Consider the following 246,073-nt stretch of genomic DNA (forward strand, 5'->3'; position numbering starts at 1 on the left):
TTTCTCCTTGTAATTATTATTATTATTTTTTTTTTTTAGTTTTTGGTTGTGGGGATCAAACCCAGGACTTCATGCATGCTAAGCAAGTGCTCTACCACTAAGCAACATTCCCAGGCCTCTCCTTTCAGTTCTTCAGTGTCTGTCTTATGTATTTTGTGATATATATATATATATATATATATATATATCATGTAAGGATTCTTCTTAGATAGTCCCTTTATCATTATTTAATGCCCCTCTTTATTCTTGGTAATCTTCCATGCTCCACAGTCTATTCCATCTGAATTAGTGTTGCCACTCCCACTTTTTAAAATTAGTGTTAGCATGGTATAACATTACTTAATAAATCTATATAATTTTAATCTTTATATTTGAAGTGGGTTTCTTTAACTAATAATCAATTTATTAAAACAGTTGATCTAGACATCTGCAATGTAACATTAATCTCAACTCCTGGCTCAATACATATGAAAATAATCCACTTAACAATCTCAGAAGGACTGTGCAAATCAAAGAGTCACTTGTGGATTCTCACCTGGAATTGAACCCATGTCTTAAAACCATCAAAAGCATTTCTCCTACAGTGATTCTTGGTTGGCATCTGAATTGGTCCTTTGACTTTTGAGATTTCTTTTCCTTGGCTCCTCTGACCAATTCAACACACACGTTGCAGCTGGTTAGGGTAATTCTAATTCAGTAAATTGCAATCTGTGTTTCTACCAGTATGTTTCTGGTATCTTCAATGGCCAGGATGCAGCTTATTGACCAACTTGTTCCTTGGCAAGAGTGAATAGCAGTGAGTCAGGAGCAGAAGAGCTAAGCTCCAGCACTGGCAACTATGCTTTCCTCAGAAATAGCTGAAGTGGGTTTCTTGTAGAAACATGAAGTTGGGGTTTGTCTGACAATTTGTGGAGGGGAGAAGGATACTGGGGACTCAAACCCAGAGCCTTGAACTATCCCTGAGCTACAGTTCTTTTTTATTTTTTGAGACAGGGATTTGCTAAAAATGCCCAGACTGACCTCAAACTTATAATCCTCCTGACTTATCCTCCCAGGTTGCTGGGATCACTGGTGTGCACACCATGCCCAACTTAATGATCCACTTTGACAATCTGTCTTTCAATTAATGCATTTATACTGTTTTAAAAACTCATCATTGGGGCTGGGGTTGTAGTTCAGCGGCAGAGTGCTCTCCTAGCACGTGCAAGGTGCTGGGTTCAATCCTCAGCACCACATAAAAATAAATAAATAAAGGTACTGTGTCCAACTACAACTAAAAAAAAAATTAAAAAAACTCATCATTGACACAGTTGGTTTAATATATTACTGTATGTAACATGTACACATAGAATAGATATATTTACTACTGTAAATTTACATATATAATATATATACAGAAGTATCCATAATCAAATACATTGCTATTAAAATTTGGAACAAACTATTATCACTAAAAGAAATCTAGAATAAAAAAAATAGATTTTTATTTTATCCTTAATGTTTCTTTGATGATTTTCCTTTCTTTATATAGATCCAAGTTTCTATGCTATATTCTTTTCCTTATCTCCAAAGAATTTTTAACTTTTCTTGCAAATCAGGTCTATTGGCAACAAAATTTCCCACTTTTTGTTTGATAAAGTCTTATTCCACTTTGGATTTTTTCTGATTGAACTCAGGGTGCTTTATCACTGAGCTACATCTACCAGCTCTTTTTTATTATCTGTTACCCAGGTTGGCCTTAAACTTGTGATCCTCCTGCTTCAGCATCCCAAGTAACATGTATTGGCATGTGCCAACTCCCTCATCTAGTTCTCCAGTTTTTTGAAATCTAATTTTACAGCATACAGAATTCAAGGTTTTTGAGTTTTTTCCTCTCAAATTTTTATATTTTACTCCAGCCACTTATTGCTTGCAGGGTTTCTGATAAATTGGTTGTAATTCTTGATTTTATTACCCAGTGTAAGGTGGTGCTTTTTTCTCTCTGGCTTCTTTCATAATTTTTTCCTCTCTGATTTTCTACACTTTAAAATGATATACCTGTGTAAGTTTGTTGTTGTTTGTTTGTTGGCATTTGTCCTGTTTGGATTTCCTGAGCTTCCTGGATCTGATTTGGTGTTTGACAATACAGAGAAAAATTTCAAAATTTCTCCTTTCATTTTCTCATTTCTTCTGTTTCTAATACTCCAATGACACATTATCGCTTCTTTAATTGTTCCCTGGTCCTTGGATTTTTTTCTCACGTTTTTTTTCAGTCTTCATTCTCTTTGCAGTTTTGGAGGTTTATTTTGACATATTTTTAAGTTCTGACTTTTTTTTAGTTGTAGATTGACACAATATTTTTAATTAGTTATCTATTTTTATGTGGTGCTAAGGATCGAGCCCAGTGCCTCACATGTGCTAGGCAAGTGCCTTACCAGTGAGCTACACGCCCAGTCCTATGCTCCTTACTTGTGTCCAGTGTGTTAGTCAGCTTTCACCACTGTGACCAAAAGACCTGACAAGAACATCAAAGAAGAGGAAAAGTTTAGTTTGGTTGGTGGTTTCAGAGGTTCAGTCATGGTGGGCTGGCTCCAGAGCTCTGAATATGAAGTGAGGCAGAATATTATGGCACAAGGGCATGGCGGAAGAATATTGCTCTGTTCATGGCAGCCAGGAAGCAAAGAGAGTTTGAGTGCAAGGAGGCAGGGATAATATAATCCCCAAAAGGCATACCCCCAATGACCTACTTCCTCCAGCCATGCCCTATCTGCCAACCATTAATCCACTCAAAATATTAACACATCAAGTGGATCAATCCACTAATTAGATTATAGCTCTTATAATCTAATCATTTTACTTCTGAACATTCCTTCATTTGTCTCACACCTGGGCTTTGGGGGACACATCATATACAAACCATAACATCCAATCTACTAATAAACCTGTCAAAGGCATTCTCTATGTCTGTTACTCTGTTTTTATCTCTAGCATTTCTTTCTTTTTTTTTTTTTCATTTAGGATCTCTCTGCTTACTTTGTTCACCTGTTCTTTCATATTGCCTTTATTAATTTGGGCCCTTAGTGTATTCATTGTAGTTATTTTAAATTCTTGGTCTGATCATTCCAACATCCCTGACACATCTAGTTCCCATACTTATGTGCACATGCGCTCGCGCGCGCGCGCGCGCGCTCTCTCTCTCTCTCTCTCTCTCTCTCTCTCTCTCTCTCTCTCGTCAAATTGTGTTTTATGGCCAAGTGTGGTGGCATATCACTATAATCTCAACAACTCGGGAGGTTGAGGCAGAAAGATTACAAATTCAAAGCTAGCCTAAGCATTTTACCAAAATCCCATTTCAAAATGAAGAATAAAAAGAGCTGGGGACAGAGCTCAGGGAGAGCCCACCCACCCAAGGTTTAATCCCCAATACCCCCCCAAAAATGTGTTTTATGTCTTTTAGTGTGCCTTGCAATTTTCTCATGACAGCTGATCATGATGTAACAGACAAAAAGAACTGCCATAAATAGGCCTTCAGTAATGTGATGGTAAGAATTGGAGAGAGGGGAAGCTTTCTATGGCCTCATGACTAGGTTATTTTAGTAAACTTATGCCTCTGGACTGTAAGATTCACAACTATTTCCCACGTTTCTCCTTCTTTAGGTAGGACAGGATGGCTACAATGGGCTAGAATTGCGTAAGGAAGGTCACTGCTGATTGGACTCGGGTATTTCCCTTCTCCAAGTCAGTTAGGCTCTGATAAACTCCATGCTATAGTTTGAATGTTACCTCCAAGTTCATGTTATAATTTGATTGCCATCATGACCATACTAAGAAATGGGAAGGCCTTTCAGAGGTGATAATAGATTAATGCCATATTGCAGAAGTGGGTTAGATTATCTCAAAGGTGGATTCATGGTAAAAAAGGATGAGTTCAAGGGCTGGGTCCCATGGGTGTGACCCTATCCAAACACCTCTGAACAGAGATTCAATACATACTTTGCCTTTCAAAAGTTTTGGTAAAATCTGGACTCTGTACAAGAAATAAGGAGACAGTTCTAGGAGCTTTCAGTCTTTGTTTCAGATTCCCTTCTTTATAGTATTTGGTAAGGTATGCTGCTTTATAGCTTGCATCTTAAGGTAACAACTTTCCTAATTCCTTAAAAATGAAAAAATCTTTTCCCTCTACATTTTCATTTTTATCATTGCCAATGGATTTCAAAAAAGAGAGTTAAATGCTTATTCCTCCAACATCTTTTGCAGAAGATCTATTCCTTTATTTTCAATTTTTTGTGGTTGTATCTTTGGAAAGCATCACATAGTTGGATTAAAATAACAATCTGAATATTCTAATAGACAAACTTAACTCATTTAAAATTTGATAAAGGTGGGCACAGTGGTACATGCTTGTAATCCTAGCCACTCAGGAGGTTGAGGCAAGAAAATTACAAGTTCAAAACTAGCCTGGGCAATTTAGGGAGACCCTCTCTCAAAAAAAGCTCAGTGGTAGAGCACTTGCATAGTACATGCAAGGTCTTGGGTTTGATCCACAGCACAGAAAAAAAAATTTGTTTTTTATTTTTATTTTGGTGGTGGCTAAAGGATAAGTCTCAATGTTTCATAAACACTTAAGTAGAAGTCAATTAATGAAAAACTGAAATAAAGGAAAATGTAGACAACGGAAAGGCTAACGTAATTCATTCTTTGACTGCAAAATGAACAAAACTGGAAGAACAGTCCTAAAGTGTTTCCAAGATGGATGGTCAGTAGAAGTATTTTGAGAAAGGATCAGATAACACCACAGAAGAAGGAAGTTTTGGACTTTGCTTAACTATATAAATCAAAGCCTGTGACACAGGGGTACTGAATTCCTGTTGCTTCTCACATCGACTCTGATCAGATAATTGTAATATATCATAAAGTTATGTTCATATTGCCTTCTCTATTCTTTTTTTTTAGTTGTAGTTGGGCACAATACTTTTATTTTATTTATTTATTTTCATGTGGTGCTGAGGATCGAACCCAGGGCCTCGCACATGCTAGGTGAGCACTCTACCACTGAGTCACAACCTCAGCCTCTTGACTTCTGCATTCTAATTATTCCCAAAGAAAGAAGAAATCATGAACTAGAGAAAGACACACAGTAACATAAGAGCTGACCAGGGCAGACTGAGCAGCCTATTGCTTAGATTGGTCTATCTGCTCTTACGACAGCCCAGTAAGTCTGAGTTTGCCTAGACAATGTTCTAACACAGGAAGTTCACAAACAAGGTATAATTGCTATTTTTGAATTTATTCTTACTCTCTTATGTTATTTTTCCAATGTACCATTCTTTATTGTGGCTATTTCCTCTTTCCTTTTTTTGTCGGGGGGTGTCATTTTCTTTTCATTATTTCCTCTAATGGCTTGGAAAACATACAGTTTACTTCTCTTCCTCTTAAAATTATTCTTAAATTTTGAAGGAATACTCTGTCATTTGAACACTGTCACTTTGGCCAAAAGCACCTATAACAGTATCATTGGCTACAGTCTCCCCTGCTGGCCTTCATCTACCTTACCCCAACACATATCCTAATTTCTGAGGATATATCTGAGGATCCAGTCCCAGATTAACACATTGACTTACTCAATAATTACTTATATCTAACTATTTTGTTTGATATCCTTCACCACCATTTATCCCTTTCCCATCCTTGGATTAGTTTCACAGGAAAATTATTTAATAAGAGAAATATGCTAATATTTCTCTTATAAAATTATTTAATTAGAAATAATTTAATAAGAGAAATGTATTTGCAGTAGTTTTCAAATAAAAATCAGCATGACAGTCTCACAAATATGAGCAAGGAATTAAGTTCTATGGGGGAAAAAGCCAATTTCTGTGCTATCAAAGACTCAGGAACACCAAGGGCACCAACCAGTTTCTTTTCTGAGGATGAGACCTTGGTAATATCATTTGGTTAAGAACCAAGACAGGCTGGACACAGTGGCACACGCCTGTAATCCCAGAGACTTGGGAGGCTGAGACAGGAGGAGCACGGGTTCAAAGCCAGCCTCAGCAAGGGCAAGGTGCTAAGCAACTCAGTGAGACCCTGTCTCTAAAAAAACAGGGCTGGGGATATGGCTCAGTGGTCGAATGCCCCTGAGTTCAAACCCCAGTACCCACTCTCCCCCACAAAAAAAGAGGGAAAAAAAAAAAGAACCGAGACAGCCTAGAATTTGTTCCCACTAATGGGAACCTGTTATTTCTGAATGCTAACCACAGTCATAATGATAAAAGGGGAAAGCTTAGCAAGACTTGAGTTTCCCACTTCCAACACAACCTTGCTCTGTCTGAACTGCATCTCCAGCAATTGAACATTCTGCTAGAACCTGAGGACCATGAGAAGATGCATTAAGATATGCTGTCTTGAGAGCCACAGCCAAAGGGGCCCCAGCAACCTTCCAGCTGCCAGCACCAGCTGCCAGCTGATGATTGGCTCACAGTGGCCCCAGCAGAAGGGGCCCCAGCAAACTTCCAGCTGCCAGCTGATGATTGGCTCACAGCGGCCCCAGCAAACTTCTAGCTGCCAACTGATTGGCTCCTCTGCAGTGATGCTCATTGGGTTGTTTCCCCGCCCTTTCAGACCATGGAGCTGCTCATTGGGGGACTTTTTTTGGCTCCACCCACGCGACCCAGCCAATGGGCCTCAAGAGCAGGAGGAATGGGGGAGGTGGAGAGGCTTGTGGGAAGCAGGTGGTGGCAGTTGGGCTCTGAAGGTTTTCCTGAGGAGCTGTGTGGTTTGGTGTGTGTGTTCTAAAAATAAAGTTCATTTCTTTTGACAAGTGGCTCCTGAATTGTGCCCAGCCAAACTGCTGCAATGCTGCACTGGCTCTGATCTGTATAATCACCTCATTTTAATAACATTTATATCCTTAGTTAATTAAATCAGAAATAGTTGGGGAAGTGTTACCTTTGTGCATGGGCAGGAAAGGGAAGAATAATTTTCCATAACACACAAGCCACCCAAAATACCTAAAAGTGGTAAACTTTAAGACTTTGTACATCTAAAAACAATAACTTTATTTTGTCCTCCCATTTAAATGTTTCTTAGGCTAGATATACTATCTAACCAGTTAAAAAATCATTTTATCTCCTATCTTTGAAAGAGTTATTTCCTTTTCTTTAAAGACTGTTACAATAAAAGAACTGATTGTTTCTTTGTAGACAACCTGTTTTTTTTTCCTATCTGAAAGATTTTTAGTATTTTCTCCATATCCTTTTCTTCTTAAATTTCATAATATACTTAGGTGTAGGCCTTTTATAATTTATTGTACTTACACTTGATGGATTGTTCTAATCTGAAGCCTTTTCTCTTTTCCAGTTCTAGGAAATTTTTTTCTCTCCTCCCTTCTTTTTACTTGATTATATCTGGAATTCCTATTAAATACTGAATTTCTAAATCTGGATTCTATGTGCCCTTTTTCTTTGCCATTTCAAATTCCTTAATCTTTCCTCTAGGTTCTCAAAAAATTTCACAGCTTGATCTTGAAGCTAATTTGCTCTGTGATTGTTACTTCGTTCCGATACTGAGTTCTTCATTTTAACAATCATATTTTTAACATCTATTTCATAGTCAAGGTTGCAGTATTCTCAAATCTGAGAATATTTGTTTTAAATCTTTCTCTGCTTGCCACACTAACTGATTTCTTGGTATTTGTTCTTTTATTTCTTAAATTTGGTACTTCTTTTTTCATGATATTGATTTTCTTCAAGTACTTGGTTTAACTGCCTGTTTCCTTTGTACTTGAGAATTTCTATATTTGTTTATTTTACTGTGACCTGACTAATACATGTAAAGGAGAGGCTGGATACTTAGCACCAAAACCCTCTATTCCTTCTAGAAATCAGTACAGACAACTGGAGAAAAACCAGTCTCTTTAGCCCCAGTGCTCACATGGCAGTGAACTGTATGTCAATTATATCTTGATAAAGCTGTTTTTAAACTGATGTCACAGATTGATGGTGGAAACAGTTGACATGCTAAAGAACTAAGCATAATTCCCTTAAAAAAACAAAATCTCCCTGATTATCCTAGGCCTTTCCCCTTCCTCCTATATGTTGAAACTGAGCCTGGTGTTCTTCACATTCCAAACACCCATTTATTTTAACTACCAAACTATGTTTTTCTCCAGATTTGTTTGAAAGTAGAACATATGTGCCCAGTCTACCTTCTTGATCTAATTTCCCTGCCTACATCTATTAAGAGAAAATCTACATAGCTGGGTGCAGTGGCTCAGGAGACTGAGGCAAGAGGATCACGAACGAGTTCAAAGCAACTTACCAGCCTCAGCAACTTAGGGAAGCACTAAGCAACTCAGTGAGACACTGTTTATATAAAATTAAAAAAAAAAAGAAGGTTGGGTTGTACCTCAGTGATTAAGCACATCCTTGGGTTCAATCCCTAGTGCAAAAAAAAAAAAAAAAAAAGATGAAACCTTCAATATGAATAAATTTCATCTATAACACAAAGCTAGAGATGTCAGAGTTAACAGTGCATTCAGTATTATTCCATTTATATTAAAATTCAAACAGGCAAAGTCAGAATAGGGATTATTATTAGGAAGTTGACTGAATAGGGCAAAAGGTCTTATTGGATCTTAGAACTGTTCTGTTTCTTGCTCTGGGAGCTGGGTACATAGGTGCCCTAACTTCAGTGGGAACACTGAAGACTTACCAGACCAGAAGCTGGTTAAATACAGAGATCAAGAGAAGTAAGCCCTACCTTTGTTAATTCTGGAAGTGGCTGAAAAGTACTTTCGAGAATTGCTCAGGTATGCGGGTAGAGAATGGAGTCCAGAGTCAACTAGGTGAACAAATAAACCTTATTTGATTTGGGTTGGAATCTTCAGGGCTTGCAACTTAGAAGAGAAAAGCAGAATCAATTTAGTTCTTAAAAAGAAAAGATTGGAGTGTTGGTTTTTTTTTTGGTGGGGGGGGGATTGAACCCAGGGACAGTTATCCACTGAGCCACATTCTCAGCACCACCCCCCTCTTTTACCCTTTTTTTCCAAATTAGTTGAAAACTAAATGGGAAGAAAGTTGAGAAGTCTACCAAAATCATGGAATGCTTAAGTTAAAAAGGGATTGAAGAGCTTTTTTCTTTTTAAAGGAAAGTAAAATGAATGTTTAAATTACTATAAGATGAATCCAATACAGAAGAAATCAAAGATAGACAGCCTTTTTGTCCTACAGAGAGAAAAGAGGTAGGTCCCAAAGCACAGGCAAAGGGATTAGGCTCAGACTGGTAATTCTGCTTCTACTGCAAAAGGAAGAAAGTTGGGTGGGACTTAATGTTTGTAGATAGAAGAACAATAATAACTAAAGGATAGTTTCAACTTTTTCTATAAATAAGCAGTAGAGTAGGAGGACTGCTAAAGTTGAGGTTAATAGAAGTCAAGAAGGACATTGGGTATAATCCCCAGTGTCACAATGAGAGAGATGGCAGGATGTTTAAGAGGTAGGGCCTAGTTGGTGGAGTCACTGGGGACAGTCTTAGAAGTGATTAAGATAATTCTTGTGGGACCCTGAGTTAGTCATCTAAAGGCCAAGAGCATATTGATAAAAGAGCCTCTCCCTAATCTCTGGCTGTCTATCTCACCAGGTGGCCTACCATGCCATCCATGATGTAATGTAGTCAGACCCTCACCAGAGTCACCCCATGCTATTTGGATTTTAGCATCCAAAACTGAGAGCTAAACAAACCCTTTTCATTTATAAGTTACTCCGCCTCATATTTCATCATAGTAATGGAAAAAAGGCAAATAAAATATGAGATTGTAAGTAGTCATCATCATGAAAAGGCAAAGAATTTCAAGTATTACAGGATTAGAAGTTTGGAGATACTGAATTTCTAACAGCACTAACAGTATCATTCTGTGACTTCCTTCTATAGCATTTCCCTACACCAAAATCAAGGGACTAGTAGACCAATCTAGAGTTTTATTTTGGGAGGCATGTAAACAAAAAGATGAAGGGGAAAAGGAGTTAAAGGTATTGGCAATAAAACACTTAAAAGTGTGGATGGCAAGGATGGATGTTAAAAAGGAAAAAAGGCAAGGCCTAATAGAGAAGAATGGAATGTAAGTCTCAATGATATCTAGTAAATATAATGAGGATAAAGGAATAAGCTAAGCAGCTTGAAGGCTGACATCATACATGACATTAGAGAAGTGATTTTCCTCACTGATGAACTTATTTGTATCATTAGTATGTTTGTACACATATGCATAAATTATAAACTGGTTCAACTTAGTACTTGATTATATTATAAAGTTTAATTACCACTAGCCTCAGCTTATCATGAAAAGAGAGAATGCCCTACTTACATGACAAGGAACAAAATTTTTCAATGAGGATATTCTGTTTTGAATAAAGCAAAAACTAAAAATCTAAGTCCCTCAACCTGCTGATTTTATAGAAAAGGAAATAAACTTCCAGAATCTCACAATTTACCCATATTCAGCAATGTGCCATAGCAACAATCTTTTTAAAAATAGAACTTTATAAATAAAATTTCTCCTGTACTAAAAATAGCTCACACCTCATCCTACTGAAATATTTCATAATTATCAATATTTTCCATAAAATATTTGCCCAAAATACTGTTTATTGTGTTTAAAATATTGTATTCATCACACTTAACCTGATAGATTACATAATTTCCAAGTCTGCCTTAAGGTATGAGTTTATAATTCTAGCATTATCTCTTTTTTTGCCAGAGGTATCAAGGAAAAAATGATATACGAGATCATTATTTATTTCTATAGTTTATTTCTGTGTGTCCTGGAAATGTCTTTAGTAGTGCTCAGATTTGAATTATTTTAAATATTAAAACCATGAATTAGGGCTGGGGCTGTAGCTCAGTGGTATAGTGCTTGCCTAGCACATGTGAGGCATTGGGTTTGATCCTCAGCACTATATAAAAATAAAAACAAATAAAATAAAGGCATGCTGTCCATATACAACTACAAAAATATTTTTTAAACCATAAATCTGCAAAGTTTCTGAAGTAGTAATATACACTGTATCCTCATTTGTAGACTCTATTTGCAAATTCACCTACTAGCTAAAATTTATTTATAACTCCAAAATCAAAACTTGAAGCACTTACATGGTAATTTAAAGACATGCACAAAGTGGCAAAAAAATTAAAATCATCTGATGCATACATTCTCAGCTGAAGTCAAACAAAGCAATGCTCTGCCTTCTTGTTTCAAGTCTCACCCTATAAACAAATGTTCCTTTCATGGTCTATTTAGTGCCACATTTTTTACCTTTTTGAACTTTCTAATGATGATTTCACAATGAAGATGGTCCCAACCACAGGACTAAAGCGTTAATGTCCTAAAGTTCAAGAAGGCTATGCTGTACCTTCTGGGGAAAATACAGGTATTACATAAACTTTATTTACAGCAGAGTTATAGTGTAGTTGGCCATGTATTCAATGTTAATGAATCAATTATTTATATATACACACACACACACACACACACATACACATACATACATACATACACACAATAAACTGGGTATATTGGCACAGGCCTATAATCCTAGTTACTCAGCAGGCTGAGGCAGAAGGATTTCCAAGTCTGAGGTCAGCCTCAGTAACTCAGTGAGACTCTGTCTCAAAATAAAAAAATAAAAAAGTGTGGGGATATAACTCAATGATAAAGCACCCCTAGGTTCAATCTTCAGTACCATAAATATACACACAAAAAAAATGAGACACACACAGATAAAACAAGTTATGTACTGACAAAAACACTGACCAGAGTTTCACAGAACTTTATTCTGTATTTTCACTAAGAGTAATGGTTCAGTATTCAGTAATTCAGTGTTCACAGCAACATACAGAATACACTGGGCTGGGATGTAGCAAAGTGGTACAGTGCTTGTCTAACATGTATAAAGCCCTGGGTTCAGTCTATAGCAACACAGACACAGTCATACATACAAACATAACTACCCCAAATAATAAAAATCAATTGTGCCTTGAATATGACATCTTTATGCATGTAAAGTAACAAGATAGAATTCATCCAACATAGTATTATCACATGAGAGTACTCAATAAATCAATGTGTCAATCAAATAGTTCAGAAAATTAAGAGATAAAGATCTATGGAAAAAGACACCCACCATTCAACATTCTTCCCCAGCCAGGACAAAGGTAAACCAATCTTCTGCCATTATTTGGAGAATGTGGTGGCAGGCATTACAAGCTGAAAAACAAGGCCATCAAAGAAGGAAAAAAGTAAATTCAAAATGGTCAAGGAGCAAGGTTCTATTGAATATAAGAAACCAGAAAACTACTCAGGAGGCTGAGCAGGACAATAGAAAGCTCAAAAACAACCTGGGAACTTAGCAAGACCCGATCTCAAATTCCCTTTTTATATTTTAATGAGCCAGGTATGTAGTTCAGAGGTAGAATGCTGTTGGATTTAATCCCAAATATTGGAAAAAAGAAACAAGAAACCAGAAGACTGAATGATCTTCGATGGGCTAGATTTCATTTAAAGAACCTAAGAGTAGGTTTGCGCTCGTGAACAAAAAGGTAAATCCTAACAGATTTGTAAGATTTTAATAAGTTCACAATTTTTTTTTTACCTGATTGCAAAGGTTAGTTTTATCAACACCACGGTAAGTAGGTGTTAGGTCAAGCATTATTCTAGACGTTTCTTCGAAGACTGAAAGAGATTAATATTTGAATCAGTAGACTTTGAGTAAAGCAGGCTGCCTTCATAATGTGGGTAGGCCTCATCCAATCAACTGAAGGCCTTAAGAAAAAGAATAACCTCCCCTAACAGAGTGCCTTCAGACTTGAACTGTAATTCTTTCCTGTGTCTCCAATCTGTCAGCCTACCCTACAGATTTTGGACTTGCCACCTTCCAAAACAACACAAGCCAAATCCTTAAATCAATCTCTCTCAACAAAGACACACACACACACACACACACACACACATTTGTTTCTGTGGAGAACCCCGATTAAAACACAAATATAAATTTTGAAGTAGAAATATAAGGAATGCAGTTAGTATTTGTTGAAAGAATGAATATTAGCAAACTTATATATCTTCATGATAATAACTTCTATTGATTCACTTTGTTTTAGAAACTATGCTGAGAGGTGCTTTACCTTTGTTTAATGTCTAATTTCCACAATATCCTTTCAAAACAGCAAACTTAAGTCATTAACAGAGATAAAGAAACTGAGGATTAAAATGTGCTGTCCACTCATACCCTAAGTGCAGAGTGAGCTAAAATTCAAAGGTATACATATGATGCTTCAAACCTGAAAGACCACTCAGGATACCAATAAAAATTATTAAATTAGGAGAGATACAAATAAAGTATACATGTAGTTATTCACTAAATCCTGAAATGTAGGAATTTTTAAAAGAAAATTTGTACTGGGGATGTAGCTCAGTAGTAGAGTTCTTACCTAGCACATGCGAGGCCTTGAGTTTGAACCCCAGCCCAACAGAAAAAATAAGGATGAATTAAGAAAAAGTTTTATTTTTCCCAGAAAATAAAGTGCCGAGCAGCAGTACTAATAGAATATAAAAACAATTTAGCTAATTTATAATCACCTTACAGCTGCATATCTAATCTTTTAAGGTTGATGTCACTAGATATAAGCATTTACTCACACAAAACAGTACTAGATGTCACTCCAAGTCACTAATCCTGACCTCTCACAGCAGTTTTCATTCATTTTTTAAAAATATTTATTTTGTAGTTGTCGTTAGACACAACACCTTTATTTTATTTATTTATTTTTATGTGGTGCTAAGGACCAAACCCAGTACCTCGAACCTACTAGGCAAGCACTCCACCGCTGAGCCACAATCCCAGCCCCTCATTCTTAATCAGAAATTTCCATCAACTTTCATGATGTTTAGGAAATAATTTGTGAGGGCTGGAGGTGTATCTCAGTGATAGAGCACTTGTCTAGCTGCACAATGTCCTGGGTTTGATCTCTGGTACCACAACAAAAAAAAAGAAAAGAAAAAGAAAATATATCAAACATACCAAGAATGTTTCAATTTTATTTTACACTTAATCAGAACAATACTTTTGACTATACACCTATATAGTGCACATATTTAAAAATTGCAAAATATTGACCATAAGCATATGGTTATGAAACTGAATGCCCACAATGGACCTAACTAAACAATTTTGCTCATTTAAAGAAGCCACAGCTCTTTTCGAAAGCTTTCTGGACCTTAACTGCTGGTCAACATCTTCCATCTACCTTTTTCTGAACTGGTTCAGATTGCTTAGCACATGTGCAGCTGGTGCTAAAAAGGCGGTAAAAATCACCACACATCCAACAGCCATTTCCTGGAAAAGATGAAAAACAGTGTTAATGAGTAGGGCTTCCTGGACCAGTGATTCATAGACTAAAAAAACTGCTTAAAGTCTGAGGTATATGCAGCTCAGTGGCAGAGTACATGCTTAGCATTTCCTAGGCCCTGAGTTTAATTCCCCGCACCACCACTCAGTATCCCACCACCCCCACTCCGCAAAACTGCTTAAAATGTTCTGTGGAATTTGGAACTTATCTTAGAAACTGGGATCTGGTGCCACCAAAACTGCAGGAATTTATTCATAGATAACATAACTGACTTGTTAAAGAAAACTTATCTAATAATTGCCCAGTTCACCTTTGCACTCTAGAATCTCCATGCCGTCCAGGATTTTCACCGTTTTAGGAAAAACGTTAGGTCTTGGCGATGAAGAGGACGTTCAAAGGTGGCAAACTAGTCTTTCGTAATCTATGGCTCTGCCCCTCCATCTTGGAATTCACAAGGGGAATGAGGTCCCAAATTTCTCCAAAGCCTGTGCAGTCACTCCCTGGACCTCTGGACAGAGACTTCACTGCTACCCTGACCCAAGCACCAACAGCTAACCTGCCACAGAAGCCCCCACCCAAATCCAGTGAGGGGTCTTTGTGCTTCCCGCCCACCTCGCTGCCGCCCAGTCAGTGGGCCCCAACTCACCGCGAAGGACGCCGGCTGGGGACGCTGGGGCTCTGACTGAACAAGGCGGCTGCGGGGATTCAGACCAAGCAGGACCATGCGGCGGCGGAGGAGGGAAGGGCCGAGCACAGGCAGGCGAAGCATGGCGGGTCAGGTGAGAACAGGTAACACGAACCAGATCCCACGAGAGAGGGAGGCGAAGCCTAGCTGTAGAAGCAGCCGCAAGAATGGCGGGCAGCTTTTGGAGCATGCGCATCAATCACGTGGGTGGTGCTCGCCCCGCCTCTTCGGCCCAATGCTCCCTGCTCCCCCCACTTCCGCTCAGTGTACTCCCAGGCATTTCACTTCCTACTCTTCTACCTCCAGCCTAGGTTCCTATGCCCAAATGACCCGAGAGTGTTTTGCAGATGTATCACCTCAAATTTCTCTCAGAATATTGATTTTAAATTGTTTTTCTATGTTCCTTTAACTGTTTCTCATAAAGTGAATTCTTTTTACTGATTTTGGCTCTTCTGGTTTTGTTCAGCTATCTCCATGGCCCTCGGATATCCTTTGATATTTAGGAATATGAGGAATAAGATGAATTACTCAGGTTTTTTTCTATTACTGTCTTAATTCCATTCTGGCTATTAGAATACCACAGACTGAGGGGCTTATAAATAACCTACATTTATTTCTCACAATTCTGAAGGTTGAGAAATACAAGATCAAGATGCTGGCACATTCAGTGTCTGGGGAGGGCCTGCTTCGTGGTTCAGAAACGGCTCTTCTCACTGTGTCTTCACATGGTGGAAGGGATGAGGTGGTGCTCAGGCTTCCCCCGCCCCCCAACACTAGGAATCAAACGTAGATCCCGCCCCTGCACCTGCTATGATCCAGCTCTATCCCTGAGTTACACCCCCAGTCCCCAGGATGTTTTATAAGGACACTAATCTCCTTCATGAAAACTGTCCTTACATTCTAATCAAATCTCAAAGGCCCTGCTTCCAAGTATCATCATGCTGGAGGGTTAGGATTTCAATATATGAACCCAGGGACACAAACATTCAGTTTATAGCAATTATTATTCTCTCCTCACAATATAAATACTAATTACATGTTCTGTCTTTGGGATGACTATATCAGCTGGCAGGCAGGAAGGCTTCCTCCTTCAACCTCCATGGCAAAGTGAATAATGATTTACTCTATCCTTCCCCAAGCACTGCTGTGCCATCCCAGAAAATAAATCAGTTTCTTTAGAATGTGTATAACTTCAATCTAGGACAAACTGCCATATTCTGCACAAGATTGGGGGAGGAGAGGAAGAGCAGCTGACCCAAACAGCCTTTCCATTGACTGGTTTGCTGTTGGAAACTTTTACCTCCTTTGGGACCACGGCCATTATTGGGTGGTGGCTGAGGTGACCTCATGGGTTCTTCCAGAGCATTTCCATATACGTGACCTGGATGGATTGGCAAGTGAGGGCTTTTGACCTTAGCCCCGCCTAATGGTTTAACCTGAAATCTGCCTAGGCCCTTAGTAAAAGTGACGTAACTGTCCCCTATTGGTTCTCGCTACTGTGTCTTCTTACCCCCTCCTTCTATCACTATATAAACTTGTCCCTGACACAATAAAGTTGAGATTTGCTGCACCTTCACGGCTGACACAACTCCCAGCTCAGTGTGGTTTCTTCCCAATCTTGGGATGGGGACTGGGCTGCGACACTTACCCTCTCGCTCAGCCCCTCAGAGACGACAGGCTGGTCCTGCCTGTCTCCCACGTACCCTTGTTGCAGGGAGCAACAGTTTTCCATCAATTACCTTGAACTTTTGCCTTCAAGAAATTCCAGATCATCTTAGTAGTTCTTGGTTTAAGTGGCCAGCAAGAAGAGGCTCAGCTGTGGCTCAGCCGTCTCTCTTGTCCATAGCAGACTTTGTGTACTCAGAGTTGTAGCTCCTCCTTCTTTGCTTTACCCATCAATGAGAACTCATCTACCTTCATTGTTAGAGAAATTCACTAAAATCTTTGAATTGTTGATGTAGCCCCACTCCTCCAATTCTCATTTCACCCATGGATTCATTTCCTCTTGTGCTTCTTTATTGACATTGCAATAGGTTTTCAGGAAGAGGCAGCTCCTCCCCTGAAAGAACGATCAAGGCTGGAGGTATCAGAGATGATTTTACCCTGCCCTACCACAATTTCTGAGGGACCCCTGCCCTCTTCGGACCTCGTCTGGTTCTCAGATGGTAGCTCCTTTATACACAAAGGGGTTAAAGTAGCGGGGTATGCTGTCATTTCCCTCTCATCCATCATAGAGGCGAAACCTCTCCCACGCAATACCACCAACCAACAAGCTGAACTCATAGCTGCCACAAGGGCATGTGAGCTAGCGGAGGGAAAAACCCTCTCCCTATATAATACATCTTCCATATCCTGATCTCCCATGCAGCCATTTGGAAAAAAAGGGGTATTGACCACCAGAGGGACGGTAATACTACAAGCCTCCAGGCTGCCTTCCTAACTGGGAATAATCCATTGCAAGGCCCACCAAACTGACTCCTCACTTACTACTATGGGGAATTCCAAGGCCTACCATCAAGTGGCTCAATCAGCTGCTGCATATTTATAGAGCCAGGGGTGGTTTGACAGTTGGCATGGGGCGCTTTTTGATTGGTGGGTAAGGATCATGTGAGTCACCAATCAGAGCCCTGCTAGCTCACCTGATCCTACCCACCAATCAGACTAGCCCTGCTGGCTCACCTGATCCTTACCCTCCAATCAAAAAATGCCCTATGCCAACTGTCAAACCACCCCTGGCTCTATAAATATGCAGAGCTGTTCCTCAATAAATGGGCATTTGCTCCAACGACAAGCCTTGTTCATTCTTTCATCCCCTATTATGGTTTGGATGTGAGGTAACCCTGAAAAGCTCATGTGTGAGACAATGCAAGAAAATTCAGAGAGAAATGATTGGGTTGTAAGAGTCTTAATCCAATCAGTTAATTAATCCCATGATAGGGATTAATTGAGTGGTGACAAGTGTTAAGGTGTGGCTGGAGGTGGGGGGGAATTGGGGTGTGGCTTTTTGGTATTTGTACCTGGCAAGTAGTCTCTCTCTCTCTCTCTCTGCTTTCTGATCATGATGTGAGCTACTTCCCTCAGCCATACACTCCACCATGATGTTCAATTGCCAAGAGCCATCCATTGAAAAGGTTAAGAATGTAAGAATTAAGTTCTGTTTTCCTGGAAACTGAAACTCATGTAGAAGTTGAAAACAACTCCCGGAAATGCCCACTGATCATCTGGTTGCTCTATGAAAACAACCCCTCCCAGAAACCGTGCAATGATTGGCTATGCTGTATGTGAAGTCCCTGCCCTCTCCAAGGAAAGTATATAAGCTCTGCTTAAGCTGTTCCCGGGGCTCTCTCTCTGCTGTATTCAAGTGAGCTCTGAGCCCCAGCATGCTGGACCCCCAATAAACCCTTTGCTGTTGCATGAGACAGTCTCTTGGTGGTCTCTTCCTCCGACGCTCACCCGACTTTTACACCATGAATTGTGTGTTAACTAAAATCAATGTGGAAGCCATTGAGCAGGAAACCCTGAGATCCGGAACTCCCAGCACCAACCCTGCTGGTTTGAGAATGCTTGGTTCATGTGGCTTCCTCCCCAGCTTTGTCTAATGTCAGCACATCAGAGGTAGGGTGGCCTGTCGAGCCACACAGCCTCTCAGAGATGGGTGTGGTTGCCAAGATGCCAATCAACCTGTTTGCAGCAAGACCCCTGTCACATTGATAAGCAAGACTCTTCCCATTATGAAACCTTATTCTTGCCTTTGATGTACTCCCCTTAAATAAAGAACTAGAGCCATTTTTTTAGTTGTTCAGTTCCAGCTCCTAACAGGACTGGGAAAACTATCATGTGCTCTGCTTCCTCTAAACCTAATTTCTGGATTTGTCTCCTATTTCTTTCTAATTATTTCAAACTTTCTATTTCTCAAGCAGCTCACCCCTTCTGAGCAGAAATATGCCCTGGTGGGATGCTGGCTATCCCACAATATTCAGCTGCACCTTGAGCCCCAAGGAATGGAGTCTGCTATCTATGGATGGATACCTCTGAAGCTGTGAGCCCTATATACCTTTCCTCCTTTACAGTTGTTCTGGTCAGGTCCTTTAGTCACAGCAGCGAGAAAGCTGACTAGAAAAACATCCTCCTACCTCAAAGGGTTTGTCCCACCGTTTGAATCATCATGGTTTATTAGATACCATGGGAAAGCACTAAAGGGACCATATGGTCTGATTTCCATTTTGTAAGGATCACCTTGAATGCTCTACGGAGAACAGAAATATGAGATAAAAGGTTGGATTAGTTAGGATTCTCTAGAGAAACAGAACCACATAACCATATAAAAGGAGGTTTATTCTAAGCAATTGACAAACATGATCACGGAGACTGAGGTGTCCCACAATCTGCCATCTGCAAAGTGGAGACAGAAATTTAAGGGTATGGTTGAGTCCAAGTCCAGAGACCTGAGAACCAGGGAGCCGATGGTATAAATTCCACTTTGAGGTCAAAAGAAATTAAATCCCTCTGGGTGCAACAGCCCAAACCTGTTCTCCCTGCAATAGGAGGATTGCAAGTTTGAGGCCAGTGTCAGCAACTTAGCCAGAACCTGTCACAAAAGAAAAATCTAAAAAAGGTCTGGGGATGTAGCTTGGTGGTAGAGCAACCCTGGGTTCAATCCCCAGTACCATAATTGGAGAGAAAGTCCCAGTTCGAAGTGCCAGTTCAGACACCAAGACAGGAATACAAATGGGTAAACTCCTCCTTTCTGCATCTCTTATTTTCCTCAGATGCTCAATGAATTGGATAATGTCCAACCACAGTGGGGAGGACAATCTGCTTAATGGAGTCTGTGGACTCAAATGCTAATCTCAGCCAGAAACACCCTTCCAGACCCACCAAGAAAAAATGTTTAATCTGGGCATCCTATTGCCCACTCAAATTGGCACCAAGCAACCCAGTACATTGGAATTATTAACACCATTAGCCACATATGATGTCCAGTACAATCCCTACAAGCACTATGTGGCTGCCAAGTCCTTGAAAGTACCACTAAGGAACTGATGTTTTATATTATTTAATTTTGGTTTTAAAACTGATAACTTTATTTGGTTGATGGAAAACTTTTTAAGATGAGAATAACTCTCCCTCACACTTTGCACAGTGTTAGGGATCAAACCCAGGTCCTCATACATGCTGGGTCTCATACATGTAGCTCTACCACTGAGCTACATCCCTAGTCCCTTTTTAAATTTTATTTTTGAGACAGAGATTCTCTAAGTTGCCCATGCTGTCCTCAAATTTGCTATCCTCCTGCCTCAGCCTCCCAAGTAGCTAGGATTACAGGCACGCAATACTATGCCAGGCTTGGGAACAGCTTTTTCAACTACAGAGTTTCCTAAATATGAATTTATGTCAATGAAAACAGCATTCAAATTGTGACTGTCATTGCAAAATAATATCTCTTTAATAAAATTCCCATGACTATTATTGAAATGATATAATTTTAGATATATTTGGTTAAAAATAATATTCTATAAAAATCAATTGCAACCATTCTTTTTTAGCCCTTTGTTGTTGTTGAAGTGATTGTTGTTGTTACTGAGGAATGAGTGCAGGGTCCTCTACCACTGAGTTACAACCCCAGTCCTTTTTACCTTCTACAGTTTGGTGACAGGGTCTCACTAAATTGCTGAGGCAGGCCTCAAACTTGTGATCCTCCCTAATTTCACCCTCTTGATTACAGGTGCACACCACCATGCCTGGCTTTTTAGTCCTGTTAACAAGAAGGATTACAATTGCTTGTTTGTTTCAAATTATATTTCTACTTGAACACCTCTGTCTGGAATCTAAACCTGACTAGTCAAGGCCCCACATGAACTTTGCCTGACCACCTCTCTAATCGAATCTTGTTTTTGCTCTCTCCAGCCTTTATACTATCCAAGTCATACCAGGGAAACTAATTTTGCCTAGGATCCCCAGATAATAATTTGAGCACCTCTGAGTTGCATAACAAGTCCTGTAAGAATTGATTTAGTGTAACATTGCCCCATTTTCTGACCAGGGTTGATTGATGTAAAATTGGGCTCTTGGCCTGGGCTGTTGTGCTAGGGTTGGGGTCCTGTTTTTGTTGTTGTTTTCCTATCCATTGAGAAAGTTCTTCCCATGAATTAATAATAAATTCAAGATGCTGCAAGAAGCAGAGATAAGAGCCAAAGAAAAAGACCGACTATATTTAAGTCCTCAGTTCTCTCTGTTCTGAAATTAGAATGAGTTTCCGCCCTTGAGCTGTGGGCCACTCTTTATATTCTTGATGTTAAATCCGCTTTCACTTAAAGGAGTTGGAGCTGGATTTCTATTGCTTGTGACAGAAGAGTCTCAACCAAGAGTCTGTTGGTCAGTCTTGCCCCACTCAAAATATTAACCTGGTTAATTTTAAAATGGTAATTTTAAAAATTCTGATGTGATCGTGGTGGCATGCATCTAGTACCTCCCAGCTACTAGGGAAGCTGAAGCAGGAAGATCATTTGAGCCCAGGAGTTCAGGGCCAGCCTGGGCAACCCAGTGACTGTCATTAAAAAAAAAATACTGAAGTAAACTTAAGAAAGAACATAATAACAGACAAACCTAACTGAATTCATCCTAATCTTGGGTGCAGCTAGTATGAGATTTAAGCATTTTAGGACTTTCTCTGTGACAAAGGTTTTAAATTACTTTTGACAGTGTCAGTAAATCTGACTCCAGATTCAGCCACAACACAATTAAGCACCCAGCCGCCCACTTCCACCCCTGGAGACAGCTCTTTTAGCTGCTTGAATTGCCAGTACAAATAGCCTTCCTTGGTTTAATTTCTCCAAGTCACAAAAGACCAGCACTGTTAACTTAGACAGCTACGATTTTCAATAAAGGGCATTAGTGGGCCCAGAGTCAATGTATTCCCAGTGACCTGCAAAGCAAGGCCTCCTCCTGCAGTTATATAAAAGGGCATGATTAGAGCTATAGCTCTATATAATGAATAAGAAAGACACTGTCACCCACTTACCTCTTTTTAATGTGATTTTTTTTAATATAAACGTTCATTCTCTAAATAAGCTAGTGTTAGGGTTCTAGAAAATTATATAATGAATTAAGACTGTTCTACCTCAGGCCCAAATATCTTGAAATCCTCTCCTCTCAAGAAAAGTACGTTTAATTGCTGTTCAAGGACCAAAGGTCTTTCAGGAATGAAGTGCTTCTCTTTGTCTCTATTTGTGTCTGACTTTATAATTGCATGACCTCAATGACAGAGAAAGTCAGATAAGCAAGCAGTAAGAGCAGAACAGTGGCAAAGGTGGGGAAAACATTTAGGTTACGTAACTGGAAACATCAGCAACACCCTTTTTGATTGCAGGCACAATGGTAATATAAGAAGATCCAATAAAAGCAGTGGTCCTTTATTACAAAGAAGCTTGAGAAAGAATTACCCTGAGGCAGTTCAGAAGATAATTTTTAATGTTTTAAGTTCCCTCTTTTTTAGATGGGCAACATGATTTTTTAAAAATCAGTTCTTTCTTCAAAAGATTACATATTATAAAAACAGTTTTTATTTTCTTATATCACCTTTTGTTTTTAAACTTGATGTTCTTCTTTTCTCCTGAACTATATCCAGAAATTCTTCAATTCGGATTTCCCTTTTGTGGAACTGAAAAGAGATTGGCAGGGCTGGGGTTGTAGCTCAGTGGTAGAGCACTTGCCTAGCATGTGTGAGATACTGGGTTTGATTCTCAGTACCACATATAAATAAGTGAAATAAAGATACATTGACAAGTAAAAAAGAAAATACTTAAAAAAAAGGAAAGAAAAGAGATTGGCAGTCGGAGTCAAAAGATTAAAGGTCAGATCTCAACACTACCATTTACTACTTGCACAACCTCAGGCAAAGCCAACATAATAACATATATTTTAGAATGTAGATAATGGAAAATCAATAGGATAGTGTATGTATCAGTTAAGATTCCTTCGGGTGAATGATACAAAATAATAATCAGCAAAATTGATTGGTTTTCACAACTGAAAAGACCAGAGGTAATATCACTGGAGGAAGTTAGAGGAGGTCCTGGAGTGTGGGACCTTAACTCAGGATGAAGGGGTCCTTGACATATGTGATGGAAAAGAACTTCAGCACCCATCAATATTGAGACAGAGAAATTTACTGAAGAAAATGAGAAGTATGCATTCAATGGAGAGAGATGCTTTTGGGTTCCCAGGCTCTTCTTTTTGAAGGAAACTTTGTAAGGGGTGAGTATGAGAAGGTACTCAGGGATGACATCAATCTGGAGATCACTAGATGGTTTATGTGATGTGGCAGTTCTTAGGCTCCTTGAGTTGACCTCTTCTCTGTCACAAGCCATCTGACTACGTTGTGCATAGTAGCCTAATTAGGGGATAAGTCTGGCATTGGGAACCTCCCTTGGCACCCCCATAGGGATTGATCACCTGATGCAGGTGAACATCCCCCTCAAGCTCTGCCAGAGATCCCACACAGCACCTGAGATGGGATGGGTGTGACCTGCCAAGATGTCAGTCAACCTGCTGACTGCAAGACACCAAGAAGCAAGACTCAGGCCTTGAAACCCTATCCCTGCCTTTGATGTCCCCCATAAAAATAAAGCAAGTGCAGGCTCCATTTTGCCAGAGTATAGAAGCTCAGTCTGTCTGATTGGCTTGCCCTCCTGCCCCTGCCTTTGAAACTACTTTCTGTTTCCTGTGGTTTTTTTTTTTTTTTTCATTTTTTCTATTTTTCTTAGCTTTTATTTCTCAGCCTGCCCAATCCACGGAGGGAAACTCCATTTCCATCACCTGTGCAAAACACGGGTGAGATTTCTCTATTGAATAAACAAATAATATTGGGAAAGTATCCTATATTATAGGTTTCATAACTCCCTTTGCTCAATCTATTCTAAAAATACATGTGTTAGTGGGCTACTTAACAGTGCACAGGGCAATCTTCATAAGTGGTGAATTCCCAGTAACATTGACATTGCAAGAAAGATTTGTGGATTTCCCAGAATTTGGGGAATGATAGGCGTGGGAGGGAGAACTGACCTGGGAGGAAAGTTTTGAGGAACTTTAGTCCAAGACTTTCAAATTAAAGTCCCTTCCTTTTTGTCTCCTTTCTACCTATTTTTTTCTCTTTTTTAAATTTTTTAAAAATTTATTCTGATTTGTTATACATGATGGCAGAATGCAATTCATTTCATATTACATATATAGAGCACAGTTTTCAAGACACTGTACACAAAGTATTTTCACACCATTCATGTCTTCATACATGAACTTAAGGTAATGATGTCTAACTCATTCCACAATCTACCCCCTTCCCCCTTCTCCTCCCCTCCCTCCCTTTGCCCTATATAAAGTTCCTCCAGGGCTGGGGATGTGGCTCAAGCGGTAGCGCGCTCGCCTGGCATGCGTGCGGCCCTGTTCGATCCTCAGCACCACATACAAAAACAAAAGATGTTGTGTCCGCTGAAAACTAAAAAAAAATAAATAAATATTTTAAAAAATTCTCTCTCTCTTTCTCTCTCTCTCTCTCTCTCTCCCCCTCTCTCTTCCTCTCCCTCTCCCTCTCTCCCTCTCTCTTTAAAAAAATAAATAAATAAAAAATAAAGTTCCTCCATTCCATGCTCCTCCCCCGCCCCACCGCCATTATGCATCAGCATCCTCATATCAAAGAAGACATTTGGCTTTTGGTTTTTTGGGATTGGCTTACTTCACTTAGCATTATATTCTTCAATTTCATCCATTTACCTGCAAATGCCAAGATTTTATTCTGTCTTAATGCTAAGTAATGTTCCATTGTATATATATACGAAAGTTTCCCTATCTATTAATCTACTGAAGGGCATCTAGGTTAGTTCCATAATTTAGCTATTATGAGTTGTGCTGCTATAACATTGATATAGCTGTGTCCCTGTAGTATGCTGTTTTTAAGTCCTTTGGGTATAAAACGAGGAGTGGGATAGTTGGGTCAAATGGTGGTTCCATTCCCAGTTTTCCAAGGAATCTCCATACTGCTTTCCAGATTGGCAGCACCAATTTGCAGTCCCACCAGCAGTGTATGAGTGTGCCTTTTCCCCCACATTCTTGCCAACACTAATTGTTGTTTGTCTTCATAATAGCTGCCATTCTGACTGGAGTGAGATGAAATCTTAGATTAGTTTTGATTTGCATTTCTCTAATTGCTAGAGATGTTGAACATTTTTTCATGTTTGTTGATTGATTGTATGTCCTCTGCGAAGAAGTGTCTAGAGGATTGACAAGTTAGTCAGACAGAGGAAAAGATTCAAGTAAAAGAGAAGGTCTCTCGAGCTAGTCAGAGAAAGGAAAAGATTCAAGTAAAAGAGAAGGTCTCTCGAACTACTCAGACAGAGGAAGAAAGTTTAGAGCAGAAAAAGCCATCAGGGGAAAAGGTACAACAGGAGACTGCTACTAACAACTTTCTATCACCAGAGGGTGTAAGTGTCCAACCAACAGTGCCACCTCCATATGCTGGGAGGCTCCCAACCCACGCAGTTGATAGTTGGGATCCTAAGACAGGATCTCAAATATTAACATGCCCTGTATTTGAGGCAGGAGGGCAGCGAATTCACCATGCTTTAAATTTCAAAAAAGTGAAGCAGCTAAAAGACGCTGTAACAACCTATGGTCCTCAAGCACCCTTCACTGTAAGCATGGTCGAATCCATTAACAACTTGAACATGACGCCAGCAGATTGGGCTAATATGTGTAAAGCTGTGCTAAATGGAGGACAATACCTGTTATGGAAGGTTGCCAATGAGGAATTTTAAAAGGAGACGGCTAGGCGAAATGCAGCAGCTGGTTATCCTCAGAGAAATCTACATATGTTGTTAGGAAAGGGACCTTATGAGGATCAGCAGCAACAAATTGCATATGATCCTGGTGTATACGCACAAATTGCTGCAGATGCGGTTAGGGCATGGAACACTTTACAAGGACATGGAAGTTTACAAGGTCAATTATCTAAGGTAATACAAGGAGCTAATGAACCTTATGCTGAATTTGTAGATAGGCTTATTCAAACAGCTACCAGAGTTTTTGGGAATACAGAACAAGCAATGCCATTAATAAAACAACTGGCTTATGAGCAAGTGAATTGTTGGTGCAGAGAAGTCATTAGACTATGGAAACATGAAGATTTAAACACATATATTAAATTATGTAGAGACATTAATGAACAAGGGCAAGTCTTGGCAGCTGCAGTACAACAGGCTTTAGATGCCAGGCCAAGAACATGCTACAATTGTGAACAAACAGGACATTTTAAAAGGAATTGCCCCATAGGAGGAGGGTTTAACAAAACTAGGTATCAAAGGAGTAGAATACCGGGTATTTGCCCATGATGCCGTAGAGGGAGACATTGGGCTAATGAATGCCGTTCTCAAACCACCATAGAGGGTACTCCATTATCAAAAAATGAACAAAGACCAGGTGTTTACCCACGATATCGTGGAGAAAGGCATCGGGCTCCATTGCCAAAAAATGGACAGGGGAGCCCAGTGCTCTGGGGCCCAAAACCACAAATATACGGAGCACTGGAGGAACCCAGCAACCCCATCAGGGTAGTGCCCAGGACACATTGTCCATTAGATCCCTCATCAGACAAACCAGAGGGAGCGCAGGGTTGGACATCTGCACCTCCGCCAGATCAGTACTAACTCAAGAGATGGGAGTTCAAATCATTCCCACAGGGGTAAAAGGACCTCTTCCCCAAGGAACCGTAGGTTTATTATTGGGACGCAGCTCTTCTACTCTAAAAGGACTTATGATAAGTCCTGGGGTAATTGATCCCGATTATGAAGGTGAAATAAAAATTATAGCCAGTTCTCCAAAGGGCATATCAGTAATTTCACCAGGAGATAGAATAGCACAGTTACTAATAATACCCAGCCTACATGATAAATTTTCCAGTCGTACTGTAGAAAGAGGTTCCAAGGGATTAGGCTCCACAGGTGTAGATTGGGCTATGCTGTCTTTAAATTTAGATTCTCGCCCCATGCTAAAACTAAATATTCAAGGACATGAATTTAATGGGCTACTGGATACAGATGCAGACCTTAGCATCATCTCTCATCAAGAATGGCCAAAACATTGGCCATTACAACAATCCACTCAAACACCTCGAGGCCTAGGAGTGGCGACTAATCCCCATAGAAGTGCAATGGTATTAGATTGGAAGGATCCTGAAGGATGTGAAGGAACTATACAGCCATAAGTATTGGATCATCTTCCGGTAAATTTATGGGGACGAGATGTCCTAGATCAATTAGGTTTGACATTAACAAATAACATCAACCAAAATGCACCTACTATTATGACTAGACAAGGTTTTAGGAAAGGAAAAAGATTAGAAAAACAAGAACAAGATATAGCAGCACCAATACAAATAGATCAAGGAATGGAAAGACATGGGTTGGATTTTCAGAAAGGGCCACTGACAATAAAAATTACTTGGAAATCAGAAAGACCAGTATGGGTTCCTCAGTGGCCCCTGACTAAAGAAAAGATACAAACAGCCCATGACCTGGTCAAACAACAATTAGCGGAGGGACATATACAACCTTCTGTATCTCACCATAATACTCCCATTTTTGTCATCAAAAAGAAATCTGGTAAATGGAGATTATTGCAAGATTTAAGAGCCATTAATAATGAGATGGTTATTATGGGACCTGCTCAATCGGGGATTCCTCAATTGTCTGCTTTGCCAAAAACCTGGCATGTTTTAGCTATAGATATTAAAGATTGTTTTTTTTCAATTCCAATTCATCCTGAGGATAGTCCACATTTTGCATTTACTATCCCTGCACTGAATCATGAAGGTCCTGATCAGAGATATGAATGGAAAGTACTCCCTCAAGGGATGGCTAACAGCCCAACTATGTGTCAAATTTATGTTAACAAAGTAATCCAGCCACTTAGAAATCAAAATCCTGAACTACAAATATTTCACTATATGGATGATGTATTATTAGCACACAAAGATAAAAACACATTGCTAGAATGTTATGCCACACTTACAAACTTATTAAAAAATTATAATCTAGAGATAGCAATAGATAAAGTACAATTAAATTTTCTAATTAATTATTTAGGAGTTCTATTATCCTCAACCATGGTCTGTCCACCAAAAATTCAAATACGAGTAGATCAACTCAAATCACTTAATGACTTTCAAAAGTTATTAGGAGACATAAATTGGATAAGGTCTTATCTAGGTACACCAACAGGAGAGTTGGGACCTTTATTTGATATCGTAAAAGGTCCATCAGATCCAAATTCACCCCGAATGTTAACGTCTGAAGCAAGAAAGGCATTAAAAATCATTGAAACATATATGGAAAATATGCATTTGGGTAGAATTGATATAAGTTTGCCTTTATTATTTATTGTACTACCAACAAAAAATATTCCTACAGGAGTATTTTGGCAAGAAGGTCCATTATTATGGATACATTTATCTTATTCTCCTAACACTATTCTTACTAGGTATCCTGAGCCTGTAGGACAATTAATACTCAAAGGAATAAAAGCAGCAAAGGGAGTGTTTGGAATTTCTCCCAATAAAATTATTACTCCATATACTGTGAATCAAATTGATGAGTTAGCTAATGAGTTAAATACTTGGGCAATAATCAGGTGCAAATCTAATGTTTCATTTGATAACCACTTACCATCTAATCCTTTATTGTCTTTTTGGTCATTGCATCCTATAATTTTTCCAAAAATGACAAGAAAAACACCTATCATGAATGCTCCAAATATATTCACTGATGGGTCAAATAATGGTACAGCAGCAATAGTTACACCTTATCAAACTTTTACATTTTTAGTACCCAAACAATCAGCTCAAAAGGTAGAGCTTAATGCTGTACTACAAGCTTTTTTGATGTTTAAAGATTCTGTATTTAATTTATTTTCTGATAGTCAGTATATAGTTAATGCTATAGTATCCCTTGAAGATGCTGGTAGGATTTCCCCTTCCTCTACTGTTTTCTCTTTCCTTTCCACTATACAAAGTATAATCTGGGACAGAAAAGATCCATTCTTTATAGGACATATCAGGGCACATACAGGATTGCCTGGAGCCCTTAGTTTGGGCAATGATTTAGCAGATAAAACTACACATGACATACATCTTTTCTCTACACTAGAAGAAGCTACAAATTTTCATAAAAAGTTCCATGTTAATGCTAATACTTTACAAAAGCTTTTTAAAATAACTAAGGAACAAGCTAGACAAATAATAAAACAATGTCAAAATTGTGTGACCTTTTTACCACAAGTTAATCTTGGAATCAATCCTAGAGGATTGATACCTAACCATATTTGGCAGATGGACATCATACACTTGCCAGAATTTGGAAAATTAAAATATTTGCATGTTACAGTTGATACTTCTGGATTTTTGATGGGCTCCCTTCATGCCGGAGAAAAAACTAAAGATATTATAGCTCATTGCTTACAAAATGTTGCCACTGTGGGCGTTCCAAAACAGTTAAAAACAGATAATGCCCCTGGTTATACTTCTACCTCTTTTAAACAATTTTGCTCATCATTTGGCATTACTCATATAACAGGAATCCCATACAATCCAGAGGGATAAGGCATAGTTGAAAGAGCTCATCAAACTATTAAAATGTACTTATTAAAGCAAAAAGAGGGAATTGGGAAGGGGTATATATTCCCCAAAGATAAACTTAAAATAACACTTTTTACTCTAAACTTTTTAAATTTGGATTCATCAGGGCTTAGTGCTGCAGAAAGGCATATGTGTCCAAAAAATGTACATAAGCCCAAGGTACTTTGGAAGGATATTCTAACAGAACAATGGAAAGGTCCTGACCCAGTAATTGTCTGGAGTCGGAGGTCTGTTTGTATGTTTCCACAGGGAGAACAGCAGCCAATTTGGATTCCAGAGAGATTAACTAAAGCGATTTCTACAGACCAAAAAGAAGATGATTTGGCTCAAATCCATAACAGCTGATATCCAAAACTCCAGATTGGCTATCCTTACGACAGAACCAGGATGCTTTTTCAATATCTATTTTATTATTACCCTTTCCCACATCATGAAGTTCTATTTTGTTTTTTGAGCTCATACAGACCTCGGTTAATGTTTTGCTGATCAGTTCTATTTTTTGACTATAGAGTTTTTAAACATTGCAATGGAGATTTCACCTGTAAAAAGTTATAAGGCCTTTACTATTATGTTATGTGTTGTATGTATTATATTATGTGTGCACACTTGTGTTTTATGTTGTATGTTTGTATGTATGTATGTCCATATATCATATATGATGAGCGCACATGAAAAAATGGATCCAAATACTTTTTTTTATTCATGTGATTTAAATGGTTTAATTTAAATTGGGTAAACAGCTGTTGAGGATTGTTTTAAAGTGTGAAAAAAAGGAGGTTAACAGATGTGTTTGTTTACTTTCACCTTTCCTTTTCATTATATTTAATAATTCTGTTCAAGATAATGTAAATTGTTAAGAAAATTGTTCTCTTTTAGTGCCTTCTGGAATGTTACATAATTTTTTCTTTAGCCATTATTGCCAGAATTCCTATCTTCATCCCAGTGCTGGTGAAGACAAAGATAAAACCAATCTACAGCTTCTGCAATAGCCATCACTGAACTGCTTGCAGAACTTCCCTGGACTATGTATCACTTGTATGTATTGTGAACTCACTTGTATGCATTGTGAACTATCTTTTGGTGCCGCAACTTGTGGTAGTGTTGGGGTATTTTTGCTGATGGTGTCATCGGTGGTACAATTTTTCCAAAAGGAGCCATCAAGTGGTTTGGTGTATCTTCCTCCCTTCTGCTTGTCATGGTCGTTCAACTAAAATTTGGGGGCCAACAGAGGTGAGGCAAAGAACCTCACCCCCCCGCTGGTACAAAGACCTATCCACAGGTGTGGCTGTATGCTGAACCGGTAGTCAATAACGGGTAAGATCCAATTGCAATGGTACCAACCTAAGACAGGAGGCTGACGCCTTGAGGTCAGCTCACCCGATTAGGGGTAAGGACCATATGTACTATTGGACAACCTAAGGCAGGCACGGTCCCTAAGCCACATGCTTGTTGTTTAAGCAGAGAGGGGGAGATGTTGAGAGCCACAGCCGAAGGGGCCCCAGCAAACTTCCAGCTGCCAGCTGATGATTGGCTCACAGCGGCCCCAGCAACTTCTAGCTGATTGGCTCCTCTGCGGTGATGCTCATTGGGCTGTTTCCCTGCCCTTTCAGACTACGGAGCTGCTCATTGGGGGACTTTTTTTGGCTCCGCCCATGTGACCCAGCCAATGGGCCTCAAGGGCAGGAGGAGTGGGGGAGGTTGAGAGGCTTGTGAGAAGCCGGTGGTGGCAGTTGGGCTCTGAGGGTTTTTCCTGAGGGGCTGTGTGGTGAGATGTGTGGTTCTAAAAATAAAGTTCGTTTCTTTTGACAAGTGGCTCATGAATTGTGCCCAGCCAGACTGCGGCAATGTTGAACATTTTTTCATATGTTTGTTGATTGATTGTATGTCCTCTTCGAAGAAGTGTCTGTTCAGTTCCTTGGCCCATTTATTGATTGGGTTATTTGGGTTTCTTTGATGTTAAGGTTTTTGAGTGCTTTATATATCCTAGAGATTAGTGCTCTATCTGATGTACTTGTGGTAAATATTTGCTCCCATTCTGTAAGCTCTCTATTCACTTCACTGATTTACCTATCTTTTTCATTTCTTTTATCCTACTTCAGTGGAACTGATTAAAAGTTAAAATGTGAGTAAACATCTCTAATGATTTGTCACCAGGAACTCCTTTATCATTTGGTTTCTGCCAAGTCAGCCAGCAGGTGCCCTATGGGTAGCAAGATGGTTGCCAAGAACTCCTAGAGCTACGTAATTTTTGATTTATATTCTGTGGAAAAGAGGATGTCTTTCAGCATCTTTTGTGAAAGAAGAGATTTCCTTTTTAAGAAGTTCCCAATTTTGACAATATTGATTTTGCCTATCTAAGAGCATGAGAGATCTTTCCATCTTCTAAGTTCTTCTTCAATTTCTTTCTTTAGTATTCTGTAGTTTTCATTATAGAGGTCTTTCACCTCCTTCATTAAGTTGTTCCCAGGGTTTTTCTGTTTGTTTGTTTGTTTGTTTTTGTTTTTTGTGGCCAACACTTATTGTGAATGGGGTAGTTTTCCTAATTTCTCTTTCAGAGGATTCATCACTGATGAAATGCATTTGATTTATGGGTATTGATTTTATATCCTGCTACTTTGCTTAATTCATGTATTAATTCTAAATGTTTTCTGATGGAGTTTTTTGGATCCTCTAAGTATAGAATCATGTCATCCACAAATGATGATAGTTTGAGTTCTTGCAGGTAAATGGATGGAGCTGGAGAATATCATGCTAAGTGAAGTAAGCTAATCCAAAAGGACAACAGGCCAAATGTTCTCTCTGATAAGTGGATGCTGATCCATGGTGGGGTTGGGGGGGATGGGAAAAATGGAGGAACTTTGATTTGGCAAAGGGGAGGAAGGAGAAGGAAGAGGGTATGGGGACAGGAAAGATGGTGGAATGAGATGGACATTATTACATATTGGTACATATATGATTGCACATATGGTGCAACACTATATTGCTACATTTTATACAGTCATAGAAATGAAAAGTTGTGCTGCAATTGTGTACAATGAATCAAAATGCATTCTGCTATCATGTATACCTAATTTAAATAAATTAATTCGTTTAAAAAAAAAGAAATCTCCCCATCCTAGCTCTTGATCTGATTATGTGTGCTTCCCTGAACAAAACCTTAATAGACAGGAGTATTGCACTTGTCAATGTTTTAATAAAATCAGATAATCAGGTATAAAACATGGGATCAGTCCCATCCAAACCACTTAATAGGGAAAAGTAAGGAATTACAAGCAAGAGGTAAAGTATTAGTCATCTTGGGCTGTTGTAACAAAATACCACATACTAGATTTTAGCCCATGACCAGCACCGGCTTCATGAATGAAGGTTCGAAACATGAGAAATCTCTAGGGAGTTTTGAATTAAAGAGATAAGACTCTAATTACCTTTAAACCAGCTCCAGGTCGGCTTCTCCTAGCTCCAGCCTCCTATTATGGTAGCGAAGTTTATTGAAGAGGCGAGAGAGAGAGAGAGATAGATAGAGAAACAAAAAGAGAAAGAGAGAAGAGAGAGAGAAAAAGAGAGAGAAGAGAGAGAGAAAGAGAGAGGGAGAGAGAGAGAGAGAGAGAGAGAGAGAGAGAGAGAGAACATGTCAGGGAATGGACTTTTATTGGGGAACAAAAATTCTGGGGAAATCCTACTCAATGAAGATTAAGGGGGGCAGCATCCCAAGGTCAGGGTGACGATTTTGTCTTCGGGGTAGTGGCCAGACACACCTCCACATGAACAAGCCCTCAGACCTGAGAAAGCTCTGGACACAAGATATGTCTAAGCGCCTCTCGCCCAGCCAGGGAGGTAATTCAAATCATGTGCAAGGATGGCCTCCCACACTAGATGGATTAAAAAACAAAAATATGTGCTCTTATAGTTCTACAGAGTGGAAATCCAAGATCAAGGTTCTGATTGATTCCGTTTCTGGTGAGGGCTCCTCTCCTACCTTTCAGACATCTGCTTTCTTGTTAGGTCCTCACATGGCCTTTTTTTGGTAAAGAGAGAGTGAGAGAGAAAATGAGAGGAGAGAGAGAAAGAGAGAGGCAGGGAGATGCATCATATCTCAAGGGACATCATATCTTGAACGAACTCTCTGATTTCTCTTGTAAAGACTCGAATTCTATCAGATCAGGGCTCCACCCTTATGACCTCATTTAACCTTAATAATTTTCTTACAGGCTCCATCTCCAATTGTAGCTAGGGTTAGGCCTTCAACATGAATTTTGGAGACACATAAACATTCAGTCCTTAATAGTAAGAAATGGGAGAAGGACCATGCCAGTGTGTGTCAGTGCCCTGAAGTGGGATGCTGAGTACATTGAGGCAAATTTCATCCCTAATTTTGATGGGAAAACTTCCAAATTATTAAGGATTCATTAGTACAATTAGAACCCCAAACTGTCCCCTAGCATACTAAATACTTGAGATTGTATCACCAATATTCATCTTTGCTTTTCTACATAGTGTAGTGTTCATAAATCAATAAAATAGATGGTTTAGCTTTGCCTGTTTTTGTACTTTACATAATTTAAGATACCAGAGTCTGGCATGGTGGCACATTCCTGTAACCCCAGAAATTAGGAACGCTGAGGGAGGAGAAGCACAAGTTGAGGGAGGACAGCATCAGCAACTTAGCGAGACCCTGTCTCGATGTTTAAGAAGGACTGGGGATGTAGCTCAGTGGTAAAGTGCCCCTGGGTTCAATCTCCAGTATGAAAAAAAAAAGATAATATTATTTGATGACTCATTAAGAAAAAAATGTTGGTTAAATCATGACCCAGTGCTAGGAAGTCACCAATTATAAGGCATAAGAAGTTTCAGCATTGAAATTTCTTAAAAATATGCAACTTAGAATAAATGAAATACAATGCATGGGTCTTCTATAATTACATTTGTGTTTTGCTTCTTTGATTTAAGATTCTTCCAAGTTGTTTATAGTTCAAGTTCACTTAATGCATGACTACACCGCATTTTCTTTAGTTTTGTTTTGTGGTACTGGGGATTAAAACCAGGAGCACTCTACCATTGAGCTAAATCCTCAGACCTTTTTTATTTTTTTATTTAAAAAATTATTTTTAGTTGTAGATGAACATAATACCTTTATTTAATTAATTAATTTATTTATGTGGTGCTGAGGCTCAAACCCAGAGCTTTACACATGCTAGGCAAGTGCTCTACCATTGAGCCATAACCCCAGCCTTTTTTTGAGACAGGATCTCACTTATCTTTCCCTCTATTATATATTTCAAAGAACCAAATTTCATATTTTAAATGTAGTTGAATCCATGAATGTTAACTTTATGGTCAATGTTTTCATGCCTTGCATAGTAAGTTTTATCTTCCTGGTGGCAATTAAGATGTTGTTTATTGACTTTATTATTTATTAATTTGACAATTCATAAACATTTACTTAACTTATTATGTACCTATAATGTACTAATCACAGTCCTATGCATTTTAACACATGTGTTTTCAGCCCTCATCACCTTTTAGACTCCAGGAAAATTTTTTAAATTCCTAGAAATGGTATTGTTATATGCAAAGGAGAAAATACAATTTGCCTTTTCTTCATGTTTCAAAAACCTAATTTCCATACTCTATTTCCAGGAAGACGAACTTGGGAATGAGCATCAGTGGGTGGTTATGCATGGTAGAAAAGTGGGTACAAAGAGAAGAAAAGCCTGGAGTGACAGAAAGAATACACAGGTATATACAGATGACTTTGTTTTCAGCATAGGTGACCAGGTGAACTGGGCTGCTGATGGAGAGGGTAGGGAGAAGAACAGAACATGAATTCAGGACTCTTGACTCCAGGAAACAGAAACCCATGTTTTTACCCACTTCCCACCAGCTGAAGATAAAGAGGAGATGGGGTAGTGAAAAGGCTCTTAAAAGTGAAAGGAGCAGGGGCTAGGGTTGTGGCTCAGTGGTAGAGCACTTGCCTAGCATGTGTGAGGCACTGGGTTCAATCCTCAGCACCACATAAAATAAATAAGTAAAGGTATTGTGTCCAACTACAACTAAAATATTTTTAGGAAGGAAAGAAAGAAAGAAAAAAAAAAAAAGAAAAGACGAGGGTTGGGTTAGATTCAGGCACATGTAGGTACAGGTGTTCAAATAGTATCATGGCTTCCTGTCTGTCAATTTTCTGTTTATCGTCCTCCTTCTTTCCTCCTGCACATGGCTTTCCCCTCTTAGTTAAGAAAGAAATTTTACATTGTCTTTTTTTTTTTTTTTTTTTTTTTTGCACCAGTGCCTTTCACTCAGGGATGTTTAACCACTGAGCCACACTCCCACCCCCCGACCTTTTTTTTGAGACAGGTCTCAAAAGTTGTTGAGGCTGGCCTTGAACTTGTGATCCTCCTGCCTCAGCCTCCCAAGTCACTGAGATTACAGGCAGGCACCATCATGCCCAGACCTACATGGTCTTTTAAGGTCATAATCCCAGAGAAATAGATAAAAACAAACAAATAAACAAACATCTCTTTTGAGAGCCTGGAAGAGATTTCCAGAAAAAGTTGATTGGCCTGTTCATTCACATGCCCATCCAGACCTGTGGGATGCTAGAACACTTATTTTTTTTTATTTTTATTTTTTTTAGAACCCTTATTCCTCACCATTGCAAAGAGCAGGCTCTTCTTTGCTGAGTTACTCCATGTCATACAGAACAGCAGTTTTCTGGTTGTGCCTGTCCCTGAGTTATTCCATTCTGTAAAGTAGCAGTGTAATAAGCTACTCCATTTTGAGTGCAATTGCTACAGAAGAAGGACTTGGTAACTTCTCTGGGCAACTGAATCACCATCAGAGCTTAAAAAAACAAACAAAAAAAATGCACACATGATCACAATGCACAAACTAATAAATAAATTAATTGGTACTGATAAAAAAATTACCAACTGAAATCTTATTGAATTAAGTCAGAGGCACATGAATACATGGGAATATCTAATCTTTACCAGAATTTGCAGCCCACTTTGAAACTGCCTGCTGTCCAGACCTTGGCTTGAACAAGTTCTGGGCCTTGAACAAGTTCTGCAGCTAGGTTTGTTAACCTTGTCTGATCACTTTCAGTGACTCCTTTCCATCACTCTGTCTTTGCTTTCATTTCTGCCCCTTTAAGCCTTGTGGCTGCCAATAACCCTTTATTGGTCACTCTATAACCTATATGTCATTGTGTAAATTATGATGGGTGTCTTGACTGTTATGGATACTAGTAATTAAGATTGGAGTGGGATAAAAGAACTCATGGTTGTACTGATCCTAGGTACCAAGTGAAATCAAGAGTACTCAGTAAATTAAAGCTGAAGAAATTGATGTAGCTTGTGATTTCATTGTTATTCAATAAATTCTGACATTGTAGAAAGACACGTCTAGTCTTTGTTAATGGCATAACTCACTCATGAAAACCATCTTAGCCCTAGCCTTAAAAAACAGACAAACAACAACAAAAAACTGTTTTTCATTCTGTCTTCCTATTTAGTATCAAAGCTCCTAAGGGGAAAGATCCATTTTTTTTCTTCCCCTACCATCTAGCACTGGACTTGATACTTTAAAGAAATATGTGTTATACTGAAATAGACTAATCTAAACTTTGATAGACATGTCTGACAATACAGATGAAAAACATACTCAGTTTCTCCCTCTTCTCCTTATTCCATAATCAACACAGAAGTTCTCTATGACCAAATGTGTGAAGGTTCCCCCACCCACCAACAAGCAATTTTTCTGCAGCAGTAGACACCAGCTTAGTGTCAATTCAGTTCTGACACTTGAGATTCTACCTAGAGATAGCAACAGATCCTCCGGGTAAGGGCTCAGTTGCATGGGCTGTGGCTCACTTCGGAGGCCTGTTGAGAGCCACAGCCGAAGGGGCCCCAGCAAACTTTCAGACTGCCAGCTGATGATTGGCTGACAGCTGCCCCAGCAACTTCTAGCTGATTGGCTCCTCTGCGGTGATGCTCATTGGGCTGTTTCCCCCGCCCTTTCAGACCATGGAGCTGCTCATTGGGGGACTTTTTTGGCTCCGCCCACGTGACCCAGCCAATTGGCCTCAAGAGCAGGAGGAGTGGGGGAGGTGGAGAGGCTTGTGGGAAGCTGGTTGTGGCAGTTGGGCTCTGAAGGCTTTCCTGAGGAGCTGTTTTGTTTGGGTGTGTGGTTCTAAAAATAAAGTTCGTTTCTTTTGACAAGTGGCTCCTGAATTGTGCCCAGCCAGACTGCGGCAGAGGCCAATTGTTAGTCCCACGTTGTTTTAACTATGCTTCTGACCCACTACTCACCTCTTTGGGTTCAATTACTGTTAGAACAGCTCACAGAATTCAGAAAACACTTGTGATTTATTATAAAGGATATTGTAAAGATACAGATGAAGACATACATATGCTGTTCAGCTATCCAGAAGCTCTCCAAACTGGTCAGCATAGGTGGGTAGCTAGAGATAAGCAGGAATGGGAGAAGGGGAAAATGAGAAATGGGCGGCTGTAAAAGGACCCTTGACCAGCAATTGACCCAGAGGACTCGATACCTATCATGAAGGTCATAAGGATATAAATCTGCCCCCCTTGTGTGGGGTGAGGCTGTGGAAGAAATCCATCTTAGGAAGGTAGGCAGACTGGTCAGAACCACCAAAGGTCCCGCCACTCCCCGTTCCACATAGTCCACAAAATAGGGGCCTCAACTCCCTTGTCCATAGGTATCGCCAGCTGGCGAGGCTGACAAGATGAGCTGGGTTCAAAGGAGCTGGCTGTACCAATAACTGAGAAAACTGTGAAGAAACCATGCAGCACACAAACATGAGTTTCTAAGATGGAGGGCGGGTGCTGTGTGGGATCCCAGGTAGAGTAAGAGAAAAGGCACATTTGCATCTCACAGCCCAGTCAGTGTGCAACGCCAGACCAGTCCCCTCATACACTAAGATGCACATAGCTCACACACATAGCCCATGGATGTCTCATGACATACAGGTTTATGGGCACACATCACAGTCCCATGTGTCCAGAAGCTGTTCTGAGGATCAGTTGACTGTTACATGATCTTCCACCAGTGGTAGTAGGCCCCAAAGTGCAAAACTACCCAGGTACACAGATGCATACCCTCAATATTCACACAACACAGGCAAGCCTACAACATTCTCCAAATGGGCCAAAACTGTGCAAGTTCCTGGGCCCGAAAAGGCCTGGCTACCTGCCACTCCAAAGTTTCCCACTGCAAATTCCCACCCCATCCTAACAAAACCCCAAGATCTAATCATTCTGGTGCACTTTTGGTGCCTAGTCAATCTGCCCCCCCACCCCACCCCCGCCTTTCCCTCACCTTGCAATAATCCTGCTCCAATTACTCTCTGGGAATGTGTTGTACTTCAGTTTCTACACTGGGGTAATCGTCCTAATCTTAGGTATTACAACCAAGGCCCAATTCTCAACCTTCAGTAACAAACGCTGCCCTTTGTGGGTTTTATGAAGGTGTTATTACATAGGCATGTTGACTAAATCATTGGCCTTTAGGGATCAACCTAACCTCCAATCCCAGTCCTTTCCCCAGGGGTTAGGAAGTGGGGCTGGAAGTCCCAATTTTCTAATTCTGCCTTGATCTTTCTGGTAACCAGCCCCCATCCTAGAGCTACTTACAGGCTGCCTGACATTAGTAATTCTTTAGAATACAAAAAGACACCTATCACTTTGATGATTCCAAGAAAATTATGATTCTTATGCTAGGAAATGGCCATGAAGGCCAAATGTATATTTCATAACACCATAATTTGTAAACTGAGTAAATTCAGTATTTCAAAAGTGCAGCAAGTGGTACAATAAGAAAATAAAAAGTGGATGAATTAAGAGCAGAGAGAATCATGGAACACTTATGCATACATAGCCTCTGTACCAAAACAGTTTTCCAGCGTTCTCCAAATGTACAAATAGATAAAAAGGTGGAACCAGCAGCCAGCAAAACTTTTTGGCTTTTCTAGAAATCTTGGATAGATTTCCACATCAAAGGCAACATAACCAAAGTAATGAAGATTGTGAACAAATGACAAAGTGCTAATAATGGGGGAATAATCTTGTTTAACATTTTAATAAATCATCAAGAAACAGTGTAGACAAGGAAATTTGTGGGGTGGGGTTGCTGGAGATTGAACCCAGGGGCACTTAAGAGCCACATCCTTAGCCCTTTTTATTTTTTATTTTGAGACAGGTTCTCACTAAGTTGCTGAGGCTAGCCTTGAACTTGTGATCCTCCTGCCTCAGCCTCCCAAGTCACTGAGAATACAGGTGTGCACCTCCGTACATTTCCCTCTACAAATATTAATGCCCCAAACCATTTGCTATCTCTTGTTTTGGAAATGGCCTGCATTCTTATTTGAATGTGCATCTGCTTTCCCAAAGAAATCTGTCTTTGTCTCTAACTGTAGGTGCGGAATTTTTTTTTTTCCTTTTTCTTCTTTTTGCCACAAAAGTCAAGGATTCCAAATGTTCTGAAACCAGAACCCCTCTCTGGGAACTCCTCCAGTGATATTATCACTGAGTTACATTGCCAGTCCTTTTTAGTTTGTTTTGGATTATAAATTTGTTTTGTTCCATTCTGAATTTTTAGATAGGGTCTTGCTATGTTGCCCAGGCTGGCCCTAAACTGTGATACTCCTACATCAGCCTACTATGTAGCAGGGATTACAGGTGTGCACCACAACAAAGGAGTTTTTCATTTTAGATCATGGCTAAGTACCACTTCAAGGTTTTATGCTACTGCAAATTCCACCCTATATCCTAACAAAAGCCCTAAACCTAATCATTTTGTCACATTTCAATCCCTAGTCAATTTGCCTGCCTTTCTTTTCAGGGTGTATCTAACTTTCTCTTGCCTTTTCAGTTAATTCAATGAAAACAGAAGGAGATTACAACAATCTGAAAGCCTTGTGTTAAAGTTCCTCATATGTTTCCTCCCAGGCCAGTTTTTCTCCCAGGCTTGTCACTCCCAAATTTCTAAGAAATCTACAAATTTAAAAGTTATTGTAAATTAACTCATCTATGAAAATTGCCTCATTTTAATTAAAATGCAAGAGCACTGTTAGACACACAATGTATTTTCAGATTAGATCAAACACAGGGAGGTGCATTTTAAGAAACCTACACCATAGACACATTTCAAATGTCATCTAGATAAAAGAGGCAATGTCAACCTGAAGATCCTGGAAGACAAGACCATCATAAACCTCCTGGGATCGCCATACTTGTGCTGTTCCCAGATACCTTCCCCTGCCCACGCCTAGATAACCTTCATTCTGCTCTGAGAATGTGTACCTCCACCTCTCCCTTTCTAATAAAAATCTTCCTCTTTGCTAAAATCTGACTCGTCCTTAAATTCTTTTCTTCAATGTGTCAAGAGCAGGGAAGGTCTAGGTGGAGATCTCCTCTGCCTCTGGAGAGACCACCTGGAACCCCTTTACAGTGACATAACGTTTAGTTGATGAGGACAAAGGCCAAATAATGGGAAATAATGGTAGGTGGCTTCAATTTATAATTTAAATTATAAATTTAGGAGAAGTATAACAGTAGGGGAATAGGAGGTAGACACTCAGAACTAATCATTGGCTCCAACTAGATGGGCCTATTTCCCTTGATTTTCTCAATTTTTCATCTACTTCTTGCCCATTATCTACAGCTGGGTGCACGGTTGGTAAGATTTGTCAGCTAGAGGGGAATCCTTTTTTGAATCCTTACTACAATATACTATAATCTCCAAATCTTCAAGGATTAAAGTAGGGGAGACACATAGGATAGAAGAGGAAAGAGTAAACTAATACAAATTGGAAAGAACTGTCTTTTCAAAAAAAGGGATGTGGTGGATGAACACAAGGAAGAAATAACAAATCTGAAGAAAGAACCAAAAAAAAAGCAATGACATTGGAAGATATCTAAAAAAATATAAGTCCTGCAACTGATTACAAAATGGATAAAATAATAAGGGATCAAGAGATGGTTTAAAACACATAACAAAACTCCACATTGCTTTTATCCCGTGGAGCTTGGAGTTGCATGAAACAGAGTACACCCAACACTGAAATAATGAATTTTGCAAAACAGAAAGAATCTATTCATGAGGCAGCCAAGCATGTGGAGACTAGAGAGTAAGACTTAAATCCACCTCCCCCAAATAGGATTTGGGAATATTTATTAGATCAAACTTCATCAACTGTCACATTATAATGTGTCACCATTATAATCTACACCTCAGAGGTGTTAACTTTTAGTTAACTAAATGACTAATACTTAGAAAAAAAAATACATAGCTCAGAGTATATGAAGTGGGTTAAGTCTAGAAAATCAAGTAACTAAGAGCAACTTAAATCTAAAGGGTTTGTTCAGGTTTTCCCCTGGTTTCAGAGGAGGTTTAAAAACAACTCAAAAGGGCTGGGGTCTTAGCTCAGTGGCAGAGCGCTTGCCTAGTGCTTGCCTAGCACCTATGAGGCATTGGATTTGATCCTCAGCACCACAAAAAAATAAATAAAGGTATTGCGTCCATCTACAACTAAAAATAATTTTTAAAAAACTTAAAAGAGGCCTGCCAGCTACCCATCTTAAAGAGTGGATAGAGATGGAAAATGCAAATACTTTAAAATAAATTCCTGGAAGAATTTACAGCAATATTGTTTAAACCTGTCAGAGGCTAGTGAGATGCAATAGTGCTCATTGGCCAGAGTCAGAAGCCTGTATGCTAGTCTTGGCTTGCTCATGTAGCTGAAAATTGGCAATAGTAACACCTGTTCCAACTACCTCAAAGGGTGGTTTTTGGCGTTCAAATGAGACCATGTATTTAACTGTTTTGAAAATTGTAAGAGTGCTTCATAAATATAAGGTGTTTTGTTGTTGCAACGTTGAAATTATTGCAGACTCCCAAACAAGGGTTATCTAAGGAAGCAATTTGGCTCTCCCAAGTGCGGATTGTAAGCTTCCATGAGTGCTGTCCTGTGTTTGGTGGGATCTTGAGAGGGAAACCTCAGTGCCTTTATGATCTGGGACTGGGACCCGGGGCCCTGTACATGCTAAGTACGCGTTCTACCACGGAGTTACACCCCTAAGACTTTTTTATAGCCACTATACAAATTAGCAAGGTGGTGCCTGTAAAGGGACCACGCAGACAAATGCTTTAAGAAACACTGCCAAGAAGCAGCCACCGAAGCGCCAAGTCTGTCAGAGTACTTTTCCACGGAATTGCAGTTCCCTGAGACAATGATGCATCATGCCCGATCACTCCAAGGATGTCGGCCGCCGAGCAGAACGTGAATTGATAGAACTGATCGTCCAGTGACGCAGTTATTACGATTTCATTCTGATACATTTAATAATGTGCCACAGTTCCCTGAAATAAGCGAGATGCTACAACGAGCTGCAAATACAGAACGATCTGTCACCCCACACCTAGAAAACGAGCAGGAATAAAGAGCTTGCACTCTGCTCCCACGGGTCCAGGCCCCACGAACGCGCCTCCCCGGTGCTCCTCACCCCCGACTCCGGCGCAGGCGCCGACACCGCATCACGTGACCCGGCGAGCCGTCGGCGAGGGCGGGCGGGGCCGGGTGGGCTCCGCAGCGCCGCGCAGGCGCCCCAGGGCCGCGCCGAGCCGAGCCCCTCCTGCTCCCTGGAGGAGTCAAAATGGCGGCGTGGGGAACCTGGAGCAGTCCCGGAGCCTGAGCCACTGACAGAAGAGGAGAGGAGAGGGCGGCGGCGGCAGGAGGAGGATGGCCGCGGGTGCTGGCGCTGGTGCGGACGGCGGTGCTGGGGGTGGCGGCGGCGGAGGCGACGGCAGCGGTCCCAGCAGCAGCAGCAGCGGGAGGAGCCTCCGTGGTGAGTGTCCCTGGGTCTCTGAGGCTGTGGAGCCGACGCGCTCTCCAGCGGAGCGCTGGGCGTCCAGGCGAGGAAGGGGATGTCCCTGGGCGTAGGGTCCCGGGGCTGGGCCGGGCCTCCGCGGGAGGCAGTGGAGCGCGGGGCGGGGAAGAGGGAGTCGTCCGTCTGGGGCCGCGGCGCGCCGGCGCCGGACTGGCCGGTCCCGGTGCGCTCCGAGGGGCGGGCCGGGCAGCGCGCCGCCGTCCCGGGGGCTGAGGTTCGAGGTGTGGCGCTCGGGACAGGAGGGTGGCCCGAGGTCGCCGCCACGGCGGCGGCGACGGCCCTGTCGGCTTTGGGCTCCGGCTCTGGGCTCGGAGGGGCGGGACCCTCCGCTCCCAGGACGCGGGGAAACCGCTCCCGAGCCCCCGGCGCCGGTTTACGCGGAGCGGGGCTGCGACCTCCGGGGGTGGGAGTGAGGGCGGCGGGCCTGGGCGTGGGGAGCCCGCAGGCCTTGGGCCGGCGAGTCTCAGGGGGAGAAGTTAGGTGGTCCGGTCAGCTGTTAATGGGGGGAAAAAACTGGGACTGAGCTTTGACAGGTAGGGAAACAATACAGTGTGTCTGGTAATGAAGAGGAGGAAGGGGAATACAGAAATGGCTGGAGGGTGCCTTTTTCATTGCCAGGTCCTTTCCTGGGCTGTTTACTACCTTACCGCCACCCCCCACCCCACCCCGAGAACTTTCTCACCGATTTTGGAGAAACTCTGAGGAATGTTGTTTGTGCTTTGAACTACAATAGCACCCCTCCACATACCAGCACAGATAATAAGTACTGTGAAGTAGGCCTTCGGTAATTTACAGCAGTCTGTGTTATCTTTACCACCGCACTGTTTCCTCTACTAAAACATCTAACTGTGATGAGGAAGAGGCTTTTATTTTCTTTAAGAATCACTTAGCTTTTTCAACAGAATCTTTTGTCTCTGAATAGCATCCACATTTTTTATATTGCTGAAATAAATTGTTTTCTTCCTGAAATGTGGAAGAGAGATTTGATATCGCTTTATAAGAATCATACATTTAACAGCAGCTACGATTAGACGTTTTTTGGAGTCAGAAAAACCTTTAGAGATCTGGTGTGACTCGTTTTAAAACTGGGACTCTAGACCCAGGGAGGTGAGTGAGTTGCTTTGGGTCTTACTGCTGTGAGGAGCAAGCTCAAAACTAGGACCGAGCCCTTTAGAGAACTCTACACTGCTGAGCTCAGTCTTCATTGAATTCTTCACCACCACTACCAATTCCAGTCCTAGGTTTTTATGCAATAAAGTTGAAAGCAGAAAGGAGAGCTCCTGTCTCTGATTATGACCTTAAATAACTGATGAAGACCCCCTCCCCGACCTGAATCTATTAAAAATGGAGTGACATTTGGGCTTGGGTTGTGGCTCAGTGATAGAGGGCTTGCCTAGCACACAAGAGGCATAAAAATAAATAAATAGAGATATTATGTCCATCTACACTTTTAAAAAAATGGAGAGACATTTAATTTGGAGTTTTCATAGGCCCGTGACTACATTCTATTTCATCTTTCATCCTACATTCTATTTCATCTTTCATCCAAATGTAGCACGGCTCCTCTTGCATGAATTCAGTAAAGCCTGCAGGTCACTATTATGTCCACAAAACCTAACTAGTATATTGTTCTGTGTCCCAACACCAGCATTTGAACAAGTTCTTTGTCTCTGACTTTTAATTTTAGGATTTAAAATACCTGTGGTTGTTTTCCAAATTATACTGCCTACTTTCTGTCTTTTTGGACCACAGCAATTTTATTTATAGTGTGGGTACAGGCAAACCTTCAGAATTACAATAAAACCAAGTGATTCTGATTTCATATTCTAGTTGCTGAAACACATCCAAAATTACACAGGTGATTCTTGAAAGTCTCCTTTGTGTTTTGCATTACATTAGCACTATGGGATGAAGGAAAGGAGTACAATAGAAAGATTTTTGCCCCCAGATTCTTGTTGAAAAGATAAGATGTACCTACGGAAATCTAGAAGACAGCCTAGTGAGTTCTGCTTATACAAAAAATGTGGGTATTCAGAGGAGAGGGAGATTGAGTGAGCCTTCAGGAGTATAAAGAACTTCCTGGAAGGATTACAAGTTTAAAGCCAGCCTCAGCAACTTACTGAGACCATATCTCAAAATAAAAAATTAAAAAGAGCTGGGGATGTGTTTCAGAAGTCAGTGAAGTGTCTTTGGGTTCAATCCTTGGTACCATTATTTAAAAAAAAAAAAAAGATGGGGCTGGGTTGTGGTTCAGTGATAGAGTGCTTGCTTCACATTTGTGAGGCACTGGGTTCAATTCTCAGCACTACATATAAATAAGTGAATAAAATAAAGGTCCATCAACACTAAAAAAAAAAAAAAAAAAGAAGAAAGAAAAAAAACTTCCTGGAACACTTGAGACTTGAATTGACCAATGAAAATTTATAGGGAAAAACAGGACTATAAATTGAAGATTAGTTTGGGGAGGGGAATAGAGGGAAACTAAGATGAATTTCCTTTGGAGAATGTTTTCCATAAGGACATTAGACAGTTGGAATGTTATCTGCTTGTAGAAAGGTTTGAATGCTAAATTGAGATTTGGATTTTTATTCTCTTGCGCAAGGCATAGAGAACTTTTGAAAGTTTGGAGGACAGAAATTAATGTGATAAACAGCAAAGTGAACTTATCAATGATCTATAGGTTGAGTTAGAATGAAGAGAGAATGGAATGAACTGGGGAAGGCAATAGCTGGCTGTTGAGTTACCTACCTATGAGTAGATAAGATCCTAAACTAGAGTAAAGTAAGTAGGAAGGATTGTATAGCAAGTATGTGTATACATGTGTGAATACTTACTGTGTAAAATACATATAACATAAAATTTAATCATTTAGTCACTGAAAGTTGTATAGTTCTATGCATTTATACATTCACATCACTATGCACCCATTACTCCCATCCATCTGCAAAATCCTTTTTATGTGGGGGTATGCTGGGAATGGAACCCAGGGCCCCACACATGCTTAGCATGCACTGTACTACTGAATTATACTCCCAACCCCCGTCTGCAGGATTCTTTCCGTCTTCTTAAACTGAAATCTGAACTCGGTAAACACTTTGTTACTCCTACCCCCTGACAGCCACCATTCTATCCTCTGTCTCTGTGAATTTAGCTACTCCAGGTATCACATGTAAGTAGAATCATGAAATCATGAGTATTTATGACTGGCTTATTTAACTTAACATCACATCTTCAAGTTCCATCCATGTTGTGGCATGTATCCAAATTTCCTTTCTTGTTTCTTTTTGGTACTGGGAATTGAACCCAGGGGCACTTAACCACTGAGCTACATCCTTAGCCCTTTTATATATTTTATTTACAGACATGGTTTTGCTAAGTTGCTGAGGCTGGCTTTGAACTCACAATCCTTCTACCTCAGCCTCCTGAGCGCTGGGATTATAGGTATGCGCCACCACACCCAGCTCCTCCCATTTTAAGGATGAATGATATCTATTTTGTGTATATACTGCATTTTGTTTATTTATTTGCCCGATGAGAACACTTGAATTGCTTCTAGTTTTGACTGTGTATTATGACTGTGTATTATGAACATGGATATAAAAAATCTGTTCAAGACCCTGTTTTGACCGGGCTCAGTGGCACATGCCTGGAATCCCAGTGGTTTGGGAGTCTGTGGCAAGAGGATTGTGAGTTCAAAGCCAGCCTCAGCATTTTAGTGAGGCCCTAAGTAACTCAGCAAGACCCTATCTCTAAATAAAATAGAAAAATGGCTGGGGATGTGGCTCAGTTTAAATGCCCCTGATTTCAGTCCCCTAGTACAAAAAACAAACAAATGACCCTGTTTTCATTTCTTTTGGCTATAATACCAGGAAAAATTTATCATTCCCACCAGCAGTGCACAAGGATTCCATTCTAGCCATATCCTGGCCAACTCTTGGGGGTTTTTTTTGTTTGTTTGTTTGTTTGTTTTTTGTTTTTTTTCCTTTTTGATACGCCTTCCTAATGAGTGTGAAGTAGTATCTCACTATGGTTTTGATCTGCATTTCACTAATGATTAGTGTGTTGAGCATCTTTTCCTGTATTTATTACCTTTTTGTGTATCTCCTTTGGAAAAATAATTTTTTACCCATTTTTAAATCAGATTGTTTTGTTATAGGAATTTTTCGTCTTTTTTTGAATATCAGTCCATTATCAGATATGGTTTGCAGACGTTTTCTTCCAATCTATGGGTTGCCTTTTCACCATCCTTTGATGTGCAAAAGTTTTTAATCTTGGTGAAGTTCTACTTCCTAGTTTTTCTTTTGTTGCTTATGCTTTTGGTATCATATCCAAGAAATCATTGCCAAATCCAATGTCATGTCATGAAGTTTTTCCTTTTGTTGTCTTTTAAGAATTTCATAGTATACGTTTTTATTTTTTAAGTCTTTTCCAATTGAATGGTCTTGGCATCTTTATTGAAAAATCTTTTGAGAGGCTGGAGGTGTTGCTCAGTAGTAGAGCGTTTGCCTAGCATGTGCTAGGCCCTGGCTCAATCTCCAGCATTAAACAAAACAAAACAAAACAAATGAAGAAAAAAGAAAGAATAACAACAAAAATCTTTTTTTTTTTTTTTTTTTTTTTTTTATGGTGCTTGGGATCAAACCCAGGGTCTTGTGAAGGCAAGCATTCTACCAACTGAGCTATATCCTCAGCCCAACAACAAAAGTCATTTGACCATAAATGCAAAGGCTTATTTCTGGGATCTCTGTTCTGTTGCATTGATCTATAAGTCTGTCTTTATGCCAAAACCACACTTTTAATTATTGTGGTGTTATATATATATAATTTTTTTTTTCAATAAAAGTGTGATACCTCCACTTAGCTCTTCTTTTTCAAGATTGTTGTGCTATTTGGGAATCCCTTGATATGCCGTATGAATAATTGGATAGTTTTTTTAATTATAAAAAAAAGCTATTGGGATTTTGTTAGGAATTGCATTGAATATGTAGATTTCACTGGGTAGTATTAACATTTAAATGATATTAAATCTTCCAGTGAAGGAACACTGGATGTCGTTCCATTTATTTGTGTGTGTGGTTGTTTGGGGGGTATCTGAGATTGAACTCAGGGGCACTTGACCATTGAGCCACATCCCCAGCCCTTTTTTGTTTTTTATTTAGAGACAGGGTCTTGTCTTAGTGCCTTGCTGTTGCTGATGCTGGCTTTGAACTCTCCATCCTCCGGCCTCAGCCTCCTGAGCCACTGGAATTATAGGTGTTCAGTACTGTGCCTGGCTTTATATGTGTTTTTTTAACTTTGCCAGCTTGCTTTTCTTCCTTTTCTTTCTGCCATACTGACCCTCTACGTCATTTTCATTTTAGGACATGTACTGCTAGAACAAGTACCTTCAGCGACATTTTATGGTTTTCAGTAGAAGAGTTTTTAATCTCCTTGATTAAGTTTATTTCTTATTTTGTTATTTTTTAAATGCCTTTGTAAATAGGACTGTTTTCTTATTGTTCTTGTCAGGGTATAAGAATGCAACTTTTTTTTTTTCCTGTTGATTTTTGTATTCTTCAGCTTTGCTGAATTTGTTTATTATTTCTAACATTTTTTTGTGAAATCTTACATATAAAATCATGTGTTCTATAAACAGAATTAATTTACTACTTTCTTTCTAATTCAGATGCCTTTTATTTTTTTCTTCCCCAGTTGCTCAGCCTGGATTTGCAATACTGTGTTGATTAGAAGTGTTGAAAATAGGCACTTTGGCTTGTTCCAGATAGAGGGAAATTTTTCCATTTTTTGCCATTGAGGATGATATTAGCATGAGTTTTTCCATGTATGGCATTTATTATGTTGATACTTTTCTTACATTCTGGATTTCATTGAGTGTTTTTTTTTTTGTTTTGTTTTGTTTTGTTTTTTTAATTTATTTTTTAGTTTTCGGCGGACACAACATCTTTGTATGTGGTGCTGAGGATCGAACCCGGGTCGCATGCATGCCAGGCAAGCGTGCTACCGCTTGAGCCACATCCCCAGCCCCTCATTAAGTGTTTTAAAAAATCAATTGTGAGTGCTGAAAGAGAGCTTCTGGCTTGGTGAATAAGAAAATTCTGGTGTCACTGGCAGAGTGATATCTTCTTACCTGACATTAATCAAAAAGTCACACAGATGTATGCATGAATAACTCTAGTTCACTTTTACTTATAATAGTATTCATCTAGTATACTATGGCACATTGGTACTCACAAAGGTATTATTAATTGAATCGAAAAGCAGAAGACCAGAAAGCTAAAAAGTGTATAGTTTATGTTTCGTTAGTGGAAAAAATGCTTATTTTCATTTTAAACCATCTTCCCTATTAACCCACTCTTGGTACAGTGGTAATAAAACAAAGTCAAACTTGTCCATTCTACATAAAAACAGTCACTTTACAAAGTGGCTTTTTCTAAAACAGGTATCTTTTTTAAAAAAAAAAATTAAGTTGTAGATTGATTGACACAATAATAATTGTATTTATTATTTATTTTTATGTGGTGCTAAGGATTGAACCCAGTGCCTCAGACATGCCAGGCAAGTACTCTATCACTGAGCTATAAGTGGTAGCCCCCTAAAACAGATACCTTCTTAAAAGTGAGTTTTTCCTTAAGTTGATGCAAGTAGCAGTCAGTTATCAGAATGCAAAATTTCAAAGGGAGATGATTTAGAAGAAACTTTTCTAATGCTTTCTGACTCCAGATTTTTAATGAAACACATTCAGTACTTAATTTATTTTCAAAGCATTAAACAAACATTCAATGCAAGTTTTAGTTTTCTTTTTTATTTTTAAAACATTTCAGTCTATAAATTTGACATTTCAAGCTGAGTCAGATATTCTTACTATCTCAATTTATATAGAAGCTTTAGAAACATAATGCTCCAACTTCTATAGATTATCTTTAAATCCATGTCATAAAATGACACATGATTATGGTTTGTTTGGTTTTGTTTTTTTAGGGTTTTTTGGTACTAGGGATTGAACTCAGGGTCTCTCAGCCACTGAGCCACATCCCCAGCCCTATTTTGTATTTTATTTAGAGACAGGGTCTCACTAGTAGCTTTAGCACCTCACTTTTGCTGAGACTGGCTTTGAACCTGCAATCCTCCTGCTTCAGCCTCCCGAGCTGCTGAGATTGCAGGCAGGTGTCACTGTGCCCAGAAAATATTATTTTAAGGGTGGAATAAATAGGAATCACTTTAACATAGAGTAATCCTTTAAGCTGCAGGATTCAAAACATTTTCTTTCTTGATCATTCTTGGGATTTTTTTTTAGCTATAATTGTGATGTAATAGAATACTGACCTGGGAATTGGAATTGGACCTCCATGCAGATTCTACTACTTTCTATGGTTTTAGGAGCTTAAGCAAATCACTTTAAGCTATCTGAAGCCTAATTTCACCTGTTAAAAAACAAATAGGTATAGAAAGGTCTGTCTTAGATTTTCTACCTTGTTTTTTTTTTTTGGTTTGTTTGTTTTTGTTTTGTTCCATCCTTTTCTTCTCCACTACCCTAACCTTATTAGTCTGGACTATTTATTGAACTGAGTCTTTGCCACTTGTTCTCCTACTCTCCCTCTCTCAATGTTCTTTGTATTGCTACTAGAGCCCAGTTAGAGCATGTTACTTCTCTCCTTTAAAAACCTGTTATCTTTGGGGCTGGGGATGTGGCTCAAGCAGTAACGAGCTTGCCTGGCATGCAACGGGGCGCTGGGTTCGATCCTCAGCACCACATAAAAATAAAATAAAGATGTTGTGTCCACCGAAAACTGAAAAATAAATATTTTTTTAAAAATTCTCTCTCTCTCTCCCCCTATTTAAAAACAAAACAAAACAAAAAACCTGTTAACTTCCTGTTGTGTGTGGGATAAAGTCCAAACTCAAAAGTTTGTAAACGGTGTCCAACCCTAGCTTTCCCATCACTTGAGCCATACCAAACTTTTCCCTGTGTTGTGGTTTTCATGTTTATCCCAGTGCTTGGAGTTTGCTTTGTTCTTTGTCATCAACTCTATTATGCCTGTCTAGTATCTGTTTTCCTAATAGAAATCTGCTTTTGGTCACACACATAGGAGGTTTGGAGAAGATGATTCATTACCAACTCCAGGCATTGATTTTGACTAGTCCAAGCCAATTAAATCAGCTCATGGCATTTCCCTATAAACTATTATTTGTCATAATAATTTGAAGGGAAAAAAATCACCATTTCTGGGGGAAAGACTTGTTTCCCTTCTTGTTTAAGAACAAGGCAGCTTGGGGCCCCTTTTGCTCCAGACAGCTGTGAAAACAGGGAATCAGACATTCCTTGAAGATGGCAGAGAGGTAGAAGGAATCTGGTTCTATGATAACGTTATTCAGTCACATACTATTGAGTCTGGAGTCTTCCCTACCTCGAGACTTCTCATGACAGATAAATTTCTTATTGTTTATGCCAGTTCTTTTTTTAATATATATATATATATATATATATTCTTTTTTAGTTGTAGTTGGACACAATATACAATAAGTGTATTGTGTTTACTTATTTTTATGTGGTGCTGAGAATCGAACCCAGAGCCTTGCACATACTAGGCGAGCACACTACCGCTGAGCCACAACCCCAGCCCCCTCACCGCCCCCATTCATGCCAGCACTTTGGAATTGTTTGCCATTAAATCTTCTGGAAGTTATAGTGTCTTTTATTCTTCAAAATTTAATTGTGATTCCTTTACCAATTGTGTTTCAGTCTGTTGGTACTTTGGACCTGTCTTATAGGCCATATTGTAATCTTTTATAGTCACTTGCTTGTATGTCTGATCCTTCCACTTGACTCTGTATTCTTTGAACTATAGCACGTACTACAGTGTCTGGCATAATAGGTATTCAGTAAGTTCATTGTTAGGTTGAAATAATAACATGAAAGAGTACTGTGTAAGGAATTTTAAAATGAGCATGAGGTATGTTATTGTCTTTAAAGTGGAAATGGAGAAATCAATTAAAACATGCATTGTTCTTTGCTTGCCCTTTATTTTTGTCCAGACAGTTCCTCTTAGATAAAAAAATTTGAGCTGCCTCTGGCCACTGTCCCTTATGGAAGGAGTGGTAATGAATTGTGCTATTATTGTGCTATTTTCTTCTCTTCTTCTAAGGATTTTTTTTTTTTGGGGGGGGGGGCGGATACCAGTATTGAACCCAGGGGCACTTAATCACGGAGCCACATTCCCAGCCCTTATTTTGTACTTAAATTTATTTAGACTTAGGGCCTCACTGAAGTGCTGAGGCTGTTTTTGAACTTATGATCTCAGGCCTCAGCTTCCTGAGCTACTGAATTACAGGTGTGAGCCTCTGCGCCCAGCTAGGCAAATTCTTGTATTCTAAGTATAATGTGTCATCTTAAAAGTTGCAAATAATTTTTCTTTAGCTGTAGATGGACACAATACTTTTATTTATTTTGTTTTTATGTGGTGCTGAAGATTGAACCCAGTGCCTCACACATGCTAGGCACACACTGTACCACTGAACTATAACCCCAGCCCTAGATAAAATTTTTGATTGACATAATATACATATTTATGAGGTGCAATGTGATGTTTTGATTCATGTATACATTGGATAGTATGTCTTTTTCTCCCATGTTTTGAACCATATTTAGGTCTGTTTTAACTAGCATTCCTTGTGAATTATTCTTTAGAGAAGAATTCTATAATATGCTTCATAAGACCTAATTATTCTTGTCTTAAACCTTCCCAAAATACTTTTTGCTTGCTTGAGACTAGACATGAGAACTTTCTTGTAGGCAAAGAGCTTTGTGGCAAAACTAGATAAGTTTGTAGCAAATGTTAGTAATAGCTAATGATAGAGAAGTCTCATTATAGCCTAATTATAGTCATAGTTCTGTCACATGCTTCAGCAATAATGTCTGACAAGAGTGGAAGGATGGGAAAGGAGTTAACATTTACAGGCTTAGTGTACTTCATCATGTTTAATCAAATAAATTTCATAGTAATTTTTAAAACAATAAACTTATTTTTAAAACAAGGAAAAAGGGAATTAGAATATACATTTAGAAATTTGTTATATATTTTGGATGATTATGAAAAGATTTGTTACATATGGTTATAAACATCTACTTATTTGTTGGCTTTTTACTTTACTAAGGCACAGTTAATGCTACTCTATGTGCCTTAGTTTCCACATTTGTAAAGGGACTAGTATTACTCTCTATTAGGTCTCTCATTTGACTAAGTAAGGTAATCTGCGTAAAAACATTTGATATGGCAAATGGAACACAGGTACCCAAACATTTCCTTTTTGTCCATCAACTTTACAAAATTATGCAAATGTCTTAATGCTGTTCAGATTTTAGATTTTGAGGGACTGAACCAAGATCTCGGCTACATTTTGCATGTGTTCTTTATGTCTATGGGCTTATTAATTCTTTTTTTCTTGTGGCCATGTTGAAGATAAATTCCAGTGCCTCATGCATGCTGGTCAGTCAGGCTACCACTAACTTATGCCCCCAGCATTATTAATTTTTAAATAACAAAAAGATTGCCACTTAATTCAAGCAATAGTATTAATTTTTAAAAAACAAAACAAACTCTCTCTAGAATCCTTCTCATGAAACACATAACTCATATCTTAGTACTGCTCTATTCCCTGCATACTGCTCTCTATATGGAATTCTTTTATTTCCTTAGTGAACCAGGTTTTGTTCTGTCCTCGGGTCCTCACATAGATTCCTCTTCTGTTTGGAACATTGTTTTGGCATTCCTTCACCAAGAAAGGGGAAAAGTTCAAATTATTATCGATCTTAGGTATGTCACTTTCTCAAAATCCCTATAAAGTGGGCATTTTTATTATCAGCCACAAAGAAACTAAAATATTTTCCCAAGATCATACAATTTAGAAATGGCTGAGCCAGATCCAAACCAGGCAGTTTGGCTCTTGAGTTCTTCATCTGTACCGATCTACACTTTCTCTACCTTATAATCACCTATTTATTGATTTGCCCCACTAGATTTTAAACACTTTTTAAAACAAAAATTAGGCCTATCCTGTTTATGCCCCCTTTTGCATAGCATATAATAGGCATTCAGAAAATATTTAGATGAATAAAAAAAAAACAAAAAATCTCTCGGGCTGGGGATGTGGCTCAAGTGGTAGCGCGCTCACCTGGCATGCGTGGGGCACTGGGTTCGATCCTCAGCACCACATAAAAATAAAATGAAGATATTATGTCCACCTAAAAAACTAAAAAAATAAATATTTAAAACAAAACAAAACCCTTATTTGAGAGCAGAAAGAGTGGTGGTTTTTGTTTGTTTGTTTTTTAGGTACTGGGGATTGAACCCAGGAGCACTTAACCACTGAGCCCTATCCCCCAGCCCTTTTTTATTTTTATTTTTGTAACAGGGTTTCACTGAGTTGCTTAGGGCCTTGCTAAGTTGCTGAGGCTGGCTTTGAATTTCTCCTGCCTCAGCCTCCTAAGCCATGGGATTACAACATGTGCCACCATGCCCGCCTTGTTTGTTTTGTTTGTAGGATCTTTTGAGAGGGTGGTTGCCCACATTGGTTCAGAACTCCTTGGCAAGCAATCCTCCTTTCTAAGCCTCTGATGTAACTAGGACTGCACCCACCTAAGAGACATAGTTTTGATTAAATTTTTGAAGAGCCTTTCACAGAATAATTCTTATGACACAAAGTCAAATTTTTATGATCAGTTATTTTAGGAGAACTAATTTGATGGTGGTGTACTAGATGAATTAGTGTGGGAGCAGAGACCAAGTTTGTTTTGTTTTATTTATTTATTTATTGTAATATTGAAATGATTAATGAATACTTGATCTAAGTTGTTTGCATAGGGATTTGCTGCAGCCCGGCTGGCTGGGCAAAATAGCCGGGGGGGTGGGGGTGATGAAGAACTTGTGTAGATTGATACAGCAGGAGTAGGAGCCGTTTATTGCAGGACAGGAGCAGTATTTATACATTCCACACAGCTTATCTAATTAGCATAAACTAGATACATCAGTCAACCAATAAGGAATCTCCACACTTAATGGCTCCCTGGTGTTACTTCACAAACCACTCCCTCTGGCATTTTGCCAGGCACCATCCAGACTTGTTTACAGACTCTAACATTTCTCTGGCAAAATGCCAGGAGCCATCCTGACTTGTTTACAGACTCTAACAGGGATTGGTGAACCAGGTTGTTGTAGAGAGTTTTGACTCTGATTGCCTAGGGTGTCTTCAGCAAACACGAGATGTTTATATAGGGAGAACTGATTGAGTTTCCTTTTCTACCTTTATCTTTCACACATTCATAGAAAGCCTAGTGTGTATCAGGTGCTTTAAAAAATTATCCTTTAAACTTTTGGTATGCTGAATTTGAACTTTTGGTAATACATCAGAGATTAATATCCAGCTGGAAATTTAAGATTGGAGATTGGGAGAAGAGATGAGGCGGAAATTGTATATTTTCAACTAATTTTTTTTTTTAATTTTTATTTTTTTCAATGCAGGGGATCAAACACAAGGTTGTGGCAAGCATTCTATCACTGAACTTACCCCTGGCTTCAGTATTTATTCTTGTGTTAGTAATATCAATGATGTTGATTCTCAGGAAAGAGTAGAGAGAAATAGAAAAGACCACACCAAAAACAGAGCATTGGGGCAGCCTGTGTTTTGGTATAAAAGGAAAAGGAGTCATAAATGGAAAAACCATAACATATGATGTCCTGAGGGAAGTAACTGTTTCAAGAAAAGTGATAATTCTTAATGTCATGAAGACTTCAAAGAAGGAAAAACTGGGGAGAAACATTCAGTTTGGAAAGTTTCATTAGGGAAAGATTTGCAAATTAACATCTCCAGCTTCATTTAAAAGGGATTAAGATGTAGGATATTGAGAAGTGAATACCAGAATATATATATTACTTTTAAGAAATAGTTGGTAAAAGGAAGGAGAAGACTGTAACAATATTCGAAGATATTGAGGTAGAAAGAATACTTGTTTGAATTCAGTCTGAGTTGCTTAGGGCCTCTGTCTCCCAAGCCACTGGGATTACAGGCATGCGCCTCTGCGCTGGGCTTGACTTCAGTCTTATCAGTGAAGTAGGAAATGAAGTTATCTGCTGAGGGAGGTAAATGAGCAGGAGACTGGAAAAAATTGGAACAGCTATAAAAGGAAATTCAAAAATAGTTAAATCAGATTTTAAGATCTAATGCAATACAAAAATTAAAGCTTACTTATGAATTTGATCACATCTGAATTATCTATATAGACAATTTCTAAATTTTCCACAGCAAAATTATGATCCTTTTACCATCCTGAATATGAAATATCCCTTTATCTCTGCTAATTAGTGTGTTCAGAGAAAGGAAAAAAATTTTACTAATCTAGTCATGCATCCAGCAAAGTATATTGTGCACTTACTATATGCACCATACAAAGTTCTGGCTCTGGAGATAAAACAGTGAAAAAAAAAAAAAAAAAAAAAACCCAAATCCACCCTTGTGTAGTTTATGGTGGAGAAAGGAAAAGAAAGAACAGAAAATAAACAAAAAGGCAGTGATTCCCAAGAAGCTGGCTCCTGGCTCAGCTTCCCACATATGATATAGTCTCACTGAGTTTTCCATGTGGACCTCAATATTGTGACCTTCTAGTCTCAGACTCCCAAGTACCTGGAACTACAGATTTCCTAAGGGTGCCGTCGTATTTGTCTTTGGATCTTCAGTATGCCAGGCATGATGGTTAGATTAAAATTGTTTACCAAGCCTGTTGATGTCAATTTTGGACCATTGTAAACAGGAATCTTCTAGGAAATAGCTTCAGATACTTCCACATTCTCATTCCATTTTGTGGGGACAGGTAGGAGGTAGAAAGGATTTCTGCTTAATTATCAACATATTCACCAGTACACCTCTGTACATAAATTATATTGCTGAATTCCTACCAAGCTTTGTCTGATTTCTTAAGGGTAGATTTGGCTTTGAAACTGCAGTATCTGAAATAGTGCTACTTACATAGAAATTGTTCATCAAAGACTGTCGATATGAAAGTTGGACAGTGAAAATAGAAATCTTTCAGCAAAATAACCCCAACATACCCATTTTCACAGTTTTTTTTTTAATGGACGTGCAGATTTGTGAGGGATTTCATAGTATGTATCCTGCACCCACATGGCCTTTGTTCAACTCATGTCCCACCACTTTCTAGCTGGGTGAACATGTCATTCTTATGTAATTACTTCTTCCTCAGTTTAAATCATGAGTAAAAGGAGATTGGATGGTACTTTGCTGCTACTGTTATTGGAGCGTGCATGCAGGTATGTGCGCGACCCATATGAAGCACTATAGGAGTGTTAGTTATTGGTTTATTATTTGTCACTATCTAATCTTGGCTTGAGAGATTTAATTAGTATACTGAAGATTTCCTAGCTTAGATTAAAAAAAAAAATCCTTATATAAGATTGGCCTCATTTGTCAAACTTTAATTATTGGATATTAGTAATATTATAGTTTTGGATGTTATTTTTTTTTTCCACCTTCTATTTTCTCCAGCAATTCCTTTTTTGATGTTTTTACATTCATAATCTCTTCCAGGAAAGTACATAGACAGCTTGTAGGGCCTCCTTCTCAATTATTTGTATTAAGAAATGCCACATGTTTTCATTTTGTTCCCAGATATGTGTGTTAGAGAAAATAGTCCCACCATTTCAATAGTGCTGGGGCATCTTTTACATAAAATACAGGTTATTCAGTCAAGTCCTGAGAGATATTCAGCTGCTGGGCAGTAGGAACCACATCAAATGTCCTTCAGTTAATCTTTCATATGTATCCAGAGTTCTGTGGGTACATGGTGACATCACACTGAATAACAGGGCTATGGGTTGACTCAGGAATTTTACTCAGTCATTTTATCCCACACCTAAAATTTTGGATCTGTATAACACTGTGAAAGTGGCTAAAATTTCTTCTTCAGTCTCCATATGAATAGTAAGAATGATGGAATAAATGATTGAATGGTCAGAATGGTCAAAAAAAGAAAATAATCAAAGATACATGTTAGTTTCACTCCTAGTTATATACTCAAAAGACATGAAACATGTCCAGTTTGTACAAAAATGTTTATAACAGCATTATTCATAATGACAAAAGTGGAAACAATTCAAATATAATCTATCAATGCATGGATGAATGAATAAAAATAAATGTAGTATATCCATACACTGGAATATTATACAACAGATAAAATAGAAATGAAATGCTTGTACATGTTCCATTTTGGATGAACCTTAAACATTATATTTAAATGAAAGAAGGTAGTCACAAAAGACCATGTGTAATATAATTCCATTTATGCCAGTGTTCAAAATATATAGAGGTAGAAATTTGATTAGTAGTTTTTCTACAGTTAGGGAATTAAGGGGAAGTTGGGAGTAACTGCTAATGGTTATGGACCTTTTTGGAGGTGATAAGTGTTCTAAAATTGGTTATGAGCCTCCATGAACATAATAAAAAGTACTGAATTGTGAAAACAGTCTTTTTCTGTGATTTTAAAGATGATTAAGTAAACTTAGAAGTTGAGAATAACTGAGGTCATGTTCGCTAGAAAAAAAAAATTAAAAACAGCTTGTTTGTCTTAGGTTTTCAGAGGTTTGTTACCAACTGATTAAATCCATATTTCTCTTAAGAGAAAAATGTAATCAGGAATACATGGAGAACTATACTCTGAGAGTCACATCTTACATTAGCACAAGAGAATGACATTTGGTTCCTTAAGAATCAACAAAGAGGGGGCTGGGGTTGTAGCTTAGCGGTAGAGTGCTCGCCTAGCGCGCCCAAGGCCCTGGGTTCGATCCTCAGCACCACATAAAATAAATAAAGGTAAAAAAAATAAATCGACAAAGAGGGGCCAGGGTTGTGGCTCAGTGGTACAGTACTTTCCTCACATGTGGAAGACACTGGGGTTTGATCCTTAGCACCATATAAAAATAAATAAAATAAAGGTATTGTGTTCATCTACAACTAAAATAAATTTTTTTTTAAAAAAAATCAACAAAGATGCCACTCCTTGGAAGTTGAGTGGTTAATTTATCAAATCAAACACACAGAAGGGATTGTGCAAGTTTTAAGTATATACATTGCAAAAATAAACAGATGTGTCAGATATTCCTGGTGCAGGACAGTGTAAAGTGCATCTTTGCCAGCTGGTGATGGAACTCAGGGCCTCACACTTGTTAGGTGCTCTACCACTGAGCTAAGGGCTTGTGGTTTTTTTTTTTTTTTTAATGGTTCTGTCATGGAATACTGCTGATAACGGTGACTGGGCATGAAGGAGGAGAGGAATGAGCTGTTTGGCTATTTGGTCGAAGGCTTTTCCAGTTGGAAGGGTAGCAATTACTAAAGCTCTGAGGTGAGAAAATGCATGGCATGTTTTAAAAAAGAACAGCAGGGAGAAGATTGTTTCAAGTGGAGCAAGATAACAGGAAAGTGATAAGGTGAGTTTAGAAGGTAATGGATAAACATAACAGAATTTTTGAAGCATATCTATTAGAAAAAAAAATGTGTATTCCAAATTTTATGTGTATTTGCAGTTCAGGGAATTGTTCATGTTGCTTCAGTTTTTTTTTCCCGGGAGAGTTAATAGTTGACTATATTAAGAATGACATTTTGGGACTGGGGGTGTAGCTCAGTGGTAGAGCTCCTGTTTTGCACATGTGAGGCATTGGGTTCCATCCTCAGCATACCACATAAAAATAAAAATAAAGATATTGTGTCCATCTACAACTAAAAATATTTTTTAAAAATGTCATTTTTCCATGGAAATTTAATAGTCTTTTAATTTTACCTTGAAATTGCTTAACTGTTAAACTATTTGTGTTTACATTAAGAATGGAGTCAAATAAAACATTTTTGGCTAATACTTGAGTTAAAATTTGACATATTTTTAAAAATGTGAAAAATACAAGGCTGTTATTTGAGAGATTATTTCAGTGTACTTTTTCTGTTTGTCATTTGTGTTTAAAATTTATTATTATTTGAAAACCTCATTAGCATTTAAGAGTTTGTGGCATAGGCAAGCTCTCATCTGCAGTGTTGTCCATCTTTTAGTAGTTGAGGCTCTACAACCTTTAATACCATTCACTTATCTGCTAAGCTTCTGGCAACCTCAGCTTACATGAACATCTGCAAAGTTATGAGTAAGTAAACTTTTAAAACTATCAGGTTAAAATAACATGAATCCTGCCATGCGCAGTGGCACACGCCTATAATCCCAGCAACTAGGGAGGCTGAGACAGGAAGATTGCAAATTTGAGGCCAGCTTCAGCAATTGAGCAAAGCCCTGTCTTACAATAATAAGGGCAGGGGATGTGCCTCAGTGGTTTAAATGCCCCTGGTTCAATCTCTGGTACCAAAAAAAATAATAGTAATAAAATAAAGAAATAAGTATACTTGAATTTCTGAGGTATAGTTATGACAAAGCTTTTACTTTACCACTACTTGAGGATAGAGATTTCCTTATTTTGGCATAATGTTTTTTCATCTGACCCTTGTCAGTCCTTATGTGTTTTCTAGTTTGTAGTCGAAAACAGAAAGGCATTAACAAAAGCTTAGGAAAGGCAGTTTAGAAATGGTTTAGGTAGTACTCTAGAGGTCAGGCCTATTGATGACTGAAGAGAAATACCTGTTGTACAAATAACAGGACAAAGGGCTCAGAGGACTCAGGAAGTTGAAGTGGAGGACAGGCTGAACACTGTGCATTTCTGTGGCTACTCAAAGCATCCTTCAGGTATTTAGGAAATCTATGCATCTCATTTCCCAGAAACAGGTAATTGAGTTATAGTCATATTTAGGATTTAATAAAAATATTTGAAATGGTACACTGAATTACCTAAGCAATAATAATTGTACTATAAACTCTAATTTGAGCTTTCTGTCCTGATTAAAGTGTTTACCCTCGTAGTCTAATTTAGAGATTATAACACAAATTGAAAGAATTTTATCAAATATTATCGTAATTCCTTACATATAAATTTGTTTTCTGACAAAAACATTTACAGCAAGAAATGTGAAAGCCAGAAGTTGAAAAGGAGAAGACTGACAATATTGACTATGCTAAAAAAAAAAAAAAATCTGGGCTGGGAATATAGCTCAGTTGGTAGAGTACTTGCCTTGCATACACAAGGCCCTGGGTTCAAACCCTAGCACCACCAAAAAAAAAAAAAAAAAAAGAAAGAAACCTAAACATTTATGACAAAAGCCATGAAGTTTTAACAAGTTAATTTGAGTAGTCTCTTTATATTTTCACATTAATGTAGAAAGTGTTGCAAATCAATTAAAAGAACAGCCGAATAGGAAAAAAATGGGCAAAAATTATAAAGCAATAAAGGGACTGGGGCTGGGATTGTGGCTCAGTGGTAGAGCACTCGCCTAGAATGGGTGGGACCCGGGTTCGATCCTCAGCACCACATTAAAAATAAATAAATAAAGGCATTGTGTTGTGTTCATCTACACCTAAAAAATAAATATTAGAAAAGGGACTAATAAATATATTGAAATTCAGTTTCCCTAATAATTAATAATTAAAATAACAATGGCATCATTTCTCATCTATCAGATTGCAGAAGTTAGTAACGCCCAGCGTTTTGTACATAATCATGAAAGGTGCCATAAGTATAAATTGCACCTTTTCTGACAGCACATCTCAGAACTAGAAATATATATCTTTTAATCTAATAATCATACTTTTTGAAATTTATTCTAATGAGATTGAATGGGTAAAAATGTAACAGCATTGTAACACTGTTTATAATATTGAAAACTTGGATGTGAACCTCTATAGATTTGGTTGTGTAAATTATGGCGTATATACATAATGCAGTTCTATGTTGACATCTATTTTTTTAAATATTGTTTTAATTGTCAGTGGGCTTTGTTTATTTATATGTGGTGCTGAGACTCAAAATCAGTGCCTCACTCGTGCTAGGCAAGCAATGTACCACTGAGCCACAATTCCAGCCCATAGTTTTGAAAGAGGGGCTCACCATATTGCCCAGGCTGGTCTTGAATTACTGAGCTCAGGTGATTCTTCTACCTCAGCCTCCTGAGTGTTGGGATTACAGGTTCATGCCTTAGGATTTTTAAAGACAAAGTAAAATTTTTTATGTGGCAGTGTTCCTACAATGCTGATATGCTATGAAAGTAACTTTTCACAAAACTCTTGTTATATTCTGTTTAAAGTTATGTTAAAACCCTAGAAAAATTGAAATTAGATTGTTCAAGTTATCTTTGTGGGGAGAGTAGATTTTAGGGAATTACCTTTCTCTATATTCTTATGAGTAATTTTTAAAACTTTAAACAACAAATGTATTATTCTTCTAAATGAGGTTAGGAAAAAATTAAGATTTTGGGGTAGATGGAGAAGAGAACATTTAGCAGATATGCTCTTTGTATATTGTGATATGTTCCTGTAACCTTTAAATTTTCTTAAGACTCAGAACAAATCCCAACTTTTCAAACTCTGTTAATAGAAGGCAAAACATTTCCTTAAGGGTAACCATAAATATTGACCTACTAATTAAAGTAAATCTTAATATACATCTGATTACACAGTAGTTTTCAAGTTTAGTATTTAATATAGATTTAATTTTCATGAATGAGAAAATACATATACCACTCCTGGTTATTTACCTGAAGGAATCAAAGTGGGCATATAAAAGAGATAACCTGCGTATCCATGTTTATCGCAACACTGTAAGTTATGGAATCAACCTAGGTGCTCATTGGGGGATGAATGGATATAGAAAATGTGATACACAATGGAATAATAGTATTCACCCAAAAAGAAAGATTATGTCATTTGCAGAAAATTATGTCATCTCCAGGATGGAACTAGAGACCATCATATTCAAGGAAGTCAGTCAGACTCAGAAAGACAAGTGTTGATGTTTTCTCATGTGGAATCTGGGAAGAGGGGATGACAATGTGAAAGTAATAGGGGAACTATCAGGAAAGAGGAAGAAGACCAGGGTTAGGGTGAAGGGGTTACAGGAGATAATAGGGAAGATGTGATCAAAGCATGTTATATGCATATATGGAAATCTCACAGTGAAACTCATTATTTGGTACAATTAATATACACTACTGCTGATAATTACTTTAAAAACATCATTTTAGAACTCTAATAATTGAATATCTCTTTTAATGATTCTTTTATTGATTTGGGTTTTCTTACCCTCTTTAAGAAATATTATCTATAAGACTTCCTTAGTGACTATTCCTAGGTTATAACTCTTTGAAGATTTTCTTTTTCAAATAATTTTAAAAGGCCGAGAGAATGAACTTTAGACCATGCTTATTATGTTTATAGCAGATATTTTTTTCCATAATTGGGTTAGAATGCTTGTTTAGCATGTGGTGAGGCTTTACTTTCCATCAACAACACCACAAAACATTTTTTTAAAAAATTATAACTAGAAATACTAAGAGAACACTAACAATATATAATTTTATTTTAGAAAAGTCAATCAAACATACCTCCTACTCCCAAAATTAAATTAACTCCTCACTAGAGCCAAAATTCTAAACCATGTTCATCTCATGTCTCAGTGTTCTTTCCCTCATTTTTTTTTTTAGCTTGAAAATTCTTAGTTACACCTAAAAGACTGTTGCATAGATTAGTATTAGTGTGATGTACTTTAATCTTCTTTTAAAAGTGCATTTTAATAGGGGAAAAAGATATCATTGGGACAGCTGTTTCAAATAATAGGTTATATTAGAAAAACTCCCACAAAGTTCTGGTAGAACTCAGCTGAGAATCTATCCTGTCTTGGGCTTTTCTTTGTTGGAATGCTTTCAATAGCTACTTTAATTTGATAAAGAAAAAAAAAGTGAATCTTAGAACATGTCTGGCTCCAAAGGTTTCTACTTCTTAATATTCTTTTTTTATAAGGAGAATATTATACATTTATTTAAGTATGTATTCAGTTTGGGATATCATTTCTGAAAAGAAAATTGAATTCTAGTAACAAGGACAAAAACATTTAAATTAAAAAATATTTATCATATAAAGAAAGATTAAAGGGTTTTATCTAAACAGGAAAAGCCGAAGCCTTGTTTAATTTCTGCAATCACTCAAAAGGATTTTCTCCTTCACTGCTATAGGGGAAACATGTCCCTTATTTAGGGAAGAATTTCTCAGCATTGAGTGATGAGGAATGGGAATGGGCAACCGAGGGATCTTAGAGAACTTCATTTTCCAGAGAAGCATGGATTAGGCATCAAGTTGATTTATGACAGAGGCATGAATAAGATCATCTTTCCTTGTGCTTTTCAGCGTTATAGGTAAGTGAGAGACCAATTAAAATAGACGGTTTCTAGCTGTTTCGATAAAATGAATTTGTTTTGATCCTTTTTACACTTCTTTTGCAAAGACCACATCAGCTCGTATATAAATTCCTTCAACATTATTTGGCCCTTTTCATGTGTCAGTGACAAGCACTGTATCGAGTGATGGAAATCTGTAAAGGTTCTTCTACTTTTAATAAGCCTATAGTTTGTTTGTTTTTTATTGTTGGTTGTTTAAAACATTACAAAGCTCTTGACATATCATATTTCATACATTTGATTCAAGTGGGTTATGAACTCCCATTTTTACCCCATATACAGATTGCAGAATCACATCGGTTACACATCCACGTTTTTACATACTACCATACTTGTGTCTGTTGTATTCTGCTGTCCTTCCTATCCTCTACTATCCCCCCTCCCCTCCCATCCCCTCTTCTCTCTCTACCCCATCTACTGTAATTCATTTCTCTCCCTTGTTTTTTTTCCCTTTCCCCTCACTTCCTCTTATATGTAATTTTGTATAACAATGAGGGTCTCCTTCCATTTCCATGCAATTTCCCTTCTCTCTCCCTTTCCCTCCCACCTCTCGTCCCTGTTTAATGTTAATCTTTTTCTCATGCTCTTCCTCCCAACTCTGTTCTTAGTTGCTCTCCTTATGTCAAAGAAGACATTTGGCATTTGTTTTTTAGGGATTGGCTAGCTTCACTTAGCATAATCTGCTCTAATGCCATCCTTTTCCCTGCAAATGCCATGATTTTGTCGTTTTTTTAGTACTGAGTAATACTCCATTGTGTATAAATACCACATTTTTAAAATCCATTCATATATTGAAGGGCATCTAGGTTGGTTCCACAGTCTAGCTATTGAGAATTGTGCTGCTATGAACATCAATGTAGCAGTATCCCTATAGTACACTCTTTTAAGGTCTTTAGGGAATAGTCCGAGAAGGGGAATAGCTGGGTCAAATGGTGGTTCCATTCCCAGCTTTCCCAGGAATCTCCATACTGCTTTCCAAATTGGCCGCACCAATTTGCAGTCCCACCAGCAATGTACAAGTGTACCCTTTTCCCCACATCCTCACCAACACTTGTTGTTGTTTGACTTCATAATGGCTGCCAATCTTACTGGAGTGAGATGGTATCTTAGGGTGGTTTTGATTTGCATTTCTCTGACTGCTAGAGATGGTGAGCATTTTTTCATGTACTTGTTGATTGATTGTATGTCCTCCTCTGAGAAGTGTCTGTTCAGATCCTTGGCCCATTTGTTGATTGGATTGTTATCTTATTGTTTAATTTTTTGAGTTCTTTGTATACTCTGGATATTAGGGCTCTATCTGAAGTGTGAGGAGTAAAAATTTGTTCCCAGGATGTAGGCTCCCTATTTACCTCTCTTATTGTTTCTCTTGCTGAGAAAAAAACTTTTTAGTTTGAGTAAGTCCCATTTGTTGATCTTGTTTTTAACTCTTGTGCTATGGGTGCCCTATTGAGGAATTTGGAGCCCGACCCCACAATATGTAGATTGGAGCCAACTTTTTCTTCTATCAGACGCCGTGTCTCTGATTTGATATCAAGCTCCTTGATCCATTTTGAGTTAACTTTGGTGCATGGCGAGAGAAAGGGATTCAGATTCATTTTGTTGCATATGGATTTCCAGTTTTCCCAGCACCATTTGTTGAAGATGCTATCCTATCTCCATTACATGCTTTTAGCCCCTTTGTCAAATATAAGATAATTGTAATTTTGTGGATTGGTCGCTGTGTCCCTTATTCTGTACCATTGGTCCACCTGCCTGTTTTGGTACCAGTACCATGCTGTTTTTGTTACTATTGCTCTGTAGTATAGTTTGGAGTCTGGTATCGCTATACCGCCTGATTCACTCTTCCTGCTTAGAATTGCTTTTGCTATTCTGGGTCTTTTATTTTTCCATATGAATTTCATGATTGCTTTATCTATTTCTACAAGAAATACCATTGGGATTTTGATTGGCGTTTCATTAAACCTATAAAGAACTTTTGGTAATGTTGCCATTTTGATGATGTTAGTTCTGCCTATCCATGAACAGGGAATATTTTTCCATCTTCTAAGATCTTCCTTCTGTTTCTGTCTTTAGGGTTCTGTAGTTTTCATTGTATAAATCTTTCACCTCTTTTGTTAGGTTAATTCCCAAGTATTTTATTTTTTTTGAGGATATTGTGAATGGGGTGGTTTTCCACATTTCCATTTCAGAAGATTTGTCGCTGATATACAGGAATGCCTTTGATTTATGCATGTTGATTTTATATCCTGCCACTTTGCTGAATTCATTTATTAGCTCTAGTAGTTTCTTTGTAGACCCTTTTGGGTCTGCTAGGTATAAGATCATGTCATCTGCAAATAGTGATAATTTAAGTTCTTCTTTTCCTATCTTTGTGCCTTTAATTTCTTTCATCTGTCTAATTGCTCTGGCCAGTATTTCGAGAACTATATTGAATAAAAGTAGTGAGAGAGGGCATCCCTGTCTTGTTCCAGATTTTAGAGGGAATGCCTTCAATTTTTCTCCATTTAGAATTATGCTAGCCTGAGGCTTAGCATAGATAGCTTTTACAATGTTGAGGAAGTTCCTGTTATCCCTAGTTTTTCTAGTGTTTTGAACATAAAGGGATGCTGTACTTTGTTGAATGCTTTTTCTGTGTCTATTGAAATGATCATATGGTTCTTATCTTTAAGTCTATTAATGTGGTGAATAACATTTATTGATTTCCGTATATTAAACCAGCCTTGCATCCCAGGGATGAATCCTACTTGATCATGGTGCACAATTTTTTTGATATGTTTTTGTATCCGATTCGCCAGAATTTTTTTGAGGATTTTTGCATCTAGGTTCATTAGAGATATTGGTCTGTAGTTTTCTTTCTTTGAAGTGTCTTTGTCTGGTTTCGGGATCAGGGTGATGTTGGCCTCATAGAATGAATTTGGAAGAGCTCCCTCTTTTTCTGTTTCCAGAAATAACTTGAAAAGTATTGGTATTAATTCTTTAAAGGTTTTGTAAAACTCCGCTGGGCTTTTCTTGGTTGATAGTCTTTTGATGGCTTCTTCTATTTCCTCCATTGTTATTGGTCTGTTTAAATTGTGTGTATCCTCCTGACTCAATCTGGGCAAATCATATGACTTAAGAAATTTATCGATGTCTTCACTATCTTCTATTTTATTGGAATATAGGGTTTCAGAATAATATCTAATTATCTTCTGTATTTCTGTAGTGTCTGTTGTGATATTGCCTTTTTCATCCCGTATGTTAGTAATTTGAGTTCTCTCTCTTCTTCTCTTCGTTAGCATGGCTAAGGGTCTGTCGATCTTATTTATTTTTTCAAAGAACCAACTTTTAGTTTTGTCAATTTTTTCAATAGTTTCTTTTGTTTCAATTTCGTTGATTTCCACTCTGATTTTAATTATTTCTTGCCTTCTGCTACATTTGCTGTTGTTTTGCTCTTCCTTTTCTAGGGTTTTGAGATGAAGTGTGAGCTCATTTTTTTGTTGTTTTTTTCTTTTTTTGAGGAGTGAACTCCAGGCAATGAATTTCCCTCTTAAAACTGCTTTCATTGTGTCCCATAGATTCCGATATGTTGTGTCTGTATTTTCATTTATCTCTAAGAATTTTTTGATTTACTCCTTTATGTCTTCTGTAACCCATTGATCATTCAGTAACATATTGTTCATTTTCCAGGTGATGCAGGATTTTTCCTTCCTTTTATCATTGATTTCCAGTTTCATTCCATTATGATCAGATAAGATGCATGGTATTATCTCCACACCTTTATATTTACTAAGGGTTGCCCTATGGCATAATATATGGTCTATCTTTGAGAAGGATCCATGTGCTGCTGAGAAAAATGTATATCCACTTGATGATGGTTGATATATTCTATATATGTCCGTTAAGTCTAGGTTATTGATTATGTTATTGATTTCCATAGTTTTTTTATTCAACTTTTGTTTGGAGGATCTGTCCAATGGTGAGAGAGGTGTGTTGAAGTCACCCATAATTATTGTGTTGTGGTCTATTTGATTCTTGAACTTGAGGAGAGTTTATTTTATGAACGTTGCAGCACCATTATTTGGTGCATACATATTGATAATTGTTATGTCTTGTTGGTGAATGGTTTCTTTTAACAGTATATAGTGTCCTTCTTTATCCCTTTTGATTAACTTAGGTTTGAAGTTGATTTTATTTGATATGAGTATGCCCACTCCTGCTTGCTTCCGAGGACCATGTGAGTGGTATGATTTTTCCCAACCTTTCACCTTCAGCCTGTGTATGTCTTTTCCTATCATATGAGTCTCCTGAAGGCAGCATATTGTTGGATCTGTTTTTCTAATCCAGGTTACTAGCCTATGTCGCTCAATTGGTGAGTTTAAGCCATTAACGTTTGGGGTTACTATTGATATTTTTTGTTTGTACTTCCAGTCATGTTTGTTTGTTTGTTTGTTTTAATTTGGCTTGTTTTTCCTCTTTGATTATTTCCCCCCCTTTACTGAGTTACCTCCCACTGTTGGTTTTGGATGCTGTTTTTCATTTCCTCCTCTTGTAGTGTTTTGCTCAAAATGCTTTGCAGTGCTGGTTTTCTGGCTGCGAATTCTTTTAACTATAGTTTCTCGTGAAATATTTTAATTTCATTGTCAAACCTGAAGCTTAATTTTGCTGGATACAATATTCTTGGTTGGAATCCATCATCTTTCAGTGTTTGAAATATGTTGTTCCAGGATCGTCTCGCTTTCAACGTCTGTGATGAAAAATCAGCCGTTAACCTAATTGGTTTACCCTTGAATGTAATCTGCCTCCTTTCTCTTGTAGCTTTTAATATTCTCTCCTTGTTCTGTATGTTGGGTATCTTCATAATAATGTGTCTTGGAGTTGGTCTGTTACGGTTTTGTATGTTTGGGGTCCTGTAGGCTTCCAGGGTTTGGCAATCCGTTCCATCTTTCATGTCTGGAAAGTTTTCTAAAATTATTTCTTTCAACAGATTGTTCATTCCATTGGTTTGGACCTCTATACCTTCCTCTATCCCAATAACTCTTAAGTTTGTTTTTTTATAACATCCCATATCTCTTGGATGTTTTGCTCATGATTTCTTACCAGCCTTTCTGTGTTGACTATACTTTTTTCGAGTTGATATACTTTGTCTTCATTATCTGATGTTCTGACTTCTACTTGATCTAGTCTACTTGTAATATTCTCATTTGAGTTTTTGATTTGGTTTATGGTTTCCTGCATTTCTAGGATTACTGTTTGATTTTTTTTTTTAAATCTCTATCTCCTGGTAGAGTTGATTTTTTGCTTCTTGTATCTGTTTATGTAATTCATTTTCAAAGTATTCTTTCATTGTTTGGACTTGCTGTCTAATGACTTCTTTAATATTCCATTCCATCTGAGTCAGGTATGCCTTGAGTTCTTTATCTGTCCATTTTTCTGATATCTCTAGGTTCTCCTGTAAATTTGAGTTATCCTGCATTGTTTGTAATCCTTTTTTCCCTTGTTTTTTCATGGTGGTCACGTTACTTTCCAACTCTGTTTGACTTCTGTGTTTCTGTTTTCTCCTGTAAATTTGTTTTCGATTTGTATAGCTCCAAGATCTCTCCTTTGTGTTGGGAGAGAATGTTTACAGATGTTGGATTTAATTGTGATTTAAGGTAAATTCATTAGTTTCATTAAAGGCCTACAGATTTTGATGGCATATAGAGAATTGAGGTTTGAACTTAGGATTTTATGTTAAGGTCGGGAGATATGATGGTATGGAGGTTAGTATATCTTAGCTTCTTTGGGGGTTGCTCAAATGCAGGCGGATATTAACAAGAAAATAGACAGGAGTACTTGGGGGTAGTTAAGGGCTTAGGCGGACTATAGACCGACTCGTAATATTCATCTATTTGCATTTAGTAAATTACACGTAATCGGAGTGATCATGCTTGGGAGGAAAGATAGGGAAAAGGTAAGGAAGCAAACCAAGAAAGAGAGAGGGAGAGAAGAAAGAAAGAGGAAAAAAATAGAAAAGAAAAAGAAGAAATGATAAAAAATAATAATAAAATGAAGTAAAATAAAAATTACAATTAAAAAAATGCACTGTTAGGCTTCTATTTTCTTCGCTTCCAGTAGGTGGAGCTGTGCTTTCCTGACCAAGATTTTGCCCTCAGGCTGTAGGAAACAATCCCTATGAGGCCACTCCCTCCTCCCCCACCTGGTGTCTCTCCAATCCAGTTCACTTAGGGTTGTTCCTGGCCTCTAGTTTCCTCTCTTCTCCCGCCAGCTAGGCCTTCCCCAGTGTGGTACCTCTCCACAGTTCAAGCTACACTCTGGGCCTGCAGTTTCCTGGATGTGGAGTGCTGGTATTGGGAACCGGCCCCCTATTCTTTTGATTCCTTCCAATAGCCACTCCTCCGAGTGCTGGCGAGACAGGTTTCGTTTTTGCTGCTGGTGGGAGGGGGGAGTTGAAGGTCAGGTGCCTTTACCTTTCCCCTCGCTTCTATTCATGCTCACTCTGATAATCACACCCCCTGAAAGCCGGGGAGAGATTTTATGCGATTTCCCCGCTGTATGGGAGAAGGGCTAAATGTCACACACCTGTTCTATGGCTGAACTTGCTGCGATGGTGACGTCAGCTCCCCAATATGGTGGCCGCTGGCTTCCTCCATGGGGTGTCCAGTGTGAAGGGCAGATCTGGACTGTTTCTGTCCCCCGTCACAAACACAGAACTCAGCCTGGAGCACTGTGAGGACACAGTTGGCAGGACCTCACAGAATCCGTAGCACCATTTCTCTGAGTTGCTGGCACATCGGCGTGCAGGCTCGGAGCGCAGGCTCCAGCTGCTGGGTGGGCCGCTGATCAATCGGCCTGAATCTCCAGGCGCACGGTTCACTCGTGATTGAGCCACAGGAACTGATCCTCGGGTGTTGAAATTCTTCCTCTAGGTTTCAGTGCACCCCAATTTTGCTGGACATTCCTAACAAGATATCTTCTGACTGTTCTAAACTCGCTAATCACCTGCGCAGTGACGCGGTACACGGGGGTGTCCAGCTTATAGTTTGTTGAGGGGAAAATATTAGCAGCTAGTCACTGTCTAATAATCCTTTACTATATGTCAAACATTCTGATATTTTATTATTTGTTTATTTATTTAGAGTACCCGGGATTGAACTCAGAGGCACTTGACCACTGAGTGACATCCCCAGCCCTATTTTTTTTTTTTTTTGTATTTTATTTAGAGACAAGGTCTCATTGAGTTGCTTAATACCTCATTTTTGCTGGCTTTGAACTCATGATCCTCCTGCCTAGCCTCCCGAGCCGCTGGGATTACAGGCGTGCACTACTGCACTCGGCTGATATTTTAAATGCCTGATTTTATTTAATTTTTACAATAATCCTAGGATGTATGTATTAACCTTATCTTCATAATACAGATACAGCAACAACAATCCAGAGGTTTTGAGAGGCAGAAGAACTCACTCAAGGGCCCATAACTTGTGGAGCCACAATTCATGTAAAATGTACCTGCATGCGTTTGACCTTTACTCCACATCTCATACCATACTCCAGATAGGTGATACTCATAATAACAATAATAGATTGCTTTCAGGAGTGAGGATGAAGCAACCGATTTCAATTTGGAATCATTGGAAATTTTTGATAAAAAGTCATTGTTTTGGAAGATAGCTGGCTGTCAGCCATAATGTGTGTTCCCTCTTTCACAGTGGAGCTATCACTTGGGAGTAGTTGCTCAATTAGGGATGACATTTCCTGACCTTGTCCTGGATGGCTGGTTCTCATAGTCAAATCTGAGTGGAAGTGATGTTAAGTCCTTTTTTTATAGAGGTAGTAAAGATGCAGATGTACCTCCACCTTTTCCTTCTTCCTGCTGCCCAGAATAACTATAAAACTTCTGGTTTCAGAGGTTCTCAGTCCATAGGGGACTGGTTCCATTCCTCTGGGCCCAAGGTAAAGCAGAACATCATGTCGGAAAGATGTGGAGGAGGAAAGTAGCTCTCAGGATATGACAATCAGGAAGCAGAGAGCTATATTCTTTATAATGGTCTTTAGTACTTTAAACTGGTAATAAGCGTGAAATACATATTTTGCTGATAGAACTAAGATTGAGACTGAAGTGTATAATCACTGTATAGTTTTATAAATTAGTTTATCAAAACAGGAGAGAACATGAAAAATGTACGGTAAGCTCACTAATTACCTATAAGCATTAATTAAATAAAAACATATTACTTTAGCCAGGTGCCTGTAATCCCCATAGCTCAGGAGGCTGAGGCAGGAGGATCATGGGTTCAAAGCCATCCTCAGCAAAAGTGAGGTGCTAAGCAACTCAGTGAAACCCTATCTCTAAAAAAATACAAACTAAGGCTTGGGATGTGACTCAGTGGTCAAGTGCCCCTGAGTTTAATCCCTGTACCACCCCGCCTCCCAAAAAAACTGTTACTTTAGATACTGGGGAGAGACAGGAGGAAGAAGTTACTAATTTCAGTATTGCTCACAGTAGGAAACCAATGGATAGTAACCCCAAAAGAGAATTTGGAGTATGTGATGAAAATATAGAAAAATTATCTATGGGGCCAGGAGAGACTAGTGTAGACAGGGATAGCAAGTAGTCCTTTTTAAAATTTTTTATTTTAACTTGAAACCCACTTAAATATTTATATAACTAATGTAATAAAGTTAAATTGAAAATACAATAACTAAAGTCAAAGGTAGTAAATCATAAAGTGATCTATTTAGTTATATATATATAATCAGAGTTAACTAGTCCAGGTGACTTACATTCGCAGTAATTTGTAAAATATTCCAAGTTGGTCATATCCCAAGGGTAATTACTCAACAAGAATTTTAATTTATCACATTGTTGATGGTAGTGTTGATGCTTTTATACTTAGGCTGTTGTTTGAATATTGTGGAATAAAGTAAATGAGCAATTTATGGGCAGCATTGAGAATAGTGGGTTTTACCATATGAGAAGGGAGAAACAGATATAAGATCAACGAGTAAATAAAAATCCTATAAACCAGAATTTGAATTGGAAGCATTAGTATAAATTTATGACATGTATGTCTATGTACATGTGTAAATACATATGTGTGAATATAGTTTTCTTAATTGTGTATGCTGAGAATGTCATGAGCATCCCTCGCATCAAGACTGGGGCTTCTGGAATTAGATCTTCTTTAAAGAAATGACTGGTCCAAGTCTAAGGCAAAAAAAAAAACAGAAAAAACAAGATATGCCTAGAATAAGATATAACCTCAAAAAGTAATGATTCTTCATCAAAGGTGAGTAAGGTTGTATTATAAGGTCCCAGGAGCCAATTTGAATAGACTTATACTGTTCAAAGATGAGATAATTTGGGCTGGGTTTGTGGCTCAGTGGTAGAGCGCTTGCCTTGCATGTGTGAGGCACTAGGTTCAATTCTCAGCACTGCATATAAATAAATGAACAAAATAAAGGTCTATCAACAAGTAAAAAAAATTTAAAAAGATGAGATAATTGGAGATAAGGATAACTATATAGGGTTAAAATATGTCAAATATGTAAATTTAAACCCATGAATTCATAAATTATTTTTTTAAACTCACTATTTAAAGGATACTAAGAAACTAATTGCTAATGATTGTTTGGAATGATTCTTTATTTACCAATTTTCATTTATTCTCCATCTATACAAACTGCACACAGAAAAAATGAAGCTCTTGAGTTTCTATAGAACTATTCCAGCAAATGACTAAAGAAGGACTAGTAGTTCACCATTTTGCAACCTCTAATGAATTAGTGACTCTGGTGTTGATCATTGATTTCTGTTAATATCACAGAATGAGAATTAAGTAGATACTTTTTTCCTGCTATTGGAAGCACACACTACAACCTCTGAGGCAGTCTTGACAAAACAAATAAGTATAAAAATTATCCTGAGTCTTTAGGTCTAATAACTACCAGCTGATAATATTTGGCAAAATCCAGACTATGAGAAACTACCCGATAATCTGATTTCTTTAATGACAACTTTTTTCACACGGAAGAAGAAGAAAGGAGGGAAAAATTAAAGAAGATTCAAGAGACATGGTGCCGGGAATGGTGACGCCCGCCTCTAATCTCAGCAGCTCAGGAGGCTGAGGCTGGAGGATCACAAGTTCAAAGCCAGCCTCAACACCTTAACAAGACCCCAAGTCTGCCGCGCGACCAGCACGCGAGCTTCATAAAAGAGGTTTGAAGCATAGAAATTAACTAGTGAGTTTTAAAATTAAAGAGACATACTCTTGTTACCTTTAATGCCCAGCTCCGGAGACGGCTTCTCCTAGCTCCCGCCTCCAGCCACCTAATGCGGTGGTGAGGTTTACACAAGAGGAGAGAGAGAGAGAAGGCATGCCAGGGAGAGAGCTTTTATTGGGGAACAAAAAATTCAAGGGAAAAATCCCATCCAGTGAAGGTCGAGGTGGGGCAGCATTCCAAGGTCAGGGTCAGTGATTGGTCTTCGGGTTAGTGGCCAGGCACACCTCTACAGGGACAAGCCCTCACACCTGGGACAGGGTGGGGAAGGTTCTGACACAGTTGTCTAAGTGCCTGTCACCCAGCCAGGGAGGTAACTCAAATCACATGCGAGAATGGCTTCCCACACCTAAGCAACTCAGTGGAGGACAATCAGATGCATCAGGGAGACCAGTCAAAGCTCCCAGCCAGTGACAAAAAGCTGGACTGTTAGCTATGCACTGGGGTAACACCACCCACTCATATCTTTGGTTTGTCCCCTGGAAGTTAACAGAGGGAACAGAGAAGGCAAACTTCTCGCAGTCCTGGGGATCAAGGGGAATAGAAAAGAAGCAATCCTTGATATCAATCACAATGAGAGTAAAATCCCGAGGGATGGAAGGGATCCAGGGTAGCCCTCTCGAGGGAGTACCCACGGGAATCATCCGCTTATTAATCTTTCTTAGGTCCTGTAACATTCTCCATTTCCCTGTGGCCTTTTATATAACAAATACAGAACTATTCCAAGGGCTCAGGGGCCCCTAATATGCCCTAGGGTCAGTTGTTCTGGTATTATCTCTTAACTTTTGTAGTTTATCTAAGGGAAGTGGCCACTGTTCCACCCACACTGGAGGGCCCCGGAAGCTATTGAATGGTGGGTTTGGTAGGAACAGTGGCCTTTAGGATTGGGGGTGAGGCCTCAGACGGGGTGCAGGAGTGTTCCGCCTCAGTGTCTCAAAAAATAGATCCCCCTGGTAATTGCTAAGGGGACCTGATAGGCCAAACTGTTGCTGGTACTCCTCTTCCTCTGGTATATCGTCATATATCCCTTTGTTATCTGTGGTGATACACACCTCAGCTTCCCCCAAAATATCCTGTCCCAGCAGATTAGCTGTTAGGCCAGATGCCACCAGAGGGCGAACCTCTCCCTGACTACATCCTTCCAAGTAAGCTAATCCTTGGTTTCTTCAGACCTTGTATCACCTCCCACCCCCAATAACTGAGGTCCGGGAATCAGCTTCCATTTGGGGGAACCTCCTCTTTCCTTAATACTGTCCGATCTGTTCCAGTGTCAATCAAGCAGCGGAACTTTTCCCCTGCTATGAAGATATCCATTTTGGGCCTAATTCCCGGGATTATTGGGACTGTCCAGTGGGCACTAGGCAGGGCGCCTCCTTTGGGTGACAGGGCTGGAGGGCGCCCCATTATTAATTTAAAGGCTTCCCCTCAATATCAAATTTGGACTTACAATCCGTTTGCCAATGAAATTCCTTTCTACACCGGGGCCAGAGCGTCTTAGGCGGATTTTGACCTTTAGTCTGGCCTGTGGGACGTCCCTGCGGGGCACCTGGTCTTATTCGGCCTGTAGGACACTCTGTCTTGAAGTGGCCCTACTAACCACACCCATAACAAACCCCTTTCCCAGGGCCACTGGAAGAGGCGAGGGCGGTAGTAAGATCCTCAGCAAGCGAAGCCTTTGGAGGCTCTTTTCCACCCTCAGTGAAGGTGGCAAGATCCTCCGTAGCCCTCTGAGTTTTTTTTTTTTTAATAAGAGGGCGGAGAATTTCCACGGGGGGGAGGGGTGACAATATGGCAGAGGCCCATCCCGACTGTCTGACATGTGTTCCGGGACAGGGGCACTTGGTGTGGAATTCAGGGGGCCAGGCCAAGGATTAGTGGTAGGAGGAATAGGTGTCTTAAAAGGTCTTTGTGTTCCTTTTGAGGGGCCAGGAGAGTAACAGGCCTTAAGGGGGGTTCTCTTCCAGGTTAATCTCCCTCTTCCTCACCAATTGTTCTGCATGGTTCCTGGTGACCCAATGCCCGAGGGGGAAGTGGGATGGGCTGGGACGCTGGGGCCGGCAGAGATAACTACCGGGACTTAGCTCCCTCTCGCAAACCTCTCCCTCCTCCTCCCCCTCAGCCATCAACCAGGGCACAGCGTGTGTCAAGGTTTCCCAGACCTTTTCAGCCTGGACATCCAAGATCTCTAAACCTCGGCTTTTGAGCATGGATCTCAGCACTTTAAGAGCTGGGTCGTTATGCTTAGTGTGAGATTGCCCCATCATTTCAGGGAGACCCTTACCTTGGAACTCGCTTGGCTTGGCTCGCCGATACTTTGACTTTTGGTGAACCAATTTCTTCATGTCCCTGTTCGGGCGCCAGATGTCCGGGTTTTTAGCCCCCCCTGTTCCCTCCTGACCTGCGGGAGAGATGGGGAGAGCATGCCCCGACCAGGACGAGCCAAGAAAGGAAAAGGCCAACTGACCCCCGCACCCAACCCTCCCTCTCCAGAGGACAATCAGACTCGGCAGGGAGACCAGTCAAAGCAGGATCTCAGTTTATTGAGAAAACACACACAGCTAATATAATGTACAGGAGACAATCAGGATGAAGATCAGCAGGGTGGGGACAGTTCATGTGTACACCCATCCTACAGGCACGAGCTGTTCACAAGGGCGGAAGGGTTCTGAGCCTATCCTAGAGGTGGTCCAATCTTTCGTCACACCCACAGCAACACATTGTGGCTGATCGCCAGGTGCTATCTTAGCCACATGTGGCCCCCAGACCTGGAAGCGGGTAGCAAGTTAGGTTTCCTCTTTTCTGATGCAACATGCCCCACATGTTCTATCATGCGCTACAGTGTAGGGTATACTCCCTAAATTAGTGATTGGTAGATCTGGTATCCAGTCTTGGCTTGGACATTCTTCTGTTTTTGATTTGAGTTAAGTCATTTTATCCTCCACCTTAAAATGATCCAGGAATAGAGAGTGATGTCTGTACTGTCTACATGGAGGACCTGGTGTGAGAAGAAAATGACTTAATGCATGAAAAAGCCCTTTGTACACTAAATACTTCTGTTTTGATATAAGATAATCCCATTATAGTCGATGAAAGAACTGTTGATTGGGAAGAATATTCTTTAAAAGAAAAAAAAAGATAGGTCAGTGCTTTTCTGTTTTAATGTTTTTTTCTTTTTCTTTTTTTTTTTAAAAGGTAGACTCAAAATATATGACATGTCTATCTGTTTTTCTTTTTTGTGGTGCTATGTAGGGATCACATCTGGGGTTTTGAACATGCTAGGCAACTGCTGTACCACTGAGCTATACCTTAAGCCCCCAAATACATAACATGATATTTGCCATTTTTACCAGTTTTAGGTTCATAGTTCTGTGACATTCACACTGTTGTGCAACCATCTGTCTTCAGAACTTTTTCATCTTCCCCAAATGAAACTCCACAACTCCCTAAACCCTGGCAATCACCATTTTACTTTCTTTTTCTATGAATTTGACTATTTGCCTTATATACATCATATCAAGTGGGATCATACAATATTTGTTCTTTTGTGACTACCTTATTTCATTTAACATAATGTCCTCAAGATTTATGAGGACATGTTTTAGTATGTGTCAGAATGTCTATCCTTCCCTCCCCCATTCCCTCCCTTTCTTTTTTTTTCTAATACTTGGGGAGCAAACCCAGGGCCTCAAGAATACTATGCAAGTGCTCTACCACTAATCTAGATACCCCTAGATCTCCTTTCTTTTTAAGGCTGAATAATATTCCATTATATATATAAAATACATTTTGTTTATCCACTCATCCATTTATGCATACTTGATTGAGTTGCTTCCACTTTTTGCTATTATGAATAATGTTACTATGAATGTGGGTGTATAAATATTTGTTTGAGTCTCTGTTTTCACTTTCTGGGGTATTTATCCACAAGTAGACTTACTGATCATATATATAACTGTTTAATTTTTTGAGGAAGCAGTGTATTTTCAAATAATTTTTGCTTATATATTTGAAACATCTCAGCAGCCATATTTGAGGCTCTTTTTACACTGTGATACAGGAGTCTTTTCCAGGAAATTATTTCCACCCCCCCTCCAAATACTAGTTGGATTTTTAAATCACACTCTTCCAAGAGGCTTAGATTATAAATAAAGAATATGAATCCCAAGAAACAGTTTTGGGACTAAAAAGATTAAGGAATTATTACAAATAAATCTTATATTGCTTGATGTGTATTTTTTAAACTGATTTCATTCATCTATTTTTAACTTAATGCCTCCTAAGTCACTGTTCTGTGTGGTCAAGATTCAGTGTTGAATAAATGAAGTTCTAGCCCTTGTAGAGTCTACTTTGAAATGTGTTAGACAGTTGACAAGCAAACAATATATAATATAATCTCAAATGATGAAAAATAAATGGAAGAAAGGATAGAGAGTGATGGATGGGATGGATTGTTACTTTATGTGGGACAGTAAATAAGAAAGGTCTCAGAGGGGTTGGCATTTTAGCAAAGACTTGAATGAAATGAGAGCAAGAACCACATGAAGAGTGCATAGAAAAGTTTTCTAGGCAAAGGAAATGTCATAGAAACAGGGAGTGCTCTATAAGGAGGTAGTTCGGTAACCAAATAGCCTATTTCAACCAGTCCCCATGTGAGGAAACATGTTGGTTTAATATCACCCATTAGGAAGAAAAGCAGAGGAAAATTAAACCTAAGAAAAGGCCAGGGGTAATTTTTTTGTATATTATGTTAAAAATTTTAGAAAACAGCATGTTGATTTGTGAGGTGGGAGATGCTGGCAAGATATTACTACTGACAAGATATTCCAATAATAATTACCACATAAAAGACATGTCCTCTTCCTGTGAGATGTTATTTTCTTGGCATGTGAACATGTGCAATAAACCCAAAAGTATATTATCTCTGTTCAGATAAGGCAGAAATGAGACAACTGGTAAAGAGAATCTTGATTTCAGGAAGTGATATCTAAAAATCCCATTTAGGGTAAGATATGTAACTCAGTGGTAGAGCACTTGCCTAGTTTGTAAGAGGTTCTAGGTTTAAAATCTCCAGAATTATAATAAATAAGTTATTTTACTAGTCAAGATATTTTACTGATACTATATATGACAATAACACAGGTATTATTGGAAGACCACAGAGATCTCCAGTAGAGCTTGGAGATCACCTTTATTTTGCTGGATGCTGTGCAGTAATGCGAAGTTAGGCCAGAAATAACCTTGACCCTCAAGGAAATTATTACCATCACTTTCCAGACTCTACATTCATCTTTTTGCAAATGTTGATAGGATTATTTTTGGGGGGAGGGTATTAGGGATTAAACCCAAGAGGTGCTTTACCATTGAGTCACATCCTCAACCCTTTTTTTTTTTTTTTTTTTTTGAGACAGGTCTTGCTAAGTTACTTAGGACCTTACTAAATTACTAAGGTTGGCCTCAAACATCATCCTCATCCTCATCCTCCCAAGTCACAGGTGTGTGCCACTGTGCCTAGTTATAGGATATTTTAAATCATACCCGCAGCCAGAAGTAAATAATTATCATCTGTAGAAAATGCTGCATTTTAATATAAGACCCTTATCTCTAGAAATGAAATATTAGTTTTAGGAAACTCTTGTTTAAATTTCTATGTATGTTCTGTTTGCTTTCTGGATTCTCACACCCATTACCCCAGTTCACCCACAGATTGCTTCACCTCACCTGTATTTCTTCTTGGTTCACAGCATTGATAACCACCCAGTCACTCATGCAAGATAAAGAGAACTCAGTCATCTTTTCATCCTTTCTTTCTACCACTTGCAAATTTAGTGAGCATTCATTGTGAGCTCTATGACAAAGATTTGATATGTATTATCTTAAATTTTTATTACAGATACAAAAATAGGGTTTTAAGATACAGACTGCGGCTGGGGATATAGCTCAGTTGGTAGAGTGCTTGCCTCACATTCACAAGGCCCTGGGTTCAATCCCTAACCCCCCCCCCCCCCCCCAAAAAAAAAAGATGTAGACTTTCATTGCATGAACAAGCCCTAGAATATCTGTTCTAGTCTGGTATCTGAATGGTAATAGCCTCTGCCAGTTCTTCTAAAAGGGCATAGCATAGGATGAATGGTGGGGGTGAAGAAAAAAATTATTCTAGTTCTAATATTGATTATGAGGGTTAGAGTTTTGTCTTTTTTTTTTTTTTTTAATTGTTTTTCCTAAGAGGCCTTGTTTTCTCTGCAAGAGCATCGTTTAGAGCTAGTTCCACTGGGATCACTGTATACAAGATTCCTTTTTTTTTTTTTCTTTTCCTTTCCCTTCTTTTTCCTTCCCCTTTCTTTTGTACTTGGGATTGAATCCAGAACTTTGTGCATACTAGGTAAGCACTCTACCACTGGAACTACCCCCAAACCGAAGTAAAATAAAGAAAAAAATAAATTTTTATTTTATTCTGAAACAGAATCTCATTAAGTTGCCCAAGTTGGCCTGGAATCTGAGATCTGCCTGGCTCAGCTTCCCAAGTCCCTATGATTACAAGCATGTATCACTGTAGCTGACTATAAAATTCTTTCTAACTGTAGACTTCAGGAGAAATTTAGGAAGAGTCAGGCAACTTAGCAAGACCCTGCTCAAAATAAAAAGGTTTGGGGATATAGCTCAGTGGGCAAATTCTGTAGGTTCAATTTCTAGCATTATGTGTAAAAACAAAAGTCTTCATTTGACATGCCAACAAAGATTCTACAATAGCAGGAACTCTGATGGGCAGAAGATCATGAGAGTAGAGTGCCATTAATAAGCCATTATATAGAGCTTTTATTTCCTTTTCACTGAAAATTTAAAGCAGTGGGTTTTCTTTCTATACATATTTGGTCTCTTTTGGTCTAAATGTGAGAAAAAATTGAATTATCTCCAGTTCCTAATTACTATATTCCTAATTATTAGAACTTGAATAATTCATAGGACCATGCACATGACTATTCCCTTGAATAGTTTGGAATTTCAACTGTCCTAATGAAGACTGCCATGAATGAGAGCACTTTAGGTGTCTGAATTCATGTTTCTGTTTTCTTTATTTGCTTCTTCTCCATGTGCGGGCTTACTATCAGGTTCACCCAGCATGTTTTCTTATTTTATCTCTCCAGCTCTACCAGTGGAACTCATAATAACCTGTCATGAAGAAATACACCCTTGTTTGTTTGTTTGTTTTTTATAGTTGTAGATGGACAGCATGCCTTTGTTTGTTTAATTTTTATGTGGTGCTAAGGATCGAACCCAGTGCCTCACACATGCGAGGCAAGCGCTCTGCCACTGAGCTACAGCCCCAGCCCACACCCTTGTATTTTTAACATTTGCGAGGTCAATGTCAGAAACTTTTTTGAGTATTTTGGTTTTTAGTGGAGTTTATGAGAGTTTTTTTTCCTTCTTTTAAATTCAGTAGCTTAAAATGTATTCATTTTTAATTATTTTTTATTATAATTTGTTATATATTTTACAATTCATATTATACATATAGAACACATTTTTTCATATCTCTGGTTGTATACAAAGTATATTTACACCATTAGTGTCTTCATACATGTACTTCTGGTAATGATGTCCATCTCATTCCACCATCTTTATTACCCCCATGCCCCCTCCCATCCCTTCCCACACCTTTGCCCTATCTAGAATTCATCTGATCTTCCCATGCTCCCACTCCCAATCCCACTATGAATCAGCCTCCTCATATAAGAGAAAACATTCGGCATTTTGGTTTTGGGGATTGGCTATCCCAATGCTAGGCTTCACTTAGCATTATATTCTCCAACTCCATCCATTTACCTGCAAATGCCATGAGTTTATTTTCTTTTATTGCTGAGTAACATTCCATTGTGTATGTGTACCACAGTTTCTCTATCAGCTTTGTTTTGCTCTTCAAATCCTCTGTAAGCACAAAGCCAAACTCAGATTTCTTATCACCTTCTCTTAATCATCCAGAGCTGCCTTTCTGTATTGCTAATAGTAAAAACCATTGCCCCTGATTTATTTGGTTAAATATTATATGCCTGCTTCAGAGCTAGTCTAACAAACACCATTACTCTGCTTATAGCTTTTTTTTTTTTTTTTTTTTTGTAGCTTTTGAGAAAAATAATTCCTACTCCTTTCAGAGCTGCCTCAGTTTGCAGGGAGATAGCTGCTAGGAGAAGACAACACAAGCTTTGATGCTGTGCATGACTGGGCCAAGGCCATTCCTGTGCTAGCTGCTATGGACATCACTGCTCTGGCCCTGACTGCCCCACTAGGTCTCAGTTACCTCTCTGGAAGACCCACCTCCTTCTTAGAGGTGGCCTTTTCTGCCCTTTTCCCATTTCGTCCCTTATTTCAGAAGGATTTTCTTAGATTGTAGGTAAGGATGAAGCATTTTGAGTATAAGATCTGTAAAACTCGCCCCGTCTTCACAATACAGCCACATAGATACTTTACTCACAGCTATTTAGGAAATACTCTTCAGCTTTAAATGCCTAGAAACCAAACTTTTCAGAACACCACAACATCTTTAAGATGTATTTTATCCACGCCAGGCCTGGCAGAAGCCCAGGCCCCTTAAAAGATGGCATTTCTCTTATAGTAAGCTGCTGCTGTGGCTTTCTAGTGGCAATCAGTATCATTTTATTTAACTCTTCAAACAGCCTGGTGAAGTAGGTAATATTAGCTCTGTTTTGGATATGAAAAAAGCCAGGTCCTTTTAACACTTTTCTGAACTGTAAGCAATATAAGTCTTCCGCATAAGGGTTTTCGCTTTAAGGATCTTGCCTTCAAGTCATACATAATCTTTTTTTTTTTTTTTTTTAGAGAGAGAGAGAATTTTTTAATGTTTATTTATTTTTTTTAGTTTTTGGCAGACACAACATCTTTGTTTGTATGTGGTGCTGAGGATCGAACCCGGGCCGCACGCATGCCAGGCGAGCGCGCTACCGCTTGAGCCACATCCCCAGCCCCATACATAATCTTTGTAAAACACAAATATGCTTCTCTCTGACTAATCTTTGCTTTGCTCCATTAATTTCCCTGTTGTGTTCTGAACAAAGCCATCCTTATTAAAGTGTATTCTTTCCCATTATTCAGTCAAATATTGTATGTCTGACCCAAAGCTAGTCTTTTGGTAGTATGGCATTGGTATGGCATTTGAGATTTTTTTGATTTTTCTTCTATGTATGTTCACAACGTACTTGAACCTCTTGGGACTTAGACGTGTTATTTATCAATATTCATGGCGATAGCTAACATGTTTTCATTCACATACTATGTGCCCACTTGGTGTTCTTAGGTGGATGGTAAGGATTCTAAGATTACTAAGCAGAATACCTATCCTTAGGAAACCTACAATTTAGTGGAAATATAAATAATTATGCTACAATATTAGTTGATGATAGAGGGAAAGAGTTTCAAAAACTGGGAGTGGAACCAACTGGAACATGAGTTACGCTACTTATGTATCCTCTGTATTCTACCTTGAATGACCTTTCCTTTTTACTTGAGACACTCCTGCCAGATGGCAATGGATGGATGGGTAGCTGGATGGATGATCCAGCATAAGAAAACTGTCATCCTATCATCAAGGAACATGTATTCTAGATGTGAAAATTCAGAAAGGCACTTATTGTTTTGCTTTAATTTCAGAAGCTCTCCTTTCTGTTAAATCATTTTTGCTTTATTTGAGAGAGCTTCTTTTTAGTACCAAAAGTAAAAATTAGGTGTGTACTCATTTCCCATTTCTGGAGTGCAGCTGTATTTGTCTGCTCTGTACATTTTCCCTTTAAATATTTGGGAGGAAAAAAATGCAAAGATATGATTATAAATTTAATAACCTGAAAGCCAAGCCTGCTTCTGTAACTTAACTGTCCTCAAACTCAGATACCTGCCTAAGCCTTTCATGCCTCATTTTCCTAAACTTCCAATCTTCCCTTGTGTAAAGTAATGATGATAATAGTAGACCTGTACCTTACATTGTTGGGAAAAAAAAAGAAGTCCTTAATTCACTTACATTGCTTAAGAATGGTTGGCTTATAGTCAGTATTCAGTAACTGAAGAACATTATGATTATTCTTTTAATTATATATGTAGGTAGATAGATAGCTTTTCTCTCTCTCTCTCTCTCTCTCTCTCTTAGTTGAATTCAATAACTTTATTTTATTTATTTTTATGTGGTGCTGAGGATCAAACCCAGGGCCTCACATGTTCTAGATGAGCGCTTTACCGCTGAGCCACAACTTCAGCCCAGCTTCCCTTTCTTTCTTTCTTTCTTTTTTTTTTTTAAAGAAAGGGAGAGAGAGGGAGAGAGAGAGAGAATTTTAATATTTATTTTTTAGTATTTGGAGGACACAACATCTTTGTTTGTATGTGGTGCTGAGGATCGAACCCCGGCCGCACGCATGCCAGGCGAGCGCGCTACTGCTTGAGCCACATCCCCAGCTCTTCCCTTTATTTCTATAACAAGACAATAACATTATTTCTAGTATCCAGTTGCACCCTGTACTCATTAACCATCTCCATCCCCTCTCCATCCTCCCCTCTTCTGCACTCCTCCCAGTCTCTGGTAATCATTATTCTACTTCTTTGAAATCAACTTTTTAAGCGTCTTCCTATAAGAAAGAATATGTGATATTTGTCTTTCTATGCCTTACCTATTTCATTTAACATAACACAGTTCCATCCATGTGGCTGCAAATGACAGAATTTCATTCTTTTTTGTGGGGGGAGGATTGAACTCAGAGACACTTGCCATTGAGCCACATCTCCAGCCCTAATTTGTATTTTATTTAGAGACAGGGTCTCACTGAGTTGTTTAGCACCTTGCTTTTTGCTGAGACTGACTTTGAACTCTTAATTCTCCTGCCTCAGCCTCCCAAGCCACAGAGATTACAGGCATGCGCCACGGTTCCCGGCCAGAATTTCATTTCTTTTTACGACCCAGTCATTTTCCATTGTGCTTATACACCATATTTTCTTTATTCATCTGGTAGTAGCTACCTAGGTTAATTCCATATCTTAGCTATTATGAACAGTGCTGTAGTAACATGTAAATGCAAATGACTCTGACATACTATTTTCAGTTCCTTTGAATATATACCCAGTAATGGGCTTGCTGGATCATATGGTTAATTCTATTTATAGTTTTCTGAGGAACCTCCATTCTGTTTTCCACAGTGGCTTTACTAATCTACATACATACCACAATTTTTTTTTCTTTCTTGGTACCAGTTCTAACTGGGGAATGGCAGCCACCATTCTACTATCTATGAATGACTACTTTAGGGTTAGGGCATGTAAGTGGTACAAACTCTTAACAGTATTTGTCATTTTGTGACTGATTTTTTTCACTTAACATAATATCCTCAGGGTTTATCCAAGCAGAATCACCTTCCTTTTTTAAGACTGAATAACATGCCATTATATGTATATACCACATTTGCTCATCATTCTCTGTTGAGAGGTTCTTGGGTTGTTTCTACTTTTTAGCTTCTATGAATAATGCTACAATGAACATGGATGTACTGATGCCACTTCAACTTCCTGCTATATCAGTCAACCAACTGTTCACAGAGATTCCAATTTTTCCACATTCTCACCAACACCTTTCGTGTGTTTATAGTAGCCATCCTAATGGGTATGAACTGGTATCTTGTTTGACCCAGGGCACTTAACCCCTGAGCCGCATTCCCAGCCCTATTGTTATATTTTATTTAGAGACAGGATCTCTCTGAGTTGCTTTAGGGCCTTACTAAGTGCCACAGTCTGGCTGGGCACAAATCACGAGCCACTCAAGCAGGAACAAACTTTATTTCCGAACTCCCGCGAAAGCCACCCACGCAGCCCTCCTAGGCACACCACACACCAACCGGAACTCCCTCCACCGGAACTTCACCAGCCAATGCGAACTCCCCTGGAATCCCCGTGAGAAATCCAAATTAGCGGGTGCCCAAGGCGGACAGGCAGGGGTCTATATACAATTGAATACACAGCATGATTTAATCCAGCATCATCTTAATGGCTCGCCTCTCAACCATTACTTCTGGCAAAATGCCAGGGACCATTCCAGCTCGTCTGTGGCTCTCAACATCTCCCCGCTTCTGTTTAATTAAACAACAAGCATGTGGCTTGGGGACCGTGCCTGTCTTAGGTTGTCCAGTACTACATATGGTCCTCACCTGTCATCGGATGAGCTGACCTCAAGGCGTCAGCCTCCTGTCTTAGGTTGGTACCACTGCAATTGGATCTTACCAGTTATTGACTACCGGTCCAGCATACAGCCATACTTGTGGATAGGCCTTTGCACCAGTGGGGCGGTGAGGTTCTTTGCCTCACCTCTGTTGGCCCCCAAGTTTGGCCTTTGCACCAGTGTGTGTGGGGGGGTGAGGTTCTTTGCCTCACCTCTGTTGGCCCCCAGATTTGGCCGTTGCACCAGTCGGGGGGTGAGGTTCTTTGCCTCACCTCTGTTGGCCCCCAAATTTGGCCTTTGCACCAGTGGGGGGGGGGGTGAATTTGGATCTGAGGACCTTTTAGGATATCAAATAAAGGTCCCAACTCTCCTGTTGGTATGCCTAGATAAGGCCTTATCCAATTTATGTCTCCTTTTGAAAGTCGTTAAGTGATGTGAGTTGATCACTCGTATTTGAATTTTTGGTGGACGGACCATGGTTGAGGATAATAGAACTCCTAAATAATTAATTGGAAAATTTAGTTGTACTTTATCTATTGCTATCTCTAGATTATAATTTTTTAATAAGTTTGTAAGTGTGGCATAACATTCTAGCAATGTGTTTTTATCTTTGTGTGCTAACAATACATCATCCATATAGTGAAATATTTGTAGTTCAGGATTTTGATTTCTAAGTGGCTGGATTGCTTTGTTAACATAAATTTGACACATAGTTGGGCTGTTAGCCATCTGTTGAGGGAGTACTTTCCATTCATATGTCTGATCAGGATCTTCATGATTCATTGCAGGGATAGTAAATGCAAAACGTGCACTATCCTCAGGATGAATTGGAATTGGAAAAAAAAACAATCTTTAATATCTATAGCTAAAACATACCAAGTTTTTGGCAAAGCAGACAATTGAGGAATCCCCGATTGAGCAGGTCCCATAGTAATCATCTCATTATTAATGGCTCTTAAATCTTGCAATAATCTCCATTTACCAGATTTCTTTTTAATGAAAAAAAATGGGAGTATTATGGGGAGATACGGAAGGTTGTATATGTCCCTCTGCTAATTGTTGTTTAGACCAGTTCATGGGCTGCTTGTATCTTTTCTTTAGTCAGGGGCCACTGAGGAACCCATACTGGTCTTTCTGATTTCCAAGTAATTTTTATTGTCTCAGTGACCCCTCCTGAAAACCCAATCCATGTCTGTCTGTTCCTTGATCTATTTGAATTGGTGCTGCTATACCTTGTTCTTGTTCTCCTAATCTTTTTCCTTTCCTAAAACCTTGTGTAGCCCTAATAGTGGGCACATTTGGATTGATGTTATTTGTTAATGTCAAACCTAATTGATCTAGGACATCTCACCCCCATAAATTTATAAGAAGATGATCCAATACATATGGCTGTATAGTTCCTTCACATCCTTCAGGATCCTTCCAATCTAATACCATTGCACTTCTATGGGGATTAGTCACCACTCCTAGGCCTCGAAGCATTTGAGTGGCTTGTTGTAATGGCCAATGTTTCGGCCATTCTTGACGAGAGATGATGCTAAGGTCTGCACCTGTGTCCAGTAGTCCATTAAATTCATATCCTTGAATATTTAGTTTTAGCATTGGGCAAGAATCTAAATTTAAAGACAGCATAACCCAATCTACACCTGTGGAGCCTAATCCCCTGGAACCTCTTTCTATTGTACTACTGGAAAATTTATCATGCAGGCTGGGTATTATTAATAACTGTGCTATTCTATCTCCTGGTGAAATTACTGATATACCTCTTGGAGAACTAGCTATAATTTTTATTTCACCTTCATAATCGGGATCAATTACCCCAGGACTTATCATAAGTAGAAGAACTGTGTCCCAATAATAAACCTACTGTTCCTTGGGGAAGAGGTCCTTTTACTCCTGTGGGAATGATTTGAACTCCCATCTCTGGAGTTAGTACTGCTCTGGCGGAGACGCAAATGTCCAGCCCTGTGCTCCCTCTGGTTTGTCTGATGAGAAATCTAATGGATAATGTGTCCTGGGCACTACCCTGATGGTATTGCTGAGTTCCTCCAATGCCCCGTATATTTGTGGTCGTGGCCCCGGAGCATTGGGCCCCCCTGTCTGTTTTTTGGCAATGGAGCCCGATGCCTTTCTCCACGATATCGTGGGTAAACACCTGGTCCTTCTCCATTTTTTGATAACGGAGTACCCTCTATGGTGGTTTGAGAACGGCATTCATTAGCCCAATGTCTCCCTCTACGGCATCGTGGGCAAATACCCGGTATTCTACCCCTTTGATACTTAGTTTTGTTAAACCCTCCTTCTATGGGGCAACTCCTTTTAAAATGTCCTGTTTGGATTTTGATTGGCATTGCATTAAACCTATAGAGAACTATTGGTAATATCGCCATTTTGATGATGTTGGTTCTGCCTATCCATGAACAGGGTATATTTTTCCATCTTCTAAGATCTTCTTCTATTTCTCTCTTTAGGGTTCTATAGTTTTCATTGTATAAGTCTTTCACCTCTTTTGTTAGGTTGATTCCCAAGTATTTTATTTTTTTTCTTGTAGAAATAGATAAAGCAATCATGAAATTCATATGGAAAAATAAAAGACCCAGAATAGCAAAAACAACTCTAAGCAGGAAGTGTGAATCAGGAGGTATAGCGATACCAGACTTCAAACTATACTACAGAGCAATAGTAACAAAAACAGCATGGTACTGGTACCAAAACAGGCGGGTGGACCAATGGTACAGAATAGAGGACACAGAAACCAATCCACAAAATTACAACTATCTTATGTTTGATAAAGGGGCTAAAAGCATGCAATGGAGGAAGGATAGCAACTTCAACAAATGGTGCTGGGAAAACTGGAAATCCATATGCAACATAATGAAACTGAATCCCTTTCTCTCGCCATGCACCAAAGTTAACTCAAAATGGATCAAGGAGCTTCATATCAAATCAGAGACACGGCGTCTGATAGAAGAAAAAGTTGGCTTCGATCTACATACTGTGGGGTCAGGCTCCAAATTCCTCAATAGGACACCCATAGCACAAAAGTTAATAACTAGAATCAACAAATGGGACTTAGTCAAACTAAAAAGTTTTTTCTCAGCAAAAGAAACAATAAGAGAGGTAAATAGTGAGCCTACATCCTGGGAACAAATCTTTACTCCTCACACTTCAGATAGAGCCCTAATATCCAGAGTATACAAAGAACTCAAAAAATTAAACAATAAGATAACAAATAACCCAATCAACAAATGGGCCAAGGACCTGAACAGACACTTCTCAGAGGAGGACATAAAATCAATCAACAAGTACATGAAAAAATGCTCACCATCTCTAGCAATCAGAGAAATGCAAATCAAAACCACCCTAAGATACCATCTCACTCCAGTAAGATTGGCAGCCATTATGAAGTCCAACAACAAGAAGTGCTGGCGAGGATGTGGGGAAAAGTGTACACTTGTACATTGCTGGTGGGACTGCAAATTGGTGCGGCCAATTTGGAAAGCAGTATGGAGATTTCTTGGAAAGTTGGGAATGGAACCACCATTTGACCCAGCTATTCCCCTTCTCGGTCTATTCCCTAAAGACCTAAAAAGAGCATGCTACAGGGACACTGCTACATCGATGTTCATAGCAGCACAATTCACAATAGCAAGACTGTGGAACCAACCTAGATGTCCTTCAGTAGACGAATGGATTTAAAAAATGTGGCATTTATACACAATGGAGTATTACTGTGCATTAAAAAATGACAAAATCATAGAATTTGCAGGGAAATGGATGGCATTGGAGCAGATTATGCTAAGTGAAGCTAGCCAATCCCTAAAAAACAAATGCCAAATGTCTTCTTTGATATAAGGAGAGTAACTAAGAACAGAGTTGGGAGGAAGAGCATGAGAAGAAGATTAACATTAAACAGGATGAGAGGTGGGAGGGAAAGGGAGAGAGAAGGGAAATTGCATGGAAATGGAAGGAGACCCTCAGGGTTATACAAAATTACATACAAGAGGAAGTGAGGGGAAAGGGGAAAAATAAAAAAACAAGGGGGAGAAATGAATTACAGTAGATGGGGTAGAGAGAGAAGAGGGGAGGGGAGGGGGGATAGTAGAGGATAGGAAAGGCAGCAGAATACAACAGACACTAGTATGGCAATATGTAAATCAGTGGATGTGTAACCGATGTGATTCTGCGATCTGTATACAGGGTAAAAATGGGAGTTCATAACCCACTTGAATCAAAGTGTGAAATATGATATGTCAAGAACTATGTAATGTTTTGAACAACCAACAATAAAAATTTTTAAAAAAATGTCCTGTTTGTTCACAATTGTAGCATGTTTTTGGCCTGGCATCTAAAGCCTGTTGTACTGCAGCTGCAAAGACTTGCCCTTATTCATTAATGTCTCTACATAATTTATTGTGTGTTTAAATCTTCATGTTTCCATGGTCTGATGGCCTCCTTGCACCATCGATTTGCTTGCTCAAAGGGTAGCTGTTTAATTAATGGTATTGCTTGTTCTGTATCCCCAAAAACTCTGGTAGCTGTTTGAGTAAAACTTATCTACAAATTCAGCGTAAGGTTCATTAGCTCCATGTATTACCTTAGATAACTGACCTTGTAAATCTCCATGTCTTTGTAAAGTCTTCCATGCCCTAACCACATCTGCAGTAATTTGTGAGTATATGGCAGGATCATATGCAATTTGTTGCTGCTGACCCTCATAAGGTCCCTTTCCTAACAACATATCTAGATTTCTCTGAGGATAACCGGCTGATGCTTTTGCCTAGCTGTCTCTGTGCAAAATTCCTCATTGGCAACCTTCCATAACAGGTATTGTCCTCCATTTAGCACAGCTTTACACATGCTAGCCCAATCTGCTGGCGTCATGTCCAAGTTGTTAATGGATTCGACCATGCTTATAGTGAAGGGTGCTTGGGGACCATAGGTTGTTACAGCCTCTTTTAACTGCTTCACTGTTTTGAAATCTAAAGCACGGTATATTCGCTGCTCTCCTGTCTGCTCAAATACAGGGCATGCTAATATTTGAGGTCCTGTCTTGCTGAGGGCCATTGCTAAGTAAGAATGATGCATGGCATGACCCAGGTCATTTGCAGTGACATTGCATGTAAGGTGACCTTGCTCAAGGACCAGGGCGAATCCGGGTTTAGGGCATTCCCGGTTTAGGACAATCCGGGTTTAGGGCGGTTCCATGTTTAAGGTGTACCCTGCTGGGAATAGGGCGTATCCTGCTGCCTAAGAAGCGCCTGCTCCTTGAGTTCCCGTTGAGTTCTCGCGGGATTGAGAGAGTATTTGGGATTTTGCCCAGAACGTGATTTTCTACCAGAACGTGTGTAGAGTGCCGGTGTGAGTTCGGGAATAAAGAATTGCTGTTTGAATCTACAAGGCTGTGAGTGGCTCGTGATTTTGTGCCCAGCCAGACTGCGGCACTGTCTCAGCATCCCATCTATCAACTACGGGGGTTGGGGGCCCCCCCAGCATATGTTGTCTCCATAGGTGGAGCTGTTGGTTGGACACTTACGTCCTCTGGTGATATAAAGGTGTTAGTAGCAGTCTCCTGTTGTAACTTTTCCCCTGATAGCCCTTCCTCCTTTAAATTTTCTTCCTCTGTCTGACTAGCTCGAGAAACCTTCTCTTTTACTTGATCTAAAATGTCTTCTACCATAGTCTGAACTGAAGACTTTGGACTAGGCAAACAAAATCGTATCATCATCCACAATGGCAATGTGCCAACTGACAGAGTTCCTGGGTTTTTCTTTTCCCTCTCCCTTAAATCTTCACCATGATGTTCCTATTGTGATATATTCAACAACTCCTCCTTAAAAAGCCATGGGCTACATTTCTGTATTGTATCAACATATGCCCTAACTGTTCTTGATTTTACTGGGGTTCCTCCTTCCTCTAACAATTTACTTAACAGTCTTTCAGTTTGTTTTTTGCTAATTTCTGACCCCATATTTCTGCTACAAGGATAACGCAACTCAACAAGATAACACAAAACAAAACTGAAACAGAATGAAACAAAAACGGAACAAAAAATCATTGTATCAGTTTTTCTGTTTTCTTGATATGTGTAGCCATGGTTTATCTCTATCTCTTCCTCAGGGCCGAACAACTTCAAACCCTGAGCCAACCATTTTTCCCAGTTTGCCTGAGAAAGTTCTAGGGACAGGCAGCTTGATACAAAAACAAAACAAATCAAAACAAGAACACATTGTTTTTTGAAATGGTCACCCATTCTCTCGCCTTCCCTCAGGGGCGAGCAATTTCACTTACCTGCAAGCTTCAGGCGTTCCCCGAATGGGCCACCAAATGCCGCAGTCTGGCTGGGCACAAATCACGAGCCACTCAAGCAGGAACAAACTTTATTTCCGAACTCCCGCGAACGCCACCCACGCAGCCCTCCTAGGCACACCACACACCAACCGGAACTCCCTCCACCGGAACTTCACCAACCAACGCGAACTCCCCAGGAATCCCCGCGAGAACTCCAAAGTAGCGGGCGCCCAAGGCGGACAGCAGGTGTCTATATACAATTGAACACGCAGCCTGTTTCAATCCAGCATCATCTTATTGGCTCGCCTCTCAACCATTACTTCTGGCATAATGCCAGGGGCCATTCCAACTCAGCTGTGGCTCTCAACAACTAAGTTGCTGAGGCTGGCTTTGAACTCACGATCCTCTGATCCTCTTGCCTCAACCTCCTGAGCTGCTGGAATTATAGGTGTGCATCACTGCAGCCTCATTTGGTTTTGACTTACATTTCACTCATTATTAGTCATGTTGAGCATCTTTTCAGGTTATGGCCATTCACAGATAATCTTTGTAGAAATAACTTTTTTTTCTAATTTTGAATGGAGTTGTTTATGTTGAATTTTAGGAGTACTCTATTCTGGACATTAATCATACATGTAATAACATGTATGATTTACATACATTTTCTCTCATTTTGCTGTTTAAAATAAGATTGATAATAAGTTTGAAACCTCTTTCCAGTTCCATGATTCTGACTTCCCTGCCTTAGTAAATATGTGTGGTGGAATTCAGTTTAGCCTTTCCTTAATGAATTGCCACTATCATAAATATTGTTATTCTATGCCATTTTAGGGTTTTCTGTGCAGGGTAGAGGTCATGTGTCTCTATGTTAGAATGCCCCAGAGAGATGTATTAGTCTAGTTGTGGCATTCTAAACTTCCCATTCAGTCTCATCTTTTTGAAGATGGCCTTTAAAAGGTAAGGGTTTATTGCTGATGGCTTCTGCTTGTTGTTTATGGTCTCTTTTTGTCTTGTTGGACTTGAACCATACCTAAAGATAGAACTTCTGAAGGTTTACAGAGAAACAAAATAATCCTAGCTCTTTCACAAAACATCTGTGTGCCCTTAGGCAATTTACTTACCTCTCAGCTTCATCAGTAAAAAAAAAGTTATCAGGAGATTGAAATGAGTTAATATGTGTGGAAGCTTTTAGACCAGAGTGATGCAGTAAACCTCAATAAGTGAGTTCTTAAGTTAGCTAAAACATGCTTGTCATATTGAAACTGGAGTTTCTCTACTACTTTTGGCAGGAGGGGTCTGTGTAAGCTACAGACCTTATAGCCCAAAACCCACTTTAGTGTTAGTAGCTAATCAAGGCAGGGGATACCTGCCAGCATCAACTCCGATGGTCACAGTGGGCAAAGCCAGAGAGTGACACTTTGTAGTTCTTAATGCCAGACTATGCCCTCCAGTGTTGAAGTAGACCTTAGTTGCTCACCACCAATTTCTTCTTTCACTGTTTTTGTCTCTCTAAATACACAGACAACAGAAGGCAAGAGTAAAAGGAGTAAGATTTATTGAAATTGGAAGAATAGAAAACTCTTGACAGGATGAAAGGGGACCTGATTGCAGGTTACTACTTGAGTGTGCTAGTTTAGGGCTTTCTATAGCTCTTAGGTCAGCTATTAGTTCCAAATTTATCCCAATCAGGTCTTGGAAAGTACCAATGCTATTGATTGGCCCTTGAGTCTGAACTTTCAGGTCTGCCTCTTCTGTTTTCTTTCCACTCAGGGAAACAGAAAGTTGAGGTCTGTGGATCATGGATGCTTGGTCTTCTGGGCTACCATGTTTTGTGGACCAGGAATCCGCACTGGCCCAGACCAAGTTGCTGCTGTGTGACACATCAGAGTGTTTTGGCTCACCTCTGTTCTGGCTTGCTGGGCCTAAGGCCTGCACTGGCACAATGAGTTCTGCACGGCCACAGCCCATGCTTGCCACCCCGTACTCCAGCCCACCAGGTCTGTTGCTCCAGGACAAGGCTTGGCTTCATTATGAGAAGAATATAGGAAGTCATTTTCTTTTAACTTTGGTTTTTGGGTTTCCTTTTTTAATATAGTTTTATTTCCAACTCGTCTGGCAATGTGAGATTTAGCTACAAGTGACCATCCTACTTTGCTTGGTCACAACTGGGCTACACATGTGCTGGCTTCCCATCTGGTTTGTATGCCTTTTCACTCACATTCATTCTAGTTTGAATGATACATTCATTATACGGTGACCTTAGATTTCACACAAGTGAAAACTAACAAACTGTAGTTTTGAATTATGAATTACTTTTAATATTTGCATTTGCTCCATATTCTTATCCTATGCATAATAATCAGACAAAGGGGAAATATGTTTAAAATACAAGGTCCAAGTGCCATTTCTTTTCTGTGTACACTAACATTTAGTATGGAAATAACCCCCATCCCCATCTTTATTTCCTAAGTTTTAGGAACTCTTTTTCAGCTTCCCTATTTTATAGATGGGGAACTGAGGTTCATCAAGTTAAATGACTCTTTCAAATACCTTGTAAATCAGTGACAGAGAACTCAGTCTGATACTTTAATTCCCACTATTCTCTCTACTATATAAAGCAGTAAAAAGTGTATTATGGCAAAGAGATGCAATTTTTCCAAAGTGTTTTATGTAAGTTTATTCCTTTGGTTTTAGTCAAGGAACAGGATTCCTGTAGATCACGTACCCTTCATACTTTTAAGGTGCTAAAAAGTCTTGAGGTAAAGAGCCCTATCTGACTTTGTTTAACACTGCTTTTTTCAGAGTTTGGGAAAACTCTTTGGAAAATACTAACCTAGGATTTTGTTTTGTTTTGTTTTGTTTTTGATGTTGTTGTTTGTCTTGGAGGATGGGGAGGAAAGAAGGAGTTAGGGTGTACAAATGTGTACATGTTTCAATTTCTCATAGGATTTTTATTCTTGCTGTTGCATTCAACGTGATTTTTTCTGTTGGGTTTGCTGCAATTGCTGAAGCATGTCACATTATCTGATTGGGATCGGTCATGCATAGGATTAATAAAGGGAGCTCCCTAGGATGGTGGTTCTGGAAAAAGGATATATCAGTTTCTGGGGCCATTTGCATCCTTTGAGCCACTCTTGTCCTGTAAGCCCTCCCTTTCCTTTCCTTTAATTTATTTTACTTTGCTTTGTTTTGCTTTCCTTTTCCTTTCCTGTTACATCATTCAAAGATTGGGTTTCATTCTGTTGTCTGTAGGAAACAAACCAGACTTGCCTGGAAAGCAAACATCTCCTAGAGAGATGAAAATGTTATTAATTCTCATTTCTATCATCTAAATGCGTCAGATTAGATTAAAAAATAAATACATTCTGCTCCATTTGCAATAGATATTTGGTTACCTGAGAAGCAGTGAAATTATTCCCTGGGGATTTTGAGAAGAAACATGGATTTGGAACTGGAACTGCTCAGTCAGTCAGGGTTACCCCCAGGATTTGGAACTGGAGGATACAAGGTGGATTTAAGGGTTATAGCTGACAAATCCACCCCCATTTCTATATCTTTGTAAAGCCTGTGTTTATTTTAGTATTCATGCTTCCATAGGGGATGTGAATGTCACCCAAATCAGTTTATCCTAAAGTGAAGGAGGAGCTACTACCACAAAAAGAGCTACCACAAATTTGTCCCTAAATTTTCCAAAGACCCTTTCATTTCAATCCACCTCTCCAGGTGAAACCCCCAGCTCTTCCCATACTACTTATCAGAATGGTGAATAGCCAAGCATCCTTAGCTCAGCTTCTCCTCTCCTAATGCTTGTTATGTGCTTTTGTTTCTCCGTTGCTAGGCTGGCTTTGAACCTGTGATTCTTCTGCCTCAGCTTCCCGAGCTGCTGAGATTATGGATGTGCACCATTGTACCTGGCCAAAAAGCCATTTTTAAAATATATATATTTTTCAGTTGTAGTTGGACAACAATACCTTTATTTTATTTATTTTTATGTGGTGCTGAGAATTGACCCAGTGCCTCACATGTGCTAGGCCAGCGCTCTATCACTGAGCCCCAACCCCAGCCCCCCCCCCATTTTTTTTTTTTTTTTAATGGTGCTGAGGATTGAACCCAGGGCCTTGTGCATGCAAGGCAATCACTCTACCAACTGAGCTATATCCCCAGCCCTCCAAAAAGCCATTTTTGATGTGGTTTAAATCCCAGACAGACCAGTGTAGTAGTGTCTTGACTCCTTACAAATTATTCAGAATTTTCAGTTGAAAATAATTCTCATGTGTGTGCATGCACATATTTGTGGAACTAAGAGTAATCAAGTCTGTTCACTTCCCTGGACCCTCCTTATATTTCTTCATCTGGAAGCAGCGCTCATTCTTCCTGAGTTTTAGCAAACTTTGTGCCATTGGCAGGCTTTGTGTTCTTAATGAATTTGCTGTATAGTCAATAGAAATTAAGAAAGTAAAACTAACAAAAATGAAGCAGTAGAGAACTCCAAGAATGCATACAGGAAGTAAAAAGCAGCCTACCACAGGAGTGACATCATGAATTTGTTTGTTCAGAAACTTCTTTGACCCACAATTTTCATATCTACCATTACTACTAAATTCAAATTTTATTTTTAGCTATTTTTTTCTCCTTCTTTTTGGTAAAGCCTTTTTATTTTGCATAATGTTTTTATTCTGGATTTTTCTTAACATATTTCATACATTTTGAAAAAGTTTTGTCTGTGCTATTTTTGCTTTAAATGTAAATTTTTAATGAGTAAGATTAGGATCTGACCTGTATATAAAGCACATTTGGTTTCTAGGACCCTATTTTATTTGAAAGAGTGCCTAAAAATACCTGATAATTTTTTTTTTTCCTGGTATCATAGATTGAACCTAGGGGTACTTAACCACTGAGCCACATTCCCAGTCCTTTTTTATATTTTATTTTGAGACAGTGTCTCTCTTAGTTACTTAGGGCATCGCTAAATTGCTGAGACTGGCTTTGAATTTGTGATCCTCCTGCCTCAGCCTCCTGAGCTTCTGGATTACAGGCACATGCCACAGTGCCCAGCTTGAATCACCTGAGTTTTCTTTGGGGCTCAACTTGAAAACTAGGATTTATCAGAGTTAAAGTTTGAACTGAAATTGATAGTCTCAGTTTCTATTTTGCAACATTCAAAATGAATTACCCAGGGGGGAAAAAAGACATCAACTTTTTCTACATTTCTATTATTCAGGGATGGAAAGCTGTGACACTCATCACCAGACTTTTTAAAAATTATCTATTTTCAAACAGACTTTGCTGGAAGAATTAATTTATATATGTAGTGCTGGGGATCAAACCCAGAACCACACAAATGCAAGCACCTTACCACAGAGCTACATCCTCAAATCTATGGGGTGTTTCTTGTTTGTCTTATACCACTTAATATATAAAATAGTATAATAAATTCTTTCGCTTTCTTGCTGTATAGTTCTTTTGAAATGCACTGTAATGTCTCATCCCATAGCCATTCATATTTCCCATAATATACACTGAAGCAAAATTTAGGGGGGATTGTATTCCCATAGATAGGCAGGTAAGTTTCAATAGGAAATTTATTCATAAATGATTTAGTGGAGTTAATTACCATACTGCTGCTTTACATTATCTACATCTAGTTACTCGGAAGTTTCCTGGTCTTATCCTGAATACTATAAGTAGAGGTATACATGCTTAGGTAAATAAATTTATACATACAGAAGTGTTCATACACACACACACACACACACACACACACACACACACATCTGTGTGCATGTGTATAATAAGAGAATACAAATGTTAATAATGTTTTTTTTAAATGTGGATTTCCCCTACCCCCATACTGGGATTTAACCTCAGGGGCACTATACCATTGAGTGGTACCCCCAGCCCTTTAAAAAAATGTTTGTTGATTTTTGAGACAGTATCTCCCTAAGTCACTGAAGCTGGCCTCAAACTTAAAATCCTCCTGCTTTGGCCTCCCAAGTTGCTGGGATTACAGTCATACACCATCTTACCCAGCTTAAATGTGTATTCTTTAGGTTATGCTATATCAATAATGAGGATCACAATACATTTCAAGAATCTGGACACCATTCTGTTTTCCAGTGATTATTTGTATTTATTTGTAAACAACTTGTTAAAATACTTTGTTTTCATTTTGAGTCTCGATTAGCTGCCTGCTTGCTGATTTATTTTCCTAACAGTTTCAATAATAGATTTTAAGTTATTTTTATTCTTCTTAAAACATTATCCCTTTGAGTCAGATAAATTTTATATAGCCACATGGTATAAAGGTTTAGGTGTGTTCTTGTTAACCCTGTGTCCTCTCTTAAAGAGTTTCTTCTCTTTCAGCGTGTATCCCCTGCTAGCAGCTCTGAGAGTTGAGATTCCGTGATTCAGAATTCAATCTGTAATTGCCCAAATTATCTCTTATTGCTTAGATGCCCTATCCATGCTAATCACAATATCAGATAATAATAGTATTTTTATTTTCAGGCTTTATGAGGAGTATAGGTTAAAAATTTTTTTTTCTTATATGTCACTCCATTTATAATAGCTTCTCTCAAAATTAAACTCTACTTAGCCTAAACATATTTAGCTTTGTCCACCTTTACTTCCCCCTCTTTTAGTAAAATGCCCAATTACACAGATGAAAGATCAATTTAAGCAATTTTATCTTAAAGTAGAAAAACAACAAACCAATCTTTTAATTATCCATCTTTGTATGTCTAGTACTGGTATTGACCTGTTAAGTGTTTGTGAATTTCCTAGAATGTTAGATTATGATTACTGGTGATTGCCTCTAAGCATTTTTATAAAAATTAAAAAATACTTTTCCCTGCATTTTCAAATACTCTTCCTATAACTGTAATTTAAATTAGTCTGATATGTTTCTTGTTTGCTCTCTTAGAAAGTACCAATTGATACATTTTATGGCTCAAAATTGTAGCTAGCACAGTCATAATTCAAGGTTAATGGTTCCTTTACATTTTCTGAAAATTTTATGTGTGAACTTGACAGCATATCATTATTTGCAATAAAAGCAGTTTTCAGTAAACTTGCCTTGTTTCTGTGTGACTTTAGATACATTTGAAAAAAATAAATAAAATTATTTTTGTTTCATATCAAGAAATGGATGAAAAGAGGCTGCTGGATCCAGGGTTGAAAGTGCATAAAGGCCATTGGGATTATACTCTGAAGAACCAGCAGATGGAATGCCTGAGTGACTGAAGAAAATGGGTGCTAATGCATCTAACTATCCTCACTCATGCTCCCCGAGGGTAGGGGGAAACTCACAGGCCCAGCAGACTTTTATAGGTAAATTTTAGTTTTTCTAACTATATTTTCTATATTCAACTATAAGTAGAATTGTGTTTTCAGTGGTCTTTGTGGATAAAAAGAGAATTGAGGTATGGGAAAGTTATTGTAGATCATAATTCTACAGCATTTAGATTCCCCCAAACATATTAATCTGATTTGTGTGAGTTTTATTATAAATAATCTGCTTATAGCGCAACTGACCTTTTCTTTGGTTATCTTAACCAAAATTGCCAATTACTTACCTAGACAAACTAGTAATCTCCATTTGTGTGTCCTGGTCTATTTACTTTCCCTATTCAAGTGCAGCCTTAGTGTAGTTAAGAAAAAGAAGTATTTCACAATTATATACAAGTGATATTCTTAATTTACAGTTCTACCTATGTTTCATTTCCTAAAAATTCATAATTAAGATCCATGATATCAGCCTTTGATTGCCAGAGAAGCAAAGGCATTTTAAAAAAATTTGGACTGATTCATTCTATTTATTTTTATTTCTTTTTAATATAAAAATTATTATAATTTTAATATAAAAATTGTTTGAAATTTTTATGTTCCCTTATAAAAATAAAAGATTTATTTGAGTGGTCCAGAAGTGTCTATAACATTTTTGAGCATTCAAACAGGTTATGTGAAAATGAATGTTGAAATAAAAAGAAACAAATTATCATGTATTTAATTTTCTTCTTAGGGACATCATCCTATTCTCAACAAGGCTATGGTTGTGAATCAAAATTGTATAGCCTTGAACATGGCCATGAGAAACCACAAGACAAAAAAAAGAGAACCTCTGGCCTTGCCACCCTCAAAAAGAAGTTTATTAAGCGTCGAAAATCTAATAGGTCTGCTGATCACGCCAAGCAGATGCGAGAACTCCTCTCTGGATGGGATGTTAGAGATGTCAATGCATTAGTGGAGGAATATGAGGGAACTTCAGCCTTAAAGGAGCTTTCTCTACAAGCCAGTTTGGCTAGACCAGAAGCCCGGACATTGCAGAAAGATATGGCTGATCTTTATGAGTACAAGTATTGTACTGATGTAGACTTAATATTTCAAGAAACTTGTTTTCCTGTTCATCGTGCCATTTTGGCAGCAAGGTGTCCATTTTTTAAAACACTGCTTTCTTCCTCACCTGAGTATGGGGCAGAGATAATAATGGACATCAATACAGCTGGTATTGATATGCCCATGTTTTCTGCTTTGTTACACTACCTTTATACGGGTGAGTTTGGAATGGAGGACTCGAGGTTTCAAAATGTCGATATCCTTGTTCAGCTTAGTGAAGAATTTGGAACACCGAATTCCCTTGATGTAGATATGCGTGGACTTTTTGATTACATGTGTTATTATGATGTTGTCCTTAGTTTTTCTTCAGACTCTGAGTTGGTTGAAGCTTTTGGAGGAAATCAGAACTGCTTGGATGAAGAGCTCAAAGCCCACAAGGCTATTATTTCTGCACGGTCCCCATTTTTCCGAAATTTATTACAAAGGAGGATACGGACTGGAGAAGAAATCACAGACCGAACTTTGAGGACTCCCACAAGAATTATATTAGACGAGTCCATTATACCAAAAAAATATGCTAAAGTAATACTACACTGTATGTACACTGATGTGGTTGACCTCTCCGTTTTGCACTGTAGCCCCTCTGTGGGGAGTCTAAGTGAAGTTCAGGCTCTCGTTGCAGGGAAGCCAAACATGACCAGGGCAGAAGAAGCCATGGAACTTTACCACATAGCACTATTCTTGGAATTTAACATGCTTGCACAAGGTATGAAATCCTGATTTTTAATTTTTATTTCTAAAATTACTTCCAAATTGTACATACAACCAATTTCTTTCTATGGTTTCAATGTTTGGTATGTTCAGGGTCAGTTTTGAGCCTATAATTATGACATCTGTGACAGATGAAGGGTCAGTATTAATGTGGTTCTTTATTTAATATTAAAATCAGGCATTCAGTAATAGTGACTAAGAGCATTAGATGCGATTTGAGGCTCTTTCTTTCCTAATGTAATATTTAGGAATATGTAATTTAGATTTAGGAATATGTAATTACCCACCTGTACTCTGTCTGGTATTTATATTTTTTTTGCTTTCTTGATCCTTAAATATTTGGAATTAGAGTAAGTTCATTACAAAATGAAAACAACAACATTTGGATATAAATTTATTTGAATCAATTGGGGTTTCTATTTTAAATTTTCAAATATTTAGTATCTTATTTTTAGGCTTAATTTGTATATAAAACAACAGCCTATAACACAGAACTGAACTCATTTGCCTTTTTCAGTTACTTTTAAACTAAAAAATTTAAATTAGGAGAGTACTTTTTTATGTTATAAGCGAATGGAAACATGAAAGTTAAATTAAATTAAAAGAAATATATTGGAGCTGGGGGTGTAGCCTGGTGATAGAGCATGTGCTTTAGCATGCTCAGTACTTTATGTATGATCCATAGCACCAAAAGGAAAAAGTAAGGGGGCTGCGGTTGTGGCTCAGCAGTAGAACTCTCACCTAGCACGTGGGAGGCCCTGGGTTCGATCCTCAGCACCACGTTAAAATAAAGGTATTGTGTCCAACTACAACTAAAAAATAAATATTTAAAAAGAAGGAAATGAACAAAGTATGTATCTGTTGGTAAATGTTAGAATCCTAACATTTCAGAGATGGAAAGAGATCTTCAGTGCTGGGTACAGTGGTGCACACCTGTATTCCAGCATTGCAGGAGGCTCGGGCAGGATTGCAGATTTGAGGACAGCCTGGGCAACTTGACCAGTGAAACTCTGTATCAAAGTTTTAATAAAGGCCTGGGGATGTAGCTCATTGGTAGAGTACCAGAGTTTTAATCCCCTGTACTGCAGGTTGGGGGTGGAGAGGCTTTTTATAGGAGAGCAAAAGGAGTTTACTAACTTATGCAAAGAGGGAGTACACACTTAGCATGTTCAAGACCCCTAGGTTTCATTCCCAACACCCCAAAAAAGGGAAAGAAGGGAATACATATGAATCAATTAATAGGGCTTTGAGAAATTAAAAAATAAAAGTCCCAGTTAAATAACAAGGCCAGTCATAAGATGGGAAGAATAGTACAGAAGGCACCAATAAAAATAAATACAAAAATGCTATGGTTTCTTTTATGTAAACAATCTTTTTAGATATTTTATTTCACCATTATCTTTTTAGTAATAGTTTTTTTTTTTTTTTTGCCACAATGAAAATGTCATTAAAATACATTTTTACTAATTCAAAATAAGGATTATTATGTTAATAATAGTAAGACAAGAAAAATGTTTTTGGAAGAAATCTAGCAGTTGACCTACCATTTCTTTGTTGTATAAAATCAAATTTGTCGGAGGTTTTGAATGAGAGCCAGATGCAGTGATGCATACCCGTAATCCCAGTGACTCAGAAGGCTGAGGCAGGAGAATGGCAAGTTCAAAGTCAACCTCAGCAACTTAGCAAAGCCCTAAGCAATTTAACGAGATCCTGTCTCAAAATCAAAAATAAAGGGGCTGGGGCTGTAGCTCAGTGGTAAAGTGCTTGCCTCACATGTGTGAGGCACTGGGTTTGATCCTCAGCACCACATAAAAACTAAATAAAGTTACTGTGTGTCCATCTACAACTCAATAAATATTAAAAAATATATAATAATACGGGCTGGGGTTGTGGCTCAGTGGTAAAGTGCTTGCCTAGCACATGCAAAGTCCTGGGTTCAATCCTCATCACTACATAAAAATAAATAAATAAAATAAAGGTATTGTGTCCAACTACAAATAAAAAATTAATAATAATAATAATAGGGCTGGGATGTAGTGATAAATTGCTTTTGGGTTAAATCCCAATACCAAAAAAATAAATAAAAGAAGAAGAACTGAATAAAGAGTAAAATTGTAAGCCAGTTTTGGATCTTTGAATGATACTGATTACTTATCTTTTCGTAAATGAGAGGGGTTTTTTGGCTTTTTGTTTTGTTTGTCCTTTAGCTAGAAATTGTATTTTATATGTTATACGAAACAAATCTTGTATTAATCTAGTCACCCTAAACAAAAACAATATTATATCTGCTTCTGTTTCCTTCTATTATTCAAAATACAGTTTGGAGCTTTTTTTAGTCTGCTGTTTTGTTGTGTTCCATGTGGGATATATCTTTCCCCCATACCTATGATAATATTCAATTAGAGTTTATAATGCACCATAACTTTGCTTAACTTTTACCTCATTTCCATGGGAAGTAGACTATTTGGTCATTTGGGGAGTGATTTTTATACCATAAAACTTAAGATCTCAGGTTCTGGAACCAGACAGGCTGGGTTTGAATCCTTTTCCATCATGTCTTAACTTTTTTGTCCTTAAACAAATTGCACAACCTCTCTAAAGCCATTTTCTCATTTTTAAAAACAATAATATTAATAATAAACTGCAAGCTTTATGAGGATTAAAGGAAATGATGAATGGTGCCTGATAAATTCAATAATTGTTAACTGCCAAGTGATAGTCATTATGGCAACATAAATCTTTCAGTACCACTTTGTCTTGTCTTTTCTTTCTTTCTTCAGTGCTAAGCATTGAACACAGGGCCTTGTATGTGCTAAGCAAACACTATCTCTGGCCCGTTTTTTCTAAAAATAAATTTATTAATCAAACACATGCTAAGCATATTTCATAGATTTTTACTAGGCAATTTTTGATTTTAAGATTTTCTTATAATTTTATCACTATAGGATGTTGGTATGTACCTCTTATCATTGCATTTAGAAAACTATTGTTAAGTATCAGGTTGCTTGTCACTCTGCAATCAGCTTCTCTCAACAAGGATTCTGTAATCTGAACCTGTAATATGCTGAGACATTTATTGTATATAATGAATTACTGTCTTTCTCATGCATCTAGCATGGTACTAGTTATATACCATCTTGCAGAGAATTGAGAAGTCATTTTGTTCTTGTTTTGTGATTCAAATGAACAAGGCTCATTTATAAAGATGAAAGGAGTTATAGAGATGGATGATGATGATGATGTTTGCACATCTGACTGTATTGAATACCACTGAACTAAACACTTATAACATTAAATTTACCACTCTATTTTTATGTATTTTACCATAATTTAATTATTTAATTTTGGTACTAGGGATTGAACCCAGAGGCCCTCTACCACTGAGCCACATCCCTAGTCATCTTTTTAAATTTTTTAACAGAGTCTCAGTAAGTTGCTCAGCGTCTCACTAACTGGCCTTGAGATTGTCATCCTCCTGCTTTAGTCTCCTGAATTACCGGGATTATAAATGGGTGCTACTGTGCCTAGCTTACCACAATTTTAAGAATTGAAAAATAAAAATAAAGCCTAGTTTGAAAAGGATACACATTCTAACAAGGGGGCCTGGGACCCTGAGACTACCTACACTCTTCAAGGTAGACAAAGAAACTTAAGAGCAATATTTAAAACAAGCAGTAGAGGCAGACAACCAGGGTGGTTTGGCAAGGAAGTAAAAGAGAAACTTGTTGTCCTACACAGACTGCTTTTTATGCAGTGGCATTAGGCAAGAGCAGCCAGGAGGCAATCTCAAGTAGGTAGGAGGGCCTCAACTATAGCTCTATGCCTGGCATTTTAGGACCAGATTTAACTTCACTTGATTTCCATGTATATGTCACAAATTGAATTTGAATTTATTTTTGTTTCCCTCAACGCCCTGGTATTCTTCTAAAGGAATAAAAAAAGTATAATTTCTCCAGGAAAGGAGCATCTAGAAGAAAATAGCAGTTGGATAAAGGGATATTGAAAATTTTAGAAGAAAAAAGTAAATAGAGAAATAATGATTAGCATAACAGAGACAGGGGCCTGTGATTTTAGAGCTTAAGGGGGCTACTCCAGAGAAGGGAGGCCATTCATCCACAGAACTCTGGAATGACCTAGACCAGTTGGTATTAAGTACTCTGGAAAGAAGAGAGAAGCAAAGTGAATAACTAAAGATAGGGATTCAGATTTAAGTCTCAGTATGGAGTGTTTGGGCCCTTTCCTGCACCCTGGAATTCATCTTTGTATTATGCTATTAGAAAGGGATGCAGTTTTGCAATGCTCTATATATTGAGCTGAGTATCCTCTTTTTTTTTGGTACCAGGGATTGAACTCAGGGGCACTTGACCACTGAGCCACATTCCCAGCCCTATTTTGTATTTTATTTAGAGACAGGGTCTCACTGAGTTGCTTAGCACCTCCATTTTGCTGAAGCTGGCATTGAACTTGTGATCTTCCTGCCTCAGCCTCCTGAGCCGCTCTGATTATAGCCTCCCAAGCCACTGGGATTGCATGTGTGCACCACCGCACCTGGCGAGTAGACTATATTAAACAAGCCATTCCCCCTTAATTTGTGCTACCCTTAAAGTTCCTGTGTGTACATAAATTCTATATATAGGTCAGTACTCATTCTTTTGTTTTGTTCCAATAATCCATTTTCCTGTTTTTGTATTAATAACACTCTAACCAAGTGATAAACCCTTTTCTTCTCCCTCACTTACCCTATCAATTGCCCTCTCCAACCAAACATAAAAACAGACCTGAAATTCCCTAAAATTTCCAAACTTTGTAAAGAAATTGAGCTAGAGAGATTCTCAATTTGGAAATACCTGTAGAGGAGTATTGGAATGAGCCACAGGATTGAAACTGGGAATCATGTGAAAGCCTACAAACTAGATGGTAAGATCACCTACTCCTTTCCCCTGCTCTAGTACTAGCCAGGCAAGTATAAGAAGGAATTGGAGCTCTGGAATGATGAACAGCCCAAAAGTATAGATACTTATAGGTACTGATGTTTTTGGTTTCCACAATGAGATCAGACTCATTGCACATTGAAAACTCCAGTTTGCTTCTATTTGTTGTACAAGTAAGACTACAATCAGCAATCCTTCCTACACAGCAACGTTTCCAGTTATTTATTGTTTACTTGAACTTATATATATGAAAACCTGTCCAAGGTCACTAGACATTTGAGGAAAGCTAACTAATTGAGACAGATCAGAATAAAAATAACAAATTAATAGCAGAGACAGAATGGAGAAGAAAATTTCCATGGAATTAAAATTGTCCATATAAAAAACAACATTTAATGGAATCAGTGAGACATATGTGGGATGATATAAAAGTAAAAACATGGCTCAGGGTATAGTACAGTAGAGCACTTGCCTACTGTACACAAAACCGTTGGTTTCATCCCCAGCACTGCAAAATAAATATTGAATATAAAAAACAAAAAAGCAAAAACAGGAGCTCTTGGAAATAGCAGAATGAAAAGTAAAATTAACTGTAGAAAGTAACTAATAACAAAGATGGTCAAAAAGGGTGATTATGTAAGAAAACTAGAGTATTTATCTGGAAGATCTGACATCTTAGAAAATAGTAATTTTAGAATTTTACATACCAGAGAAGAACAAAGAAAAGATGATATCTAATAAGTAATGTAAGAATTATGGCCCAAACTTAAAGGAATTTCCATATGAAAAAGTTCCTTCCTTTTCAGAACACTAAGCCAAAAGAGATGATTCTAAAATTATAATAGGGGAAAAAATAGGTCTTATAATAGAGAAGTAGGAATCAGATGGTTTTAAACTTTATTGTAGCAGCTACTGAATACTACAATACACAGGTGTAGTGCCTTCAAAGAGCTGACGGAAAATTTTATATTTAGCTAAATCACCAATCAAGTGTAAGACTAAATAAGGACATTTTCAGTCATGCCTCAAAAAATCTATCTCCCCTGCTTCCATACTCAAGAAGCTACTGAGGATGTGTTCCACCAAAGAAAAGAGAGGTATGAGATCCAGAAAATTGGGGTCCAGCACAGGAGAGAAGCAAAGGGAAACCTTAGTATGAGCTGAGTAGTTGCTCTAGTGAATGTCCAATCCAGACTGGACTAGGAGGGTGAAAAGCTTCAGGAAGGAGGTGTCTGGGAGGAAATCTGAAACTCACATGTTTCAGCATTTAAGTATCACTGAAAGAGATTTTATGGATCTTTTGCATTCATGAAGAATTAGCATTAAATTCATAGACAAGCGAATGGTTAAGAGAAAATATCTCTAAGTAATTTAAAATTGCATGTGAAAGAAAATATAATTCTAGTATACAGCTTTAGAGCAATAAGCATTATTTAATCATGAACACAGAATAGTACTTTAGTAAAACTTATAATATGGAGGTAATATCTGAAGAAAAAGCCAAGGAACTGGCAGTAGTTGCCTCTGGGGAGGAAGACTAAGAGTGGAAGAGATACTGTAGATTTTCTTAGAACTTTAACAACCCACAGGCATAAGTACTACTGACCTCAGAACAAAATAGCTCAGAATTTATCAACATCTACATGAATATTTCAGTGCTGGACATTTTACAGAGGGGAATGTTTTTGGAGTGTTTAGTGCTATTAGACTTAAAATTATAAGAACATACAACTTTGATTCAAAATTAATTTTTTAATGAAGAAAAAAGATGTGACATCAGTGCCTGTTATAGACCCAGAGAGACCTAGAGAAGGCCACAGTCCTAAAGGACTGAAGAATTTATCATATCTATGAGGATTGTGAACAAATGAGATCATGTTTATAATCTTAGTTTACACAGGGCTTTTTCTTTTTTGGTCATTCTGACAGTATTGTGGGGCTCAGAGATTAATAACTAGTCTTTTCCCAGGCTTGTAAGGGATGAAGTTGTGACTCGAACCAGTTCTGGCTCCAATCTGAGGCCAGGAATTTGGGCATGGTTAGAGAAAGGGGCATTTGAGGACAGATCCCAGGGTTGAGGGTGGGAGGCTGTGGTCTCATCATAGAAATGAAATAGCAGACTACAGTAATGCTTGAGCATCAACTTGGAAGACTCTCAGTCCTGAGCCCAATTTTTCACTGAACTGTTTGGGGTGTGGGTAATGTAGGCCTTGGAAGGAGGTTTAAAAAACTACGAGGACAGGGACCTGTGTGGGTCACCACTCAGGCTGCTCCAGAACAGTTAGAGGACAGAGGGTTTTCTTCTGTTCTTTGCCATTCTCTTTTCTATTTGTGTATGAGTCTTGACTTGTTTGGCTGCCCAGCATTAGAACCTTCTTCCTAGTTTTGGAGAATTCTTCATGGCATAGGTCTTAATAGATGGCAGTGCCCACTTACCAGTGGAAAAGTCTAAAGGGCCAAAGATTTGCTTCCTAGTTCTCTGTGAATAGGGCTTCAACTTGTCAACTAGGCTTTTTGAAATAAGATCTAATGACAAAAGCAGACTATTATAGAGAATTATTTCTGGAAACAGAATGGGGCAGCAACATCTAGTGGAAAAAGAAGTCACATCACAACTGTGATGTGGTGCTGACATTCACTGTCCAGACAGAGCAGGAGTCCTTGTGGCCAGGGTGCCATGGTGACTCATTGGCCACGCTTGGCTTCCATTTGGTGGAGTCGCTACCTGGCAGCCCTCTGTCTATCTTATTTACTGGACCTTGTTTCCAGCTTTCCCAGCAATGTTGTGAGGGTTTTTGTGGGTGTTTTTTTTTTGTTTGTTTGTTTTTGTTTGTGTGTGTGCGCAGACTACACAAAAAACCTGATTGATAGCAATGCTTGTGTATAAAATTCCAAAATAAATGACTAGATTGGAAGAACCTTGCAAGAACTAGGTGATTGATCACTTTGACAATGACCTTCGCACACTCTGGTAAATAGTTTTGACATTGTGAAAACAATGAGGGTAACCTCTTATTGTTTTACAGGTTTTTGAGAAAAATGCCACACTGTAGAAGAACTGTAGATTTTCTTAGAACTTTAACAACCCTCAGCTATTTTGACCTCAGAACAAAATAGCTCAGAATTATCAACATCTACATGAATATTTCAGTGCTGGACATTTTACAGAAGACTTTAAACTTTTTCTGGATCAAAAATGCATTTTTAATCTTTGGAAGATGAAATTTATTTATAACTTTCATTCCAAAATGGACTGCATATTGCATTTGCCATATTTTTAATCATGAACATGATTACATTTTATTGAATTTAAAATCTGACAGAGAAGCAACTGAACAAAATGACCTAATTTTTCTTTAGCAATTTGGTCAGCTTCCAAGAGTGTGTGACTTGAAATAAATGCAAACTAGCAGACTCACTGTCCCCACTCACCCACCCATTACTCCCTCTTCTCCTCCTCCTCTCCATTGTTCCAGTGTTGACATTCTTTCTTCTGTGGCAGTTCAGTGGATTTGGCAGTTCATTTTACTTCTGTTTGTAATTGTTTCCTCTTCAGCAGATTAGTCTGAATGTACTTCCTAGAGAATAATGGAACTAAGCTAAAGACCATTATCAACAGATCAGAGTAGTAAATGCAGGTTTCAGTTAAACATACAACAGATTAAAATTAATTTTAGCTTCTTGAATGACAGTTAAGGGACTCTTGAGATTATATATCTGTAATCATAATGAAATAACATTTTAAAACAATTTTTATTTAAAGTCTGAGTTTTAAAGCATAGTACTTGATTGCATATTTTATTTTCAAACAAACCATTTTTTATAAACTCTCCCTCTGGGCTTTGTTTTTCTTTTTCCTGGAGTAGATTTGCCTTTTATTGCTAAATCTTCAAATTCTATCTAAACCTTTTAAGACCAAACTGACATGCTACTCACATACCTTGTTTCATCCTAGTCATTCCAAGTTAAAGATATTTTCTACTTCCTGACAACTTTCAAAACATTTATTTTTCTTAGTTTTTTTCAATTTTCTAACTTGTTTGCAATTACATATGCACCTGCTTCATTTACTCTGTCACCTAGTGTATTATTATGTTGTGTAATAAGAGGTGGTCATCTTTGAATCACCCAAGATCTTACACAGAGCTTTGCTCTTACTAGACTCATATTTTGAATTATTTTTAATACCTATGAAAACTGAGTAACCTTTTTACAAAAAAGAAAAAGGGGGACTTGAGAGTGTGGTTCAGTGGTGAAATGCTTTCCTAGTATGCACAAGACCTGGATTCGATACCCATTACTGCAAAAAAGGCAAGGGGTGTGTGTGTGTGTGTAATGCTTAGCCCTAGAAGTTGCAAACAAAATGAAAACACTTTAATTCCAATCCAGGAGATAAATTTGAAGTATTTAGAGACATAAATTTAAATATAGTCTAAACAATGTGTAACTGCCTTCTAACTCAGAATTTTAAGTTACATTTCAAATAAAATTGTCTCATCAGCTGTTTACTTGTCCATTGATATGAAGTAGAATATCAGTTGAATTTTAAATGACACTGTTTTGTTTGTTTTTGTTTGGATTGAATCCAGGACTTTGTGCATGCGAGGCAAGCATGCTACCAACAGAACTATATATTCAGCCCACCGCTGTTCATATTCGGAAGCCAAAATAGTTTAATCCAAGGTCAACCATAACCTTTTGCACTAGTTTACAATTTAGATTAAATAATTAATCATGCATCTAAAATTCAGAAATAAAAATGTATTTACAGTGATTATGACAATGATTTATATTCACAATAAGTAATATAACTCAGCATTAAAGTAACTTGGAAATTCTTACTCTAAATTACCTTTACTTGTTTAATTTATTATGGGAAAATAAAATTGTAAGAAGTCGCCATATTTGTTTCCTGTCTGTTGAAATGGAATGTTCATTCACCCCTGTTTATAAACATAAAAGACAATACATATAAATGAATAGTATGGCTTTTTATATGACTTTTTAAATGTAAATATATATCTTGTGTCTTATAGCCATAACAAGAAGTGTTTCTAAAATACGTACAGTTCACTTGTAGTAGAATCTGTTGTGTTTCTTCTTTTTTTGGTACCGGCAATTGAACTCGGGGGCACTCAACCACTGAGCCAGATCCCCAGCCTTATTTCATATTTTATTTAGAGACAGGGTCTCATTGAGTTGTTTAGGGCCTTGCTTTCGCTGAGGCTGGCTTTGAACTCAAGATCCTGCTGCCTCAGCCTCCCAAGCTGCTGGGATTACAGGTGTGCACCACTACGCCTGTCTGTGTTTCTTATTTTTATTTAAAATTATGTGGAATTTAGTTAGAAGTCTTTTCTCAACAGTAAGCAAACCTTTTCTCTGTGATAATGAAATTCCAAGGATTGCTAGAAGGAAAAGGTAAAATAGCAGGAGATTTGTAAATTTTTGATACCACATTTTATTTTGAATTCTTGAGAAACTGTCCTTCATTATACCTTGCACATATCACTATTTATATATAACTTTCAAATTAAAGTACAATAGTTAATTAACATTCGTTGATCAGAACTTTTGATGTCAGTCTTAAAATAAGACATAGAGTAAGCTAATTTTTATATTTAAGGTTACCATTTATTGAACATCATTGTTATGTTATTCCAGGGAAAAGAGAAATGAAACAAATAGGTTTTGAATTCCACGATGCACTTAGCTTCATGACAGGCACTTTACATATGTTGTTTCATTTCCTCTTCATTGCCCTGAGAAGCTTCGAAAATGGGTTTTCCATTTGTACAGGTTCTGAGATAAGTAATAGTGCTCCTATACAATGGTATTTTGTAAACATGAGCTTTGAAATTAGACCTGTGTTCCAATCCTGGCTCTGCCACACACTAACCGTATAAACTCCATCTGGGCTTCTCAATTTGAGCTAGTTTCCCTATAGATGTGCAGGCACTGACCACTGTTGTGGCTCACAGTGGGAGGGCCTTCTCACATGTGTTTTAAAAACCGACTTGTGTTAACAGTTCTGTAGGAGTTTTCTGTTGGTAAGAATTGTTTTCTTTGCACATATTTGACAGCACAATTCTAAGTATAAAAGTTCACCAGATTCAGACTCTTTAAACATTCAGCCTCAGCACTTACATGATTACAGTTTTGAGGAACATTCCAATTTTGATGGTAGAACATCATAAAAAATGGTCCATAGAGCATTCCCAAGGTAGCATAGGTATTATTTGGTATAAACTCCCACTCTACTTTAATTTGATGCACTTAGAGCCCCCTTTTCTCTTAGAGAAATGGCCTAATTGTCACCTTTCTTAAAGTCAGTTTATTTTGTAACTTGCCGTTGTCAAATTTTGACTACTCTTAGGCCTTCCAGTGCAGAGGACAAAAACTAATGGGAGTCCAAGATGCGGGTTATTTGATATTAAATAAAATAAGATTGGGGGAGTATACAAGTGACTAAGGTAGGAAAATGACAGAAGGAGGGGCTGGAGTTGTGGCTCAGTGGCAGAGCACTTGCCTAGCATGTGTGAGGCCCTGGGTTCTATCCTCAGCACCACATAAAAATAAAATAAAGCTGTTGTATCCAACTACAACTAAAAAAATAAATATTTGATTAAGAAAAAAGACAATGACCGAAGAAGGAAGACACTCTGGGCTTTTCAAACCCAGAATTATGGTACAAAGTTGAAGTTTCAGCTTTAAAATCAAATTCTGCTGTTATCCCCTAAAATATCCAAAGGATTCTGACCAAATGTAAGCAGTCTGTCTACTTTTGGCTTTGGAAGTGCTTAGAAGAAAGTATTTAAGACTCTAGATGAGTAATGATCTTACTTAACTATTACTGTGGGAAAGGCACTGGGCTGAACTTTTTTTTTTTTTAAGGGATACTTTATTTGGTCTTTATAGTGACCTATGTGGTAGCTGCTGTCTTCTTCCCATTTTAGAGATGAGGAAGCAATTGCCTACATTGTTTTCTCCCCAAGGCTACTTCTGTTGACCAAAAGATGGACTTGAAAGCAAAAATAACTAAATACCTACATACACTCAGGATCTGAGCTTCCACATACAACTTGTACTTTCAAAGGCTTTAGATTATATGTTTTATAACATTTATAAATAAACCATCCTCAACAGCTCTATGCCAAAACTTTAAATTTGAGTTAATTCATTTCAACAGCAATTTGTGCTTATTGTTGAAAAAAGTGGGAAATGATACAGAAATATGATATAAAGTGTATTTTCACCCATGACCACTGCTTTCCCCGGACTCTTATCAGTGATGCTCTGAACAGGGGTTTCCTTACAGATCTTTGTGTGTGCATGTTAGTATGTGTTTCACATACATATCTTGTTTTGTTTTATAAATAGCATCACAATATACATATCACTCTGTCTTCTCTTGTTCATAGTTAATAAATCTTGGAGAAATTTTTTGTTGGTACATTTAGAGCTTTTGGTTTTGTTTTGGTACCGTGGATTGAACCCAGGGACACTTTGCCAGTGAGCTACATCTCCAGCTCTTTTTATTTTTCATTTTGAAGCAGGGTCTCACTAAGTTGCTTAGGGCCTTACTGAGTTGATGAAGTTGTCTTTAAATTTTTCAGTCCTCCTACCTCAACCTCCCAAGTTACAGAGATTACAGGTGTGTGTTATGATGCCCAGCTAGAGTTTATTTTTAATAACTATATTAAGTTACTTTCTAAAAATTATAAGCAATAGATGCACTAGTGGCTGGATTCAGGCAGTAATGCAGAATATTTCACAACTCCTAATCTCCCTTCCAGTGATAAGTACTGTTAACAATACTACCTTTTTATCATTGTCTCCAAAGGACTGCTAAAACATTGAGTGATTATAAACTGTCCAGAAACTACATGATTTTACATTTTTTCATATATTTCAGGGTAATGACTATCAGGCTCTATTATTAAAATGATGTGGGTTAGTATGTCCCCCAAAAGGGGGATGACTTTGTTTTATTAAAAGACTTCAAGTTCTGTTGTAGTTCTTTGCACTAAAACATTTTTATTCACCTCATACTTAGTATTGATGTATATTAAAAACTGCTGATAATGTTTTACATCTCATAGTATTTAAAGGTAAATGTCCGCATATCTGAAAGTGGCAGTAGAAAACCAAAAATATGTAATGACAAATCCTATCTTTTTTGTGGGGGAGGGGTATTGGGGATTGAACTCAAGAGCACTTAACCACTGAACCACTTCCCCAGCCCTTTTTTTTGTATTTTATTTTGAGACAAGGTCTCACTGAGTTGCTTAGGGCCTCAGCCTCCCAAGCTGCTGGGATTATAGGCATGCACCACTGGGCCCAGAAAATCCCATCATTATTTATAACTACAATGCACCAATAAAAAATCTGGAGAGGAGAAAAAAATACATTTATACATTTAGATGTTTTTGTTTGTCTTTGTTTCTAAACATATTTCTCTTCAGCCTCAATAGAATTAGACCTTTACTACGGTGATTTTTTTTTAAGAATTTAACCTTTATTTTATTTGTTTTTTATGTAGTACTGAGGATTAAACCCAGTTCCTCACCTATACTAGGCAAGCACTCTACCATTGAGCTACAACCCCATCCCATGATTTGGTTTTAATATTAGGTTTCTACTCAGTTTTCCTTACTAATTGAAGTTTACTTCAAAGAGCAATGCTGGATTTTGAAACTGTGATCCATTACAATGATTCTAGAAAGTACATGAACATCACATTGTTTTTCTAAATCTATTAACATTTGAGCTTATATTTACTTATGAAAGGTTTAGAAATTTTCTTAAGCTAAACTATATGACTAAATAGTTTTGTTATCCTTATACCTCATTTTTTAGTAAATTGTTAGGTTTTTTTTTTTTTTTTTTTTTAATATAAACCTGAAGTCTTCACTGGTGTGAATACTACTTCTAAGCTATTTTTTAGATGAATTGGATTAAATAGAAGTAAATGAGACTGGGAGTATAGTTAGAGGTGGAGCGCTTGCCTAGGATACAAAAGGCCCTGGGTTCCATCCCCAGCACTGCCAAAAAGTGGGGGGTGGCTTGAGGGGGGAGATGGATGCAATGTTGTAAGTCTTATTATCATAACAGGCCTATAAACTTGAAGGAGGAGCTGCTGCGTGAATTTTCAAGCAAATAAAAGTAAAAATGGGACATTATTGAAGCAGAAAATATATAGCCTGTCAATTCATACAGGCCCCTTGGCATAGAATTACATTATGAATTCCTATATTTTATTTATTCTGCAACACTTACTTAGCTCTTACTCTGTGCTAGGCCCTGAGGTTAAAGTAATGGGTACAATAGTCCAGTGGCAAGTACCAGCCAGCAATTATAGCAGAAGTGCCCTAATGAAACAGGGTCCTAGATTCTAGGAGAGCACCTAGGAGGAAGAGGAGTCCCAGACCCAGTGTGGAGAGTAGGGATTGGAGAACATCTTCAGAAACTTCCCAGAGAAGCAAGACCTGGAGAAAGAATAGGATTTAAGTAAAGATTGAAGGTAAAAGGAGCAAGTCAGACAGAAGGAACAGCAGCTTTGAAGGCCTGAAGGGGAAGGCACTTTGGGCTGGGAAAAAAAAAATGAGGTTGCAAAGATAAGAGGGGTGGGTAAGAAGTGAGGCTACAGAGGCAAACAGGGCTAGATGATATAAAGAACTTTGTATGCCATGGTGAAATCATAAAGCCTCATCCTCCTGTGCATGGTGGTGCATGCCTATAATCTTAGCTATTCAGGAAGCTGAGGCAGAGGATTGAAAGTTTGAGGCCAACCTAGTCAACTTTGTGAGACCCTGTCTCAAAATAAAATTTTAAAAGAACTAGAGATGTAGCTCAGTGGTAGGGCACTTACCTAGGTTGTGCAGGCCCCATGTTCAATCCTATCTACAGCAAGCTGTGTCGCCTGATCACATTTGCATTTTCCGAAAGCTCTTTTGGCTACCAGATTTAGAAACTGTAAGAAAGGTTCTAGAAATCATGGGTTTAAAAAAGTGCATACAGGGCTGGGGTTGTGGCTCAGAGGTAGACCACTCGCCTAGCATGTGAGAGCACTAGGTTCGATCCTCAGAACCACATAAAAATAAACTAAAGATATTGTGTTCACCTCTAACTAAAAAATAATTATTTTTTCCAAAAAAAGGTGCATAAAATTCTGTAAGCAGATTAAAATCTATAAATTATAGGTCACTTTTTTTTTTTTCCTTTTTGTTTGGAATCACACTCAAGGCCTTGCTTGTGCCAGACAGGTGCTCTACTCCTGAGCTACATATCCAGCCCCTACTAATTCTTTAAAAAGTTTTATACTGTACTCACTTATTCAGAAGAATTTATTGAGTATCTGTTCCTTGCCAGCCACTGTGTTAAGCACCTTATTCACATTATTCTCTTTAGATATTATCCCACACATGAGCAAAGGATCTATAACCTAGTTTACAGCTAGGAAGCGTGTGAGTGCCCCTTCTGACTCTGGAGCTGCTCTCATTTGGGATTAGAGGGAATATGTCTCCAAGAGACGCATTGTTGTAAAGTCAGCACATGATCATGTAAGAGGTGACCATCCAGGAGACGTCCAGAGTTTTCTGAAAAGCATAATCATGGTTCTACCCCACTAAGTTCTAGACTTTTTCCTTTTTTATTAAAATAGAAATAAGACTACTAATTTACTATTTGTCACTAGTGGAATGGTGGTTTAAGAATAGTGATCATGCTACAGTTATCTTTATACCCAAGGTAAACCACCATCTTCTGTTTTTAGATACAGAGGTATAAATCTACTGAGCTTTTCACATACTGAGTAGAGTTTGTTGTGTGGTTTGTTTTGTTTTGTTTTTTTAATTTAGTACTTTGACAAATCTGCAACAGAGAAGTATATAATACGTTTAGGTTGTTAATATTTCAGTTCCCTTTATGGATCTTTAATTAGCTCTGCTCTTAGGAGACTATACTTCCTTCCTACCCTCATATTCCCCACAAATCCTGTGCTTGCTCTTGAATCAGAACATACCAGTATTGTTGGTGTCCTTAAATGCCATTTATATAATATTTCCCTTAAATTAAACATTAGTAAGTGCCATGTATGTGTTATAAAATGCTCAAAATAATCAAATGAGATATACAGTATCATCCACATTTTTCAGGTGAGCAAATAGGTGAAAACGTCACACATCTCACAGATAAAAGAAAATTAGAATTGAGTCTCTGGTCAATTCTAGTGTAGTGGTGTATCCTGTATTTAAGAATGTGTTCATTTTCAGGGTATTCAGGCCTCCTATAGGTCCTAGTTTCACATTTCTCTCTTACACACACACACACACACACACACACACACACCTTAACCCCACCCAATCCCACCCTCTCCTCCCCCATATAGCAAAGGATTTTTACATGCTGTCTACATACAGAGAACTTATACCCTCATGAGTATATTTCCCATTCATATGCTGCTCTCCCCCAGAGCACTCACTATAAACACTTAAAATGTCCTGCTTTATAAACACTAATTTATAAAGTAAAATAGAGGAATATCATTAAGTATCTTAAGGTTTGTTAAACTTGAGAGAGAGAGACTCTGTGTGTGTGTGTGTGTGTGTGTGTGTGTGTGTGTGTGTATTTATTTCAGTTTCGTGGTCTAAAGAGAAATTTTGACTCCTGTCAGTTTCCTGTGTGTTTTACCCTCTTCCTTTTCTGAGTTACCAAAGTTTTTCTCCAGAAGTTTTTAGCATCTTTTCCATCTTTGTCTGCTTTTCTCTCTTGTAGGGCTTGGCAACATATATAGGAATAAAGAATATAGCACTCAGTGCATATATTCATATTCTCATTCTCTCTCTCCATTTACAGGAATAAAGAATATAGCACTCAGTGCACATACTTTATCTCTCACTCACACACACACACACACACACACACACACACACATCATATTCTCTCTCTCTGTCTCTCTCTCACACACACACACACCACACACACACACCATGAATGTCAGTGATTGCCTCCTTCCTGTAAAAGGAAGTAATGTTCTCAGGATACAGAACCTTCTCATTTCCTTTCCAACATTTGCTTGGGTTTTGTGGTCAGTGGTTGATTTTACTGAGTGGTAAGGAAAGGAATTCTTGGCAACTTCCATAGCATGGTGGTGGTGGTTAATTTTTGGAATAGGTAATATCTTCACATAGGACAGAATTCAAAAAAAGTGAAGGTTCTTGCCCTTTCAACCTTGTCTCCCAGCTACTCAGTTCCTCTCCAGAGACAGTGTCACCAGTTTCTTGTATATCCTTCCAGATGGGCAATCCAGAGAGTGTACATGACTTTTAAACCACATTAAAGGGGAACACAAAATATTTAGGTGATAGCTACAATATGACCAATTACTTCTGGCATTTAGCTAATGCAAGAAAATCTCATAAGATTATAATAGGACCAGACCTTGGAAGATGCACTTCCGTGTGGCTAAATGTTACATTTTAAGACAATACCTTGATCATGCCTCTCTACCCAAAGGAACAATAAAATTCTGAGTATCAGCTACATGAGTATGAGCAATAAAACCCAGAAACACCCAATTTAACTCCCCACCATACTCTGATGCATACCTAAAATGTTGATAGCATTCTTACCTCTCTTTAGAGAAGTAAAATTAGATATTCTGCCGGGAGGAACAAAAATAGATGAAAGACACGGGGGTGCTTAAGGGCAGAGTAAGTGATAAGGCTTGTCTGACTACATATTGCTTAGGTGGTCATAAATGTACTGGAACAGGTAGACAAAGAGGAGGCCTTCAGTGGTCCCTGTGTTCTGGTATTCAGACTGTTATGTAATCCCCTCTTCCTATGTGTAATCTGTGATCAAAGGCAAAACTATGGGATGTCATTCCTATGATTAGATTATCTTATAGAACTCCATTTCAAAGCCAACTGGTGCTACAAACTCTTCCCCAGCTTGGTGAGATCTCATCTTTGGTGAGATGGCCGGATGAGAAAACCACAAGGTGAGAATTGGGCTTAGTCTACCGCCATAGAGAAAGAAGTCTGCCAACAGTCTGAATTAATTTGGAGAGGCGTATTCTTTTTATATATATATATTTATTTATTTATTTTAGTTGTTGATAGACCTTAATTTTATTCATTTATTTATGTGTGGTGCTGAGAATCAAAACCAGTACACATGTGAGGCAGGCACTGTACCACTGAGCCACAACCCCAGCCCCTGGAGGCATATTCTTTCCCAGTTGAGCCTTTAGGTGACATGCAAGCCCAGTTGACACCTTCATTGCACATGAACAAAACCCTGACTGAAGAGCCAGCCAGCTCGCCATGCCCAGGCTCCTCCACACAGAAAGTACAGGATGATAAAAGTGTTGTTTTAACCAACTAAGTTTATGGTAATTTTTACTCTGATAATATTTTCATAGGTCAGATCAGTTAATACCAACAATGTTTTATGGATTAATTAAATAATTAGAAGAAAACAAATTTATTGAAGCCTTATACAAGTACTTTGATTTTGAAGAGAAAATTTTATTTTTTTTCTAGGAGAGTGGGTTCAAACTATTTGAAACACTCCAGGTGACAGATTTATAATGCTGGTGGAATGTAGACAACTAGAATTGGTGAAGAGAACTAGATTTTATTATAAATATTCTTCTTCTTCAACAAACCATTTTTTGAAACTACATATTCTGTGGTCACTTCAACAGCTGCTACATGCGCGCACGCACGCACGCACGCACATTCTTCCTTTGCCTGGAATACCATTTCTTCCCATTTCTTTAAAAAGGTGTATTTTCAATGTCGCCTCAACTGAAAAGCTATAGTCACCACAGCCTTTTGTCTATCCCTCTTATGGCTTATTGCATAGAGGTGAAATCACCTACTTTCTTTTCTGCTTCTCCTAGAATTTTGTTAGCTTCCTGAGATCGAGAACAGTATTGTTTATATCATTGTATCTCCTGCATCTAATATAGAATCTGGCACATGGCTCAATAAATAAAGATTTTTAAATAAAAGCCTAGAAAATTAACCTGAAATCTAAGATTGAATGGACCATTAGTTTGAGTAAAACCCAGAGTAGCAATTTAAAATGACTTTCTTATTGACCATTGTCAGGAGTAGGGATTTTTTTATCTGTTCTATGTTAGTCTAGCTTTCCTTCTGAAAGTGAAATCTACTATAAGGATATCCATGTAGATAGTTAATTTCGGGAAATTCTTCCAGAGAATGGGAATGGAAGACTGGGAAGAATGAAATTAAATGAGAGAACCAATTCAGTTTTGCTCTGGACAGCTAAGCTTTATCCTACTGGAACCCTCTGAGGAGCCACATGGAATGTGCTTCAGAGTTGTCCACATGAGGAAAGAGAAAGCAATTATTCCCCCAGCCTCTGTGGAAAGTGTTTCTCATGGGGTGTTTACTTCCTTGCATCTCATGGTTTTCATATGTATGGGTGCCTGGTCAATTCCTAGGAGTGCCTATTCAAGGTGTCAGAATTTCCACACCTGAATATAGAAGTTACAAAAGTACAGTTGAGGCAAGGTCTTTTAGGATACTGGCTTTGAAACTGGCTTGCTGGGGGTGAAAAGCAGAGAAGACATGAGGTAAGCATGAAATGCCCAATTCAGTCTGCTTGAGTCACTCAAATTAGTTTGTGTACTCCATTAATCCAACTCATGTGGCCAGTCACAGCACAGCCAGAGACTTGCTTCAGGGAAATGGTGGAATTAGCCACATTCCAGCTGCCACATCTAGCTGGAAGCTCTAACTCATGATCTTACAACTATCAGAATTCAGTCAGGGAAGCTGAGCAACTACAACATATGGAATAAGGATTTGGAGCTTATACAGTTGCCAGAGAAGCTGAGGAAGTAAAGATCTGAAAGAGAGAGTGGCAAAGGACCAGATGAGTTGTGTACGTGAGAAGCCACACATGTCCAGCCTCCAAATTGGGACTGGGGAAAGGGACTCATGGAGATTGGCTGTTGTGTCAGTGGTACTGTATCCATGCATCTAGTGGTAGGCATGAGGATGGACTTGGGTGGGACATCTGGATGCAGAGAAGAAGCAAGGACAAGTCAGAATCCACTAGCACTTCTGTGACATGTGTCACCTAGCTATAGTAACTTTTAGAAGGTAATAGCTGCTTTCTTCTGCCTTCTAAGTCTCACATATTTCTTTTTATATTTTTTATTTTTATTTTTTATATTTTATATTTTTTTTATCCCTACAGGGATAGAGATTGTGAGAAATTATTCAGGTTAAAGCCAGTTGGAATACTATAAATCAGACCGATCACCCTATTGTCCCCCTTTACCAATACTTCAGCACATCTGGGTAGTCTACCAGGTAAGGTAACCCAGACTTTTATCCCAGGGGTGTCCAAGCTCTTGTTTCGTCATTAACACTTGCTACAGTTGCTGAGTCTTTGTTATCAGGCAAAGAAGCACCAGAAGATGCCCCTGAGTATCCCTTGGGTTCTGAATGAGCTCCTTCTTACTGCAGCACACTCAAGATGCACAACCACAAGTTGGCCTGCCAGTACATAGATGGTCTTAGAATTCTTTGGGTGTCTGTACTCCTACCTTCTAACACAGGAACTGTATTTTCTTAATCAGACAGCTATAAACCTCATCTGGATTGTTGGTTTGGATGTAGTGGGAAGAAGCAGGAGCAGATCTTGAAGAAGACAGGCATGATCTTTTCAGGGTCTCCAGACAAAAATATGCTGTTGTTTTCCAGCTGAGAGTTGGAGGAAGCTCCTTTTCCTAGACGAGAAAATTTGGGCAAATCTTGGGATGTAACAACATTTCAGGTCACTGAATCAAACATCCCCATTCTGGGTTTCTGTGTCCAAATATTCCTATCAGGACCCAGGTTTTATCATTGAAGACTTAGTGAGGCTTTCATTCAAATCTTCTTTGTAGCTCTGATGTCCTGCAAATTAAATCTTGAGCATGAGTTATGGCAGTGCACCATGCAGTGGCAGGAATAGGGTTTCTTTAAATACTGACCTCAAGGTCTCCAGACCTTGAAGAATGCCTAGGTTTAAGAGTTGGTTAAGCTGAGCCAATAGTTTTCTTTTTGCATGGCTTCTAAAGCTGTTCACTAAAGCCAGCCAGTATCAGGGACTTATGTGCACTAATGTTCTCATTCCATTTAAGTGCCACCATTTCTGCTGAGCTAATTCATCTTTCATTTACACATCATGTTAATCTGCTCCTAGTGAAAATCCTCCTGTTGTCCTTTGCTGCCAGCAGAGGTTATCACCTCCCTCACTTATAAGTGTATGGGTTGGGGGGGATCTAATTCTGGAATATCATTCAAGAATCTTGTTTTCTAGGGCCATTTCTAGCTATCTTTGGGTATTTCCTCTCATTCCTAATGATCCCTGATGCAAGCACAGCCCTACATCTGAGCTTGAATGCAGATCATGTATTTGGTAGGTTCTCCCAAGAAAGGGTGAAGCTGGGAAGGCAGGAGAGCAGTATATATATGAGTGGTTCCCTGAGCTGGTCATGCCTGGGAGGTCTGGGTTTAGACTCTTCAGAATTGTACCCCTAGGGAGAGGTGGAGGGGAGCATATATGTATCCACCCATCTCCCAGATGTTACGATCTGAGGAAGGCAGTTTAAAACATTGAGGCACAGGTTGGCTTGTCTTCCAACCCATATATCTTGACTCGCATTTTCTGCCTTAGATCTGGAATTCTTAGCTCCGTTTGTAATAGGTAAGTAGGGATGATGTGGTGATAATGGCATTTTAGAAAACATAAACCTTTCAGCCATGTAGATTGGAATATCAGAGGGAAGGAGAAAGTAGGAAAGCTTTTCAAGAATTGATGTGTGAGGTGCTTAGAATTTGAAAAGAGGTGGTGTTTGTGCCAGTACGTATAGACATGTCTTAGAGGTAGAATTAAAGAGGCTAATCAAAGAGTATTTTGAAGGAAGAATCGGTGGAACACATTGATTACATATAAAGGTCAAAGGAAGATGGGTAGGACGTAGAAATTTAAGGTTTTCTGTCCTAGAGAAAGGTACAGTGTTCACCATAATCCTCTGCACAGTAATGGATTGCTTTAGCCTGCATATGAAGAACTAAGTCTTTTGATCCAGCACAGGGTGGTAAGAGTGAGTCAAGAGTTAGTAATGCAGCTGTCTAAATTGAAAGCCTCTCTTTCTCTTGCTTTCTGCCACCCTCAATTCCTTCTTGCCTCAAGTCCCACAATCAGTCACCATATAGGTTAGCAGGGAAGAATCGAAACAACTTTTCTTCAAGCTTGTTTGTACTTTTAATCATATTTCTAATCTGGTGCCATTAAAGGGTCACCATGCCTAAGGCCAAGTCTAGGGCCAGCCTTGTCCAAACTTATAATATTCTTTTATGTTGGTTGTTGAACTGTCATCTCCCTTCCACAGTCCCTCCCTCTCTTCTGTCATTCTCTTCCCAACCAACCCCAGTATGAAACTCTGAATCTGGAAGCTGCTTATATATTTCCTGATGGCCACAAGGCAAGGTGAGGTTTCCCTCTGGCATTGGTTAAACAAGTAAGATGTTATACCTAGGAATAACCACAAGTGAGAGTGGAGAGCAAAGACAGATCCTGACAGTGTGCCCAGAGAGCTGTCAACATTGAGGCTTATATTTAGTTACCAGAGGAACATAAACAGAACAATTTTTTTACACTTTTTTTAAAATTTTTTTTTTTAGTTGTTGACAAACCTTTATTTTATTCATTTATTTATATGGGGTGCTAAGAATTGATCCCAGTGCCTCACATGCAAGGCAAGTGCTCACCACTGAGCCACAACCCCAGCCCCAGAGAACAATTTTGATAATAAAAACAGAAAACAATTCTGTTTAACATGCAGGATCTTTTGAAAAGGGGCATTTTTTGCCCACATTAAAGAACAGAAAGCATGCTGGCAAGAGAATAGAAGAAAAGATTAAACAATTAGGAGATAGATCTATAAAATTTGGTTATCACCCAAGCAAAAGAATTATAGAGGGCTAGGGTTGTGGCTCAGCCGTAGAGCACTTGCTTAGCACGTGCAAGGCCCTGGGTTTAATCCTCAGCGCCACATAAAACTAACTAAATAAAATAAAGGTATTGTGTCCAGCTACAACTAAAAATATTTTTTTTAAATTATAGAAAGATGACTTCACATAATAAGCCAAGCTCACAACAGTATGGTTGCAAATCTACCTAAACAGAATATGTTGGTGCCTTTTTCCATCTATCAGATTTCTTGGCTACACGTGGAGTTCATTTTATTATAAGAAAAGTATCTTTTTAAAATTTTTTTTAGTTGTAGATGGACACAACACCTTTATTTTATTTTTATGTGGTGCTGAGGATCGAACCCAGTGCCTTCCACATGTGAGGCAAGCACTCTACCACTGAGCTACAACCTCAACCCTATTATAAGAAAATTATTAATAAAAGCTTTTGAATTCATTTAGAAAGTTTTATGGGTTTTTGAGTCTGTCATCACTATGCAGCAAAACACCTGAGAACCTCAGTGATGTATAACAAAAAAATGTTTAAATAATGTGTGCTTCAGTTTGCAGCAGCTGGGGCTACTGTGGTGGCCACTGTGGGCAGCAGGGGTCCTTTGTTCCCAGTGCCACTTGTTATCCTCTTTGGACCAATGAGCTAGTAACCACAGTGTCTTTACATGACAGAAGACAAACCTCAGCTCAGGAGACTAAGGCAAGAGGATTGTTAGTTCAAAGACAGCCTCAGCAACTGCAAGGCGCTAAGCAAGACCCTGTCTTTAAACAAAATATAAAATAGGGCTGGGGACATGGCTCAGTGGTCAAGTGTCCCTGAGTTCAGTCCCGGGAACCAAAACAAAAAGAAGCAGCAGCAGCAGAAGGAGGAGGAGGAGGAACTCTTATGAGAGCAATTCTGTTCAAAGTATGACCATGGTGAGATAAGCACAGAGTATCCATATAGAAAATATTCTAGCAATTTGACATTGCCACAACATTCAAGTAGTATTTTTGTTGTATTTTATAAAAATATTGGATCCATGACAGATTGGAAGTTTATCCGATATTCTATCTTATTCTAGTTTATCATATATTCTATCTTAGCAATTCTCAAACTATCCTTGACCAGAGATAGTTTGAGAATTGCTAAGACAGAATATATGATGTTCTGATCAGTAGAAATAAATACCTGCACTTGCACATATATGGTCATTCTCATCTAGGCACTGGGCTTAGATTTGTACAGTATTTTTTTTTTTAAGGGAGAGAGGAGAGAGAAAATTTTTAATATTTATTTTTTTAGTTTTTTCAGCGGACACAACATCTTTGTTTGTATGTGGTGCTGAGGATCGAACCCGGGCTGCATGCATGCCAGGCGAGCGCACTACCGCTTGAGCCACATCCCCAGCCCAGATTTGTACAGTACCTTGTCACCAAAAATCTGTCTTTGGGCTAGGAATACAACTAGGTGGTGCAGTGCTTGCCTAACATATCTGAGGCCCTGGATTTATTATTTTTTAAGTTGTTGATGGACCTTTATTTTATTTATTTATGTGTAGTGCTGAGAATCAAACTCAGTCTCTCACACATGCTAGGTAAGCGCTCTACCACCGAGCTACAACCCAGCCCAACTGTTGGCATCTTGTTTGCTAGCCTTCCCTTGCCAGCCTCCCCTCTGCCTTGCTATTATCTGCATATTTTCAATCCAGTGTTTTTCACTTTGATAAAAAGTATATTATTGCTAATTTAGATACTTTACCATAACATGAAAATGTTAATTTTGACAATATAAGATAATTCTCTCTTTTAAGCTAGGTGGGCCTGCAGAACAGGCAAGGGCCAGATCATCAAGAGATACATAGTTTGTGTTTTTTTTCTTGAAGTCATTTGCAAGCTATTGAATAATTTGTTACAGAGGCATACATAATTTGCATTTTAAAGGATCATTCTGGCAACAGTAGAGAACAGATTCAAAGGGACAAGACTAGAGATGGTTTTCTTTTTTTTAAAAGGGTGTTTCAATTGTATAATTGTATAGGGAGAAAATATGGAATTTTGAAAACAGTGATAGAAATTGAATAGAGATCCTGTGGAGGGGATGGATTTAAAAGTATAATGAACAGCACTTGGTGATAGATTTAATAAGGGCTTCAGGAGAAGGAGTCAATAATATTACTCAGATCTCTGGCTTTGATGACTGGGTAGAAGTGATTCCACTAAAATGCATTACGAAAGGGAGGAGGCTAGATTTCCCAGAGGAAATGAACTGACTTCTATACTTGAACTGTTTGTGGAACATCCATCTGGAATTGTCCAGTGGAAGTAAGGAATGACTAAAGGCATCAAGAGAGCACCCTGGGTTGGAGCAATAGCTGGGAAGTCATAGGGGTGCAATGGGAGTGAAGGCTGTAGAGATGGACGACATCACCAGGAGAATGAGCAGGAAAAGGAGCTGTGTGTCAATATCCCTCTGCCCCAGTGTGCATCCGAATGAGCATCAAGGGTGCAGCTCATTTGGACTCGTGACAACCTTGTGAGGTGGGAGATATTATCTCAACGTTAGAGATGAGAAAATGTCAGGCTCAAATAGTTAAGTGATCTGTCCAAGTGTCAGAGCTGGAATTTTTTTCAAGTCCAATCTGTCTTGATTTGAAAGCCCATTTTTTCCTGCCATATCCTGCTTCTTTGTAACCTCAGAAATTTAAATATATGATCCACATTATCTTTGATTCTTTTTCTTCACCTCTGCTAATATCCTGGTTTAGTAGGATTCTGATACATGCTTTCCTCCTACCTACCCCCACCCCAAGCTCTGGGATGAACCCAGGGTCTCATGCATGCTAGGCAAGTGCTCTTTGCCACTGAGTTACATCCCTAGCCCCACATTCTTTCCTCTGATATCCCCCTACTTCATTCCCAAGCGCATCTATAAGATTGCCTTTCCTATCAGGTTGACTTACACTGCTGACTTCTATTCCGTCAATTGCTTTAAACATGAGCCCAACAGAAGTTGTCCACTGGCTGGAAGAGATCTGCTCTAGCTTGACATTCAAGGATTTCCATAAAATCATGAAGACTGTTTAAAACTTTTTTGTATTTCCCACTTATCAGCACTTATTCATGCCTTTTGGTTTCATTTTCATGTAGATCTCATTGTGACCTCAGTGTTTCTTATAAAGGTATTAATTTTCAGATTAAATAAATGAATCTTTGTTCTCTTACCATATTCCAAAACATGATTCTGTCTTTGTGATGGAAGCATCTTGGATGTCCTCTGACCCTAGTTCTTACCCAGTGTTAAGTATGTCCCTAATGTGATGAGCCAGACTCTGCTGCTACTATTCTAGAAAAAAAATTTTTTTGAGGGGAGTGGGGTAGAGAAATTTATAATAGTTATAAATTTCTTGTTATTGAACCAAAATTCTCCTTTAACACCATTTGTTTCCCAGGACCTGCCCTTGGAACAGCCAATGTCATTTATTTCTCTTCTACCTCATGAGGACTGATCGGATGTTTAAAAACTGCTCTTCCATCTCTACTCAGGTTTCTCTTACATAAGCAAATACCCTGTTCATTTGAAGCTTTTCTCCTATGACAGGTCTCAAGCTCTCTTCTAGAAATCTTGTGGTTTGACCAGTGCCCATCCAAAATACAGGGCCCAAAACAGCACAGGAGAATAGGGTTACATGAGTCTCTGACGAGGTCTTGATGCTTGTACCTTAAAGGCCTAAAATTGCTTCAGCTTTATAGCAGCTATGTTACCTTTTGCATTCATGCAACTAAAATACCCAGATATTATTTTATGTGGGTGTATTTAGGGTAGCTTGCCTCTCATCTAACATGCAGTTGATCTTCAATTTTAAGTGTAGAACTTTCTAGTCTTCCTAGTTACATTTCAACTTCATTTTGGCCAGTCTTTATATTATAGCCAGTTATGTTTCTGCTTTGTTCAGTGTCATTAACTGTGTTTCCCAGTTTTAGGGTCATCTGGAGATTTAGATGCTTACTTTCATATCTTCATTCAAATTCTTGATAAACATAGCAAAGACAGAGACTTCCACTGTACCCTCCAAGTTAAGTGGTGCTGCTTCTGAATGGTTTTGTTAACCACTGTTTTGTCATCACCTCATATCTGCAAGGATCTCATTTGTATGTCCACTACAGCTTTATTTGACACCCACCACGTGCAGGAAGATGCTCAGACACACTGAAGACAGCAGTCCCTGTCTTGTGGTGCTAACAAACTAGCAGCATTATGAAATATTTTGTTAAGTGCTTTGTGGAAACCACATTATACAATTATCTATGATATTTTTCCTTATCTGGTACCATAGCAGAAAAGGGAAGGGAAGCATTACCTTTTTTTTTTAATATTTTTTAGTTGTCAATGGACTTTTATTTTATTGATTTATATGTGGTGCTGAGAATTGAACCCAGTGCCTCACACATGCCAGGCAGTTGCTCTGCCACTGATCTTGTTTTATGGTCTTAGAGATAGCTTTGAATTTTGAAAGTCTGGAGTTCATTGATACCCTTTCTTTGGGCTTTATCTTTTAAAACTCTAAGGTAATTGGAGAACAAACTGTGTAACTGTATTTTTTTCATTGTTGGTGATGATGTTTAAATGCCTTTTTTTTTTTTTTTTTTTCTTTTTTGAGACAGGGTATCTCTAAGTTGCTTAGGGCTTCATTAAGTTGATGAAGCTGACTTTGAACTTGCAATTCTCCTGCCTCAGCCTCCTGAGCTGGGATTACAGTTGTGCACCACTGCACACAGCATTTCTTTCTTTTCTTTCTTTTTTTTTTTTTTTTTGCATATTAATCAGAATCACATTTTATTTTATAGTAAACCTAGTGAAGAAAGAGTTTCTGCCCAACTTCAGCTATTTTCCTTTCCACAATGTCACTCAGATTTTACTTATATTTATCTTTATATTATCTTTTTCTAAGGAAAACAACTGACTATCCTCAGATTTCTTCCTTTTCTTCTTTGAGCTTTTAAAATGCCAGAAGTTACTTCTTCTAGGATCCTGGCCCTTTTTACTTAAGCCACTTATTTCTTTTTGAAAGAACTAAGGCCAGATGAATATAGAACTTTTGATATTTTGTCTGTTTTTGGAGAGATTATGAGGACAGTACAAAGAACAAATATTCCTTGTCTTCTCATTAGGTAGGGATGCTCTTGTCCATCAATTGTCACCCATATCCTTCCTCTGGCCAGTTCCCACAACTGTATCATTTCTTCCTGCTCTTCTTTCTCTTTGGTCCAGTGCTTTCCATAATACTGTCTTATTCAAATTATTGGATTTGCATATAGATATTTATTTTCTTGAACAACTGGGAGGATTCTCTGCCTTTTTCTACAGCTCGCTCGCTCTCTCTGTAGGGCAGTATATTTCCTAAAGATGTCATAATCTATTGCTATCCCATCCCACCATGTCTTGGTGATTTTCATGAGATTTTATCTCCTTGAGTTCTTTTTTACTATTGCTACTTTTAAGCCTAACACACTGATGTTCAATAAGTAATATTTATGATTAATCTCAAGAAGTGTTTGCCTTCTCTTTTAGGCTGTGAGGATATCATTGCTGAGAGCATCTCATTAGATACCTTAATTGCCATCCTCAAGTGGAGCTCACATCCATATGGCTCTAAGTGGGTGCACCGGCAAGCTTTGCATTTCCTCTGTGAGGAATTGTCCCAGGTCATGACTTCGGATGTTTTTTATGAACTCAGCAAAGACCATCTGCTTACTGCTATCCAGTCTGACTATCTACAGGTAATCATTAACACCCCCTCTCAAATTCATTGTCATTCATATGTGCACCAAGAAATACATCTGTATTCTGTTATTCTTCTGTCTGGGGTAGAGTAGGGGGAGAGAAACAGGCTGTGATCAAACCACCTAGGAATGCCCTTTTCATATTTGTACAACACAGGCTTCTGGCTCACTGGCTCCTCATGCACACTGCTACTGTGACTTGACATTATGAACAAAACCAGGACTTAACCAACTACACCAAAAGAGGTGAGGCAGTAGGCAAGGTCAGAAGCATATTCCAACAGCAATTTTCTTGGCTTCCACTAAAGTGGATTCCCTATAACAGTATCTTACTTTCTGCAGTCTCAGATATTTAGATTGTAGGCAGTAGTTTAAGCAGAACAAAATACAAATAATATTCACTTTCTCATCTGCTTAACTGATTATAAAAACTCAGTACATGTGTTCTGCCAAAGTAAATACTAATGTTTTCAACTATTCGTTTTTAGTAAAAAATAGTTTTTAGTATCTTGTATCTTTGACTATATGTTAATCTTATTTGGTGATTTAAAGTCATAGAAGATTTTAAGTATTGCAAGAAGTATTCAGGTAAAGTATATCCAACTAAATTTGCTAGGTTTTTTGTTGTTGTTGTTTTGCATTGATTGTATGAATTTCATGCTAAAACTAAACAACAGTTTTAATGCTGCAAACACACAAACTCATTGAGACAATTCCTATGTCTTTGTACTAGAAGAATTATACAGTCCTACCTACCATCTCAATCAGAAAATGCAGTGAAAAGTTCAATAATATACTCGGCATCAGTGCTTTCCTTCAATATTGATCTGATTGCAGTACAGATGTTGTCACACTTGGACTTGATGTATGGAAGGCTTTTGTTTACCAGCCTTCTCTCACTGTACTGATCAAGCCTGGATGCTTTGTGTTTAGGGGAGTTAGAGTTTGTCAGTTCTTTCAAATTATTGACTCTCGGAGCTTTGCATTCTGTTTTAGCAATTTAAACTCGGGGAGCAGTTTAAATTTGCTCTATGATTTTAAATAAGGTACAAAGAAATGAGGGGTACATTGCCACTTCCCAGGTTGTGCTTCGAGACTCTCTTACCAACCAATAAAGTGCTTTGTGGAGATTGCAGTTTCCTCTGCCACAAATTGCTACGTATGTATTTCCCATCCTTGAAGGAGATAGTATAACTCTATCACTGTACTTTTACTTTCATGTGTTTATTTCCATCTTGTTTCAAAAAATAAGGTAATTGTATAGAAACTATATGGTAAGATAAAATAAATAGGGGAAAACAGGACAAAGGCAAAAAAAAATATGGAAATAAAAATGTTGCTGGAGCCAAGAGTTATTACTGGATAAATATCTATAATGTGGTTTTGCATATTTGTTGTTGATGGACAACAGATTTAACTCTAAAATTTCTAACAGCTGACAGAAAGAGGGAAACAATGGTAAGTTGCAACAACCTAGGAAAAGTTATCAGTGAAATTGATTAAAATAAATACAAACCATATTTATTGCAGGCAAGTGAACAAGATATCCTTAAATATCTGATTAAATGGGGAGAGCATCAGTTGATGAAAAGAATAGCAGACAGAGGTAAGTTCAGAAAATTAGTTTGTGCTAATCAGCATGTGTAACTTTTTACAGTCAGAAAAGTAGAGTATAGGCTGTTAAAGTTTTATTTTGCAACTTTAAAACGTAACTTGGGGCTGGGGATGTGGCTCAAACAGTAACGCGCTTGCCTGGCATGCGCGGGGCGCTGGGTTGGATCCTCAGCATCACATAAAAAAGTTTCATGTAAAGATTGAAGTGTTATAAAGGTGTAATGTTGCCACTTATGGTGTCGCATGCCTATAATCGCTCTGCTTAGGAGGCTGAGGCAGGAGGATGGCAAGTTTGACACCAGCCATGGCAACTTTCTGAGACTCTGTCTCAAAATAAAAAATAAAAGACCTCAGGGCATAGCTCAGTGGTAGTACACCCCAGGTTCAGTTCCTAGTAACACACACACACACACACACACACATTGTTGATTAAAATGTAGTATTCATAGATGCACAGTAATATGTATGTCTGAAAGTCACTGAATTGCATGCTTTAAAATATTTAAAATCAATTTTATTTTAAAATGTTATGGAAGGTAAAAGAATATATTTGAGTGACCTCTAGCTGGAGTGTTACATAAGTAAGGGTAACATCATCATACATAGGGAAATGGAAATGGGCTTTTGACTTTGGCAACTTAGGATTCTATAGCAGTCTTTTATTTGTTAGCCACTCACCAGTTCCTCTCACTTCATACAGTGTTGTTTTTCTCTGTATAATGAACCCAACTAAAAGATTTTAAATTGGAAAAATTAAATAGATTTCCCTTTTCTATCATTTTAAAATAAATTTGTTTACTTATTTGTTGTGGTACTGGAGATTAAAATCAGGGACATTCTACCACTGGGCTATACCCCAGCCCTTTTTATTTTTTATTTTGAGCCTGGAGTCTTGCTAAGTTGCTGAGGCTGGTCTCAAACTTATGATCCTCCTGCCTCAGAATCTCAAATCACTGGGATTACAGGTATGCACCACCTCGCCCAGCTCAGTAGATGTATTTAGAAATAATTTATAATACGTTCTAATTTGTAACCATAAAGTGCACCTATTTAAAATATTCAAGTAAGTGATTTTTAACACGTTTACATAGTTGTTCTGTCACATTTTTGAATAACATAAAAATTTTGTGCTAATTCAAACCTTCTTAATAGTGTCCCTTAAACATGCTATTACACAAGTACTAGGAAACAAAACCAGTCCTCCTATTGTATTTTTCCTAATTTATTTTTCTGTGGCCTACAAAAGCCTTTAACCTTCTTCAGATTTGAAATTCAAAATATAAAAACCACTACAGTTAATTCAGAAAGCTTTTCAAATGCCAGTATACAGTCTGTTATCATTTGCAGATTCTGTATTAGTGAATTTATCTACTTGATAAAATGCATTTGTAACCTCAAAAATTCATATTCATGGCACTTTTAAGATCACTAACGCACAAGCACAGAGCTGTAGAAGTTTTAGTAGTCCACCGAGCGTGTTTCCAGCTAAGTCCAACAAGGCAGCAACATCTCACCTTATTCAGATTTACTATAATCAAGGGTTCTTTTCACAATCTACTTAGTGCCCTTTTTCACATTTTTGTGTTATATTTTTATTACTGTTCACACTGTTTGAAGTTGCCCCCAATTATGGTGCTAAAGAGTTGTCTTAATGTTGGCTGTGATGCACCTTCTGGAGAAAATACAGTGATTAGTGCTATAAAATTAAGAAAAGCTTCATTCAGCATTCATGAGTTACAGCACTATTGGCCATGAGTTCAGTCATATGAATGAATAATATAAAACAAAGAATCTTTAAACAGAAACACATAAAACAAAGTTATGTCTTAATCAGTTGAAAAAAATGTTGTGCCCAGAGGTGAATAGGAACCTAACTTATGCTTCCCCTAGGAGCACCAGTTCAGTATTTGCTTATCCATTGTTTTTGTCAGTATCACAACTATCACAAATTTGTAACTATCACAAATTACAATAATGGGTTGTGTAAAACTCTGCATAATTCTTAGAGGTCATAGGTGTGTTTACTAATGTAAGGCTGGTAATGATGAAAAGTCATATTTGGAGGCGGGCAATAATAAGCTTCCTCAAAGGATAAAATTTCCCTTCAAAGGTTTTCAGATTGGATTGGAATAGAGCATCCTGCAGGGATAAGAGGGAAGCTAAGCAAACCACACCTTTATTTCAGAGTCACTTCTACAAAGGGTTCTTTCCTTACCCATTAGATATTTGGGGAGTTCCTATAAGATTTTATATGAAAACACGATGCCATGTCTTTTTTTTTTTTTAAATAATACCTTTATGTAAGTATGAAGCTAAATCACAGCAAGCAAAAGGGGAAATACTTTCCCACAGACTTACAATTTTATTTTGAGTGACTCTAGAAATAGCTTAGCTTTTCAAAAAATCATACACACATACCCCACAATTTAAGAAAGATATCAGTTTGTTTATAGAATATTTAGAAATCCAGCATTTACATTTATGAATGATAAAGATCTTATTCAGTGTTGATTTTTTTTAAGGAATTAGAAGAACCCCTTAGATTAAAAGCATGAATAAATATTTCTAAAATTATGGGTTTTTTCTTCCCATCTCTATCATAAGCACATAAATGGTTTAGATCTTCTTTCACCAATAAAGAAACCTTTATTCTCTGCTCTAAACAGTGGACATACATCACATCAAAGATCGAAGGATCCACTTATATGCAATAACATTCCTTTGTTACGGAAATTTAGGTTTTCATAAAAATCTTAAAATTAGAATGTACGTTAGGTTTTATTCCCTTGGGTACTAAGTGATTAGTGCTATAAAATTACTATTTAAACATATATAACCTGATGAACATATTGACAACCTACCCCCCAAAAAATATATATATATAAAATATTTATATATGAATATATATGTATAAAAACTGATCACAAAATTGAGATCAGATTGATGTTAATAGATTGTCATCTTTTCTCCTTTGAGTTGGTATACAAAGAAGAATCCTTTATCAAGACAGAACAGTCCCAAAAGAATATTATTGTTCCAGGGACATGATGCTTTCTTTTTGTCCAAGAACATGTTTATTAAACAAGCTCCTTATGACAGAAAAATAATTGATTTACAGCCCTTCTAAAGCAGATGTACTTAAGTAGTGGTACTTAGAGCATATGTACTGTAGAAGAAAGCAAGCCTGTCTGAAAATTTGCATTTGGTTGTAGACTTCTCATTTTCTGTCTCATAGAACCAAACTTATTGAGTGGTACTGCTCACAGTGTGAACAAAAGGGGTGTAAAAAGACGAGACCTGGACATCGAAGAGCTTAGAGAGATCCTTTCTTCTCTCTTACCTTTTGTGCGAATTGAACACATCTTACCTATAAACAGTGAAGTCTTAAGTGATGCAGTAAGTGTCTTATTCATTTTTCCCTTTCATGGAAAGAAAAATGCCAGATTTGCTTTAATCACTGGGAACAATCTCTTCTAATAAAGTATCGGTAAATTTCATGAGGACAGAAGCAAATGTCTGTTTTGAACAACATTGTGCCCCCAGTGTCTGTCACATAATACAAATGAATATTTGGTGGATGAGAGTTGAATGGCTAACTAGGTGGTACTTTTGCTAGACCCTTAAATTTTTAGAGGAGTTAATTCAGTCATATATCAGTGTATCACATGTATCCTTATTAAAAAAGGAAGAGGTAAAAATTGCCTCTGGAGTCTCTTTAAGAACAGCAATAAGTCAGAGAACAGAAGGGAAATTGGTTCAGTATTCAAGGTGTATTGGTCTTCTGAGACCCTCTCAGCCAGTTAAAATTAATGGAGCTGATTGTGTTACATTTATGTATTTTTTAAACTGATAGAACTGCTTGAATGAATGGATGGGGAAAAGAAATATTATAAATATACTTCATGAACTGATTTATAAAGTTTAATGTTTATAAACATAATTGTATTATTTTTGATTGTCATAATTGTAGTATTTAGAGATATAATATGTTTTGATACATGTGTACTTTATATAATGATCAAATCTGAGTAATTAGCATACCCATCATTCTAACCATTTATCATTTCTTTGTGGTGAGAACATTCAGAATTTCCCCTCCTCTACCTTTTTGAAATATATAATAAAGTTATTTTTAACTGTAGTCGCTCTACTATACAAAAGAACACTAGAATTTATTCCTTCTAACTGTAATATTGTACCCATCAACCAATCCACCCAGCCCTTTCCCAGCCTCTTATAACGATTATTCTACTCCCAACTTTTGTGAGGTCAGCTTTTTTTTTTTTTTTTAAACATTTTCAGGTTTATCTGTGTTGCAAATGGTAGGCTCCTTTTTAAGTGTGGATAATATTCCATTATATTTTTTTAAACATTTATTTATGTATCTTTAGTTTTTTAGGCGGACACATTATTTTGATTTTATGTGGTGCTGAGGATAAAACCCAGTGTCTCATGCATGCTGGGCGAGCACTCTACCACTGAGTCACAACCCCAGCCCCAATTCCATTATATTTTTATACCACATTTTTTTATGCATTCGTCTGTTGATGAAGATTTAGGTAGAACCTACATTTTGCCTCTTGTAACTAGTGCTAAAATGAACATGGGAATGCAAATGTCCTTTAGACACACTGATTTCACTGGATATATACCTGGTAGTAGGGTTGCTAGAATGTATAGCGGTTCAATTTTTTCTTTTTTGAGGAACTACTATGCTATTTTCCTTACTGGTTATACTTTAATTTGCATTTCCATCAATAACCCGCAAAGGTTTCCTTTTTTTCCACTTTCTTGCTAACACTTATTATCTTTTCTGATAATACCCATTCTAACTAGCCATTGTGGTTTTAACTCACCTTTCCCTGATATTGAGCATTTTTTCATATACCTGTTAGTCATTTGAATGTCATCTGCTTTTTTACCCAGGGGTACTTGACCACTGAGCCACATCCCCCTTTTGAGACAAGGTCTTACTAAGTTGCCCAGGACCTCACTAAGTTGCTGAGGCTGGTTTTGAACTTGCGATCTTCCCACCTTAGCCTCCCAAGTTGCTGGGATTACAGGTGTGCACCATGTGCCCAGCAGTATGTCATCTTTTGAGAAATTTCTATTAGAGGCCTTTTGCCTATTCTTCAGTCAAGTTATTTGGGCTTTTTTGCTATTGAGTTGAATTCCTGTATATTTTGAATTCCTTATCAGGCATAGTTTGCAAATATTTTCTCCTACTCTGTAAGATGTCTCTTTACTCTGTTGATTGTATAGAGTTTAGTTTTATATAATTTCATTTGTCTATTTTTGCTTATGTTACCCATGTATGAAAAGTCCTTGCCTACATCAATGTCATGGAGTTTTTCCCCTATGTTTTCTTCTAGTAGGTTCATAGTTCAGCTTTTACCTTTAAGACATTAATCTATTTTTAATTGATTTTTTATATAGTGTGAGATATAGGCCTAATTTCATTTTTCTGCATGTGGATATTCAGTTTTCCCAAGCACCATTTAAACTGTTAACAAACCAGGCTTCTTTTGCCCACCAAACAGTATATCCATCACTGAGATAAAAGTTTTGCAAAAGACAAAAGAGTTTATTTGCAAGGTGGCCAAGCATGATGGGAAAGACCCAAGTCTCAAATCCTCCTCCCTAAGGGTATGGGTTTCTTGGATGTTTGCGGGATAAAGAAGCAGAATGATTTCAGATGTGGGGAAAAGTGATTGGACGTGAAATAATTGTAATCTATGTAATCAGACTTTGTGGCTTTTCATGGGACACATGTTCAGAAAGTGGTGGCACTAGCATGATCTGATAGTAGAGGTTTTGACCTCCTGATATCAAAAGGTCACCCACTGGACACTTGGGTGGGTGGGCCCAAAGAGTCAGTGGTTTTAAAGTGGCCTTCAAGTTCCTGCAAAGTAATTAGATAGTCATTATCATCATAACTCCTATATCAAGGTGTATCTACAGCAGAACTAGTGGGAGACAATAATAACATTGTTCAGTTGCATGACTGCCAAAATTAAAAATAAATCTATTTTTAAAGCCAACTGAAAGCAAGTAACTAAAAGCATGAGAAGCTAGAGGGTTTATTCTGGTCCTCAACCCTCTTACCCTTCCCCACCACAGGTTTTAAGACTGTTCTATGCCCTGCATATGTTCTTGTACCTTTATCAAAAAATCTGTAAGTGCATTCATCTGTTGTCTCTGCTTATGCCAGGACCATGCTGTTTTGGTTACTATAGCTTTGTGGTATATTTTGAAATTAAGGTAGTATGAGGCTCCCTCCAGCTTTGTTTTTTGTTGTTGTTTTTTGTTTTGTTTTGTTTTGTTTTTTTAACTTAATATTGCTTTGGCCATTTGAGTCTTTTGTTCCATATGAATTTTTTGGATTATTTTTTCTATTTCTATGAAAAATAGCATTGGTATTGTGATAAGGATTTCATTTACTCTAGATTGTTTTGGATAATATGGACATTTAATGTTCTTCTAATCCATGGGCATAGGATATTCTTTTCAGTCATTTTTTTTTTCAGTTTCTTTCATCAATGTTTTATAGTTTTCAATATAGAGATCTGTTACTTCTTGATTAAATTTATTATTCGGTACTTATCTATATTTTGTAGTGATTATAAATAGAATTGTTTTCTTCTCTTTCATATACCTCCCTATTATTCATGGGAATGCTACTGAATTTGATGTGTTGATTTTGTATTTTTGTATTTGCTAAATCTGTTTATTAGATCTAACGGTTTTTTCATGGAGCCTTTAAGGTTTTCTGTATATAAGATCATCTCATCTGTAAACAGGGACATTTAACTTCTTCCTTTCCAGCTTGGATTCCTTTCCTTCTCTTGCCTGATTGCTGCAGCCAGGATCTCCAGTGCTATATTGAACAGGAGTGACAAAAATGGGCATCTTTGTCTTGTTCCAGAGCTTTCAGCTTTCAGTGTGAAATTAGCTATGGGTTTATAATATTATTATGGCCTTTATTGTGTTAAGGAATGTTCCTTATCTACCTAATTTATTGAGTTCTTATCATGAAAGGATGTTGAATTTTGTCAAATGTCTTTTTCTGCATCTATAAGAATGATCAAATGGCTTTTGTCCTTCAGTCTGTTGATATGATATATCACACCTATTAATTTGCTTTTATGGAACCATCTTTGCATCCCTGGAATGAATTCGACTTGATTATGGTAGATGATCATTTTGATGTGTTGCATTCTGTTTGCTAGTATTTTGTTAAGATTTTTGTGTTTATGATTGTCAGGAATATTGGTCTATAGTTTTCTTTTTTTTTCATTTTTAATCATTTATTTATTTTAATATGTTATACATGACAGCTATTTGTTCATTTTTTAGACAAGCTCAGTTATTTTTTTTTTAGTTGCTCATTACAATGATCTTGACATATCATACATTTGATAAGTTTTCTTTTTTTGTTATGTCTTTATCTGGTTTTGATATCAGGATGATGTTGGCTTCATAGAATTAAGTTTGAGAGTGTTACTTCCTCTTTGATTTCTTGGAATAGTTTCATAAAATTTGGTATTAGTTCTTTAAATGTTTTGTAGAATTCAGCAGAGAAGTCATCAAGTCCTGGGTTTTTCTTTGATGAAAAACCTTATTACTGATATAGTTCCCTCAGTTATTGGTCTATTTGGGTTTTCTGCTTCTTCATGATTCAGTCTTAGTAGGGTTGTATGTGTCCAGGAATTCATCCATTTCTACTAGATTATCTACTTTGTTGGCATGAATTATTTATAATATCATCTTATGATTGTTTATATTTCTGTGATATTAGTTATAATGTCTCCTTTTTTCCGGTTTTATTTATTTGAGTTTCCTCTCTTTCTTAATCTAGCTAAATTATTATTAACCTTATATTTTTAAAAAAATCAACTTTTGAGCCAGGCAGTGTCATAATGTCTATAATCCCAGGTCCTGAGGAAGTTGAAGCAGGAGGATTGCAAATTTGAAGCCAGCCTATGCATTAGTAAAACCTTGTCTCAAAAATTTTAAAAAGGGCTGGGAATGTGGCTCCGTAGCAAAATGCTTGCCTAGCAAGATAGAATGTGGCTCAGTGATTAAGCGCCCTTGGGTTCAATCCTTGGTACAAAAATAAGGCCAAAAGATCGTGTATCAACATAATTATAATATTGAGTTTTTTGTTTTGTCTTTTTTAAATACCATATAATGTTGTATTGGTGATTAGAAATAATTTTAATGTTAGGCTGGGGATATAGCTCAGTTGGTAGAGTGCTTGTCTCACATGCACAAGGTCCTAGGTTCAATTCCCAGCACCACAAAAATAATAATAATAATAATAATAATTTTAATGCATTAATTAGGTATTATATTTAACAAGAGTAATGGAGAAACAATTTTTGACAAACAGCTGGAACTCAAACCAAACTGAACCCTGTCTTTAATAGTTCCCTTAGGAGTTTGTTAAAAATATATATATGCCTTGTAAAACTAAAAAGAACAAATAAAAAAATTGTTTAAAGAAAATAAAATATATATGCCTTACTCTTAATTCCATGCTTAACATGTAAGTCCCCTGTAAAGGTTTGTAAATAATGGCTGCTAACCTTCACACTATCTTAGTAGATACCAAGCAACCTGCCAGGTGCTTTTGTCTGCATATTACCTTTGTTTTCATTTTTACTTTTATGGTACTAGAGATGGGATCCAGGGCCTCCAGGATATGTATATATGTATATATGCTAAGTATATACATTCTACTACCAAGCCACATTCCAGCCCTTGTGTTACTTTTGTTTAATACTTAACCACCACCTCAGGAACTAAACATCCTCCTAGTATCACTGAGGAAACAGCAAGGCCACCACATTCAATTAGTGGTGTAGCACCCCACTTCCCAGAGCCTTTAAGCTAAAATAAGATCTCCTGGTTGCATGACTATTAAAAGGGGAATGGGGCTTGAGCCAAATTGCCTTCTTGAAAGCCCACTGTGCTAGATTGCTGGTGGCCTTGTACTATAGATACATGCCAAGTCAGCAATCTTAGTTTGTCTTGGGGTAAGAGAGAATTGAGCAAGGTATAAAGAATCAGTTTTTCATTAAGAGTTCTACTACTCCATCAGTTGGGCATGGTGGGACACCTGTAATCTCAGCAACTAAGTGAGGCCCTAAGCAATTCAGTGAGACCCTCTCTCAAAATAAAAAATAAATAAATAAAAAGGGCTGGGGATGTGGCTCAGTGGTAAAGCACCCCTGGATTTAATTCCTGGTACCAAAAAAAAAAGATTTCTACTACTACTCCAACTTATTACATTTTAATTAATATTATCTGTTTTTTAATCATTCCTCTATTTAGAAAAAAAATTAAAGTATAGGACCTTTTATTATTACTAAACTTTTGAGGTATTTCTAAATTTCATGTTTCTAAATTTTTATTTAAATATGAAGGTTTGTATGTTTTGATTTATAGATGTAAACATTTTTATCTTGATGATATTGTACTACAACACAGATCTGTAGTCTATTTTTTTATTTTATTTTATAAGATGAAAAGAGGCTTGATTAGTACTCCTCCATCAGATATGCTTCCTACAACAGAAGGTGGAAAGTCAAATGCCTGGTTGCGGCAAAAAAATGCTGGCATATACGTTCGTCCTCGGCTGTTCTCTCCCTATGTGGAAGAAGCAAAGGTACTAAAAACCATTTGAAGATATTAGAGAACTTTATTAGAAACCATATGCACAGATATTTATTGTAGAATTATTTAAATATTTGGTGTAATAGCCTAAATATCCAGTAATAGGGAACATGAAAGTAAATTCTAGTTCAACTACTCAACAGAGTAAGTTTTTGAAATGTTTTAAAACAAATCATAATACATTTTACATTTTTCTCATCTTAGTTGCCTTGTGAATTGTTAATTGCCTTGCAGATTATCAGTTTACTGAAATAGAGGAAATGTTCTGAAATTAAATTGCAAGCATTTTATCTTCATAGACTAAAGAAGTGCATAATTTTTTGTCGTTCTATAATAGCTGACTATTGAGTTTTGAGTTTAGTTTTAGAGTAAATATACAAACTTATTATAATTTCAAACCTATGAAATAAACAGTTGGCATTATTTATTCTGTAATGTAAAGAACTCCCCAAGAAATTATGATAATGTGAAAATGAAACTGTAATTTTTGTTAAATATATTCACATGTAAATACTTAATAGTAGCTTGTGAGGAGCTAACAGTCTTTGAAAGTCAAAAATCATCAGTAAGTATTCTGAAGTAACAGGCAAAATAATGTATTTAGGGACAGAATTACATTGCCTTAAAATTTTACTTATTTTTATTTCCAGACTTCCTAGCTTTAAGATAAATGAAAGGAGTTTATGAGAACTCTGTTTTATTGACTAGGTTGATAATATTCTTCATATTAAATGGTTGACATTCTAAATAGATCTAAAACAGGAAGAAAGCAGAATGGTCAGATCTGGTCTTTGTGCTTGAAGTGCTCATGCAGCTGAGCCTTCACAGGCCAGGTCTGGTGAGAAACTACACCAATCCCCATTTCCTCTGCCCCAAGATGGGGTGGCTCAGCAGAAGGTCCTCTAGAACTGCCCTGTTCTCAGATGGCTGTGGAAGAAGGAATTCCCCCATTGGAAATGTTTATATAACACCTCATTTTTGCCGTTCTGTAGTGGGTGAGATAGATGCATCTGAAACTACTTTAACAAAATTGGGTTTATTTATAGTCCCATGAATCATATTTTGAACATTTTTTAATGTGATACTTAGCACATGTATACATGTTCTTTTCATTATAATAATTTTTTGTATTATTTATTTTTGATTAATTTTATATGCTTCCATCAGATTTCAAATACTTCTAATTAAAAATAAGCCTTTCCAATGATTATATCTATTCAAAAATTCTCTTGGGCTGGGGTTGTGCTCAGTGGTAGAGCTCTCGCCTAGCACGTGTGAGGCCCTGGGTTCGATCCTCAGCACCACATAAAATAAAATAAAGATACTGTGTCCATCTACAACTAAAAAAAAAAAAAATTAAAAAAAAATTCTCCAGAAAGAGACTTTAATTAAAGAGGAATGGGTATTTTCTTCTTCTACCACCGATTTCAGACTTATTACATAAGTGAGAAAACAATTAATGAATCCCCCTTTCTTTCATTTATTTATTTGTTTGTTTATTTTTGGTTGTGGATAGGCGCGATGTCTTTATTTATTTATTTTTATGTGGTGCTGATTTCGAACCCAGTGCCTCACTTGTGCGAGGCAGGCGCTCTACCACTGAACTACAACCTCTGCCCCTTCTGTGATGAGATGATAATCTTACTCAAACTGTGATTTAATACAAAGAACGGATTGACTGACTGTTCATCCTGAATTCTCATTTCAGTCAGTGCTAGATGAGATGATGGTGGAACAAACAGACCTTGTGCGTTTGCGAATGGTGAGAATGTCCAACGTGCCAGACACGCTTTACATGGTCAGTAATGCCATGCCACAGTGTTGCCACATGATCAGCCATCAGCAGATGAGCAGCAGCCAATCAAGCCCACCTTCTGTTGTAGCCAATGAAATTCCAGGTAAGGCAATGCCTTTGGTGAGGCATTTATATTGAAATGAATAATCTTATCCATTTTTTTGTAATTGCTGATGTTTGAACCCCTAAGTGTATGCTAATTGTTTCCACATTTCAGTACCCTTTATGCATTTATTCCCCTAGTTTTTAAGGATAAGAGTTTTGTTTTATATTGTATCTTAAGTTAATAAGTGTTTGTATGTTTTTGCACACACCCCTACCTTTGTGATAGCCTTTTGGAAACTTTCTTGTGTTTCTAGACATTGCCACATGTGCTCTATGCAGCAGAATTGCCCTTGTTTAGAGAAATTCCGTTTTTTCATCACTGCAGGGTAGTTTGCACATGTGGACTTAATATCTTTGAATCTGCTTCTGTCTCCCAAAGATGTGATCACCATTATTTTCTTAGAAGTCCAGTTTCCCATGATCTGCTCTATAATGTTCACCGTAGTGTAGGTTTATGTCTTATGACTTTGAAGGAATTGGCCATAGATTGAAGTTTAGCTGTCATATCCCAAAACATCTGTTTGGGTTTTTTTTTTTTTTTTTTTTTTGGGGGGGGGGGGGACTGGGGGTCGAACCCAGGACTTTGCAAATGCTTTGCCACTGAGCTACATCCCAGCCCCAAAAAATATCTGAATATTACTTCATGTTGACTTTTAACAGTAGTCTCTAATATCAGTTTCTAAGATAAAATAAACACAAGTAATCTGGTGGTCAGAAATTTGTAGCTCTTGCCAATTGCTTTTGCAAGATGCATAGTAAAAATCAGCAGCCAGGCATGGTGGCACACGCCTATAGTCCCAATTACTTAGAGACTAAAGTGGGGAGTATGAGCCCAGGAGTTTGAGACCAAGCCTGGGCAACCTATCAGAACCCTGTGTCAAAAATTAAATAAATAAAATCCAGCAAACAATGTGCAATGGAAATAGCACCATTCATTTCTGCGTCCATATACCTGTTTCAGTTAAGAATAAATAAAAAGCATAATGGCAGAACTTCTCACTGAATACATACATTTTATTTCACAACTAGTGTTTTTCATCAATTGTTGCCTTAGTAGATTTGGCTATTGTATATTTGCCTAAGGCATACATTGGATAACAGTAATAAGATAAATATTTCTTCAATTGGTTTTGTTGATTTTGAAGCTTTGGTAGTAGCACTGTTTTTCAGGCTTGAATTAATGCTATTGAATATCAGCATAATTTCATCCTAGAACTTAATCAGAAAATCCCAAAGACACCCACAAGTAAGTATTCTCAAGAAAACAAGACTTGCCTGTGGCTTAGTTAACAAGGCATGCCCCATTTTAGTGTCACCCAGTTTCTCCCATCCTTGCCCATCGCACTCAAAAGACAAGGCTGTAGCTTGTTGGAGAGGACTTACAGGCTCACAGCCTGGCTCTTTCACTTTGTGGGACTCTGGCATTCTGTGATTTCTTCCAAAACATCAATTTTCTCATCTATGAAATGAAGATAATGTTTCCTCCTAGTGTTGTGGGGATTTAATGAAGCGCCATGAATAATATGCTTAAGCATTTGCTTGGCAGAAAATTAGCATTCACCAAACCCTAGCTCCCCTTCCCCCCAAAATAACATTCAGTCAACACTGTGGTCAGTTCATATCCCAAATGTTTACAGACTTCATTGCCTCTCTCCAGCCTGTGACCACGGCATAGCTCAGGTTCCTAACTGCTGTTCCTGCCTCTTCTCTTACTTCTGTCCTTTACCCCAGGGGTCAGCACACTTTTTCTGTAAAGAACCAGATAATAGATATTTCAGACTTTTTGAACTATGCAATCTCTATTGCACCGACTAACTCCCAAATAACCACGGTGGTTCCTAAACAAATGGTAAGGCTGTGTGCCAATAAAACTTTACTTAGAAAAGCAGGTGGCAGGCGGCCAGTTTGCCTCCCCTGCTTCACATAACGTCTGCCTGCACTCACCACGTCACAGCTCTCATTCTGTCATCCCCTGCACAAGCAGCTCCCTGCTATACACAGGATAAAACTCATTCAGATCTACCCCACTCATATTTCCAGCCTCCTTTCTCAGTTCTTCCTACTTACCTGCTGACCCCAGACTCTGCCTGTGAGCCTCCTCCTTGTGTTGTGCTATTTTTCATTTGATACCATGTACATGCCTAGACTTCCTGCTCAGAAAGCTTCACGCTGCTTTCTTTACATGCCTGATTTTCCATCATCTTCAAGGCTATGCTGGGGTTCCCCCTTGTCTAAGAAGCCTTTCCCACCTGCCTTCCATCTGGGCTGGGTGCCCGTTTTTTTCCAGTCTTCCAGTGTTCTTGTTTATTTTTCTCCATGAACTTTTCTGACCCTGTACTGTACTTATGGACAGAGATCACATCTTTCCTTCTGTGCACCCTAATACCAATCCTTGGTGCATAGTCAGCATTTAAACAATTGTTTGAATACAAGAACAACTTTCTTTATTTTATTTATTTATTTATTTATAATTTTTGCTTAGGATCAAACCCAGGACCTTGTACATGCAAGGCAAGCACTTTACTACTGAACTACATCCCCAACCCTAAGAATGAATATAAATTTTTAAATCATGAAATATCCAAAGATTCAGAGTACATGCAAGTAAAATCTTATTTGAGCTATAGACTAAAATAATACAATTCTGGGGCTGTTTGATATGACCAAGAGCCTTCTGGGCACTATGAAATTTAAAATCTTGAAAAATTTCTATTTTTCAAATATAAATTACTATGTTGCCAAGAAATTAAAATACTACCTAAAAAATTTGTGAAAAGATTCTGATACCAAACATTTGCATTTTCCTTGTGCTCACTGGGCAGTCTTCCGTGTAGCTCAGGAATTTTGCTTACATGCTGTCTTTCTCCTTCTAGTTCCTCGTCTCTTCATTATGAAAGATATGGTCAGACGCCTGCAGGAACTACGGCACACTGAGCAGGTGCAGAGAGCTTATGCACTGAACTGTGGGGAGGGTGCTACCGTCAGCTATGAAATTCAGATTCGAGTACTGAGAGAGTTTGGTCTTGCAGATGCTGCTGCAGAGCTCTTGCAGGTAAGACATGGCATTGAACTGTTGAAAGGAGGGAGCCTTGATCATCGGTCAGGCAGTATATGAGACATCCCAAGGAGTGCCCCACTGCTGCTTTTTCTTCGTACGTGCCCTTTCACTGCCTCTGATGTCTTCCATAGGCTGCAGGTTTCTCCTCATGAGAGGCAGCATGGTGGAGTGGGCTGAGCACAGAGCTTGCTCTGTCCTTACTAACTGGTTAACTTGGATGAGTTACTTAACCAGTGAGCATCAGTTCCTTACCCATAAAACGGAAGATAGAAGGTGCTGTGTGTCAAACAGCTGTGTATACATAACAAGCATCCAAATGGTGACTGCTACAAAGTTCCATCCCAACAGAGATGGCAAAGGAAGTAGGAAATTCTGAACCTCACTGCTTGCTCTCTGGTCACCAGATTTCAGGTTAGGCCTATTATCAGATGCCCACTGACCTTTTTCCCATAAGAAATGTTGTGCATGAAGGTTCAAATGCAAGCATGAGAATCATGGAATGAGTGCTTTTTTTTTTTTTCAACCTAGTAGGAAACAAATTCATTTCTAGTAATTATTAAGCATAAGAACAATAGCATTGGTTTTGTAGTTAAGATAGGATTTGTGGCGTAGTCTTATCAGAGCCTTACATAAAATTTGATTTGATCTGGTCAAGTGGGGCACTTTCTTGCCACTGAATCCAAACTCCATTAACCCTGACCCTTTCAAAAGGAAAATGTGGCAGCCACCCATTTTTAGGTTCTTAATTTTTATTTTTTGCTGTGGTTTCCATCCCTAGAGTACATAGTCTGGTTTTTTACTCTTTTCTCTTCCCTTTGCCATCCTAAATTGTCTTAATTTGATATCTTAAATTGTATAAAAATCATTGTTCTCTTGCAATGGTTTGAAGTCTTAATCCAGCTTGGTTGTGTATAATGAGCAAGGAATGGTTATTTTGAAGTTATTTCACATAGAACATATACAGATGTTGTGTCAGAGTTTCTAGGAAGCTCCTCAGTTGTATTCCTTTTCTTCCTTTGATTTAATGTTAATTTTTTTCTTAGCAAAATCATATTTCAGTTAGGTTTTATTACTTGTTTTTGCTTTATCACATATTGCTACAAGAGATGTCTGACTTGCTTGCTGGAATTTGACCTTTTACTTAATGTGGTCTTCTTAGCTTCTTAGGTATTTTACTTAACTCTCTCAGCTTGTACAATTCCATGTGTGAAATCTCCTTTTTTTTTTAATCTAGAATCCTCACAAGTTCTTTCCTGATGAACGTTTTGGGGATGAAAGTCCACTCTTGACAATGAGACAGCCTGGGAGATGTCGTGTTAACAGTACCCCTACTGCAGAAACCATGTTTACAGACCTGGACTCTTTTGTGGCCTTCCATCCACCCTTGCCCCCTCCACCCCCTCCATACCACCCCCCAGCCACCCCAATCCATAACCAACTCAAAGCAGGTTGGAAGCAAAGACCTCCCAGTCAGCACCCTTCACGTTCCTTTTCTTATCCCTGTAATCATTCGTTGTTTCACTCCAGAACAGCTCCTAAAGCTGTTCCTCCCCCAGTTTATCTGCCAGGTGTTAAAGCAGCACCACCTGACTGTACCAACCCAACAGGACTGGGGAGGCAGACAGTTGCTGCTGCTGCTGCAGCTGCTGCCGCCTCTGCTGCAGTAGCATCTGAGAAACAAATGGTAAGTCAGCACTTAAGTCACCTGCCCCAAATCAAAAGTCTGTGGGATATTAGGAGCTGTTCCCCTGGCTCCAAGAACCCACGGGACTCAGCAGTGCCCAAAAGTGTTACTGGCAGGCTGAAAGCATGCACTCGAGGGTCATGGGGAAGAAGAGAAGAATGCTAGTGTCAGCAAATGGGAAAGGACAGGAGCAGAGAGACTAGAGGTGTGTGTAGTAGGCACAAAGGCAGTGTTCTTGTCTGTAAGTCCATCTGCCAATAGCAGGAGGAGAGCAGTGACAGGTGGATCTGCATGCGTCCTAATGTTCTGTTCAAGCCCGTGTTTGAAATCTTCCTGACTTCTGTCCTATAGGATCTGTTATTCTACCAAATGCTCTGGTGGAACAAGAAGGGAAAATTACTTAGAGCTAAGTGTACCACCAGGACCAGTGTGACAAAGCCTCCCCATTCAGAAAACAGTCAGAAAGTGAGTCTCCCCAGCTCAGCCTCAGACCCTGTCTGACTCACAGCCTCAGGAGCCAGGGCAACGAGTAGAGAGACTCCACATCAGACACGGATCTTCACCTGGGTTGCACTGCAGAAGAGATTGAACTTATGTTTTATGTAACACATTTGAGAAAAACAATAGTGCTTTTTAAGTCTTCCTACTCTGTCACATGCTGTCAGCAGAATACAATAGAGAAAAGGAAAGATCTGTTATTTCAGGGAGGCTTCCTTAAAATAGAGCTCACCAGAAGTGATGGACTGGTACACACCTTAGGTCGAATTATGATCCTTCCCAACCTTCCTGTCCCTCTCTACCTTGTTCTCCCTGCTCCCCCCAATTCCCCAAAATAAGAGATTGGTAGTATTTGATAAACCACATGCCCATTCTGTTGGTCTGGCCCTATAATTACAAAATTCTACTATTTTGTATCTTAAATACAATTCCTCTAAAGGAATATTTTGGTTTTGTTTTTATTTTTTTTCTTTTGGTACTGGGAATTGAACCCAGGGTTGCTTAACCACTGGGGCACATCCCTAGCCTTTTTTGTTTTTTATTTTGAGACAGGGTATTGAAAAGTTGCTTAGGGCATCGCTAAGTTGCTGAAGCTAACCTCAAACTTGCAATCTCCCTGCCTCAGCCTCCCCAAGTTTCTGGGATTACAGGTGTACACCACCACACCCAGCCTCTAAAGGAAATTTTTAGTACATTCATTGTACTCTTTATTATAATAAAAAATTGGAAATAACCTAAATGTCTGATCATAGGAGACTGGTTTATGATTTATCAGTACAATGGAATGTATTTTTAAATGATGATATCTGAGAAAAATTAATGGTAGAACTATCACTAATATATTAATTATATATGCACTAAAACTATATATGCAATAAATTTTGTGAAAATATATGCAAAGAAAAAAGGGGAGAGAAATACTTCATTATGTTAGCAATGATTATCTCTGTATGGAACATTAGGAGTTTTTTTCTGCCTTTATAATTTTCTGTATCTAAGTATGCATTATAACATTTATAATCAGGAAACCAAATCAACAAAATCAGTGAACATTGGTGGGTCTTTTGTTTTTTTTTTTAAACCTTCTCTGCTTTGTCTCTGTCTCAGTGTACCCAACCTGTGCTGAATGATCTAATGCCAGATATCGCCATGGGAGTATCCACACTGTCACTCAAGGACAGGAGACTTCCAGAACTTGCTGTAGACACAGAAGTGAGCCAGCCAGTTTCTGAAGCAGGACCGGGGCCTCCCCAGCATCTCTCTTGTGTTCCACAGAGGCATACACACACTTCTCGAAAAAAACACACAGTAGAGCAAAAAACAGATGCTAGAGAAAATCAGCAGGAATACCCGGATTTCTATGACTTCTCAAATGCTGCTTGCAGACCTTCTACTCCTGCTCCTGGCAGACGCGCCCCTTCCCCTTCACAAGGTGGATATTTTGGTCCTGATTTGTACAGCCACAATAAGGCATCACCAAGTGGCTTAAAGTCAGCCTACCTACCTACTCAGACCCCTCCTAAAACCCAGGAAGAAGCCAGGAGAGAATATCCACTTTCCCCTGATGGGCATTCACACAGGCAGAAGAGTGAGTCCATACGCCTGGATGTTGTGGAGCAGCCTCCCCAGCGATCAGACTTCCCTTTGGCAGCCCCAGAAAATGCTGGCAATGGTCCAGCCCACATCAGGGGACGAACTGCAGTAGAAACTGACCTGACTTTTGGGCTGACTTCTAACAGGCCTTCTTCACAGTCTGCATGTAGCTCTGAGGCTCCAGAAGAGCGATCCAGCAGAAGGCTGGCAGACAGTGAGTCCCTGAGCCACGGAGTTCAGAGAAGCACAGAGCTAGAAAGAGAAGATTCCATAAGCAGAGGAAGGAGGTCACCCAGCAAGCCAGACTTCCTCTACAAAAAGTCTGCCCTCTGAGAGCAACCTCCAAGTCGCCTGTGCCTGAGATGTGAAACATCCATTCTACTCCGTAACCCGACAACTCACTGACCAGTTTGTCAGTGCCAGCTCAGTTCCACGTTATTTTATTTTCAGTTCTGTGTGTGTATATGTTTATTACACATGGCATGCTAGGAGGGTTATTTTGAATGCTGCATCTGTCTGTTTTATGTTGGAACAATTATGTGGAGAAGCATTTTGAACAGCAAGCAAGCTGGCACTTTTTTTCCCTCTCTTTACAAATGATGGAATTTTTTTGCACTTGTACATTTATTTTATCTGTATTGATTTTATATCAGTATGTTAAACTTTATTGCCACATTTAAAGGACTGTATTTTCATACTTTTTTGCATTTTACCTTTCATCTACCAGTTTTCATGTGCACTGTATTGCACACGAAGATGTATTTTCTTATGAAATAGTTCTGTTTATTTTTAATTATAGAAATTCCAAAGAACAGCACATCAAAATGCTCCTCTCTTTTAAACAGTTGTTTGAGTTCAGAAATCTTCCTGCTCAGTCTCTATAGATCTAATGTCATTCTTCTTTAATAAGTCTTGGGAGCTAGTCTTTATTCCCACTGTGGGAGTCCAATCAGGGTCCTGAAGTCTTTGGGTGTAGTAGAAGCAGGAAGGAGAATAGCCCATGGTGCCCAGCCCAAAGCTGTCACTTTACTCACAGTGTGGACACTGTCAGGGTCCCTGTAGACCCTGGTGGTACAGGTTAAAGTATTGCTCCCTGGATGTGGTTCTGAGAAGATCAGATTCCTTGGAATTAGAAAGCAGGGGAGAGAGGAAAGTCAGCTAAAGGGCACAGCAAAGGGATTTCAGGATTCCTGGCCCTGCGGGACTTTCTGTCTGAGCTGGGGAAGTGACTGCCTGCTGCCTTCAGTTGTCTTGCTTTCTATGGGAAACAAAGGGCTTCAGTCTTATGGATGTAATGTGGTGTTTGTAAGCATATGTTTTCTTTTAAATATTTCTCAAAAGTATGTCTGAACTTTGGTGTCCTATAAAAAACTTGTATAATGCATAATGCTTTGTCACCAAAAAGAAAAAAAATTGTTAAACACTACATGTCCTACTTGAACTCCACTGGGGATGCTGGTTTAGCATTTACTGAACCACTGAGCACATGAGGTCTCTCTGATCCTCTCCCTTGGAAGGGCAATGTGTGAGCTAAGGACTGTTTTGTTTTGTTTTGTTTCTTACTCTTCAATGTAAATATATTAGTATTTGAGTTTAAATCACTTCAGCATTATTTAACATTCACTTTGTATTTTTACAAACACAGCCGTAGCACTTAGAAGAAAAGAGACTTCCTGAACATTCTCTCAAAGGATATTTGGGAACCTCTTTTCTATGTATGTGTGTGTGTATGTGTGTGTGTGTACACACACACACACACACATATATATATATATAAAATAAAACTATGAATCACTCACACTCACTATAAAACTATGCAGGGCTAGGGAGCCTTCACAAGCTACCATATAAATGAATTACATGCACTTTGAAGTGACTAGGTTTCTATTGGGTGTCAGCAACTCTAATTTCTCCTGAAACAGTAGTTTTTCTTCTGGTCTTTTCCTACTTTACCCTGTGGATATACACTCAGGAATAATTTGACATTTTTTAAATTCCTAACAATAGATAATCTCAAAGATGGGAAGTATGTCTGTATCTTCTGTGAGCTGCTGCCGCCCATTCTGCTGCCTGGCCGGTTAGCGGCTGCTGGTGCATTCAGTTGTCGACCCTGGTGATGTTGCATACTGAGCTCCCAGCCTCCAGCGGTCACATGCATCTGCTGTAAAGTCTGCTCGCAGAGCCTGTAAGGCTCCTCTTTTAAAGATAGAAAAACACAGGACTCTTACTTTTAAGTCTTATAATAGATGCTGGTGTCTTCTGAAGCCCAGTCTCAGTCTGTCTTCAGAAGCAAATGTTAATTCCATCATTCTTCAGTATGTGTTTATAATACACATGTTGACATGAATTAATCTGAGAGCTTTAGATTTCTGTTCTGCATTGGACTGGACTGGACTGGTACTGCAGAGGAGAATGAGTAGACCTAATTTGAATGAGGAAGAAATCTCATCTCTGACCTATTTTGTTTCCCCAATATGTTAGAGAGACCAGGGCTATTGGTTTTTCTGAAAATTCATTAAATAGTCTTTAAATATAATTATAAAAACTAGTGGCCAATATTCATAGTATTACTTAATTTAAGATGTTTGCTTTTAATAATTTCGCTTACCTGGCTAAACTATGTATAGAGGGGAATGTTGCTTTAATCTGTGGGATTATGGACTGATATGACTTGCAGAAGATGAACAGATGTGGTTTTGTGTGCATTAGGCTAGTGTTGGTGGACTCTTAATGGATCTCGTGAAGTGTAATTAATAGAGTAGGTCGATAGCTCTGTGCCTCTGGCTTTTGAACCCATCTATTCAATCATTTCTAATGCCGAACTAAGACAAATGTAAAGTGTGAGTAATATTGCTGTTTAAAAAAAAAGTATATATAATATAAAATCTAAATACATAAATTTGGCATTTTACTTGATATAGAAATTTTATGCGAACCAAATCACAAAAATACCAGGTCTCCTTTTGAGGCCCTGGACAATCTGGCCATTTGGACAATCACTGCTCCCAGTGCCCAGTGCCCACTGTGTGTTGAGGTTAGCAAACTACCGTGTAGATGCTAGTGCAAAGGAGAAGAGTCAGATTAAAAGATGCTGTTGGTCCTTTTCTTATATAATCATCTTAGTTTTGTGATTTTGAAAAATAATTTTACAAAGTTGCCCATGGCCCCTAAAGAGAAAAATAGCAGCATGAAGAACAAAAACCATTGGAACATGGTTTCTCTACTACACAGACCATACCCATTCTCATGCCCCATCAGCTGGGCACATGTCCCTAGACCTGAGCTAGCTTGGCATTTCAATAACCCGTTAGACTTTAAGGATTTTTAGTGAGTTCTTTTTACTTTTGTCTGCCCCCCACCCACCCCCCACTTTAGTATTGGGGATTGAACCCAAGGGCGCTTAACCACTGAGCCACATCCCCAGCCCTTTTATTTTTTATTTTGAGACAGGTTCTTGCTAAGTTGTTTTGGGCCTCTCTAAGTTGCTAAAGTTGGCCTTGAACTTGCAATCCTCCTGCCTCAGCCTCCCAGGTCACGGGGATTATAAGGCGTGCGCCACTGTACCCAGCTAGTGAGTTCTCTTGTTTATTTTTTTGTAGAACTACCTATGAAACTTGACCTAGTCTTGTTTTGGCTTTCTCACAATCTCTGGGGTTTTTTTTTTTGTTGTTGTTTGTTTGTTTGTTTGACTCATTGTTCAACTTCTAGCAATGGGCACAATCCTTGTACATTTGAATGAAGCTCATGCTGCAGAATGTAATGGAGAAACAGCGTTACGCAGCAGAGCCCTGGGGCTTGGTGTTGACCTCTGGTGACATTCTCTGTAGTTGAAAGGTCAGCATTCCCCAGTCACTACCCAGCAAGATTTATATTTTCATAATGGTGAATTTGCCTTTTAGGGAAAAATGAAACACTTGTAAAATTGTCGTCTTGCAATCCTAAGGATTTGTGTTTTTATCCTAGGACTGAATTAAAAGGGAAATGCCTCTTTGACTTTTGCTTCTCTGCAGTCACTATTAAAGCCGCAGTGATGGGTGCTCTTCCCGGGTCTGCAGTGGTTCGCTTTGTCTACTAAGTGATTCACTTCCAAACCTCATTACAGGTATTCTTACTAAAGCGTTGCCATGCACACCACTAGAAGGTGTCTTGCTGTTCTCTCCATGAACACCTTGTATGAACCGTGCTTCATGGAGTGTTGTCTTTGTGCCTATCAGTTGCAATAGCTGTTGTCATTGTCTGGCAGTCTTTTGGTTTTTTTCCCTCTGGAGAATCCTCTGACTGTGTTTCAGTCTTTCATATTCTGAATATTATAATGCTGTGGCCATTTCTACAGAAAGGTTACTTGCAAGTGCGTGTCTTGACAATAACCTCTTGTGTTTGTGTGTTTACGGGGGTTCTAAGATCCCATAAGCGCTGGAAGCTTCCTCGGGTGTACCTGCACGTGACTGTGTCTGGGTCACCTGGGCGGAACCCTGCTCTGAGATGGGGTGGTTGAATGCTGAAGTTCCTGGGCTCCACTTGCTGTGCATGTACCACATCTGTACTTGGGGACGGGAGACCTTCTACGCCACTGCATTTCTCGTGGTTGTGCTGTTACTGGTATAAAGTCAAGTGCCTTCAATGCTCAAGGCTCAGAAATTTTTCTTAAACTGATTTCATGTCCTATGCAAGTGTTTTCTACAACCTGCATAACCAGTACTTTGTAAAACTTGTTTACGCTTCAACTGTACATAGTGTTTTTTAAAGAAATATATAGTATTTTTATTTAGGTACCTCCAAACTTGAATTCGTCTGTGTGAAACATTGTAAAACGATACATTTCTCTTTTGAGTACCATTGCAGTTGTACAGAGGTTTTCACTGGTTCTATTTTTCTACTGTTACTGATAAAGCATGTAACACTGACTTTATCCTACATATAGTTGGCATTTCAAATAAATGGCTTGTATAGAACCTGCTGCGTTGGATACAGTCTGTTTTAGCGGTGGGGCAGACATACATGCGTTACAGACAGGGTGGTTCCCCTCAAGGGTGGAATTGGGAGGGATTCTACAATGATCTTCTGTTTCTGGGATTTCAGCCGCGCAGAGACATTTGTTATTTTTATGGTTTTCTTGGAAATCTCACATTTTATTCTGAATCATCAAGTTCATTGTTATTATTTCACTGGGACATTTGTGAGGATTTCATGAACAGAAAGTTACTTGGGCAGGGGTCTCCAGAGGAAGTTTAGCTTTAGCCTTCAACCATGTGCCCTGGGCATCTGGAACATGTGGTGGTCAGTCAGTAGTGAGACAAGACAGATCTGCTGTGCGGGGGCCTCCGAGCATGGAGACTTGGCTGAGATACTAAGCCACCTTTCTCTTTTAAACTCAGGCTCCTTAATATTTTTCAATTGAAATGGGAAATGGAGTTATGATCTGAAGTCTAGGGTTCTGGAAAAAAATGTAAACTGGAAAAGATTTCTAATTTCCATTTTTAAAAGTTGCTATAAACTAGCTCATTTTAAAATGTTTTAATGGTTTTATTGACAAGCACTACCCAAGCATTTCCACCCTTCATGCCTTGCTAGGCAGTTCTCTATATTTTGTTCTATTGTAGGGTTAACTGGAGTAGCATGGTAAAATCAGGTTTGTGTGGATGAGTTTCTTAGAAACCTGAAAAAGGACTGGGGATGTGGCTCAGTGTCAGAGTGCTTGCTGGGTTCAATGCCTAGCATCAAAAAAATAATAAAAAATAAAAAGTGAATTAACCTTCATTTCTGTACTTAGGATTATCCTGAGAAACAGGGATAATGGCGCTTCCCCACCCACCTGGGCCTCACCTGTCCTCAGGACACAAGGAGATCCTTCTTGAGACCACAGTTCCCATGGTCAGGAGTATATAGCAGCAGGCGAAACAGACAGGAGACTTTTTCAACTGGCTGGAAATGGCTTTTGTCCTAAAAACAACCAACACAGCACAGGGTGGTATCACGGCTGAGGGAAAGAGTAGCTTGAAGTGGCTCAGGAATGGATGGACGGAGGGAGAAAGGCTACAGCCAGAGCCAGGCACTGATGTTCTTTTTCTTTAAACCTTTGATGAAGTAGGTATTGAAAGGGAAGTGACCACAACACTCAGAGCAACCAAGAGATCTTTATTGCAGCAGTGCAACAGAGGAGAAGAGAGAGAGAGAGAGTGCAAGAGAGAGAGGGGCCCTGTAGGAGGTAGTTTTATAGCCCAAATCTAATGAGGTCTCTGGGTCTGCAAGCTGCCTTGTTGGCACAAGGGGGGTTACGTGTTCGGCCTTGAGCAGGGGGTTGTGTGTTCAGCCTTGAGCGGGGGCTTGAGCGTTTGGGCTTGAAGCAAATAGTTGATAATGAACCAGACAGAGGGTTTGAGAGGCCAGGTCATCCTGCAGCTAACTTTGTTTGGCATGCCCTGCAGACAGCTTACTCAGCCTGTCCTGCACCTAACAGGTATCATTACCATTAATACTCCATGAATCAAGTACTCTTACTTGTGCCATTTTACAAAATAGAAAAACCAAAGCTCCCCACATACCATGTGAGACCGAGACAGAACTGAACAAGACAGTCACCATCCCACCCTTAGCATTTCAGGGTTTCTGGGGAGAAGAGACTTGGGAGAATTATGGAGAGAAGGCTGGGGTTTGACAGGCCCAGGGGCAGGCCGACTTTGGATGTGGCCGTTCAGACCCAGACGAGCAGCAGCCAGGGTGGGGTGGGGGCTTGAGGGCTGAGCCCAGATAGACTTCAGGGCCCAGCTGGACTACGTGGTGGACCGGCTGAGGGGGTTTGGGGTTGGCCCTGATGCACCATGGCAGCTACGACAGGATTTTCAGCAGGGCATCGTCAATCAGATTTGCTTCTTCTAAGTGACTGGCCAAACTGAAGAGAAGCAGGAGTGGATTCAGGAAGCCCAGGAGCCAACCAGGGTGAAGCTGCAAATAGCCAACAAAGAGGGCCAACTTGGACCAGGCAGGGTGCCATGCCTCATGGCATGGTGACTGGGGAAGGGTGGAGGAGGCCATCTAGGGGAAGATGAACTGAACGTGAACTGCATCCACTTGGCAGCGATTGCTAGGTATCTGGCTATGGAATGGCAATTGGGTGTGAGCTGACGCCCAGAGGAGGGGGGCCACATACATGGGTGACAAGTAACCTTGGGAGTCCATACTGTGAGGACAGGGCTGTTGAAAGGAGGGCTTGGATGAACTTGGAAGAACTCCACCCTTCCCAGGTCCGCTAGAGGGAGGTGTGGCCCAGGCAGCCTGATGGCAGAAAGAACCAGCAGTGGTGGCCGGAAGGCAAGCAGGGACTATAAGCAAAAGGGACATGAGTGCATGCATATGCTCCTGTGTGTGGATAAGAGGAAAGGGAGATATGACAATAAGTGTGTGTGTGTGTGTGTGTGTGTGTGTGTGTGTGAATAATCTTGCATTTTGGGCTGGGGACACTTTCAACTGTACTTTTTGTACTGGTTCAATTTTTTTGTGCTGAGGATGGAACCCAGGGTCAGGCTTGCTGAGCACATGCTGTACTACTGAACTAAACCCCCAGCCCCTGGTTTAGTTTTCAAATGATGTCTGTGTATTACCTTTACAAGTTAAATGTCAGAGACAAAGGATCAATTCCTCTCCTTCCCAGAAGTGAACTGTGGCTTCTGCTCAGAGGTTTGAAAGACCAGGCCCTGAAAGGCTTTGGTCAGCTCCACAGGCACAGGGAATGGGATGCTGAGAGTGGAGTGGTGGCGGGCTGGGCAGAGAAGCTGTGAGGCAGGCAGAGACTGGAATAGGAGGAAGAGCAGATGGCCTGTGTAGACCAGCAGCTTAGAGTGGAGAGGAGGAACCTTTGACAGCAGTCATGGGAAGCTGGGTGGTATCATTAGGCCCCACCCCACACCTGCTGGTCCCCACAGGCCTGTCGTGGAGGACTGCCACACACTAGGGCTTTCCCTACCAGAAGACTCCTGAGGTCAGCTCAGCCTCATCTGCTCTCAGGGACTCTCTTTAGTTCCCACCTGAAGCCACTTTGTGAGTTGAGAAATCATTCAGCAACAGCTTCCAGTTTGTTTTAGAAGCCTCTGGGGAACATTTGTCAGGTCCAGTCATAGTTTCCAAAATCTACCATCCCCTACCCACAAAAGCAAAGAATTGAGATGGTTGGTCTTTTTTTCTTATAATATACTTTTAGTTGTAGATGGACACAATATCTTTATTTCATTTTTATGTGGTGCTGAGGATTGAACCCAGTGCCTCACACGTGCGAGGCAGGTGCTCCACCTCTGAGCCCCAGCCCCAGCCCCACTGTCCATTTCTATCACGCTGCCCAGATGGCCAGTAACATGCAGGGCCACTGGTCACTCTTGCAGGCCCTGTTAAAGCCCCAAGGTCCTCCCAGCACCTTCCCTCCTGATCTCGCTTCTTTGTGTTGCTGGGTTCACGGGGTGTGCAGGAAGGATGGGAATGAGCTGCATGTTCTGCCCTCCTTGTCAAGTCTAGCCTTGCTCCAAAGAGGGCTTTATACATGACACTGATGATGTCATTGGGCTTTTTCATGGGGCTCAACTCTCTTGCCTTCAGCTCTTGGACCCCCTAACAGGGGCCTTTGTCAGAACCTCTTGCCCATGGACTCCTGTTTGTGTACCAGTTCCTCAAATGCCAGCCCGTGCCTTCCCGCTGCCTGAGGAGTAAGGCATCTGTCCTTTTGTGAGGCCTGGCTGGTGGTCTGAGCCCCATCTTGGAAAGCTTCAGATCTGGGGCCATCGTGACATCTCTAAGGGGAAGCTACATCCACAAAGTCCGGTGTCCAAGTGTGTCTGCAACCACTGCTGGACTGTGGCAGGGCCTGGCAAGACACAACAGAGGCCAGGAAACTTCTAGGAGGAAGGACCTATCGGGGGAGGACCATCAGGGCGCCCACAGGGTGCTGCCTTTACTAGTAGGGGCCACAGCACTGGGGCAAGGATCCCAACCCTCAGCTCTCTCAGACCTAAGATGGAGATGACATAGTTCTCTCGCTGGGCGCTGATTCCGGACTTCATGTCTTGGTCACCCTGAGCTACAGGTCTTATTCCAGTTCTCGGGAAGAAGGGCCTCACAGGGCTGCTGTAGGCTCTGTGGCACCTGTTGACATTTGTGCTTTCCTCCTGGCATCCCTCATCTTCAACCCAGGCACCCACAGAGAGCCTCCCCTTCTGGAATCTTCTACTGGATACACCATAAATGCCTCCCCACCCTCCATGACTGAGCTAAAAGCAAATGTTCTTCCCCTTCCTCTGTGTTCTGGCAGATGTACCCAAATTGCTGACGGTGGCTTGGGTAGTCCAGGTGACCCTGAGAGGACTGAGTGGCCCATGTCACCGCCCCTGGGTTGACTGGGGCTGAGGGCTCTGCTGCGTGCTGTCGGCCACTCCTCGCCACTGCTCCTGCCCTGCCTGGCCTCCCTGCTCCAGCTCAGTGCTCCCTAACTCAAAGGAGGTAAGCTTCAGGCACAGACTGCCCCCAACTTTTGGGCCTCAGACCAATGTAATGTCGCCTACATCTCCTGCCTGCTTCTGCTCACCCCACCTCTGTCCACCCTCTGACAGCTGTCACTCTTAGGAATCTCACTAGGCCACATGGGTCTCAAACCAGCTCCTAGACCAACACCCTCCCCTGTCCCTCCCTCCCCATCCCCCCACACACTGCTGCCCACAGCTGTCTAAGCATCCCGTTGTCCCCATCCCCACTCCCCACCTCTGCTCACCACACACACCTAGCTCTGGCCAAGGTCACCAGCTAATGACCTTCATGTTGTTGAACTCAGTGGACATAGTTCGCAGACCCCCGCCCACCCTCTCGTTTTCCTCCCCCAGGCCCCCTGCCTCTCCATGCTGCACCCGCCCTGGCTCCTGTGTTAGATCAGGAAGGAGCCAAGACGAGGCACAGATTGTGAGCTCAGCCCAGAACCAGGTGCCCAAAGATGGCGTAGCTCTGGGAGTGGGCAGCAGGTGTGTCCTGGAGTCCTGGCGCTCGGGATCAGGAGTCCACTAACTTCAGGGAAAGCCACCTTCTCCACAGTCAGCTTTTTCAGAAATAAAATGGGGACGATCTTTCTGCCTTACATTTTGTCTCATTTCTAAGTTGGTTTAGAATTTATTTAATCTCAACAGACCCTTTTCCTGGCACTCGACTTGGGCCCTGACTCCATGACGCCTGTGGCCCTGCAGCACCAGACCCTGGGTCCCCTCCTCTCCCTCAGGAGCTCCTAGATCTCTTTCCTCCTCGTTGGTGTTGCTTCCCTGGCATCTACCTGAGCCCTTTTCTCCTCCCTTTCCATGTCCCCAAGGCCCATTGACCATGGGTGCTGCTAATTCCTCCACCCAACCCCTGCTGTCAGGTGCCCAGCAAGTGTCCCACCAGCCCAGCGCATCCTGGCTCCTCGTCCACCTGTCCTGCACCACAGCAGAGCCGAGGCTCCTCCCAGGGCTCTCCCAGTCACGTGCTGTCTGTGCCAGGGAGGCAGAGGTTGCTGTGCCCAGTTTCCTGCCAAGACTCCCGAGTAGCTGCACACTGGTTACCACGGACTTTGGCGGGTTCTTTGTCCCTGTCTTAGACACTATGTCCTCCAGGCGGTCAGCAGCCCCCAGTGAGTTGCGTGGGGCCTCTGGCATGACCTCCAGTCCCCCAGGTGCCCTGCTTGGCCTCTGTCTTCCTCTTGAACTGTCCTTACAGGCCTTTGCCTTCCTTGGACTGAGATGTGGTTATAGGACCCATGATCCCACAGGAGAGGACACACACAGGAGGCCAGGTGAAGGTGACTGGGTGTGATCTAAGTCTTGTCCAGCTCTGAGTCACCAAACCTCAGACACTGACAGAAACTGCACCCCCTACCGAGGACAGGCAGGGATGGTAAAGGGACACTGTTGCTCCAGGTGCCCATACATTCATTTTGAAATACTTATGGTGTGTGCCTCCTGCACCGTGGAGAACATGGGACAATCGGAGCCACTCCTGCTTGCAGGCTGCTTGGTGCAGAGTGTTGGCGTTTTCAAAATTCTTCCACCCTGATTATCCACCCACTCAGCAGCCTCTACAAAAACCCCTCACCAAACAGACTGCATCTCAGAGACCCGGGCTCTGCCTCCACCTTGCTTAGTTACCTTGAGCTCGTCTCTGCTCTCGGGGCCTCAGTTTCCTCACCTGTCAAATGATGATAACACTAAACGGGCACCCACTCTGGGCCAGGCACTAATCCCCACCACGACCAGGGATGGCAGAAACATTATTGTTCCTCAGGAAACTGAGGCACAGAGACCAGCAGAGCCAGTGAGAATGGGAGCAGGTCTACCCAGCCTCTACACTGCACCCTATCCTTGTCAGAGTTGAGGTGAGGGCCAGGGAGTCAGTGGTCCTACCATGTAGAAAGGACTTCCACTCACTCCGTCTCCCCGCTCAGCTGCCAGCCCTGCCCTTGCTGGTGGAAGATCGCAGCAGAGCCTGGGCCTGCGCTGTGAGCACCAGGATCTGCCGGGAGCCTGGGGCTTCCACTTGCCAATGGGCCGTGACCTTGGGGTGAGATGGCCCCTTCCCTTCTTCTCCCCCATCTGAGTGCACATGTATCACCAGCCACCACCTCATCTTGCTTCCACCTGCCTCACGGCCACTGTCCCCTCGTCCTCTGTTCTGTGTGATACTCCTGAGGTGCAAAGGTAGGCGTGACCTTCTCCTTCTAGGTCACCTTCCACACCCAGAGTCACTCAGGGGGAAGCTGTGCTGGTCATGCCTCTGGGAAGGTTTAGAAAAGCCTATGATGCTGGAAGAGTCCAATTCTGTCCTTGAATTAATTTACCAAAATGAACTCCCTCTTTCCCCAGGGCAGCGATGGTACCCTGTGACCTAGGTGAAAGGTGTCAGTCTCCTCCTAAGGCTGCCAGGTGCCCACCTCCAGGAAGTCAGGCTGGTGGAGGAGAGCTAGCGCCTGGGGTCAGGTGCACTGCTTTTCACCAGGTGACACTGACTAGCTAGGGCACCCCAGCCTTGCTGAGCCTCAATGTCCACACTTGCAAAGTAAGGCTGGACGGTCATCTTCCTAGGGTCATTTGTGAGCATCCGTGAGGTAATGCAGGAGCTCCCAGCCACGGGTGCTTGGCAAGCTGTGGGTACATGAGAGAGCGCTCCTGTCGGTGTACTTGACAAGCCGTGGGGCACCTGTCACATCACGGGCTGGCAGTGGCAGTGGCAGTGGCACTGCCAGCTTTATGAGTGGGGAAGCCTGGCTTTACAGTCTGGTGGGGCAGATCCCAAGCAAATGAACCCTCCAATGTGTCATCCCCAACTGGGCGAAGTGCTGCTCCACAGTGGAATAGGGACCTGAGCATCAGCCACCTCTGTGTCAGTCATCTCCATTTTGAGTTAAGTGGTCACCAAGGGCAGGAAAGCCTCAATCTGCAGCATTTGACCTGCAAAGAGACCAAGGAGTGAAGCCAGGAAATGGAATCAGTGATTTGTGACTCTGGCTTTTGTGAAGAAACCTTGTGGAGGTGACGCCATCATTCCGCAGTGGGTCCTGTTGCCCGTTTGCTCTGCTCTGTCTATAGCCCCAAGTCTGCTCACTGGGGTGACGTTTCCCTGAGGTGGGTCCTGTGATGGTCACTCCAACACTGTGTACCTCAGCTGGCCTCTGACACTGGGAACCAACTGGTTGCACTTGGGGCAAAAAAAGACATAAGAATATGTAGCGCCCAGGCCACTGTGATCCCAGCCTCAGGGTGCCCAGGCCTCTCCCCACCCAGGGGGCCTCTCTTATTCCATAAACAGTATTTGCTGTGGAAAGAGACCAGATAAATGGGTTGGTTGTAGACCTTTTCAGTTTGGCTCATGTACTGCTGGTCAGCTGGGTTTAGGAGCCCTGAGGCCTAAGGCAACATCCTAGGGAGCTCAGGATGCTGGTCTGGGAGGGAGGGAAACAGTAGCGAGAGTAGGAGAAGCCCAGGTGGGGCCTCAAGTGGACAGTCAGGCACACAGCCACCCGGGGGCTAACGAGCCCCGTGAACAGCATCTCTCACCAAAGCAGAAGCACTTAGAGAAGGCCGGAGCCAAGAAGTAGTTGGAAAGCTTCTGGCCTTTGTCCTAGGAAACATCAAGGATTGGGAGAATTGGATGAGTGCTCCATGAGATATGAGAACGGTGTCTACAGAGTCCAAAAGCAGAAGCTAGGAACTGTACTAGTATTCCTTACTAGCAGGCAAGCTTCAGGTGAGGTTTGACCCAGCACTCAATGCCCATATCACTAGACCTGTTTCTTTCTCTTCACCTTCCAGGATGTTGATTCCTTGAGATTGGTTTCTCTAGTGATCACACATGCTTGTGGCTGGAAGAGGGACATGGTTAGTGTCCCTCAATCACATAGCAAAGAAGTAGAGGGCCAGAGGGCTAGCCAAAATTTGAGGCACTGTCAATAAGGGCATGGAGGCATGGAATTTGTGTCCAAGCCTAGGGCAGGGCCCCTGGGAGCCTCATCTGCAGAGGAGGACTCTGGTTTCCAGGGATGAGGCTGGAGAAAAACCTGTGATCTCTTCCAACCTGGGGACCATATCCATGGAAGTACAGAGCACCCCATTATCTCAAGCCCATTTCTAGTCACAGAATTCCTAGGTTGGGAGGGGCAGGAGTGAGGTACCATTAGGGATCAGTGCTGGAGGTCCCCCCAGACCACAGCTTGCTACTGGGTGGAGCTAGATGACCTCCATGGCAGGGAGGCAGCCTCCCTGGCTTCCAGATCTGCTGTGTGGTTTCCATCCTTCCCAGGTGACACCACTCTTCAGTGGGGGAATGGATCAGGCTACCTCTGGTCCCAGAGTCACTGGACTTACTCCTTCAGTTTTTTTTTCTGCTCTACTAGGGTTCTTTAAGGGAGCAAGGGCTGGGTTCTCTAGCATGGATGATTATATAATCCAAGAACTGAGCAGCGTCAGGGCTGCAGAGAACACTCCTCTCACCTCAGTTTAACTTGCCATGGGTGACAACCACACTTGCAGAACTTGTAAGGAAGCAAGAGTCGGGGGAGGCCAAAGATAGGCTTTCTTTTCTTTCTTATTTTTTAGTTATAGATGGACACAATATATTTCATTTTTATGTGGTGCTGAGGATTGAACCCAGTGTCTCACGCATGCTAGGCAAACACTCTACCTCTGAGCCACAACCTCAGCCCGATGCGTTCTTTTCTTTTCTTGCCCTGAACTCTGGAGCTCTGATGATCCTCCAGCCTCAGCCTCCCAAGTACTGGGTCTACAGGGGTGTGCAGCCGCACCCAACCATATTTACTTGTGAAATAATGGCAACCATGTAGGTGACTTCACCTCTTCCACAGGCTATGAACCCCTGGCTCTCATTCTGCCACAGCAGGGCCTGCACACACTGCCCTCCGCCAGAACCCAGCCCACTGCTTTGCTCTGTTGTTCTAGACCCTTCCCAGCAGGTGCTGGAAAGCCAAAGGGTGAACGATCTCTCTACAGAGCTCAGATCAGATCCATTGCTATAGAATAGCACTAGAGTGATAAGCAACCTCACCTTCTGAACCGGCCCCTTGCTTTGAGAGCAGGAGCCCAGGACAGGAAGACTGCTGGAATGTAACCACACTTATTTTCTTATAACCTGCAGAGAGAGGCTTGTAGATTTAAACATGATTAAAAACATTCTGAAAAGCAACTATTTTGAATTGGTTTTATTTAAATTTTACAGAAACCTGATTGAAGTTAAGTATGTAATCATAAGTCCAATAACAATTTCTACAAAAATGCACATACAAGGCCAGAATTCCTTAAAAGCAACTAATACCATATTTTTTGTTTTGCATAAAACATGCATTAATATCAACTGCCACATGTTGGCCAAAATCAGTCTCTACAATTAGAGACGGTCCAATACAGTCAATAAGAAAACTAGTTGTGAACAACAGGTAAAAAAAGAGGTTCTCTGGTTAATAAAAGAAGGAGCAGTACCTTTCATAAAACAAGCCCTTCAGCACTGGGTGGTTTGTACTATTGTGCTGCACAGTGACACATCACCTCTGAGACTCAGTCCTGAACTGTCATAGGAATAAGGAGCTTCTGGTGGTTAAGTCAGACATTCAGGAAGATATAAACTTTCAGAATATGATACTTAGTGCAATTTTGCAGAAGGGGTTCAAAACATCCTCAGACTTGAAACACTTGTCTGCAGACACCTTGAGTTTTTACTGAGCCCTCCTCAAAAGGCCACTCAGGGCAAACGTCTGCTGTCATAGGACCTTCGGCTCCACACACTGGTCTTCGTGAGGATCTGTAGTTAGGAGGCTCAATGCCAAAGAACATGAGTTGTACCATTTCTCTGAGACCTTCATGTCTGTGGGCCTCGTTCACCTTTTCCAGGGATTGGTGGTTACTCCTGCATAAAACCACTGGGCACAAAGGGAATACTAACACACAAGTGTGGCCCCAAAGTCTAAGAAACCTGCTAAGATACCTCAAAGTGTGTCATCTATTGTCAGGAAAAACTGTTCCTCCGCAGGAGGCAACTGAGGGCTCTATATTTATCAAAAGGTGTTTTCCGTATGGACTGAGGGCTATAAAGAAAGTTCTTACCAACTGAAAGGCCTTTCCCTCAAACACAGGGTTTTATACAACATTCTAAAGGAACTTCAAAAGAAGATCCCACAGTCAAGGGAAAGTGGCTGTTGATGTTATGCTTCAATACACAAACTCAGCACTCGTGTAGCCTAGGGCATTTTTGGAGTCTTCCACAGTCTGTCTCTTCCAAAACAGGGCAGTCACCACCCTGCTCACTGCAAGTCAGCCAATACCTTGTCTTCAGCACAGATTCAAGGGGAAAAATAACTTATTAGAGTTCTAATAACATTTTAATAACAGAACAATATCAAAATAGGTCCATTTTAATATATGCTTATGAATATCCCTGATAATATAAGGAAATCCAGAGGACTTTGTAAACCACCAAGATTTCACAGGGGTGATACCCGGTCATTTTCTAGGCAGCAAAAAGGGACCAGTGTACTGGTGACTTTCCCCATGAAGCCCTGTGAGCACTACAGCACTGAAATTCTAATATTTAAGTGCCAGTAGAATTGTGAAGGAAAATTTCACTTTATTAGTAAAATTAGTAACAAAGGTTTGCTTCCTCAACCCTGCCCTCACTTCATCTCCCTGCCTGAGACAGACATCCAAGCCAAAAGTTACCATCAGTCCTGGCAGCTCTGGAGGCTGGGCCCAGAGTAAACAAGTCCCAAGATCTTTTCGAGCCATGACCCAACCTCAGAAAACAGGGAGGTGGGGGAAAAGGCAGACCACACTTGAGGAAGCTTTGACCCAAGGCACCACGATCATGGGGTGAGGGACCTAGAGAGGTTCTGCTGACAGCAAGAGAACCTTCCATGCTGCCTGCAGAGGAGGTCCCAGAAGGCAACAACTCTGCAGCCAAGTGCACACAACTCAGGAGTGAAAGAACAAATCATTTAAAAACAAACCAATTGCTTCCTCAAAACCAAATCAAACTTCTTAAAACTTATAAGCAGAAAACCCTGGGTATCCTGGGGCAAGAGAGCTGAAGTCTGTGGAATGAGCTGTATTTAGCTAAGTCATAAAGAAGGCTGCTGCCTGTGAAGTCAGCATAACCCTTGTGGCTACCGTAGTCAAGGAGGAAGGGAGCCTGAGGCGCAGGAGGCCTCTCCACAGAGGAGGATGGAAAGGGGACCAAGTATGAAGTAGGCCTCATTTATTCCTGGAGCAGTAAGTGGCATTTTCATTGGCCTGAATGAGAAAGCTCTGACTCCACTCTAGCTGCAATAATACTGCATTCCTTCCACTCTTCTTCTCTTTTTTGACTGAAATTCTTCAAAGAACTGCTGAATGTCCTCTCTCTTAACAACCTGTTAATGAAAAGTGAGGATTAAGAAATCACAGAACAGTAATAAAAGGTTATAACATTCACAAACAAGTGAAACATTGATAAGAATCACAAGCCAGGTACAGTAGTGCATGTCTATAATCCCAGCAACTCAGGAGATTGAAGCAGAATGATCACAAGTTGGAGGCCAGCCTCAGCAACTTGGAAAGAGCCCCTCTCAAAATAAAAAATAAAAGGGCTAGGGATGTAGCTAAGCGGTAAAGTTCCCCTGGGTTCAATCCCCATTACCAAAAGAAGAAAATTGCAGATACTCCTTGATTCATGATGGGGTTACATATGCATAAACCCATTGTAAGTTGAAAGTATCCTAAGATAAAAATGCAATTAATACATTAATGCTAAGTTGAGCAACTGTAAATCAGGGTCTCTACATTGAATGTGTAATTAGCTATACCAGCTACATTCTGTAGAAGAGTTCAACAAGGCCCCCCCAGGCTGAGCTACTCAGGGCACACAGCAGAAGGGTTCAAAGTTTAGCTTCCACCACCTGCCTCAGCTTCCCTGTATAAGATGAGAAAGAAACAGCACCTACCTAAGAAGGTCATCTGAAGGTCAAATAAACTATGATGCCTATAAAACCGGCCCGGCAGATAGCAAGTGCTATCAGAGATAAGCTATAAAGAAGTGGCAGAGCCAGCATCCAAACTAGGACCACAGCATACTCTCACCACCAAAGCTGTCCTTTAGAAATGACCTTCAGGGGCTAGGGTTGTGGCTCAGTGGCAGAGTGCTTGCCTAGCATGTGTGAGGCACTGGGCTTGATTCTCAGCACCACATACAAATAAATGAACAAAATAAAGGTTCATCAACATCTAAAAATTAAAAAAAAAAAGAAAAGAAAAAAGAAATATCCTTCAGCTCTGCAAATCACCCACAGAAAACAAAACTTGAGATCTGTGCTTTCTTTTTACCAATAGTGGAGAATATTTTAACAAAGAAAAAAACAAAACCCACACACACCAAAAAAACACTTTTCCCTATCAAGAATCTCAAATTAAAGATGTTTTGCTATATAAACAGAAAAATTATTGGGGTTTAAAAAAAGTTCAACAAACTAGAAGCACTACTTTTTGTAAATCCATTTTATGCAATAAAAATAAAAAATTTATCTCCTTAGTAGGAGATTTAGAGCATTATATAAAGATGCTTATAAAAGAAGCACTAAATAAATAAAAAAGCAAACTGGGACAACCCAGAGGTTCCTGCTCATCCCAAGAGGGAGTCTAGGCCAGATGATATGATGGAAAGCTGTCTAGGGATCACCATGAGACAAGTTTGTTCATTTATTTTTAATTACATTATTAGTGGGAAAGAAGGATGGTGAGGCAGGAAGAGCAAAGAAAAAAAGAAAATGTGAACAAAAGCAAACAACAGGGGAAAGAGAAAGAAGCAGCAGGAGGGGTGTCAATCATACAAAATGTAAATCTTCTTCTGTTCCCAGGGACAAGTTTGGCTGATCTGACTGAATGGAAATGCTGGCTTACAACTTTCTTGGGGTAGAATACTTATTAGTCCTTTAAATGGAAGACCTTTGTCAGTACTTGGCTACACACCAGTACTTGATACACCAGATTCATAAGCACAAAAGGAAAACTGCTGACCCCTAAGAAATTGAGGGTTTAGAAAGCCAAACAGCCTGAGGTAAGTATAGCTCAAGGCTCTAATGGACTGAGCTAAATGGCTTGGGAAACTATATTTTAAAATGCTAGTAATAAATATAATACTTGGAAGTTTCAAAATGAAGGAACTGTGGGTCATAAACATTAAACAGCGGAAAGAAGAAGTAGCTCTGGTCTGCATACCATGGCAGGAGACCACAAAGCATCCCATTAGAGGGTGCAGTGTTTGGATTCTAGATGTCCTAAAATGGTCACAGCCAACAGAGTAGAAATGCTAACAAAGAAATATTGGGGTCTAACAGTAAATCATTTTACTGCTTTGTCTCAGAAAATCTATAGTTCTAAGTGTTAAGTTTTACAGTCAGATACAAACATTAAATAAAACTCCACCATCATCAGAGAACATCTAGATCATACTAACATCATTTCCTGTGGTTGAAGACAACCATAGCAGTAATGACAACCTGAGACTTTCCCCATTCTTTGGTAAAGATATAGTTAGTAATGTCGAGAAATAATTGAAAAATCACATTTTTCTGTCTTCTAAAGTCATCACATCAGATTTAAAAAACTGAATAAAATGTTTTCAAATGTGAATGGGCAAAGATCACGTATCTCATTGTGATTCAGATCTGATAAAGTGCAGAGGTTACACAAGTGAGGTAGAGCCTCCACTGGAGTCATGAACAGTCTTAGTTATAGCAGGAAAGAAGCTGAAGTCACAACAACCAGAGGAGAGACTGTGCAATAGAGAAAACATAGAGTCCAAGAACTGTTCAGAAGTAAGCAACATTCATCAGACCCATGTCCCTGGCTACAGCAGAGCCACAGCTTAACTGTACAGAAGGACAACCTTCCAGAGAAAATTTAAATTTTGTTTTGCATTTGTCTGTGGAAGATAGGTGTCTGTCAGAAATGTATGAATAGTAGAGGACTGTAAAGTATTTGTAAGAAATTTTCTTCTCCAGTGGTAGAGTTCTACTCTAAACTATGGGTCTAGTTTTACTTTTTTGTGCTCAATCATTTTTCCCTCCCACGGACATGCGCTTCAGATAGGATCAGCAGTCAGTATCCCCTGATTCCTCCAGTGGCCTTCTCCTCTGCTACAGCTACTTTCTCCAGACTCTGTGGGAAGGTTCCTGCCTCTCATTCCTTCAGCCATTAGGGGTTGGTAAGGACTCCAACAGGTCCCTTGGTATCTTGTTGCCCTTTACTGATTCCCCTTAAAGTCTGCCAACATCCCATAGTTTCTGCATTAAATTTTCAAGTACTCCATTTTTACTCCTCATTTTTTATCATAAAAAGGAAATAAATAGTGTAAAATATACACAATTATGATTAAAATTCCTTAAACTCAACATACCGTGCCTTCATCAGCAAATCTCTTCAGGTAATCTTTCAGTTCGGTCTTCAAGTCATTGTATTCTAAACCAAAACCACAAAAACATTTGAAATTTAGATAATTAGAAATTAGATAATTAAAAATTTATTTCCTTTTTAGCTGACCTCTTTTTTTTTTTAACCTTTATTTTATTTATTTATTTATTTATTTTTTATGTGGTGCTGAGGATCAAACCCAGTGCCTCAGATGTGCTAGGCAGGCACTCTACTGCTGAGCTATAACCCCAGCCCAAACTACTTATTTTAAAAGAAAACATTTATTTGTCACTGATGGTTGAGTATGTTAATAGTTTAAACCAAACTTTGAAATCTGCATATAAACTTACTCTGAATTTCATTCTCAATATCATCATTTTTTTTTTTTTTAGAGAGAAAGAAAGAGAGAGAGAGAGAATTTTTTAATATTTATTTTTTAGATTTCGGCGGACATAACATCTTTTTGTATGTGGTGCTGAGGATCGAACCCAGCGCCGCGTGCATGCCAGGCGAGCACGCTACTGCTTGAGACATATCCGCAGCCCTCAATATCATCATTCTGATATCTGGGATACTTTAACAACTACCACCAAACTCAAAAAAACCCATAAACAAAAACAAGAATAAAATAAATATCCACACTACCATAAAGGTCAGTTAAGATTTTTTTTTTTGGGGGGGGGGGGGGCGGGGAGGCAGGCACTGGGGATTGAACCCAGGAAGCTTAACCACTGAGCCATATCCCCAGCCCTTTTTATGTTTTTTTTTTTTTCTTTCTTTCTTTGAGACAGAGTTTCACTAAGTTGCTTAGGGCCCTGCTAAGTTGCTGATGCTGGCTTTGAACTCATGATCCTCCTGACTCAGTCTTCTGGGCTGCTGGGATTAAAGGTGTACCACTGCTCCTGGCCAGTTAAGAATTTTTTTAAAAAGGATTTCCTATTTCTCTGAAATTCTAGTACTTGAAATAACTCTGGACTCATCAAACATTAAATTTTAAAACCCTGGGCTGGGGTTGTGGCTCAATGGTAGAGTGCTTGCCTAGCATGCATGAGGCACTGAGTTCAATTCTCAGCACCAGGTATAAACAAATAAATAAATAAAAATTAATCAATAATAAAAATTAAAAAAAAATTAAAATCCATTCACCAATTTAATAACAGTTTTTATTACATGCCAAGCACAAGGGCCACAAAAATCTTTTAAATGCAGCCACCATCATTGAAAACTTTTTTAGTCTAATAAAGGCAAAAGGAACTAATCAGTTACAAATAAAAGAAAGAAGTAATCAATGCTATAAAAGGGACCCAAAGGTGGGGCTGGAGTCGTGGCTCAGTGGTAGAGCACTTGCTGAGCATGTGTGAGGCACTGGGTTTGATCCCAGCACCACATTAAAAAAATTAAACAAAATAAAGGTATTGTGTCCATCTATAACTAAAAAGATATTTGAAAAAAACGGGGGTGGGGACACAAAGATGGTGGCATCCAACTGGAAACTGGCTGGGACAGAAACAAGGAAGTAAGTTGGGCATCCGAGGAAGAGGCCAGTGGGAGGGGGAGACGTAAAAGCCTACAATTAAGGATTCAGAAACATTTTTCCTTCTAGTGGTTTCCTATGAACCTCTGAAGGAACCTCAAGAACTGACAAAAAAAGATGACATACTTTGCTTTTAAAAAAAAAAATGACATAATGCTCAATGAAAATTATTTCAATTGGTGGAAAATTTTTCTATTCTGTATTCATACATCTACTCTTAATCAAAACAGTACACGTAGTAGTTTCTCAAACATGTAATTACTCTAATATGAAGCTCTGAATCAGTGGTCAGAGCAGTTGAATACTCAGCAATGTTAAAATGAAGAAATTATAGTTAAGGCCTACTACACAACACAAAATTTTAATTTTCTTAGCTTTAAATTAGAAATATAATGGTTATCCTCTTTACACTTTTTTAAAAAATGTTTCTGTAGTTGTAGATGGATAGCATACCTTTATTTTATTTCCTTATTTTTGTATTTGGAGCTAAGAATTGAACCCAGTGCCTCACTCATGCTAGATAAGTCCTCTGCCACTGAGCCCCAGCCCCTATATATTTTTTAACATCATGAAAAAAAAAAAAACTTTTGAACTTTATAAATTTTATACATATAAACAGTATTTACCACAAATGAGTTCCACTTGTTGGACTCTGTTCATGCTGTTAAGGGTATCCATTAAAGGGTCCCTCCTATCAGTTGCCTGGTCAATCTTGCCTTTGTTTTCATAGGCCAAAACTGTGTCATATTCATCTGTCAGGAACAGGACATCTAGATCTCCATACATTTTCTTTAAAAAATAAAACCAGTTCTCCCATTAAAACTGTGTGTCATTTTCAGAAAGTCAATTTCATGAGAATTACTAAAAATGTATTTATTATTTTTAAATTAATGCCTAGAAAAATCTGAACCGCCCCCGCTCTCTTTTTGGTACCAGGAATTGAACCCAGGGGTCCTTAAAACTAAGCCACATCCCCAGCCCTTTTTTATATTTTACTTAGAGACAGGTCTCACTGAGTGGCATAGGGCCTCGCTAAATTGCTGAGGCTGGCTTTGAATTTACAATCTTCCTGCTTCAGCCTCCTGAGCTGCTGAGATTATAGGTGTGCACCACTGTACCTGGCAAATCTTAACACAGAGCTGCTTAAAGGATTCAAACTTTTTGCCTAAATCTTTTTCAGAAATCTCTCCACTTCCCAGGGGATGTTGTATATCATCTACGAAATTTTTATGTAGAAATTCCTGATTTATTACAACTTTCAAGCAATTTATGTTTCCAAGCAACTTTATTACATAAAAAAAGATATTAGCTATTTTCCACTAAAATCGAGGTAAGTAAATAAAAAGTACTGCATAATTATTATTTTTCCTACAAGGATTCAGACAAGTATGATTTTATAAATTTACTTAACAGAAATAAAAACTGAAAGTCTTCTATATTCCTACAATTCCATAAAAACATATTTCGGCACACAAAACATATAAACATTAAATTTAATCAAATACTCACCATACAGTCTTGGCAGGTGCACAACTTGCTACGCCAGTTCAAAGGCCAATAGGTGGCAGCATCTCTCTTTATAAACTGCTTAGCTTTAAGCTCCTGAAGTTTGCAGCCAGATTGTGATTCTGAGTTGAGGCTTTGATTCTTAACCACTGTCTAAAATAAAATTGAGTTTTGAAGTATTTATCATAGTTTTCATAGTTTCTATTTTTGTAGAAGGATTTCTTTAGGCAAAGAAATCCAAAGCTATAGAGCTTACAGAATTAATGTTGTCTAAATTTTATTTTTTATGGCTTGTACTTCATACATTACCTGGAGATCACATTCAGAAGTAGAGCTGGTACATGGTTCATTTTTCTGCTCTGCCTTAGGATCTTTGACAGCATCCTTTCCAGGTTCTGGAACCTCCTCTTTGAGGGTACTATCTTGGTGATCTCCATTTCCAGGTTTGATAACTTCCTGATCACCTACTCGATCAACATTTAGCATTAAACCATCATCCTCAGCAGATATTTTACTTACTGTGGATTCAATGAGAAAAATTAATAAAAACCATATACACCCCACAGACCTATCAGACAATGGAAGTCACTGAATCTGATTTAAAAATATTTTAGAATCTGGAAAAGAAGAACATTCAATCTTAGTCTCTGGAATAGCAAGAAAGGAAACACCAAACTTCTTTAGATTACACTTACCTAATCCAAATAATTTAAGCACTCAATGTGCAAAGAAGAAAAGAATATGCTAAAAATGTTAAAGAGAGATGGGACAATTCAAGAAATGAAGCAGTGGTGGGGGGGGCTGGGGCATAGCTCAATGGTACAACACTTGCCTAGCATGCGTGAGGCACTCGGTTCAATTATCAGTACCACATATAAATAAAATAAAGACCCATTGACAACTAAAAAAAAAAAAAAAAAAATCACAAAAAAAAGAGAAAGAAATGAAGGAGTAAGAAGAGATTTAACTGCAAATACAAATAGAAGAAGGGTAGTTTTAGTAAAAACATCAGTTTTTCTCTAATGTGAGGAGGAAATAAAAAGAACAGGTATAAAGCAGAAATACTATGCAGGAGAGAAGAGAAATGGTGAGGAATTCATGAGGATGATGGCATTTCAATTTAAAAGCAGATGAAGTCATAAAGAAATGGAGAGAGAAGGGGAAAATTAAGAAAACCTCATGAATGAGAAATACAGAGAGGGCCCCTGTCTGAGGAATGTGAGAGACATATTCGGAAAGGGCATAAAAGAAAGAGGGAGCATAAAGTTTAAGAACTTAGAGGCAAATCAAAAACATAGGATGAGATTTTAGATGTAGCTATGCTGCTTGTGGATTGTATGGTAAAATAGTCCTCAAAGGTGAGAAGGGCAAGAAATTAAGAGGCTGGAGCAGCAAACACTATGAAGAATTGCCATCTTAAAGAAAAAGGGATGGGGATGTGCTTTGGTGATGGAGCACTTGCCTAGCATGCACAAGGCTGTGGGTTTAATCCCCAGCTCCACATAAATAAATAAAGTTCATTATCAATAAGATATTTAACACCCTAACACCATTCATTGCTGATGTGACTCGATATCTTAGTCTATAACAAAAGTACTAGATAACAAACTGTATTATCATCTGCTTTGGTCTGAATGTTCATCTTTCCAAAATCCGCATGTTAAAATCTAATATTAAGAGGCAGAAGCCAGGCATGGTGGCACATGCCTGTAATCCCAGTGACTTGGGAGGGTAAAGCAGAAGGATCACTAGTTTGAGGCTAGCCTCAGCATTTTATTGCGATTCTGTCCAAAAATTAAAAATAAAAAATTTAAAAAGAGGCAAAGCCTTCATAAGACAATTATGTCAGGAGGTATGGAGTTGACACCCTTAAAAAGATGCCTAAGATATTCTGGTTTTTCTTCAATCATATAAATCTTTTACTGTGTGCCTTTCCCACTATGCAAGGAAATAAGCACACACCAAACACCAAATCTCTGGCACTTTGATCTTGACTCACCTGTATCCAGAACTGTGAGCAATAAATTTCTATTGCTGATAAGTTACCTAGTCTACTGTATTTGTTATAATATCCCAAAAGGACTAAGACATCACCCCTACCCAACCAATAGCATGTCTGACATTTAATGATATATTTTAGTTCTATTTTTTAAAAGTCCATTCAAAATCTGCCTCCTTAATTTTTTCCAATTCTAATCTCATGCATAGGTGCAACATACCATCTAGGTTCACTTGTTCGTGGTAGTCTCCCAACCAATCTACAAGGATTTTATGGAGAAGAATCATATCTTATACTGTTTTCTGTACTTCAGTGTCCAAAATAGTTACTAAAAATTCTGGACTGAACATACACATTTCACAAGCACAAGTTTTGTGTCATACCAATTTCACAAAGACACCTACCTGCCAACTGTGCAGCATAAGCCCACAGGAAAGAACAACGTTTCATACAAGCCTGGCACACCATCTCTTGGAAATCCCCACTCTCAGGGGGAATGGCACCAAGATGCTGCAGATACACAAAACAAAATATTTTCCTTGTGATCGAACTACCTAAAATGCCCATCATTTTATAAACAAATATTGCAATAGCACACTCACCATATCTCTGTAAGCTTATTTTTAAAAGAGTAATTGTAATGTAAAATAAAACAATTTGAAAGGAAAAGCCTCTAACTTTTTGTGGAGATAATGCCTTTAAAAGGTGAAAATTTTCCTTACCCTTCCATGAAACCAGTCTTCACAGACTACACACTGGATCATCTCATCTGGAACCTAATACAAAAAAATAGTTTGCTTGTTAATGATTATCCTGAATTCTGGGACATGGAAGTAAATCTGGCACACAGCAAATTAAAAATTAAATAATTCTGGGGACTGAGGATGTGGCTCAGTGGTAAAATGCTTGCTTAGCCTGCACCAGTCCTGGACTCCATCCCCAGTACTGCAGAGAAAAAAATCTCCACCAACTCTGTGAGACCCCTATCTATGTAATAGTAGCCAGCAGACAAGTAAATTCATTATATATGAGCTGATGTTGCAAAGGATTACACTGAGATATGTGAGATATTTTTTGAAAATGTACAAAATTATCAAAGCTCTTTCACATGAACTACTTTAATATAGGATTCTCATTAAACTTTATAAATTGAAGGGCATTCTCCTTTTATATATAAACCTGTGAATTGACCAAAGTAGAATATGACAACTGGGACTTTTTGCCACAATATGCTATCAAGGAAACTGGAAAGTAAATGTCACAATCTTTGGTAATACCAACAACTTCTCTATTTGAATAAATTAAATGGCTGCATTAGGAAAATTATATACCAAAGGGCAGACTATTTGGAGGATGAGTTTCCTTTTATTCCCAGACTTTCATATTTACTAATTAACTTCCTAATTTTTAGTTACTAAAAATTCTGGACTGACCATACACATTTTTGTTTTGTCCTTTTACCGTGGTTTTCTTAAAGAAGGAAAAGCAACTGCATGTCTGCAAATGCACACACACATACATAAAATCAACAAAGCAATTTTTTTTTGCCTGCTTATTCATCATCTTGTCTTTTGATTCAACAGTGTTATAAGTAACACTTTACCCCATACCTCAAAATATCTAGTTTTAAGGTTTTAATTTTATTAACTCAAACTCAAAAATATCTTTAATTTCTTCCTCTATTTTGATTCAATAATTAATATTCTTTTTTTTTTTTTTTTTTAAAGATACTGGGGATTGAACTCAGGGACACTCAACCACAGAGCCACATCCACAGCCCTATTTTGTATTTTATTTAGAGACAGGGTCTTACTGAGTTGCTTAGCACCTCACTTTTGCTGAGGCTGGCTTTGAACTTGTGATCCTCCCGTCTTAGCCTCCAGAGCTGCTGGGATTACAAGTGTGTGCCACTGCACCTGTCTTAATATTTTAAGATAATTAAAATGCAAGGAAGGAGGCAGAAAGCCATTTCTCTAACAATAAAAAGCACTCCGTCAAATCAGCCAATACACAAAACAAAAAACACAACCCAATCAAAATGTGGGCTAAAGTTAAGAAAGGACAATTCAAAAGATTATTACAAATGTCCAGTAAAATCATGAAAAGATGCATAACCTCACTCATAATCAGGGAAAGAAAAAATTTCGAAAGACACTATTCTTCCTTTATTAGTATGTCAAAATTTAAAGAACTGGTAATAAAATAGGATCAATTAGAGTGCTGGGAGAAAAAAAAGCTATCATATATCATTGGTGGCTGAACCATTTTACCAGATGTGATCACAATTTTAAATACAAAAACCCTTTGACTAATCAAGTCTATTTCTACATATCCATTCCATATAAATACCTGAAGGAGCATACTCAGATACATTACTGTGTAAGGATGTTCACTGTAGCCTTCTTAGTAATAGTGAAAAATTAGACAACACCATTCTGCTATAGAAGAACAGTTGGGTTAATTAACAGATTAACTAACTTATTTCAAACCATGGGATACACTGCAAATGAGGGAAATTTGTATTGCTTAACATGTCTATGATATACTAAAAAGTTGCAGAAGTGAATATACAGAATTTTTTGGGGGGGGCGGGGGGGGGGGCTGGGATTGAACCTAGGCACTCTTTATCACTGAGCTACATCCCTAGCCCACTTAAAAAATTTTTGAGACGAAGTCTTGCTAAGTTGCTTAGGGCCTCGCTAAGATGCTGAGGTTGGCACTTGTAATTCTTCTGCCTCATCTTCCCAAGTTGCTGGGATTATAGGCATGTGAGGCAGAATTTTCACTTTTGTTAAAAGGAAACTACACATTGAAACACAAACTCATTTGAACACTTTCATGTGTACAGAAAAAGACTTGAACATATATATATACACTAAAGTGTTAACAGGTTATGCCTTGGAGGTGAAAAGCACAGGAATACAGTTTGTACACATTTCTTTCCTTTAAGGAAGGCAAGAAGTTGAAGATCATTTCCCAGTAAGTGTTGGGGAAGGGATCAACCAGCAGGAAAGGGAGAGAAAGGGAATAAATTCTGGACTTCAGAGAGTCCCCTCCAATATTTCATAATCATGATATAACAATGAGAATAATATTTGAGAGCAGTACCAGTTACAGGTCCAATCCACATTCATAAAAACAGATAAATCAGAATCCTTGAGCATCCTAAAATGCCTCCTACAGGGTTCTAGAGCCCCAGATATGACACGAGGATAAGGAATTAAGGCTAGAGATGATACAATCCCAGGTTTTAACCTCCAATTTTCTTACCTCATCTTCAGGATCAGGATATGGTCTCTTGCAAATGCAGTATAATCCAAAAAAGTTGTCATTGTACTTATTACAAGAATTTACCTTTGCTTTGTCCTGAAAGATAATATTAATATTAATTTCAGTATACAGTATGACTTAATTTTAAGGATAATTTCATGCATCATAAAATTTATGCATTCGATAAATTTCTGCATTAAATATCTTTCTCCTAGAAGCTAGTCTTAAACTTTCAAAGTCTGAAGAAAATTCACTCCTACTAGAGATACTATTTCCCAGATCTGGGAAAAAAATAAATTTTTTTGTATCCTTTCTGTAGCAATTGGGGAAATTGTTTTCAATAAAATGAAGACAAAAGTTATTCACAAATATAATTATCAACCTGTGTGAACCACCATTGGCCTAGAATTTCAGTGTACTTCTTTAAGCACAGTTGTGAATAGCCAATAGCTAACTGACAGGCAAAGAGGACTGGGGTTGTGGCTTAGTAGTAGAGCACTTGCCTGGCATGTATGTGGCTCTGGCTTGAATCCTCAGAATCACAGCTAAATAAACAAATAAAATCAAAACTCTACTGGACACTAAAAAATATTAAGAGGCAAAGAAATTGCCTAGAACTAACCTACAAAGGAATGTGAAAAACATGACAGTTTGGGCAATTATGATGGAATAAGTCACATTCCTTACATTTTATTTACCTCTATTATTTCACTAAAAGTTATGATTTTAGTATAGTATTTATTAGCCAAAGTTCAGTGAAAAGTGCTATGTGGACCTAGCCCCCATTATTACCATTTGATTTATTCAGTTTAAAAGTTACATTCTTTGCTTCAAAAGCCTCAGAGGATAAGCATAACCAACAAAACAAACATGCAGAATTGACATTGTTAAAATGTTCATACCATCAAAAGCAAAATACAAATTCAATGCAATCCTCATAAAAATACTAATGACATTCTTCACAGAACTAGAAAATATGGAAGAATAAAAGACCCAGAATAGCCAAAGCAATCTTAAGGCAAAAAAAAAAAACACGTCAGGCATCACAATACCTTACTTCAAATTATTCTACAGAGCAATAGCAACAAAAGCTGCAATAGCAACAACAATAGCATAGAAACAGACACACAGCCAATGGTACAGAAGAGAATACACAGGGCAAACCCACACATCTACCCTCATCTGATCCTTGACAAAGGTGCCAAAAACACACAATGGAGAAAAGACAGCCTTTTAAACAATTGAGGCTGGGAAAACTGATTATCCATATGTAGAAGAATGAAAATAGACACTTATGTCTTAACCTGCATAAAAATCAACTCAAAATGGATGAAAGACCTAGGAATTAGACCAGAAACTATGCAACTCCTAGAAGAAAACATAGGGTCAACACTCCAGCTTTTAGTCACAGGCAATGACTTTCTCAAAAGGACCCCTCTAAAGCTCTGGAAATAAGGCCAAGAGTTAATAAATGGGACAGCATTAAATTAAAAAGCTTCTGGTACAGCAAAGGAGATAATCAGAAATGTGAAAACTCACAGGAAAAAAATCTTTGCCAGCTACTCTTCTGACAGAGGATTAATATCTAGAATATATAAAGAGCTAAAGAAACTTTACATAAAAAAAAATCAAATAACCCAATTAATAAATTGTCAAATAAACAGACACTTCTCAAAAAAAAAAAAGCAAAAGAAAAAGAAATACAAATAGCTAACAATATATGAAAAAATGTTCAACATTATTAGCAATTAGGGAAATGCAAATCAAAACTACATTGAGATTTCATCCCATACCAGTCAAAATGGCAGTCATCAAGAATAATAAATGCAATAATAATAAATGCTGGAGAGGATGTAGAAGAAAAGGAACACTTTTACACCATTGATGGAACTATAAATTAGTACAACCAATATGCAAATCAGTATGAGGATGCCTCAAAAGAGTAGGCATGGAATGACCACATGACCCAGCTATACCATGTGTCAGTATTTTTGGTACTGGGGATTAAACTCAGGGCACTCAACCAGTGAGCCACATCCTTAACCCTATTTTTTATTTTATTTAGAGATAGGGTATTGCTGAGTTGCTTAGTGCCTCTCTTTTTTGCCAAGGCTGCCTCTGAACTTGCAATCCTCCTGCTTCAGCCTCCCAAACCACCAGGATTACAGGCATGCACTACCTCAACTGGCTCACTTCTCAGTATTTACTCTGAAGAATTGAAGCCATCTTACTACAGTGATATACACATACGATACAGCACAATTCACAACGGCCAAACTATGAAACCAGACTAGGTGACCACCAATGGATGAATAGATAAAGAAACTGTGGTACACATACACAATGGAGTTTTACTCAGCCATAAATAAAAATGAAATTATGTCATTTGCAGGAAAATGGATGGAACTAGAGACCACCATGTTAAACATGTAAGTCAAACTCAGGTTAAAGGGGTATGTTTTCTTTCACATGTATAAGCTAGAGGGAAAACAAAAGGTGGGGGTGGATTTCCTAAAAATCAAAGGGAGATCAAAAACAAAAAGGGACCAAAGGGTGGAAGACAGGGAAGGAGGGGAGAAATGCAGGGCAATGATATTGTCCATATTATATTGTTATATTGTGTGCATGTCCAAATATGTAACAATAAATCCCACCAATATGTACAACTATAATGCACCAATAAAAAAATGTGGAAAATAAATAAACCTGAGTCACTATACAAAAAATTTCCCTAAGGCTAGGGATATAGCTCAGTTGGTAGAGTGCTTGCTTTGCATGAACAAGGCCTTGGGTTCAATTTCCAACACCACACACACACACACACAATTTCCCTACAGAATGTTATATCAATTGTAGTCTATATTATAGTCTCTGAACAGGCAATTTTTTCTAACAAAGTAAGAAATGAAATACACATTTGGTTTTTACCCACTCTGGTAAATATTGACCTCAGTTCCTTTAAATGCATTTGTATGTAGTTAGGTTGCTTACTTACAGGAAATAATTTGCATTCCAAATTTTTAAACTTGCTGTTTCCACAATCGCAACGAAAATTTCTGGAAAAAAGAAGGAAAAGCAAATTTTATTTTTCTTTAAGACTAAGGAAGTATTCCTTAAACTTGAATTGTAGCCTTTTGACTCATTTTAACCCTTTAAACTCATTTCTAGGATCTAAAAAATGACTTGATTGCTGAACATGTATCTGATTTGGAACTTCCCCAAGCATATAACAATAAAAGGTTTTATAATTCTAAAATTACTATTATAAAGACAACTGGGTGTAGTCCCAGTTACTAGGAAGGCTGAGGCAGGACTGACAGAGCCAAGGAGTTTGGGACCATCCCTGAAAAATACAGCAATATCTCATCTCAAAACAAAATGAAAAAGACAAATATTTATGTGGGGTGTGCACGCACGCGCGCGCGCACACACACACACACACACACACACACAAAAATAATGTCAGAAAAGGATGAGTAATTTGATTTCATACCATAATTATATTTTAAAGGTCCTATAGAAAAACCATTCTCTTCCACTTATGTAAAACAATTACATTAAATTTCAACAGTGAAGAATTACTTTGAATGAAAAAGCAAAGTTAAGAAAAACTGTATCTGGTAAATAATCTAAATACTCAGAAAACTTTCAGCATTCTGTTTACCTTTTTGTGTACAGCTCAAATAGTTTATGACTACCATGACATTCATAACTGCAAGCTAGACAAATTCCTGCTGGTTCTTCTCCCTCTGGGGTACAGGTACTACAGGCATAGAGTGCCTGTCTCTTTACTGAGCCCTAAAAGACAGCCCAAAACAGAAGAGAATAAGTTAATGAAACAGCACAGTTCATTAATACTAAGATCTCAGAAATAATTAAAATCGGAATGTTTGTGGTCAAGATCTTCCTGTAAAAAACACTGAGACTACTTAAAATTTTTATAAAACAGGGTACCAAAATGCTGCTGCATTTCATATATATATATATATATATATATATATATATATATGCTAATTTTGTTTTCATACAGTTTTATCTTCAAGAGATAAGAAGCTGAAATTTGCCAATCAGCTGTGAATAAATTGGTCTGCTTAATCAGTTTAACATATGAAGATGCAGGTAAAGGTGTGCAGGTCTATGTATGCAATATCACACTTTAATTTTGGGGAAATGTGTGAAATTCCATCAAAGAGAAAAGAATCCATATAGACTCGGCCGTGGCTCTCAGCAGAATCCCCCCTTTGATGCATGCTGAAGTATTTAGAAGTGCAGTGTCACGACATGTGCAGCTGATTTTCAAGTGACTCAAAAAAAGCATATTATATATATAAAGGAGAAAGATAAACATGATAAAATGTTAAAAAGTGAATACATGTAAAAGGCATGCAGGTGTTCATAGTACTATTCTTTTATCTTATCTATAACTTAAAAATGTTCCAAAACAAAAAACTGAAGGAAAAACAGCAAAACTTTGGAAATCTTGCTAAGGGTTACCCTCCTCTAAGAAGAAGGGAGACATACAAGGGGGCTCTGGGATGCCAGTAATATTCTATTTCTTGCTCTGGGTGGTGGGTGGGTACATGCATGTGTTGACTTTTTTCAAAACCTATACATATGATTCATGCAAATATCCATGTTTAACTACAATACGAAAATTTTACGGATGTCCATTTGATAAAACTGACTACATTTCAAAAATAGCTTATATATAGATTGTGGACCTTTTTTTTTTTTAATCAAGGAAAACGTTGTTTTATTAGTGGCCAAAGATTTTATATACCAGCCAAAATCTGGGACTATCTCTGCATACCAGGTGTATTCAACAATCTAGCCATTTACAGTGTAAACTCAACCTGGCCAATGATGACAACTGTCAAATTATGACTTCAGTCTATATTACAAAATAACTGCAAGTCTCTCCCCTCATTCCCCCATGTTCCTCTAAACTCAGGCCTAAATAATCCTTCTCCTACCAATTTTTAATCCTTGCTCGTTTTCTTCCTACTCACCCTTCTTCGTTTTTTGTACCTAAAAATAAGGATGAGTCATAAAACACTACATCACACCCCCTCAAACTCTTGTACACAACATCTTCCAAACGTTTCTCTCCTCCCCTCCCCTCCCTTGTTAGGGCCACCTGCTCTTCTGGTTCTGGTCTATTTCCAGTGGGAGGAAAGTGAGACTGCAGACAGGGAATAGGGTGCTTGCTTTGTTTCTCGAAAAAAGAAAAAAAGGAAAGGAAGAAAGAAAAGAAAGTACTAGTAAGCTCTTAAACTATTGCAGTGCCGTCAATGAGCGCATCCCACACAGGGAGATTTTCAAATGCAGGATTCGCTCTCTCTACTTTGATCCTCCCCTTCGACCCCTAATAAGCCAACACTCTACGGATGGGAAAAGTAGGAGAAAGATGTGTGGATTTGAGAGGTCGTGCGTACGGTTTCGTGAAGAGCACCAAGGCCAGCAAGGAGGGACTGGAGAGGAAGGACAGAGCAGCCGCTCGAGCGCCGAAGCCGGATGGGGAAGACAGAAGTTGGAAGGCCCTGCTGAGGAAAGGGGCCCAGGGAAGGCTGAGGATAGAAGGGCAGCCTGGGCTGTGGAGCTCAAGACGAATGGCGGCCCGGACCAGCGCAGAGGGGTCGACCGCGGCAAGGGGGGGGAGAGAAAACGCCGCCGGAGAGAGAAGGTTCAGCGGGAGCCGCGGGTGAAGACGGGGCCCGGGCTGAGAGCCCACCTGAGAGTAGGAGCACTTCTCGGAGTCGCTGCCGCCCAGGACGGCGCACGCCTCGTTCTCCAGCTCCTCGTCCTCCTCAAGTACGTCGACCAGCGACACCACAGGCTCCAGCTCCGACTGCCGTCCAGCGTTCCCCTCAGCACCAGCCATCCTCAACTGTCACCCGGGGTCCCAGCTCGGCCCTGGCGGAGGCGGGAAAAGCGGCCGCGAGGGGCGTAGCGGAGGAGGCGGGGCCTGAGTGTCAGGAACCAATCCCAAAGAAGGAAGGCGAAGGAAGTGGGAGGAGCAGTTTCCAACAAACGGAAGTCACTCCTCTAGCGGCTCCCGCCCGCGCGGGGCCGCGGGCTGGTTTCCGCTTCCGGGCGGCGCTTTTCTGTGGCGCGTTCTTAAAGCTCAGCGGTCGCCATGGAGCTTTCGGGAGAGTACGTTGGCCCCGACGGCGAGCAGCAGCGACTGCGGGTACTCTGTGACGGGACCGGAGACGCCGACTCTCTTCAGAACCTGTTGTCGGGTGTGACCCAGATGAAGGAGCTGGTATCCGACTTCTTTGGTCCCTTGGTACAGCAGGAAGCGCAGGGCCGCGTGGCCCCAGACGATACGTTGGACGGTGAGCTCTGAGAAGGTGCTGGAGCCACAGGAGGGCGGGGCGGGGACCCGGGAACGTCGGCTGGGGCCGCCCTGTGAGTGGCGGAGTTGTGGAAAGTGAGTCTGGGCGGGCGGGAAGTTGCTTCTGAAAGTGTGGGCACTCGCTGCCCAGTGTGTCCAAGCCTTTTCTGCCCCAGCGTTTTCCCGACTGTTCATTTATATCGCAAAAACCGTGCTGAACGCCCACTGCTCTGTGCCCAGCAGGGTGGGTCTGGGCTGAGGTCCGGAAAGAATGAGGTGAATACGACTCAGTTCCTGCCCTTGGGAATCAGGGGGATGAGGCAGGCTGACACGGTCGTGAACGAGTGAAAAATTGTGACTCTGGGACCCTCTAACTCCTGCAAGCCGAGAGATCCAAGCAAGGCGTCCCTAGAGAGTGGCCACGACTTATGAGCTGGGTGTTGGAAACGACAATGGAGTTTGCCAGGTGTGAAATTACAGACGTGTCTGAAAGAGTGCAATTTATTACAGTAGGAGCAGGTTCCGACGAGTGGGGCCGATTTCATTTTAACCAGTCTTCAACCTCAGAAACTCCTTTCCTATATACCAGTTTCATAGGTGATATTTTGAAAGCAGAACCATGAACTTTTAACTGTGTCCATTTAAAAGAAAGAAACCTTAAATGAGAATACAAAAAAAAGATCATTCCATTTTTGACTGTCCTGAGTTATTAAAGACAAACAAAATACCTAAGAACTAGATATTTACTCTTCTCATAGAAGAAATTGAACTGTACTTTTCCTTTCCATTTTGTTTCCATCTTGATGATGTGGATGCTGGCTGTTAAAAAGAGCAATAAAAAGTGTCTAGGATGTGAACAACTTGTACATTGTTCGTGGAACTATAAAATGATGTTTCCACCTACAACAGTTTGGCAGTTCCTCAAAAACTAAAAAGTTAACATGTGAACCAGTAGTGTGTCACTGTTAGTCCTCCCAAGAGAGCTGGAAACGTGTTTAAACAAAAACTCACTCAGAATCTTAGCAGCATTATTTATAGTAGCTAAAAGATGAAAACAACACAGATGTCCCTGAATCCATTAGTGCAGAAGCAAAATGTGGTTATTTGGCATTTTTTTTTTTTTTTAAAGTAGTATTGATACATGCTACAACAGGAATGAATCTTGAAGACAATAAATCAAAATCAGACAAAAAAGGCCACATATTGTATGATTCCATTTATAGGAAATGTCCAGAGTAGGAAAATCCATAGAGAAGGTGGATTAGTAGTTGCATGGGTTGAGTGGAATGAAAAGTGACTGCTAATGAATATAGAGTTCCTTTTGGGGATGATGGCAGTATTCCAGAATTAGCGATGTTAATTTCAAGTGAATGTACTGGAAACCCCAGAATCATACACTTTAAAAAAGAGCCAGCTGGGCGTGGTAGTTCAGACCTGTAATACCAGTGGCTCCGGAGGCTGAGGCAGGAGAAGCCAGCCTCAGCAATTTAGCAAGGCCCTAAACTCAGTGAGACCCTGATTCTAAATTGAAAAATACAAAAAGGGCTGGGGATGTGGCTCAGTGGATAAGTGCCCTGGGTTCAATCTCCAGTACCAAAAAGAAACAGTGAATTTTTATGTTAAAGAAATTATATCTCCAAAAAAGAAAGTGATCCAAAAGAGAGGTTTTTTGTTTTTTTTTTTTTTTTTTTTTAGAGAGAGAGAATTTTTAACATTTAATTTTTTTTTTTAGTTTTCGGCAGACCCAACATCTTTGTATGTGGTGCTGAGGATAGAACTCGGGCCACACGCATGCCAAGCGAGCGCACTACCGCTTGAGCCACATCCCCAGCCCCAAAAGAGAGGTTTTAAATATTAAATTCCCCTGAAGTCTTTTTAAAAATCTAAAATAAGTGTGGTTTTAATAATCCCTAAAGTGAAATGGTCTCATTTTGACCATTTAACTTCTATATTTCTTTCAACCCACTGAACATGTCATACAACAAATATTTATTTTAAAAGGTGATGGTGAAGATGATGCAGAAGATGAAAATAACATTGATAAAAGAACTAACTCAGATGGACCATCTGCAAAACGGCCAAAACTGCCTTCTTAGCTATAACTTATGAAATTTTAAAGACTGCTGCTACATCAGTTATGATACACTGATATTAAGGAAGACTTATGCTCCATTTTGGGAAAGCATTTAATTTGTTCCCCTGTGACAAGTTTGTCAGAGAGAAAACTTGCTTCTGTTTCTAGCAGAGAAAGATATAATAAATGTTTATGAATGAAGTCTGTTTTCTTGGGTGAGAAATTCCAAGCCATAGAAAAGAAATAGAATACTTAAGAATGTATAAATTCCTCCAACATGGCAACTGAATTTTTCAACATTGTTTTGTTCTTAAAATAGCCATTGAGTTTAAATTGTGTGATGTCTACACCTTTGAAAGAAGGACATGGAGAGTAGTACTAAGGAAATGTTGAATTCTCCATCTATATAGCCCTTATATAGACAGCCAGAGATGATCCCACTCAGGGTGAATTAATCTTCTGACTTATCTGGAAGCTCGAGACACAAGATGGGGGATGTTTTTGTGCTATAATATGGTATATGTACAAGTACAAATATAAGACCTAAGTAAACCAGTTTTGTTGACTGTAACTTAGCTATTTCCTCTCCACTTGTAGCCATACTTTGGCTTTACTTAACAAAGAAATGTTGAAACTTTAAAATATATATATTCCTAAAATATATGTGTGTGTGTGTGTGTGTTTATGCTTATCAGTGGAATAAAAGCATTTTTAATTTACCGTCCATCTTTCCTGATTACTTTAGATAGCTAAAATGCAAAGAAATCAAGTAGTAGTCATAGAATTTTAGAATTGGAAATAACCTTACAAATAATATGACTTATTTTAGAGGTAAACTGAACTCTCAAAATAGTTATTTGCCTCTGTTTACAGAGCTAACCAATGGCAGAGCTGGGTTGCATTTGGTTAGATTTTTGTTTTAAGATGATAAAATATTAAATTATTAATCATATTTCATGAATCACTTTTATTATCAGTTAATTTAAATGATATTATCATTGTACTTTCCCAGTTGCATATTCTGAAAGCTATAGCCTAACAGTACATGCTATTAAAAACACTCAATTTTTATGCACTTCATATCCTTAAAATATTTTACTTGGAACATTAGCCTTCCACTAAGTACTCTTAATGTAATCAAAACAGTGCCACTAGAAAAGGTTATAAATGGTCAGAAATTATCTTATTTGTTTAATTTATGATAATATTTCTAATATTCAACTGATTTATTATAATACTACATCTTAATACTACCATTTATGGTCCTTAAAGAAAAAACATATAGTTGATATTATATGGTTAAACTGATAGCTGAATTTTTTGTTTCCTCCTTCATTTAGTGTTTATGAAGAAACTTCAAAACAGCATTTGTATTGTGGTCCAGTGTTTTAAAGTTCTTGGTTATAGTTTTGATCTTTTAATTAGTTGTATACTGATTCTAATTCTAATACTTTTTTCTTCATAAGTGAGCCATGTGTTTGACCAAAAGGATGTTTAAAGGACTAGTGTAGAGGAAATGCCCTGTCTAATTTTCTAATCTATCGCCTTCTAATGGTACAAACATTAACCAGGGGCAAGCAGAACAACTCCAATTTTACTTTTGTACAAGAAAATCGTCCTTCCTAAATATACTTGACACTATACGTAGATAATTTTCTAAATATCGAGTGTTTGCAAAAGGTCTTTTCTAAAAGCAAGGCTTAAGCAATATTTATTTTAAGGAATAGAATTCTGTAGCCAGGAACCTTCATTCTTTTATAATAGGTTGTGGTTGCTTGGCTATAGATAGCATTACAACATTAAGTATTACCCCCCCCTTTTTTTTTTAATTACCTAGGAAGAAAAATTTATTTGGGGGGAAAAAGTATGGAAGTAAATTAATGCATCCCCTCCCTCCTGGGCTATGACTTTGTTTTGCTTTTCTCATCCATCAGGTTTCAGTTTTTAGTTTAATTTCCTCCAGAGGATCGTTTTTTACTTTTCCTTGGGAAGGACTATTATTTATCTATCCATACTGGGTATTGAATCCAGTGCCTCCTCTCTTAGGGGCCTTTTTATTTTTTATTTTGAGACAGGGTTTTTGCTTAGTTACCCAGGCTGGCCTTGAACTGCTCAGATTACAGCTGTGCACCACCACACCCAGCTAAGGGCCTATACTTGAAAAGGAAATATAGTTTGTTTTCATTTAGAGGTGTGATTCTGTTTGTTATATAGTACTTTTATCTAGTCCCTATTTAGCCTATTAAAGACATAACTATTTGTCAGTGGAATTGTTCAATCTATGTAAGTATAGAATGTCATTTCTTTTTTATCACTATTTTTTTTTAAATTAGTGCATTATAGTCATACATAATAGTGGTGTTCATTCTGATGTTCATAAATGCATATAACATAGCTCTGTTTTAATCCGCAGTTCTTCCTGTTTACCTTCCCTCTTCTCCCCCAGTCCTCTTCCTCTATTGGTCTTCCTTCTATTTATTTTTTTAAATGGGCCCATTAGCTGGGTGTGGTGGCACACACCACAATCCCAGCGGCTTGGGAGGCTGAGGCTGGAGGGTCACAAGTTCAAAGCTAGTCTCAACAACTTTGCAAGGCCCTAAACAACTTACCGAGACCCTGTCACAAAGTAAAATAAAAGAGCTAGGGATGTGACTCAGTGGTTAAACACCCCTGGGCTCCGTCCCCAGTACCCCCCCCCCAAAAAAAGATACATTGCACGTAACATAATTTAGTAAGCTTCATTCTCCTCCTCCCCTTTCATTGCTCGCTCTTATTCTATTGATCTTTATTATTCCTTAAATATAATACATTGCAATAAGGTTTATAAAAGACATCTTGAAAACCTGACCTTTTTTTGTATCAGGACTTGGTGATACTTGCAGATAAAGTGTTTTGGGAAATTAATTGCAGTATGATCATTATATGGTAATTTTTTCTTGGATATTTAAATATTAGAGTAGGATGTAAAATTCTCTATTGGAGAAATTGGGGGATGTTTATAATAAAACTTTTTTTTTTTTTTTTTTTGACAGTGCTGGGGATTGAATCCGGGGGTGCTCTACCATTGAGTCCCAAGGATTTATAGGCATGGCCACTGTACCTGGCAAAAACTCGGTTTTATTTTAACAAATGAGAAAAGAAACAAATTGGTTAATTTTTGTGAAGAAATTGGGTTTTTTTCCCCTCACTCCTTAGAACATAAGAAGTTTCAGGCCAGTAAGTGGGGAGGCTGTGAGACAGGAGGATCGATTTTTTTGTATAAAAAAGTCCATAAAAAATAATAATAGAATAATAGCTTTTATAGTTTTAGAATCAGGAAAAATTTCCTAAGATTTTAAAAATCCAGAAACCATAAAAGTAAATAATAAAATTCCTCCTAAACATTCTTTTAATAAGGTGAGAATATAAAGAGGGGTAAAGTATATCTCTTATGTACCTGTCAGGAAAACACAGCAGAAATAGGCAAAGGAAATGGACACAGGAAAAGAAATCCACATAGATTTTAAGTGAAAAAATGTCATTTCAAAGAAATGAAAATTAAAACTACAATATAATACCATTTTTTACTTCTAAGACTGAAAGCTAAATTCTTCTGATGCAATGTTGAGCTAGAAAGGGTGTGGGGACATATCTGTAATCCCAGTGACTAGGAGACTGAGGCAGGCAGATCTCAAATTCAAGACCAACCTCAGCAATTTAGGGAGGCCCTAAGGACTTAGTGAGACCCTGTCTCAAAAACCACCAAAAAAGAACTAAGAATGAAAAAGGGGGGGGAGTGTAGATTGGTATAAGCACTTTGAAAGTCAAGTTGACATTGTTCATCAGCAGAAGACTAGTTAAATAAAAGTAATGATAGTACAACCATACTGTGCAGTCATTAAAAATATCAAGATATGAGTAGACCTATATGCCATTAAGGATCAATCTCTGTTAAATGAAAACTAGTAAGAAACAGAAATCTGTAGAATGCTAAACTACTGGAAAATGTAAGATTGACATGCTTATAATATCTGAAAAGATATAATCCAGGCTGGGGTTATGGCTAAATATTTTAAACAAAAGATATAATCCAACTGCCACTGGGAAGAGAATATATGAGTTAAGGGAGAGAGGTATAGTTTTCCTTTTATGCCTTTCTGTTCTCTGCTAAAATATATATATATATATTTTTCCTATACATATGTAGAAAAAAATTGTGAGACTTTTTTTTTTTTTTCCAATACTGGGGTTTGATCTCCGAAGTCCTTACCCCAAGCTCTTTTATTTTGGGACAGGGTCTTGCTAAGTTTCCCAGGCTGGCCTCCAACTTGTAATACTCCTGATTCAGCCTTCCAAGTCCCTGGGATTACACAGGAAAACACCTGTGACACCACACCTGGCTAATAACTTTTAACTTAAAAACTCATGCTTTGAACTTAATAAGCACAGATCAGCCACATTAACAGTTTAATACTCTGTCATGTAAATTCAGGGGAAAGAATACAATTTCACATAAAAAGCAACCCCTTCACACCCAAATAAAACACATTTTCCATCCAAATATTTGTCAAAGAGGAAGTATAAGTCAACCTAGAGAAGGTTAGGGAAAGATAGGTTAAATAAAATGACCAAAGGAGTAAGTATAAAAAAGAGAACTGGGATACACCAACGTTTAGAAGGAAGCAGCCAAGAAGTCAGAAGCAGGTATAAGGAAGAATTCAAAAGCGGCTAGAACTGAACCATTTAATACTTGCCACGTATGACTATTTAAATAAAGTTTAAAATTCAGTTCCTTGGTCATATTAGCTTCCTTCATCTAGCTAGCAGCTACTGATTTGAATAGCACAAAGAATATCCATTATCACTAAAGCTCTACTGGTTCAGAAACCAACTGAAGAAGGTATCTCAAGGACACAGTATCCAAGAACTGCTGATAGATGATTTGAGAACCAAGACTTGACGGTGGAGTTAGTATAAGTGACTGGTGACCTCTTGAGAACAGTTTGGTAATGGGAGGCAGAAGTCTGATAGAAGCATATTTTAGAAAACTGCGGAGAATTTGAAATTAGAAAATACAGAAACTCTAAAGATTTGTAATTAAAATAGATGGGGTGAACTTCCTTCAGAACATTTGCTGCATCGGGGCACGGTGGCGCCCACCTGTAATCATAGCAGCTCAGGAGGCTGAGACAGGAGAATCATGAATTTAAAGCCAGCCTCAGTACCAGTGAGATGCTAAACAACTAAGTGAGACCCTGTCTCCAAATAAAATACAAAAGAGGGCAAGGGATGTGGCTCAGTGGTCGAGTGCCCCTGAGTTCAATCCCTAGTACCAAAAATAATAATAATTTTTTTTTGCTACAATTATTCCAAAGACAAGCAAATCTCTCCTGACTGACCATTGCGTGTTTAGTAAATGCTACGTAGAAACACTGATCCAGTGGTTCTCAACCCAAATGGAATCATTTGAAAAGTTTTAAGAATAGGATTGGCTGGGGTCCACCCCCAAAATCAGATATAATTGGTTGGTAAGGGACCCTGGCATTGTTATATGAGGAGTTGTGCTTTGATTTGATTTCCCCAGATACTTCTAAGGTACAGCCTTATTTTTTTTTTTTTTTGTCAATGGACCTTTATTTTATTTATTTATTCCTTTATTCATATGTGGTGCTGAGAATTGAACCCAATGCCTCACATGTTAGGCATGTGCTCTACCACTGAGCTACAACCCCAGCCCCTATACAGCCTTATTTTAATACCTATTCACCACCTTAAACTAAAACAAATACTAAATGCATGATGATTTCCAATCATGATCCAAAATTGTATGGGAATTTTATAAGTTGGAGAATTGATTAGGTGATAGCACATATTTGATGCAAAAAAAATGAGTCATGAGATACTGTGGTAATTTTTTGTGTGTGTGTGGTAGTGCTGAGGATTGAACCCAGGTCTTTGTGCGTGCGGGGCAAGCACCCTACCAACTGAGCTGTATCCCCAGCCCCCAGATATTGTAGTAAATTTAGAGATAAGTTGTTAAGTCCATCAAGAAGGAAATCATTTGATCTTTTTAAAAATTTTTTTTTTTACTTGTATATGGACAGAATGCCTTTATTTTATCTTTATGCAGTGCTAAGGATAGAGCCCAGTCTCACACATGCTAGGCAGATACTCTGCCACTGAGCTACAGCCCTAGCCCCTCATTTAATCTTAATTAAAAAGATTAACACTAATCCATGATGAACACACAAACTGGTTTGGTTATTTTATGGGTGCAGTCACTCTCATGTGAGCACTTGACCTCATGACTCCACTTCCCTAAAGAAAAGTTTAATTGTGAAGGCTTTGAAATAGAATCAAATTCTAAACTTTAGGGAACCTTTTTTTTCTTTTTCTTTTTTTTTTTTTTAAGAAAAATTTCAGTTGTAGATGGACACTATACCTTTATTTTATTTATTTTTATGTGGTGCTGAGGATCGAACCCAGGGCTTCACATGTGCTAGGCAAGTGCTGTACCACTGAGCTACAACCCCATCCCTAAAGTCATTTTTAAAGTCAGAAAATTTAAATGTTGACTAAAGCACCATGAATTACATATTTCTGCAAATTATCTATTTCTTATACTAGTACTTTTGAAAAATATATATATATCTGACATGTTTCAGTGAAAAACACAGGATCATTTCATCTCAGATGTAGTTGCAAATGAAATGACATGAAATCCTTGTGGAATATAGCTCTGTTTTTCTCATATCTGGAAGCAAATAATTAGAAGTTATGGATCCTAGGATATCTGCCCTTCCCTAAATCCCTGCAGCACTTAATATCATTTACCATCCAACTCACTACATAATCCTGTATTCAGGATTTCATATTGCCTTTCATATTGTGAAGTGAATAGAAATAAAGGATAATCTAGGGGCTGGGGTTGTGGTTCCAAAGTCTCCTATCTATTAATTTCAATCTCTTCCTCAATCCTCCTTTTCACCCTACCAAAGATGTTTGGAATGTAGCTATAAAAAGCCAGGTTGAATTATAAGGAATTCTTAAATAATAAAGCAGACTAACCCTGTAATCTAGAATTTTGTAATTATATTTGGAAAAACTACACCAATCTTACTATTAATTCATATTCCTGTGATCAAGGCAATATGATGTTGATACAGATGGACTGAACATTTACTTACTAAAGCTTAAAATTCCAAAATTAGATAAAATCTACTTCAATAAAAAGGAATTGCCTTTTCACAAGTGGCAGTACATAAAGCATTTATAAGACAAAAAGCAATTGAAATAATTTTCTAAAGTCATCTCCAAATTAACACTGCATCCAGACTAATAAAGCAGGAAATTTCCCAATGATTTTCCTCAAATTTTCCTTTTTTGAGAAGTAGTTAAGTGGAATGATTAAAAACCCGGAGATCTGAATGTAAACATCCTGGATTCAAATCCTGACTCTTTCCACTTAACTTGCTGTGTGACCATGGACAGATTATTGATTCCTATGTGCATCAAATTTCCTCCTCTGTAAATGGTATTACTACCAATGCAATACCTGCCTCATAAGATTATAAGTGAAGAAACAGAAAACAGTGGCTGCAACATGCATACTGAATACTCAAAATAGGCAGATGTTCAATCCCAGTACTGCAAAAAGAAAAGATGCTAGATTTTTATTATCTAATAGGTATTTCCAACTGCCGATTGTTTGGATTGAGTGTATTATGTCAAGAAACATCAGTAACTGGACCTTTGGAGGTGGTAAGAGAGATTCTGCTTTTGAGTTACAAAGGTACCTGCTTTATCTTTTAGATAAAAGTTTGCTGTGGAATGCTCAACCTTCCTTGTGGCTCAAATGTGACATAAAGGTCAAATTGCTAAGAAACTTTATTTTCAGTAGCTTATATATATAAACTGAGAAAAGAAAACTTTTCTCACTAATATTGCCATTTCCATTCTTTGGCATGACTGGGCAAACAGTAACAGTACTAAAAACATCATCTGTGAAAAGCACTATAGCTTAGCGGTTAAACACAAAGGAATCAGAATGCCAGGTTTTGGCAAGTTAGTTAACTCCTGACTCAGTTTGCCATCAATAAAACGTGGAAAATAACTGCCATCTCAAAGGAGTTGTAATATAGGAGTTAATTCATGGAAAGCTCTTCAAACAGATCTTCAGAGTAAGCACCCAAAAAAAAAAAGGTTATGATTATTCCCAAAATCGTGTAAAATATGTCCTAGTGTTAACGTAACTACATATCCTGATCTTACCCAGAAAAAAAAAAAAAAGACTTTGTACTTTCATTTCTTTAGTTGTTTGTATTGGTACCTGACACAAGGTAATATAAATGCAAAGGAGAGGAGGTACAAGAATCACATCCTCATGCAATTGCTGTGGGCGAAAAAATCAGGATGACAGGATGGTAGACTTTAGAAGGGCATCACATCTGAAGGACTAGATTAAATTACCTTCACCTATTCACATCTTCTGTGTAAGTTATTTCTAGACTTTAAAACATTTAGTCTCTTCCCAAGTAGATATTATTATTGTTACTATTTTGATACTGGAGATTGAATCTAGAAGTGCTTTACTACTGAGCCACATCCCCAGCCTTTTTTTTTTTTTTTTTTTTTTATTTTGAGATGAGGATCTCACTAAATTGCTTAGGGCCTCCCTAAGTTGCCGAGGCTGGCCTGGAACTTGTGATCCTCTTGTCTGACTCTTCCCGTTACTGGGATTATAGATACACACCACTATGCTCAGCCCAAATTTTTTTAAAACCAGGAGCATTAATAATGATTTAGCCAGCCGAGGCTGGGGTTGTAGCTGCAGTAGAGTGCTTACCTCGCATGTATGAGGCACTGGGCTTGATCCTCAGCACCACATAAAAATAAAGAAACAAAGATATCGTGTCCATCTACAACTAAAACAAAATTTTTAAATGATTTAGCCAGCCATTATCCAGAACAAATTCTGCTTATCAAGACAGGCATCATAGCTGGGGATATAGGCCAGTAGCAGCATATGTACTTGCAAGTACCAGACCCTGGGTTCAATCCCTAACTCCAAAATTAATAATAAACCATAGTTATTTCAATAGTTTTATACCACTTCCTCAAACTGAAAGCTAGCAAGCATGAGCTTATCTACAGAAGGATGAATTAGTGTGTTTTAAGAATCTTAAAGCAAGCCATGTAATTGTATAAAATTTAAATTTTATGATCATATTTGGACCTTTTTACACTTAACACAATGGAAATGTTCATATTCACTTTTTTCCCCAAAGGAAAATTTTCTCAATTGTCACTATGCTGCACAGTAGAAGAGAAATGAGTTCAGGTACTTATTCAAGTTTCTAATGAATACAAATAACAAGACACAATTTTACTTGCAAAACCTGAAGTCATCAACATGATTCTGTAGTACTATATCTCAGGCTTTACCTAAAAAAAAATCATTATTATTCAGATAAAGATCGTCCCTTAGTCACATTTTTAAAAAGCCTCTGTCGCACCACAACTTCCTGAGATCTGTGAAGAAATCGCATTCTTGTGATCAGACTCCATAATGTACTGGCAGTTTCATAATCATAAAGAAAAACCAATGACTGATTTTATGTGTCAATCAGTTGTAGTCTGCTGATCTGATTAGAAGCCTTGACAAATGCTTGGTGGCGATTGCAAATAACCGCCAAGCATATGGGGATGATACAGTAGCCCACAGTTTTGGGATCAGCTCTTGTACAAGAATAAAGGAACAAAAACATCTGTAAGTAAGGTATCAGAAAAATAATTGTCCACAACCAAAAAGGCAGGGAGAGTAAGCGAACTTTCAAGGAGTGTGTCCATGTGGTTCCTTCACCAGGCTCCTCTGGGTGCTGTTGAATGTGCTCCAAAGCCAGCCTGTTGTAAGTCTCATTGATTTCAAAAACATAGTAAAATGCTGCTGCACTTGCTAACAGATACAGTCCCACTCCGATCCACCCCATCCGCTGACGGAAGTTCATCATTCTCCATGCTCTGTGCCTTCGAAGTAAAAAATGAGAAAATACAGTTAGGGTCTAGTAATGCTTCTATGGCAACTATTCCAAACGTATTTGCTTTATTTCCAAGAGCTCTAAAATACCCCACTAATGTTCAAAATAAATTTTATAAGAAATGTACATAACCTACAGGTGGCTGTTCTATGTAGTAGTTACGAGCAAGTAAAAACCATGCTTTTTATGTGAATTCTACATAATAAATAATTACATCTGCTTAAATAGGTCCTGTACACCTTCACTTCAGAAACTGTAAGTAAGCCAATTTCCTACGGGACATTTCACTTTTACAGTTGAAATGCTTTCTGGCTTAACAGTATTGCTTCAAATCTGAAGATTGGGTTCTACAGATTATGCCAACATCGGAGCCCCGAAGTTACGACAGTAACTCTTAAACACTTACAGTGGTCCCGAAAATCTTCCTGTTCCCACGGCAAGCGTTAAAGAGTCACTCAGTTCTGAATAATCGGGTGGTTTTGGCATTTCAGAACAAGCCACCATAAAAGAAATCCCCTGGGTCACCCGGTTCGGGGAGAAAGGTGAGCGCCGCCAGCCTGGAGCACAAGCTAACAGTGATTAAGTACAGCGTGACTACGGGTAGTCACGCGGCGGCCCGGCCCCTGCCGCCTCGGGCAGAGCAGGGCTGGTCACCCGGCCGGCCGGGAGGCTCCCGGGCCACTGGGGCCTCCCTGGCGTCGGCCCCGCCCCCTGCAGCTCTCGCCCGCCCGCCGCTCCCGGGCTGCACAGGCAGCGCCAGGCCGTGCCTCGCCAACCTGCAGCGCCGCAAGTCCGGCGCCCAGCGGCGGCCGCCGTCCGAGACAGCCTGGAAAGCTGAGCAGGTCCCGGCTCTCACCTTCCTGTCCCGGGTGGCCCTCCCGCCCGCCGTCCCGGATGCCGCAGCAGTTGGGGCTTCCGGCTTGGGCCGGAAGCGCGCGCGCCCCGCCTCCTCAGGCCCGCCTTCGTGATGTCAGTGCGCCTCCGCGCGCCGCACAACCTCCAGAGTGCGCCCTAGACAGCCGCAGCTGGGCCAGGTCTGATACCGCGGCGCAGGAGGGCGAGGGTCTGGTCTGGCGCCTCGCGTGCTCCGCGCCTCCTCCGCGGTGCCTAGGTCACAACTGAGCGCCTCGTCGCGCCTCGTCACTCCTCGCTGCGGAGAGAAGGGCAGAGGCCGGGCGGTTCGGCATCCACTGCCGGCGGCCGGCGCGCCTCCCGAGCGTCCGTCAGAACCGAGCACGCCCGCACTCCTGCTCCCGGTCGGGAGCGGGCCTAGCGTCCCGCCCCCTGCAGACGGCGCAGGCATCGCAGTAGATAACGGTGAGGGCAGGTGGGATGGCGAGCCGCTTCACTGACCCAGAGGGGCGGGAGAGGGGAGGGGCTGCTTGCAGCAGAGCGCGGCGGCGGGCTCAAGGGGACCTGCACTTGCGCCCCAGACGCAGACACCCCTAACTGATCTGGCTCCTATCCCCGCAGGCTGCTGGACCTCGGCACGTTGACCAGACCTGCGTGGGGTACTGCGCAGGATTACTGAGAATTGCGGTGGGCACACGCGCTTCGGAAGAATTAGAACTTAAATCTGTGATTTCGGGCACGATGGCCCTGAGGCTTTTAGAAGACTGGTGCAGGGGGATGGATATGAACCCTCGGAAAGCGCTATTGATTACCGGCATCCCCCAGACCTGTGGTGTGGCCGAAATCGAGGAGGCTCTACGGGCTGGTCTGGCTCCTTTGGGGGAGTACAGACTGCTTGGGAGGATGTTCAGAAGGGATGAGAACAGGAACGTAGCCTTAATAGGCCTTACTGAGGAGACAAGTCATGATATGGTTCCTAAGGAGATACCAGGGAGAGGGGGTGTGTGGAGAGTGATCTTTAAGCCGCCAGAACCGGATAATGAATTTTTAAGGAAATTAAATGAGTTTTTAGAAGAAGAGGGCATGACAGTGGGTGAGTTGACCAGAGTTCTTGGGTGTGGACATAACCCTTTTGACCAGGGTATGATCCCTGAAATGCAGGCAGCTATGTTGACACAGGCATTAGATGAGGCTCTTCAGCCTGCCCTCCAATACCTAAATTATAAAAAATTGAGACTGTTCTCAGGCAGGGATCCTCCAGAACCAGGGGAAGAAGAATTTGGATCATGGCTGTTTCATACTACTCAGATGATGAAGACATGGCAGGTGTCTGATACAGAAAAAAGAAGGCGATTGATAGAGAGCCTTCGTGGCCCAGCATTTGATATTATTCGTATCCTCAAGATAAATAATCCTTTAATTAAAGCCCATGAATGCCTTCAGGCTCTTGAAACAGTATTTGGGGTTACTGATAATCCTAGGGAATTGCAGGTCAAATATCTAAACACTTACCAGAAGGATAAAGAAAAGTTGTCTGCTTATGTACTAAGGCTAGAGCCTTTATTACAGAAACTGGTACAGAGAGGAGCAATAGAGAAGGGTGATGTGAATCAGGCCCGCCTAGAGCAAATCATCGCTGGGGCGATTCACAGAACAGTTCGCAGACAGCTTGATCTGCCAGAGGATGGTCCAGCTCCAGGCTTACTGCAGTTACTGGCACTGATAAAGGATAAGGAGGCAGCTGAGGAGGAGGCAGCCTTTCTCCAGAGGGGGTTAGAAGGGCATTTCACCTGAATCCCAGGAGAGCAGAGGAATGTCTGGCAATAAGCAGAGCATGGAGGTAGATGAGTCCACGTACTCCAGTGATAGACACTAACCAATCCCCACCTTGGCTGTCAAGTAGTAACTCATTCTGTTCTCAGTGTAAACCATTTGTCATTTCCATGCCTATTTAATATCCCTTAAATGTGTCACCCCTGTGATTTTTATTGTCATGTAAATTGTACAAAAGGTCTATCTTGTGTACAGTGCTGAGAGGCGGCATATGCAAACCAGATCTCACTGAGAGTTCTGCTTGTTTGGTAGCAGGTGCAAGTGTAGCATGTCACATGTGTGCCCTCAGTAGTTTTTAGGTGTGTATATTGCCCTGCATGATAAAAGAGGAGCATTGGTTGAGCTCCTTTTAACAAAGAGCTATGGTTAAGATATTAAGTTATTTTCTGTGCAAATCACAAATCATTGATTCTGTGCAATCAAAAGGCAGAGCTGAATGCTGAGGTTGATAAGTCTGCAACAGCCATCTTTAATGCCAGATTTCTGATATGTGTCATCAAAGCATCAATTGTTCTGAATATTGTTTTCATGAGTGTTATAAAAGTATAGGTGTGAAAATATAAAGGAATGCTGATAAAATGTCTTTAATCTTTTTTCTTTGCATTAAGGTTCTAAAAGAGATCTCATGTGAACCAACTGTTCATAAAGTATGAATTTGAAAACCACAGACTTAGTTATGCAAACCCTAATTCTTTGAACTCTTTCCTGTTGGTGCCCAGGGGGTAGGACATCTTTTTCTAAGTGAGATTCCCAGAGTAATCTTCTAAAGCCATAAAACAATGGAATGAAACAAGACTGCACACATAGGACAAGTATAGATCCAGAGACTTCAGTGTATTGAATTTGGAGGGAGAAAGGAAAGAAACAGCATACCTTTTCCTGGCAGACTGGACTAAAAGCTTTTCCATGTATTTTCTCATGTAATCCTTTTAAAACTCCTGCAGTATGGACCTGGGGCTAGAGCTAAGTGGTAGAGTGCTGGCCTGGTATGTATGAGGCCCTACCTTTGATCCCAAGGACCACACATCACATGTACAAATCCTGCAACATAGGGAAACTCAGTTTTGGACTGTGGAAATGAACACAGGGAGAAAGAAAAGTTTGCCTGAGTTGAAACAACTAGTCTGTGACTGGGCCAGACTTCTGTTCTGTCTTACTACAGGACCCAAATTCTTTCCACTGCCAAGAAAGAAGCAATCCTAAGGGTGTCTACCACAGCCACACAAAGGAAGTAGGGCAGGTGTTGTTGGCCACACTTGACACATGTACCTCTTATATGCATTGAAGAGGAGTACATTACTCAATCACAATCCAAGTTCCCATAAGTTCCTTTCTGTAGAATGCTGAATTCTAGGTGGTATTTGAACTCTGGATAATTTGAAGGTGTAGTTCTGCTTTTGTTTATATTTGTATAGTGGTTTGAGTGTGCCACGCTCTGTCACACATTTGCCACCTCAGTAGTGGTAATGATATTAGCTGTGTTTACACAGGGTTAGTAAATGCTTTACCATACGTGTGCCACGGAGCTAAGGACACAAGATTATAATATTAATTTTAGATTATAACCCTTGCCCTGGAGGTTTTTTTGGGGTCAGTTATAATAGCTGATGCTGAGCACCTGCCATTGGCCAAACAGCACCATTGAACACATTTGGTCCTACAACAAGCCAAGTCCTCTCTGCCACCTCCATTTTATAGAGGAACCTAAGGCACAGAGAATTGAGTAATTTGCCCAGGGCTTCACAACTAAGAAGTGGCAGGGCCAGACTATTTCCAGGGTCCTTGATCTTTATTCTATGTTGCCCTTTGAAGTCCTCACAGAAGCCCGTCAAAAACATTTTTAGGGCTGGGCTACAGTTCAGTTGGTAGAGTGCTTACCTCGCATGCACAAGGACCTAGGTTCAATCCCCAGCAACACGCACACACACACACACACACACACACACAGTCACATAAAAGAAAAAAAATATTTTTGAACAACCAACAATAAAAAATTAAAAAAAAAAAGAAAAAGAAAAAAAATACTATTAATTCCCCTAGATTACAGATGAGAAGCTTGAGGTTTAGGAAGATTCAGTGTAGGAGCAAGGACACATAGTCTGATTCCAAACAGCTGTTTTTAAGGTATTCTGCCATGTATCTGGTAAATACTACATAACTAAAAAAAAAAAAAAAAAAAGTTTTTTCTTCTTTGCAGTGCTGAGGATCAAATCCAAGGCTTTCAGTATGCTAAGCAAACATTCTACCCCTGGACTATACTCCCCAGCACTTAAAATATGGTAATGGAAGTTTCATTTATAAAAATCACAAAATAATAAAAAAGAGTGTATATTCTTTTAACTATGTTTCAAAGACACATTAAAATACTGTGTAATTTCCTTTTCTTTCAGTGAAAAATATGCAAAGGAAATGCTCCGAGAAACAAAAGGAAGATGGCAGGTCAAAGGCCACAGGAGCAGCCTGAAAAAGCTACTAGTAGTGACAGCTGCAATTTGAGTTACAGAATAAATTACATAGTATTGAGTTGTGACCCCTAACAAATATCCATGCATTTATGCTGATGTAAATAAAGATTGAATAGGAAAGTGTGGGAGAACAGACAAACCTTCCTTCCAGAAGAATTTCAAACAACTTATGTGGTCATTTTCTGCTTTAGAAGGTGGGTTTCATTCCTTTTCCCACCTTAAATGTGGGCTCAACTTTGTTACTTGCTTCTAAGGAATAAAGAAGAAAATCAATCAGTAGAGAAATCTGGCAAATACTACCTTGGCCAGGTGATCCTGATTTATCATCAGTGATGTCATGTGTCCCTGATATGATGTAATGACAAAGGTATTTCACCACTGTGCTACTCCATGTTCTACAAAATATCTGACCAGTACTGCCAGGATCTTTTTTTTTTTTTTTTATAAGAAATTGTCCCAAACCAGAGCAGACAAATATGGTAAGTATGGTAAGTATATGTCAGGTGGCTTCCTAGAGAGGATCTTGGACCAGATAAAGGACACAAGTGGAAAGGTGAAATCCAAATACAATCGGGAGTTTAATAACTAGTAGTGCAACAGCGCTTGGAGGTGAGAAATGAACCATGTTAATAAGATGTTAACAACAGGCAATGTAGGTGAGTACACAGGGGTACTCTATCTTTGTAACTTTTCAGTAAGCCTAAAATAGAATGTTCATTGAAGTGCATGTGTAGATACACACCTACGAATGAACATGCAAATAACATGAAATAAGTCCTTAGGGAGTACATTACTGGAGACCCTCCCTACCCAGCCGTTATTTGCCTAAGAACCACTAGGTGGCGCTGAGCTCTCAGAGTCGGCCCCAGCCAGGCCCTAACTGGAAAAGGGATTCTCAGGCAAAAGGCGTTCTACCTACCAGTCACTTCCAAGGTTGGAAAGTTTTCCAAGCCTTTATGTATTCAATCCGTCACAAGGACTTCCTTTCTAGGTCCATGACACTTCTGGAATCTTTTAATTAGCTTGTCAGAGAGACCTGGACTTGGCAAATGGACTGATTCCCACTCTATACAAGTGAGAGCATCCTGATTCCACTTTACTGATGAAATTGGGAACCAGATCTATTTCTGAAAGTGTCTTTATTTTGGAATGAAATTTGAGTTCAAAGAGTTATTTAGCTATTGTGGGTTTCTCATATGCTGCCCCTGCCTCTGCTGCCAGCTGGCCCAACTCTACTTTTATAGTTGTTGGCTTTGTTTTGTATACAAGGGGTTACCATGTTAATTGTGAGCATATCAAACAAATTAGTATAATTTAAAACATTGTATTTAACAATTATCAATTCAGTATAGAATACACTTGTAAGTCACCAGTGTAGGAGGTGGGCTGGGAATCACAAGACTAAGGCCTGAAAGAATAGAATTTTGCAGATGAGCCAATGAGGTACAGAGAAGGTAAATAGCTTGCTCAAGGACGCACAGGTAGGTGGTGGCAGTGCCCAAACTTGAACTCAAATCTGAGCCTGCATTTGTCTTGCTTTCTGAACAAGGTAAGGTTGTTAAACTTCTCTATGACCTTGGCTTATTTACCTACAAAAATCCATGGTTCTTTTTAGCTTTAAAACTCAGAGACTCAAAGGATTCTTCTGAATATCCTTACTTGAAAATTTTATAAGCTGTGTTCTTAATGTGCTTAATGTTTGTCATTTATCGTGTTTCCAAATAACAGTCTATTTTTTTCCTTGTTTCTTTTTGGTACCAGGGATTGAACTCAGGGGCATTCAACCACTGGGCCACATCCCCAGCCCTATTTTGTATTTTATTTAGAGACAGGTCTCACTGAGTTGCTTAGTGCCTAGCCATTGCTGAGGCTGGCTTTGAACTCAAGATCCTATCATGTTCTTCGATTCTGGCTGCAACCTTTGTAGATACATTTCTATCCCTAATTTTAAATAAGGAATCAGACAATTTGAATAGATAAATTGGTTTGTGCAGAATCACACAGCTAGAAAGATACCAGGATCTGTCTACTTCTAAGGTAGGATAGAAGAAATAAGGATAAGTAAAAAGGCATGTACAGGAAAGGCAAAGACAGCTGGCTATAAATTTAGGATGCTCCATGAACATGCTCACCTTACTCCCCAGGCCTCTTTTCCTCCAGACAGATTCTTAAAAAGCTCATGATTGGGAGGCTGAGACAGGAGAATTGCGAGTTCAAAGCCAGCCTCAGCAATGGCAAGGCACTAAGCAACTCAGTGAGACACTGTATCTAAACAAAATACAAAATAGGGGTGGGAATGTAGCTCAGGGGCTGAGTGCCACTGAGTTCCATCCCCAGTACCCTTCCCTCCCCCCCCAAAAAAAGCCCTTGAATCTTGGAGTATGAGTCCAGTTAATGAATACCCACATACTTTGCTAGCTTACACACAGTATTTTCTATAGATTAAATAAAACCAAGGATGCCAAGCATAGTGGCACATACCTGTAATCCCAATCACTCAGGAATCTGAGGAAGGAGGAACACAAGTTCAACACTAGCCTCAGAAACATAGCGAGAACCTGTCTCAAAAACGGTTAGGGATGCAGCTCAGTGGGAAAGGGTCCCTCCGTCCAATCCAAAGTACCCCAAAAAGTTAAAAACCAGGGGAAAAATATTGCCAGAGACCTATGATAAGGGTGCATTCCAAACATTGTCTATTGACTAGATAATATCAACCCAGAGATCCTGACAGAAGTACCCTATTCGCCTTGATTGAGAGGAGCCCACCAGACTGATACCATATACTGTTCACAAAGTTTCCTTTAAGAGTGTGAGACCCCAAAAGGGGGCTCCCTCAAGCACTGCACTCCTCCCTGAATTCGTGATCCTCCTGCCTCAGCCTCCCAAACCACTGTGCCCAGCTGGTTTATTTTATTTCACCTATAAATGACAGTATTCCTCAATTGGAACCAGGTTAAGAGAGAAAATTCCCCGATATATTCTTTGTCTTTTGTATGCCAGAGTCATTCTGAAGGCTGCAACAGACTGGCTTAGGTTTTGTAACCAGCCTTTTTAGAGTATGGGCATAATTACCTCCTAAATCTGCTAAATCTATCTACTCCCAGCAGGAAATGCCCAGCCTCTCCTCACTTTCCCTGATTCCCTCTGATCTCACTTCTGTGTCTGAGCGCCTTTGTGTGTGTGTGTGTGTGTGTGTGTGTGCATGTGTGTCACCAGGAATGGAGCTCAGGGCCTCTAGCTAGGCAAGGCACCACCACTGAGCCACCCCACCCCCCAAAAGGGTCCTTTTAGAAGAAGCATCGAGGGCACAGGCTCTTGACACCCTCAGGCCTCCTGCTGAGTGGGAAGGTTTACCTTGAACCCACCAATCTTTGGCCTCTAACATACCACAATACACAACAAGAGCTTTAAGTGTGCATTTCTTCCACTTAACATGTTCCACTTATAGAAATGTATCCCAAGAAACTAATAAGGATACCCACAGAAAATGAGCTTTAAGAGCTGGACATGGACCAGGCACAGTAGTGCATGCCTGTAATCCCAGTGACTCAGGAGGCTAACGCAGGAGGATGGCAAGTTTGAGGCCAGCCTGGGTGACTTAACGAGACCATGTCTCAAAAACTAAAAGAATCTTTTAAAAGAATGAACTGTAAGAGTTTTTCATTGCAATATTTTTGTAACTATGTAAAAAGGAGAAACTACATAAAATGTCCAATCCTAAGTGATGGTTGAATAAATGTTGCAGCATCCAAAAGACTGAGCTCTGTTGCCACTTAAAAACTTGTATTGGGCCGGATGTGGTGGCACACGCCTGTAATCCCAGCAGCTTGGGAGGCTGAGGCAGGAGGATCAAGAGTTCAATGCCAGCCTCAGCAAAAGTAAGGCACTAAACAACTCAGTGAGACCCTATCTTTAAATAAAATACAAAATAGGGCTAGGGGTGTGGCTCAGTGGTCGGTTGCCCCTGAGTTTATTCCCTGGTACCCCTGCCCCAGAAAACAAAAACAAAACTTGGTTTGAAATATGTGCAGTTTCTGGGTTTGTAGGCCAAAGCTGGCTAAATTTTGGTAATATTATATGGTGCAAAACTAATGGGTACTTCTTGATAAGCTTATAACCTACCATTGGGTGAATAAATCAGAATGCAGTAGTATTTATGGGACAATCTCTTTTTTGTATTGGAAAATACATAAACATATGTCTGGAAGACCAGACACCAAAATGTTAGTTTGGGAGGCAGAATTGTAGGAAATTTTAGCCTTTCCTCTTTCTGTTACATTTCTACTTTTCTGCAGTGAATAAGTACAGATTGCTGAATAAATAAAATAAGCAAAATAAAACATGAGAGAGAAATTACAAAAAGGCAACCCATTCTCTTATTTGTATTAGTAATTAATCATGTATTAAATAAAGCCAGGGTTGAGTGGCTTCTCTGCCCCAGTGGCTGAGCCAATCCTAGCTAGTTGGCAGGGACTTATCCTAGACCAAGACAATGGCCCAGCTTTTCTTTTAAATAAAAGACTCAAAGACCATGGCCTTTTCTCAGAGTGACTGATCCCCACAGAGCTTAGCTGAGACCAGAGCAACTAAAGGAATGCGTGCATCCTCCGGGACATCTACTGGCCTCTCTCCCCGGCCCTTATCCATCCATCTTGTTCCAGTAACAACCCCAGTTTTTGTTTGAGGATTCTCTCCCAATGGCGTGGCCATTGTGAAGGGGTGGATAGATAACTAAGCCTATGCCAATCTGTGAGCCACATTCTTCCTGACCATGGCGATGGATTGAGAGGTGGGCAAGTGACCAGGTCATCGGGGTCAATCTGGATCTCAGTTCCTTCATTTCTGCTGGATTTTAGTTTTTCAGTTGTAGCTTGGCTTTCCTAGTATTCACTAATAATTGCTTCATTATTCAAATTTAACAACTCTTTGTTCTTATTTCTTTGTTGTATTGCTCATCTTTTATTGCCTGCCTACCCCCAAAACTTAGTGGCTTAAAACAATAATCATTATTTATTATCATAATTTCTCTGGGCCAGACCAGACCCTGAGACAGGGTTAGAGATGGCTTGTCTGTGCCTGATGTCTGAGGTCTCAGCTGGAAGCCTCTGGAATCACATCAGCCTCATCACTCACCTGGTCATTGATGCAGGGTCAGTTTGGGAGTGCTGTCTGCCAGGCCTTTCCAAGTGGACGGGCTTCCTCACAACACAATTGGGGATTCCAGGAGCCAGGCAGAAGCTGTTTCTTTCCAGTGGTCCTGGCCCAGAAGTCCTGCAGCATTCCTTCTGCTCCACGTATTGGTTACTGGCGGGCAGCCATAACTGCCCTACTCTCCACGGATGAAAGGAAAGAACCGTACGTCCCACTTGGGTCATGTTGTGAGAAGGGCATGTGGAGCAGGAATGTATCCTACTGAAAAATGCAGTCTGTCTCAGTGGCTGATTATCCTTTGTTATCACTCTCAGGATATGTATTCCAGGGTTTTTTGTTTGTTTATATTTTAGTTTTTTACCATTCCCTACATGGTCATTATTTTTTCCAAACAGATCCATCTCTCAGATACCAGGCAACTAGAACAGCTGTCTGAGCCCCACACTTGAATAAAAGCTCCCCACTATGTCCCATCTGTGGGTGGTCCTGCATCCCAGTGTCTGTTTTCTGTTTTGTTCTCTTTTTCATGTTGGAAGCTTTTCTCCAATGAGTCTGAAGGACACGTAGTGGCCTCTCAACTGTGAGGCTCCTTAGCTGTCTTTTCTCACCTCAAAGTGGAGCACTAAGTACTTGACTGCAAGCACTGCTTTGGTGGGTGGTGCTGGGGGCCTGGAGTGGGCTTTAGCATAAGATGACAGGATAGCAGGCCAGCCTTTTAGTTGAGGAACCCCAAATTTCAGTAGCTGGAGATTTTTTCTACCAGACTGTTCAGTCACCTGGGGAATGATCCTTTAATCTGCACAAGGAATGTGAGGCTGACCACCTACATTCCAGGAGCCAGATTACTGTCCAGGGCTGGAAACAGGGGCCATGGTCTCCTTGGTTTGGAATGTAGACCCCCAGTTAAAAGCTTCACCCATACCCCAATCTGCCTGGGCACCACCATGTCAGGGGCATTCTCTACTTCAAGTCCAGTTTGTCTAGAGAACAACCCTCCCATCTCCTGCCAGGGTCGGGTCACAGGTGAGAACAGGGGTCTGGGAGTCTCAGAGCTCCTTACACCTGAATTCCACTCAAACTCCTTCTATTAGTTTTCTGTGGCCACCATAACAAGTTACCATAAACTTGATGGCTCAGAATGACAGAAAGTTACCCTCTCAGCATTCTGGAGACCAGAAGTCTAAAATCATTTTCATTGCTCCAGAATCAAAGTGCTTCCAAGGCTGTGCTCCCTGCAGAGGCTTCCCAGGGACAGTTCGTTCCCTGCCTCCTCTAGCTCCAGAGGCTGCCAGCTTGTGGTCACATTACTCTGATCTTCAAGATCACCCTCTTCAAAGCTCTGCCCCGTCTTCACATGGCCTTCTGGGCTCTGTGTCAGATGCCCCTCTGCCTCCTGTTAGGACACTTGCCATTGCTTATATAGGGCCACCTGGATAATCCAGGATAATCTCTTCATTTCAAAATCCTCAATCACATCTGCAAACCCCCTTCTCCAAGTAAGGTAGCATTCACAGGGGCTAGAGATGCGATCTGGTATCGGTGTTCTGTTTTTAGTCCCACAGTGTCACTATGCCTGCTGCTGTCTGTAGTCTTTTGGGTGGTCTGAGGGGGGATTTGCTTTCAAGTAGTGATATACCCTGCAGGGACTGTTCCTTCAATAGTTGTCCACCTGCCAAAAGCATGTTGACATCTCTCCTCGGCAGTCAATCCACCCACTTCTTGTTCTTGTAGGCTTATACTTGTTTTAGTCCTTGACTGTCATTTTGGATGAGTTTCAGGTGGAAACAGAGATAAATATGTGTGTTCAATATACGATGTTTAACCAAATGTCTCTCCACAGGCTTTAAATTTTTATGAATAGCTTACTGCTTCTCCCATTTGCTAAAATACAATATGCTTATTTTCAAAATATTCACATACCAAAGGCAAGTAGACTGGCCACTAGAAATCACACCTCTCACCCAAAAGCAGTGGTTGAAATTTGGTTCTATCATAATGCTTTTAAAGTGTATCCCGAACATTATGGCTTTTGCCCCTACGTACCTTAATATATACCTCTTCAAAGACAGACCTCTCCTTAAAATGCCAGTATCCCATCTGACAAAATTGTTAATAATAGCCTAGTACCTAATAGTCCATGTTTAAATTTTCCTATCTCAAAAATATCTTGTTAGAGTTGATTTATGGGAATCCAATCCAGGATCCAAACCAGAGCCAGGTTTGACACTTGGCTCTGAGGCGTCTGATGTGTTCCAATCCTCTCCTTTTCTCCAAGCCAGCTATCACCTTGTCAAACCTCCCGTCTTAAAAAGACAGCCAGGCGTAGTGGGGCACTCCTGCCGTCCCAGCTACTCAACAGATTGAGTCAGGAGGATTGCCTGAGCCAGGAGCTCAAGAGCAGCCTGGGAAATCTCTGATGGGCTCCGTGGGCTCTGGGGGAGGGGTAAAAAGAGGCCCTTAGTAGAGGGAGACCCAGGTCTATGAGCAGAACACAATCAATTTAAATGTCACCAGATTCTAAGACTTACACAACATACCCACAGCTGATTTATGGCTAGACTGCTTAATCAGGGAGAAACATTCTAAACCCCGAATATCAAATGATTGACATGGGATTTGATTTTCAAAGAAGGTTGTCTGGGAACCTGCACATTTCTCCCCAGGAGACGCATGTAATCAGAGGGTAGTCACTTCTCTTCTTTGAGGGGCAAGGGGCAGCCACACCCTGCCTTTGGGGTGCATGTACCTTTGCTGTCCTTTAATCAGTTTTTGCTTGTGCTGTGCTCTGATGCATCTTGAAATTCTTTTCAGTGGCAGAAATCAAGAACCTGCCCAGGGCCAGGTAGAGGTCCTGTCCACTGCTCCTTGGAGAGACCTCCTCCCACCCCCGTCCAGTGACATTCCTTTTTGTTGAGACCTGTCTCAAAAACAAAAACATGTACACACACAAAAATACACAGAAGTAAAGTGTACAACTCAATTATTAAAAGAAACAAAAGAAAATGAATAACATATAAGAAACATATTTATATCCCCACCTTCTGCAGAGGCCATGGCAGCCGGGGGGTGCCCTGGCCACATATCTACTTCACGTACAGATTAGAAGAAATATTGGGGGGCCAGGTATGTGGCTGGCGATAGAACACTTGTCTAGCATCTGTGAGGCCCTGAGTTTGATACCCGGAGCTGCTAAAAAAGAAAAATAGAAAATAAATAGCCAAGGTTGGGGTGGTGGCTCAGTGGTAGAGCACTCACCTAGCATGTGTGAGGTACTGGGTTCGATTCTCAGCACCACATATAAATAAATAAAATAAAGGTCCATCAACAACTAAAAAATAATAATAATTAAAAAAAGAAAATAAACAGCCAGTGCTCCTTCCCTTAAATTATTGTTTCAGAATATTACTGATAAACAAGTTTATCTTTTGGCTAGGTTAAGGGGTAGCTTCTCCACTTCTTTCTGATATCTGAGGATTGGTGCACTGTGTTAGTCTCCCAAGGCTGCTGTGCACCATGAACTGAGTGGCTTGAAACAATAGAAACTTGACTGAGTGTGGTGGTGCTCCTATGGCCCCACTACTCGGGAAACTGAGGCAAGAGGCCCACTTGAGCCAAGGATTTCAAGATCAGCCTGGGCAACATGGCGGGATGTTGTCTCAAATACATCAGAAGCCAAGTCTGCACAGCTCTGGAGGCTGTAAGTCTGAAATCAAGGTAGCAGAGTAGCCACGGTCCCTCTGAAGGAAAGGATCTCTTCCAGGCCTCTCTTCCTCTGGCGTTTGCAGCAGCCCTGGCCTTCCTTGGTTGGGAGGAATATCACTCCCATCTCTGCCTCTGTCGTTGGCCTCTCTGGGAATCTCTCCGCGTCTCTGTTTTCTCTTCTTATAAGGACACCAGTCATTGGACTGGGGCCCATCCTACTCCAGTATGGTCTTATTTTAACTTAATTAATTACATCTGCAAAGGTCCTACTTCCAAATAAGGCCTCATTCTGAGGCTTTGGGTTGACATGATTTCTTGGAGGACACTAAGGACAATCAAGTACACCCAACTTTGAGTCTTGTGGGGAAACAGAGGATACGTGGGCCCAACTACTTCTACAGAAAATGCAAACACCCAAATGGCCCTGTCAGTCTGTACAGGTGTGTGATCTGGGATTGGGCAATAGGTACCCTCACACAGGATTTTGCATCTGGAACTATGGATACAAAGAAACATAGGTAGGAATCTTAAGCTGGTCATGTGTATTTGTCAGCTTTTCTATGGTAACAAATGCTCCCAAATCTCAGTGGCCTCCAGCAACATGCATGTATTTCTCACTCAGTTCCATAGGTCAGTTGTAGGTGGACAGTGGGTCATGTGCTCTCTGCTGGGTTCTGATGTGCTGGCTGGGGTTATAGTTGGGTTCAGGTATGCTCCATGGATCTTATCCTAGGTCTCTGGAAGGTACAGCCAGAGCCTGGGGCCTGATGTCCTCATGCAAGATGGAGGAACTTGAGAGAGAGGCAGAAACCCATGATGCTTCTTGGACCCTCTGCTCAGAACTGACAGTCACTTTGCCCACATTCCATTGATTGGCACGTCACATGAACACACCCAAAGTCAGAGGGCAGATCAGATGTTCTACCTACAGGGAAACACAAGATAGGAGAGGAGAGATGGATGCCACGCTAGAAAATGACAGAATGTCTCACACTATGGCAGGAATATCAGATACTAGATGGCAGTGATGTCCTCACAGGGCTGGAGCTGGGCTGTGGTTTCTTACCTGGGTTCCTAAACCAGTTAGGTAAGGTTCCTAGTAGCTTTTGGTAAATTCCTTTTCAGCTTCAATTGTCAAAGTTGGTTTCTGTGTCTTGCAACTAAGAGTCCTGAAGGAGATGTAGGGTATTAACTCCTCTCTGGCCTTGAAAATGACCCAGGGATCCTTGGTCTACAGTCCCCCAGCCCCAAGTAGACTCGTCCAGCTGCTCTGGACTTGGGGCTCTGAAAACTGCCTTCCAGACTTCTTGGCCACCTGCTTTCTGACGGGTCCAGCCCACCTGGAGAAAAGACTGGCAGGTGGGAAGACAGAAGGGGCATCACTCCTGCTGCTGAGGCACCTGGTCACGTTATCTGGGCAACAGCAATGAACCCAGCTGAGATTCTTCCAGCGTCTCAGACCCTCTCCATTGTGTTCTCACTTGCACCAGCAGCAACAGAGCAGTGCCCCCTCCTCAGGGGATTTCATGAGGGGGTCACCCCATCACTATCCCAGATTGAGAAACTCTAGCTCAAGAATATCACCCCTAACTAAGCAAACCCAGAGGCACTTGAGAATGCCACTCCATTGGGCTCCTGGGATCCTGGAGTATTAGAAGGGAGAGTCCATACTTCATACCCTGACGGGGCAGAACAGCCTTTGGCATCGCTCCATGCTGCCTCTTCTGAGCAGTCCCTGGTGAGAACTTGACTCCCTCCTGTTGCAGGTGACTCCTGGAAACGGAAGCTGGTGAGTTTCCGGTGTAGCCTGGGCCCTCCCTCGGCAGGCCTCGCCGTCCCTCTTCGCGGCTCTACACAAAGCCCTGCTCTCTGTTCTTTCCAGGTGAGCCTTGGTGGCCCTGTGCCATTGGACACTGAACCATCACCCGCTAAATCATGGTTTCCCTTCCTGGAGGGCTGGAAAGACTCGCTTCAAATGCTCCTGGAAGGGAAAGATTTGCACCAGTAGGTGCTGGGGGTGGAAGCAGGTGAGGGTCAGAGGAGAGACCCCTTCCTAGACTGGGGTGAATCCACTGAGGCAGGGAAGAAAGGGAAGAAAACACACCTGTTAGATTATTTCTGCCCTTAAGGAGCTCTGAGTTTTGCCCAGTGGTTAGAGCTCCTGCCTGGCATGTGTGAGCCCTGGCTGGGTCCAGTCCCTCTCACTGAAAACCAAACAAGCTGCCAGGGTTGTGGCTCAGCAGTAGAGTGCTCACCTAGCACGTGTGAGGCCCCAGGTTCAATCCTCAGCATCACATAGGAAAAAATAAATAAAATAAAGGTATTGTGTCCAAGTACAACTAAAAAATAAATATTAAACATATGTGTAACAAGTAGATGAACACAATACCTTTATTTTATTTTTTTATGTGCTACCGAGGATCAAACTCAGTGCCTCACATGCTAGGCAAGAGCTCTACCAATTCAGCTATAACCCCAGCATGAAAGGCCATCTTTCTGTTTTGAACTCTAGAAACATGTGCCTCAGGTGATACTGTACACTGACTCATCTGCCACGAACATGACCTTAACCCAAAGGTTAAGCCACATCCCCGGACCTTTTTTGTAATTCATTTAGAGACAGGTCTTGCTGAGTTGCTTAGGACCTCAATAAGTTGCTGAAGCTGGCTTTGAACTCACAATTCTCCTGCCTCAGCCTCCCAAGTCACTGGGATTACAGGTATGCACCACCTCTCTAGGCGGAAAAACAGGTTTCAAATCACGTAGCAACACTGGGTTCCGGGGAAATCATTCAGATGATCCAGAAATGAAAACACAACACTCAAAACTTCTAGTAGTACTCATAGGGCCCCAAGAATATGCCTGCAGACCCCAGATTGAAAGCCCCACCCTGAGCTACGTGGGCAGGAAATAAAGTGAAAAGAGAGATTGCTCAGGGGCCACCTGCTTGGGCTCTGAAGGTGTCCACTGCTGACCTGCAGAAGCATCCTGGGGAGACTCTAATGGATGGAAGGCAGTGGGATGAGTTTCCAAGGATAAGGGTAGACACCTCCTACACAGGCACGGAAGAGGTCCTCCTCCAAGAAGCCTGGTGCAATCCTGGCAGCGTAGGTCCTTTCTGGAAGTAAACACCACAGGTGTGCGGTGGCCTTTTCACTGTTCTTCCTTGAAGTAGGAGCTGCAAACGTCTCCAAAAAAAAAAAGTGGTAGAGTGCTTACCTGCACAGGTGAGGCACTGTCGATCCTCCGTACCATGTAAAAACAAATAAATAAAAAAGGTTAGATTCTTAAAAAATAAAATAAGCTCAGTCTGAAAACAGAAAGGAGTGAAGAAACAGTTAATAAAAAAAAATTAGGAAAAATGTAGCCAGGGAATGTCATTTCCACCATAATAAATTATGCATCTTAACATAAGTATATGTAATTTATTTTATAATTCATTTAATTAAACTCTGCAAGACCGATAACTGCTGCACAGTGAACAGTAACTACACATCCCAGGTTTCCTGGCCCAGTGCCAAAGTCTGTTCTTTTGTTGAAGTGTCATTGCCCTGGATGATAAAATGGAATTCAGTTAATCACGGAAAATTCAGAAAACAGAGGAAAGCAGGTAGGAAACAAACCAATTCCCACCACTCAGGGACGATCACGGTTAACATTTGGCCATGTCTCTCCACTTTTTGTTGTTGTTGTTGTTAGGTATAAATTTCCCTTCTTGAACACAGTTGTGGTCAGGGTGCCAGTGAGATACAGTGGTCTTTTTCTTTCCAGGCAATATTATGATATAAGCATTTCCTCTGTGGTTCAGTAAAGTCCAGTTGAGTACACACATTTTGGAGAGTCTATTGACATTAAGTGGTTACTAAATTTTTTAAAATCTCATTTAAAAATAATCATAGACTTGCTAGGCATGGTGGCACACATCTGTACTCAGGAGGCTGAGGCAGGAGTATGGCGAGTATGAGGCCAGCCTGAGCAATTTTACAATACCCTCAAAATAAAAGAATAAAAAGAGCTGGGGGTGTATCTCAGTGACAGAACACTCCTGGGTTCAATCCCTAGTACACCTCCCTTACACAAATCACAGACTCACTGACAATTGCAAAAATAATAAAATCCCCTGAATCTTTATGAGTTTCCCCTAATGGCAGCATCTGACATAACTAGAGTACTATATCAAAACCAGGAAATTGACATTGGTACAGTGTGCAGGACTTATTCAGGTTTCACCAGTGTTGTTCATGTACCTGTTTGGCGGGGGGGAGCTTAATTTTGTTTTTAAAGGCAGAGGCCAGTAAGGCTGGTGTGGTATCCACCCACGCTACACAAGCTGGTAACTACCGGCACATACACCTAAGTCAGTCTGATTTGAGGCCTACACAGTTTCTCATCCATCGTGAGGTGGGTGGAAGGGCAGAGAAAGGAAGAAATGACAACGATATGTTTAAAATCCAAAGGTAAATGCCACCTGAGGATTGTCTGGATGCAGGGGTGGAACCCGAGCCCTGCACACACTAGGGTGAGTGTTTGCTCATCAAGCCACACCCAGCCCAACGGTCGGTTTTAGTTGAGGTAAGATCCAGGCTTAGTTCTGTCAGGAACTAGAGGACATCAGACAAACTTTGAAAGCTCTCAGCTTCATGGTCCTTGTCCTAACATGGAAGTGACCCCACAGTGCCCTCCGCCTGAGGCTGTCGTAACAGCCACAGGATGTCCACAGAAAGACAAAAGCACCAGGCACACACACTCTGTGACTTTAATCCCCAAACTTAACAGCTCTCCTACAAATGTCCTGGATGGCAAAACTGTAATAGAAACCCTGAATCTGGAGTTTTAGAAGAGTTAAGCAAATCAAATATAATGTAATTCATTGTTATGGGAAGTTGAATTGTGGAAATCTGAAATACCATAATGTAAAATAAGAGAAAAGGACCTAAGTGTTCCAGGGAGGGATCCTATGTGTAAGTTAGCAGTGAGGCCAGAGCCTGGCGCCTGGGAATTGGAATGCCACCGTATTGTGGGGACGACCTGGTGGAGACTGACATTGTGGAGTCGCAGGAAGATGGAGATGGTGAGGGTCCGTTGGTGGGGGATGGTGCTCTGTCCCGGGCTGTCTCTGCTGCACCCAGTTCCAGTTCCGCAGAGGTTACTAAACACTGTGCAGAGCTGAAGGAAGAGTGCTCTGTAAAGTAGCAGGAAGTGTGTAAATGTGGCTGAAGTCCAGCTTGAGGGGGGTGCGCTCCTGGGAAAGAAGAGCTGCCTGGGTCTCCCACAGACATCTGGGGACAGGACCAAGACCTTCTCCTTCAGGAAACCGCCCCTTCTACTCACATACCTTATTTCAGAGCTGCAAAGCCGCCAGAATGCTCTGTGTGAATGTTCCTCTAGAAAGATCTTGAGGTGGCGATGAGGTCTTCCAAGAATTGACAGGCCTGTGTGTGGCTCTGGGAATATCTGGACCTCTGGGTACAGTATGTGCCATTTCTTCACAGGGTGGGGGAGGGGGGAATTCACACAAACGCACACACACTCACACACAAATGGTACTGGGGATTGAAGTCAGGAGTGCTTTACAACTGAGCTACATCCCTGGTTCTTTTGATTTTTTTTTTAAAAAAAAATTAGTTGTAGATAGACACAATATCTTTATTTTATTTTTATGGGGTGCTGAGGATTGAACCCAGTACCTCACGCATACCAGGCAAGCGCTCTACCACTGAGCCACAGCCCCAGCCCCAGCCCCAGCCCTTTTTTGGTTTTTAATTTTAAGACAAGGTCTTGCCAAGTTGCCCAGTCTGGCCTGCAAAACACATGGATCCTCCTGCATCAGCCTTCTGAGCCACTGGGATTACAGGCATATGCCACAGTGCCCTGCAGGATTGAGAAACATTAAAGGAAACTTCAGCCACAGTTCCACCTAATCATGTGGGAAAGTCTTTATTGAAGGAGGGGATCAGCACAGGGAAAAGACAGAAGCAATTTACCAAGCCATGGCCAATGGATACAGAGTCTCAAAAAGCCGCTAATAAAACATTTGGATGTCACAGTCCGGTGCTTGACTGGACTAACAGAGATAAAGATCAGATGGAAAAAAACTTCTCAGGTTTACCAGCCAAAATATTCCGTCTTCTTTTCTGAAATTACTACTTCTCTTGGCCATCTTTGAGCCATAAGGCAGGACTTGTCAAGAATTTTAAGGACAACAGTGGCTCTCCGAGAGAAAAGACTGCTGGTACCATCCAGAAGATGATGGGCAGGGCGCCTGACAGAAACCGAACTCCCACTCCCAAGGGTGGCTCCGTGGCACAAAAAATAAGCATAGAAGAGGCTGGAGAGATGGGGGAGTGGGGGAGAGGCTTGTTACTGACATTCGAGTTTCCAGCCAGGAGCCGTGGCTATGGGGTGGTGGTTACAGGGCTTCCAAGCATCCTCATGCACAGGAAATAAATACCAGCAGGACAATAGATACTAAGATGGAGGACACTGCAGGCTTGGTGGCACAAGCCTGTAATCCCAGTGTCTCTGGGGGCTGAGACAGGAGGATCATGGGTTCAAAGCCAGCCTCAGCAATGGTGAGGTGCTAAGCAGCTCAGTGAGATCCTGTCTCTAAATAAAGTACAAAATAGGGCTGGGAACATGGCTCAGTGGTTGAGTGTTCCTGAGTTCAATCCTCAGCACCCCCCCTAAAAAAAGATGGTGGGCACCATGGTGATCCAGACAGTGGCCACAGCAGGACAGGTGCCCAGTGTCCAGCAGGACAGGAGAAATGGCTGCAGAAGACAGGGAGGAGATTGGAGACAAAGGTGGGCCAGACTTGTAACCAACCGAATCAGTTTGAACAGTGTTTCTGGTGTGGAGGCTATCAGTGTAGTCATGCCGAATTTGGAAGGAAAGATATCCTACTATTTGAGGTTGTAGAACCTAACATTCTGCTAGAGCTCCGATAATAAAATCTCAGTTTCAGAATCCTGAATTAATGTGAGGTTACAGGTGGCAGGCAGAGTCCTGCTTGGCATAAGCATTTGTAAGTCTTCCTTCAATTCTGTTTTTGTTTAATGGACTGGCATAATGAGGTTTATTGGAGAAACATACATATCAAACAAAGCTCTCTATTAAAAAAAATTTCAGGGCTGGGGATGTGGCTCAAGCGGTAACGCGCTTGCCTGGCATGCGTGCGGCCCACGTTCGATCCTCAGCACCACATACAAACAAAGATGTTGTGTCTGCCAAGAACTAAAAAATAAATATTAAAAAATTCTCTCTCTCTCTCTCTCTCTCTCTTAAAAAAAAATTTTTTTCAGTGTGGGGCCTATGTGGTAGAGCACTTGCCTAGCATGCAAGAGGCCTTGAGTTCTGTCCCCAGCCCTGCAAAAATAATTAAGTAGTTAATTAAAAGATAATTAAGATTGCATTTAACTGACCAGTAGACAAATTCCACAATCAGAACTTGAGTACTCTTTTGAAGAAGACTTTAGCCAGGCTCTGTGGTGCACACCTGTAATCCCAGTAGCTTGAGAGCCTGAGGCAGGAGGATCTCAGAGTTCAAAGCCAGCCTCAGCAATTTAGCAAGGTGCTTAGCACTCAGCAAGACCCTGTCTCTAAAATATAAATAAAGGCTGGAGATGTGGCTCAGTGGTTAAGCACTCTTGGGTTCAATCCTCAGTACCAAAAAAAGAAAGAAAAGTTACTTGAATCAGTAATTTGTATGTTTTTAATATTCAATGTTGAAAATGAGACTTCACCTAGACTTTTCTAGATTTACTACCAGTAAATGCTCCTCACAGTAACAATTCATTTTTATGTGTTTTTCTTGAAGGATTTTAATGTCTTTTTTCTAAACATCGTTCTGCCCCTGGCTGGCTTCTTATTCGGGTAGGTTGTGCCCCTTCGCTTCCTGTCAGAACTGCTAGGTCAGTTGCTGTTAAATGAGCTCCTCTGCAGAGAGCACATTCAGTGTCTTATTCCGTTGATGGAGTGCCGGACTGTCAGCTCAACTTTGAAAATCTTGAATACCACCCAGATCCACAAAGATTAAAGAGCAAACTAAATTGTGAAACTATAATACATAGAAGCATTTAGCTAAAGTGTAACAATTCAAATTGACCTATATCCATCCAAAACAATTTCCTCCTTCAACCTTACTATTCTTTGAAATCTGCTAGAAGAAACAATTAACTCAAATGTGTGTGTGTGTGTGTGTGTGTGTGTGTGTGTGTGTGTTTAATTTGGCGAGGGAGGGGGTACATGCTGGGATTGAACCCACGACCTCCCACATGCTGAGTGCTAAGCAGGCACACTTTCACTGTGCTACACCGCAGTTCCTTTGGAATTTATTTTATGCATGAGCTAATACCACTGGCTCAGCAAATACAAGTTGGTTTACTGTGGGCAGGAAAAAAATTTTTTTGTAATGAAAGAAATGCATTACGAAGTAAGACAGATTTTTGCTTAGTGCAAGAGGTCCTTTATTATTGTCTCAGAAAACAAAAGTCTGGCTGACTTGATGTTTTCCATTATCTTCTTCTGAAACCTATATGACATGATGTTTCTGTCTGGGTTTTCATATATTCACAAATGTTTGTTAAGTTGTGAAAGAAAATGGCTGGAGGTATACTTTGTGCTTAAAGGTGAGCAATAAAATATTCGTACATTCAAAAATAGAATAGGGCTTCATTCAAAATGCGGAACGTCGGCCCATTAAAAAAATGAATCTACAATTCCTTCATTTCAAAACTTGCGATCCACAGCGTACGCTGTTCATGACGTTACCACAGGGTGGCGCCACTTCAGTAGGTAAACCGCACTCTGGGAACCACTGCGTGGGTTGGGTGTGCTGGGACTTCCCAGTTTCACCGACACGTTCTGGAAAAGATCTGGCTGGAGAAAGCATCCAGGTTGTAATCACTTTTGTGGAAAGGGAACTGAGATAAAGTGCTCTGAGAGGCCAGGCACTATGATAGCACTTACTATTAACTTATGTGAGAAAGTTCTGCAAAATACAAGTTGGTGCTGGCAGAGGATCATGTCCACCAACTCAGTTTGTTTTGTTTTTGAGATAGAACCCAGAGTCTGCGCGTGCAACACAATCACTACTAAACATATTCTCTTCCAAGGAGCTACACCCTTCTCCAGAAACCCATCATTGTCTTTATTTTTATTATTATTATTTTGCACTGGGGATTGAACTCAGGTGTTCTACCATTGAGCTACATCCCAGGCCTTTTTATTTTAAATTTTGAAACAAAGTTTCACTAAGTTGGGGGGGCTGGCCTTGAACTTGTGATCTTCCTACCTCATGTGATCCTCCTACTTCGGCTTCCCACCATCATCCATCTTCTTTAAGTTTTGTTTTGTTTTTGGTACCAGGGATTGGACCTTAACCACCAAGCTTAACCACTGAGCCACATCCCCCAATCTTTTTTACTTTTTATTTTGAGACGGGGTCTCACTAAGTGACCTAGGCAGGCTTTGAACTTGCCATCCTCTTTCCTCAGCCTCCCAAGCTGCTGGCATTACATGTCTGTGCCCCTTCGTCCTACTTTCATCATTCTTTTTAACTATGATTGATTGTTAAAAGATTCTGATCCTTAGGAGCAGATTACCTTGCCTGATTCCATCACCCCTCCTAAATGCAGCTTCCATGTACAGGATTCTACCAACTGTAATCAAAGATATTTGGGGAAAAATGCATCTGTCCTGAATATGTGGACTTCCCCCCATTGTTATTATTTTCTAAATGATACAGTATAACAACTATTTATATAGTATTGACAGTAATCTAGATCATTTAAAGTATGCAGCTTCCTGGCCCATGCCTCTAATTCCTGTGACTGGGGAGTCTGAAATAGGAGGATCACGAGTTCGAGGTCAGCCTCAGCAATGCAGCAAAACCCTAAGCAACTTGGCAAGACCCTGTCTCAAAATAAAAAATTGGGGATATGGCTCAGAGGTTGAGTACCCCTGGGTTCAAACCCAGGTACAAAAAATAAATAAATAAATAAATAAATAAATATGAGGGAGGATTGTGTAAATGCTATGGAAATCCTATGGTATTTTTTACAAGGGACTCAAGCATCTTCAGATTCTGCCATCTGCGGGGAAGAGGAGATCCTGGAACCAACCCTCCCAAGGATGCCAAGGGATACGTGTGATTTACCCAGGACAGCACAGCGTGTAATCAGTAGGATTGGGATTTGAACCTAAGTCAAATGACATCAAAACCCACCTTGCTTCTGTAAACTCTGGTGCTCCTACACCATGCCTGCCCTCCTATCTCCACCATCAACAAATCACCAGGAATCAGCAGGTGACAAGGGCGAAGAGAAGGCATTTCTCAACAAGATATCATTGCCCCTTCATAAATTACCTGAACATTGTGAAGCGTCCTTGAGCAGGGTGATTTCCAAGATTGGTTAGATGGAAACGGTCACACCTTCTCTCCAGACATACTGTCACCATCGCGTGGTTAAAATGGCAATGGTACGTCAATCAGCCACTTAATCAGTGATTCACTTGCAAGATTTTATTTCAGTGAGTCAGCAGCCTTTACATTTCATGGAGTCAAGGAGAGGTTGATGCAGGTGGGGCAGAAAAATCAGAAAGTTGACATACGGCAGCAGAGACAGACTGTCAAATGCTTCCTAAGTCTTTAGGAAATTGGAAAGTTATTTACCCATCCACTCACCAAACACAGATGAGGAAATAAGAGCATGAAATCTGGGGTGATTCACCCCTCGCCAGATAACAGGCCAGCACTGCCTTATAAAATAGCATCATTCTGAAAGTAACGTGCCTGTGTTCCTGATTAAATCAAAAGTAGAAATGAAATCGAGACTCATAATTATAGGAGACTTAGATAGCACACTTTACTTTTCAAAACCCCCTTTACATCTCTTATCTTAATTTATCTCTGCACAATCTCCCTGCTTTGAGCTACTTTATTGAAGCACTCGGGGCCCCTGTAGTTAATGTTTAGTGTATATGTCAGTCTCTCCCGCTGGTTTATGACCTTCTTCAGGGTTGAGACTGCATCAATAAAGCCTGAGCACTTGGCGAGGTATTAGTCAGGACTTGTTGCTAACACAGAAACCCACTGGATGCGGTTTAAGCAAAAGGAGGGCTTTGTTTCAAAGAGCCCCAGGGCAGGGGTGCAGCCACGTCTGGGACGCCCAGGAACCAAGCTCTCTCAGTTCCTCGCGTCTGGGTCTGCCTCATTAACACCTCTGCAAAAGAGTCTCTCCCTGCTTCCTAGTCCATTCCGCTGAAAACCGGCCTGCCAGCATCTCCCGAGTCGACGTGCAACTTGTCCAGCCCTGCAGGGAGCCTCAATGCTCTCACTCCCAACCTCCCCAGTCTCCAGGGGCCGAGACTCTGATTGGTCCAGCCTGGGTGAGGTGTTCACCTCTAGTCCAATCAACGGTGGCCAGAGGGGTGCGGTCCTCCGAGGTTGTTCCTACGGTAACCACGAGTTGGGGGAGGGCTGGGGGGGAGGAAGGAAGAAGGCACCGTTCCCAGAAAGAAAGGGTGAAGGAGCGGGGCGACCCCAACAATAGGGGGCCACGTTCCCGTGTACACTTGGTGCTCTATAAATGCTTACTGATCGGCCTCACTCTAAATGCTTAGTAAAAAGAGCACCCGGGGCTCTGTGTGGCCGCAGGGCTTCCCGCTGTTTTCTCTTCCTGGTGGCGCTTTCTTGCCCGCACCCGCACCTCTTCCTCGTGGCCTGCATTTGGACTCGCCTCTCTTAGGCCTTTTCCGACCCCCCTTCGTGATTTTTAAAAAACCCTCATCTTGAATGACTTGTTTAATTCCAGCCTTCTCCCAAAGACTAAATTCCAGTTGTTCCAGAGGCTCCCCAAAGAATTAATCTGCAGAGGTGGGGGCGGAGAGGGGAGTTAATGACTCATTAAGCAAACCTTTGACCTGTGGGAGATAGGAGAAGTGGATACTTCTTAACCCTTTTCTCCCTAGAGGACTGTCCCAAGGTGAAATGCACGTTGCTTTTGAGAGGTGGTCTTGAAAGTCAGCATCGCCTAGAGAGGTAGCAGCGGCTTCTCACCCCACTGGCCTTGCCCCTCGTCCCTGCGGTCTGGGGACGCTTTCCCTAAAGAAGTAGCAAAGAGGACTTCAGGCTGTGCTTTCTGGGTAACTCAGGTGCATTAAGCACCATGCTGAACCCTGTGTCAGAAGTCCCCTCTCTCCATCTCCAGGCTCTGCTTTTCTCCACACTGTTTTTATTGCTTGCTTGGCTTTGCCTAAAGTTCCTAAGGGTTGGCATCAGCTCCAGCTGGTTCTTCAGTGTGAAGGATGCTTCTTCTTCCTAGTTTCAGCCCAAATTCTGGGGACTTCCCTATGGGCTCCGATTGGCCCATAGAGGGTCATGTGTTCAGCTCTGACCAATCATTGTGGAAAATGGGGACAGAACTTGGTCTCTAGGTATTCTGTCCTTTCTAGTTACCCTGGGGGGAAGTGATTCCCTCGGATAAGGGGCAAGATGGGGGCTGGAAATGTCGAATTGGGTGTTGGGGTGGAGCGGGGGACAACACAGATGCAGAGGACAGAGTCTTCTCTGCCGACCCAATACAGACCCATGGGGCTGGGAGGAGAAGGGGGAAGGGCAGATCTGGGCAGCCAGCTCTCTGTGCAGTTGGGGTGGGAGGCTAGAGCTAGGGCTGGCCATTCCCCAGGAGCAGGCTCTGTGGCCAAGGACCTGGCGTCCAGCTGGGACTGGCTGTCCTTCTTTGCAGCACCACCAAGTTCTCAGATTCAGAGCCTTCCTCCAGTACCCAGACAGACACCTCCATCACAAGGCTGAGATCACTCAGCAGCCAGGGACCCCTCAGGGAAGCCGCCTGGAGGCTCCTCATTCACCACACACTGTCAGAGAGGCGGCCAGGTAGCGTGAGCCCTTCCCCGGAGACACAGTGCTTGCCCAGCAGGCCCTACCTGAGAAAATCACCTTCCACAGGAGAGTCGGGACTTAGCCAGAAGCTTTAGGCCAGCAGCTCCCCTGACAGCCGTCTGCCCATTCTTGGGGTCACCACCCCTGATCTTTTAGGCTTCCTCTTCCTCATGCCCCCTTATCATTCTTACTCTCCTTGGTATGTCTGCAGCTGTGTGAGTCCTGGGTCCCTTTGAGTAAGCTCTCACTCCCTAAGGCCTAAGACAGCCAATGCTCACAGAGCATCTAGTGTACTGGAAAATCATCCAAATGCTGCTGATTGTTACTTTTAATACATACAGCAAAACTGGGAGTGGTGGTGCATGCCTGTAATCCCAGTGACTCAGGAGGCTGAAGCAGGAGGATCGGGAATTCAAGACCAGCCTCAGCAACTTGGTGAAGCCCTAGGCAATTCAGCAAGACCCTGTCTCTAATAAATGAATGAATGAATGAATGAATGAATGAATAAATGGGCTGGGGATGTGGTTCAGTGGTTAAGCCACCCTGGGTTCAATCCCTGGCAACAAAAACATGCAGCAAAGACTCTCTGAGAGCCATGTTTTGGCCTTGACCAGAATCCAACCTGAAAAATGTAATCAGTAAAAAACATCCAGGGGACCTTTAGTCAAATCTGAATATGGATTAGGGATTAGGTTATGTAAAGAAATTTTTGTTACTGTTGTTCAGCATGATAACAGTATTGTGGCTACTGGAGGAAAACATGTCATTTCTTTGAGCATGCTGAATCATTTAGTGGTGAAACTCAATGATGTCAATGCTTTAAATATTTTAATGACAATGACAACCAAATGAAGCAATATGGCAAAAATGTTGGAAATTGCTAAGTCTAGATGGTGGAATATGGGTGTCCATTATACTATTCTCCACTTTTCTGCATGTTTGAGCATTTTATGATAAAAAGTGAAAAACGGGCTGGGGATATAGCTTTTGGTAGAGGTTTGCCTCGTATGCACAAGGCCCTGGGTTCAATCCCCAGCACCACAAGGAAAAAAAAAGTGAAAAACGAAAACAGAAAATGAGAGTTAATATTAGCATCCCATTTCACAGATGAGAGAGCTGAGGCACAGAGAAGTACTAGCCTCTCTAAGGTCACAGAGCTTGAGAATGACACACTTGTACTTGAACTCGGTCAGCTGCCCCACTGGGTACACTCCTGTCTCCATCCGTTCACTTGTGCTGAGTAAGTACCTGTGGGATGGACAGTCGTGGTTTAAAGGGTGTTGGCCATTCCACCTCAGGTATGTTCCCGGGTCGTACGCTCTACTCTGGGCCCCAGTTCCTATACCCGGCATCTTCCAAGTGGTCTGTGGATTGGTGCTGTGTTCCTCAGCTGGCTTATTAGCAGTTCTACACCCAGCAGCCGAGAAAACGTCCTGCATGTGATATGACTCTAGAACTGCCTATTTAAACACCTTTCCGGGTTTTTCCCTGGACGAGCTTTTGCTATTGCTGTTCCTGTTGCATTAATATCGCTTGCTTCTCTGAATTAGTAACAGTGCACATGATGTAAACTTCAAAAAACTCAGAAGAAAATATAGTAAAAGGCGATTCTCCCTCCCGCCCGCTCAACCACCAGGTCCCCTACCTGGAGGCCACCATTCTACACAGTGTGCTGTGTACCCTTTCAAGGATGGCCTGTGTGGATAGAAGCAAGTCGGGAGGGGGAAGGAGGGGAAAAACCCTTTTATGCTCCACCCCACCCCACCTAACACCAACCAGAGGAGCCCATTTTGTTACACTGTGGCCATTTATTTATTTATTTTGGTGCCTGGGAAAGGAATCCAGGGCCTTGTGCCTGCTAAGCACGTGCTCTACCACTGAGCTCTACCCCAGGCCCTAGTTTGGCTTTTTGTGCAAGCTTTCCTAGTACTAAAACATATCTGAAGCAACTGACTAAAAGGATAAAGAACTCACAGAACTTCTCCTGGCCTGGCCCATTTTAAATATTGCCTCCTGTGTTAGCAGTTAATGGTGTGTAGCATGTTACACCCAAATCTGCTGTCTCCTCCAAAGCAGCACATGTTCTGGCCCCACATTTAATGCCCTGCGTTTTGTGGCCTGAGGTTTTTTTTTTTTTTTTTAATATTTTTTTAGATGTCGGTGGACCTTTATTTTATTCATTTATGTATATGCAGTGCTGAGAGTCGGACCCAGTGCCTCACACATGCTAAGCAAGCGCTCCACTACTGAGCCACAGCCCATGGCCTCAGCTCTTTGGGCTGTTTCTATAACATCCTCGTGGTTTTCTTTGTTTCTGTTTGGTGAATTCATCCTTAAGATCCACTGTGAATATTGCCTCCTGTGTTAGCAGTTATTGATGTTAGGGTTAGGTTTAGGGTTAGGGTTAGCATGTTACACCCACATTTGCAGCTTAAACAACACATATTTATTATCTCTCACTACTGTTTGTAAAGAGTGACTGAGCTGAGCGGTTCTGGCCTAGACTCACTCATGAGGTTACAGTCAAGCAGTGGCCAGGGCCGCAGTCTCATCTGAAGGCTTGACTGGGGCTGAGTGAAGTGTCTCCAAGCTCCTTCACTGTTGGCAAAAGGCTTCAGTTCTCACCATGTGTGCCTTTCCCATTCAGTCTGCTCTTGGCTCCTCCAGTGTGGGGAATCCAAGTGACAGAAAGCACACCCAAAGTGGAAGCCACAGTCCTTCATAGCATTGCAGAAGTTTCATGTCATAACTTCATCTTATTCTACTAGCCACGCTGACCAAACCAGGTACAGTACAGAAGAGGCCATGCAGGAGTGTGAGGTCCAGAGGTGAGGATCACCTTGGAGCCGCCTGGCCTGTTGGAGTCCACTGGGGACCTGCACTTTTACTCACTTCCTGCAAAGCTTTTGTCACCTTGTGTTATAGATGGTTTGCTTCATTCCCAAATCGCAAACTTATTAAGGGCAGTGACTAAACCTTATTCATCTTTCCCTTCATTTTCAGGCCCAAATACTTTCTAATATAGAATATATATTCAATAAATGTCAAATTAATGCCGAATGCATGACTGAATGGATATAAATAAGTGAGCAAATTAGTGACTACATAAATGGATAGTTCAAAAGACCAGAGGAGGTAGGATTGACTATGAGATGGTTATCTCCCCCGCTTTGGGCTTGTCGAGATAGTTAATGAGTTGGTCACTGAGTCCTTGCTTCCTTTTCCTCTGGCTCTTCTCTTTGCCCACCGTTGCCCCTCCCCGTGGTCAGCATCGGAGGGCTTGGTCACCATATCGACATAACAACTTCCTGGGCCCAGGTCACAGCCGATGGCGCTCTTGGCCCAAGCCCAGCCCATGGGCTTTTCTGCAGGGAATTTGAAACTGGCACCAGGAAAGGTCCAACTTCAGTGTGTCTTCTTCCTTGTCAAGAGGGACATGAAAACCGGGAAACTCTTGGTAATCGTGCTTTTTTTGCTCCATGGACTGGGGAGCAGAGAAAGCCAATGTGTGTCAACAGGAGAAAATGAAAAGAGAGGAATGCAAATGAGAAGGGACGGGGAGGTTGGCCCAGGGCTGAGAAGCGCTCTTGTTCCTGTTTCCAGGCCGATGGTCAGGCCCAGCTGTGTCTTAGTCCCCACGAGACACTCCTCCATTCTTTTAATAACTCTGGGGAGGGGGGCATGGTGTGCGGGAACTCATTTGCCCAGATTATGAAAGCCAATTAGGCATATTCAGTGACAACATGTTGGTGGCTGGAAATGGACACAGGGGCAGGATTTGCACCACAGACATTGGCAAATGCTGTCAATCCAGAATCCCTCCCCGAGAGCTGCCAATAGACCTTCTCCACACACTCAGGGGATTTCTGCAACTTACAGCCCCAAAACACTTGGACGGCTGCTGGGCAAACTCCTACTCAAGGTTGAAGACCCGGAAGATCCCCTGAGAAACGCTTCGGGGGTGACATTTGCAGGAAGCTAGTTCAGTGTGTGCTCACAGTACCTGAAGGACGTCGTGAGGCAGTCCAGAACTCTGAGGGTTACGTGACACAGGCCATGCGGGAAGCAGCAACTCCACCTAGGCAATAACCACCCATGACCCTTAAGGCTGAAGTCCATGCTCCTCAGCAGGCGGGCGGTCCTCTGAGCAGTGGCCCTTGTCCTCCATGCATCTCCAGGCTCTCTCCTGCCAGCTCCTCCCCTGCCCACCTCGTCACCACCCCCTGACCATGCCCTTGCCTCCTCAGTGTTCCCAGCCTCTATCTCACAAGCTGATAATCAGTTGGAGAGTCTGATAAAGATCCCAGTCCGAGCTGGGCGTCACATGCATATCATCCCAGCAGCTTGGGAGGCTGAGACAGGAGCCTTTCGAGTTCAAAGCCAGCCTCAGCAACTCAGCAAGTCCCTTAATTAAGCAACTCAGCAAGACCCTGTCTCTAAGTATAATACAAAATAGGGCTGGGGATATGGCTCCGTGATTGAGTTCAATCTCTAGTACCAAAAAAAAAAAAAAAAGATCCCGGCCCGATCCCAGGAGGAACCCACAGACACACCAAGGATTGCAGTTTCAGGGGTCATGGACCAAACACCTTCTTGCCTCTAAAGGCTTTTAGGGCCCCTGCATCCCGTGTGCCTCTCTCTAAGCCAAGCCCACCTCTGTCTCAGGATTTAAGCCCATCGCTTTCATATTCATTTTCAAGTCTTAACTGTGCTGGGGACATCTCGAAGGAAGCATCCTATTGTCTTATTTGTGAGTATGTTGATGACCAAGGGATGGCAGGGTGTGTCCCAAACCTCAAGTTCTAATCATGAGATCAGGGTGTAGCTACAGCCACTTCCAGGCTGTCTAAGTACAGAGGTGTGTCACTGAGCATGGTATTGCCATTACTAAAGGAAGCACATGCCACCCACAGTTAGGCCTGACACCCAGGGAAAATGAGAAGCAGGAATCACTGTGGCCAGGGTGTTCCCAGCACTGGTGGCACGAGAGGCTCAGGGGGGTGAGGACCTGCCTTAAGCAAAAGATGGGGAGCCGCTCAAGTGTGGTTCTAGGGAAATAAGTTGAACTTGTAGTCCTGGAGATCTGGGTTCCCATTCTAGCTCTGTCACTTATGGTTTGTGACTGTGAGTGAATCACTTTGTTTCTCTCAGCCCCAGTTTTCTCACCTGCCCAAAACGACTTTATTGAATCACTATTAACAGAGACAGCTGTATGAAGTGCCTGTATTGCAGGATGGTCAAGAAAAGTTAGCATCGCCTTTACCTGTGTTTCCTGCATTCTGTCACAGGCAAAGAATCCATCCCCTCCAACTAAAGCAAAACAAGAAGTGTATTGCAGGAGTGGAAGTGCTGACTATTTCCCAATTTCTTCCATCCCTTTCTTACATGATAAAATAATTTTTACCTAAGTACATAGTTGCTTAGTTAAATACTGCCTTCCTTTCCCCAGCCTTCCTTGTGGATTGTCACACTCTGGTGACTATGGTCCAGACATTGGAATGTGAACCAAACTGACATGCATAACTTCTAGTTCATGTCCTTAAAGAAAAGGCACATATTCTCATTTTTCTTCTTCTCATATTCTCTCCTCCTCCCCCATCCCTCCTCCTTCTCCTCCTTCTCCCCCTCCTCCTTCTCCTCCCCGCTCTTTCTCCTTCTTCTTCTCTGTCCTAGCTAGGACAGGACTGGTGCAGCAGCAGCCATGTTGTCCCATCAAGTAGAAATTGAGGTTTAGAAGGATGTTAGGTCTCTAGTGACTTAGTAGAGCAGAGGCACCCTACCAGTTCAGATATTAAAGTACAAAATAATTAAACTTGCATTTGTTTAAGGATTGTCAGTCTTTGGGTTTTATTACAGCAATCAAACCCATCCTCTATCTAACACTCAGTAAGCCACGGGGAAGCTCAGAGCATCCAAGGAAGAGCCTAACCGTCAGCCTTCATGAGGAGCAGACGTCAGGCCAGCTCCTGGACACCTGCCTGTAGATGAGGCTCAAACTGTTCAGGCCTCCACTCTTGGGAATTCATTCAGTTAACTCCCATATCAGTTCCACACATGCACATCATTTTGATTTTTTGTTTTTTAAGGATTTTGTTACATTTGTACAAGATGTTCTAAGCTCAAGTTGTAATTTTCCTGCTCCAGCCTTAGAATCTGACTTTTCAATAATGAGTTTTCCCTCTTTCAGTGGAGAATGGAAACTAGAAACTAAGATCTGGGCCGCACAGGCTGGTATAGTGGTACCGGCAGTCATTCCTTCCAGGCTTCTAGCAAACCGGAAATGTGAGGGAAAGTAGAGTTGTGTAGACACATGCATATGTCTTCATCAATTTCTGCATCTATCGATGTATTTTTTAAAACCATGTATCACACCAACCAGTTCCAGTCTGCACCCAGGCCTGGGTCCTGCCTTTCTTCTCTGACAGCAGGAACCGGATCTCATTATCTCCAACTATTTCCCTGTTTGCTCAGCCCCCCAGGCAACCCAATCCTCTGACCTTACAGGTGGCCTCCTCCTGTGCAGCCCTGCCTCACCCACCAATCAGGCCCTCAGCATTGACCTAGTTGCAACCCCAGCCCCCGTGAGTATTTTATTTAGAGACAGGGTCTCACTGAGTTGCTTAGTGCCTTATTTTGCTAAGGGTGGCTTTGAACTGTGATCCTCCTGCCTCAGCCTCCTGAGCTGCTGGAATCACAGGTGTGCATCACTGTGCCCGTCCTCTACGTTTTTTATCGGTGCATTATGGTTGTACATAATGATGGGATTTGTTGTTATGTATTTGTATGTGCACACAATATATTTGTGTTATTTTTATTGTTGTATTATTTTATTTGGGGGATATTTTCAGTCTGAGGTTGGTTGGATGCACAGCAGCAGAGCCTCATAGCAATATTTGGAGGAGGCCCTTTTACTGCCCCCGTTTTACAGATGGGACTGTGGAGTCTGGGAAGGGGAAGGAAACGGCTCTAGGCCACATAATCAGCATCAGGCCTGGAATTGGAACCACCACATCCCAGCCCACTGTCCTGATCCGTGCGCTTGAACCCACGCTTCATGTTCCTTTGACTGCCATCTGTGGCTCTGAGGCTGCCCGTGCTCCAGCTAGGTCCAGTTTGTCCAGGGAACAGTTCCAGGCTCACAAATGATGTCAGCGCCAACTTTTAAAAAAAATATTATTATGTGATATTTAACACATAGAAAAGGAAATACGGCCAGGTGCGGTGGTGCACAAGCACTTGAGGATCTGAGGCCAGTCTGGGCAGTTTAGTGAGAAACTGTCTCTAAATAAACAAAAAACAAATAAATGGAAACATGTAATATGTATTTATAAGTTACCAAGCATAACAATGAAAGAGCCCTCATGTCTCCAAAGCTTGCCTCCTAACTTGAAATATGCTAACAACGGGGCTGGGGGTGTGGCTAAGTGGTAGTGTGCACAAGGCCTGGGTTCAATCCCTCAGGAGCTGGAAAAAGTAAAAAACTTAAAAAAACAACAATAACAATAACATCAAAAACCATTAGCAAGTTTTTAAAAAACAGGCTTGCTGGGCATGGTGGTGCACACCTATAATTCCAGTGATTAAGAGGCCGAGACAGGAGAATTGCAAATTCACAAACAGCCTCAGCAACTTATTGAGGTCCTAAGCATCTTAGTGAGATCCTGTCTCAAAATAAAAAATAAAATGGTCTGGGGATGTGGCTCAGTGGTAAAGCACCCCTGAATTCAGTCTCCAGTACCCCCTCCCCCCAATAGAGGTTTAAGATTTACATTGTTTTCAAGACACAAAATGTCTCTCCATTTAATCTCCTAACTGGAGACCTGAATCTTCCCCATGGGTTATCCAGCTGTTTCCCTCTGTTACCCTTCCTCAGAAGCCCTTGACTACTCTGTTTTGTTTTGGTGTTTGTTTGTTTGTTTGTTTGTTTTGGTGTTGAGGATCAACCCTGGGGCCCTCCAGCATGCCAGGCAGGTTTTGTTTGGAACTGGATGTCCTACCAGCAAATCCTGTGTTTGTCTTTCAAAAGTGCAACACAAATCTGATCATCTCTGCTCTTTTCCCCTAATCCAAGTAGCCTCCTTGTTGCTCTACCCTGGGATGCACAATGAGCTTTTTTTTAAAAAATTTTCTTTCGTGGTGCTGGGGATTGAATGCAGGACCTTGTGCACTGTAAGACAGGCACTCTACCAATTGAACTATACCCCCAGCCCCTGCAGTGAGTTTTCAATTAAAAGGGAATCATGTTATATGTTTTCAGCTGGGCTGGGTGCTGGCCCTTGGGCCATGCCTATCCTGAGCCAATCCTGCATCCTCAGGGTGGTCAGAGGGTAAGGTAAGGGCCTCTGCTTATGGGCTCCTGCATGGCCCCAGCCATTCCTGGTTCTCAGCCAACATCAGTGAGATCAAACTCTTCCTTTTTGCAACATTCTGCAATGCCCTCTCCCCTTTACAAGTGTGAAATAAATTCACAGATAATAAAACCTACGTAATTTCACACTTGTAAAGCTCAATAGAATGTACTGGAACTTATAGGAGAAATTAAAGAAACTAACATTTGATGACCTGTTTCACATAGAAATGCTCTGGCAGCGGTTTGGTCCATGCCACCAGACCACACACAGGAAGCAGGGTGGTATGTAAATGTCCCGGTGACAAAGGTGAACAGATGAAGGTTGGTGTGCTGATGCAGATTCCACAGAGAGGCGATTTTCTTTAACGGTAGATGACTCTCAGATGAACAGAACAAAGCATGGCCTTCCCTCCGTATCCACCAACCTTGAATTCCTGAGCATGCAGGGAGCACTCCATCTGTGTACAAAATTCTTCGCCTTTAATTATCAAACCAAGTTGGTTTCCTGGCTCAGATAAATCTGATAATTTTTTACCTACAGGGATGTCTGCTGGAACATTCTAGAGTGACACGTAGGAGGTCAATGTCATCCCCATCCCTTCAAACTACCTTAAGGTCTGGTATCACTCAGCCTCTTGTGCCCCCAAGTCCCTGTAGCAGTGGGATAAGGCCTATGGGCTTTTCCAAAATGTTCACTAGGTGGCGCTGCTGCTCTGGGTGAGCAGAGTAAAATAAAATAAAAGTTTTATTTTACTTTTTTCTCATTGTCCACCAGAGTGTGTTCAGAAGGGGATTCCTGGGCTGGGAGTCAGTGTGACCTATTTCAGGCCCTGTTTTCACCTGGTCTCTAGCTTCGTGGGACACTAAGATTTTCCAACAGACTGACCACACCCCCTGCTTGCCTCCTGCTGCATTTTAGTGAAGGCTTAGAGATGTTCCTTAGATGCTTGTCCTGGGCCAGGCCCTGAGCAAGCACTGGGGAAGGGTGCTCTCGTTGGATCCCCAGGATCGCCCCTCAGTCTTGTGCTGTTATTTCCCCCACTTTACAAATAAAGAAAGAGGCTCAGTAGAGACGCCAGATAACCATCTCAATGTCACAGGCCCACCCACCAAGCTGGAGGCCCCCAGGCTGAACACAAGGAGCAACAGGCCTCTTGACACACTTTGGGCAAGATGGTGAGTGATAGTGGAGAGAAGCCTCCTTTGGGAGCCAGAAGACCTGGTTGATTCTGCCCCCAACTGGCTGTGTGATGTTGGGAGTCCACTGAGCCTCGCCTCCTTGCTGATGAAGTAAAGTGGTGGAACCATTCAAAAAAGCTAATGTGACCCAAATCCACACCTGCGGCTGTCTGCTTTCAGTGAGGGAGACTCTGGCTCTGCCTGAGCCAGCCCTGTTAGGTCCAGGGATGTCCAGGGTGGCCTGGAGCAAGCTTGGAAGACAACATCCAGGTGGGGGAGTTGGGGCCTTCAGTTGAGGAAATAGGGCCCTTTCTGCCTGGAGAGAGAAGATGGGGGTACGGGGTGGGGGATCTTTGGGAGGGGGAGTGGGAACGGTGGGTAGCGGCAGGAGAGTTTTCTGCTTTTTCAAGGGTCATGATGATACCTGGTGCTTTTAACCAATGGTCAGGGTCCAAGATGGAGGTCTCTGCCCACACTCTGGGGTCATACTCCTCACAGTGCCCCGAGTCTTAGGTTAGAAGATGAAAAAGTCTGTTTCCATCTGAGGGAACCAGGAGTACGTAAGGCACAAAGAGAGGGAGAATTTTCTAGAAGCCAGGGGCATGGCTGCAAGTCAGGCTTTCCTGATGGAGAGGAGAGCTCTGGGTGACAAAAGGCCAGTCAGGAAACTGGACAGAGCTTCAGGCAGGTCCTTCAGGTCCTTTCCAACTCCAAGCCGTTGTGTGGATGGCCCCAGGCCCCATTGCTTGAACTTGGGGCTAAGGAGTCTTTCCCTTCTCTTCCCACTGGGCCTTAAAAATCCTTGAGGGGCTTTTCTAAGCCAGCACGGAAGAAGGTGCTGAGATCTGTTCCACCAACTCTGTGGGGCCCAAGCCTGCCTGGTTATTTCTGGCTTTCCCCAAGGAAAACAAACCTTAGCCCTCTAATATAAGTGTTGCCAAAAGCTCCATCCTTATCCCGATGCCAATCCAATAACAAGGACACAGTTTTGAGAAAAAGGAAAAAGAAGGTTTTTTGCTTTGCTAGCAAAGGAGAAACACAGGGGACTCCTGTCCCAAAGGCTACATTTCTGCCCATCAGCAGGAACAGGGGGCTTTTAAAGAGGTGACTCAAAGGCTACAGTTCCAGTGTTCTCTGTTGGAGTCGTAATTCATTTGTTAATTTGGGAGACAGTCATTTCTGAGATCTTCTGGTACCATCCCCAGAGTCTGGGTTACCTCATACTATGGTGCTGTGTGCTCAAGGACAGATAAATCTGTCCTAAAATGGGAAAGAAAGGTGATCCTGTTTCCCCTCAAATTAGATAGGAGGAGAGATTAGGGAAGAGCAGGGAAAGAGGAAGAGGAAGAAACATGTCCATTTTTAAAATAAGTTGCAGTGGCCGAGCAGCAAAGGCTATATTCAAAGCATAAAGTGGTCACTGTTACATAAGTGGGCAAAACCTTTACCCAACAAACAAGCAAACCAGCTCCTCTAGGCCATGCCCAGCTTACCGTACCCCTGCTGCCAATCAACACCCATACTCCTTCTCCCAGGAGAAGAGGAGTGGGTACTGACTCCAGCTGGCAGATCAAGGTCACAATCACACTGAGGTGGCTTCAAAAGTTGAATAGGCTGCCGGTCACAGTGGCACATGCCTGTAATCTCTGTGGCTCAGTGGCTCCGGAGGCTGAGGCAGAAGGATCCGGAGTTCAAGGCCAGCTTCAGCGAAAGAAGCCCCTAAACAACTCAATGAGATCCTGTCTTTAAATAAAATACAAAATAGGGCTGGGGGTGTGGCTCAGTGGTTGAGTGCCCCTGAGTTCACTCTCTAGTACTCCCCCCCCCCCCCAAATAGTTGAATAGGCTCTTCAGGTCAAGTGCTAGATAAAAAATATAGGAGACTCAGTTATATTTGAATTTTCCATAAATAATGATTTTCTTTTTTGGTGCAAGTATACTCCACAGTCCACTTAGGATGCACTTATACTTTAAAATTATTCATTGCTTATAAGAGATTCAAATTTAAACGGGCCTCTGTATTTCCTGTGGCAGTCCTCTGGGCAGCTCATAAATATGGCCAAAGACCTAAGCTGACTGACAGGTGTCTTTGAGGGAATGGATACCTTTCAAAGCAGGACATTGGGCCAGTAACCCTGGGCTTTGTCACGTAATTAGTTTACATATAAAAACAGCCCCTTTTGCACAAACAAAAACAGCAGGAACAGAAATGGCAGCGCTGAAGAGGCATCACAATGTAGAAGCTGCTCAGGAAGTTAAAGTTATTTTCATTCTTTGGGTAAGACTTGGGACTTGGAGTTTGACCCTGTTATTCACATAGGAGGAGTCCTTTCCAAGGACATATCCTAGGTAAGCTTTGTGGATAAAGACATCCATCCAGTACTGTCTGTGGTAATTGTTAATACTTATATGGCAGTGCTGTAATTGAATGGACTGTTTAACCCTCACAATTCTAGTGCCTCAAAATAACCTTGGAGTAACCTGGGTACTCAGTATCGGGGGATTAGTGAAGTGAGTTGATGGCATAACTACTTGGTAGGCAGAATATTAGGCTGTTGTTAAAGCTAATGATTATTGAAGCTGTTGAGACACAGAGGGTTCTTAAGGTATGATGAAAGAGGGGAGAGCTGGATTCAAAATTACAACATGTTACCTCCTGTAGGAAAGACATGAGAAGGAAATCAACGTGAACTGTGATTAGGTGGGGTAAGCTTTGGTGGGGTGGAGGGTGTGCCAGGGACTGAACCCAGGGGTGTTTTACCACTAAGTCATATCCCCAGCCTTTTTTTATATTTCATTTAGAGACAGGGTCTTGCTGAGTTATTTAAGGCCTCGATAAATTGCTGAGGCTGGCTTTGAACTTGCTATACTCCTGCCACAGCCTCCTGAGCCACCAGGATTATAGGCATGTGCCACTGTGGCCTGCTGATTTTCTTAGCTGTTTGCCCATTTCAGGCCCAGTCCAGGCAATAAGAGGACTGGAGGTTGCTACATCTGCAAGAAAGGGACTCCTCAAGGCCTCCCCCTGCCCAGGGCCTTCGTGGCATCACACACCTGGATGCCCAGGACATTGGCAGTGGGTGGACTCGAATCCATGTACCAGAAACATCAGACAAGCAACCACTTGGGTGATTGTTCAACTGCCCAGTTAAAAGCAACTGTACACATGTTCAAACTTACCAGAGTTTTGGAGAAAGAATAGTATACTCATTGAAGTGCAAAAAAGGAAAAGTAGAGAATTTATAAACAACAAAACCATCTAGAGCAGGGGTCAACCGATCTATTCTGACAAGAGCCAGAATGTCATGATTTTATGCTCTGCCGGCCACCACCTCTGTCACAGCTACTCCACTCTCCCTTTGTGGCTGAAATCCAAAGACAGAACCTAAAGGAACGGGTGTTGCTGTTCTAACAGAGCTTGAGTCCCAGACGCCAAAATAATTTGGTAGCATTTTCACTTGCTATAAATTCTTTTTCTTCTTCAGATTTTCCCCCAACCACTTAAAAACGTAAAAAAAAAAAAAAGAAAGAAAGAAAAGAAATCCTAGCTTGAGGTTCATACAAAAATCTGTAGCAGTTGGGTTTGTCCTGACTGTGATTTGCTTTTCCCTGGTGTAGGGTATGGACCTATGCAGTCAGCTCTAGCCTCACGTCCCTTAGTGTGACCTTGAGGGGCCAGGGTGTTCCTTATCCTTTTAGCCATCATTTTCCTCAGCTGGAAAATGGGAGGGGGAAACACAGGGTCATTAGGAGGACTCTATGGGGGGATACTGGCTGCACACTGCAGGAGCTTCATAAATGCATGCATGGTAGACATTTCTTTTAACTGTAAAGAATATATATATATATATATATATATATATATATATATATTTATATTTGGGGGGTGGTACCAGGGATTGAACCGAGGGGCACTCGACTACTGAGTCATTCCCAGCCCTATTTTGTATTTTATTTAGGGTCTCACTGAGTTGCTTACAGCTTCACTTTTGCTGAGGCTGGCCTTGAACTCCTGACCCTCCTACCTCAGCCTCCCCAACTGCTGAGCCGCTGGGATTACAGGTGTGTGCCACAGCCCCTGGCTGTAAAGAATATGGAGTGCCTGATTATAAATGATGATGATGATGATAATTTCATGATTCATTTCCCTCCCAGTATCAGTCCAGGGCAAGAGTTCTCCATTCCTTTGTGTACCCAAATACTTGGGAGAACGCTTTTGCTTCTCGTGATTCTGTAGGTTGACACAGAGGGCGTTGGAATCATGCTGTTCACTTCATGGCACATTTTCATCCTTGGTGCATGTGAAGTGCTGCTCTTTCTTGTTTATTTTGAGTAGTCCAACTCTCCCTCCAGGTCCCCCACGCCCAAGAACTCTGATTCGACAGACAGGTCTGGGTTGGGGCCAGACAGAAGATGTGGATTGCCAAGACTCCTCGGTGGAACCATGCTTCAGTTGGCGTAGCGTTTGCCATGGCTTCTAGTCCTCTGTTGAGAAATACAGCCTCGGGTTCTGCCTATGACCTGCTGGACCAGAACCTGCAGTTTTTATTTGTTTTGCTGAGCACTGAACCCAGGGACTTGCGCGTGCTAAGCACACCATCTACCACCGAGCTACGCCGCACCATAACCGGAGCCCCCAGTGATCTGTGCACTCCTGGGAGTTGAAGATGCATGCGCACAGGTTGCGTGCAGGGTGCACCCCTTTCTGCATCAACAGGGGCTTGAATGTGATATTGGAACCACACCACACGGCTGTAGTCAGAATCAGGTTGAGACCCCAGGGGATGCTGGTGGCCCGCTGACCACAGAGCCGTGGGTGCTCATACTTTTTTTAATCTAGATTTCTTGTAAAGTAAGGTCCCACAGCAGTTGTCTGTCTGGCAGAGCCCAGAGGGTAGGAATGTGCCAGGAAAAGCAATTTAGGATCCAAGAGGCCACCAGGGGCCTCTTTCCCCATGACCCAGAGGGTGGACGTCACTGGGGCCTGTGGGGCTGGCCAGGGGTGGGCTGTAGATGGCATTTCTTAATATAGTGAGTCAATAGCTGTTTTCTGAGTGCCACAGAGGACTAAAGGAATGTCACTGAATGTTTGGCATGGAGGGAAATGATGGCTCTGAGAGGGACATTTCCCAGGCCTTGGAAGGGAAACAGATATGACAGAAGGGGCTACATGGAGGCCAGTCCCCACATCCAGGCGTCCTCATGCCCTTTTCCGCACTTTGGGTTGGGGCATGCATGGAGAGATGCCAGCCGAGCCAGCCTTCCCTAGAGAGGCTCTGACTCGGGGCTAGGTGTTGCGGGGACAGGCGGGGCTGGCTGCCACAGACTTCTCCCTCCACCTTGGTTTATTGGCCTGTACAAAGGGCAGTCGCTGGAGCTAGCTAGGTTTCAAAACCCAATTGAACTGACTTCCTTTCTGAGCACTTCCTTCCCTCTCCCCTCCTGAGGTCTAAGAGGAGGATTCCTGTCCTTGACTTCCCTCTGCCTCTCCCACCATAACCATTAGAATGGCAGGGAAGCCCAGCAGGAGAGGCCAGCCCCACTCTGCTGTCACTATGCTGTGTCACTCTCAGCTGGGCCCCACAGGGTGGCCATACAAGTGTGCAAAGCCGTGGATCTAAGAGTTCTCTGAAAATCAGAGCACAGAATCATTTCTCCCCCTGCAAACCCCATGCTTCCCCTAGCCCACTTTTTCCCGGGATGACAGCCAACTTGAGTGTCTGATCAGTTTTGCCACATCCAAGGAAATTGTTGATTTAGGTCAGATTATCACTTGGTGTTAAAATCATTAGGAAGTTTTGATCAACAAGACTGTGGCACATTCATGTCATGAAATAAGACAATAATGGGGACAAGAACTTCACACGTGCTATATGTCTATACCTCACAGGTGACACTGAGGGACACCGTTCAGACTCTACATTTCATTTGTTTGAAGTATAGAAGCAGGCAAAAGTAATCTGTGACTTTTGAGGAGAGGAGACTGAAGTCAGAATAGAAGTTGACCTGGTGTAGGGACCCTATCTGGAGGGCACAAGCAGGAGCCAGGCAGGGAACTAGGAATGTTCTCTATCTTGACATGGATGTGTAACTGGGTGCACATGTAAAAATCTTTACAAAACTAGACCTTATGGCACACAAAACTCTATTTGAGCCAGAAGCTTTTAACTCTAACCAAGACTTGAGATCCAACTTTCAGTTTATAGCAAATGTGTGGGATAGAGGAACAAGCTAAATGGCACTACGAGGAAGAAATGAGCCGGGTGCCATTGCGCAGGCCAGTGATCCCAGTGGCCCAGGTGGCTGAGGCAGGAGGATTGCAAGTTCAAAGCCAGCCTCAGCAATTTAGTGAGGCCCTGAGCAACTCAGTGAGACCCTGTCTCTAAAAATATATATAAAAATGGGCTGGGGATGTGGCTCAGTGGTAAAGCACCCCTGAGTTCAATCCCAAAAATGAAAGAAGCAATGAGACAAATAAGAAAGTTACAACTTCTTCAGGGTAATCAATTCAGTCACTTTCAAGAGGGGAAAATGCTGTAGATCAGAAGAGGTTAGGAGATATCACTATCAGATGCCAACTAGGGGCCAGGTATGGATGTGGGTTGGAGGAACAGTTGTAAAGGGAATTTTAGAGGCAATTAGGGATACTGAATATATATGTATATATATAATATTTTTATTTTATTTATTTATCTTTATGTGGTGCGAAGGCTTGAACCCAGGGCCTTGCATATGCTAGGCAAATGCTCTGCCACTGAGCCACAACCCCTGCCTATATATATATATATATATATATATATATATATATATATATGTATATATTAGTTGTAGATGGACACAATACCTTTATTTTATTTTTTTATGTGGTGCTGAGGACCGAACCCAGTGCCTCACACCTTGCAAGGCAAGCGCTCAACCACTGAGCCAAAACCCCAGCCCCTTGAATATTATATTAATCCATTTTCTATTGCTATAACATAATACCCGAGGCTGGATGTTTTATAAGAAAAGAGGCTTTTTTAGCTTATAGTTTGGGAGGCCCAAGAACACAGATTTAGCTTCTGCTTGGCTCTGGTGATGGCCTACTGGCTGCATCACAACACTGTAGATGATATCATGGTGGGAGCTTGTGTGAGAGGAAATGATCACATGGTGAGACAGGAAGCCAGGGAGATTCTGAGATCTAATAACCTTCCACTAGGTCCCACATCTTAAAGATTCCACCATCAAATTGCCACACTAGGGACCAAGCTTTCAGCGTATGAAACTTTGAGGGACATACTAAAACCATATCCAACCATAGCAAATATAAATTATGTTTTAGATGATGATAAGGAGTCATTTGTAATGTCTTAAAGTAAGATAATGCTAATTAGTTCCAGTGGATTTTTGTGCATGTGGTACCAGCGATGGAGCAGGGGTGTTTTACCACGGACCCTCTTTTTTTTTTTTTTCCAGTGCTGGGGATCTAACCCAGGGCCTTGCAGATGCTACCACCAAAACATATCCCTGGCCCTTTTTTATTTTTTATTCTGAGATAGGGTTTTTCTAAGTAGCCTGGGCTGGCCTTAAACTTGTGATTCTCCTGCTTTAGCCTCCCCAGTCGCTGGGATTATAGGTAAATGCCATCATGTCAGGTTGGAAGATGCTATTTTAAAGAGATCCATACTGGAAAAATATTTTTCTCGTCCATTTTCAGCTTGGAGAAGGATAAGACAACCCGTACAGGTGCTTCAGAGGTTTCTCTTTCTGCAAACAGCCCTTTCAACTGGAAATGGACGTTTCTTGGACTCGTGCTAGACCCAGCACATCATGCATTTCCCTATTTTATAACAGCTGTGTGTTTTTCCTTGCTAAAACTATTTTTCACTGAAACAGTAATATATGCTTGATGAAAAATATTTTAATAGACTAACAAATATGTCATGAAAAACGAGGCTCCTCTCACCCCAGGTAACTGCTTTCCCAGCTGTTCTCCCAGCAGCAACCGCGACAGATGAATTCCTGTGCATCTTTACAGAAATGAGACAGTCTCTGTTCACGCAAACATATCATTGCACATGTGGGGTACTTTACCTTTACCTTTTTTTATGCAGAGGCAGCCTATCAGCCACCCGGTATAATACTTGCTTTTTTTTTTTTTTTCAGAGACACTTTCATATCTGCTCTTTTGAAGGCCACAAATAAATTGTTCCACGCACCGGACTGCTCCTTTCTTCTAGAAATGCTTCCCTCCTTTGGCTTCTATACCTATACATTCTCGGGGCTTCGATTACTTCTTCTCTGTTGTTGGTTCCTCTGGTCCTCCCTGACCTCTGAACAGTCACGCCCCTTGACTCCATCCTTGACCTTCCCTCTGACTCTCTTCTTGTACCGGGTGATCTCACCCAGTCTAAGGGCTCTAAGTAACATCTCTGAACTGACAACTCCCGATTTTATCTCCAGCCTGAGTCATAACCTGAACTTTAACCTCTTATCTGGACTGCTTACCTGGCATCCCTTCTCTGCTGGTTATCTGGCAGAAGTCTCTAACCTAACCTGTCCAGAACAGATCTCCTGACTTGAGCCCCCAAGCCTGTCCCTCCTTCTGTCTTCCCTGTTCAGCTGTCGCTCAGGCCAGGAGCCTGGGACACGTAGGCCTTCCCTTATGCTTCCCTTCACGGCTGCCCCCCAGCAAATCGCCCTGGCTCCTCCTTTGAGCTCTTCCCACAGTCTGGCACTCCTTGGCACCTGGAGCTTATCACCCCAGGGCTGGGCTCAGCTACCATCACTGCTGACCTGGATTGCTGCGAAGCCTTGCAGGTGGTCTCTCTCCCTTCTTCTTCTTCTTTAAAATTTTTAGGTTGTAGATGGACACAACACCTTTGTTTATTTACTTTTGTGTGGTGCTGAGGATGGAACCCAGCACGTCACACTTGCTAGGCAACCCCAGCCCCTCTGCCCCTGTTCTTGCTCTCTGGTCTGTGGCTCCTCAACGGAGCAGCAGGTGATCCTGGGGAAACTGGACAAGGCCCATTCTCTTGTGAGGGATTCCCCTCTCACTGAGAGGATGAGCTCCTCAAGCCTGCGTGACCTGGCCATTCTCTCTAGCCTTCCCTCCAGACACTTCCTCCTTTATTCATTCTGCCCCAGCCTGTCTGATTTCCTTGCTGTCCCTTGTCAATACAAGGCCCAAGCCTACTTTAAGGCATTTGCTATCCCTCTGCCTGAGGGTTTGAATCCCAGATATATCTGCTTAACTCACTCATTCACCCTTGTCACATTTTCGCTCAAATGTCACTTCCCTGTGGCACCGACACCACCTGGTCAAATCCTCACCATAATTCTTCCAAGTAAGCATTCTCTCTCCCATGTTGAGCTCAGAGACTTCAGTGACGTGCACAGGCTGAGAAGAGCTGGACTAGGACCTCTAAGCCAGGTCTTTCAAAGCCAAAGGCCTTTCTTCCTGTCCCTGTGAGAGACACACTACTCTGACACTTTCCCCTGTCCCCTGGCACCTTCACAACATACAACACGAAGCATCATAGATGGCACAGCCACTGGCATTCATATTCTGAAGTGCTCTTGTGGAGCAGGGCCGATCTTATGAACTTGGATGGGGGATCTGAGATCCCAGGGGTTCTGTGGTCTGCAAGGCCACATAGCCAACGAGTGTTCCTGCATGAGATGAAGCAAGTAGAAGTTTGTGGAAGTCCCAGTGGGACAAGCCTCATTCTGGTTGTAACTCAGATCAGAAGGAAGGGGGTTGTGTTGGGGATGGGTTTTGGCGGGCTGTAACCAGGGGAAGAACGCAGATGCTGGAGCTGGGCCTTGGTGGAGAGGCTTTCTGGAACCCTGAAGATTCTCTGTGCTTTATACATACTGGGCCCTCACATGAGTTCTCTCTTGGCACCTTAAATCATCTCATCAGCCATGTGTGGGGAGCATTTTATCCCCATTTGGAGGATGAGGATACCCAGAGCTTTTCCACCTGCCCATTGGGAGGCAATTCTGTGCATGTGCACCCCCCATCTCCAGTGTCCTTCCCAACACCCATGGTCCATTGCTCAGGACACATGTTCCTTCTCATTCTATCTTTCCACACCTGATGAGTTACAGCGTTCTCACTCTTCATTCTTTGAACCTTTGTGCCTGTTCTCCCCTTTGCCTGGAGTGTCTCCCCTTCCTGAACTCCTATTCATCCTTCAAGATCCAGTGCCACACATAGTCCCCAGATCCAACAACAGAGCTGATCGTCCTCTCCCCTTGCATTTCTCTTGCGGCCCTCACCATGAGAGAAATCAGTGGCTTGTATCCCTTTCCTGGGACTCAGTCTCACTCATCTCTGTGCCCCACTGCTGTGAGGCACCAGGCTCCCTGTGTTTGTTGGAGGAAAGCAACCCCAGGAAGCCTCCTGGAGCACCCAACTGACTGCTCTCTCTGCTCCTAAGAACACAGAGCACTTTCAGCCTTTGCCTGTGTTAAGGGATCTTCTACTATTGATTTTGACAGTCAAACAGTGATTGTTGGCCCCTTTCTTGTACCTTCAGTCTTCCTCTTTCCATTTCTTGCCTCAGCCAGGGGGTGTCCTTGCCATGAGCTCTGGGGAACAGCCTCTCTAAGGTGCAGCACTGACCCTTGATGCTAGCGCCCCTTCCTTTCTAGGTGGCCTAGGGTGCAAAGCCCCTCCTCGCTGGCTATGTGGCCTTGCAGACCACAGAACCCCTGGGATCTCAGATCCCCCATCCAAGACGCAGTCCCGTCTCCCACCCTTGACTGTCTACTTCTCACTCCCATTCTTTCCCTCCCCTGTTAAAGAAAAAATAAAGGCATTTGTTACAGACAGCAAGGAAGACTTTAAGAAGCCCACAACTCCAATGGGGGGGTGTGTTACATCAGGGGAGAGACAGTGCCACTCCGATGGCAACAGGAAAAGTGGGAATTTATAGTCCAGGAACATTGTAGGGGGTCGGTTTGTGGAAAATTACTAAGCAGAGACCTCAAGGCTCTGGGGATTCTGGCTAAATTGACTTGACAGGATTCTTACTGCAGGCAGGCAAGGGCGATCTGATACCAAAGGTGGCAGATTTTCCTGACTCAGCAGGACTTCTGCTGGAAAACAAAACAAAACTAAACAAAAAACGACTAGGGGGCCCAAGGACAGAGGCCAAGGTCAGGGCCTAGGCAGAAAGAGGAACTCAGAGGAGCCTGGCTCGAGTTTAGTCCAGTCTGTCATCCCCCTTACAACTTGGCTCTTTCCTTTCTCCCTCCTCAAGCCAAGCCTTTCTTGTTCTCAGGCCGGAACAATCTTCCTTATTTCCCAAGACCAGTTCAAATGTCTCCTCAAGAGAGTTTCCTGAGCTCC

At 40.4% G+C, this 246,073-nt stretch overlaps 5 protein-coding genes, 1 long non-coding RNA gene and 1 pseudogene across 14 annotated transcripts; 3 read left to right on the plus strand and 4 right to left on the minus strand.

Moving 5' to 3' along the window:
* Positions 1–397: 397 nt before the first annotated feature.
* On the minus strand, positions 398–15,151 carry LOC114089617 (small ribosomal subunit protein uS10-like; annotated as a pseudogene).
* A 28,185-nt stretch (positions 15,152–43,336) lies between these two features.
* Positions 43,337–156,572, plus strand: Btbd7 (BTB domain containing 7). 3 transcript variants are annotated; one of them, XM_027931700.2, is made up of 11 exons: positions 43,337–43,612; positions 100,924–101,111; positions 101,803–102,882; positions 131,384–131,592; positions 133,126–133,201; positions 136,445–136,605; positions 142,736–142,879; positions 144,596–144,785; positions 147,661–147,839; positions 149,080–149,529; positions 151,135–156,572. In XM_027931700.2, the coding sequence occupies exons 2-11, from the start codon at positions 101,030–101,032 to the stop codon at positions 151,951–151,953; spliced, it is 3,390 nt and encodes a 1,129-aa protein (XP_027787501.2). In that variant the 5' UTR covers positions 43,337–43,612; positions 100,924–101,029; the 3' UTR covers positions 151,954–156,572. The 3 variants fall into 3 exon arrangements, with proteins under 3 accessions (XP_027787501.2, XP_071463682.1, XP_071463683.1); XM_071607581.1 differs by lacking the exons at positions 133,126–133,201; positions 142,736–142,879; positions 144,596–144,785; ... (1 more) ...; positions 149,080–149,529; positions 151,135–156,572 and having other exon boundaries at positions 136,445–136,554; XM_071607582.1 differs by lacking the exons at positions 131,384–131,592; positions 133,126–133,201; positions 136,445–136,605; ... (3 more) ...; positions 149,080–149,529; positions 151,135–156,572 and adding an exon at positions 110,845–112,755.
* Positions 156,573–166,312: 9,740 nt separating this feature from the next.
* Ubr7 (ubiquitin protein ligase E3 component n-recognin 7) lies at positions 166,313–185,823 on the minus strand. 2 transcript variants are annotated; one of them, XM_027931579.2, is made up of 11 exons: positions 185,601–185,823; positions 183,534–183,667; positions 182,865–182,925; positions 179,870–179,965; positions 177,322–177,375; positions 177,004–177,109; positions 174,910–175,064; positions 174,604–174,753; positions 173,721–173,883; positions 171,547–171,608; positions 166,313–168,526 (listed from the first exon to the last, which is right to left on the minus strand). In XM_027931579.2, exons 1-11 carry the CDS (start codon positions 185,748–185,750, stop codon positions 168,434–168,436), a joined length of 1,224 nt encoding a protein of 407 aa, XP_027787380.1. In that variant the 5' UTR covers positions 185,751–185,823; the 3' UTR covers positions 166,313–168,433. The 2 variants fall into 2 exon arrangements, with proteins under 2 accessions (XP_027787380.1, XP_027787379.1); XM_027931578.2 differs by having other exon boundaries at positions 174,910–175,118.
* A 146-nt stretch (positions 185,824–185,969) lies between these two features.
* Positions 185,970–203,670, plus strand: Gon7 (GON7 subunit of KEOPS complex). 4 transcript variants are annotated; one of them, XR_011706536.1, is made up of 3 exons: positions 185,970–186,207; positions 186,447–186,672; positions 188,208–188,294. XR_011706536.1 is itself a non-coding variant. In XM_071607583.1 (2 exons), the coding sequence occupies exons 1-2, from the start codon at positions 186,006–186,008 to the stop codon at positions 203,443–203,445; spliced, it is 276 nt and encodes a 91-aa protein (XP_071463684.1). In that variant the 5' UTR covers positions 185,970–186,005; the 3' UTR covers positions 203,446–203,670. The 4 variants fall into 4 exon arrangements, 3 of the variants coding, with proteins under 3 accessions (XP_071463684.1, XP_027787381.1, XP_071463685.1); XM_071607583.1 differs by lacking the exons at positions 186,447–186,672; positions 188,208–188,294 and adding an exon at positions 203,372–203,670; XM_027931580.2 differs by lacking the exon at positions 186,447–186,672 and having other exon boundaries at positions 188,208–188,943.
* Positions 197,456–199,216, minus strand: Lyset (lysosomal enzyme trafficking factor). Of its 3 annotated transcripts, XM_027931601.3 has the most exons (3): positions 199,153–199,168; positions 198,703–198,853; positions 197,456–198,285 (listed from the first exon to the last, which is right to left on the minus strand). In XM_027931601.3, exons 2-3 carry the CDS (start codon positions 198,798–198,800, stop codon positions 197,874–197,876), a joined length of 510 nt encoding a protein of 169 aa, XP_027787402.1. In that variant the 5' UTR covers positions 198,801–198,853; positions 199,153–199,168; the 3' UTR covers positions 197,456–197,873. The 3 variants fall into 3 exon arrangements, with proteins under 3 accessions (XP_027787402.1, XP_027787403.1, XP_027787404.1); XM_027931602.3 differs by lacking the exon at positions 198,703–198,853 and having other exon boundaries at positions 199,153–199,216; XM_027931603.2 differs by lacking the exon at positions 198,703–198,853 and having other exon boundaries at positions 199,073–199,153.
* Moap1 (modulator of apoptosis 1) lies at positions 198,921–201,560 on the plus strand. Its single transcript, XM_027931597.2, has 2 exons — positions 198,921–199,613; positions 199,770–201,560. The coding sequence occupies exon 2, from the start codon at positions 199,890–199,892 to the stop codon at positions 200,940–200,942; it is 1,053 nt and encodes a 350-aa protein (XP_027787398.1). The 5' UTR covers positions 198,921–199,613; positions 199,770–199,889; the 3' UTR covers positions 200,943–201,560.
* Positions 203,671–220,857: 17,187 nt separating the features above from the next.
* LOC114089621 (uncharacterized) lies at positions 220,858–223,153 on the minus strand. Its single transcript, XR_003582213.2, has 3 exons — positions 222,984–223,153; positions 222,666–222,842; positions 220,858–221,176 (listed from the first exon to the last, which is right to left on the minus strand). It is a non-coding gene; the product is annotated as an uncharacterized lncRNA (long non-coding RNA).
* Between the last annotated feature and the right edge of the window lie 22,920 nt (positions 223,154–246,073).

This window comes from Marmota flaviventris, chromosome 2, assembly GCF_047511675.1.
Source record: "Marmota flaviventris isolate mMarFla1 chromosome 2, mMarFla1.hap1, whole genome shotgun sequence".
Lineage (NCBI taxonomy): Eukaryota > Metazoa > Chordata > Mammalia > Rodentia > Sciuridae > Marmota > Marmota flaviventris.

Coding starts and splice junctions, on each gene's coding strand:
- Btbd7 (XM_027931700.2), top strand. CDS start 101,030: ATGGGTGCTAATGCATCTAACTATCCTCACTCATGCTCCCCGAGGGTA. Junction 102,883..131,383: donor ATTTAACATGCTTGCACAAG/GTATGAAATCCT, acceptor CTTCTCTTTTAG/GCTGTGAGGATATCATTGCT. Junction 136,606..142,735: donor GTGAAGTCTTAAGTGATGCA/GTAAGTGTCTTA, acceptor TTATTTTATAAG/ATGAAAAGAGGCTTGATTAG.
- Ubr7 (XM_027931578.2), bottom strand. CDS start 185,750: ATGGCTGGTGCTGAGGGGAACGCTGGACGGCAGTCGGAGCTGGAGCCT. Junction 183,668..185,600: donor AGAAGTGCTCCTACTCTCAG/GTGGGCTCTCAG, acceptor GCTGTCTTTTAG/GGCTCAGTAAAGAGACAGGC. Junction 175,119..177,003: donor TTATGCTGCACAGTTGGCAG/GTAGGTGTCTTT, acceptor TTGAATCCACAG/TAAGTAAAATATCTGCTGAG.
- Gon7 (XM_027931580.2), top strand. CDS start 186,006: ATGGAGCTTTCGGGAGAGTACGTTGGCCCCGACGGCGAGCAGCAGCGA. Junction 186,208..188,207: donor CCCAGACGATACGTTGGACG/GTGAGCTCTGAG, acceptor TTATTTTAAAAG/GTGATGGTGAAGATGATGCA.
- Lyset (XM_027931601.3), bottom strand. CDS start 198,800: ATGGTGGCTTGTTCTGAAATGCCAAAACCACCCGATTATTCAGAACTG. Junction 198,286..198,702: donor GGAAGATTTTCGGGACCACT/GTAAGTGTTTAA, acceptor TTTACTTCGAAG/GCACAGAGCATGGAGAATGA.
- Moap1 (XM_027931597.2), top strand. CDS start 199,890: ATGGCCCTGAGGCTTTTAGAAGACTGGTGCAGGGGGATGGATATGAAC.